This window comes from Hylobates moloch, unplaced genomic scaffold, assembly GCF_009828535.3.
Source record: "Hylobates moloch isolate HMO894 unplaced genomic scaffold, HMol_V3 SCAFFOLD_1, whole genome shotgun sequence".
NCBI lineage: Eukaryota > Metazoa > Chordata > Mammalia > Primates > Hylobatidae > Hylobates > Hylobates moloch.
In genome coordinates, this window is record NW_026652276.1 from 65,264,790 (window position 1) to 65,507,889 (window position 243,100).

The following is a 243,100-nucleotide window of genomic DNA, read 5'->3' on the forward strand; positions in this document are numbered from 1 at the left end:
CTTAATTGTTTAATTTTCTTCTGTGTTATTAGATATTTTGCTGCTAAAATTAGTTGGAGTTGGGAGGGGGAGGACTGGGGCATAACCGTCAGCAGCTGCAGCTTGGAGAAGCTGGTTCTCTTGTCTTCAAGAAGGCAGATCTCTCCTTAGCCTGCTGAGCCTTCTGTGTTTTGGGGAAGGTTTGTATTCTTTCTTCCTCGGGATTATGGCCCTGAGAAAATGTCTTCTAGTTCTCATCAGGACCAGGATCGAGGACCAGCCCTGGGTCAAAAAAAATAGGATGTGGGTGAGCACACAGTGGGGCACTGTGCAGTACGGACTGAGTCACCAGACAGTACCTGAGCCATAGAGGGCTGCTGCTGGGGAGGAAGCAGACAGAGGGGCAATGGAGGTGAATGTGCCACACTAGAGTCAAGTGCCTTCGTCAAGATTTAAGGAGAGGGGAAGTGAAGGACTGGAGAAGAAACCACAGGTATAGACATGGAGAAGGTAAGGCCATTACAGCCTGAGAACAGTGGAGATTTTAAACGCCTGGCAGGTCTCAGTTGGAACTCCTTCCTCAACTCACAGATTAGCTTCTTTTTACTGACTCAGCTTCCTTTCCTGATAAGCCCAGTTGCCATGTAGACTTTGTCAGAATTTAATGCTCTCTTTAAACCAGTGGGTCTCAATCTCATTAGAATCATGTGGGAAGCTTTGTTAAAAAGAAAAAAAATGGTGCCTGGGTTCCACTCACCTAGGTCAACAGAATCAGAATCTCTAGGGAGGTGGAGGTGGCATAGGGTTGGTGGAGTTGGGCCCAGGCATATGTGATTTCTTTAGAAGTTCACCATGTGATTCTGATGCCCAGTGAGGGTCAAGAACCATTGCCTTCAGCACTCTTACTTTGAGTAAACAGGATCATTTCCCCCTTTTGAGATTTAAAATTTTAGAATGCTGCAGCTAGATAATACTTTGCGGCAGTGTTTCTCAAACTTTCATGTGCATGTGAATCACCTGGGGATCCTGTTAAAAAGCATATTCTGGTTTAGGTGACTGGAAGTGGGGCCTAAGCTGTGGCATTTCTCACTCATGTCCATGTGACATGGGAGCTGCTGGAGTGAGGACCACCTTAATTGCAGTGGAGCTTTAGATCGAATACAGATGGAGTGCTGCCTTTGTGGCAGACCCTGTGCTTAGTGCTGTACATTCATTGCATTCTCACAGCCTCTGAAAGAGGTACTGTTTATAATTCCATTTTACAGGTGAGTAAACTAAGGCCTAGATAAGTTAAGCATCTTGCTCATGATCATAATGCTGGTAAGTAATAGAGGCAGAATCTGGATCTAGATTGTCTGATTTCAGAAACTGTGAGCTGATCCACAATGTAATACCACTTCAAAGGCAAGATGGGGCTCAGGGGAGGACCTGCAACTGCAGGTATTCAAGGACCTGTATTGAAGCTGTGTTTGTATAACAAGGTTTTGTTTTCATTCGAGATAGCCCCTGGAAGAGGGGAATAAAAACAGGTATTACAGAGGAACTAAAGCACTCTAAGCCACTCCTTGGCCTGTCCCTGTAGGCCATGCCTTCATGTTGCTGGGCAGGAACAGGAGTTCGTTGCAAGGTGTATATCGCAATTCAATGGCAATATATTTCAGGTATCGCTGTATATCTCATAGATAGCCAGGTGGCTTCTGACCTTGTGATGACTTTTTTGTCAGAACTGAGGCCCGTTGGATTGTCATGACCTGGCCCTTGCCTGCTTTTTCCCCTCCTCTTCCACAGCTGCCTCCCTGACTTACCCAATGGCAAGCTCTAGACACATTAACTGCTTTCGGTTCCCTGACGGTATTAAAATTTTATACTTCATGAATGTTGTCTTCTCTATTGGATGTCTTTGTTATCCTTTTCTTGCCAGGTTAAATGCGATCTTGTTCAACATTCCGGACAATGTAGCTCTTCCAAAAACAATTTTCTAACCCTCCCAGCAAGGATTAAGTAATTCCCCCCACTTCTTTGGTTTGTCATAGTCCCCTGTTTCTTTTAATTAGAGCACTTAAGTAATTTACTTTTCTATTTAGTCAGACGGTGAACCTCTCTAGGGCTGTGCTTCATTTATCTTTGCATCCCAGGGCTTAGTATAGTATTCAGTACGTGGTGAGAAGGCTGACAAGCATGTGTATTGAATGAATGAGTGACCCTTTTATTCCCAGTCCAGTGTTCTTTCCAATTGATGATTTGACTAAACTAGTAGTTTTCAATCCTGACTCTAGGATTTTTTAAAATAATCTGGATCACACCCAGGTCAGTTAAATCACAATCTCTTGGGGGTGAGGCCTAGGCATCTGTGTTTTTAGCAAAGTTCCCCAAGTGATTCTAAGATGTAGCCAGGTTGAGAACCAAGGGATTAACCTTTCAGAGTTACTCTTGCTGTGGTTGGAGCATAATAGTTGAAAGTAACATAGAGGAAAATTGTTGTCCGTCTTCAAAACTGAAAAGGAGAAATAGAAGGAAATATATGGGTAAACTGATCACTTACCTAGGTCTTTTGAAAGTAAATATATAAAATAACAGCATTTTAAGGCTGGGATAAGGAAATGTCATAAAACCCAATAATCAATTATGAAGTATGACACTTCTAAAAAGTTGGGAATCATTTTTCTAAAATTATATTAGTATATCATCCCAATCTGTGCTGTTTTGGCTATTTTTATCCATATATCATTTGCCTTGAGTGCTAATGAATGATCTTTAAAGGCTTTCAACAAATGACTCACTGTTCTCTTACTTTATAATATAGTATGCTAATTGGCAGTCATCTTAGGAGTGTCAAAATATGGCAACAATAACATGAAGTTAATTGTAAAGGAAGGGAGTTGGCTCTTTGTGACTCTAGGTCATTCCAGGTATGAGCAGATTTGTAAATACATCTGTTTATTCATTCTCCATGCAAACATTTAGTAGTTATCTTCTCTCGGACAAAGTGCTACATATTGGAGGAAAAATGGTAATGTAAGACTCCCTCCCAGAAGTTCTCTGTCTTAAATATGAATAATTAACAGTGGACGGTGTTATGCACAATGGAGGTCCACTCCAATGAGCACAGGGTGGAAGACATGTCAGGGAAGGTTCACATGAAACTCACCTACACGCACATAATATACAGTAGTGGTGTCAGAGGGCACGGATGACATTTCAGATGGTACTGAAAGGACAGCTCCAGTCACACAGCCCAGGTTGGTGGGATCTTGGCTCATTGCAGCCTTGACCTCCCCAGGCTCAGGTGATCCTCCCACCTCAGCCTCCTGAGGAGCTGGGGCTACAGGTGCTGCACCACGCCTAGCTAATTTGTGATTTTTGGTAGAGACAGAGTTTCAACATGTTGCCCAGGCTGGTCTCAAACTCCTGGGCTCAAGCAATCTGCCCGCCTCGGCCTCCCAAAGTGCTGGGATTATAGGCATGAGCCACCATGCTCAGCCTGATGTGTTTGTGTATGATTAAATCCATGGCACAAGATTTAATGTGTCATTACAAATGCTGTAATATCAGCATTTTATGAGGCTAGGATGGGAGGCTCAGCATTTTGAGAGGCTGAGGTGGGAGGCTCAGCACTTGAGTCCAGGAGTTTGAGATCAGCCTGGACAACATAGCAAGACTCTGTTTCCACCTTAAACAAAAAACAACCATAGCACATCATAATGGAGTTTTATTGGAGACTCACTCTCAAAAAGAGCCCTAAAAGAATTAAATAATGGTATTTAACTGACAGACACATGAAAAAATCTGGTTTCATATCTCAAAGTAACAGTAACAGTTTCTTATGCCAGCAGAGTAAGATCATGTTTTAGAGAGATGGAGGTTTGACCATCTTCAGACAGTGACCTGCCCCTGCAGTACTTCAGAGCTCATCAAAGAGAGGAAGAGAAAAATGGAGTCACAAACTGCCAATTACTGCTTTTGCCTGGAAACAATGCATTTCACTTCCTTTTCTCATTTCATTGGCCAGAAATAATTACATAGCTATGTATAAAATAAGGCGGATGGGGGAATTATAATCTTTGTGTGTCCTGAAGTGGAGAACACTTGAATATGGGGGAATGTTACTAATGTCTACTGTAGTCAGTCTCTTCAGCTTCACCCATGTGTGTTAGAAATAGAGGGGTGTGCTCTTCAGACATGAAGATGAAAAAAATGACTTCATTACTATTGGTTATTTTTCTTTTTATATTCTAATCTATGTAGGATTGTTGCCAATCAGATTTTTATTTAAGAGTAGTAGCAAGACCGGTCTTCATCAATATTAAAACAATTATTTTAAAGCTTTGAAATTAAGTTAAAGGCTATTACTTAAAGCAGCATGAATATGAATTCCAAGTAACAATCAGTATGATGATCGCCTTACTAAAATAACTTTAATTGAATCAATGTGCCCATGTGGAACACCTAGGTATCACAGGAGCAACTTCCATATAGAAGTTACCTCAGTGAGCTGGTTTCAAGCATGAGCCAGCAATGCAAATGCAGGCATATCACTTAAAAAAAAAAAAAGAGATGAGGTCTGTCTCTCTCGCCTAGGCTGTAGCACAGTGGCAAAATCACGGCTCACTGCAGCCTAGAACTCGTGGGCTCAAGGGTTCCTCCTGCCTCAGCCTCCCAAGTAGCTGGGACCACAGGTGTGTGCCACTACACCTGGCTAATTAATTTTTTTTTTTTTCTTTTTACAGACAGGGTCTCACCATCTTGCTCAGGCTGGTCTTGAACTGTTGGCCTCAGGTGATCCTCCCACCTTGGCCTCCCAAAGTGCTGGGATTACAGGCATGAGCCACTGTGCCAATGTGCCTGGCCCATTCGAAGTACAAGATGTATGCATTGTTTTGGTTTTTTAAAATTGCTTTCAAAATCTCTCACACACTACCACTTCTTTCCCCACTGTGGTCAGGAAGGAGGAAAGATTTGGGGAAGAGAAAGGATGGAATCCACTTGGGCTAGTTTTGGTGGAAGTAAAACAGTTTTCTGAGGAAGAAGGAGGACTACACTGTTTCTTTCTTTCCTCCTCCTTGGCTAACATGTCAAGTGGTTAGGGGACCGTTATTCTCCTCCTTAGCTGGCCCTCTGGGGACTAGCGCTGTCCAATAGACCTTCCTATCCCTGCAATAATGAATATGGTAGCCACTAGGCACAGACGGCTATTGAGTACTGGAAGTGTGGCTACTGCAACTGAGGAACTAAACTCTAATTTTATTGAATTTACTAACTTTAAGTAGCCATGTGAATTCAGGTGACAGGAGAGAGGGAGGTTGTTCTTATTCCTGTTTTTTGGTGTAGGTTTTTCTGTACATCACAATTATTTTATCTTCCACACAAGATGTTGAAGATGAGCTGAGTCAGTGGGGGATCGGGTGGGAGTGAAGCGTGGACCTAGGCAGAGCCTGCTGCAATGCCTCCCTTCCTAGCCAGTGCAGACCAGGCTCCCTTCATGATCACTGGGGGACAGGACCAAGTGATGCCCAAAGACTTCACAGACACTAAAATGGGGATGATTACATGAATCTCAGACCTGATTTTGTTTTAAGGCCTATGACTTAGGATATGAGAAAAAAAGAAAGAGGCAAATAAATCTAGTGTGGTAACCTTTTATCATAGCATTAGCATCCATTTTTTCATAATATATTTGGATATAAAATCTTTATTGTGCTCAAAATTCTTATTAAAAATGCAGTGAACTATAGTTTGTACATTTGCAGCCTCTCATTCCTCAAATTGTTCTTTTGTAAGAAGTAATTTCTTTGATGGTCCTTGTTTAATGAAAGACACGGGCAGTTATAAAAGAAAACTAATGTCATCAAACATTCATCTGGTGACTCCTATGTGCTGGTGCTATGCTAACAATGAATGGCACTTTGCAACACTAATTTTTAGCAAACTAACGACTTCTTAGCTGTAAAGTCCCCATGGGTGTGTGTCCTAGAAGCATATATTATTTTCTATCTTTGTCTACGGTTCATTTTGGAAAACACCTACTTTTATTACACGATTGTAAAAATTAGTGCTCATATTAAACAATTTAGTGAACCGAAGTACCTCAGTCCTTTCGAAGCCTGACTGGCCTCCTCTAGATCTTTGGGCAGGTCATTGTAGAGTGATTTGCTGAAATGCTTGGATTTTATTCTTGAGATTTAACGTGAAGGCAAGTGAATGAAGTGAGGTAGGAAAGCACGTATGATTTCAAGATAATCTGATTTTTAAAAAGATAGAACATTTCACTTTCTGAATTAAAATTATCATCTTAAATAACCTTATCTCAAAGGAAGTCCTATTCCAAACATAATATCTAACATCAAATTTTTTTTCTACCAGTACATACGTATAAACAGGAAAAGTATTTTTTAGCGGAAAGTTAATTGTTGATACCACCATATTCGTACTCAAATGCAAGGCCATTTCTAGTTCCACCCTCCCCACCGCACATTCCAGAGCCCACCTTCATTTTACCCTGACATTGTACCAGCATAAGATTCCAATATGCTAATTACTTCTCCAGATCATGCCATAGTTCTGATGCCATAAGACAAATATTAAAGGTTTACTTTTATGTTCAGAATAATTGGGTAATTGTCGTCATCCTGTGACAGGTTTCCCTTTTTCCTGAGGTCTTTTGACTAATAGTTCTATTGTTATTGTTGGAGTGGCTCATGCCCCATTGTGTCATGACGCAAAACTTGATCTGTGGTAGAAATGCCTTACACATTTATTCCTTCCAGGAAACCAAAGGGCAAGAAAGCAACATTCCAGATTGAGAACCTTGCTTTTTGCACCATGACCTAACCTGTTCCAGGTGAAAAATATTAGGCCAAAAATAGTTTCATGAGAAAATTTTTACGTGAGTTCCTGCAGTGGTTCTCAGTACTAGCTGGCTGTTAATTAGTTAGTTAATTGATGGGCAGCTTAAAGCAATCACTATCTGGGCCCCACCTGAAACTTGTTAAAAAGACTGATTTCTGGGGGCCCCATTACATATTGTTGAAATTTAGACTTTCCACAGGAGGGTCCTGGGTATCTGTATTTTAAACAAAACTCCCAGATTATCAAATACATTTGGTCAACTTGATTTAAGGTATTGATCTTGGGAAAGAGCACTTCATACTTTTTTTGAAATAAATTTAGTGGCCTTCAAGACATATTTCTAATGCCAGCATCTTACTTGTCTTCTTTTACTTATTTGCATATGAATACTATTAAAGAAGGAATATTTAACCATAGAGAAGGTTTGTTTACATTTTTGTCTTCAGCCAAATCAAGCCTTTGATAATTTTATGTATTAAAAATAAAATTTAGATCAGACTCCCATCTCTACAAAAAATGCAAAAATTATTGTAGCCAGGTGCGGTGGTATGTGCCTGTAGTCCCAGCTGCTTGGGTGGCTGAGGAAGGAAGATCGCTTGAGTCCAGGAGTTTGAGGCTACAGTGAGCTATGATTGCAGCACTGCATTGCAGGCTGGGCAACAGAGTGAGAACCTGTCTAAAATAAATTGCATTTTCAAGTTGTACTTTCAGCAGCACCAGATAGTCAGTATGCTGGAGCTCAGAGGCCAGGTGAGGAGCACTTTCCCTCTACTTATTATAAGAGGGAGCTTAATACTGATGGAGGAGTGTCTTGGGTTCTTACACTTGCAGACCAATTTGTCTTTCCATTCCACACAAAATAACAAGGGATTCACCAGTTCATACATTACTTCGATTCAACAAATGTCGTTTGACTGTCTACCATATGCCATACTGTGTTAGGTATCAGGGATACAAAATAAAGTAAACTGGGATTTTTTTCCTGTTAGAACTGGTAGGTTAGAGCAGATATTCTTAAGGTGTGATCTCTATCCAGCAGCATTGACATCCCTGGAAACTTGTTAGAATTGCAAATTCTCTTGCCTTACCCCAGACCCACTAAATCTGATTCTCCATAAAGCTTGAGAACCACTGGCCTCTAGGAGGAGTGATCAGTTCAGCAGAAAATTAGAGTACCTTTTGATAGATACAGTGGAGACGGGGAGGAAGCTAGGATATTAAGAATGTTTCTGGGAGGAAGAGATGCTTGAGCTCTCTAAAATAGTTGGTGCAGAGTTGTGGGGAGGTGTTCCTAGAGAGGTCAGCAGGAGCCACACAAAAAGCCATGTTGTTGCATTTTACTCTGAATGCAACATGGAATCTTTTGGACCCTATAGTCAGTTCATTTGCAATTGTCATCAATGTCATCTTTTGACCAAACTTTTAGCCAAGTGGTGCTGGTCTTGAGCTCTGTGTTTCAGGTGCTTCCTCAGATATGGGAAGTTAGAGAAATGTAGGTGTAAAAAATTCCTCTCACATTAAAATCTAACACAGTAGTGTTAAATAAAGATTTGGTGAATAAACACAAATAAATGAAAGAGTGGATAAAGCTAGGATTTGGGGAAGGTAAGGAAAATGTGTAATGAAAACATAACAGCATAAGCACTGGTTTTTGAGTGAATTGAAAATCCCATGGCATTCAAAAAATTACACAGACCTTCAGTGGTTTAATCAAAGAAAATAAGTATCTCTCCCATTTTTCAGGAGCCAGAGTTCAAAGGCTCAGAGTCACTACATAGGATGGAGTGGGAAGAGAAGCAAGGAGAACTCTGTCAGTTCTCCTGGGTTGCCTTCCTGTCTTCCTGCACATTTGCGCAGCACGGTTAGTGGGCACTAACTGTGTTCCAGGGACTCTACACATTATTTATAATACATTCGACACCAACAGAAAGTAGGTGTTTTCCTCTCAAGTTTTAAAAGGATCTAGAATTCACAGGGCTCTAGAGTCTGAGGAAGAAAATGGTTTATCTAGGAATTTCTGGGAAAAACATGGCTATTCACTCATGGTCAACTTGAATTGAGGAAATTGGAATACCGAGAGGTTAAGTGACTCGCTCTAAGTCAACATGCTCGTAACTAACAATATCTGGGATTCAACACCAGGTCTGTGTAAAGGCAATTTGTTCCAGTGATCTGTGTGACCAGGGGAACCCTGAGTGTCCTACCCCAAGAGATGGCCTGTTAAATGTCCCAGCTCTTCAGGATACCTTATTCATTCCTCAATTGACCCCACAAAAGATTTTCCCGTTCCTGGAAAATTCAATTGCCAGAAACACTTACCCCACTATGATCACACATCACTATCTAAACTCATGCAAAAGACACATATTGCCTGTTCTCAAGTACAATGAATATTGAATTTAAGCTTTTACCATATGGTAGCTAACCCAGTGATTTATAGAACCTATTTTCACTTTCTGTGTCTAAACAATAAATGATTGCTTTATATTTATAGCAACATAGGAGCAATCTTCACAGATCTCAGTAACAAGTTTTTAATTTTATTGGCCTGGCATTATATGGCTCTTGAAATGGCCATAAGGTCTAGGCACAAAATGGACTGACTTCTCATGACTAAGGATTTTATAAGTAGAATTTAATTGTTGGCTTTAACTCAATGAATAAATGTTGAAAAAAAAGTATGTATATGTATATAGACCAAAACTTTATTTTATAGCAAATTCTTGTACCTAGCATGAATTATGTACTACATATAGGTTTTTTATCAAAACTGACAGAGAAGGGTAATAAATCACATTTACCTTAAAAACCCAACTCACCCATTTAATTCTGTGTTTTTTCTTCTTATACTTAACAATAAAATGGTTAATAAACAATAAAAGAGATGAACTTTGGTTTTAAAAAATGAAGCTTTCTATAGTTTAAAGAAGTTTTATAGAAGACGTGTTTCCTAACTTCCTAGATTTCTCCTCTGGTTTATTAAAAAACATGACATGGTAAAAGCTAAACAATTATTAGTCACTTTCTATCATTTCAGTTGAATTATAAAATTTTTTTTCTCCAGACGCTTGTAAATAATGTCTGTTTTTCTATATTTGTCTACTATAGACGTTGTGGAGAAAATATAATGGGAAAATCAGAATGTGGGGAAAGCAGAAAAAATAACGCCACTCTCAAATATGGAAGCAGCTGCTTCTCAGATATATAGTGAAGTTTCCTTGTAATCAAGCAGAATTTGAGAAAGTCTGCCTCTGTCTCTTGTTACATGGCTCTTGTCATGATGGATAAACAAAAAATGAACTCAGTGCAGCTCAAGAGAAGAGTTTCCTTTTCTTATCCTACTTACCTTTTCTGAGTTAAAACCAGCAGATAGTAACTCAGATTAAAACCCACTCTCTAGATATAAACAACAGTGCTGATTAAATGGATCACTTTGCCAAGGGAGATGCAGCCAGAGTGCCCATTTTTCATTCAAATGTTCCAGCCTCTTAGAGGTAGCTTCCAGCTCTAAATATATTGAATCACCATTAACCTACTGGAGAAAATAGGAATACGAACACACACTTTCTTATTAGATGAGCATGGCAGGTTGTCTGATAATGCAAACAATTAAATGGAAGAATTTATTTATATCTCTCAGAGTCTTGACAAAATTCCTTCTGTCAGTGAATCACAATTCCTCTCCCTTAGAGCAGCCTAACTGGAATCTTGAGGTGGGAATCCTTTGGAGTTTAGGGATGTGTGCTGATTTGTTTGTTTTGGATATTGGTTAGAGTGCTCAATAAGGAGTAAATGTTACAAGTAGGTCCCTGTCACTCAAAGAATGATCGGAATCACCAGTATCCAGTATTATGTGGGATTTGTTAAAGCTGCAGAATCTTGAGTTCCTACTGAACTAGAATCTGAATTTTTAAAGATCCCCAGGTGATTTGTACGCACATTAAAGTTTGATAAGCACTGTTCTAGCAGTGGTTCTTATACTTTACCATGCATCAGAATCTCTTGAAGGGCTTGTTAAAATGTAGACTGCTGATCCCTATCCATAGAGATTCTGATTCAATAGGTTTGGGATGGGATTTGTGTTTCTCATATGTTCCCAGGTGATATTGATGCTGCTGGTCTAGAGACTACACTGAGAGCTATTGCTCTAGGGCAATGCTGCCTGATGGAATTATGAGAGCCACATATGCAATGAACAGTTTTCTTTATTTTTCCTTTTTTTTTTTTGAGACGGAGTTTTACTCTTGTTGCCCAGGCTGGAGTGTAATGGTGTGCTGTAGGCTCGCCACAACCTCCGCCTCCTGGGTTCAAGCGATTCTCCTGTCTCAGCCTCCGAGTAGCTGGGATTACAGGCATGCGCCACCATGCCTGGCTAATTTTTTGTAGTTTTAGTAGAGATGGGGTTTCTGCATGTTGGTCAGGCTGATCTCGAACTTCTGACCTCAGGTGATCCACCCACCTTGACCTCCCAAAGCAATTAACAGTTTTCTAGGTCGGCTGCCATGGCTCACGCCTTTACAGCACTTTGGGAGGCTGAGGTGGGCAGATTGCTAGAGCTCAGGAGTTCCAGACTAGCCTGGGCAACATGGTGAAACCCTGTCTCTACCCAAAATACAAAAAATTAGCTGAGCTTGGTGGCATGCGCCTGTGGTCCCAACTACTTGGGAGGCCAAGATCACACCACTGCACTCCAGCCTGGGCAACAGAACAAGACCTTGTCTCAAAAAAAAATTTTTTTTTTCTAATATCTTTTCTTTAACTCTGAATACATAAAATGTTATTTCCACATCTAATCAGTATAAAAATTATTAGTGAAATATATTCTCTTTTTTGGTAATGAGTCTTTTTTTTTTTTTCTGATTGAGACAGGGTCTCATTCTGTGGCTCAGGCTGGAGTGCAGTGGCGTGATCCGAGCTCATTGCACCTTTGATGCCCTGGGCTCAAGTGATCCTCCTGCCTTGACCTCCACAGTAGCTGGGACTGCAGGCATATTCCACCATGCATGGCTAATTTTCAGAATCTTTTCTAGGGATGGAGTCTCACTGTGTTGCCCAGACTGGTCTCAAACTCTTGGGCTCAAGCAATCCTCCTGCCTTAGCCTCCCGAAGTGCTGGGATTACAGGCCTGAGCCACCATGCCCTTTGTAGTAAATCTTTAAAATCTAGTGTGTATTTTACACTTACAGCAAATCTCCATTTGGACTAGTTATATTTGGAGTGCTCAATAACTACATGTGGCTGGCTAAGGCTACTTATCAGAAATTTCTAAATGTTACTTCAGAGACATTGTTACTGTTTGTGAAACTGACCTGGGAGAAGTAGAAAAAATAAAGTTAAATTTACTTAATTTAATTGATTCTCTTTTATTCTGAGATTGCCTCCTGTCTTCTTTTTTGCTCCTGAAATGTCCTCTCTTTAATCCAGTGGTTTTCAAAGTGTGGTTCCAAAGAGCAGTGGCAGCAGCGTCACGTGGGAACTTGTTGGAAATGCACATACTTGGGCTCTGAGATTCACAGAATCAGAAGCTCTGCAGGTGGGCCCCAGCCATCTGTGCCTTAACAAGCCCTCCAGGTGATTCTGACACATGCTAGTTTGAGAACCACTGCTTGAAGGAAATGATGGTAATAAAATAAGTTGTAGAGTTTAATTATTATTTTATAACTGTAATTGGCAAAATAAGAAATTGGCAATGTTATGCCAGTCCCTTAATTAAAACATTTATTTTTCTATTGGTTATGAAATCTGAAAGCCAGAAAACCAATGCATTGGAGGTTAGTTAAATAATACTTTGTACTGTTGTGGAGAAGATACGGTTTAAAAAATAGGGAAAGATTGGAAAAATGGTGTGCATATAAGCATACAAATGAGTCCCAGGAAGTCAATGCTTGGTTCTCATTAATGGCACCTTTATGCAATTACTACTGGAAAATGAATACACTTACTAAACAACACTGACTAAGAAAACTCAGGTTTCCTATGCAAAATACTGAAAATGAATCAGAAGAAAAAATCCCATAAATACTGATGATCTCATTCTCTAGTTCTCTGGTAATGAGTCAATATTTGGCTTTTATTGCTATAAAAGTTGTTCTACAGAAATTTTAATAACTGGTCTTTAAAAAAAGAAACAAAACCTTTCGGCAATTGTATATTTCCTCTTGAAAACATTACTAAGTATTTAAGGCCAAGAATCAGCATATTAAATTTGGTTCCTTCAGACAACTAAGGGGTGGGAGAATATTGAAATGGAGTAGGTGAAATATGAAATAATACAAGGAATTAACTGTGAATGATTGGAACCAAAAGAAAATCTAATAACACAAAGGAGCATATATGTGTGCTCAGGGTATCGGCTCGGGGGGCCATGGGACTCGGAATCTTAGACCTTGGTTCAGTTTCTGTTTCTAGATGGGATGTTAGCCATTCTATTCTAAGGCTTCATTTTTCTAAATATACATAAATTTAAATGGCAGAGTATGTCAAGACTGTTGTTAGTCTGTTGATTAATGAACCAGTATTCTTAAAATTTTTTAGATTCCTGAGGAAAATGGGTTTAAGAACTCCAAAGCATTATTATTTCCCGTTTACAAGAAGTTCCTGTTAGGCCTAATTCAGAGGAAATTCAGGGATATAAAGAGAAAAGATGTGATAAAAATGACCAGTTCTATTGTTTTGTGTGAATAAGGTACTTACCTCTACTTCATGCTAAAATTAGAAATCTTTCTTGTAGTTTGGAGGCCTAATAGGCCCTGAGGCTTGGTGGGTGGTTCTCTGCTGCTAATTTCTAAAGTTGAAGCTAAGGGGATCATTATTTATCTGGAGACTATAAGGCTGTGCTGTCCAGTATGGTAGTCACCAGCCTCATGTGTCTGTTGAGAACTTGAAATGTGGCTAGTCCGGATGGAGATGTGCTGTAAGTGTAAAATACACACTGAATTTTGAAAATTGAGTAGGGAAAAGAATGTAAAATATTTCATTAATAATTAGAAAAAATATTGATCAGATGTTGAAATGTGGCTACTAGAAAGAATAAGTTACATAGTTGGCTTATGATATATTTCTATTGGACAGCACTGCTGTACAGTGTTATTTCTTGGATAGAATGAATGCAATTAAGAATAAAAGGGCTATGATATAATTTTCGAGTATACTTTGAGTGACTCTGAGAACCTACACTGCCTAATTAAAACCTATTGCTAAATAAACAAGGATTGTGCATACAAGTACTTATTTGAATTTTGTAATAGGGAACACCCCAAGTTCTGTGACTCTCTTTTTCAAGCCCCAGAAGAGGAAACTGAAATAATTATTCTCGTAATTCAGAAAAAAATTTTGTCTGGAAAATTCAGACAAATGTTATAAAACATATTTTATAAGCAAATGTTATAAAACATATTTTTTTACTATAAAACATAGCAGGCATACAGAAGAATGTATAAAGATATATGCATTCAGTTTAAGAAAAAGAAAAGGGATTACTTTAGATCTAGTATCCAGATTGAGAAATAAAACATTACAGGTACCATATTCCAGAAGTGAATGTGTCCCTCTCCTTCCCTGAAGGTATCCACGATTCTGAACTTTGCTAATCCCTTCCTAACTTTTCTTTGTGCTCATTACTACCTATTTATGCGCCTAAAAATTGCATTGTTTAGTTTGGATTGTTTCTAAACTTGACATAAATAAAAACATACTGCACATGTTCTTCTGTGACTTGTTTCTTTCAATTTAACATTTTATTTTTGAGATCCATCCATGCTGATGATTGTAGCTGTAGCTCACTAATTTTTATTGCTCGATGGTATTTTATTATGAAAATATACCACAACTTATTGATCCAGTCTGTTGAATACATTTAGGTTTTTTCCGGTTTTCTGCATTGTAAACAATACTGTTATACACTGTCTTCTACATGTCTCCTGGTATACATATACAAGATTTCTCTAGGATATATACTTAGAAGTGGGAACATTGAATCATAGAGTACCTGAATATGCACATTTAATTTTACTCGGTAATGTCATGCTGTTTTCCAAAAGTGCTGTACAAATTTACATTCTCACTAGCAGGGTATGAGCATTCTCATTGCTCCTCAACCTCATAAACAGTTAATTTCATCACACTTCTTAAGTCTGGTAATTTTCGAATGGTCTTTTGTGGTTATAATTTCCCTGATTTGCCATGAGTTTGAGCATCTTTTCTTGTGTTTATGGACTACTTATGCCTCATTTTTCTGCTTGGCTGTTTGTCATTTCTACTGATTTGCAAACATTTAAAAGTATTTTTTGCATTTTAATGCTTCGTTAGTGTGTATCAGTTTGAGCTTGTCCCTTCACCATTTATAAAGCTTTTCGATGAATAGAAGACATTGATTTTAATGTAGTCAATAATTTCCTTTATAACTTAAATCTTTTATGTCTGGTTTAAGAGCTACCTTAGTTTGAAATCATAAAGGTCTTCTACTATATCGTCTTCCAAAACTTTTACATTCTTGCCTTTCACATTTAGGTCTTTAACTTACCTGGAACTGATTTTCGTTTTTTGCATGAGGTAGGAGTCAATTTAATTTTTTTTCATATTGAAACAAATTGTTCCAGCACTATTTTTTAAATGCATTGTTTTCCAGCTGACCTTCAACAGCACCTCTGTCATATGTTAAATGGCAATTATGTGTGGGGTTGTTTCTGGACTTTTTATGCTGCTCCATTGGTCTAAGGTTCTGTGCTCCCGTCCCTTCTTGAAAAATACCTATTACATTGTATATCTCTTCATTAATTAAAGTCTTCTTTAATATCTTTCAATAATGTTTTGTACTTTTCTCCCTAAAGTCTTGTACATCTTTGGTAGATTTATTCCTAAGCACATCATATTTTTGATGCTATAATAAATGTCTTTTAAATTTTTTCTGCTTATTATGGATGCCTAGAAATACAATCAATTTTGAATAATGATTTTATATTAGCATATTTATTTAACTTTTAATTTTAATAATTTATCTTTATGGAAAATCATATCAATTTTGAATAATGACAGATTTGTTCTTTCATTCTGAATCCTTAGAACTTTTATATTTTTCCTCTCTTTCTTGTACTGTATTGAGTATCCAGCGTAATTTTGCATCGAAGTAGATAGAGATAGTACAGAAACTTACTTATGATATTTAAATGGAATGCTTTCAAAATTTCAAAATTGAATATGATGTTTGCTGCAAATTTTTGGGTAGATGTCTAGTATCAGAGTAAGGAAGTTCACTTTAATTCACAGTTTACTATAAATTTTTACTATAAAGGATTGTTGGATTTTTATCAAATGCTTTTTATGCATTTGTTGAGATAGTCATATGATTTTCTTTCAATAGTTAATGTGGTCAGTTATATTTTTTTCTTCTTTAATTCACTTTTATTTCCGAATAAACCCATTTGGCCATAGTGCGTGTGTGTGTGTGTGTGTGTGTGTGTGTGTGTGTGTGTGTCTGTGTGTAATTTTAATACTTTGAGGGATTCAGTTCGTTAGTGTTTTATCTGGGATTTTTGCATTTATGTTCATGAGTAAGATTGGTCTGCAAATTCCTCCTTTTGAATGTCAGTGTTGAATTTTGGTATCGAGGTTATACTAGCTTTAGAAAATGCATTGAGTAGTATCTTTTTTTTTTTTTGCCATAATCTGATACAGTTTGCATAAAATTGAAATTGTTTCTTGAATGGTTGTTGTTTATCATTAAACTCTCCTGGACCTCATCCTTCCTTTAGGGAAAGATTTTAAACTAATGATTAAATTTCTTTAGGAGTTATAGGACCATTCAGTTTTTGCTTTCTTCTTGAGTCAGTTTAAATAAATTCTATTTTATAGGAATCATTTCAGCTACATTTTCAAGTTTATTGGAATAATGCTCATACATCTCCTAATTATCTTATGTCTCTAGCATTAGAATTTATGCCCCCTTTTAACGTCATACATTTATGTAATATTATCATTCCATAACCATACCATTTTAATTTTAATTTTTGGGTCATCTCTCTTGTTTCTTATTGTAAGAAGTTTGTAAATTTTACTAGCTTTTTCAGAGAACCAACTTTTGACTATTAAATATTTCATTTCCTATCCATTAATTTTTATTTCTATTATTTCCTTCCTTCTCTTTTCTTTGGGTTTATTCTGCTCTTCCTATACTAACTTCTTAAGATGTATATAGTTTTCATTACTTATTAGATTTTCTTATTTTATACTTTGAGCATTTAAAGCTATACATTTTCCTCTAAGTTTCCTTTAGCTTCTTTCTTTTACTTATAATGTAAGTTTTGATATGTAATATTTTATTTGTTATCAGGTCTGAATGTTTCCTGATGTTCATTATGATATCTTCTTTGATCCTTAAGTAATTTAGAAGGACATTTTAAAATTTCCAAACATATAGGGATTTTTCTAATTATGTATTTTTTTGGGTTGCAAATCCATTGTGGTCAGAGAGCTTGATCTGTATGATACTATTTATCTTTTCAGAAATCCAGTCTGTGTATGATACTATATATATATTTATATATAATATATTCCATCTTATAAGATATATAATATATATATTACATCTTATAAGATATATAATATATATCTTATATAATTATTATATAAATAATATATATCTTATAAGATATATATTATAAGATATAATATATATATATTTATATATATTTTAATTTTTGGAAGCTGCTTTATAGTTTAACATTTGATTAAAATGTTCCATGAATGCTTGGAAAAAATGTTTATTTTGAGTCATTGAAGGCTTGGCGTGGTAGCTTACGCCTGTAATCCTAGCACATTCGGAGGCTGAGGCAGGCAGATCACTTGAGGTCTGGAGTTCAAGACCATCTTGGCCAACATGGTGAAACCCTGTCTCTATAAAAGTACAAAAAAACTAGCCAGGCATGATGGCATGTGCCTGTAATCCCAGCTACTTGGCAGGCTGAGGCAGGAGAATCGCTTGAACCGTGCCACTGCACTCCAGCCTGGGCGACAGAGTGAGACTCTACAAAAAAAATAAATAAAAAAGAAAAAAAAGAAAAAAAAAAGCAGTGTTGAGTCATTGAGGACAGTTTGATATATACCCATTAGTTTACATTTATTTATTGTATTGTTTGAATCTTCTATAAAACTACTAGTATTTATGCCTCGTTTCAGTAGTCAGTTTCTGAAAGTGTGTTGAAATCTCTCAATATGTCAGTTTCTCCATATGGTTCTGTCAATTTTACTTTATATATTTTGGGGCTGTAATTAGGAATAATTACATATATGAATATGTAATTAATATCTCCCAGATGATTAAAATTTTAATAATTAGGTCATGATTGTCTTTGTGTTCAATAATATTTATTTGTCTATAAATGCATTTGTCTACTGGAACTGGCAGGTTTCTTTTGTTTAGTATTTGCTTCATACATTCTTCTCTACATTTTTACTTTAATATCTTCAATCTTCCTGTATTCTTAAGCTTTACACTTGTCTCTTATAAACAGAATAAAGATTTTTTTAAAAAACATGGCTTGACTTTGTCTTTCAACTGAAGCAGTTAGTCTATTTATGCTTATTATAATTGTAGACATATTTAGATTTTTTTACTGCCTTCTATGTTTTATATTTTTTCTGCATTTTCTATACCACTTATTTTCTTCTTCCTTGTCCTTTTCTGAATTGATTATATTTTTTCATATTCTATTTTTTTTCTCTACTAGTTTGGAAGCTATACCTTTTGTTTCTGTATTTCAGTGGTTTAAAAAATTTTAGCTTGCATACTTAATTCATTAGTTGCTTTATGGTCTCCCCAGTAATATAAGACTTAGAACACTTTAAATTCAATTATGCTTTGTGTGCTATTGTTGTTATATATTTTCATTCTATCGTGTTTTTTAACACCGCATAATATTTTGTTTTATGTAGTTAACTTTTTAAATATTTACTGCTTTTTTTCCTCTTTATTCCTTTGCAAACATTTTTAGTGAGGGTGTGCTAATGGCAGATATTTTCCGTTTTTATTTGTCATAAAAATGTCTTCTTAATTTGTTCTTTTTCTTAAAATGTATAATTTACTGTATATAGATTACCAAGTTAATAATTATTTTAATAATTATTTTATCAGCATATTTTATTCCACTCCATTCTTGATTACATTGTTATTGGTGAAGTCAGCTCTCTCAGTCTCACTGTGTTTAAGGTAATCTATCTTTTTTCCTCTGGCTGCTGTTAGTATATCTTTATCTTTAGGTTCTGTGATTTTACTGTGATGTACTTAGGTGTGAATTTCTTTTTATTTTTTCTATTTGGGATTTGTAGAAATCTTGAATCTATGGGTTATTGTTTCTCATCAGTTGTGGAAAGTTCTTAGTCATAACCTCCTCAACTATTGCTGCCACCACCTTCTCACTCCTTTCTTATGTTTTGGAACTCTGTTTAGACATATGTTAGCCTGTCTTACTCTAATATCATAATCTTTTAACTGCATTTAAAGCCTACATTTTCCAGCCTTCCTTACATCTTTGTGTGGCCATGTGCGTGAACATTTTCAGGCCAAGGCTTTTAGGAAGTAATGTGTCCCCTTTATGCTCTTTCCTCTAATGTTAGCTGAATACAGACAATATGGAGGCCTCAGGCTCAGAGGATGGCAGAGTCTTCAGATGGATGGAGGGAGCTGCAGTCACTGAACCACTGCAGGCAGAGAAGTACTCACAGACCAGGAATGCTCAACTTGGACTGTTATGTGACAGAGTAATAATAAACTTCTATTTTGGTTTGAGTAATGTTGTGTTTTGGGTTTATCTGTTTCTGCAACCCAGCTTACTACCTTAATGAATACAAGCTTTCTTTCCATTAAAAAATTTATTAATGTATAAATCACATACCATACAATTCACTCACTTAAAGTGTACAATTTAATGGTTTTTGTTCTATTACAATGTTAATTTTTGGAAATTATGTTAAAGTATATATAACACACAATTTTTTATTTTAACTATTTTTAGATGTGTAATTCAGTGGCATTAATTACATTCACAATGTTGGACAACCATAACCATAATTTCCAAAATTTTTCTTAGATGAAATCTCTGAAACCATTATGCAATAACTTCCCATTACCCGCTCCTTCCAGCTCCTGGAAATCTCTAATTTACTTTCTGTCTCTATAAATTCAAGTATTTTAGATATTTCATATAAGTGGAATCATGCAATATTTGTCCTTTTGGGCTTGGCTTATTTTACTTAGTGTAATGGTTTTAAGACTCATGTTGTAGCATGTATCAAAAATTCATTCCTTTTTATTATTGTCTCTCTCTCTGTCCATATATATATATACATATATATGAATTATTTCCAACTTTTGGCTATTATGAATAATGCTGCAGTGAACATTGCCCTACAAATATGTGTTTCAGTCCCTGCTTTCAGTTCCCTTGTGTATATGACTAGGAGTGGAATTGCTGGTTCATATGATAATTCTATGTTTAGCTTTTTGAGGAAAAATATTCTGTCAATTTTTTTTTTTTTGAGATGGCATTTTGCTCTTGTTGCCCAGGCTGGAGTGCAATGGTGTGATCTTGGCTCACAGCAACATCTGCCTCCCGGGTTCAAGCCATTCTCCTGCCTCAGCCTCTGGAGCAGCTGGGATTACAGGCATGTGCCACCATGCCTGACTAATTTTGTATTTTTGATAGAGATGGGGTTTCTCCATGTTGGTCAGGCTGGTCTTGAACTCCCGACCTGAGGTGATTCGCCCACTTCAGCCTCCCAAAGTGCTGGAATTACAGGCATGAGCCACCGTGCCCGGCCTCTGTCAAATATTTCTATAGCTGCTGCATCATTTTACATTTCTACCAGCAATGTGTAAGGGTTCCAATTTCACCACATCCTTGTTAACATTGTTATTTTCAGTTTTTTAAAACTGTAGCCATTCTAGTAGATGTGAAGTGGCATATCACTGTCCTTTTGATTGAATTTCCCTGATGACTAATGATGTTGCGCATTTGCTTATTCTGTTTTCAAATTGTCATTTTATTTTTTATGTTGTTGGTTGTTGGAAATATAGTTAGTGATTTTTCATATGTTTATTGGCCATTTGTATATGTTTGAAGAAATGTCTATTCAAGTCCTTTGAGCCACCCCCCCCTTTTTTGTTTTGAGAGGGGCTCACACTCTGTCACTCAGGCTGGAGTACAGTGGCACCATCATGGCTCACTGTAGCCTCAGCCTCCTGATTTGCATGTTTTTAATTTTTTTTGTCTTTTTTTTTTTTCTGTTGAATTGTAGGAGTTATTTGTATATTCTGGATATTAGGCCTTTATCAAATTATGGTTTCTAAATATTTCACCCATTCTGTAGGTTGCTTGTTCCCTTTCTTGCTAATGTCCTTTGATACAAAAAAGTGTTTTTAAATTTTGATAAAGTTCAATTTATCTGTGCTCCTTTCAATGTTTAAGTTCTTTTGTCTCCTTGATCTTCATTCTTGATAATTTCTTTTTACCTTCTAGTGACTAATTCTCTCTATTATGCTATGTTTTATCTGTTGTTAAATCTGTCAATTGAGTGCTCAATTTCAATTGCTAGTTTTTAAAGTTTCTGATGTTAAACATGTTAAACATACTTTTTAATACTCTGTATCTGATAATTCAAGTATCTAACATTTTTTGGGTCCTATTTTGCTATCTTTTTTTTCCTGCTGGTTCTCACTTATAACATTGACTCCTGTGTGTTACTAATTTTGACATTTGAGTTGTTTAGTTTTCCTTGAAATTTTATCCATGAAGATTTTTTGTGTCCTAGAATGAAAGGGGACAATCCTTGTAGGAAAATCCTTTTCCTACAAGGATTTACATTTGCTTTTGTTAGGTACCTGGGATATACTAGCTTAAGACCCCTTTACATAATATTGACTTCACGTTAAAAAAAATTTTTTTTAGATTGCTTCAAAAGTGTGAATTTCTGTGCAAACTTGTTTGAGGGCAAACTTTTGGTTACAAATTCTTAGGGTATAATTTTCCCCCACTCTACACACTGCCAAGTTTTGAGGCTGTTAGTTTTCCATGCAATTTCCAGCAGGGGTGAAAGTGGATAGTTTATTTTAGTCCCCTCTTTCGTTGAGTGTATGCCTTTGGGCCCGTTTTACGAGGATTCTAATATAGGATACTCCAACTTGGGTGGTCCCTGAGTTGTGTCTTCTGTCTCCAGAGCATAAAAATCTATGCTCAAGTTCACTGAGTTCAGCAAATGCCCTGAGAATATAGCTGATTCAGTGTTGCTTTCTTAGGTACTGCTTTCTCTTTTGCTCTCATATGGATGCCTTCTTGAAGATGTTTTTATATTTTATCCAGCATTTTTAGTCATTAGTTGGGAAGACTGGTCCTAATACTTGGTCAGCTATATTGCCAGAAACTCGACTACCTTTTTTGAACTAGAATTACCCTGATAAATCTTCACGTTCAATAAAGACTTGCTTATCAATGGTAGGTTTGTGGAGGGTGTTGGTAATAGACAGAGTTTATATAATCATAGATTCTCTGCATTGCTCAAACTTCCAGGTATAGCTGTCAAAGGAAGGAAAATAAAAGCAATTCAGGAAAAAATGATCAGTAATCCTATGATCTTTAAAAGGCAAGTGTGGAAGCTGGGTATGGTGGCTCATGCCTGTAATCCCAGCACTTTGGGAGGCCAAGGCAAGAGGATCACTTGAGCCCAGGAGTTTAAGACCAGCCTGGGCCATACAGGGAGACCCCATCTCTACAAAAAATTTACACATTAGCCAGGTGTGCAGGCACGTGCCTGTGGTCCCAGCTACTGGAGAGGCTGAGGTGGGAAGATTGCTTGAGCCTGGGCAGTTGAGGTTTCAGTGAGTTGTGATCATGCCACTGTATTGTATCCTGGGTGACAGAGTGAGACCCTGCCTCAAAAGGAAAAAAAGGCAAGTGTGGAAAAAAAAAAACTATATATTAATCCGTTGGTTAATAAATATTAAATCATTATGCTAGTACTTTACCTATGTTATCTTATTACAATATCCCAGTAAAGCAGACATAATTACAGATTATTTTTACAGGTGACATAAGAGCTAATATTAATGTTTACTGCATGTTAGGTAATTGCCAAGTAAATTACATGTTTTTATTTCAATTAGTACCATTTTATAGATGAAGAGAGAGAGGTTTAGGGAGATACTTGCTCAATGTCTCTCAGCCACTGACCACATATCCGGAGAGTGCTTTTAAATTTAGGGTAAGATAATGGTATTTAGTATACTATTAAAAAACCTTGCTTGCTTTGCTGCCTCACATCCTCAGCAGAATGGTTTTAATTTCTTTACAGGTGTTACTCATTTAATCCTAACAACAACCCTAAGGAAGTTTCTATTATTATCACCACCCCCCTTCCAATAATGAGAAAACTGGAGTTTAGAGAGTTTAAGTAACTTGCCCATGGTCGCCCAACTGATGAGTGGGGAAGCTGGGAGTGGAGCCTGGGCAATCTGTTTCCATGGTCCATGCTCTCGACTGCAGTGTTATGCCACCTCTCAAAACATGAACCAAGACTTTGAGAATGGAAGGAGTGGAGATTCTGCTTTGCAATGGAATTAGGATTCCTTGCTAACAAGTAGCCCAGACATATTCACCAGAATCAGGGAGTGCTGAAACAAGCGAGGGGATAAAGCAAGGATTGGTATCATGTTTCAGAACTCTTGATCTTAAACTATAGTGTGCATCTTAGTCTATTTTATGCTGCTGTAACAAAATACCTGAGTAATTTATAAAGGACAGAGATTTATTTCTTACCGTTCCGGAGGCTGGCAAGTCCAAGGTTGAGGAGCTGACATCTTGCAAGGGTCTTCTTGCTGTGTCATCCCCTGGTGCAAGGTGGAAGGGGAATAGATTTCTAGAGGGCAAGAGGGGGCAAAAATTGCTTTTATATCCAACTCACTCTCATGATAACTAACCGACTGCCAGAATAACAACATTAATCCATTTATGAGGGCAGAGCCCTCATAATGACCGAAATCACTTCTTATAGGGACCCACTTCCCAACATTGTTGCATTGGGGATTAAGTTTCCAACACGTGAACTTTGGGGGACACATTCAAACAATAGCAGAATAGAAAGGCTACCTGCCATTGCTAAGATTGATAACCAGTTAGAAAACCACTGTGCGTGTTGGGGAATATGTGTATAGAAATGAAGAGCTCAGCAGAGAAAAACAGCCTGAGACCCACTATGAATTACTTCTTGTACTTGCATTTAGCCAGGTAAAAATTATCAGGTGAAACAGAACTCTTGCGTATGTTATTAATTTCTAAGTTTCTTTTTCTTTCCTTTTGAGTAAGAGCCCAAAGGGTTACCAATGAGTTAAAATATTTTGCAAATCATTTATGACACCATTAAATATAAGCGTTTCTGTTTGCCTGGTTTCAGGTATTCATTTACTATGTGAGAGTAGGATTTCGTACTTTAAATTATTTTGGTAAAATTATATAACTAATGAAGAAATATAATGACTTGCTATAATCAAAAAATTATCTCTCTCAAAATAATAAACCCCAAATCTTGATTAAAGAGACCTTCTCTAGAGGAAACTAGTATGCGTTGAATATGTGTACATACATCTAATAGATGCATAGGTCAGCACCTAAAGTAAAATATTTGTGAAGGGCACTGAGGAGCCTCAAAAGATACTGAAGAGAGGAAGAGCCAGGCACCACTGACCAGTAATAGAGGTCTGGTTACCGTGAGGAGCAAGTTGCCTGTAAAAATTAAACCACAAACAAAATCTAAAATTTTGTAGAACAAAGTCACAGAAACATCATGAGTTTGGTACCTTTGAGTGGGTTGTCATGTCCATGTTAGTCAATATTAGGCAGAGCTCAGGCAATGTCTCTATCCCACCACACATCTTTAGCACCTCTGGTGGCAGAAGACCAGCAGTGTCTTCTGGCAGAGAGTGCATGGGGGTAATGGGACAGCAGTATCTGGTGACATGGATGCTGGAGAGAGTCATAGCAGATGCCCTGCCAGAGTGGGAGTATTCACGAGCACACCTGAATTCACCTGACTTTAGAGAGCAACTGACTTCAGAGAGCACCTCAACTTCCAGAAGCACTTGAGAAATTCTTTTATAAGGTGCTGAGGTTCTGCTAGGTGGCGACAAGAGCCAATAGAATTTGGGTTCTTATTATTAGTGTGATTCCGTTTGTATTCACAGGTTGGGGAGGACTGGGGAAACTCAGCTTACAGCCATATTTGTACCAGAAGATTTTCGGTACAACTAGAGAGCACCCAGTGTATATCATCATGCTGCTGAACATGCAGGTGTATTAGAATTTGGTATACTAAAAGAACTTATGGAACATGTATTAATTGGCACATTACTGTTTTGAAGTTTAGCAGTGTTATATATATATTCTTAGGTTTTGTGTTTGAAAATAGAATTCATAAAATATGAGTAAATTAAAAGCATTATGTTAATAACTTTTAATACACATTACTATTTTTCATTTCATTGAGTAGAGAAGGCTTTGAGGAAGAATGTCTAATGGCTAAGAGTCAGAAAACGAATTAGTGGTTTCTAAATTTCTACTGGTGAAATAAATCATTTCCAGCACTTATTTATTTAATAGTGCATGTGAGAGAGTAGTTGGTTAATAATGTTTACTAAATAATTTTTTTCTAAGGTCAATGGGCCACAGGAAGTTTAATCTACCAGTTTCAGTTCAGCTAGTGATGCAGAGGTCCACAAACAAATTAGGAGGACTATTCCTTCTAGTGTGAAATTTTAAAATACATCGACATGTCCCAAACTGAAAGAAGCAAACATACAGTGTGAAATTTGTTAGTCTCTTGTTATGTTGTTATTATGCATCTTTTGCTAATACAGAAACCTATGCTCCATAGATTGTGGTATAAACTTTTCTTAGTTGTTACGTTTAATTAGTGGAAGTATAAATATATCTGATTTATATTTAATTTTATTTACTACACGGTTGTTGAACTTTACATAATTACCCAGGGAAATTCTTGTTAGAGTTGACAGCAAGCTCTGGGTGATCCATAACTGTCCATTTATTCTGGGAGAAGTTGGGACTAGAAGGAAGGCCTCTGTCATTTCTGCATAAAGACTGTGGGCAGCAGGGATTAGATTATTCCTGGTGACAGCAGGGACTATAAATTGTCATTTCATTACCACTTGGTTTAATGATTGAAATAATAGAAATAGAAATTTTATGACAAAAGGGAATTTACCTATTGACTATATTGACTGAAAATGGAGAATAGGCTGATAATGTAGGAGATTCCATCTTACTTAGTAAATATTGTTAAAGTAATTTTATGGTCCTATTAGCATTTATGAAGTAGCTGCAGTGCTAAGATCTATAGAATGATGATTTGAAAACTTGTGTAAGAAAAGAACGAATCTGCACTCAGTGTCCTTCAAAAACGTCACAGTAGTACTGTGTAATTTTCCTTTTTTGTGTTTGCTTGTTTTGGACTAGTAATCAAAATTGTGGGTCAGGCAAGATGGCTCATGTCTATAATCCTGGCACTTTGGGAAGTGACAGGATCACCTGAGCCCAGGAGTTGGAGACCAGCCTGGACAAAATAGTGAGATCCCATCTCTACAAAAATTAGAAAATTAGCCAGGCATGGTGGTGCCTGCCTGTAGTCCCAGCTACTTGGGAGGCTGAGGTGGGAGGATCTCTTGAACCTGGGAGGTCGAGGCTGCAGTGAGCTGTGATTGCACCACTGCACACCAGCCTGGGCAACAGAGTGAGATTTAAAAAAAAAAAAAAAAAAAAGGCCGGGCGTGGCAGCTCATGCCTGTAATCCCAGCACTTTGGGAGGCCGAGGTGGGCAGATCACGAGGTCAGGAGATTGAGACCATCCTGGCTAACACAGTGAAACCCTGTCTCTATTAAAAATACAAAAACAAAATTAGCTGGGAGTGGTGGCAGGCGCCTGTAGTCTCAGCTACTCGGGAGGCTGAGGTGGGAGAATGGCATGAACCCGGGAGGCGGAGCTTGTAGTGAGCCGAGATCGTGCCACTGCACTCCAGCCTGGGAGACAGAGCAAGACCCCATCTCAAAAAATAAAAATAAAAATAAAAAAGACATCTTGAAATGCTGCTTTATTGTACTACCATACTAATAGTGTCAATTGAAAGCCATCTTAGATGTTTTTGGGAAACTTTGGTAGAGAGAATGTACTGCACTTTTTTCACTTTTTTCTTTATCCCATAAAGCAGGGGTCCGTAACACCCTGGCTATGGACTGATACTGGTCCCTGGCCTGTTAGGAACCAAGCCACACAGGAGGAGGTGAGCAGCAGGTGAGCAAGCAAAGCTTCATCTGTATTTACAGCCACTTCCCATCGCTTTCATTGTGGCCTGAGCTCTGCCTCCTGTCAGATCAGCAGCATCATTAGATTCTGACAGCAGTGCAAATCCTATTGTGACCTGCACACAATAGGTTGTGCGCTCCTTATGAGAATCTAATGCCTGATGATCTGTCACTGTCTCTCACCATCTAGTTGCAGGAAAATAAGCTCAGGGCTCCCACTGATTTCACATTATGGTGAGTTGTATAATTATTTCATTATATATTACAATGTAATAATAATAGAAATAAAGTGCACAATAATTGTAATGTGCTTAAATCAACCCCAAACCATATCCTAGCCCGGTCTGTGGAAAAATTGTCTTACATGAAACCAGTCTGTGATGCCAAAAAGATTGGGGACCACTACCATAAAGTAAACTTTCTTTGGGAAAGTCCAAGAAAGTTACCTAATACTTAGGTTTCTTTAATGTGTATATTCCGCTTTACTAGGAAAGTCTATGAAGTCCATGTACACTGTAAACTATGTTTTATCATCTTTATATCCTGAATCAGAAGGCACTGCTGTGTCTTTTCTTTTCTTGTTTCTCTGCTTTTGTAGGTCACGGTCTTAGTCACTTGCTTCTTTATTAAACAAACAAATGAACCCAATTAACCAAACAATTCCCTAATTATCAAAATGATGTAAACTTATTAATGTAACAATGAAACAATCATCCATAGTGTCATTTCCCAGGAATAACCACTGCTACTGCTTTAATTTTTTTTCTTTTCAAATGGAATGAATGTGTAATTTTTGGTTTTGTTTTTAAACATCAGCATTGCAGCAGGTGGTCTATGATCTGACATTTGCTCCCCACTGGTTCAGTGTCATTACATCCGAAGTGGGTCTTACTTTTCTTGGGGCTTTTTAATCCTAAAACCTACTTAGAGAAGTGGAGTGCAATGATTATTAATTCACCTCCTTTCTTATGCTTAGGAAGATAAACCTGCACCAATAATAAAAGTCAAAACATTCCTTAGCCAAGTCATGTTGATACATGAAAGTTTTCTCTAATTTATTTACTCGAAGCAGAGCATTATAGACTAAAACATGTTCATTATGACTAATAGTCTTTTCCTGAGGCAAGATAATCACAACACTGTCCTTAGGAAATCCTCTATATAATTGGGGTCAAACTCATATTCAGTTTTGTGTCAGTGTTTTCACTAAACTTTGCATTACCAGCATTTTCCATGTCAATAAATATTTTTCAAACACATTATTTTTAATGGCTTCAAATACCATTATTTACTTAATGACCTTCTGGTTTTTGGATATTTGGGTTGTTTGCATGTTTTAAAAACTTTTTTTTTGCTTTTATAACACTGTGGCAAAAACACTTGTATATAAACCTTTCACCTTAAGATGATTTCCTTGAGAACATATGCCTTAAGGATCCAATAACCTCTTAATTGGCCTCTATTACTTCAGAGTTTATTTCCTGCCCATTGCTGCCAGATGAATCTTCCTAAAACATTAATTATGTCGTATCATTTCTTGCTCAACAGCCCACAATGACTTCTCATTGCCTAGGGAAAGAAACTTCCAAATTCTTTAGCTTGGGGATTGAGGTACTTGACAGTCTTTCTTGTTTCTTTCAAGTTCTATAATCGATTTTACCCAAAGTAACTGGGCTCTTTGGATGGCTTTGCTCTCACCTAGAACCCACCTAGAGGACTTTCACTGTTATCTTCAACCTTGCCTCCCTTATTTTCTGTTCTAAATCAAACACGTAATACAGCTTCATCTCCAATGCTGATGTATGGGTTACATTGCCTATCAGAAAATAAAATATTTTAATTCATTCTTAAACATCTCAATTATTTTCCCAAAGTTTCTCTCCTTCTAGTTGATGCCACGTCTATTTCCTTTTCTTTTTTTTTTTGAGAGTTTCACTCTTGTTGCCTAGCCTGGAGTGCAATGGCCCGATCTCGGCTCACCATAACCTCCACCTCCCGGATTCAAGTGATTCTCCAGCCTCAGCCTCCCAAGTAGCTGGGATTACAGGCATGTGCCACCATGTCCGGATAATTTTTGTATTTTTAGTAGAGACAGGGTTTCTCCATGTTGGTCAGGCTGGTCTTGAACTCCTGACCTCAGGTGATCCACCCACCTCGGCCTCCCAAAGTGCTGGGATTACAGGCCTGAGCCACTGCGCCCAGCCAGCCATGTCTATTTCTAATCAATCTCCCCTGATACACCCCACCTGCCCCAGCTTTTCTTTTCTTGATATGCCAGGACTCTCTCTGCATATGTGTGTATGTAAATGCATTATAAAACGTCTGAAAGTATATGAAATTCATGAAGAAGATTAAGGAAAACTTTTACTTTCTACTCTATATGCCTCTGTTTTGTTTGCACTTTTGCAAGTATTTATTTTTAGCTGAAAAACAGTCACGTATATATTTGTTTTTTAAAAATATTTACAGGTTTGTATGACATAATGGAGAAAGGGTTTATGAAACTGCTTTCTAGATTTTTAAAGCTCAGAGCAAATACCAATTTCATCCATGGCTTTGTTCTGATCATCTAAAAGCATCTGCTATGTAAGTTCAACTGCTACCGTCTTTCAAAGTCCAGTTGAGTTTCTGTAGCTTACAAGAGTTGGCCTTGATTACTGAAGCCCACAGTTGCCTCTACCAATTCAAAACGTTGTATGAAATTGACTTTCTTGGTCTTCATTTGGGGCATACGATGATGGAAAGAAAAGTTCATTTGATGGATTAAAAAAAGATCAATTTAGCAGCAGCGTGAACCATGAAAAATGGTTCAGAATAACTTTCTGTTCATGTAACTCTCTTCCTTTTCAAATTTACTACGTATAGATCATTTATTCTTTGCTTTTTGTGTTTAGTGAGGAGCAATGATTGTAGGTACACTTCTCTCTACGTGATCCCAGCAATGTCACAAGTCCTTTTGGGATTTCTTCGTCCAGAATATGAAGGAGTTGAGCTAGGCATGTCTTCTAATGTACCTTCTGGTTCAAAAATTGTGATTCTGTTAGATGACATGATTTTGCCTGATAATTGACTTAATTTGAAAATGGTGGCCAGGTATACCTGTAATCCCAGTACTTTGGGAGGCTGAGGCAGGAGGATGGTTTGAGGCTGGGAATTCTAGACCAGCCTGGGCAACATAGTGAGACCTCATCTCTACAAAACAATAAAAATAAAAAATCAGCTGGGCCTGGTAGTATTCGCCTGTAGTCCCAAATACTCGGGAAGCTGAGGTGGGAGGATCTCTTAAGCCCAGGAGTTCAAGGCTGCGGTGAGCTATGTTTATATTACTGCACTGCAGCCTAAGTGACAGAGTGAGGACTCTGTTTCAAAAAAAAAAAAAAAAAAAAAGGGGGGGGGGAGGAAAGAAAATGGTTACTTTTTGTTTATTTATTTATTTATTTTGAAACAGGGTCTCACTCTGTCACCCAGACTGGAGTGTGGGGGTGTGATTATGGCTCATTGCAGGCTTGACCTCCTGGGCTCAAGTGATCCTGCTGCCTCAGTTTCTAGGTAGCTGCACTACAGGCATGCATCATCATGCCTGGCTAACTTCTGTATTTTTTGCAGGGGGTTTCATCATGTTGTCCAGGCTGGTCTTGAACTCCTAGGCTCAAGCAATCCTCCCACCTTGGCCTCCCAAAGTGCTGGGATTACGGATGTGAGCCACCGTGCCTGGCCTTTGGTTAATTTCTCTTTTAAAGTGAAGTTATTCTAAATCTTTTTACCCCAAAACACTTATATATATATATTATATTATTCCATATAATTATAATAATATAATAATAATAATAATATAATAATTATATTATTCCATATAATTAATCTAGTTGATGTAGTAGAAACTGCATTGACTTTGAAATCAAAAGAACTTGATTTTGAATTCTAGCTCTACCATTACTGAATTCTGTTATTTTAAACATGTTACTTAGTATCAGTTTCCTTACATATAAAAACGGGGTAATAATCTTCATCTCCCTGGACTATACATGTGGAGGCACCCAAGACAGTGCCTGATATATAGTATGCTCTCAGCAAATGTTAATTTTCTTTCTTCCTTTATCAGTAACTGATTTGTGAAAGGCATACTTTAAAAAGCAGCAAATGCTATTTTATATGTCTATACATCTACAAAGGAGATTCAGAGAGAACAAAGTGGCTGCTTTAAAACAGTGATATGATAAGTATGAATATGTGCGAAGAGTTATGTAATCCTTGCTCTAACTGTATGCAGAAATGCAGAGCTTTTTCCTTGTATGTTGTGGTTAGTAATAGAGGGTTATAAGTCAAGTGCATCTTTAATGCCTTATAATTAGTTGGTTAACATATTTAGCAACTAGAAACCTTAGATTGGGGTTTATGACAACTTGGCCTAATATCAAATACTATAAGGTATATAGTATAGTATATCATATATATATATAGTATACTACATATTTGACATAGTATATCAAATACTATATGGTTAGATGTGGGCTAACATCTAATTGGTGTAGTAGATGCAGCATCTTGGGCCTACAATGCTTTTAGAGGCTTATGAAATTGTTTTAATTTCTTTTATTATTTATTTATTTATTTTTGAGCTGGAGTCTCGCTCTGTCGCCCGGGCTGGAGTGCAGTAGCGGGATCTCAGCTCACTGCAGCCTCCACCTCTGGGGTTCAAGCGATTCTCCTGCCTCAGGTTCCCGAGCAGCTGGGACCACAAGTGCCCAGCACAGGCGCACACCACCACACCTGGCTAATTTTTGTATTTTTAGTAGAGACAGGGTTTCACCATGTTGGCCAGGCTGGTCTCGAACTGCTGACCTTAAATGATCTGCCTGCCTCGACCTTCCAAAGTGCTGGGATTACGGGCGTGAGCCACCGCACACAACCTGTTTTAATTTCTTTTAAAATCAGAAGAAAAAAATGAATTTTTAGGTTAAATAAAATGTTTTGATATATAGCATTAATATATTCATCTTTACACCAATGAGTTATAAAACATAGTTTTATTTCTTTACTTTTTTGTGTAGGAAGGAGCCCAAGAAAGTTATAATATAGTCCTGGATACTTTAGTGAAGGTTTAGACTTTCAGGAAACACATCTTCTGACCTGGTCAGGCTGAGTGGTGTTTATGTGAACTAATTTCACCCTTTCCTGAGATGTACCAGAGAAGAAGGCTTGTTGGTGTGGTCAGAGTCCCATCGCAGCACAAGGGTCTTTTTATTTTTTATTTTTGAAAAGTTTGTCTTACTTTTTAAGAAAATTATTTTAATTAATTTATAATTTTTTTATTATTATGGATATATAATAGGTGTATATATTTATGGGGAGCATGTGATCTTTTGACACAAGCACACAATGTGTAATGATCAAATTAGGGTAATTGGGGTGTCTATCACCTTAAGCAGTTATTTCTATTTCTGGCTCCACAAGAAGGTAGGAGATAAGCCAGACATGAAAGCAAAACAATAAAAACAGATATTTATAGCAAGCCTTAGAGTCTTCTAGCATAAGACTAGAATCTTAGGAGCAGAGAGTTCCCTCTTATCTCATACTTATGTAAATTTAATATATAAACTCCTTCATGAATATTAATGAATTTGTAAATGAAGGTTTGGGAAAAAATGCAACAACAGCCAAAAACAATTGGTAATCCAATTTTGGCTGAATAAAAGAGAAATATGAACTGCTTAAAAATAGGAAAGGCAGAATAGAGCTGACTTTCTTAGACATGGAAAATGGATGTTGTGGGAGGGAAGCTATGATGCAGAATGCCTCATTATAGAGCAAGCTTGTCCAACCCGCGGTCCGTGGGCCACATGCAGCCCAGGACAGCTTTGAATTCAGCCCAGCGCAAATTCATAAACTTTCTTAAAGCATTATGAATTTTTTAAAAAGCTCATCAGCTATTGCTAGTGTTAGCATATTTTATATGTGGCCCAAGGCATATCTGCTTCTTCCAATGTGGCTCAGGGAAGCCAAAACATTGGACATCCCTGATAGAGGGTCCCAATATAAAGAGGAACATTTAGTCAGTAAAGAAACTGACCTCAGCTCTGCCTCTTAGTCTGTTAGCATTAAGGGGTGGAGTAAAATGGGAATCAGCCATTATAATTCTATAATCTAACAAGTCCTCGATAGGACTTGATAGGACAAAAAGAACCTGAGTGCTTCTTCTTGGGAGTCCTTGTTAATCTAAAATGCAGCCATAAGTGGAGGGGGCTGTAAGTTGGTTGGAGAGGAAAGATAGAAAGTGTCTTCTCCAATGACTGGGTCAGTGAGCTTTACTTTTCAGTTTAAATGGATGATTTTAGGTTAATAATAATTCATGTTAATGATAACTAACATATCAGGAGCACTTACTTTTTACCAGACACTAGGCTAAGCACTTTATATGGATTGACCATTTAATCCCTGCAGCAATCCTGTGGTGTAGGATCTATTATCATTTCCATTTTACGGATGAAGAAACAACAGAATTTAGGGAGGTTAAGTGACTTCTTTTCAGTCTCATAGCCAGCAAAGGGCAGATCTGGAGCTTGAACCCAGGCAATGTGACCCTGGAGCTTGAATTTTAACTTTTGCCATTACCCAGAGGATCCCATCTATGGCAGGACTTTTAAGCAAAATGCAAGAGTATTATGGGTTGAGTTGCCCCCAACCCCAAATTTGTATTTTGTTAAAGTCCTAACCAAAATACCCTAGAATGTGGTTGTATTTGGAGGTAGAGTGTTTACAGAGATAATCATGTTAAAATGAGATAATTAGGGTGGGCTCTGATCCAGTATTACTGTTGTCCTTTAAAGAAGGAGACTTGCATACAAGGAGAATGCCAGGTGAACATGAAGACCATCATCTGCAAGCCAAGAGAGGCCTGGAGCAGATCCTTCAGAGCCCTCAGAAGGAACCAACCCTGATGGCACCTTGATTTTGGACTTCCAGCCTCCAGAACTGTGAGACCATACATTTCTGTTAAGTCACCCAGTCTATGATACTTTGTTAGGCAGATGTTTAGGGGCTAAAACATCTTCTGTGTGGACTAGTCCTATAGCAAGATGAAGTCCCCCAATACTATTTTGGAAACCCTGAATGCATCTTTTATCCTCTTTGTAGATAGAGAATAATCAAAATATAGGAAATAGGATTTTGCTTTTTGTTCTTTCAGTAATTTTGGACAAATTGAAAATAAAAGTAGTCCAAGAATTTAGGATCAACAGTGTAAGCACCTTGAATTCATGGCAAGTAAGACTTGGTGCATAGTAAAATTAAATTGTCTTCTGTACCTCTGAGACTAATATCAGACACTGTTGCCAAAATGAATTTCCAACTCAATCCAAATAAATGGCAGTGGTGATAGTAAAGTTGTCGAGCTTAAGAACATTTAGACACCCTTGGCGAAGAAAGCTATTAGACCGAGCTGAAGTGTCTTAATCACATTAAAAATATGTCCAAAGATATGCCCAATGATACTGTTTCAGATTGCATCAGATGCAGAGTTACTTTGGCACAAATCATTCAGTGGAAAAGTTGGTAGGATAATAAAAAAGCTATTTCAGGCAGATGATTTAAAAAAATTTCTCTGTAAGACAGACTTAAAGTATTATAACCATAGTTGCAGCATTGCTCATATTTACTTTCATACAAATAATTTATTTGTATACTATGGAAGGGAGTAGTTTATTCTTCCTAAATTTCTCCTTCCTTCTTCTGTCACACCAAATATATTGCTTGCATGACTCTGTTGAGGAAGTCGGAGTCTTTCCTAACCACCTTTCTGACAGGCAGCACTTTGAGAGCTCACTTGGTTTCTCAGTGTTTCCTTATAAGCCCCAATATAATATTTATTTAATTATGCTAGTCTCAAGGGGCTTTAACCAGTGAAAGTTCTCCAGAAGGAGATCAAATGCTTTTTTTCTGGCCAGGCACAGTGGCTTATGACTGTAATCCCAGTGTTTTGGGAGGCTGAGGTGGGAGGATAGCTTGAGGCCAGGAGTTCAAGACCAGCCTGGGCAACATAGCGAGACCCTGCTTCTAAAATAAAAACCAAAAATTAGCTGGGCATGGTGGTGCACACCCGTAGTCCTACTACTTGGGAGGCAGAGACAAGAGCGCTGCTTGAGCTGAGGTGTTCGAGGCTGCAGTGAGCTATGCTTATGCCACTGCATTGCACCCTGGGTGATGGAGCAAGACCCTGTCTCAAAAAAAAGTTTTTTTTCTTTATTTGTTTGTTGTTTTGAAATATTGAAATATAAATGAGATTCACAGGTGAAAATAATTTCTTAAAAAATCATATATTATTACATAGGTCTTCAAAGGAAATCAGTGATCAGAAGGTATTTTCTTAGTTGTTGACATAGTTTGGATATTTGTCCCCTCCAAGTCTCTTGTTGAAATTTGATCCCCAATGTTGGAAGTGGGCCCTGGTTGGAGGTGTTTAGGTAATGGTGGCAGATCCCTCATGATGGGCTTGGTGCTATCCTTACTGTAATGATTTAGTTCTCATTCTATTAGTTAATGTGAGATCTGATTGTTAAAAGGAGCCTAGCACCTCCTACCCCTCTCTCTTGCTCCCTTTCTCACCCTATGACACACTGGCTCCCCTCCTTTCTGCCATGATTCGAAGCGTCCTGAGGTCCTCACCAGAAGCAGATGCTAGAATAAGATGCCTTTCTTCTTGTATGGCCTACAGAACCATGAGCCAAATAAACTTCTTCTTCATAGCAATGCAAAGTGGACTAAGACAGTTGTGATTTGAACATACAGGTAGGATGTATCTAATCATATGTAAATTATAATTTTGATAGTCATATTAGACTAGGAAATGGCATACAAGACATTTGTTGCACATGATAAGTGTACCAGATGCCTGTTGTGTGCCTCTTGAGATTTTCTGGCCTTCACCTGTCTCCCTAGAGCTTTGGTCCTTTTCTTCTACTCCAAAGGCTGCGATGGCAACTGACTTGTAAGGCCCCAGGATGCAGGAGATGTGAGGGAGTTTGTAGATAATCTCTTTTTCTCTTTTCTACCTCCGGTGGACTGGTCCATGGAAAAGCTTTCTGTGCAACCTATCCCAGTGAGCATGTCTGTTTATGAAGTGGCTGATTTGCCATCGCAACAGTTTGTATTTGCTTCCCTTGCTAACCTGCGGCAGTTCTCTTTCCCATCACTCACACTGACCTGGGATCACACCTCCCAGTAAAGTTTAGCACTTAAGCCTTGCCACAGCTTCACCTTTCAAGGGAACTTTGTCTAGGGCAATAAGAGTTCCATCAATGTTTAGTAAACGGAATGGAATACAAAGTAAAATGTAGGCCAAATGGGGGCTTTTGTTAATCATTTTCATCTTTCTATGTTTCAGAAGAACTTGATCTATACCTCCTGACCTGTTCATCTTGTAGCTGCCTCTCGACAGGTAAGTGTGATGCTAGAAATAATCAGCCAGTCCATCCCTATTTCATTGGATAGTGAGTGATGAAGTCACATTTCCAAAAGGCTTATTTAATAAGGGAAGGGTGAATTATTCTGGGTGAGAACAGTCCAGATTGTGAGCCTGAAACTCATGTTTTCCTCAGAGAAATAGCTCACATTTAGCTAATCCATCTTCTCTAGGTACCTCTATGGTTAGGCAAAACTGCTACACAAATTCTGACCTTCATTATTCCTTGAAAAGAGAACTAAAGTATTTCTCTAGTGTTTATCCAGTTTCCGTGGATTTGTGATGTGTACATGAGACTTGAAAGACTGAAAATGTGAGGCTGCTCTGTGAAATGGACAAAAAAGAGAGAGGGCAACTTTAATTTAATTAATTAATTAATTAATTAATTTTTTGAGACAGAGTCTTGCTCTTTCGCCCAGGCCGGACTGCAGTGGCGCTATCTAGGCTCACTGCAAGCTCCGCCTTCCGGGTTCACGCCATTCTCCTGCCTCAGCCTCTCCAGTAGCTGAGACTACAGGCGCCCGCCGCCGCGCCCGGCTAATTTTTTTGTATTTTTAGCAGAGACGGAGTTTCACCGTGTTAGCCAGGATGGTCTCTATCTCCTGACCTCGTGATCCGCTCGGCCTCCCAAAGTGCTAGGATTACAGGCGTGAGCCCCGGCTAATTTTGTGTTTTTATAGACACGGGGTTTCACCGTGGTCTCGACCCTGATCCCCCCCGCTCCCAAATCTGAGCGCCCGGCCCCACTCTCTTGCCTTTAGTAACTGAGAATTGTTAGAAACGCATAGTAACTAAAGGCAAATTGGTTAAGACATTCAAGATGTCAAACAAAGGATACATATCATTTGTTGTTTATTTCAGTGCCTGCCTGTACTAGGGACCAAGATCTTTATGCTCTTGGGGAGGCAGGCAGGCGTTATTACTATTTTTATTGTCACGACTGTTATCAATAATAAAGAAAATGGTTACAGAAATGAAAGTAAGGAGGTGCCAGCTATGCTGACCTGTATGAAACCTTTTGCAATTTAATGAAAAAAGACAAGAAGAGACAATGTTTAGAGTCTGACCTATTTTTCTCATGTGTATATTAAATTGGGTTAGGTAACTATATTTGCAGGTAACTTTTTAAAAGAATTATGTAGTCAATCATATCCATAGTAAATGAGCAAAAGTTTAAATTTGTATAATTTGACAACTGAAAAGTATGAAAAGGAAAGCCTTGGTAGGGAACATTAAGTTAAAAAAGGAAACCTGAAAGGTCTGCTTTTATCAAGATACGTGCAGGGGAGATTTATTATAAATCAACTGATCAGACGTGTGAGTCATACTCATGGATGTTACTGGAACTGGCTCTTTGGTTCTTACCATCACTGGAGGTAATGCTTGGTCTTTTCACTGACCACAAAGATGTTTCAAAATCAGTGACATAAGCTGCACTCTACAGTAGAGTCCACTGAGGCCACCTGCAGCTACAAATGTATTAAAGTATTGTCCAGCAAAGACGCGATGTTCATCTGGCTTTTACTTTTGCTGTAAGGGCAGAAGTGAAAAAACATTTATTTTGACTAACATAAAGTCATTATAAATGAGGCAAGACAGCATTGGAGCATGAAGAATGAGCATCCCATCCATGCTAGTGGGAAAATTAAGAGATGGTGTGAGCTTCATGTTGGTGGAGGTGCAATGAGCAGGATTCACACGGACATCCATTGTGGTCATTTCTAGACTTTCTGGAAGGAAGCTTAGACTGCTCCCTAGGAATGTCAGGTTATTGAGCCCTAAGTGCCACAGTGGGACAAAAAGAGAGTGTAAGCAGTAGGCAATATTGACAGGCTTCAGGTTCAAGTAGAGGAGAAAGTAAGGAGTGGAATAAACTGTAAAGGCAGACCATTTAACCTGGATTTCCCCTCAGTGAAGCAATCCCTTTCATTGTGTCCTGGAAAAAGTACAATCAGTAGTGTAGCCCAGTGGAAACCTAGTGTCATTCTATGGGTTGGCTGCATCAGAAACTTCTAGGGAGCTTTAGAAATCAACACCTCCCAGAGGTTTTTATTCATTAGGTCTGAAGTGGGACCTGGGATTCTGTATTTTAAAAAAATTTCAGCCAGTGCAGTGGCTCATACCTGTAATCCCAGCACTTTGGGAGGCTGGGGCAGAAGAATGCCTTGAGGCCAGGAGTTTGAGGCCAGCCTGGGCAATACAGGGAGACCCCATCTCTACAAATAATAATAAAAAACTTAGCTGGGCATGGTGGCACACACCTGTGGTCCTAGCTACTAGGGAGGCTGAGGCAGGAGGATCGCCTGAGAATGGGAGGTTGAGGCTGCAGTGAGCCATGATCATGCCATTGCACTCCAGCCTAGATGACAGAATCCTGTCTCGAAGACAAAAAATTAGCCGGGCAAGGTGGCGGGCGCCTGTAGTCCCAGCTACTCGGGAGGCTGAGGCAGGAGAATGGCGTGAACCCCAGGGCGCGGAGCCTGCAGTGAGCAGAGATGGTGCCACTGCACTTCAGCCTGGGCGACAGCGAGACTCCGTCTCAAAAAAAAAAAAAATCTCTGCAGGTATTTCTTATAATCAGTCATGTCTGGGAACCTCTGATCTAAACTCCACTTAAATGTCGACAGTAACAGGCCGGTGCGGTGGCTCATGCCTGCAATCCCAGCACTTTGGGAGGCTGAGCCGGGCAGCTCACCTGAGGTCAGGAGCATGAGACCAGCCTGGCCAACATGGTGAAACCCCATCTCTACTAAAAATACAAAAATTAGCCGGGCTTGGTTGTGCACACCTGTAATCCCAGCTACTTCAGAGGCTGAAGAAGGAGAATCACTTGAACCTGGGAGGCAGAGGTTGCAGTAAGCCAAGGTCACGCCACTGTACTCCAGCCTGGGTGACAAAGACAAGACTCTGCCCAGCGTGGTGGCTCACGCCTGTAATCCCAGCACTTTGGGAGGCCGAGGTGGGTGGATCACGAGGTCAGGAGATCGAGACCATTCTGGCTAACACGGTGAAACCCCTTCTCTACTAAAAATTCAAAAAAATTAACCGGGTGTGGTGGTGGGCATCTGTAGTCCCAGCTACTTGGGAGGCTGAGGCAGGAGAATGGCATGAACCCAGGAGGCAGAGCTTGCAGTGAGCTGAGATTGCACCACTGCACTCCAGCCTGGGTGACAGAGTGAGATTCTCTCAAAAAAAAAAAAAAAAAAAAAAAAATGCCAACAGTAATGCTGAGCTCATTATTTTTTGGTTGCTGGTTAGCTAAAGTGGTTATATGTTTCCATCTTATTTCAAACCAAAATCTGCATCTTTAAAACATCTACCCATTCTTTGGTTCTCTTTGGGTCTTGCAGAGTTCTTTAAAAGTTTTAGACAAAGTTGGACAATTTGAATTTGTGGTGGACCTAGTCATAATAGTTTTATGATCTTATCTAGCAGCAAAGTCGTCTGGGAGTAGAGAATGAGAAATATGAAATAATCCAGATTTAGGGATTGGAACGATGGTAGATTAAGGAATTGAGGGATTGTAGGATGCTGCAGGGGGTAATGCTGAAATGTCCATCCATTGCTGGGGAGAAAATTGAGGCCTTTTGAGCAGATATGGATTGGAGTACGGGGAGAGACCATGTGGTTGAGGGGTGGGCTAGGCTGAGGGGGTAAAACTCAGTGTTGCCTGTGTCCATGTCTAGCTGGTCTTCCATCTATTTCTTAGGTTCTCAATCAGTATTTTTTTTTTTTTACTGACTGTGGCAAAAGGCAGACTGAACAGATACATTGGGAGCGGGAGAAGAAAGTGAGGAGATTGTTTCAGAAAGGGAGAGTGACTAGAGATCTTAGAGGGGAGCAGTTCCTGGTGATGAGAATATAAAGGTTGTGGTGAACATGCAATGGAGTTGAAAGAGCTGTTGGCAGATTCTGTGGTCAACATGGATGGATGATGCTGTTATTTTGGGTAATGGTTAAAGACAGGAGAGAGAGAGGAACTGTGACTCATGTGCTGAAGTGTTTGAGCACAGTGTTTGGAAGTGGGGTGGATGTGAAATAGAAATGAAAAGAAGATGGAAAGGGCATGGAGTGCCTAGGTGTGGCCCTGTCCTCTGGGTGAGTTTGGGTAAGTCCCACATCCACTCTGGACCTCTGTAGTTTTCAAGTGAATAACATTCTATCTCCCTTGCAGAGTCATTGGAAACTCAAGTGAGACACAGTAATCATGTACGTAAAAGCCAAGTTGAAAAGATAGATGATCGTTAGGCTGGACATGGTGGCTCACTCCTGTAATCCCAGCACTTTGGGAGGCCAAGGCGGGTGGTTCACCTGAGGTCAGGAGTTCGAGACCGGCCTGATCAACGTGGAGAAACCCCATCTCTACGAAAAATACAAAATTAGTCGGGTGTGGTGGCGCATGCTTGTAATCCCAGGAGCAGTTCCTAGTGATGAGGAAATCGGGAGGCTGATGCAGGAGAATCATTTGAACCCGGGAGGCGGAGGTTGCAGTGAGCTAAGCTTGCACCATTGCACTCCAGCCTGGGCAACAAGAGCGAAACCCTGTCTCAAAAAAAAAAAAAAAAAAGATAGATAATTGTTAAGGGCTGTCCTAGTTTTAAGATTGTGCAACACAATTATTCTAGTTATGACACATCAATTTTATGAGATGTCATAAAATGTATGTACTGCAAAGCTACAATTTCACTTGAAATAAAAATATGTAAAATCAGTACTCTATAGCAGAAACAGCCAAACAACCATTAAGCTAACTGACTTTTATCTCTGGAATTTATCAGTCATGTTTAGGGAAGATGATTCTAATACTTCTTTTTCTTTCATCTAGCACTTGTTGGCACCCTTAGAAAGATCTAGAAATCCACATGTTGTACATAAATCTGGGGCAGTTGTTACTGCAGATGTACCTTCCACAACTTGATTTTCTGTGAGGTCAATTATTCAGGTAAAAATATGATGTCATTAAGTGGTCCTTTGATTTTGGCATTTCATTTTCAAATTTGTTAGAATTTGTTATAATTCTGTAACTCTGACTTGTAAGTTCTAGAGACTGGGTTTCTCGCTAGTATTTATTTATTTATATTTTTTGAGACGGAGTCTCGCTCTGTCGCCCAGACTGGAGTACAGTGGCGCGATCTCGGCTCACTGCAACCTCTGCCTCCCAGGTTCAAGCGATTCTCCTGCCTCAGCCTCCTGAGTAGCTGGGACTACAAGCATGCACCACCACACCCAGCTATTTTTTTTTTTTTTTGTACTTTTAGTAGAGACGGGGTTTCACCATGTTAGCCAGGATGGTCTCGATCTCCTGACCTTGTCATCCACTCGCCTCAGCCTACCAAAGTGCTGGGATTACAGGTGTGAGCTGCTGTGCCCGGCCTCTAGTATTTCTTTATATGTCTCTTGAGCTGTTATTCTTCTTCTGACTTTGGAATATGCAAAACTCACACACAATCTGGGGGAAGATGCAGTTACAAAGGTAACCTAAGCATTTCTTACATTGGCTTTACTTTTCACATTATTGCTTCTGCTGTGAAGTACAATCTCCAAATCTCACGAAGTCCAAAGTTGGATTCAAATATGTTTTCTATTAATTAGTCTCTTGTGTCTCATTTCTAATATGGTAGTGGCCACCTAGTCCTTTAGGAGGTTCAAGGGCTTAAAACATGAACTTTTGGTAAAGGAAGGAAGTAGTCCCAGATTCATAGTGTTCTTTCTTAAAGGATACTTGACAGAAACTGAAAGTCTGTTTCCAGGAGCCTAATCCTTGGCACAGGCAATATTTGTGGCCTAGGAACATCATAACTACTGTAGGTTCTTATTTAAACCCTTCCTGGATGGTGTTGGTTCTAAGAAACTGAAGGACAGAGGTGAACAGAGGAAAAACATTCTTCTGAGAATGATGAGGTCAGTTTTCTAATGTCTGGAAGACATTTCATCAATTTATAACTAACTCATGCCCAATGATAATTACCATGTACATCTATTTCTCTCTGCAAAATAAAATGCAGAGGAGTTGGCTGCAATTTATACCAAACCCTCTTGCTAATGAAGTAAAAGGCATAGAAAACTTGGGGGAATCTTGTACCTAGCAGAAGAAACTACTTGGGAGCTAGATTTCCCAGAAGAGATCTGGGGAAAAAAAAGTTTAAATCACAAGGATTGAAACTGAAATTATGTTAATGGTAGCTTTCAGAAAAGGAGATTAAACAATGAAAAGATAATTTTGGCAGGATAGAATTGAATCTTTTGTATTACTTTGGAATTTTTCCTGGGCCTACATTGCTGGAAGGTGACTGTGTCATTTCCTTACTCTGTTTGGCTCAAGAGTTTTGCATCGTGTAAGTGTGCAAAGAAAAAGATATGCTGAAGCCCTACCCCCTCCCCCTGCCCCGGCCCACACCATATCTCAGAACATGATCTTAAATAATTTGAAAATAGCATATTTACAGTGGTAACAGTGAAAATGAGGTCATTGGGATGGGCCTACTCTAATGGACTGGTAACCTTGTATAAAGGTTATACAAAAAGGAACTTTGGACACAGAGACAGACATGCATGGAAGGAAGATGGCATGAACACACACAGAAAGCACAGCCATGTGGAAATGGAGACAGAGATTGGCGTTGTACTGCCACAAGCCGAGGAATGCCTGGAGCCACCAGAAGCTAGGAGAGAGGCATGGAATAAATTCTCCTTCATAATCCTTAGAAGGAACCAAATCTGCCAACACTTTGACTTTGGACTTGTAGCCTCCAGAACCGAGACAATAATCTCTTGTTTAAGCCATCCAGCCTGAGGTATTTTGTTATAGCAGCCCTAGATAATTGATATACTGTACTTGCATCAAATCTAGGAACTTTCAGTGTTTACACCAATCCTTCACTGGTTATTTGAGAAACAAATTTTCTGAGCTTCTAAAATGCCCTGAACTCTATTCTCCCCATTCTATTTCCTCTGCACAGCTGTGGATGAATGACAGGTAAATATCGTCCCTGTTGGGAAGATTCTCACTTGTTCAGAAAGGTTGAACTGTGTAAGTGAAGTGAATTGCACGTGAATTGTGATGTAGATTACTTCACGTCATGACCAGTAAAACCTTAGACCTTAAGAATCTCCCAGATGAAGGAATATTGACAGATCTTATATATGGGGAGTGTGTTGCGATAATAACCAACTCAAAGTGGAATATTGCTTTTCTCCAAAGAAGATTCAAAGAGGGAGTCAATAACATTTAGCTTCACATCAGCTAGTCCAAGATAAAATACTAGCTCAGACATCGACTAATCAAGAATGTCTTGTCCCTTGTGTTCTTGTGTTGAGAAATAACTTAGTTTAGTATCTTTAAGATTTATTCACCTTGTATTTGCACTGATCACATACATTGAACTGCGAACTGGAGCCAAGAACTCTATTTCTGAAGCTGAACTGGTGATAGACAGACTGTCTCTCAGTCCTTGGAGTCAATCCAGCCATCTTAAATATTGAAATGTTTCTTTATGATGCTCTAGAGACATTTTCATCATGCTGTATTCTTTAGGAGCAGCTGAACTTAACAATTGCATCTGAATGTTTTTCTAAGACAGGTAAATTCTCTTAGTAAAAATTACTTGAAATGCTGGTATGAATGACTGACAGAAAACACCTACATGGACATTTAAGAAATATATATATAAAATATACCTGGTGAAAAGGGGAAATATGAATATTTTAACTTGACATATCTGTATAAAATAAAAATATTTTATTAGATAAAATAAAATATAAATATTTTAACTTGACACACGCAGGTATGTGTATACTTGTGTGCATGTCTGCATTTTTACTTAAGTTCAGTTTAAGTATCTATAGAGAGAAGATTGGAGGTGTAAAAGTCCATTTGCATCTTTATCAGTACTTTAAACCATCGCAGTCCTTTATCAGTCAGATATTGTTAATCACCATCGATACTACCAGTAGTGCTACTATTACTATAGTTACCAAGTACCAGGCAATGTGATAATGGCTTCGTCTATGCAATGCTCTTTATCCTTTTGACAACTCCATGAAGTGTATACCTTTGTCTCTATTTCACAGATGAGAACACTAAGGTTTAGAGATATTAAGTAGCTTGGACAAGATCTCACAGTAAATGGTGGAGCTGTAATTAAAAACCCAGATCTTTCTGACTCCAGAGCTTGTATTCTTATCTATTTTGCAGTTTTGTCCCAAGCGTACTGTTGGGAACAAAAAATTCTATCAGGACAAGTAAAGACCCTACTCTGAGAGCACCATTTTAAGTTGGCAAAGATCATGCAGAGCTGATATGTATATAAGGAAGCTGCAGAATGCCTCAGGAACTGAACAGTGCAAAAGCAGTGCCAATGGAGAGAGCAGCCATTCTTGGCACTAAACAAACAACAATAGCACCTTTAAACAAAATTAATAAAGACTCAAGGGCCGGGCGCGGTGGCTCACGCCTGTAATTCCAGCACTTTGGGAGGCCGAGGTGGGCGGATCACGAGGTCGGGAAATCGAGACCATCCTGGCTAACACGGTGAAACCCCGTCTCTACTAAAAATACAAAAAAAATTAGGCGGGCGAGGTGGCGGGCTTGTAATCCCAGCTACGCGGGAGGCTGAGGCAGGAGAATGGCGTGAACCCCAGGGGGCGGAGCCTGCAGTGAGCTGAGATCGCGCCACTGCACTCCAGCCTGGGCGACAGTGAGACTCCGTCTCGAAAAAAAAAAAAAAAAGACTCAATACCTTAGTGTATACCTCATGCAGCCATAGACAAAGACTGAGAACCTTGTGTAATATAGGTCCTGATATAGGAAGTGAACATCCAGCATGACACTGCAGGAGACAAGAACATGTAGTAGGTGCGGAACAGGCAGAAGAGGGCTAGCAATCTTGGGTGACGTAAGAATAGGAAATGGTTGGGACTGGAACAGAGGCAACTCTCTTGGCCACTGTTGGTCAAGAAGAGGAATTATAAATTAATATAAGACACACATAACATGGCTATGAACTCTTTGACACTTTTCTCATGGAGAGATAGAGCTCTGTGTCTTCTCTTTTTAAATCTGGGCATACTTGTGACTGCTTTGCCCAAAAATGTATGATGGAAGTGATGCCATGAGGCTGTTACTGAGGCTGGATCACAAGACCATGCAGCTTCTGCCTTATCACTCTTCAGCCCTCAGACTCCAGGTAAGAAGTCCGACTACCCTAAGGCTGCCATACTAGAAGGGCTGCATAGAAATGCTCTGGTGATAGTTCTGGCTAAGTCCAACTTTACAACAATCTGTCTTCCCTACAAGGTGTCAGACATGTGATTGAGGCCATTGGCCATCTGCCAGCTGCATACAGCAGAGTGATCACCATCAACATTTTGTGGAACGATGTGGGCTCATCCGCTGAGCCTAGTCCAAATTCCTGACAGGCAACATCATATGACATAATAAAATGGTGGTTGTTTTGAACCGTTGGGTTTTAGAATAATTTGTTCCATAGCAATAGATAAGTGGAACCCCTGATGATAGCAGTCATAGTTTATGGACCATTGCCACTCATTGGCCTGGTGGAATAATTGCATGTGGAAGTTTGGAGTGAGATGTAGAACTTCAAGGGTTTCCTTCATAAGTGGAATTTTGAGATTTCAGAATATCTTAATGTACAGTTTTATTGAATGACATTGGCTATATGGGAAAGTAGTCTGCCTGGGAAAGGAATGAGTACTGAAAGTAGAGACTCAAGTACTGGGCTAGATCTTTGTGGTTTGGACTCTACCTTTAGTTCTCTTACTGATACACTGTCAGAACTTGGGCAAATCTTGCAACCTTCATAATGTTTGGTCATAATATCTTTCCTACCTACCACATAGGGAAGGAGATGTGGCCTTGAGGAAAACACTGTATGAAAGCAATTTTAAAAAGATGAAGTACTATGTAAATGTATAACTTCTCCATTCATTCATTGAGTTGCATTTATACTGCTGTTTAGCACTTACCACATTGTATTGTAATCAGATGAATGCATTAACCTCTTCCCTACTCCTTGTACTTAGAATAGTACAGGTCTCATAGTAGGTGCTTATAAATATTTATTGAAAAATGGTTTCTTAGAATTAACACTAGATAAGGAAGACTGGAGAAAATTTAGCTAGAGACTAGTGCAGAATTTTACAAATAATGTTTGTAGTATAAAAGATGTTAGAGTAAATCTACTGTCATCTCTCTTAATTTTCTAATGCACTCAGTAGAATACCACATATTTGACCATGACAAATCTTAGTAAAAAGCCAGATGGGGGATGTAATCCAGTGGTTGTGGTGGGTACAGTACTTACCAGATCTGCTTTAAAATGCCAAGAAACTTGGTAGGAGAGGAGAAAGGGATTAGATAAAGATGGATCCCATTTCAATGATTAATGAATACAGCATTGTCCAGAAAGTTTATGACTTTGGAAATCAACTTGCTAGAAACTTTGATTGTCCTCTACTGGCAAAGAAATGCCTGGGATGCTCTGAAGAGTTACATAGAAAGTTCATGGGCCAGCGCTGCCTTAGTTCAACTAAACAATCACCGTGAATCTCCTCTGTGGAGTGTAGACACGCCAGGGACATGGTCTCTTACTTTGGGGAGGTTACAGTCTAGTAATAGTGCAGGGACATTGCTTTCAAGTTGTTTGCAAACTTAGATTGTGTTTTTGATACTCTTCTTCCTTCAGCCAGTGCTTGCTTCCTTCTAGGATTTGTGAAATCTGCTTATAACAACAGAAAGCTATTGTGAAGCTATAGGGTTGGGGAGATTCTTTACATCTCACTTTCTTTAATCTTTTTTTGGTGTTCAGTTCCTGCTCTACAAAGTAGGCATACTAGTTTCTTTAATGTGTTGGGAGTAATTAAAACTTTTTAAGAATGCATCTAGAACCTTCCTGGAATGGCAGTCAGGCAATAAATGTCCTTCCTCAGTCTCCCTTTCCCCCCACTAAAATATAAAAGGGTCCTGTTTGTCCATATGTCCTATAACTCATGCAGACCTCACAAAGGTGGTGGGTACATTTCTGCGGTTTGGCCCAGCTCCTTCCCTCTCTGCAGAAGTGGGGTGGTGGGTGAGGAGAACGGTCACTTGTATAGAAAGATGGAAGGGTGGACTCCTCATCTCCAAGTAGCTTTACATTTGCTGATCCCTGAAATTCCATTAGAAATTGATTTATGGGAAGTACTGGGTTTTTAGAAACTCTCTACTAAAATCCAAGATTTTGCCAGATGAGGTGGCTCATGCCTGTAATTCCAGCATTTTGGGAGGCCCAGGTGGGAGGATCACTTGAGCCCAGGAGCTTAAGACCAGCCTGGGCAACATAGTGAGACCCCCATCTCTCCAAAAAAAGTAGCCAGGTGTGGTGGCACATGCCTGTGGTCCCAGCTACTTGGAGGGCTGAGGTGGGAGGATTGCTTGAGCCCAGGAGGTCAAGGCTGCAGTGAGTCATGATCATGCTACTGGACTCCAGCCTGGGTAACAGAGCAAAACTGTCTCAAAAACAAACAAACAAACAACAACAACAAAATTCCAAGATTCCTCTATACTAGGAGGCAGTGTAGTGCAGTGGAAATGAGAGTAAGCTTTAAGCTACAGAGACCTGAGTTTAAACCCCCAAATCTTTGACTTTGTTGCCCTGAACAAGTTATTTAACCTCTCTGAGCTTTAATTGCTCCATTCATAAAATGCTTTGGAGGGTTGTTGTAAAGTGTACAAATGATATATGCAAAATGGTAGACAGTCAAGGAATGGTGATTATTACTCACGACAGGTAACACTAACTGAAGCTACTGCAGGGTGGGTACCTTGGGAAGTAAGGGACAGCCAGAAGAGTAAAGGGGCCAAAGGGAAAGGGGAGCAGGCCTTCTAAATATTGCCTCCATCACAATTTGTCTTGCCAGGGTATCCATGAACTTGGATGGGAAAAAAGCTTGTCTTTATTTTCACTGAACTCCAACTGAAATTTAACATCACTTTTTATAATGTATACAAGCAACAAGCCCCAGTAATATCAATGATATTTGTGACTTTGTCACCAAATTATAGATAGGTTCATATAACATTACAATGGTTGCAGATATTTCACAATATCATTTACACCAATCATTACTTTAAAATTGTGATAGTTGTTACTCCTGCCACTGCCACTTGCTATTTAATGTTACTGAAAAAGCACATGCATTACTATGCACTGGAATGTTTTAGAAAATATTTTGATAAAAGTATATCAAGATAATTAGCTCCTTTTGCAATCCTATTCATTTGTTTTACATACTCTGAGAAGGGGTCCATAGGATTCTCCTGACTACCAAGGGGGCCATGCACAAAATTAAAACACTTTTGTCTAGAGTAAGAACCAGCTGGTTAGTGTAGCTACCAAGAGTCACTGGGGAGTTCGTCTCCTTTTCTGAGGGTTGCTGGTAAAAATTGAAATACTTAACCACTGTGGCTTTCCATTACTCAAGCAAATGGAAAAGGAGATGTCAGTATATTGACATTTATCCCTATGTGCTTTTCTCTTCTTATTTTCACACCCAGAAGTGGTGATTGTGGACAAAAAAGAGAATTGTATTAATGGTATTCATTACAAACAGAAAGTTAAGAAGATAGGTTGTTACTCTGTCTGACTCGAATAACATATTTATTTCTTACATGTGGGAAGGAAATACTAAATTAATCCATCGAGGGAAACGGGAACAAAACTAGTTTATTATTTTTTTCTGAATAAGTTGAGATGTTCAGCCTGTTTGTTGTAGCCCCTTCCTCTGTAAGGTGGTTGAGATGTTTGGGAGGTTAGGAGAGTGGGGGATAGGGCTGTATGCAGAGAGAGGGAGAAAGAGAAGAGACCAAGGAATTTCACAGGCAGTTTGACTTGACAAGAATTAACAAGACTTGTGACTTCAGACTTTTCTCGTGCATTCCATAAAATAATTTTGAAAGAGTCTTTCCGAGTTGACATCTAAATATTTTTTATCAAAAATTTAAATAGTTGCAAAGTGTACATTAGATGATGTATCCTTTAGATATATCTATGATTAAAGTGTATTTTCATCTGAACATTGGAGCTGCTGCTTTAGCTCATTAAATTCATGGAAAGTGTCCATCATATAAATTAATTGGCAAAGCTAGTCCTTATTGTCAAGCCATTCTGCCAATTTGGACTCACTTTCTGTCAGAAAAAAAATCTTATTTCATTTTTTAAACACAAATAAATGTATTAGAACGTGGCCTTTTGGAACCTTCTCGCGTCTGAATTCTAGTTCTAAGAAATGAAAGAAGGGAATGAGGGAGACAGGGAAGGAAGAAGAAAGGAATGATGTTGGTGCAGAGGATTGTCATGACTTTTTGCCTCTCTTCAATATCAATATTTCCTTCTGAAGCCCCCTTGCTTTTTTCTCTGAGGACTCTCCCTCCAGAGGAAGCCATGGAGGTTTTTTCACCCCAGGAAATGGTATCTTAGTCAGACTGTGGTGGCTGAAGACTGAGGTGGATACTAATTTTTTTTTTTTTTTTGCAAAGAAAGAAAAGGAATATTGGGGAAAAAGTATTTGTGGCACAATCTTAGGCAGATTAATTGCAGGAAAGAAATTTGCTGAAATGGAAGATATGGCAATTGATACTGCCCATGTACTACTTGCAAAGTCTTAATGCATCAAGGCATGTGTACCTGTACTCCTGTTTGAAGACCCCTGAGCTAGTTCAACCCCATCATGCTTATTTCAGTTTGTCCTAATTCATCTTAAATTCATGAATTAAGTGGCAGAGACCAGAACAATCTCCTGGTCCTGAGCTCTTTCCACTACTACATCCACCACCGTCCCAGGTGGCCCGCGGCCATCGGAGTTGAGGTGGGTGGGTCGGCTGAAGCACTGTGATCATGTGGAATTCACCAAGTTCAGTAGATTATTACTATTATTTTTCTTTGTAAATCCCACATTGTTAATCAGCCTTTTTTGTTTCAAAAAACATCAACGTTCTGCCGTATTTTTCTTTCATTCTGAAAAAAAACAAAACAGACAAACAAAAAAACAAAACAACAACACTGCATTTGTTCCCATAGCCTCACTGGGAAGGAGGGGACTACAGCTTCTCATTTCCACATGGTCCTTGACACAGAGCAGCAGCATGGAGCAAGCACCTCTTTTGAAACACAGAAGTCATTTATATTTGGCATGCTCAGAGGGAGAAAAGCTGAACAAATAGATTTCTTCAAGTCATGTTTCCACACCCCAGTGGAGTGGGAAGGGGGTGCACCATCAGTACAAGATTGTTGGGCCAATTGCATTTTCCCCCACAGGCACACATTTGCATGGAAATTGCTGCTCTATGTTGTCAGGACTCTTTTAAACATTTCACCCAAAGAATTATGCCCAGCTGGGGAGTTTGCCCTCTGGGCTGTATCTCTGTTGGACCAGGAAAGTGAAATTCCTCCATGAGAAAGGACTTGCCTTCAAGTCTTCAGCTTAAGGAATTACCAGCATAAGACCCCAGTAGATTTTATCTGTCTCCAGAGTTGCCTGTTTAAATATGGTGAATGCTGAGAGGGTGGGGAAGGTGGGTTAGGGTTTTGATATTGTCTTAATGACTGGAGGAAGGTTAAAGTACTTCCCTAAATTCTTTTTTTTTTTAAATTTTACTTTAAGTTCCAGGATACATGTGCAGAACGTGCAGGTTTGTTACATAGGTATATGTGTGCCATGGTGGTTTGCTACACCTATGAACCCATCACCTAGGTTTTAAGCCCCACATGCATTAGCTATTTGTCCTGATGTTCTTCCTCCCCTTTTCCCCACACCCCCGACAGGCTCCAGTGTGTGTTGTTCCCCTCCCTGTGTCCATGTGTTCTCACTGTTCAACTCCCACTTATGAGTGAGAACATGTGGCATTTGGTTTTCTGTTCCTGTGTTAGTTTGCTGATGATAATGGCTTCTAGCTTCATCCATGTCCCTGCAAAGGACACGATCTCATTCCTTTTTATGGCGGCATAGTATTCCATGGTGTATATGCGCCACATTTTCTTTATCCAATCTATCACTGATGGGCATTTGGGTTGGTTGCATGTCTTTGCTATTGTGAATAGTGCTGCAATAAACATGCATGTGCATGTATCTTTATAATGAATGATTTATATTCCTTTGGGTATATACCCAGTAATGGGATTGCTGGGTCAAATGGTATTTCTTGTTCTAGATCCTTGAGGAATTTCCACACTGTCTTCCACAGTGGTTGAACTAACTTCCCTAAATTCTTACTCTCCTGCCTTGGTGGGCACACATGCTGGCTGAGCTCCAGGCAAAATAGTGCATAACCACCTGCTTCACCCCCTCCGTGGGGTCTTATACCTGCTTCAGGGGCCCCATGTCTTTTCCTTCTTCCACAATCAAGCTTGCTTTCAGGGACATGCCTGACATCAGTAGTTGCCCTTTGGTATGGCCTTTAGTGTGTGGAAGCTTTTCCCAGGACACAGACTCCTGCACCTCTGTGGTGGAATGAAGAGGTTGGCCTGAGGTTTCAGTCACAGTGAACAGGTGGGGATGTTTTAAGTTTTTATTTTATTGTATTGCTTGGGTGCATCTGATTATATAGGCAACTGCCTACTCTCTGTAGCTGTAAGATTAGCCCTATTTTTGACATCCTAGCCCTGTGAAATGGCCAAAAATTGTGACAGACCCCAAAAATGAGGGCTGCACATGCCTTAGTGCAGGTGGAGAGTTGCATTACTGAAGTGCTACATAAAGAGCTGCACCGTTCTCACAGAGAACTAGGTGCACCTGCTGCACCTAGTCACAGCAGGGCTGAAGGGACAGAGCCACCAGGAGGCCGAGGAAGCCCCAGGCACCACTGTGGTCCAGCTCAGAAGAGAGACTTCTGAGGTGTTAACAGCTTTATATTTGCAGAGAGGAGCTGGGGGCACGAAGAAAGTGGAGTGGTTGAACAGGGGGAGCTGACAGGGCTCTTCACTTCAAGAACTTAAAGAGAAAAGACAGCAGACAGCATGTGTATGAGGTGCTATCCAATAGGAATAAAAAATAAACTCAATTCAAGCATTAGCATTTGAAATATTAATACTTATAAAGTGCCCATAGGGATAGAGGAGTCTACTAGGTACCTTTTAATGCAAGATTTGAAAGCTTTACTCATTTTGATTTTTCATAAATGGCTTTGTTTGATTTGGGGATCAGGTCTTTTTATATCGTCATTATAATGGAAATTTGACACGAGGACAGCATTAGAGGAGGGAGTGAGGGTTTGGGCTGAAGGATTTAGGATGACATGAGTCAGAACAGAAGAGAGGCAGAGGCAAAGCCAAGGGGAGGGGACAGAGGCTTGAGAGAGAGCATCATGTAATGGAGCAATGGAGTGACAAGAAAGGAGCAGCTGCCGCCATCTTCAGGGCTGAAGGTGGGAGTTGCAAACTGGCATCTATAGGTCCTATCTGCAGGCCCATAGTCAAGGGCTTGTCTAACTTAACTCACATAATTTAAAAACACATTAAAATTGTCGAATTATGTTTAAAAACTCAGTGACTTTACACAAAAATTTGGGTTTCTGAGTTCTGTGGGAAAATCAGAGGAGCTGGCAACACTGGCCACCATCCCGTGTGGTAATAATCTGCTTAGGCAGAGAGGTGGCATAGGGGGTGGAGGACAGGAGTACTATAGTTTCCACGTGCTCTCCTGATTGCTTCATGTCCAGCCACCTCACTCAGTTATGTCACCTGCTCTGCCTGTATGGACACTTAGTTTGTAAGCTTTGGACTCAGCCCATCTTGGCCTGGGGAAGGGAGGCTGGCCCATTGCCTGGCTTCCCGAGGGAACTGCTCATCCATACTGATGCTCTTGTTGACTCCTCAGAGTAAGCCTCTGCTGGTTGATGGAATCCAGATCCTGCTACCCCCAAATGTGGTACCTTGGTGTTTAAGAAGACAGCAGAAGCACCTCACCTTCCCTTTGCCATTTTCCCTTGAAGCAGCTCATAAAGCCTCATTTCAGATGGACCCTCACTATATCCAGAGGAAAGGAACATCCTTATCCTCAAAGACACAGAGGAAAATCTGTACAAGCAGGCCTTGCTAAGTTCCCCCCAGTTTATTACCATTAGATCATACGTCCTTTGTCTAATCATATACTTCTCTACCACCATTCACTCTTCTTCAAACCAAAGCATAAAAACATACAGGTTTATCTGTTTCTTTGGGTCTTCATTTCCTTATGAAGGCTCCTATGTCACATAAAACTTATTAAATAAATCTGGTTGTTTTCTCTTGTTATTCTGTCTTGTGCTATAGGTGCCTCAGCTATGAGCCTAGTGATGAGTAAGAAAATAAATCCTTCTCCTATAAGTACATGTCATGGTGTGGTGTAAGGAAAGCTAGAAAGATGTGTCGTAACATCAGGAAGGGCCCATGTAGTTGGCCCAAGCTGTGCTGGATATGCTTAATATCAGAAATTGGAAGTGGTACTTAAGGGAAAGGAGTCTGACAAACTTAGACATAAATCACTGAAATAATATGATTTTTAAAATAATCAAATGTATTAATAGAGCTATGAGAAGAGTAATTGTCCTGTATTTTATATAATTCCAGAAGTGCTAGAAAAGTAAATATGTATGTCAATTATATATAATAGTAATCCAGAAAAATCATGTGTCTAAGAAATGCATCTAAGAATTCACAGATGTGATGAGGTGAAAATTCAGCCCCACATGTCTTGTTTACTAAGATGTTTTATTCTCATATTCATGGTGCTATGAATTTCACAGTTTGGCATTGTTATTGTTTTAATTGAACATATTCCTGTACCTCTGCGTAACAAGTGATTTAGTCTCATAGCAGGGGCTGTGGAGGTGTGTTTTCCTTGTAATGGGATAGTAGGCATTGTGGGCACTACGATTAGCCTACCCAGGATCTGAATTCAAATCCTGTTTTTGCAATTTATGACTTGTTAATCTTGGGTATATTACCTAAATTCTGTAAGCTAATTCCTAAAATGAAGATAATAATATATAACACATTGGGCTGCTGTGGGGATTAAAGGATAAATATGCAAGGCACACAGTTTAACTAGGTACAGGACCTAGTCTCAATAAACAGTGGCTTTTATTATAATGGTGATTTGTATTGCTCTTCCTGAAACTGCTTTTAGAAGGTCTCAGATTCTCTGGGTCAGACTAATTAAGAACCTATCAAGCTGTGTAGCATCTCAATAAACTGTGGGCAAAAAACACAGATACATGATTTGCAATCACCTTTTCACTCTCTCAACATTATCCTGTCTTTGCAAAACATCCATAAAACTTGTGTTTGCTGAGGAATCCCAGTGGGTAAAAATAGTGAAGAGAAAGGTTAAAATGGATGGTTAGCAACAGGTATGAAATAACAAAACACAGAGAGAGAGAGAATGAGAGAGAGAGAGAGTGAGAGAGCCTCCTTACAATCTTCAGAGAATGCCTGGTGGAGAAGGAATTTACCTCTAGGCAGGAGAGAGTTGAGATGCTTGGGCTTCATGCTGGGGTTTTGCTGATTGTGCTAGGGGAGCAATGGCTTCAATGCCTAACTGTGGTTTGACCTTCTGCCACAGCCTAGAGGCTAAAGGAGCATAATTAAGCTACAAGCAAGCAAGCAAACAAACATTACTATCTGAGGGAGCTTTGAAAGGATGAGGGGCTGGGAGTGGAGGGAGCTGCTCAGTGACCAGGGAAACAGCAAGCAGTGGCTGTTTGCAGGTTCAGCAGTGATGAGAAGAGAGTAGCAAGGCGGAAACATAGTCCAAGCCAGTGATGCCTGGTGGAGTCAGCAGCCCTGCCCCAGAGCAGCTGGGAGTGGGGTCTATGCTGGTGAGAGAGCTTTCCCTGGGCTTCTTGAAACTCTGAACAGAAATTTCTTTTAATGGTAGTTAATTTTCTTTTAATAAAACTTCTTTGTAATTCTTGTGACCAATATACTTGCAAGTGGAGGTGTTGGTTCTGGCTCCCTCGGCTGTGTAAATTTCTTCAGGTTTCTGAATGGCACTCAAAGCATTAAATGCTGACCTCATCTATGGAAAGGTGCCCTGAGAACCAAGTGCAAGCATTAGAGGAGCTGTGCTTTTGAGATTTGCATACATGCAGAGACGACTCCTGCCTGAGAGTTCCAATGAGCCCCAGTACCTGGGCCAAACTGAAAGAAAAGAATATAAACAAATATATTTAAGAAACTCCTCCCCCTTCCCCATCTTAGAAGCAAGTTAAGTGCCTCAAATTCAGACGTGGTGATCCAAAGCATGACTTCTGTGCCAGTGTCTACAAGTGGTCGTGGTCCCGGCTGTGCTAGAGATTGTTGGTTCACCCCTGCATATTCACTGTCCACACTTGCCCACTCTGCTCTGTGCTCTGAGAGGCTGTCTTGCACAGTGCATCATTTCAGCTCCTCCCCTCCCGTCTGTTGCATCTGGCCAGTGAAGAGAATCAGCAAGAGAATTTGTGGTGTTTATACCTATGCTCCCTCACTTCCTGGCCATGTGCAGGCATTGACTGTGTTTCTCATGCAAGGCCACAGCCTCTGTCTGGTGGCCATCTCCTACAGCTACAGCTATAAACAACTTTCTGGGGAGAAGGTGGCTGCCCGTTTCTGCCCATCTGTCCTTCCTGCTATCTGATTCTAGCCCCAGAGTACATTATTGTCTAGGTTGCCTTTAACCCTGCCTCTCCATTGAAAATAGTCTCTTCCTTCTGCTTCTGGAATTGCTCTTCCCTTGGTCTGATTGGATACTGTCATCCTGAGGGCCAAACCGTTGTACACCTCTGCACCTACCTTTCCCTGGACCATCCCCCAGCCATCTTCTCCTGGTCTATCTTTTTCCATCCAGTCAATCCCCTGCCCTCATCTTACCTTGTCTTAGTGAGTCATAGATGGTGCTGCCCACCTCTCTCTGGTGTCAGCCAGAGCTGTGGTGGAGAGCTGGCTTCCAGTTGAGTAACTCAGGCAGAATGAGAGCTTCGATACCACAAAAATTGACCTCTGGGACTTCCCTTGGGTTTGGAATGAAGATTTATGAGACGAAGCTGAAGAGTTTAACAATCTGTCTAAAAAATCTGAAGCATTTGCCAGAAAGCACATAGCCTCGATTTAGTATAATACTACCTGTTTCTGAAATTTGTAGGACTTTCTGAAATTTTTCCTAAAATTTGTGGAACTGAATAAAAATGTCCAATGAATATAAGTTTATAAATATGTATATATAACAATCCATGATGGTATACCATAATGTACATTTTCTCCTTATTCCAAGTGTCATTGTGTGCTCTTAGCCAATGAAAGCTAGCAGACAACTATACTGTACCCTCTCAGCTAAGGGGCATTAGTTCACCATGCTGTAAATACAGTTGGCAATGAACGCTTTACCTCTCTATCTTGGGTGGAGCATGTTCTGCAATGTGGGTGTTTACTTCCTGTCATTTAATCTAAAGAATACTTTTAGTGGCTGACATAATGCCACTAGAGGATAGTGCTGGACTTGCTGCAATGAAATACAAGAAAAATTAGACCCTGGGTGTTTGTGATTGGAGGAAATTTCAAGCAAGTTGTTGAGGAAAGAGCAGGCTGGGAAGGACAATCAATTAGGAATGGGTGGGAGAACTTTGACATCTTGAAGAGCCTCACAAACTTCCCTGAAGCCTGAGAGTATTTTCCAGAATAGTTGGCATGGTAGATGGAAGAAACAAGGCAGGAGACCTGTCATGACTTGAAGGGAGTCAAAGAGAACCAGGGAGGGTTTGTCCGTGGATAATGGCATTGGTGCTAAGGCGCAATGTCATAAGTCTGCAAAGAGACTATAAGCACCCAGTTCAGCAGCATGCCTGTTTCCAGCAGTGTACCCACCCTTCACATCAGAAGGGCTCCAGGAGCCATTTCTTTTCTGCTCTTTGTAGCAGTTACCCTGAATATGCCCTGATAAATGAAACAAAGGGAAGAAAGAATTTCCATCTAGAGCTTTCCTAACAATGCTAGCTACAGCTTTGCAAAAGAGGCCAAAATAAACAACTGTCATGCATTCATCAAATTCAGGACTCTCCCAAGTATTAAATCAATCCTGTCAAAGCAGTTTTATTGTTGATGGATGAATGGGTGGAAGGAGAAGCATTGCTTTAAAAGGGCTTGCCGTTTGGAGTAGAAAGCACGGTGGGAGGCCCAGTGGCTCAGTGTCGTTCTTTAGAGCCCAACAGTATCTGCTGGGTAGGTTCCAGTTCTGTTGCTCCTGGGCTCACTTTGTTGAATTGTACTACTTTTAGAATATTCTACTTTCCATGAACTTAAGATCAAACTCAGAATATTTCCATGATTCTGGTGGTTTGTAAGGAGCCCTGGTCATTCACTCAAAATCATTAATATTCAGTCCAGGTCTTGCCCCAGCTTAGTCTTTTGGTGACTGTAGCAGAAGGAATAGTATATGGATCTAATTTTATTATAATAAATTATCTTATTGCTTCTCTAATTAGCAACTTGACTCTTTTTCTTTAAATATGGGTGACACACGGACTCTCTCATCTTTGTCCATTATGGGAGTATTTCTTGGATTAGCTATAAAGCTGCTCAAAGAAGCCAAAAGATTTGACCCCTGCACATGTGTTAACCACAGAGGCATATTTTACTCAGATCTGAGAATGCTAGAAGATACTCCCTAACTCCCTGAAGGTAGCTAGAAGTAAATGAGTTTAAATGGAAATAGACAAGAGAGAGGGTTTTTTTTTTTTTTTAAATGGAAAAATTGGTAGCCACTAAAATCACCTACTTTGGAAAGTTATGGTTTCTCCTTCTAAAGACCTTTAAAAATAAGGATAGCTCTCTATTGTTCTGTGGAGTATTTAATTCATAGACATAAAGGAATGGGCTAGAGTAGGATTTTTCAATGTGTGCCCAGTGAGGGGCTTCTCAGGTTGGGGTGGAAGAGGGCCAAGTGAAGCGAGGGCCGAGCTGGTGGGACAGCACTGGCTTATCTCTGAGGCATGTGCTGCGAAACTTAGAAAAGAGATGCAATCTTCATCTCTTTGCTTATTTCCAAATCTTAAATTCAGACAAGAGATAATCAGGAAACAAACATTTATGACTAAAAAACGTGGAGAAATTCACTTTGAAATTAGAGCATTTCTTTTTTAGAAATTGTGCTTAAGAAAACTCTTATTCAGTTTTAGTCTATGACATTAGGGGTCTCATATAAAAAGGCTACCATGTGTATGGATCATAGTGGGCACTTAATAAATGCTTGTTGAATGAATAGGTGCATAGGAGGAGAGCAGATACAACAAAACGCATTTGTCTTATTTATTACTTGAATGTTATTGGTGGAAGAAGCATTGAATATATTTGTTGTATAGAAAAGGGGTCAGCCTACCTTTTCTGGAAGGTCAACATAGTGAATTTTTTTTTGGCTTCATGGGACATACTATCAATGTTGCAACTACTCAGCTCTGCCATTATCATGAAAGCAACCACAGATAATATATAAGTGAATGGATATGGTTGTGTCCCAATAAAACTTTATTTACAAAAACTTTATTTACAAACTATGGGCCATAGTTTGTCGATCACTGGAGTGGAGCACAGGTCTGATCAAAACTCTCAGTTTCAAGGCATATTGAGGTTCATCAATGAGAATATTAGGCGTGAGAATCATTATTTGATGGTGACTTATTGTTGGATCAACATTTTGTGTAGAGTGTTCCAGACTTTTATTTCAAAATAGCTGAATAGAAAACAACTGCATGTATATGTTGGCAAATGTTCATTTCATTTTGTCATTTCAGTAAACTTTTCCTTTCTTCTCTTTAAACTCTTGTAATATACTTCTACATAATAAAATATTAGAAAAGTATTTATTTCTCTTTCAGCGTGACAAGTTGTTTATGAAAAGTTTTGTGTGCTGTGAATGCAGGATTTTTACTCCTTAGAATTCATTCTTTTCATCTTAAAACATATATAATCTCCTTCCTTGGGAAGGAGCCAGCAATGATGGAAACAAATGAAGTCTGAGTGTTAATACTAGGTTATCCAACAGGACTAGATTCTAGCTGTTGAGCACATTTCTGGCAGAAGCCAAAATGGCTGACTCGTAAATCAACAAGGATTTTGTAAATGTCTCGTGTACTACAAAGCTACTCTATGGAAATCCTGACATATTTATTCTTATTCTCTCTTTGTTTCTTTCTCTGTCACTGTCTCTCTTGCTCATATACATACCGCCCCCCGCCCAACACACGGGGTTCTGAATAATTACTGGCACTTTTTTCTTTTACTTAGCTTACATTTTATTATTGTGGCATTCCAGTACTTTTATTGACTATGATAAAACTGCATTAGTTCAAACCATTCCAGATTTGAGCTACTTTCTAAGGAGATTAGGACATTAATTGTTTTTAAATTGGAACAGTAAAAGGAAACAATCTTTATGCTGGGTAGACTTAAAATATAAGATTATCTCATTAACCTTATCTACAAAACCATTAGCACAGTAAAAAAAAAAAAAAAAAAAAAAAAAAAAGAAAAAAAACCTCTAGGACAATATAGCATTTCAGTGTACAACATTTTTTAAAGCAATCTACAGCTAACTAGGAATAAATTTCACTCATGAAAATTCTTTTTTAAAAGAGCATCTCATAAATAGCAAGTAGCTAATTATTATAAACTTTCAAGACTGTGTCTAGAAAGTGCCTAAAATCATTGCAAAATTTGGTCCTGGGATTTTCTGTGGCCCTAAGCAAATCTTTTAACTTTTACCTGTTCTTCCATTTGCCATGTGGGGTATCATTTTTAGAGTCACCAATTTAAGGTGATAAGAATTGGGAAGAGACCAACTTATCTGACCATATGCCTTCATTTTTATTTTATATTGTTTTATTTTTACTAAGAATGTACCTGAAACTCATAAAATGACTCATTCATGCTCTCATATCTCAATGGAGCTTTGGGGGTTCGAAGGATCTTTTTCTATGCCAGCTTGGCCTGAGCTTTCAGAAGAAGATGGATTTCTTGGGGGAAGGCAGGCTGTCCAGGCAGAAGGCATGAGATTAGTCATTCAGTAGGTCTCATCAGTTTTCCTGTGGTTCCATTGCCTCTGCAGTCCTCTCTAAGTTTAGCCCTCTACTGGCAGAGCTGTTGACAATGGGGAGGTTCTGTCATGGCTCGTACACTGGGGACTGGTGCCCTGATTTTCCTTAATAATCCTTCTCAACACCTCAGTCATCTCAAAGAAACAGAAACCATTTTGGAAGCACCGTTTTGGAAGCAGAGAGCAGCTCTCACCAGACACTGAACCTGCTGGCCCCCAATCTTGGACTTCTCAATGTCCAGAACTGTGAGAAATACATTTCTATTACTTGTAAATTGCCTGTTTTGTTATAGCAGCACAAATAGACTAAGGCAAATGTAAAAGACCTTTTGGATCTTATGGTGTCTAATGGGTCTCTATTGCACAGTAGTGTAGAGATAGACAATGGAGGTATAGAACATTGAATGACATCTATATTGACTTGAACACAGAGGAGACAGATACCAAACATCTCTAGAATAAAGGTTACAAGTAGGTTTTAATGTGCTTACCAGTTACTTTTGATTGGTAAGGGCCGCTGGGAGTATGGTGCTGAGATAGATTCTTATGGATCAGAAGGAAAGAGCTTGTGAGCAATTTATATCTGCCACAGACACAAGAGGAGGGTGGTGGCCACTGGTTATGTATTGGTTATCACTGATTTAGAAGAATCTTCCAAGTCTGATTTTCATTTAATACAACTAAAAGTGAAGGTCAAGGGCAAAAGTAACATAGGACATACTAAAGAAGATGTAAGAACAAAAGTTGGTTTGAACACAAGTTTCTTTAATCAGCATCTTTCCTTGTGATTTGGGTTTTATAACAATAGTATGTAAACAAAGCTTTCTATAGGTTGGGATTTTTAGTTGATTGAATTCTTAATAAGTGTATATTAGTATTTCTGAGTCTTGTCTGATATTTATCAGATCAAAGTGACTGAAAATATATTCCAGACTAAAATTATTCAGAATAGATCTCTTTTCACTGTTCATGACTGAGTTTTCCAGGAACTCAGTTAAGACTCCTCTGAAGGAATACTTCATGGAGTGAGGGATGGCCATGGCCCCGCTTTCTGGGAGAGAGCCCGTCAGATGTGTGGAGAGACCCAGTCCCAATCCTCCTTCTTCTCTTACTAGATCTGCCGTTATTTGATGCTGTTATTTGGGCTAATCACATGGCTTCAGTGAGCCTCACTTATAAGGTGGGGATACTCTTATCTACCTGAAGGGATTATGAAGATGAAAGGAAGAATCTTAGATTTACCGTTTCCTAGTGGTTTGGGACAAGAGGAAAATTTGTTCATTTCTCAGTGTCTCAGTTCCTCATCTATCAAATGGGGGTAATAAAATAGTATCTACCTCATAGGGTGGTTGTGAAGAATAAGTTAATATATGTGAAACAGCAATGCCAAGCACATGGTATGCATTCAGTACATGTTAGCAACTTATTACTATTATTATTATTACTACGTAAAACTTTTGCAAGAAAGGAGTATATTAAAGCAAATAATTATTTATTAGCACCTAAATTAGACATGTTAGAATTGGGCTTAAGCACATTTCTCATGGTGTGGGAATTCATTAATACTTGGTAGAAAAGATTTGTTCAATACTACATCCTCTCTGTTTTCATTTTTTGTCTTGCGTTTTACCGTAGTTTTTTCCCCTTCTTATCTTCTATTTCTCTTCAATTTTCTGCAAAATGAAAAGTGATCATGAAGTGGGAAAAAGTATATTCTTTCGACTTCTCAGAAAAAAGAGGCTATAAAACTGCAAGGTGATAATGCTAACAGTAAAAATGATATGTAGTCAAATCTGAAAGCTACAAAAACAAACTTAGCTCGGCTCTGTTTTTGGTGTGGTCAATGAAAGCCCCCAAGTTTTACAGTAGTTTGCAGGATGCAGGGGTTAATTCAAGTGGTGAGGCATCCCCACAGTTCCACAGAATTGTTGGGGGTGGTGGAGGACTTTTTCAAATGTTTCTATCCCATGCATCAGTAAGTCTGAAATCACACAGAGGTTTATTAGATAAATAGATAAAAAGTGTTTTCAGCTGTGAGTGATGTACTGGCTGAGTCTAATACTACACATACAAACTATTGGGACAACTGTTTTAAGAGTGGGTGTTATAAAGGCAGACAATGGTAAGGATGTGGGTTATGTGTTACTGAAACTACTGGAAAGTGACTAGGAGGCATTTGGATAGATGTCCTACCAGTTCCTGGTGTGTGGCTTCTGTATAATTTACACAGTTGGTTTTTTGGAGGAAGACACTTTAAGACACTTTGCCAGCTTTCTCTCAATAATGAATTATTGTTCTAATGTAGAACATAGAGAAGAGGACTCTGAGACCACCAGACAGTGATTGGTACCCACCTCCACCTCTACCCCAACTCTATCTATTTATCTATCTATCTATCTATCTATCTATCTATCTATCTATCTATCTATCTATGTATCTATCTATCTATCTATCTATCTATCTATCTATCTATCTATCTATCTATCTATCTATCTATCTATCTATCTATCTATCTATCTATCTATCTATCTATCACTTATTTATCATCTATCTGTCCATCCATCCATCATCCATCCGTCCATGATTCATCCATCTGCCCATTATCTTAGAGTCAATTGAAATAAAAAGGGCTGTGTTACAGGAATTGTAAAGAATCCACGCTAAGTGAGGCGATACTAAGTGTCAATCAACATGAAGGATAAACTAGGAAATTGGTTTGAACAGTACACCATCTCAGTGGACTGTTACATCCACAGTTTGGTGGAGAAATTACTCATTTGCAAACTGAGAGTGTCCCTACTAAAGATATATGACATAACAGATAAGAGCAATACCCCAAATTACACTGGACTTGGGCAATAGTATACATATTTAAATCCCCCAAGAATGTGTTTATGCAGAAAAGAGCAGCAACGGCCTATTGAACCCATAATCTCTGTGTTAAAGAGGCCCACAGTGCACATTTACACAGCAGAGCATGGCCTGACTTCAGCAGCAATGAGCTGTAGACTGAATCTCATTGAGAGCTACCAGGCATTTCCCCTCACTTGGTATAATATCTCCAGAGGAACCCTTATACACTTAGGATCTTAGTGTAACAAGCGGGATGAAATGAATGCATCTCTGCCTTTACTCTTACAAAGTCTTTTTTCTATTAAAGGCTTATTTCTAATGGCATTAAATAAACACAAAGATTCACCACCTTTCAGAAATCTAAATTCAAAATGAGAGTTAAAATCCATACTAACAATCCTATTCAGAATTGAGTCATGTTATAATATACCATATATCATAAATTGTCAAATATTGCTTTGGTTTGCAGACATAATTAATATAAGCTAGCCATTAATGGTATGATATATGATCCAGGAACCTTTAATATAACAAAAGCCAACTAATATTTATCTCTAATGTGCTATAATCTTTACTCACATCACAAAGCATTAACAAAGGGTATATTCGTTAATGCTTTACTCTCGTGGGTTTATTTGAACTTTTTTTTCTGGTTTAATTAGCTTATTCATTTTAATTAAAGTACAGTGCAACATTTACATGGTGTTTAATCTGAAAGTTAATCCTGTTTTCTTAGAAGATTAAGTACAGTAATAAATATAAAATAATGGTGGCCGTATCTCATAGGACTGGCACTTTGACTATATGAACAACTTCTGCTGAAAATAGCAGAAACAGATTTTTCTCTAGAATTCTTTCATTAAGCCACAAAATAGCTTTTAACCAATTAAGAGCTCCCACAATAGCCAGAAATGTGCCCCCATCCCTCCACCCCCACCCCATGGATGTTCACAACTTTTGAATCTGAGGCCAGACTCCAAAACCTCCTGCAGTGGCCCCACAGCTTGTTTTTGTTTGCTATGGACTGCAATCCCCTAGAATACTTCCTTCCCATCTTGAGTTCATCTTGACCGGGGGTCTGAACTTTTCCTAGAAATGAGTATGCTTGTTGCCAGTGTTGTTTTCTAGACTCACTCTTGTCTTAGCCCTTGGCAACTTCAATGCCTATGTGGACAACCTGTACAGTAGGCACCTTGTCTTTTAGTTGCCTGACCTCCACAGTGATGATGACTTTTCCTGCACTTTGACTTGGCCATTCACTTCCATGGTCACACTCTAGAATTGTCGTTGCCAGAGACTGCCTTGCTCTGAAGTCACTTCCTCAAACTTGCCATTATTCAGCCACTACTTCTATTCTTCCCCACTTCCACTACAGCAGTACTTCATTAAGAGCACCCACCCATCAACCTCTTCATCTTCTCCTATCTTTATTTTCTTCCCAATTCACTTACATTTCATGTTCATTTAAATATCTTTCTTGCAGATACCCTCAGTTCCCTTGTCATATGCATTCTATAATAAGATGCCCATATTGGATTAATATAGGGCACGTTCCCTGTGTCTATGCCCAAATTGAATTTTTCCCATCATCATTCCAACATGCTTTTGTATCTCTTATTTAAAACAGTTCTTCCTAACTCTACCTTCCCCTCAATCACCTCTTTCACAGTCAATTTTCTAGGAACTCTTGTATACACATTTATTTCACTTCCTCACCTTTTATTTGCTTTTGGGCTAACTTCAATTTGGTTTTCACCACCACTTCTTCACCTAAATTCATCTTGCTAAGGTTGTGAATCGCTTGCACATTATCAAATATAATTGACACTCTTCAGTTCACCTCCTATCTTGCTTCACAGCAACATTGTCAGAGCTGTCAAGTCCTATGTTTGAAATCCTTTTCTTTCTTGGCTTCAGAGACACCATGCTTAACTGGTTTGCTTCTACTTCTCTGGCCTTTCTTTCCAACTCTGCGTTGGAGACTTCTCTTCTATCCATACTCTTAATAGAATATCTCAGTGCTTGGTCCTTCACTCTCTTATTTTCTCAAATTCCTGGGAATTTTGAATTTTGAAGATTAAGACCCATCTACATGGAAAACACACGTCCACACAAAGACTTGTATGAATGTTCATAGCAGCTCCATTCACAGTAGGCCATAACTGGAAACAACCCAAGAGTCCATCCACAGGTAAATGGATAAACAAAGTAGTGTTATATATACAATGGAATACTATTCGGCAATAAAAAGAATGAATTATTGATGCATACAACACCATGGATAAACCTCAAATGCATTATGCTAAGTGAAAGAAGGCTGACAGAAAGGGGCATGTACATAGTATATGATTCCATCATTTAAATTCTAGAATATGTAAGCTAATCTATAGTGGCAAAAGCTGAACAGCATTGTCTGAGGCTCGGGACAAAGGGAGGGATGGATTGCTAAGAAGTGCATAAAAAACAAACAAACAAACAAAAACAAAAAGCAACCACCACAAAACCCTTCAGGATTATGGAAGTGTTCTGTATCTTTATTGTGAGGTGGTTTCATAGGTGTATACATCAGTCAAAACTCATGAAATTGAACATATTAAGTGGGTGCAATTTATTGTAAGTTATACCTCAATAAAGTTGATTAAAATCTCTATGCTGACAATTCTTGCATTTATGTCTTTAACATAGATCTCTCTTATGAGCTTCAGACACTGGATCTAACTATTCACTTGATGTAGCCATTTTGATATTTCATAGGAATTTTGAACTTAATAAGTCTGAAGCTGAACCATGGATTTATTTTTCACAGGCTCTTTTTTTTCTCACCTCAGTAAATTGCTGTCTCTAAGAGACCTCAAAGTACAGTGGCTTAAATAAAATAGAGTTTATTTCTGTATCACAGGACAGTCTAGAGATGGGTGAGCCAGGGCTGGTAGGTGACTATCATCCTAACCCCTGGATTCCATTTCTGGGTTCCAGGAATGCTTCTGTTCTCATCCCAAACAGCAGAAGCAGGGAAAGGGTAGAAGTGCCTGCATGTTTCTTTTTAGAGGCATAACCCAAAAATGTTAAGTGGCCCTACTTCATAACAAGGGAGGCTGGGGACTGTTGTCTGTATGCAACCGTGTACGCTATTCGGCTAAAACTTTATGGTAGAAATGGATAACTGATGTTGAGAGACAGGTCTTCTGGCTTTCTTTAGGATGTGTGGGGAATTGAGCAAATGTTTTTGTGGGACCCCTATCTATGCATTTTAATTAAAAATATATTGTAAAATCCATGGGCCTATGTGAAGTAAAGTGATTTGTCAGTGAAGACTTAGAATAATGAGTATAGAAGAGATACTTACATATTTATATACTGTCCAGTCAGTGCATATGTTCAGGCATCTCTCATGTTCTTTATTATCGATGGCATTGTTTTTGGCTAATTTTGTATCTCCTATGCAAGAAAACTACAGCAACACTGCTATTACTCACAATGACATGGCTCTTCAGAACTTTTTGTATTGAAACAGTATAGATCTTCTTGCCACTGCAGTACCCTAATACCATTTATTTTAATGCTGGTTATATCATTACTCATGATACTACATCATTTATCTACCTTGCCATCAGTGAATACTGGCTTCCAACGACTCTCTCAGAGATTGTTACTATGCTTCCTCGGTGGTGACTCTGTATGCTAGACTTACCCAGACTATGTAGAAACATGCAAATGATTATTTTCTTGTAGCTTTAAACCACCTATTCTTCAATTTATGGCATAAATGTAGAACAACACATCTCCCAAATGTGTCTTTTCTTCACCTCTTCAGGTTGGAATCTCTGCATTAGCAGAATATGATCTCTTACAATGATGACTGCATCTCTGCAGGCTGCAGAGGTGAGGAACACATGGGCAGAGTGAGAGGTGTAGTCCGTTGCACAAGGAATGTCTGTCCTTCACCCAGCACAGCTTAAGACTGAGCTGAGAGAGTGTGACATTACCGCATCCACCAGGGGCAAGAGAAGGCATCCATTGGAAAGGCGTGTTGGGGAGCATGGTCTCTAAAGCCTTCAGAGGAGGTAGTCATGCCTCTAGCCTGAATGTACTCGAGATGCTTTTCTTCTTTGATGCAGGCCCGGGGACACGTGCTTTCCTCTACTTGTAGAAGGAGGCACCAGACACCTCTTACCCTGGAGTTCTTTTCTCTAGAAGATAGCCTATAGAGTGGGACATGGTGTCTTCAACCTCCTGACTCTAATCACCTTTGAAGATAAGCATCCAATCCCTTTACATTAAAGGTATGGAATTACAAGACAGACGAACAAGGGGACGCTACATGCTTCCAGAAAAATATTATGCAGTTCTCATAGTCATGATTCCTGGGCTAGGTACTATTCCTTTAGGGTATGGTAACTGGACATCTCTTAAAATTCTTATTGTCAGTTTTAATTTCTAACAGTGGAATTTATCAAATCACTGGAAATACAGAAGGCTTCTTCATCACCTTCAGGGAGACTGTCAGGCCTGGACAGCCAACCTTAGAAGAATCTTGGTTGTCATCTTATCTCTAGTGAGCTATTTGTAGTTCTGGGGACTGCCGCACTAGATTTTACCACTTTCCAGTGGTGGTGGCCTCATATAGTTTTGAGTATAAAAGAGTCTGTAGATGTCAATGCAACCAGACTAATGAAATATATCATTTGGTACATTTTACAGTCATTCTGTCATGACCCCTCACAGCAACATCATGGAGTAATAATTGTTTTATCCATTTTAGAGATGAGAAAAATGAGATGTTGGAAAAGATAAATAATTTCCCAAAGTATGTCTGACTTCAGAAACCTCAATGTCTCTATCTCAGCTGTTCTCTCAAAGGGAAGGAACAAAATGCAGTTTATGCACCTTACCCTGATGCCTATAGAGACACTGGTTTGGAGAAATTTTGACCAGCCAGTGCCAAATTCTTGTCTCATAGGCCACTTGTTCTTGGAGGTTGTGAGGTGCAAAAGGAAATATACCTCCTTAGGAGATAAAGCTGGACACAGCCTGGCCATCTGTTCTCTTGGCAAGAGCTCACATAGGCTGTCTTTATGGATGGGGAAATGGAGGAGGGCATGTCACCAGCCAACAGTGCTGCTGTCAGTGAGGCATGGAGACAGACAGACTCGAGGCAGACTGACTGCTGTCAACATCTTAGAGTCCATGGAATAGACATCATGAAGACTGTACATCTTGCAGAAGAGGGATGCACTGGAGTCTTGGTGGCAGTGGTGGAAGTCTTAGCTCCAGTGGTGGAAGGAGATGCCTATTTGGCCAGCATTCCTGCTGGGTATTATGCTAAGTGCTGAGGTTAGAGTAATAGACAGGAGAGTATAGTGAGATAGAAAGACATTAAGTAAATATTAATGCACATAATTGTTTAATTATATTTGTAATAAACTCCCTGATGAAAGTGGAGTGTTCTTTGAGAACACATAATGGGGAAATCTAACTGAGTCTCTGTGTGGGGTGGTTTCAGAGGGCTCTTCTGAGAAGGTGGCATCTGTAATAGACTCTATCAATTGTTTGCAACAGACTCTAGATTACTCATCAAATATTCATTTCCCTTCCCTCTTCCTTCGTTAGAGGACCATCCCGTGCCTCCCTCTGCTTTTGCTTTTCAGGTGTCCACCTTCCTCTAGCCATGTGCTTCAAGGGAGGCAGTCCTGGGATATGGGTCCTGATTAATCTGAGTCAGTCATGGTGGTCTTAGTCCCTTGCAATTGATTGGTTTAAGCATGTGCTAGGTTAAAACATGTGATTGGTTAAGATATATTACAATTTTGGCCATTGAGACCCAAGGAAAGTCTATGATATGGCTTTTGGGAAAGGTTTCCTCACTCTTTGTAAGGAAGATGTGGCCCTTTCTGCCTCTGAATGTTGTCATGTCTGATATCCTTGAGTGGAACTCACTTGAAGACAATTCCCATTCACCAAAGGCAGAGTAGAAAGATGGAAAGAATCTGGGTTCCTGCTGGCTTCCTTAACTGTAGATGTCAACTGTGGAACATCCCTAGCTTTAGATTTTTAGATGTGGGCTGGGCGTGTTGGCTCACGCTTGTAATACCAGCGTGATATTACAAAGTGCTGGTATCACCCTTGTAATACCAGCACTTTGGCAGGCTGAGGCAAGAGGATCACTTGAATCCAGGAGTTCAAGACCAGTCTGGGCAATAGGGTGAGACCTTGTCTCTACAAAAAATTTAAAAACTAGCCAGGCATGGTGGTTTGTGCCTGTAGTCCTAGCTACTCAAGAGTCTGAGGTGGGAGGACTGAGCCTGGGAGGCGTCGGCTACAGTGAGCCGAGATCATGCCATTGCACTCCAGCCTGGGCAACAGTGAAATTCCGTCTCAAAAAAAAAAAAAAAAAAGAAAGAAAGAAAGAAAGAAAAGACTTTAAGATGTGTTCCTCATTGTGTGAGCCAGTTGAGCCAGTTGAGTTTGGATTGCTGCCATGCGCACCTGAAAATATAAAAAGGGTTATCCAGGCAATGAGGGTAAGTGGGGAGGGCCACTCCAGACAGAACAATAGATTCATAGTCCTGCATGGACATAGACAGGGCCTATATGGCTGGAGAGCAGTGAGTGAAGAGGAGTGAGGAAGAGCAAGATGAAGCTGGAGAGTTGGCAGAGGTCAGATCATGCCACTGTCATAATTGGACAATGGCTAATAATTTATTAATATAGTTGGATTCCTCACAGACATATTCAGGCTTATAACTCTTCACTCACTTTGCATAGCTCTAACAGAGCACTGGGTGATTCTTACTTTCATATCTGTATGGTGGAGAATGGGAATAATTATTATGTACCATGATGATCTATGATATGAATTAAATTCACTAAAAATCACTCAGTTCTTTAACTTACCTGGCTCATGTAACTATAGCCTGATTTCTGTATTGTTGGCTTCTATATTTTTGCTCCTGGGGTTGCTGTCCAGTGGAACTGCCTGAGGATTGCCCAGTCTCAGTGGAATTGAATTGGGTCCTCAGCACTTAAGCATTTTGAGCAGTAGTTTAGAGAGTAGTTATGCTAGTCATGTTTGTTATAATCAAGCTGGAGATCTTAAAATTCTTTAGTCTTGGGGTCTGAGGGAGAATCTGAGAATTCTCTAAGGTAATGAGGACTGAGTTCCAACAGCTCTTGCAGAAGAGTCTTCATACAGTCCTAGCAGCTGAGAGACGTGCAGGGGGATAGAGAGTCCAAAATATAGGTGCTAGGGGTATGGTTTCTGATAAGCCCAATTAACTTAGACAGGAGACCTGCCTCTCAGCTCAACCTTGCCCATTGTCATGAGCTCTTTGGCACATGTAGAGTCTTTGCTCATTTCCTACCAGCCTCCCCTGGCTGTCTGGGTCTCTGGCTGGAGAGCCTGCTATGGATAACTGCCTGTGAGACTTGGACCCTGACTTCCCATGTAGAAGAGTGTTTAGGAGTTCAGGCTTTGGAACCAGATACCTCTTAGCTGCTACATGAACCTGGGGCACAACATTTAACTTCTTCATGCTATGTTTTATTAATCTGTAGTATTGTAATAATAATTGTAGTACCTAAGTGATCGCAGTGTTATGAGGAGGATTAAATGAAGTGATCCATGATGAATGTTCAGCACAACACAGATGTTCAACCTGTGATAGCTATTATTTAAAATCTTTTCGTTTGTTTTTTGAGACAGGGTCTCACTCTGCCACTCAGGTTCGAGTGCAGTGGCACAATCATAGTTCACTATAACCTCGAACTCCTGGGCTCAAGGGATCCTCCTGCCTCAGCTCCAGAGTAGCTATGACCACAAGTGTGTGCTACCATGCCTGGCTAGCTTTCTTTTTTGTACATATGGGGGTTTCACTATGTTGCCCAGGCTGGTCTTGAACTCCTGGCCTCAAGTGATCCTCTTGCCTCAGCCTCCCGTGTTGCTGGGATTACAGGCGTGGCTTGGTCTAAAATCATTATTGCTTATCATCATTGTCATTGGTATTTGTGGTATTTGTAGGCTGGGTCCTGATCCTCGAATGAATGCAGTATGTGGGACCTTACCATCTTTGCCATTGTCATGGCTAATACAATGCTACAACAAAACTACTTATTGAGCCACGTACCAGGCACCATGCTGGGGTCAGAGAACTTCAGAAAGCAAACAAACAAACCAACACAACAATAAAATAAACCCCCAAACCAAACTTAAACAAAAATACCCAAACAAAAAACCAAAACCAAAAATTCAAAAACCCAGTTTTCAGAATTCATAAGCCAGGAATAGTTGGACTTTAACATGAGCCTTCATTTCTCACAATAAGCTGTAATTTGAGAATCTGATTGTGATTGTCTTAGTTTTTAAAACTATGACTGCAAAAAACCTTTTTAAAACTTTCTTGCAAAAATATTTAATAATTTGACTTGTGCTCTTTGATAGGTATGTTAAACCACTTAATCTGTAGATTCATTAAAAGTGCCTCATATTCAGAGAGAGTGATTTTTTTTTTCTTTAGTGTGTGTGGAACCTTCTGGGATGTTTCCAGCCTAAGTACAACGCTGAGCAAACCATGCTTTGCAAAGCCAGTTATTTGTTTTACTTCTGCCAGAATATTGAGAGTTTGCCTGGTGAACATTCCCTGAAATCAAAGTGACTTATTATCAGGCTTCCTTTGCTTTTGATCCTGCTGCAGGATGGTGTGTTTTCCTAATGATGCAGAATCTCTCGTTAAGTTCAGGAAACAGGATATAAGGATAAGTCAATTGACTCAATTTATGGACATAATAAAATGGTCCCTATTACCTTCAGCAGTCAAGGCAAGACAAGGTGAAACACAGTGTTGTAAAGTTATTATGACAAAATAGTTTAGTATTTACCTGACCAAATAAAGTGAAAATACTGCATTTATTTTTGAAGCGGCATTTCAGACATTATGACCTAAAATTAATAGTGGTAGACGATCATTTATCCTGTCGCACAGGGATATTGCAGAGTTCACTCAAAGCCAGGAATACCTGCTATTAAATCATGGCAAACTAAAAAAAAAATTTTTTTTTGAAGTATTTCCTCGTGTCTGCTCTATGTCTACTGTTGGCCCCACGGAGCCAGTGTTAACAGCTAAGGCATTTCTTTTTCCATCTTGTCATATAATTAAAAGCAAATTTAGAAGCAGAATAGATGTTTTGTATGTTAGAACCCTGTTAGTTTTGGGGAAGGCATTGGCAATGCACACAGCTATTTCTGACGATCATAAACTCAGAAAACAACAACAACAAAAAAAAAAAAAAAAAAGGAAAGAAACCAAATTGACCAAATATGGTTGCTTGTGTTTTCCAGTGGAAAGCAAGTCTTTTGGAGGGCCATAGGAAAAAATAAATGTAAATCAAATATTTTTAACCTGCTCTGTTGCAAAAGAGATGGACATGAAGCTACAGGGGTATAAAGCTTTCAAGTAGTTAAAGGCAGGGACATATGATATTAGTAGCTTATGAGAATACTCAAGATTAGAGCTAAATTTCACTTTTGGTTATTCACTAGACTCTAGAATTTAGAATCTAAGGCATAAAGTGTTTATGCTTCTGAATTAAAATAAGACTCCAAGTCAAGTAGGGAAGACTTTGTGGGCATAAAGCACACGTGAAATGGTTTCACTTTGAATATCTAATCATCTGTTTGCCTGTTGATTGTGAGTAGCAGAGTGACCAACAATAAAATCCTTCAGATCTTTGCTATCATCTTTTGCATCAGGCCTGCCTGCCCCTGACATCTTCATTTAAAATTGCATCTGTCTATGCTCACCTCACCCATCTTCACTCCCAATCCCCTTGCCCTTCATTGCTTTTTATTTTTTATAGTTCTATCACCTTCTAACATTCTACATAATTTACTTCTTATGTTTAATTGTTGTTTCCCCCCATATCCCTCATGTGAAGCTGGGACCTTTGATTTTTTTCATTGATTTATATCAAGCATCCACAGCAGTGCCTGGCACTTAGTAGGTGTTCAATAAATATTTGCCAAATGCCTGAATAAATCATATCCTCTTTTCCACAAAACCCTATAATGGTTTTTCATCAGCCTCATAATAAACTCTGACTTCTTTATGTGGCACATACGATCCAGACCCAGCTTACCTATCTAAATGTATTTCTTTTTCATTTGTCTCCTGAATGGTTCCAGCTCTACCAAACTGTGGCCTATCTTGCTTCTGGGTCTTTATACATGCTGGTTCTTTTGCCTAGAATTTTCTTTGTCCTCCTTCCTCTTGGCTGATTCTGATTTAGTTTTTAGGGCCCAATTTAGTCCCCGCCGCCCTCCCACCCCAAAGCCTTGCTTGCTTGGCCTTCCAAGTATATGTGTATTTCTAAAGCACACTATACTTTATCATAACATGTTTATATTATATTGGCATGGACTTCCCATCTGTCTATTTCTTTTTTAGGCTGTAAGCTGTATGGGGGCAAGAGCCAAGTCTGCCTTGTTCAAGTTTTTTTTCATGCCAAATGCAGTGCCAGGCACCTTGTAGGAGGTTTATTAAATATGTGTTGAATCGATGACTCATGAAAAGAAGCGTATGTAACGCAAAGCTAGGATCATCCTACCCAATAATATCTGGGGACCAATGACCTTTCTAAGGTGTTTTGACGGTCTCTAAGGGCTTATCATTTCTGGCCCCAATTTCCCCTTTGCAATGGATTGTTATTGCCCCTTAATTTAGCATAGTGCAGTCCACTACAGTGGTATAGGATGTAGCCCTGGAACCCTACCATCTAAGGTCAAGTATCTCTCCTCCCCGACCGTGCCATTTACTAGCTTGCTAACTTCTCTCTGTCTCAGTTTCCTCATTTGTAAAATGGAGATGATTGTGATAATGATAATAATAGCACTACCTCATCGTACTTTGCAACGATTCAATTTGTTCATATGTATAAAGTACAAAGAGTTTAAGATATAGCAGGTCTCAATAAATTTTAGCTCTCTCAGTCAACTATAGCATATCCATGAAGCTATTGCACTTAGCAGAATTTTCACTGAAGGTTTGCAGGTCCCAAGATTATCTCACAGTAAGTAAGTGAAGACATTTCTGTGGGAAATGCCCTCTTGTCCACCCCACCATCAGGATTTTTCTCCAGCACTCGCTCTCTCCTCTGCTTTTGCTCATCCATAATCTATACCTCTGCACCTCTCTCTCACAATGGCAGCCAGATTCTTCCCTGTGTCTCTAATGCAGTGAATTTAAGCTCTACTGCTCCATGTTTCCTTCCAAACTGGACTCCACATCCATCTTTATGTGTATAAAATTCAGCCCAATGACTGGGCCATGGCTAGCCTTTGCAGATGCCCACCTTCCATTTAATAGGACCATTGTCTTTAGAAGGCAGATGCAGTTTTAAATGGCAAGTTTCTCTTCTTCATTACAGGTAGAAGGAAAAAAATAATGATAAGCACCTTAACAGGTGTGTGTAGTGTGTATGCGTGTGTGTGATAATCACATTCTTTGTAAAGCAAAAAACACTCGAAGACTAGCCAGTTTTCAGCTTTTGCTTTGCTTTTGAGACAATGCAGTTCCCTTCGGCATGAACAGGACTGGTAGAGGCCCCTTACCCCAGAAAAGCATCCTTTTGCCTTCCTTGCAAAGAAATCTTTGCCTAAGAGCTGTGTTGGAAGCAACCACGTTAGCAGGACTCGGCGGCTGCAGCATTGTAAATGCCAGCAAATAAAAACGTCAGCAGCCTGGGCTGTGGGCAGCTGGCAGGGCCTGGAGTTTAGTGCTGTTCTGTGGAAACTGGCCTTTGTAGGGGGCTGGTTCATATCCAGCCCACATGAGTAGTGATTCAAAGTTATTTCCTACTGATGGCTTGTCCTGACCCCAGGAAAAAGCATTTGGAAGTTTCCAGCCATAGCCCACCAGGAAGGAAGAATACCCACTCAACTTGAACTGCCTTCTCTCTCCAACAGATGGCCCCATCCTAGTTAATGGACAGTATTTTGAATGGTTGGTGGAAGCTTCCCTACCACTGCCTATACTGATAATAGAATTTTTGTATTACTTCTCATGGGACCCATATACCATGAAAAAAATATAAGAAGACTCATTTTCTTTTCACCATTGGATGTATTTACTTACAAAGAGGGACTTTAAATGGCCGGAGGCACATACACTTGCTGGTAGTGAAACTCCAGCTTGTGATTCGCTGATTTCTCCAGCAGCCATGCTTCCTGCAGCATTGAGGCTTGGTCATATCGCAGTGCTCAGAGGGGAGGTTCAGCCATTTCTGCCTTGTGCCACTGGACAGATGATTCCTGCATTTGGTGAGTTTGGCAAAAGCAAACAGTGCTTTAGGCCTAAGTGTAACTTTTACATTTCAATTTGAAAGAAAGATGCAGCTCTGGCCTATGAAATTGACCATGGAGAAGAAAAGGCTTATTTCTGCATAGTGCATATTCAACAGTCTCGCTTCCAAAGCCTGACAGCAGGTGGTAGCTGTGTGGCCAAGAAGGTTCCACCAGGGTGAGGTCTCAGGAGGGAAGGAAAATAAAGCCACATGTTGCTAAACGCTGTCTGTAATGGGCATTTTGTTGTTGTTGTTGTTTTCTTTTTGAGACAGAGTCTTGCTCTGGTGACCAGGCTGGAGTGCAGTGGCACTATCTCGGCTCACTGCAGCCTCTGTCTCCCAGTTCCAAGTGATTCTTGTGCTTCAGTCCTCTGAGTAGCTGGGATTATAGACACGCACCACCACGCCCGGCTAATTTTTGTGTGTATATATATACACACTATATATATAATATATATACAATATATATACCATATATTATATATATATATACACACACACACACTCTCTCTCTATATATATATAGTTTGTTTGTTTGTTTTGAGATGGAGCCTCACTCTGTTGCCCAGGCTGGAGTGCAGTGCCGCAGTCTCGGCTCACTGCAAGCTCCGCCTCCTGGGTTCATGCCATTCTCCTGCCTCAGCCTCCTGAGTAGCTGGGACTATAGGCACCTGCCACCATGCCCTGCTAATTTTTTTGTGGTTTTAGTAGACACGGGGTTTCACCGTGTTAGCCAGGATGGTCTCCATCTCCTGACCTCGTGATCCGCCTGCCTCAGCCTCCCAAAGTGCTGTGATTACAGGCGTGAGCTACCGCGCCCGGCCTGATTTTTGTATCTTTAGTAGAGATGGGGTTTCACCATGTTGGCCAGGTTGGTCTCGAACTCCTGACCTCAAGTGATCTGCTCTCCTCGGCCTCCCAAAGTGCTGGGATTGTGTAAACCACTGCGCCCAGCCTTGTAATGGGCATGTTAATGGCTTGGAATCGTAACAGGCATTTCAAATGATGTTTTCCAAGAGCTTTTAAGATATGGGAAAATGCCTCAGATCATCAGTAAATGAAGGAAACAAATAGGATGCAAAGATACACAGTGTGATCTAACTCTGCAAAATAATAGGCATTCAAAGGTACAGACACCAATATGCTCAGAGTGGATGGCAAACTTGACTCTAGTTTAGTTTTGTGTCTCTTAATAATGTCCTGTGACTTCCAGGCTTCCTATATTACTTTTAAAATCTGCATAAAATAAATGCTTATTTTAAAAAATTATTTTAAAAAATAAAGTGGAACAATCTACTTCCATCGGTGACAATTTTAAAGGGTCTGATCTTCTACAATGAGGCAAAACCGATTATTATTCTCTTTTATCATTCTCTGTGGGAGGTGAAATGGCCCCAGCTTACTTCAGCCCACTCTTATGATTTGCTAGGTATTTTCTCATCTCAAAAATAATGAGGTATTACATATGACCTGGGTTAGCACATTTATGACAGATGCCAACTTTTTGGAGCAAGTCAGGATTACTTGATTTTAGTTTTGATGTCTGTGAGCTTTATCTTTTCATCTTAGAGCAGTGTGATAAAAATATCACAAACAAAAATTGCAAGATACATGCATGGAATGAATATGTTTACATATAAACATTTTCCTGTGTTAATACTGTTACAATAAAGTCTTGTTTAAAAAAAGCAATCAAGTAATTCAACATCCTAAGTTGCTGAGCTTTTATTTTTGGCATCTGGCTATTTTAGGATAAAAGGGCAAGCAACTTTATTGAATAACTCCAATCTCCTTCCTCTCACCACTGTAGTGAAACTGGTATATACATTTTTAATGGGCAGTTTACAAGATATATCCTTAAGTCGTATCTATTCAGCCTAATCTCATGCACCTTTTACATTTGTATTTATGTTCTAAAATAGGACATAAAATAGGATTCTAGAAGTATATTTTGTAAAATAATTGTCCCATGACGTATTTGTGAAAAAAAGATTCTGTGCTCCAAAAATTTGGAAACACTATGTACTGGAGCACTTCCCAACTCTATTTTCAAATCACATACTCACATTAAAGGCTCTGAAATGTTCTGCAGGAAAGAAAGCCTTTAAACTTTGTTTAAACCAGTATTTTATAAACTTATCCAACCAGGATATTCAGAAGTAACACTTCCAAAGCACTCCAAGAGCCTATATTATCGAATAAACATTAGATGACTTTCTTTTGCTGCACTTAAAAAGAAGCAGGAGGCCGGGCACAGTGGCTCACGCCTGTAATCCCAGCACTTTGGGAGGCCGAGATGGGCGGATCATGAGGTCAAGAGATCAAGACCATCCTGGCCAACATGGTGAAACCCTGTCTGTAATGAAAATACAAAAACTAGCTGGGTGTGGTGGCATGTACCTGTAGTCCCAAATACTCGGGAGGGTGAGGCAGGAGAATCATTTGAACCCGGGAGACAGAGGTTGCAGTTAGCCGAGATTGCACCACTGCACTCCAGTCTGGTGACAGAGCGAGATTCCATAAAAAAAAAAAAAAAAGCAGCAGGAAAGTAGACAAATAACATAAGCAAGATTTTCTATAAAAACAACTCAAAGATGGTTTTATGTTTAAATCATAACCCTCTGCCCCAAGCCCTTTGATTAGCTGTAGGAATCCCTCAGATTCTTATGTGACCATAGCAACCATTGCTTTAATTCAGGTCACGAAAACACTCGAAGCCAGGGCACAGTTCTGCTTGGCCATCTCTAATAGCTTCGATTTATTCCCTAACTTGAGGGAGATGACTGCAGTAGCTGCTGCAGTTGGTGTGTTTGGTGTAGAATGTTAGCACCCGCTCCTACCCTCTTTTCTAGAAATATCTTCCTTTTGTCTCTTTTAGCTTCTTGGCTTTCTCTTTTTGTCTCAGAGCCCAAAATGACCATGTGAGTACAAGCCCCAGTAAGACCGTTTGGTCTCCCAACTCCATCATTTATGAGGGTAGGACACTCGATCTCCGTCCTAACAGGTACATGTTTGCCCTGTGTAAAAGGTTTTTAGACTTTATTAAGAGCAAAACTTTGATGATATGTCTTTGAGAATATCTGAAATCTTCTGCGACTACTTTGTCTGTGACATTTATATTTTTTCAAGGACAGTGACTCTGCTTGTGCAATGCCTAATGTATCAGAATCCTCCATTATTATCTGTTGTGCTTTTGAAATCAGCCCCTGCACTTATTGAAGTGTGGGCAAATCCATAAACAAAGAGAAATGGTCAGGATGTCATGGCTGTTTTACAAAAGGTATCCATGATAAGGCTAATTGATTCAGGGGACTTTGTTTTCAATAAAGGAACAGAGATTAGTTTACTGTCGATCTTAATTATTCCATCCATCAAACATTTGTTGCCTTGGGCAACTGGCATCATCTTTGACGCTTGCTAATTTTAGCTCATTTTATTTAGTGAGGCTTGCTTCTTTTGTTTCTTTTTTTTTTTTTTTTTTTTGTGGATTTGGATGGGGAAGAAAGAAACTGACATATTTATGGGTGAAATTTCAAACTGTGCTATGCTGAATGCGCCAACAGAAGACATTTGCTTCTTTTTCCCCTTTCTTCCTTCTTTTTCTTACTGCTGATTAAAATTTATGAATTATATGTTTGTAGGTATATGTGTACAGCAGAGCCAGATATGAGCCTGTAAATAAATATAAGCTGGCCTGCTTCAAACAAGCTAAAATGAGCGAGGAGAAAATATAATTGCCATCGTCACAGGGTATTTGGTCATGGTTTCAAGAGAGTGCTGAAATTCTGCCTCTTGAAATCTAAACATGGCCAGTTGCCTAGTGTCCTTTTTCTTATATTACTTTTAAATTAGTTTTGGTGTGGCTTTGATAACCCCCAAATCCCATTCCACCTTTCTGCACATCTCTCTTCTGCATCTCTGTGCCTTCATGTGCCTTTGCCCTGTGTGCCTCTGTGTACCACTGTCTTCCTAGACAGCTTTGAATACATGAAGTTTGGACAGAGGGGTCTTCTAATTGAAGCCACAGGTGGCAGGAGGAGAAGCAAAAGATAGGGATTTGCACAGATAAAATACAATAAAATACTTCCAGACAAAGGACAACTACATGGCTAAAAACACTAGGGACATATTTCATGATTTGATCAAGGAATGCAATATAATATAACTCGTTTAAACACTGCATTTAGATTTTTACTTGTCGAGCAGGTAACTGACTTCTTTGGAGGCAATCTTATTTATGTTTGGACACAGAATCACCACTGCTTGGTGCCTGCTCTTCCTTCTAATTGCTTCACACTATTGGCATATGACTACACTGTGTAACTCTGACCATGTATGTGTACTGTTTTCCAGTGTAATCAGATGAAATTAACAATAAGCTAATCTGACAGATTTAATTTATATCTTTTCCCTTTTTGGCTCTATGACAGTTACCATAATAGTTCCCAGGTCACATAAATGACTCCTGTCTTTGTCAGAGATCATATCTGTTACAAGGAAAAGAAATTTACTTAGGGACGCTCCAGTCAAAATAGTGCTGATTAAAAGGGTATAGGACCAATCTCATGGCACCAGTTATGAGAAATGTGCCTGGGCTTCCCAGGAACCAGAATGCCACTAGGAAGTTGCTGTCTCACTCTCTCTCTCTGTGTCTCTCTCTGGGCCTGCATATTGTTTCCTCTTTGCTTATTTTCTGTAAATATACTTCACTCTCCTCTTTGGCAGGTCAGCTTTCTTTGTAAGGCTCTTGTTTCTATGCCCACCACTTTATATGATCCCACAGTTCCATGCCTACCACCATCTGATGGATTCTCACTGACTCTTTATCTTAATTCCTATGAAAGATTATTATTGATCTCTCCCACCAGACTATAAGCTCCATGAAGGCAGGAACCATAACTATTTTTCTCATCAGTGTATTCTCATTGCCTAGCTCAGCTCATGATCTTTAGTAGGTATGCAGTAAATTGGTGAGTAAATGACTAACTCCAATGTCTAGATCTCCTGAGGTTTATTTCTATTGTCTGATATATTTTCTTTTCTTGGTTTGGTTAAATGGTCTCTTGCTGAATGCTGAGCATTGTATGTGAAAAATTGAAGAGATCATTTGAGGGTCTGGATGATGTTATCACCCCCCAGAGAGAATATGCTTTTGCTTCTTATGCTTACACATTAGCTGTTAGGATAGAGACTAATTATCTTAATCCAATCTGAGATTGAACTAATTCAAATTTATGTTTAAGTCTTTACAGAGATTGTTTATTTCTAGTTACCTCTTATTCTTAGGGTGAAGACTTTCGGTGATTCTAACCAGATGTTTGGGGTGTTTTTAGGACTCTTATTCTTGGTGGGCCCTGAACTCTGATTTTTTTTTTTTTTTGTCTCAACAGCAGAAAGCTCTTCTCAGCTTTTCAGCCTCTTAGCTGATAGTTAAAATGCCTCAATGAGAAAGGTATTGCCAACTGTCAGGCTAATTTCTGTGCTTTTTTTTCCTTATCTCCAGTGTCTTGGTCCTTGGGTGTTTGAATCTTGGTAGCTCTTTCATTTCATTTTAATTTTTTTGTTTGGTATTTTAGCCCATCTAGCTGCTCTTGGTGAGAAAGTTAGTTTGATGCAAGTCTAGTCTACCAGAGCCAAAAGTGGAAACCAATTGTTGAGTAACCATATATTCTAGAGAAGCAATCTGATAGGCCTATTGTACATTACTGGTCTAATCATCTCTGGCCAGAGGGAATGGGATAAAGTAATACTTGGAAGAGCTGTTCTGCTATGAGCAAGGGAGGCTAGTCTAAGGGGAGAAGTTGGGCACCACAGGTATTGTCACAGTGTCTATTTCAACCATCATCATCATCATCATCCTTATCAATACCTCACCTTTGGAACCTTATGATTTATAAAACTGCAATTTGGGTTTTTTGTCTAGTTTCAGTACTCTAGGATATATAACAGATATCTTTTTAAAATGTATTTATTTTAATTGACAAATAAACATTGTATATATTTATGATGTACAACATGATGTTTTGAAATATGTATACTTTGTGGAAGGCTAAATTGAGCTAATTAACATACTTATTTCTTTGTGATGAGAACACTTAAAATTTACCCTCAGCAATTTTCAGGAATACAATACATTGTATTATCTATAGTCACCATGTTGTACAATAGATCTTTTGGAATTATTTCTCCATTCTAACTGAAATTTTGTATCCTTTGATCACAATCTCTCCAGTCTATCCCCCACTCCCCACTCTAGCCATTGATAACCACTACTCAACTCTCTGCTTCTATGAGTTTGACATTTTTAGATTCCACATATAAAAGAGATCATGTGGTATTTGTCTTTCTGTTTCTGGCTTATTTCACTTAACATTGTCTTCCAGGTTAATCCATGTTGTTGCAAGGGACAGGATTTCCCCAAATAGGTATTTATGCTAACAGTTACTCTATTATGCTTCAGTGTTTAATCACCCCTCATTTTACCATTGCCATCATCAACAGCCCTTATACTTAAAACATGTGTCCTAGATCTTATAATGGCCAACTATCCACTATTCCCAATGCTCTCTTTCCTCCTGCCCCACCAGTTCCCAAACTTCCCCAATCCCAGGGCTGAAAGGCCAGTGTTTGGTCATTATCTCGTTTCTGTCTACCCTCTTTAAGTCTTTCCACTCCTCAGATGTGAAGATCCTGAACAGATAGTATTTGTTTTATGCCTCAAGCCAAGTGTCTAGGGGGCTGGAGAGTTTGAGGGCAAAGCATGATGACTGAGCAGTAGGGCAGAATGAGGAACCAGTGACAAACAGGGACAAACTGAGCTTCAATCTGAATTTAGAAGAGGTACCACCAAATACCTTTTTTTTTCTTTTACCTAAAATGCATTGCTTGGGAGTCCCTGAACAAAGGCTCAGAATGAAAATACCTAGGTAAACATAGGAGTTGATGACAAGACATTCATGCTTGCTTGGCTGGTAGTTTAGAAATTAGGGAATGAAAATAAGAAAGAGATGCTTCATTGGGGAAAAAAGGAGGAAGATAGTTCAAAAGTGAGGTTTTTCAAATTTGCAGGATTAAAAATTTGCTTCACCTTATCTTTTTTCAGAGCCTGAACAAATTGAAGCTATACCTCATAGTACTTTATGTCTTATATGGTTACCTAAATTTGTCATTTAGACATAGCAATAATGTCATCATTATCGTAAGAGCTGACATCTACTGAGAACTTATCATGTTCTCAATATGCATTATTATTTAATTTTCACCACAACCCTATGAGCTAGGTATTGTCATGATTACATTTATAGATAATGAAACTGAGGCAAGTAATTTTCCCAAGGTCACATAATGCTTGGTAAGCGGCAGTGACAACATTTGAGTTCTGGGGACTGATATCAGGCCCCTCACTTTTAAACACTACACTGTGCTGATTCCTGTGTGCATATAATACCTATTAAAATGTTTGTTTTTATGACTGTGTACACAATAAGAAGAACACATGAGAAAGTATGATTCTCTGTAGGAAAAAGAGCCGTACAGTCCAAGCTTAAATTAAAGTTACTGTATTAGGTTATTTAGTAAACTGCCATAACAAAATGTAGTGGCTTAGTTGAGATGAATGTCCATTTCTCTTTCATATAACAGCCTACAGAAAAGCAAGGGGGCCAGGGGCATCCCAGAATTGAGGTTGCTTCTCTCTTGTTGCTCTGCCAGTCCCAAGGTTGTGTCCATGTCTGCTTGATTGAAACTTACGTTAAGTTTACATTCCAGCCATGGGAAGGGAGGAAGAGAGAGAGAAGAGTGAAGACTTAGGGTTCTTACAAGTCAAGAACTGGAAGTTGCACACATTTCTGCTCACATCATATTTATAAGAACTTAGTCATATGGCCATACGTAGCTGCAAGGGAGGCAGAGAGATACAGTCTTTATCTAGGTGGTTCTGTGCCTTGCTAAAACTTGGGAGAGGATTCTCTTTCTAAAAGGGAGAAGGAGCAGTTAACTGGGAGACACTTACCCTCTGCCCAGCTTTCAAATTAGTAACACAAGTAATAATATATTTATGAGTTTGGCATGGGTAATAAATGACTCTTTTCCTTATTTGTAATAAAACTATCTTGGCTTGGATATAATCCAAATAATCAGAAAATACTCTAATTCAAAGCAAGTCCTACAGTCTAAGTGATATTAAAACCAGAAGAGATTGCAGGGCGTTGTTTTAATGCAAAAAGGTAGTGTAAACACTGCTGAGATAAACTTCACTATATTATTAAAGAATTATTTATAGGTAGACATTGTATAGGGCATCTAACTAGATATTTGGAAACAGCTTACAGAGATTCATTATAACCGTGCTATTCCTTCTCTATTTGATTTGTAAGATAAGATTGATGGATGTGCACACAGAACAAAAGGGGATTTAATAACAGGGTTCAGCCTCACTCCAAGTAGGCACTCTGATTTAAAACAAACACAGCATATCAGCGCAAAAGCCCATGACTCTAATTCTCTAGGCTTGATTAGCATCCTTGGGCAAATCAAGATTTCTTAAACCCCTTGTGGAGGCCCATACAGAATTCAGTCATCTCAGCAGCTCACAGCCTAGGGAAAATGATGACATCTAGGACTGCAGTTTTTATTTCCAAGGAATGTTTGCTCTGGAAATTTCTGTGCATGAATGTTGATGAAAATTCACAATGGTTCCATGCATCATGTAAAACAAAATGCCCTTTTGGGTGCAGCTGGTCTCCAAGTTACTGCCATTTGCTGTTATTCAGTGTGGCTTAGCTCCTGAAGTCAGAGCTTGTTTGTTTTGGTGATTGCACGTTCTCTTTGTTTCGCATAGTTTTGCAGTCCTGCTTGCCTGAAGCAATCATTAGTTTTAGTTCATGGACCAGGAAGGAGCTTCTCCAGGGACGAGCACTCAAATCACAGCACACGAAGCTGTAAGCATCTCACATGGTACAGTCCAGCAGCCTTGACAGATGAGGGAATCAAGGCCCTGGGAGGTTGAGAGCCTTCATCATAGTTTCCTGGCTAGTTCAGAACAGTTGAGTCTAGAACCTATGTCTCTGAACTCCTGGTCCAGTGTTCTTTCCCAGGGACCTTGGCCTTTATTAATCACAAAGTTAGGCAATTTGGGAACTTACCCAAAATCTTTGAAATTCTATCTTTTTGCATAAAAACCATTTTAGAGTCTAAGGATGTTTGGATTCTCTAGTGAATTAGGCATTTCTTGGCACAGGTAGGGTCCAAGGGCCAGGAATGTCTCACCTTGCCTGAGAGCTCTTATTTAGACTTATTTCCAAGTGAGTTATCTATATCCAGTCATTGTAATTGTCTGTATGTGTGTTCAGAACATTGTTAACTATAAATGTTTAAAAAGTCATGATGTTTACAACTGTTTTAACGTAATGTGTTTTGTTTTAATAAAATAGGAGCCTTGACAATTGAAAGCCCTGAGGGCTTTGTGATCTGTGAGAAATGTTGAGAGGTAGTGGCAGGTGGAGGTTCAGAGTTGAGGCTGAACAGACATTTGTTGAACTGAGTTCGAGTCCTGATCAGAGAATTAAGCTTCTACTTTAACAGTTTGCTGTTGATTTCAGTCCTAGTGAAAACTGGCAAAGTACAGCAGAAGGAGCACAGGACCCGATATGAAGACGTATACTTAGAACACTAATGCCATCTATGAGTTATGTAGCCTTTGGCCAATCACTTATGCTTCCAGAGCCTCAGTTTTCTCATCTGTCATATAAGGATAAGATCACTTGCTTCACAGGAGGGTTGTTGTGTGGCTCAAGTAAGATGTTTGTGAAAGTCCCTTACGATGGGAAGCATCATTCAAATTTGAGGCATATTGGTTTTTTTTATTGTTGTAGTAGCTTTATTATTATATTGTTTCAATCATAGTTGATTTCCAGTTCAGTGGCCCATGTTCTAGTAAGTTAAGTTGTTGTAAGCCAGATGAAAAAAACGTGCCAAGCTGGTCACAGGTGCTATGGTCTAGATGTTTGTGTCTCCCCACAATTCACATTTTACCAAATCCCCATAGTGACAGTATTAGGAGCTGGGGCCTCTGAGAGGTGATTAGGTCATGAGGCCACAACCTTCAAATATGGGATTAGTGCACTTATAAAAGAGGCCCCAGAGAGCTACCTTGTCCTATCCCATGTGAGAACACAGTGAGAAGGTGTCATCTATGAAGCAGAAAGTGAAGCTTCCTTAGACACTGAATTTTCTGGCACCCTGATCTTGGACCTCCCAGCTTTTAGAACTGTGAGGAATACATTTCTGTTGTTTATAAGCCACTCAGTTTATGGTATTTTGTTATAGTAGCCCAAGTGGACTAAGACAATAGGAAAGCATGTTTGGCCAACACATTCATGCAGTGATCGGAGAAACTGATGCCCAAAAGTGCACCATCAAATCCAGAATATCTTTGCCAAACGATGTATACCTTCTTTGGATTCCCCACAACCTAGTAGGTGAAGCCATCTCAGAGCTTCAGATGCCTCCAGGAACTAAGCAAGAATGAGCCATCTCTTTGCACTAGCAGGCTCGTCTGGTCTCTAGGATACCTGTTCTCTGATAACCTTCTTTATCTCCCTAGGTCCATAGGGAGGTGGCTGTAGAAACATGGCCAGGAGGCCAACCACAATCCCTGAGCTGTCACAGGGGCCTCCCTGTCCATGGCATTGACAGTCTGAAACCCTCATGCTGCCTTGACCTTGTCTTGTCTTCTCCTTCCTCTCCCACATCACACAAATCTGGAGACATTTGTTCTAGACATAAAATGCTTCCTCCAAGAGTTACCTGAGATACTTCTTAGAGCTCTGCCTTCATTAAGGTTCTCAGGTTAATCTTGCTGATGCAGATGGGAAGAAATTCTTAGTAAGAGGCCTGGCAAGAAAACTGCACATGCAAAAGCTCAGACATCATTAAGTCCCCAGAAGTCCATGTGCTTGAGGGATTCATTCTGTGAGACACTGAAGCTGGAGAATGCTTCTATACCCTATGAAAGAAGTCTGAAGCTGCCCTGGTGGCAACAGGGAGCCAAAGAACTGTTCTAAGTGGGGGACTGGCAAGACTAGGCTTGCATTTGATCCCTGTTCCTTCTTTGAACCTTTGCTTGGAGGCCCACAGAGATCCTAGAGCTATGCTTATGGGAGCCAGAGAAGTGAGGTCTGAAGGCAAATGTTCCAGAAGAATAGCTTAGGTGAGACAGGAGGGCCGGCAATTTCCTTGCGTAGGAGAAATGATAGAGGCAGGTTAGTTTTGGCTTTATGGCAGCAGAGAAGACAAAGTGCTTTGAAGTCAGGAGGAGGTCCTTGTGCCAGGGCCCAGTGTAAAGGCCGTGCTCAGTGGTCTTCCTAGAGCCTGGCTATGGGGCACACACAGCTCCCACTGGCTGGGGGCTGCACACTTCAAGAACAGGTTCAATGCCAATCAGCCCTGACCCAGTCTGTCTACAGCTAGCTTGTGCTTTTTTCACTTTAGAAGGAACTGAGCACAGCAAGCAAACTGCATTGTAGTGAAGCCAGCCCTAAAATCAAAGGAATCTATATCCGAACCAGATGGTTCCCGCAGAGATTCACTGTGTGATCCGAAGTTGTCCTACACTGTAGGAACATTCTTGGCTTCTCAAGACAAATGAAACCTTTGGCACTGAAATAATGTTTCAGTTTATGTAAAGGCATGTTTGTAGTTCTATAACGGACCTCAGTCTTAAAGGAGCTATATCCCTGAAAATAATCATGTGAATGGGCACTGTATAATTAGAGGCACAAACTCCACCAGAAACTGGAGTCACTTGAACTAATATTTGACAAAACTGTTTTAATAAATTAGGATATTTTAGCAGACAGTATGATGATGGATGGAATTATAGCTTTGAATTGGAGAAGCGGGAAGAGCCAAAGGCAGCTTTTAATGATTTCGTAATTTTGCCTGGGTCTGGCTCTGGTCTCTTTTTTTCCCCTAAGAACCAGTGAGAAAGAAGCTTTCCTTTTGGAAAACCAGACTTGAGGTATGTGTGGTGTGTGTGTGTGTGTGTGTGTGTGTGTGTGTGTGTGTTTGTGTATGTGTGTGTGTGTCTTTCTACCTCCCTGATTTCAGCTCCAGAAAAGAGAAACTGCTTTTGTCACATACAATTCATGTGCAAACGTAACAGTGCATATTCTGCAGGGGTGGTTTGGGGATGGCTGATAGATTTGCAGTACTATCCTGAGAACCACTCTGCTTTCTTTTCATTGCTTCAGGGAGTGGCAGTAGGACCCAAAGTGAGAGTTACAGGGAGACAAGTAACTTCTCTCAACTTGGGAACTGAGGGTTTCTGGCAAAGGAGAGGCCTACCTTTGGGGCCAGTCAGCTAGTTGGCTGGCATCTGTGAGGGATGCTGAGGAGGACATGGAGTCTTGCTCTGTCGCCCAGGCTGGAGTGCAGTGGCACAATCTCAGCTCACTGCAACCTCCGCCTCCTGGGTTCAAGTGATTCTCCTGCCTCAGCCTCCGGAGTAGCTGGGGCTATAGGCACCTGCAACCATGCCCAGCTAATTTTTGTATTTTTAGTAGAGACGGGGTTTCACCATGTTCGCCAGGCTGGTCTCGAACTCCTGACCTCAGGTGATCCATCTGCCTCGGCCTCCCAAAGTGCTGGGATTACAGGCGTGAGCCACCACGCCTGTCCTGGCATTCTGATATTGTTATAAGATTAGCTTAGAAGACTTTAACTCTAGGACTGTGCATTTTGGGAAGAGAGGGAGAAAGGAGTGGGAGAGGAAAAGGAAGGCAGATGGAGAGGGAGAGGAAGAAAGGGAGAAGACAGGGAGGAGGAGAGAAAGACGGAAAGGGAGAAAGAGGGGAAGAAAGATAAGAAGACGGGAAGAAAGGAGGAAAAAGGGTGGGGGCAAGGAGTGGAGGAAAGGAAAATGAATGTCACTTATCTGAAATGCTTGGGGCCAGAAGTGTTTTGGGTTTTGGATTTTTTGATATTTTGGAATATTTGCATATACATGAGATATCTTGGGGATGAGACCCAAGTCTAAACACAAAATTCTTTGATGTTTCCCATACACCTTATCACATAGTCTGTAAAATTTTATCCACTATTTTACATCATTTTGAGCAAGAAACAAAGTTTTGACAGGGTTTTAGTTGCCATCACATAAGCTCAGGTGTGGAGTTTTCCACTTGGGGTGTCATGTCCATCCTCAAAAAGTGTCAGATCTTGGAGCATTTAGGATTTTTGGATTAGGGATACTCAACCTGTGCAATTACTGCCTCTCCTAATTGTAAATATGCCCAGCTGAAGCTTAGAGAAATAATTATTTCAACTACTGTGTGAGCCTAATTTAATCTCCTTTTGTTTTTTTCTCTTTTTTCCCTCTTTTTGGGTCCTTTTCTTCTCTCGCTCTGCTGTTGTTACTGTTCCTCCTGCTTGTGCTCCTCACACTCCTTTTAAGTGACTGGTAAATGGGAAAATGTTCTTTGTCTAGTACAAAGTTGCTAGGAAAAAAAATCAAGACTTAATTTTACTTGAGGGTTTTAGAAACCTGGGCTCTTGTAGAAACCTGTGAGGATGTGTGGTAGAACAGAATTTAAAACATGCAGACAGTTACACAGCAATTTTAAAACTGGTGATTCTGAGGGCTGATTTGATTAGGTGATTACCCTTGTGAAGGAGTAACTTAATCTGTGAGACACTCCCCCAGCAGAAAACTCACTATACTACTCTGGTTTAAAATAATTTCTTCACAAATTGCACTTAAAAATAATTGGAAAAATTTAAAAAGCAAATCTAATTTTTCAATAAAAAAATCAACTTTTAAAATTCCTCCCTGGTGGTCCAGTATTATTAAATATTCTTTGGGATTTTTTTTTTAATCTTGCTTTATTGGAAGGAGAAAAACAATTATCTGTAAACGTAATTTTTAATGCATGGTAATAAAAATAAATGGCATAGTTCTGCCGCAGTTCACCTAAATCTTCTTCCCTGGTGGTCTAGTGGTATTAAATAATCGGTACCACATGTATTCATCATTTGCTGACAGCAAAAGAAAAACTTTGGCATTTTATTGTCTAAAGAAACAAGCATGATGTTATTTAGGCTTCTGGAGGCGACTTTGTTGATGGTCTGTGAAGAAACCTTCATTTTCCTTGCTGGTGGGCTGTGCTTTTTGTTAATTTGCATGGCAATTGGTATAAAACAAGAGACAGGCACTCTTTCCAAGTTGATTTGAGTTTCTCTTGCAGGTTGCCCAAAGAATGATTTAGCTTTTTTTCTGCATTAATTGGGGCAATGAAAATGTGTTATATATTGCCAGTTCTGTGTTTGGTGGGAAACTATTGCAATTGCGAAGCATGAGAAAATGGTAATTATTGGTGAATAAGTACTGTAATTATTATTATTATTATTATATTTCACAATTGTGTAGAAGATGAACTATTAGCAACTTCAGGAGAATGTTTCAACATAGCTTCTTTGTGCTTATTCCCTTCATTTGAGTGAGGCTGAATTATTATGACTTGTGAAAATAGAGAATTTCAAACTTGAAAGTTGTATTGATGAAGAGTCAAACCCTGTAAAATATTTGAAGAGATTTATTCTCAGCCAAATATAAGTGACCAATGGCCCATGACACAGCCCTCAAGAGATCCTGAGAACATGTGCCCAAGGTAGACAGACTCCAATTTGGTTTTATACCTTTTAGGGAGATATAAGCCATCAATTAATACATGTAAGATGTACATTGGTTTGGCCCAGAAACGTGGGATAACTGGAAGCGGGGGCTCCCAGGTCAGAGGTGGATTCAAAGATTTTCTGATTGGCAGTTGGTGAAAAAGTTAATTGTCTAAAAACCTAAAATGAATAAAAGAGAATGTCTGGGTTAAGATAAGGGGTTGTGGAGACCAGGGTTCCTGTTACATGCAGAAGAATCCTCCAGGTAGCAGGCTTTCAGAGAGAATAGATTGTTAATGTTTCTTATTAGATTTAAAGTCTGTTCTATCAGTAATTCCGAAATGGAGGAGGGGAGAATGAGGCAAGTCTGGCTCCCGCTTCCCATCATGGTTTGAACTAGTTTCTCAGGTTGACTTTGGAATGCTCTTGGCAGAGACGAGGGGTCCATTCAGATGGTCGGGGGGCTTAGAATTTTATTTTTGGTTTACACTTGATTCACATTTCCATGTATGTGTATTAGAAACAATGCCTTGTTTGCTTATGTGGAAAAGGATAGACTTATAAGAACTTAAATAAGAAAGTTGAAGTCAGTTGCCTTACTGGTCTAAATAATAAATACAGTGGTTATCTGGAGCATAAGAGAGCATATTGGTTGTCTGAAGCACAAAGATGTGCTCTGTGTGTCAGGTTTTTAGAAGGTAAAATGAAAAGCAATTCAATCTTATTTGCATTGTTATTTTTCATCCTTTATATATACACATATAAATACTAAAAACAATATAAACACTAAAATATTACATATGTAAAATGTACACACACACACACACACACACACACACTAAAAACAGCTATAATTTAAAAAATCACAAATGAACAAATGGTTTCCAGATTGTCTATTATGGGCCTTTGGTGAGAGTAAATGTATCTGCATTTTTAAAAGAGTCGGGAAAAATCACCTTTGTAAGCATTAAAATTTGTATAGCACAATAATGCCAGAACACTGAATGAGCTACCATTGCTAAGGGCAAAAGTGATTAAGCACTTTCTCCCCTAGAAACACACGCCTTACGTAATTGAAGTGATTGGTAAAAGAATAGAGGTATGATGATTATGGACATTTATGTTTAATGGAGTGGTGGTTTTGCTGTGATTCATCAGTAGAGGGAAACTGAGGTACCACACCAGTGTGTCTACCTTGTTGTCTCTCAAGGGGTGGCAGCATGTCATAGCAATAAACTCCTGGTGTTGAGTTCAAATCCTGCCACCATTACTTATTAAACTCTCCGAGCCTCAATTTATTCACTTATAAAATGGAGGATAAGAACATGTGCCTCATTGAGTGCTGTGAGGACTAAGTGATCTCTCTCTCTTTTTTTCTTTTTCTTTTTTTTTTTTTTTTTGAGACGGAATCTCGCTCTGTCGCCCAGGCTGGAGTGCAGTGGCGTGATTTCGGCTCACTGCAACCTCCGCCTCCCAGGTTCAAGCAATTCTCCTGCCTCAGCCTCCCGAATAGCTGGGACTACAGGCGCACGCTGCCACGCCCTGCTAATTTTTTCTATTTTAGTAGAGACGGGGTTTCGCCGTGTTGCCTAGGCTGGTCTCCAACTACTGAGCTCAGGTAATCCGCTCGCCTCGGCCTCCCAAAGTACTGGGATTACAGGCCTGAGTCACCGCGCCCGGCCCCGGAGGGATCTCTTAGCACAAGGGCTGGTATGTGCTGTAGTCACTGTGTGCTAGCTTTTAAAAAAGAAATTTGTAGAGTAAATTACTACTTTTCGTGTTTTGAGGGGATCTGTTGTTTTGAATTTTAAATACTATTCTCCAAAACGGTTCTAGTCTTGGATCATTCCACAAAAACAAGATTTTTTTTTAAAAACAGGGGATAATGCCTTGTAAACTTATAAGGTTATATGGCTCCAGATCACCAAGACATAGCACTCCCTGAGCCCATTTTCCTTAGAAGTTCCCCAAACTGGCTTCAGAGCTACCTTATTTATCACCCTAAGCTCTGGAGACCGCAGAATGTGGACGTTCAGTGTTGTCTCAAATGTCCAGAGCTTGACATGTTTCAAAGAGTCTATAAAATAAGAAGTACCCATTAAATCGTTATGAGATGCAATTTTGATTTTACTATTTCAAGAAGTTGCAATAACACAAGGAATTCAAACCAAAGGAGGAAAACAGATTTTATTTTACCAGGGACTCAGCACTTTTCCCAGCACCTTGCTGAGGGTGGTCCATCTTTCTTCCTAAGAAGTCCGACTACATGAGCTCTAGACATTTTTCCCCTCAAAGAGTTTCTCCTAGGCTAGCGGCATAAAACAATTAGCTTTACCTCTGATCGAAATCTTCGGTTTGTAATTGGAAACATGTGTGCTAGGATTGAGTCGCTTGCTGCCGCCAAGCTGTGTGTGGCAGGAGTGAATCTCTACTGAGCACCAAAGCATTCTGTGTTTTATGGCAAGTCAGTCTCTCCACCGGGGTCCTTATTCGTAGGTTTTATTTAGGTGGCTTTTTAGTGATCGACCAGAGAGAGAAAAGCTCTTTGTAAAAGGTTTGAAAAGCAGCCTGGGAGCCCTGGAGGGAACAGGTTTTAATTTTGTGGTGTTTTGATTTTAAATATTTGATGCTGTGGTTTCCCTCTAAACTTCTCCCCCAGTTGATGCCAGCAGTGTCCCTTGACTTGTGGGGGAAAATCCCTCACAATGTAGCAATTACTGATTTATGTTCTAGTGATAAGAATGTGTTTTATTGTGGTCGTAATATTTGTTCAATTTAACTACTATGTACTGTAAAGTATCGTAAAAACTTCTCCGCTGATCAAATGTTATGAGACAAAGGATCATAAACCACTCTTAATCCATGCGCCCCACTCCTGTGGTATCCGTGGGCAAGCCACCATGAAGAGAGGACAGACTATGGCCCTGAGGGTAAATGTCTGTGTCCTCCTTCTCAGTTTTAAACTCAGTCCCCAATATAGGTCGTTTAAGTGTCTCTGATGCTCTCTTGTCATCTGTTGGACTCCCTTGCCAGGCTATTTGTCTATCACCTTTGTAAAAAAGTTCAGAAAGACTCTCAGGTTCTCATGGCTCAATCTCAACTTCTCATCTTTCCCCAGAATGTCCCTTTTGAAAATTATGAATTCCACTGAATTTTGCTGTCAGCATTTGAACCTCACTTGTATTCATGTATATTCTGTGATCATAGCTAAAGAAAAGGGGAAAACAAAAAGACCCTTTCCCCCCTTATGCTTTCTTTTGATCTATTATAATGTAGGACAATGAAGCAGCTTTTCTTAAGCCAGTGCTCAGTTCCCTCTTCCATCTAGGACCTAGCTGAGGAAATAATACGTAGACAGGCTTCTTTCCTCAGTGCTAGGTCACCATCCAGGTTCTAGGGAAGGGACTTCTCATTTGTCTGTATTGCCGCTTCCAGAATGATTCTGTGGTCTTCCCTGTTGAGGATCCTCCAGCCATTCTCCATAGAGAGTAGGGTCTGGACACCCAGCGGTCTAACCCCTGCTGATATCTTTGGACTCATCTCAATGACTGCCCTCTCTTGCCCTCCCCATCTCTTTTACCCACCACCCCATCCTGCAGTCATAGAGAGCTACTTGGATTCTTCGAGACCAGCTTCTTTCGAGAAGCCTTTCCTGCTGCTCCATGGGTTTCCATAGCATCCAGTGTGGACCAGCTGGAGCAGGGCTGGCGAGAGAATGAACTGGATATTGCAGCAGAACCACCTTGTCGGGATTGTACACACTGATCCCGATCCAGTTAAATAAGAAGTCGAACAAGAAATGATTTGATGCCCCTCTGTATCTCCCAATAGAATGACAAGAATTGCATTTTCCACATGTGCTTTTCATAACTCAGTGCTCCATTTCCCTTCCAACTAGGACTGAGCTGAGGGAATCAGCCTGTTTCTCAGGGGTACTGTTTAAGAAATTCCAGTATTGACAGAAAAGGGTGGAAACTATTTTCATGTTTCTGTGTAAAGCATTCTGTGTACAGGATACCCCTTTGTCATTTTTCCCCTGCAAAATGTGGTAGCTTGAGTGGTGGCTAATGAAGATTTGCTCCATCGTTTAGCCCTGGGTCAAGGGAGAAGCACAGATGCAGACAAGGGTGGGATGCTGTCAGAGGTGAAAGTTCCTTCTGGGTAATAATTTATATTCATCTTTTGAGAATAGGTATTTATATTAACAGATGATATAGTTACAAATTTGATCTCTGTAGATTTTAAATGTCAGTTTTATTACAATGCTGATAATTCATTATATTTTAAAAGTTAATCATTGAACCCTTAATAACTTAACTTGTAATCATTAGGCCTAATAGTCATAGAAGGATTGTGGAAGGGAACAGGGAGATAGGTTGAAGCAGGGTAGCACCATGGTTAAGCAGCAAGCTCTGAAGAACTGCTGTGTGGCCTTGGGCAAGTTGCTTAGCCTCTCTGTGGCTCAGTTTTCTCCTCTGTGAAAATGGGGAATGATAAAGGTACCTTACTGAGTTGTTATGAGGAATATATGTGTTATTCATAGAAAGTGCTTACATTGGTGCCTGACACTTAGTTAATATTTACTGAGCACTTCCTGTGATATTATGGTCATTTATCTGTTTTTGATATAGTAGCTGCCTCTCTTCAAATACCTCTGAAAAGATACTAAGTCTGTTTACTTGCCTTTCTCCCCGCTAGACTCTGAGTCCCGTTAGTCATGTTTGTATCCCTAGCATTTACCCCGCAGGAAACCCCCGTAATTATTTCTTGAGCAAATTAAAGAGGGAATCGCAGTGAACTGCTGCTTCTTCCTACTTCTCCGTCACATTATGGAAGAATGAAAAAGGAGCACGAATCTGCCATGGTGTAGGATTACTCTCTGGGGGTTGTCTGACCACTGCAATTAAGAATTCACAAAGATGATTAATCTTACATGGCTATGCTAGTAAAATAACTTTGATAGGCTCATTGAACTGGAATTTCCCTAAAGGGTCATAGAAGCCATCTCCCTGCTTTTGGGCAGGTGGTTCTAATATAATGTCGAAATGTTAGCTGTGTACTATTTCTAATAAATCTCCAAAAGAAAGAATTCCTTATCTTTCTGGCTGCTAATATATAATAATTTAGTGGCCCATATTTCTTAAATGAGAACTTCATTGGGTAGTTTTAAAGGCATTAAAGATTTAGGTGAGGTACAATGAAAATGAATGTCAGACTTTAGAATGAATGTTCATTCAGGTAGCTGTCTTTGCAACTTTAGAGATTCTTGAAAATAAGCTGAGTGAGTATCAATTCTGCATGGCTTAATTGGAATCCTAACAGGAGGCTCATTGATATACAAGTTGGTGTTGCTTTATCAGGCATTTTTTGAGTGCCTTCTACGTATTAGGTTGGTGCAAAAGTAATTGCGGTTTTTGAAATTACTTTTAATAGCAGGCACCATGCTCCAGGCTAAGACATATTAATGCATACTGTGCACATGGTCCCTGCCCTTTTGGAGCTTGTAGTCTAATGGTAAGGTTAGACTTGAACAAGCAATTAAAAGTGCACTGAGTATTTTGGTCAAGAAATCCTTTCTAGGGGAGTGACCTTTAAAGAATGGAAAAGAGGGGAAGTTCATTCAGACAAGGCTGGAGAAGTAAAGGCAGAGGCCATATCATGGCAGGTCTTCTGGACCATATGTGGTGGTTTTGGACTTTCTCCACTTAGTTGACCTGTGTCATATTTTCCAGAATTCCCATCCTCATATGGTTCTGGGTTAGTATGGATCACAAGAGACATTTCATGGGAGATTTGGAAAGCAGGAGTGTTGCAACAGCCATGCTTTTCATGCTCAGGCATAGGTGCAAAGCTCCAGGTGCTGTGGCAGCTCACAATGCTGTCCGAGATCTGTAAGTTCACCTTGCTGGCTGGGGAGCAGTGGGAAGCACCTGGATCTGCTGCTCTCCCACCTCCCACCAGATCTCCTCCTTCAGCTTCTTCGAGTCCTGAGCCAAGTGCACAGGCAGCTCCATGCCTATGGTTGAGGTTGAAGATGGTGAAAAACAAATGCAGGTTCCAGTTTGTCCTCACAGTTTCCAATTGTCTTTGTGGATCCCCACCCATTTGTATCTCCATTCAAATGGGTTCCAATCTGTTCTTGTTCCTGTCCACATCCAGCTTTCCTTCTGATCACTAGTCTGGTTGATCTATGATAACTTTAGGCTTGGAACTAGATGCAGAGGCAATGGCCAACAGGGACTGCTCCAACAGCTCTCACAATTGTGTAAGGTCTACTCCCTCTAATAATTCCTTTGTTGTTCATCATGGTGGTTCCTCTAGTCTGATGAAACCCTGACGGATACAACATGAAAAAGATTTTGGTGTTTATCCCAAGAGGAATGGCAGCCATTGTAGGGTTCTAAGCCATACAGTGATGTGATCAGAATTTTTCCCCATTCTGTCTGCAGTGTAAAGAATGGCTTGGAGTAGGATGTTTAGGACAAGAGCAGCTGTGAGGAGGTCTGTGGGCAGATAATGCTAAACTTAACCAATAACCATGCTTGTTTTTTCTTCCTGGCCCAGATTTGGATACTTCTTCAGCCTTTTCACAATTTGATGAAACCATGTGACAGAGTCCTAGCTAATGGAATGAGAGTGGCAATTCCTCAGGGATCTAGAACTAGAAATACCATTTGACCCAGCCATCCCATTACTGGGTATATACCCAAAGGATTATAAATCATGCTGCTATAAAGACACATGCACACGTATGTTTATTGCGGCACTATTCACAATAGCAAAGACTTGGAACCAACCCAAATGTCCAACAATGATAGACTGGATTAAGAAAATGTGGCACATATACACCGTGGAATACTATGCAGCCATAAAAAATGATGAGTTCATGTCTTTTGTAGGGACATGGATGAAGCTGGAAACTATCATTCTCAGCAAACTATCGCAAGGACAAAAAACCAAACACTGCATGTTCTCACTCATAGGTGGGAATTGAACAATGAGAACACATGGACACAGGAAGGGGACCATCACACACCGGGGACTGTTGTGGGGTGGGGGGAGGGGGGAGGGATAGCATTAGGAGATATACCTAATGCTAAATGACGAGTTAATGGGTGCAGCACACCAACATGGCACATGGATACATATGTAACAAACCTGCACGTTGTGCACATGTACCCTAAAACTTAAAGTATAATAATAATAATAAAAAAAGAGAGTGGATGTGATGTTTGCCACTCCCAAGCTTGGCTGCCTTCCATCTTCTCTCTTCCCTCATCTGCTAGACAGAAGTAGTAGACTCAGTAGAGGACTCAGATGCCCTAGAAGATGGCAAAGCAACAGGATAGAAAGAGGCTGGGTCCCTGAACAATTGTTTGCAATAGGAGGCCCACCACCAACTCTCATTGAACTCTGCTGGGTCGAGAAGTAAATTTTTATTGTGTGAATTCACCTAGATTTTGAGCTTCTTTGTCAAAGTAGCAAATGCTATTTAACCTAAGTAATACAGAATGTAGATAATAGGTAATGATGGAATAAGATGCCAGCAATAGAAATGAAGAAAGATATTTAGAAACTTGAAACAGTAGTTCTTGGTGGTTGATTAGATGGGATGGTGATAGAGAGGACAAGTTAATAATGAGCCTCAAATTTGTAATTTGGATAACAGGTTGAATACTAGTGCCATTAACTAAGATGATGAGCACTAGAGGAAGAGCAGATTTCTAAAGGAAGGTGTAAAAATTCAGTTTTGTATGTGGGGAGTTGTTTGAGATGCCCTGGAAACCTTCAAGTGGAGATGTTTTTGTTTATTTCTCTTCATTTTTCCTTCTGGGAACTTCATATTGGCCCTGACCAGTAACTTGTACTATATCATGATCTATAGGAAATCTGCTTTGTTTTTCCTTCTACTTCTTGAGACCTCTCCAAGATTATATTACACACTCTCATCTCTATCAATTTCTAATTGACAGATATAAGAGGCCACCCTGTAGAGGAGGAAGGAGGAAGTTGGCCGTGATTGACCTTGCTAGGTCATCTTCCTAATCTTTGTCCTTTCCTGCCCCAAATGGAAGATAAAAGGCAATGCAAGATGAGCATCCTCAGAGACATCGTTTTGTTTGGGTTTCATGGATTGCAATTGCCAGAGATGCTTAGGCTGCCTCTAGAGGGAAGATGATTGATTGTTAACCTATGTGGTCCAACCAAATGTCTTAGGGGTTATTGATAATTAAAATGGACAATAGCGATTTTCCATTTCTTCTGGCTTTGGGTGCTGGCATGTGGAAGTGGTACTGATACTCATGACCAAATAGGCACTTACCGATTTCAGTTTTCATAAGTTGCCTACCAAATGCAAACTAGTAACCCAGACGTGGGAGACCTAATATTCCATTGTTAATCTTTAGGTCCATAATTTTTATTTCCTCTACTTGCCTCTTCTTCCTTCCTCTGCGTAATGAGTTGGGCTTATATAATTGCACCCATTTACTCACTCATTCGTTTAATCAATTATTTGTTCCTATTTTATGCCAAGTAATGAACAGAAGGTGTTGGGGATGCAAAACCCAACTAATTGGAATTTCTATGTTACAGGAGCTTATACTTTGGTGAAATTATAGACAAATTATTATACCGTTTTAATCCAGACTAGTAAGTGCTATGGGAGCATGCACAGAGGAAACTTAACCCAATCTTAAGGAATCAGGAAGGTTTGCAGAAGACTGACAGGAAAAGTGGGCAGGTGAAGAAGATGGGCAGTGAGAGGAGGAGTGGAAGCCCTTTTGCTAGGGAAAAGCATGAATAAAGTGGATAATTTTCTGCTCTTACCCCTGGGTGATCTTTGCGTGGTACTGGCCATCACACACGGGAGAGACGGCTCCTCAGAGCTGCTCCACACTGTTCACAGAGGATGCCATTCCAAGGAAACTGGGGAATAGGGAAAGTCTTTAGCTTATTCCTCTTTGAGGTTTGTTTGAGATGCAGTTCCTTCAATATTTTGAGTCTATGAAAACATCATGTTGTATACTTATATACCATAAAAAATAAAAAATTTGTGATTTAAATCTCTCTCTCTCTCTCTCTGTGTGTGTGTGTGTGTGTGTGTGTATGTCTACTATACCCATCTCTCTACTTTAAAAATATTTCTCCCCTGAAGTCTTCAGACCACAGAAAATGGCCCTTATGGAGAAAGATGTTGGTGCTGAATTCAAACTTAAATCGTTTTCATTCTTCTATAAGTGCCTGAATATGACAAAGGTAGACAAGGGGAAGGATGTCTACATTTTTAGGTAAAAATGTAAAGGGACAAATGTGCTTAAAGATGCTAGTTCAAAAAACATGGCTCCAGAGGTAAGTGTGCTGTTCTGATTGACAGGGACATGATGGAGATTTTGTGTCAATGCAGGAAAAAGCTGAAGTAACTGGGCATACACAATATATGAAGTTTCCCTGGAATTTCCATGGAATGCTCAGGTGATTCAAATGCCGAGGTCCACGGAGCACAATTTTAAGAAACAGTGCTCTAAAAAATGAGCTGAAAATGAGAGGTTTAATTTCTTTTTTCCTGCAGTTCCATGGAATTGTTTTCCATTCGTTTTTGGCTCTTCCTGAAGACATTTCCACATGATGACATAGGGAGAACACATTTGCAAATCACATTCACGGTGGTGAGAGATAATGAAATTGAAGTGTCAGCAGTTTGCAAGCAAGAGGAAGGCATTTTTTTCCCCCAAGCTCTGTTATTACCTTATTCAATTTGCACTTTATTTTGAAGCACATGTATAGAAATAAGCAAATTATTAATTCAGGCTTGTCTTCAATTTTGTGCTTGGCCTGCAAACCTCTAACATCTCTCCCAGTTCCCCAGGCGAACTGCTGAAGGCTTGGTGATAGGCTGAGGCGGGCATATTCATTATTCAATATGAGCTGCAAGCAATTTGATATTTCATGTGAGCATGTGGCAGAGCTGAGGAGGAGTGGGGAGTGTCATTCAGGGGAATATGGTCTTGACTGTTACCATTTTCACGTTTAGCTGAAGGCTTAACATTAGCTGTGCTCACATGTTTCAAGGATAAGGATAATTCCATTGAGAATCTGGGCTACAGCCAAGTGTTTTTGTCTCTGTGACACATCCTATTTCTCTGTGCAGAAGAGCCCTTTTTGAGCCAGGCCATATGCTCAGCATCATGGTGGGGGGGAGCTTTGTGTGTTCCCTCTGGAGCCCTGGGAATAATGAGATCCTGAACATCAAAGGGCAAAGTCCCTGAAAAGTAGCCATACCTGGTGCAGGTGGGGAATGTGCATGACTCCCAGCTCCTGAGGTTCTGGAAGCATTTCTAGATAGTGTCTGCATCATCTGTTAACACCTCCATTCCACTGGTGGGCACCCATTCCCTTGAAAGGGTCCTGTTATTAGAGATATTTGCCCCATGTTCTTCCTTCTTCACATATCTACAAAAGTGTTTTCCTCTGCTTATGTACTTACAGGTTATGCCAGCCTTTAGGATCATAGAATTTTACAATGGAAAGGTCATTAGAGTTCATTTGTTTTAGTGTCCCCATTTTTACTTAGGTAGAAACAGGATTAGAGAGGTTAGGTGATTTGTCCAGGGACACATGGCTAGTTAGATGCAGCCTGGGAACCAGATCCCAGACATCTGGCATCCCCAACTGAGTGCTCTTTCTAAGATAGCAAATACCTAAAATAAAGCCTGAAACACAGGGACAGCTCAATTTGTGTGTGCTGAAATGACAGTTTTTGTAAACCATAATATTTTCATAAATGTTCAATCCAAGATGCATTCATTTTCCATCACGTCAGCGAAAGATCTGAGAAATGCCTTCTTGGCAGTCTGAGAGAGCATGTCGCATGTCTGCAGTGTTGGAGGCCTGGAGGCTTCACTGTCTCCCAACCTGCACTTTCCTGGTGCTTTGCAGAGGGATGGCTCAGCCTTCCCTGGCTGATCTGTTAACTGAGTAATATCACTGGTCACTTTGGGATGAGAATAGTCTGTGTGTTTGGAATAACAATGAACAAACTGATATTGAGCCATCAGACAAAACCAAAAAAGTCTGGGATGCCCTCAACGCAGCCATTCTAGATGGTTTCCTTAGGCAACAGCGGCTGATTGTCTGGGCTGCTGCTCTGGGGCATTTTGCTTGCAGCAGACTAACGGGCCTAGTTAATTGGCAGACAAGGACATGAAGGGCACAAACAGAGTGCAGCTAAGGAGTGTAGGAGGTAATGGTGGTTTAGCAGAGAGCTGCTGGGGCAAATTAGCATAACGCCCCATTAATGTGAAAAGTGATGTTAGAAACATGAAGACTTAAAAATCTACTTTCCTTGGAGCAATGTTAAGAAGCTTTCAGACCCCCATTCTGTATTCGCTTTGGTTCTCAGTTTTTACGCACACACGGGCATGCACACACACTTGCACACATGGTTATGATTATTGTCAAACTCCTGGTGTGACTCTAAAGCAGGGGTTTTCCCAGTATGGTCTGAGGAACCCTTGGGATGCCCAGTATTTTTTGGGGTCTGTAGGCTCAGAACTATTTTCATTATCACACTAGGACATTATCTGTCTTTCTCTCATTCTCTCATGGCGTACAGTGGAGTTTTCCAATGACATGACATGTGATACACAACAGTTTGTAGGAGCAGATATAAGAATTTGGCTGGCTTTTATGAAGCCACATGTTAAAGGGATTTGCAAAGATGAAAAACAATCCCATTACTCTTGCTAAATTTTGTTTTGTTTTGAAAGATGTAATAATTTACGTAAAACATGCTGTTTATATTAACATGTAGTGGATTTATTATTGTTATTTTAAAATGAATCAATGACATTTCCCAATTTTAATATTGTATAGTGCTTTACATATCTCTTAGGAAAGAGAAATCTCATCATTTTTGTTAGAGCCACCTTTTGCCGTCACCCTCTGCAGGTGTAGCATCCTCTGCAGGTGAATTAGCCAGGATCATTGTGGTGGCGTCCATGCCCAGATTGAAGGGTTAAATGCAATTATTACGCTGAACAATAGAGGGTTACCTTCTCAGTTTTCCAGAGAGAGGTATGAGGTATTGATCCAATTCTGCCATGAGGCTATTTGCTTTGTTTATCAATGAATTTGAAATAGGAAACATCTTGAATATGCAGAGGCTGGTGACTTACTAGGATTAGAGGCACTTTCAGAAACATCAGATGAGGACAGGTTTTGAGTTTGCAATGTGGGGGCCCAGACCTACATTCCTGTGTTATCTAATGTTATTGCTTCTTTTTTTTTTTTTTTTTTAAGTGGGAAACTACATGGGTAGATAGATTATAGGCTGCCTCTTTCATCTGTTTACCCATTTCCACTCCTCCTGTTGCAATCTCTCACACATGTGATTTACTTAGAGTCCTGGCATAGCATGTGTTCAATGAACATCACTGAAAAAAAAATGGGGAGCAACTGAACACTTCTTCCTGTGCTTGTTTTCTAGAAAACATACATGTTATCGTTATCATTTTTGTGTTCATATAAGTAGTATTTTGTTTTTTGTGTGTATGATTATCATTTTGTCACTTCCCAGTCAAGAACTCTGAAGCACGGGTGAAGTGACTTGTCCAAAATCACAGGCTAATGACAGAGTTGAGATTCAAGCAGAGTCTGACTCCAAAGCACAAACTCTTTGCAGGATATCAAGCTGTTTTTATCCAATAAAAAAGTCCATTGAGATGGAGGTTTGTTTTTGTTTTTTAAGTGAAATTGCCTGAGCATTACTTTGAAAAATACATCCTGATGAACTGTTTTGGTGTATTATGTCTCCCAAAATATACTGCTTAAGTTCATGAATGGAGGGGTGATCATGGATTAGGGAAGGGAGAGCTTAGTTACTTCCTTGGGGAGGGGCCTGCGTTGGGCTAGAGAGGCAAGGCAGTAGCCCAAGACTTGTTTCTACTTCCTATATGTGTTGTATTAGTTTCCCATAACAAATTGTCATAACAAATTGTCAAAAACTAAGTGGCTTAAACTAACACACGTTATTATGGTTCTGTAGGTCAGAAATCTGACACGGCTGTCAGTGGGCTGAGAAAGTTGTCAGCAGGGCTGTGTTCCCTTCTAGAAGCTCTAGAGGACAATCTGTTTCCTTGTTTTTTCCAGCTCCTAAAGGCCACCCACATTCCTTGGCTTGTGCCCATTCCCGCGCCTTTATTTTCAAAGCCAGCAATGTTGCATCTTACAGTCATCTTCTGCAATCACACTTCACACTGCCCTTCACTGACTAGGAAAAGGGTTTTATTTTTTATTTTTTAATTTTTTTTTGCTTTTAAGAACTTGTGATTAGATTGGGCCTACCTGAATAATCGAGGATAATTTCCCCATCTCAGGACTTTTTTTTTTTTTTGAGACAGAGTCTCGCTCTGTTACCCAGGCTGGAGTGCAGTGGTGTGATCTTAGCTCACTGCAACCTCTGCCTCCTAAATTCAAGCAATTCTCCTGCTTCAGCTTTCTGAGTAGCTGGGACTACAAGTGCATGCCACCACACCTGGCTACTTTTTGTATTTTTAATAGAAATGGGGTTTCGCCATGTTGGACAGGCTGGTCTCAAACTCCTGACCTCAAGTGATCTGCCCGCTTGGGCCTCCCAAAGTGCTGGGATTACAGGCGTGAGCCACTGTGCCCAGCCTCAGGACTCTTAACCTTAATCATATCTGTAAAATCCCTGTAAAATAATATATTCACAGGTTTAGGGGATTAGGGCATGGGCATCTTTGAGGAGCCATTATTCTGCCCACCTCATGTATGAAACCTGACAAAGCATGTTGTTGTACCATCACTGAAATGTACTAACCAGTTTTCATAGGCATGTATGGTGTCAAAATGAACCAAGGTTAATTCTGAATCAGTGACTTTATTGAACAAGTATTTATTAAGCCTATTGAGCACTCAGTATTTCTTGAGATCATTGTTTTTTAAAAAATAAACTTTATTTATTATTTTAGAGCAGTTTTGGCTTTACAGAAAAATTGAGCAGAGAGTACAAAGAGCTCCCATACACTCCCATTTTCCTTGCTTTCATTTCCCCTATTATTAACACCTTGCATTGGTGTGGTACAGTTTTTACAATTGATGAAACAATCTTGATATATTAATATTATCTTTAAAATCCATAGCTTACATTAAGGTTTACTCTTGGTGTCATACCCTAACACCTATAAAATCTATAGAATGTAGAACATTCTATAGGTTTTGACAAATGCATAATGCCAGGTATACACCATTATAGTATCTTACAGAATAGGGTTACTGCTCTAAAAATCCTCTATATTCTACCTATCTATTCTGTTCACTTGCCTCCCAACCCCTGGCAACCAATGATCTTTTAATTGTCTCTGTAGTTTTGCCTTCTTCAGAATGTCACATAGTTGGCATCATACAGTATGAAGCCTTTTCAAACTGGCTTCTTTCACTTAGTAATATGCATTCGAGGTTACTCTAGGTATTTTTATGGCTTTGTAGCTCATTTCCTTTTATTGCTGAACACCATTGCATGGTATGGATGGAATAGTATCACAGTTTGTTTATCCAGTTACCTACTGAAGGTCATCTTATTTGTTCCCAATTGTTGCTAATTATCAACAAAGCTGCTGTTAACATCTGTGTGCGGGTTTTTGTGTGGACGTAAGTTTTCAACTCACTTAGGTAAACAGCTAGGAGCACGATTTCTGGATCATATGGTAAGACTACATTGAGCTTTATAAGAAACTGCTAAAAGATCAGTGTTTTTTAACTGACAACTTTAGAGTACCTGGAGAAAGTCGAGCTGGCAGTGTTTTGGGTCTGCTTTCAAAACTTGGATAAGAAAGGTTCTGATTTTATGAATTTTGTATATTGAGGTTCTGATTATGATTGCATTTACAAAAGGATTCTACCGCTAAAAAGCAGGTGCAAGCTCTTGAAAACCTAATATTTTGTTACAAATATCCTCTCCTCTCATCTTCACCTCCTCTCTTCACCTTGACTGGGAACCCAAAAGGTGAATTACATTGCAAGGGAGGTAATTAGAATGACTTTGAATGTCATACTGCAGTGGACCAAGCACAGCTCCCACTGGTGAGAAGGCAGGCAAATCTTCTCTCCTGGAGAAAGATAACATTGCAGTCTGAAAACGATGAAATTATTGTCCTAACAATAACATATGAGAGTGCTGTGCAGCAGAACGTAACTCCCCAAGGGCTTACACCTATGCAGCTATTTGTCTAGATAAACACACACATCACACACCACCCACTCACATATACTCCACTGATGACTGGTAGGCATAGCCTTCCTTTGACTCTTTATGTTGCCACAGAGACTGTGTCTTAGTAGTTGAGAGGGTGGCCTCAGCACAGAGTTGAATCCCAGTTCCACCACCAACTTTCTGCATGACTTTGTGAAAATGATTTATCCTCTCCAAGCTTTAGTTACTTTGTCCATAAAATGGAGGTAATAGTAGAATCTACCTTGTAGAGTTATTGTATAGATATAATAAGAAGATGCACGCAAAACTCAGTTCCTAGCACATAGTGAGTTCTTAATAAATGATAGCCATGTAGAAAACAACCTTTCTTCTTAAACTTCCACCTTTTGGTGAGAGGGGAGATGTTTTCCCCCAAATGAGATCCCTGAGGAAGGATTAGGTAGGATGGTATTTAATAGACTTCATGTTATTCCACCCAAGAATCCCTTTCACCTTGACAGCTGCATTTATTGAACCACCTTCCTCCACCCCATCCACCTTTCCAGCTCAGTCCACCCCCAGATTTCAGTTCCATTCCTGACTCTAGGAAGACAGTTTTAGGGAGTCTAAGGATATATGTCCACTAATTTGGTTTGGTCGGTTTTTACATCTGGTCTCATTCTGAGCCTGACAATCCAGCTCTTTGTGACTGAGTCCTTGCTTTATGGGCTTCTTCCTCAGTGATATTAGAAGGTTTTTCTCCAGCATTTTATTTTCTGCCTGGATTTCTGCCTCTGAACTCAAGTTCTCATCACAGTTGAGTTATCACAAACCTGCCTCTGACAACCATCTGCACTCCTGGATCCCCATTAAATGCCTCTGATTAGGCCATAAGCTGATCACCTGCCCTGCCCCAGATTGGAACAGCACTTGGCATTTGTATTAATGGTTCTTTACACTCTTGTCTTGGGTGGGACATATCTTTAGCTTCACTTTGCAAGGTAGTCATGCCTCTTAGTCCAATTCTCCCTTTAAAAAATTCCTAGACTTGCTGTATCTTGAAATCTATCTGCTGGACATTTGTTCTAACCCTTTCCCAGCTTGATCTATCCCACCATGGTTAAAGCCTGGTTCTGTTATTAGAACTTGAGCAATTGGTCATAGACCCCGGTGTTACAATAAGATATAGCTTATAAATTGATCAAAGCTGTAATTTTTCGTTTAAGAAGTGAATTATTCAAGACTTTGGCAGGAAACAGATGTCATATTCAAGATGGGTAATTGAAGAGAGTTTAATAATGGGCTATTTAAGAATTAGTGGATAGGGTTTGAAAAAAGCAACAAAGCATAGTTGCCAACAGAGAGCTATTACATCGCTAAACCTGGTGGAACAAGGGAAAAAGTGGTTACTGGAGCTCAGAGAGAGAGACAAACTGTTACAGGGAGAGGATTACTTGACAAGTATTGGAGCCTTCAGCTGAGGCGTGCAGCTAGTTCAAAGCCACCATGCTGGGAGGCAGCCAGTAATATAAATATCTTATCTCATTCTCCTCCTTCCCTTTGATCAGCTGATTCTATTTGCTAAACCCACCTGGAAGCCTGTGCTCAAGGGAGCCCATCGAGTCAGTTCAACAGAATAGTGAGAATGGGCTACCCGGAATAGTGAGAAGTATGGATAGTGGGACCTGAAGAGACAAACAGAAGCAAGGAGGCACCAAGTTGTACATAATATCTGGCCAAGGTCAGCTATGTTCTTTGAGAATTTCAGGGTAATTATGTCCCTGTTCATATTAAAGGGACATAATACCTACCAATGACCTAATGGCTTTTATTGGCTGGCTATGACAGCTGACTACAATTCAGGCAGAATTGTATAAAATTGCAGATCCAGTGCTTCAGCAGTAGTAACAATGTTGTGTTGATCCTATACTTTTTGTGATAGATTAAAGGTAATGACACCTTAGAAATGATACATTGAGGATGAAAAGAGAATTTATTGTTTTATTTATGGTTATTAAGTAAATTTCATGGGCTGAGTCACAGTACTGGGGTAGGGGGAGGAATCTCCTTTCTTCAACTTCTGTAATTTATAATTTTACACTCTTGTGGAAGTATGCAATCTGTATTTCCAAATTTGAGGGTGTGTTGCTTGAAAATAAATCAAATGTGTTAAAAATGTCTAGATTTTAAAAGTAGGTAAATGAGGGGGTTATTCATACCAATAAAGTGTTCTTTGCTTCTCAAAATGATTGACTACACATTCTCCTGAAGTAGTAGAACCATAGTAATTGAAAAGGAAATATGACTTTATTTACCAGAATGTAATTTTCAAGGATGCATCTTTAAGTGAAGAAAAGTAGATTGATGTTAATAATACTTGTAATGATGCATAGAATTTAGGATTAGCAATAACTTCGTAGACTCTGGTTGAAAGGGTCCTTGAGGGTATATGGTACAACTACTCAGCTAGACCTGGAAACCCTTGTCCATACCCCATACCCCAAAGGTCATCCAAGCTGTGCTTACCCATCTTCGGATCCCTGGAAGTCCACTGACATAATTTCCTCAACAAATATCAGCCGTCATGATTCAGATAAGCATAGTCTTAATGTATCGTAATGTGGTTAATTGCATTATAATTATTAATATCTACTGTTGAGATAGAAGTTTACTAGTGGTATGAAAAAAATGCCTCCTTAATCAATCAAATTTGAACTGTAAGAGCTTTCATTTACATTAGATAGTTTTAACTGGGGGATGACAGAGTAGAGGACTGGCTGAATTGACATCAAACTGCTCAAGGAGACCTCAAGAGAGTGAGGGGCTTATGTCTTGATTTAGGCAGGTAAATTAGGTACCTTGATGCCCATTTTATAGATGCTAGGAGAGGCCTCCACCAAGGGATAAGTATGATACCCAAAGTCATGAAGTTGGTGAGCAGGAACTTGAGCGCCGAGCACCCTTCTCCAGGGCAGGGTTCCTGAGTAGATGAACTTCTAAAAGGCAGGAAGTGTGAAGAGAGGCTTCCCCTGGCCAGGGTGGGAGTGGATTCTGCAGAGTGTCCTTCTGCTTCTTGGCATTATTATGAGGCCTCCACTTAATAAAGGGGAAAAGGAGCTCAACATAAAGCTGGACTTTAACACGTGTTAGATTGGATTTAGGAGCTGGCCAGAGTTCATTCTCATTTCTGGGGGAGGAAAGGAAAGGCCTTTATGCACACCTATAAATCCTGTCTTTAACAATAGCTTAATGGAATGAAGAAATTAAAAACAGTCAATGCCATTTTCTTACTTGATACAATTAGTAGATCAAATATCTCAATTTGGTAGATTCAGCAGATTGAATTGAAGCTAGAATCCTGTTTAGCAAAAATGTAACCATAGTTAATACAACTGATTCTTTTTCTTCATTTTGTACATGTTATTGTGGCTTCTACCTTTTCTGGTAAATGAATCCCCTCAAACTTCCATTCTAACTTGCCCACATTGGGGGAAGGAGCTTAGTGGATTGTGTGACGATCCCAGAGGTCAGTCTGTTGGCCATCCCTCACCTGGCTATGTTAAATCACTGGGACAAATTCCCAGGCTTCTCTCTCAAGATTCTGGCCCCACGGAACAGATCCCAGAATCTCTATCTCTCTCTCTATCTATCTATCTATCTATCTATCTATCTATCTATCTATCTATCATCTATCTATCTATATTTTTGAGACAGAGTCTTGTACTGTTGCCCAGGCTGGAGTGCAGTGGTGTGATCTTGGCTCACTGAAACCTCTGCCTCTGGGTACAAGCGATTCTCCTGCCTCAGCCTGCTCAGTAGCTGGGATCACAGGTGTCCGCTACCATGCCTGGCTAATTTTTGTATTTTTAGTAGAGACAGGTTTTCACCATGCTGGCCATGATGGTATTGAACCCCTGACCTCAGGTGATCCGCCCACCTTGGCCTCCCAAAGTGCTGGGATTACAGACATGAGCCACTGTGCCCGGCCCCAGAATCTGTATTTTCAACAAGCTCCCCAGATAATTCTGAAACCCCTCTAGGTCAGGGGATTCATGATCAAAGAATATGTTTCCAGGGGCTTGAAATTCCAACTATAATTTTCCCCCGGCCTCTAAGAGTCCTCTGAAGGCATGTGAGTGTTCTGACTAATACTTCAGGCCTTTCATCTTGTAGGGGCAAGCCGGGGGTCTGAGTGGGTGGGGCAGCAGAGAGATAGTGGGGTAGGGGGTGGGGTGAAAAATGATGGTGATGAGGCCCAAGGAATGAGGACTCGGCAAGCAAAAGGCTGGTGGGAGAATCAAGAGAAACTTGGCCCATTTGACAAACATGCTCAGGGCCAGCTCTGGATGAGTGAACATAGCTTGTAACCTTTGCTATCTTACTTCCTTTGAGATGAAGATGATAATAGTCAATGGGGGTAGAGGGTTGTTAGGTTTCAAAAATTTATATGGTTTTGTGATTTTTATCCTCTTTCCAACCTAAGAAGTAAAACAAAATTGAACTGTTATGTAAACGAGCCAGCAAGTCTGAGTACGGAAGGCAGTCTTCAAGAACTTTTATTAGAATTTATTAGATGTGAAAATATCTGACTTCACCAGGAGGAGGCTGCTTTTGTCATGTGACAGTGGGAAATGGAATGTTCCAGTTTGTGAGTATTGTATTTTTCTGAACGCTAAAGAAAGCAGATACACAGTAATTGAGCATATTCAGCAGTCCTAAAGGAAACAGGGAATGTTGGTGTATTCATTGAGTTTCTCTGGGGCAGCCCTGGCTGCCTGGGCTTTGGGCTGAGGCTGGAGAGATGAAGGAGACACCAGCACTGCCCTCTTCCAGGTTTGTGGCCCCAAAGCCCAACGATAAGCAATTCAGTTGACTGAGAAATATTACCATTTAAAAAAAGTTACTGATACTGTTTACTCAAGAATTAGAAAGAAAAAAGACCCCATTTTCTCGAATATTTTAACAATTCTTAGGCTATATTAGATTTCTTCCCAAGCTTGAGGCGTTGGCTTCCCCTTGAATTGTGCCTTGAACACTTTTTTTTAAAAGAAAGATTATGACATGTTAAACTGTGATTTACTCATTTCTGTAATTAGATGTAGTGATTAGAATCCCCTTTATCTTACTCTGCAGTTTTCCTTTATGGGAAATTATGAAAGAATAATAGGCAAAAAGTTCAGAATGGGAGAAAGAATAAACAGAATGCTGAATGGTAAAAGGAGACGGAATGCTGAATGGATAATAAAATATTTAGTGCTTTTCAATTAACTGTTCTCACGATTAGTACACTAGTATATTATATCATAAAAATCATGTCTATTAATTTTTTGCAGCCATTATCTTGACTGTGATTTACTCCCCTCAAATCATTAACAATGCCATTAAAAAGGTGGCTGGAGATGAACGTCCTGGATAGAGTTCAGGGATGTAATAGGATTATTGTTCAGGGTCACAGGGAGATTGAAGACCAGCAAACGGAGGGAAGGGGGTTTGAGAGTGCAGCGCTGGGTAAGAGGAGGAAAGAGTAGAGGAAGGCACACAGCCCTGGGGTTTGAGAGGCAGGTGGATCACTCAGTGTGAGCGTGGGGGCAGGGGGAGTCCTTTAGATGAGGCACTGCGTTACTTTAATCTGAGGAAGATGCAGGTTGTGAAAAGGCCAGTGACTTGGAGAACATGGGCTTTCCTCACGGTGGAATTTCATATGCACAGGGAGGAGAAGATAAATATGTGTGTATATAAGAGTCCCCAGGGTCCTATTGGAGGCAATGAAGCATTCTTGTGCCAGGTTATGCTGGCGGCTTGAGGGCAGCATTTCCATCCAGCCAAAGAAAGGGCCGTGACTTTTCATAAATAGTTCTCTTCTTGGGAAAATGAGATAAGCTGTATAAGCAGAAAAGTGTTAACCAAGTAGACCGATGAAAGCAGAGCTGTGTGGAGTTGCAATGCTGCTGTGCATTCTGAGGAGGTTACTCAAGGAAACTCCATGTCTTCACTTTAACTACCTGGCTGGGTGTCTATCTTCAAATCATTGGTTAATCAATATTCAATTCATCAACCTATTATTGGTTATACATGTTAGCATCTTGAAACATCTTTTGGCTTACATAAACAAACATACAAGTTTTATTACTATAAAAAGGCTTGGAAGATTTTTGTTTGTTTTCTTTTTTTCTCAGTACTTGGGACAACCACACAGCCTTAGTGAATACAGACTCTATTTGAATTCAGGGTCTGAAATTCTAACTTCCTACCTTAGCTGCTCAGAGTACATGTTGGAGATGGGCCAGTGAGTCCTCTTTGCATTTTCACTGTGCAAATCAGTGGAGATGCCAGAGTCAAAAGCCTCTGGCTTTTCAGTTTTAAATGGGTCTTTTCCAAGTGAAGTTTGGCCACAGACAAGTCTTCATAAAGCAAATGATCTGTCACAATTCCATAAGCAGGAAATAGGAAACTGGAACTGGCTAATCAATCACACAACGTTTTTAGCAGCTTAGTAGACATTATGAGTTAGTATCATTTTAACATTGTTCATTATAACTGGGAAACACAACATTTCTCTTTACTGTTAATACCAGCTGTGGAAGTTAGCACTGGCGCTCATTGATGCCCATAGCCTGATCTTGAAAGACTGGACTGAAACCCCAAGAAATCCTTCTTTAAAAGTTCTAATAATATTTCATAATAATATCCTATAAGCCAGAGTTCAGAGTTATATCTTTCTAGATTACTGTCTTCTTAATTTCCATTATAAAATTATATATGATGTATATATTATTACTGTCTAATGACAGTATAAATATGTGTGTGTGTATATATATGTGTATATATATATATATATGAAACTAACCACGTAAATGGATAAATAAATAGTCCAAACCATACATTGCTGTCACTTTCATTATCACTTTTGATCACTCCACATGAATGAAATCATAGGCATTTTTAAGCTTTGGAATCTATAGTGCACAGCTTAGCTGTGTTGAGTTCTGATTATTGGTGTAACTTGAGTCACAAGTGACAGTGGAATGAAGGTGTCTCTTATCTTATGGTCCCAATTCTTATAATGGTTAGAGCTCCTGCTACAAATGTGGGGAAATCTCCTTAATGGAGAATCCAGCAGGCTGGCATCGGCTGTCCAATTTACAAGAAATCTATTCACAAGAATGCTTCAATAAAATCTTAGAGTTTCACAACGTCTAGTGAGAGGTAGCCTACAGAAGGCCTTCTCCAAAGCCCTGAGTGAAGACTGTTTTTGTGCCAGGGCCATCTGTGGTTATAAAGTCTTCCACAAAGCCAGCAGCCCCCTCTTCATTTCTCAATGGGCATGCTAGACTGGTGGTTCTCATCCTTGGCTGCATATCAGAGTTTTCGAAATATAAATTCTTGAGGCATACCCCTGGAGATTCTGATCCAGTCCCTTTGGGGTGGAATTTAGGCATTAGTATTTTTTTAAAGGCTTCATAAGTGGTGATTCTTATTCCCAGACAAAGGATGACTGCCATAGGTAATGGAAGGCAAGACTAATACATCTTATTTGCATATAAAGTAGGTGACTGTAAAATTCTGGGAACTCACTGCAGAGCAGTGCCTTCTCATAGAGTATCAAACACTGTCCTTCCTGTAGCCTTACCCTTTACAAATAAAAGTGGTTGAGCCTTCTCCCCTGACGATGGTGTCCTGCCTATCTCTCAACAATGGAAACTGATGTCCCCTCCCTCAGAAGCCACCTTCCTCCAGCCTGGAGGTGTGCAGAACCTTTGATTGTTCCCGGTTGAACCCTCACTAGAAAGAGAGTGGCCATTGTTAGAAAGATGTCATTGTCAGAAGGATCCTGGTTGTTGTCCCCATCCCAGATGGATGTCTGGGCTCTGTAGCTCTTGGGCATCTCAATGGTGCATTCCCTGTGGCTGGGAGAGGCCAAGCTCAGGGCCCACACTCTTTCGAAGCACAGTCGCATTTCTTTGGACTGCATCTGGTCTAGGACCAGTTGGTAAACATTACATATCCTGACTTCAAGACAGAGAATAATTCACTTGAATGATATACCACATGCTATTTGATATTTCTAGGGGAGGGTTTCTCCGCAGTAACACTACTGGCATTCTGGTCCAGTTAATTCTTTGTTGTGGAGGTTGTCCTGTGCAGTTTAGGATGTCTAGCAGCATCCCTGGCCCCTCTCCAGCAGATGCTGGTAGCAGTTCCTCATCCTTCCAGTCATGATGATCAAAAATATCTCCAGGCATTTCCAAATGTCCCCATGAGAACAAAGTACCCCCACCTACCTCTGGTTGAGAATCACTACTCTGAGGGGGAACTTTGCAAGTTAATCATTAAGAATCATAACAGAGGTCAGCATTAGCTCTTTTAATATTATATTCCATCTCCTTTGTTACTGCATTTAGAAGGAATGGCACACCTTTCTCCAGATTTACTGTGGTAACTGCTTGGATGTTGTCCTTGGATGTTTGGTTACCTGGATACAGACTCTGAGATAGAGATTTGTATAAAGGAGGTTTACTGGAGAATTCTCTTAGGAACACTTGCATGGAGTAGGGAAGAGATTTGGGCACAGGGGAGACACCGAACTGTCGAGCAACACAAATACAGCCTCAGCTAATTCTAATGGGAGCTCTGGAGCTGGGATAACCTTTCAGAGTTGTCCAAAATTGAGATGAGGGGGCCAGACCTTTGTATCCACTCCAGCATCAAGTCATTGGATGTGAACAGCCTCCCACCCTCTGTCCCCAGGGATGGGGGCTGACCCCAGCAAGCCAACTGCCTTCAGACAAGGGCAATTCCTGATGAGAGACTTAGCTGCGATGTGGTCAGAGACTAACACACTGGGCAGCAGGGGGAATGAGAGACTCTGCCATGAAGCGTCATCTGAGCTGTGACCACAGTCTAAAAGAAAATGAGTTTATTTAAGTCATTTTACCAAGTCTGTGAAGCTGAGAACATGAGAATATAAGAGGGATTCTAGCCCAAATCGAACTTCACTTGGAGGCTTTGGTTGGATAGTGTCATCAGAAGCTGGTACCTACTTAAGGTATCCATATGAGGGTAATATACACTCTTCTGGCTTCCTTTAGAGAATGATCTTGTCTTTGTCCTCCCTGATCTATCTCAGAGCCAGAAATTACATTAGCTAAAGCACTTTTTGAATGGTGTTGAAAGAACATGGTCTCCATGGGAAGGCAGGTAGTCCTAAGGGGTGACCTATGATGGATCTTCCCTGACACTGGTTAGGCAAAATGTTACCTGTCACCATTGTGTGCCAAGAGTACAAAATAAGAAGATTGCTTACCACAGTAGACTACTGGCAGCATTGTGGGCAGGTTCTCGTAGCCACAGAGGCCATGATTGTGGCACAGTTGATGTTTTGAAGTAGCACACTTTTGCTTTGGAGCCTGTAGCTATATGCTTACAATGTGATATGGGTTGAAATGATGGGTTAAACTTCTGTGTGCAGCATGCATTATTCCTTAATGTCAGGGAAGCTCAGAGGTGCACAGCTAGCTCTTAGATTCATTTCAGTTATACCAGAGAGGAAAAAAGTGGGAAGAGGAGGGGAACGGGAAAGTGAAGAGGATGAGGAAAAAAAAAAAAAAAAAAGAGCAAGAAGAGACTAAGGGAGGAGGTGCTGAAGATGACACCAGAATGCCTTGTTCTAGGACTAGGTGCTTGCTGTAACTGGCTTTGTGCTTACAGAGCTGCAGACATTTTGCATTGTTTCACCTTACACGGGCTTTTATTATAAAGGTTTGTTCATGGCATTTACTCTCTTTACACACACGTGCACACACACACACACACACACCCCTTAATTTTTTTTTTTTTTGAGACATGGTCTCACTCTGTTGCCCGGGCCGGAGGGCAGTGGCACGATCTCAGCTCACTGCAGCCTTCACCTCCTGGGTTCAAAGGATCCTCCCACCTCAGCCTCCCGAGTAGCTGGGACTACAGGCACATGCCACCACACCCAGCTAATCTTTGTATTTTTTGTAGAGATGGAGTTTCACCATGTTGCCCAGGCTGGTCTTGAACTCCTGGGCTCAAGAGATCTGCCAGGTTTGGCCTCCCAAAGCACTGGGATTATAAGCGTGAGCCACCACACCTGGTCCAACCCTTATGTTTTAATAACTTTTTAAATGTTTCCTTTTCTTTTGCTGTCTCATTTTGTTTCTCTTGGTGATTTTACTCTTCTGGGTAGTTTCTAATTTACACCCTGGAGCATCCTGTGCTTAGTGGTGGCTGCATTATGATTATGTGGAAGAGTCTTAGGGGGGCTTGCTTGGACAGGAGGAGCACGGTGAACTTGTCTCCAGGCAGCACCTATGTAGCACACATGCTACGTCTACTTATTGGAGTCACATTGGAGGAGGCTGAGCCCCACCCCAAGCTACTTTTGGAATGGCCATGCCTATGATATGACAAGAGTGGATGATATTACTCTATTTCACAGAAATTGGGAACTGAACCAAGTTTCTTATTACCAAGGCATCTGCAGGTTGTTCTTTATCAGAAGCCACCACTTCCTTTCCCAGCCACCTGAAAACACTTACCCGGAGTCTGTTATCATGGCATAACTAGTTTCTGGCGAGGGAGTTACTGCTACTGCATCTACCGTCATTACCATCCAATTCCCCCACCCCTGGGGACAGAGCCTCAGATTAATTGCTATAGCCCTTTTCCTGAGATGTGGGTGCTTTTTCAGCAGCTTGCCTGGTATGTGACATAAGAGTTTTCAGCATGGTGAGGAAGCGGAGGGGAGGGACTGGAGGTGGCAGGTACAGATGGGCAATCTGTGGGGAGCAGAGATCAGCGATTTACACAGACGGCCTAGCTTTGCTGTGTGGGCCTTGGTGAGAGCGTCTCATTTTATCAAACTGCACTCTACCTCCATTTCCACAACCCCCCACTGTCACTCTTCCAAGCAGCGTGGGAAGACAAAAACAGCTGTGCACGTTAGCAGCTTCAGATGTTCCCACAGCAGTGCTACACTGCAGTAGCCCAGGGGTCATCAAATATTTAGGAGGATGTTGTAGACCTTTGTATCATGGCCAGAAATGCCATGTGCTCAGGTTTGGATTCCACTGGGTTCTTGTTTATGCTAGCAGAAAATTGAGGGAAAAAGGAAGTGGCTCTTTTACCAAATTATATAGTGATATGGGCTCAACGGTACTTTATGTTTACTATACAATCAGCTTTTCAGTTTCTTGTTCAAGGCAATAACAAAATAAGAACAATACTGGAACAAGAGCCTGTTCATCTCAGATGAAAAACACTTTAGAATATTTATTTCTTATTATAATCTATTCATTAAATGTCATAGCTTGGCACTCTGGGGAGAGTCACATACTACAACCCATAGTGGAGACGAGATTGTACATTTACAAGCTGCCTGAAAATTCCCTGGTGACTGTGGATGCTGGAGAATGCAGCTGGGGTTGCTGAGAAAAGCTTGTAGTATTATAGCTAAGTGTGGTCTAAATTTCCACTAACTATTTCGTTTCAGATGTGCAACTTCTTTCAGGGAGAGATATATAGCTTTTGTAATCAGGGACTAGAATATCCACTTTAGGTAAAAAAAAAAAAAAAAATTCAATTTGAAGTTTTTTTCTTAACACAGCTAAAATAACTTTATGGCCTTAGAGTTTTGTTTTATCTGGAAGACTGAAAAGACAATTTTTAGAGCTCCGCATTGTAGCTTAATATTGTGTAATAATATATAATTGGTTCAGTGTCAGCCAATGGGAAGATTAAGTGGATTTCCATAATGGCCATCCTTAGTCTAGTCCTAGTCAACATTTCCTTAAAGATCAGGATGATGGAATAGAAATTTTTTCATTAAATTTGCCAATAAAAACAACTGAGTGGGGTGGCTTGTCTCTCAAAGAGCCAGTCTTAAACTGTTTGTTTTTTTTAAAGAAGAAATGGGTGGTTGAAAACTACAGAAGTTTAGAAGGTGGTTATCATATAATATTAGGGAAATCATCAAACTGCATAGCACAAGAGGGGTAACCTGGAGGTTATAACACACCCCAAACTATAGCAAGTAGAAAATCAAGACTTTTGTCTTGGAATAACCAGGTCAGGATCTACATTTCCAACACTAGGTCTTTGACTACTGTCTGGTTATGAAACATTTACTCAGCATAGTGAAAATAGATCTCTTTACAATTTTGATGAGGGCTGGTATTGACTTTATGAAGTGCAGATTGCAGGGAGCAATGATATACTGGTATGCTGGTTTCAGTGGAAGAAGGGATCTAACTACATATATGGATTTAGAGTAAGGAAGATGTCGGTTGGGCACAGTGGCTCACGCCTGTAATCCCAGCACTTTGGGAGGCTGAGGTGGGTGGATCACCTGAGGTCAGGAGTTCGAGATCAGCCAGGCTAACATGGTGAAACCCCATTTCTACTAAAAATATTAACAAAATTAGCCAGGCATGGTGGCGGGCACCTGTAATCCTAGCTACTCGGGAGGCTGAGACAGGAGAATCACTTGAACCCGGGAGGCAGAGGTCGCATTGAGCCTAGATCGCACCATTGCACTCCAGCCTGGGTGACAAGTGTCTCCAAAAAAAAAAAAAAAAAAAGAAAGATGTCAAGGCCCCCAGTTGAGTCAAAAGATTCATATCCGGGCTCAGGCTTTGACTATAAATAGCTGAGTGACCTTGAACAAGTCCTCCAACATCTTGGGTCTTCAATTTCTTATCCTGAAAATGAGTGGTTAGATTAGTACAGTGATTCTCAATCTGTGGTCCTCCGGGAGCAGTGGGAGACTGTGAACTCTATATTCAGTGCTATAAAGGCATAAAGAAATAGTGTATTTCCTAGTAAGGAGGCCACATAGATTATTATTTAATAAATGCAGCTAGCAGATGAAATCTTTTAAAACATGAGTACACACAATAAAAATATTAAGAGTCGTCTTGGTAGTCAAAAGACAGGAAGCAACAGCTGAGCATGATGTCATGTGCTTGTAGTCTCAGCTACTCACGAGGCTGAGGCAGGAGGATCCCTTAAGTCTAGGATCAAGCAAGTCAAGGCTGTAGTGCACTATCATCATACCTGTGAATAGCCACTGCACTCTAGCCTTGGCAACATAGCAAGACCCTTCCTCTTAAAAAAGAAAAAAAAAAAAGAAAGAAAAAGTAAGCATTTTAGTGTCTAAACTAAGGCTTGTGATGACTCTGGGATCTCAACAAAACTGAGAAATCTTGAGGTTACTGCATTTGTACTGAATAAACAGGGAGCTAGGGAAACATTTACTTGTGGGCAGGTGGGCTTTGTTTGCAAGATAAGAAAAAAAGTAGGGATTATCACTAATATTAGCTATGTGCCAGCTGCTTTTCTAGATGCATCAATTCATTTCATCCTCAAAACCACCTTATAAGGTCCGTACTGTCAATATCCCATCTTAGAGATGAGGAATCTGAAACAAAAAGGTAATGCTTATTAAACTAATTAGTATTAGTGATTGTTACTAGTGATCTGGATTGTTCCCAGTGATATGTGGCCACTAATCCCACAGAAATGAGAGGGGTAGATAAGGAGTGCACAGACAGGGCTTCTCATCTTCAACCTTCTACAAGAATAAAATTAAATCTGTGCACTGGAGGGCCTGTATTACAGATAACCCTCTGGTATAAAATACCTGTGTGAGCTTGAATGAGTCATTCTACCTTTCTGAATCTTAATTTCCTAATTCCTAAGATAGGATAATATTCTGCCCTGTTACACCCCAGAATTATTGAGAAAACATGAAATAACACATCTGCGAGTGCTTGGGAACCTAGAAGGCAATACAAACATGGGAGAATGAGGGATGGCCTCCTGCCTCATGGAGCTATTTCCTGGTGACATCTGTCTCTCAATCAGCATTCATGGTACGCTAATTATGTGGGGGCAGAAGGAAATTAAGATCTTAAGGTAACCCTTGTATCCTGTGTTTAAATGAAAAAGTGGCAAGGGGCTCTGTCACTCTGTTCTTTGCTTAGGTATTTTTGCTATAAAATAATATCATTAGGGGACCATGTTCCAAATTTGCTTTTACCTAGTTCTCTTCCATTACATAATCATCTTAATTGGTGAGTAGTTCCATTTTCTTGCTTCTACCCCATTAGTCTCAATGGTGTGTTTGTCATTGCTGCTCAGTCTCGAGGGTTGCTTTGTGAGCTGATCCTAGGATTTTACTCCATTCTTATATCTCATCCTTCCTCTCCAGAAAATGAGGGCTGACCAATATCAAGACCAGTGAAAAGGTCTCGATGTCCCCTTTGGGAGGTAGGGTGAGCAGAGACACTTACATGTGCAGTTTCCCATTTGAGTAAAACTATGGGACGGGTGCAGAGAGGCACACATTCATCTTCATAGTTGAATGTTGTTTCTGGTTGTGTGATAAGAGTGGGATAAGACAGAAGGCGAATGATTTCTCATTCTTACACACTGAGAACATAGTCTTGTTTCAAATGAAATGCCCTCAGTTTCTGCTGTGATAAATTATATCCATATAATACCCAACATCTCAGGTCATAGGTGATATACTAATTAATGCCATTGTGGTATTGGAAACTCTATATTGAGCAATGGAATCCAGAAGTTCCCTGCTTGATATATAAAATCTCACTAGGGCTCTTTTTCTACTCCAGGCCACAAATAGTTGATACATTACACTAGACCAGCACATCCTAGCTTAGTTGGAGAGGGAACCCAGGAGAGGCGGGGATGTAAGGACAGGGTACACATATGTGGACAAAAAGTTTTAGTTTTAAAAAAAGAGAAGTCAAAATAGAGACCACAAAAATCCAGCAACTCAGAAAACAGCTGCTTTTAAAATGAATGTGAGTGTTAAAAGAAAACAATTTAAATAAACACATACACACAAACACACACCACTGGGTAGTTTTAAAAAGAGTATACTATAACTAGGTGGGGTGAGAGGGAGACTAAAAATATACAACATGAATGTTTCTTACATTCAAGCCTGTATGTTCATGATGGCATCTTGTGATTTTTTTTAGATATGTATTTTGTTGCAGATCTTAAGGACCTAGCAGCTTGTTTCCTTGCTATTACCTATTAATGTCTATGAACTTCAGAGAAATATTCCATGTTCTCTATCTCCTTTGACTATCTACAGTATTGTGTGTGTCCCTTCATGAAATTTTAAAAATTGTAATCATTCCCAGAGTTGTTATGTTCATTGAGAGAAAACTTATTTTTATGACAAGTTCAAGAGTTTTGGATCTATGGAGAGACCTGGTTTTGAATCATGGTTCTGTCACCTGCAAGATGTGGGACTTTGGGCATGTTATTTTGTCTCTCTGCGCCTCTGTTTCTTCTGATATAAAATGAGTAAAAATATATATCTCCATCACTTGGGAAAAAAATAACATAGTATAAACAAAGGTATCTGGCACTTCAGCCAACAGATATTGTTTCACTTTGTGTCTGTTTCTCTTAGCTTCTTGAGGTCTGGAGCCAAGTATTGTGTTTCCTGTAACTTAATATAGACTATTTACTGGGGACTCAAAAAACACTATTGAATGAGAGAATCTATTCTATGTTAGTACCAAAGACATAAAAACACCACTTTCTTGCCTTTGAGTTACCTTTAATTGGGGGCAGTTGATTATTTTATTCACCCTCGATAATTTCTGTTTTACAGTTTATATTTCTCTTCTATTGCACAAAGTAACATCTGGTAGGTGTTATAACTTAAATTATAATTGCTATAACTGAAGATTAGTCAGCCATCCACTTATAATTGTCATTTAAATTTACACTGACTTGTTACTTTGACACAAGCCAACTCCAAATCTGTAGAGAATGAATAATGATATATATGTATCCTTCAGAAAAACTGTTCCTTATGGCAATTATATTCATGATGGGAAAACTAGGATAAAAATTGTCACAGGTAGTGACTTGCTGAGGCCAGTGGCATAGGTGGTAAAGGAGTTTACCAAGACAGTTGCAGGTAAAGAAAGGCAGATTTATTAGAAAAAGTATGAAAGTACATTGTGAGGATGCAATGGGCAGATCAGTAAGAGAGAAGCTGACTGCAAAGAGACAAAGGCTTGCTGGGGATTTCATAGGATGATGCTTGTGCTGGAGAGGGCTATGTGCAGTACTGATAATGCCAAGGTTGCAGTGAGCTTACTGGCATTTTTCTATCAGCTGCGGGTCTTGCAATAAGTCGAGCACAGGAAGATTGTGAGTTATTTGGGCAGGAGGACTATGTGTTCTGGACCATAAAGAAAGGCAGACTTAGAGCTTATCTGCTTTTTCTTTTTGCTTTCCCCTGCTCCCTGCAGGCTGAATCCTTTCCCCTTATTAGGACTCCACAAAAATGTTTGCCCAATGAATGCCCAAGGTTACACAGTGAGTTCCTGTGAAAGCCCCATTCCATTTTCCCAGGTTTTCCTGTTCTCAGTAACCATTGTCTTTTGACCTATCAATCTCTTTAAATGATGTGGAGACTGGGAGAAAAAGGAGAAACTGGGCATGAAAATATTCTGAAAAAAATTTCCAGAAAGAAATTAGGCAGGGCCAACAGGGAGAATATTTGGTGTGAATTGAACTCTTTGAGGAAGAGAAAGATGCACATCAATGATCACCATGGATGAGAGATTATAAGGCTATGTGGGAATGTTGGGCAGCTTTAAGAACCCTTTGGGCAGTTATACAGTTGATTTGGATCTCAGTGCCAACATGGCCAGAGCTCAGACGGACACAGCCCAGTGCTGAGACCTATCTCCTTCTTGATCATCTAGCATTTATTCCACCCAGGAAACAGACTTATTGGATTGGTTTGCCATTGCACAACACACAGCTTCCTGTAGGCACAAGTTTTCTACAAGCCATCCTGAGTTATTTGGCCTCTCTGATGCCCGACATACCCTTTGGCTTGGGAAACACTACTCCAGAAATGGAAATAGGTATTTGGGAGTTTCGCAGGTGGTTGGAGCCCAGAGGAGGAAATAGTAGCAATAGGGATAGGGATTTGGGAGTTTTGCAGGTGATTAGAGCCAGGAGGAGGAAACAGTAGGATCAGAGACACAAAGAGTTGCATGAAGCATGTTTAGGGCAACTGCAAACAATTTTTATTCGTTAGAGAAGTGTTTCTCAAATTAGGGGTCTGTGAACTTCTCTGGGTCCATGAAGGTATTATTAAGCAGCTTTGATTATAAGCTAATTATTACATTATTATAATTTAGTTTTACTTTAATAATAACCCCAAGATAATGAACATGAACATATTTTGAGCCATCTATATAGCCATTTTATTTATTTTAAATAAAATTTATTGTATATATTTAAGGTACACAACCATGATGTTATGGGATACCTAAAGATAGTTAAAAGGTTACTCAGGTAAAACAAATTAATATATCTGTCAACTCATATAGTGTCCAGAATTGGTGAGTTCTTGGTCTCACTGACTTCAAGAATGAAGCCGCGGACCCTCGCGGTGAGTGTTACAGTTCTTAAAGGCGGCGTGTCTGGAGTTTGTTCCTTCTGGTGTTCGGATGTGTTCAGAGTTTCTTCCTTCTGGTGGGTTCGTGGTCTCGCTGGCTCAGGAGTGAAGCTGCAGACCTTCGCCATGAGTGTTACAGCTCTTAAGGCAGCACGTCTGGAGTTGTTCCTTCCTCCCGGTGGGTTCGTGGTCTCGCTGGCTTTAGGAGTGAAGCTGTAGACCTTCGCGCTGTTACAGCTCATAAAGGCAGTGTGGACCCAAAGAGTGAGCAGCAGCAAGATTTATTGCAAACAGTGAAAGAACAAAGCTTTCACAGTGTGGAAGGGTACCTAAGTGGGTTACCACTGCTCGCTTAGGCAGCCAGTTTTACGCAGTTTTATTCCCTTATCTGGTCCCACCCACATCCTGCTGATTGGCCCATTTTACAGAGAGCAGATTGGTCTGTTTTACAGAGAGCTGATTGGTCCATTTTGACAGGGTGCTGATTGGGGCATTTACAATCCCTGAGCTAGACACAAAAGTTCTCCAAGTCCCCACCAGATTAGCTAGGTACAGAGTGTCCACACAAAGGTTCTCCAAGTCTCCACCAGAGTAGCTAGATACAGAGTGTCAATTGGTGCATTCACAAACCCTGAGCTAGACACAGGGTGCTGATTGGTGTGTTTACAAACCTTGAGCTAGATACAGAGTGCCAATTGGTGTATTTACAATTGCCTAGCTAGACATAAAGGTTCTCCAAGTCCCCACCAGACTCAGGAGCCCAGCTGGCTTCACCCAGTGGATCCTGCACTGGGGCCACAGGTGGAGGTGCCTGCCAGTCCTCTGAGTGCACCCGAACTCTTCAGCCCTTGGGTGGTCGATGGGACTGGGCGCCTTGGAGCAGGGAGTGATGCTCATCAGGGAGGCTCCGCCCCACAGGAGCTCACGGAGCTGGGGGAGGCTCAGGCATGGTGGGCTGCAGGTCCGGAGCCCTGCCCCATGGGGAGACAGCTAAGGCCCGGCGAGAAATCGAGGGCAGCGCCAGTGGGTCGGCACTGCTGGGGGACCCAGCACACTCTCCGCAGCCGCTGGCCCGGGTGCTAAGCCCCTCATTGCCCAGGGTCGGCAGGGCTGGCCGGCTGCTCCCAGTGCGGGGCCCACCAAGCCCATGCCCACCCAGAACTCCAGCTGGCCCGCAAGCGCAGCGCACAGCCCTGGTTCCCACTCGTGCCTCTCCCTCCACACCTCCCCGCAAGCTGAGGGAGCCGGCTCCATCCTTGGCCAGCCCAGAAAGGGGCTCCTGCAGTGCAGCGGTGGGCTGAAGGGCTCCTCAAGCATGGCGAGAGTGGGCGCCAAGGCTGAGGAGGCGCTGAGAGCAAGCGAGGGCTGTGAGGGCTGCCAGCATGCTGTCACCTCTCAGTATGGTTACCACTTATTTGTTTTTGTGGCAAGAACAGCTAAAACATACTCATTTAGTATAAATCCAAAATGCAATACAATATTATTCCCTATAGTTCTCACATTGCACATTAGTTCTCTAGACTTGTTCATCTGACATATCTGCTCTTTTGGATCCTCTGACTTACGTCTCTTCATTCCTTCTTTCCCCCTCACCCCTGGTAACCACTGTTTTATTCTTTATCTCTGTATATTTAAAGTTTTTCCATTTTTTTAGATTTCAAAGTGAGATCATGCAATATATTTTTTTCTGTGTTTGATTTATTTCACTTAGCATAATGTTCTCCAGGCTCCTTCATGTTGTGGCAAAGCTTGTTTGTTTTTAGGGCTGAACAGTATTCTGTTTTATATATAGCGATACAATTGCAGGTTGGGTTCCAGGTCACTGCAGTAAAGTAAATATTGCAATAAAGTGAGTAATACACAGTTTTTGGCTTGTCAGTACATATAAAAGGTATGTTGACACTGTACTGTAGTCTATTAGTTGTACAATAGCATGATGTCTAAAAATTGTACATAATTAAAAATATTTTACCACTAAAAACTGCAAACAATCATCTGAGCCTTCAGCAAGACCTCTTCTTTTTGTGGGTGGAGGGTTTTGCCTCAGTGTTCATGGCTGCTGACCGATCAGGTGGTTGCTGAAGGTTAGGGTGGTTGTGGCAAAATATTAAATATCTTATAAAACGTAAGACAACAATGAAATTTGTTGCATCAGTGGACTCTTCCTTTCATGAAAGATTTCTGTCCAGCATGTGATGCTGTTTGATAGCTTTTCAACCACAGTAGACCTTCTTTCAAAATTAGAGTCCATTCCCTCAAATCCTGCTGCTGCTTTATCAACTAAGTTTATGTAATATTCTAAATATTTTGTTGTCATTTCAATAATGTTTACAACATCTACGCCAGGAATAGATTCCATCTCAAGAAACAACTTTCTTTGCTCATCCATGAAAGCAACTCTTCATCCATTCAAACTTGATCATGAGATTACAGCAATTCAGTCACATCTTGAGGCTCCACTTCTAACTCTAGTTCTCTTGCTATTTCCACATCTATAGTTACTTTTTTTCCACTGAAGTCTTGAACCCCTCAAAGACATCCATGAAGGTTGAAATAAACGTCTTCCACATTCTTGTTAATGTTGATATTCTGACTGCCTTCCATGAATCACAGTGTTCTTAATGGCACCTAGAATGGTGAATCCTTTCCAGAGGTTTTCAATTTAATTTGCCCAGATCCACCAGAGGAATCATTATCTATGGCAGCTATAGCCTTACGAAATGTATTTCTTAAGTAGTAAGACTTGAAAGTCAAAACTACTCCTTGGTCCATGGGCTGCAGAATAGATGTTGTGATAGCAGACATGAAAACTACAGGAATCTCCTTGTGCATCTCCATCAGAGCTCTTAGGTTGCTGGGTGCGTTGGCAATAAGCAGTAACATTTTGAAAGGACTCTTCTTCCTAAGCAATAGGTCTCAACAGTGGGCTTAAAAAATCTAGGAAACCATGCTGTGAACAGATATGCTGTCAACCAGGTTTTGTTGTTGCATTTCTAAAGCACAGGAAGAGTAGATTTAGCATAACTCTTAAGGGACCCAGGATCTTTGGAATGGTAAATGGAGATTCGTTTCAACTTAAAGTCACAAGCTGCATTAGCCCCTGGCAAGATAGTCAGCTTGTCCTTTGAAGCTTTGAAGCCAGAAATTGCCTTCTCCTCTTTAGCTGTGAAAATCCTAGATGTCATCTTCTTTTAATAGAAGGCTGTTTTGTGAAAATCTGTTGTTTAGTGTAGCCACCTTCATCAATGGTCTTAGCTAGATCTTCTGGAGAACTTGTTGCAGCTTCTACATCAGCACTTGCTGATTCACCTGGCACTTTTATGTTATAGAGATGGCTTCTTTCCTTAAATCTAATGACCCAACCTCTGCTAGCATCAAACTTTTCTTCTGCAGCTTCTTCACCTCTCACAGCCTTTGAAGAATTGAAGAGAAATAGGGCCTCACTCTGGATTAGACTTTAGCTTAAGGGAATATTGTGGCTAGTTTGATCTTCTATCCAGACCATAAAAAGCTTTCTTCCTATCAGCAATAAGGCCATTTCACTTTCTTATCATTCATGTGTTCACTGGAGACATACTTTTCATGTCATTCAAGAACTTTTCCTTTGCATTCACAAGTTGGCTAATTGTTTGACCCAAGAGGCCTAGCATTCGACCTGTCTTGGCTTTCCATGTGCCTTCCTCACTATGCTTAATCATTTCTAGCTTTCGGTGAAAAGAGAGAGAGACTTATGGCTGTTTCTTTTACTTGAACACTTAGAGGCCATTGCAGGGTTATTAACTGGCCTAATTTCAATATTATTGTGTCCCAGGCATTGGGAAATCCTTATGAGAGATAGAAGAACGGCTGGTTGGAGGAGTAGTCAGAACACATACAACATTTTTTGATTACATTTACCATCTTATACAAACATTGTGGTGCCCCTAAGTGGTTATAATAATAGTTACATCAAAAATCACTCATCCCAGATCACCATAACAGATATAATAATATAAGTTTGAAACAGTGTGTGAATTATAAAAATGAGTCACGAAGTGAGCACATGCTGTTGGAAAAATGGTGCCGATAAGACTTGCTCGATACAGGGTTACCATAATCCTGCAAATTGTAAAAAAAAAAAAAAAAAAAAAAGCAGTGTCTGCGAAGTGGAAAAGTGAAGAGCAATAAATGAGATATACTTGTATACCACAGTTTCTTTATCCAGTCATCTGTCAATGGACACTTAAGTTTTTTTCCCTGTCTTGGCTATTGTGAATAATGTTACAATCAACATGGAAGTGCAGATATCTTTAAGAGGAGGTGATTTTATTTCCTTTGGATATATACCCAGAAGAGGAATTGCTGGGTCTTATAGTAGTCCAATTTTTAATTTCTTTAGAAATCTCCATACTGTTTTCCATAATGGCTGTACGAATCTACATTCCTATCAACAGCGTGAAAGAGTTCCCTTTTCTTCACACCCTCACCAACATTTGTTATTTTTTGACTTTTTGGTGATGGCTGTTTTAAGGGGTGTGAGGTGGTATCTCATAGTGGTTTTGATTTGCATTTCCCTGATGATTAATGATGTTGAGCACCTTTTCATATTCCAGTTGTATATGGCCATCTTATCATCTGTGCTGAGCAGTGTAAATCATTCTCACAGTGCTGTGAGTTGAATTAGAACACCATGATTAAGTACAGCAAGTTGATGTTACTTGAATTTTACTGGTTTTGTAAGATTATTTGTATTTAATTCGTAAATAATTTTTGATTTGTAGTTCTTTGAGAGCTGTAAGCATGAGTTTTTTCTTTTATCAAGTTCATATTTGATCATATTTAGTAACATAATGATATCATTTAATTCAACATTGGGCATGTGAAATAATATATTTCCTTTAGAAGGAGTATATATATTTTACTCAAATTTGAAAAACAATTGGCTAGAGAGGGGGCTGACAAACATTTTCTGTAAAGATTTGTTTATATATCTTTACTATCTAAAGATAGTAAATATTTTAGGATTTGTAGGTCAAGAGGCAAATATTGAAGATATTATGTAGGTGCTTATATAATAAAAGAGAATGGAAATGTCCACAAATTTGTTATTGATGAAATACAAATAATAATATTTAAGTACAATTTTTTTTGTAATACATGTCTACTAAGAAGTATGAATTTCTTTTTTGGGAAAGAGAATGTTTTGCTTCATTGGGGTTCAACCTTAGTGTTCCTTTTCATCAAATAGATCAAAACACTCATGTGTAAAAGCAATTCTTAGCTTGCATGTTGTACAGAAATAGACAGTGGGCCAGATTTAGCTTGTGCTGTGGGCCATAGTTTGTCAACATTCAAATTAGAGTATAAAGGATTTATTGGGGCTAGGGAAATTTACCCAACCTCTCTGAACCTGTTTTATCTTCTGTGAGCTCTTCCATAAACTGGGGACAGTAAAAGCAGCAACCTATTTGGGCTGTTGTAAAGACTGTTTGATAATTCATGAGAGATACCTGGATCACTGTCTTATCATCATTACATTTCAGGGAATGTTTTATACTTTGGAAAGTCATATAGGTCACTGGAGGATATTGAACAGAAAATAGCCAAATTGAACCTGTGCTTTTGAAGAGTCATCTGGCAACAGCATGGGATGGATTAGAGTAAGGGAGGGCCAGGAATACATGAGTCCAACTAGGAGATTGTTAAAATAGTTCTTAATCCCATCATGGCTCCTTGGCAATTTTACCCATGTTGGTTATATCCACTCCAAGCAAGTGGGGAAAACCAACAGTGGTTGGCAGAATAATGGTCCCTTAAGATGTATGCCCCCTGATATGGTGTGGATGTTTGTACCCTCCAAATCTCATGTTGAAATGTGGTTCCCATTGTTGGAGGTGGGGCCTGGTGGAAGGTGATTGCATCATGGGGTGGATCCCTCATGAATGGTTTAGCCCCACCCCCTTGGTGATGAATGAGTTCTTGCTCAGTTAGTTCATGCAAGATCTGGTTCTTGAAAAGTTGGGACATCCCCCACATCCTTCTTGCTCCCACTCTCACCATGTGATGTGCTTGCTCTGGTTTTGCCCTCCACCATAATTACAAACTTCCTAAAGCCCTCCCCAGAAGCTGAGTAGATGTTGGTGTCATACTTATAACCCCTGGGACATTTCTTTGAGGGTGAGGTACTCTGTGATGTTAGCATCTAAACGTAAGGAAAGAATACCATTGTCTCCTTATATATTGATAGCAACACAGTGCAAGCCAGCATAATGCATTTGTCTTCATGAATTCCCTATGTTGATTTGGGGAAACGTGGCTGCTAAGTACTTGCTTCTATTATGGATCACGACAGTTATTTTGTGAAAACTATCAGAAGACTAAAAAAATTGAAAGACAAAACATGAGAGAAAGATGAACTAACCTAAAGTAATTAAATATCCGTGAATAACAGAAGCCTCAGGATGGTTGTCCTGAGTTTCTGCTGCAAAGCGCTTGTCTGCAATACAGCCTGCAGAACTGTGAGCTGATTAAACCCCTTTTGTTTATAAATTACCCAGCCTCAGGTATTCCTTTATAGCAATGCAAGAGCAGCCTAATATACCCCGTACTATCCAGAACCTGTGAATATATTATCTGACGTAGCAAAAGGGGCTTTGCTGATATCATAAAGGCTAAGGATCTTGTGATGCGTGAGATTATCCTGGATTATCTAAGTGGGCCTAATCACATGAGTCCCCCAAAATGGAGAACCATTCCCTGCTACGGAGAACCAGAGAGATGGCTTTGTGATGACTCAGCCCACCATTGCTGGCATTGAAGTTGGAAGAACGGGGCTGTGAGCCAAGGAATGTTAGTAGCCCCTAGAAGTTGGAAAAGGCAAGAAAACAGATTCTCCCCTTGAGCCTCCAGGAAGGAATACAGTTTTTGACAACTTAATCTTAGCCCAGTAAGATTGATTTGTGTTGGAGTTTTGAACTGCAAAGCTGTAAGATAATACATATGTATTGTGTAAGCCACTAAATTTTGGTAATTTGTAATGGCAGCAATAGAAAATTAATACACCAGTACTATCCAGTTATCCATGATAATGAGAGGGTAGAATAAAAAATAGTTCCAAATATGTCTAAATACTATATTTCCTAAGCATAGTCCTTATTTTAAGCATAAATAATATTATTAATAAACAGTTTTTCTTGATGTCACTAAATAAATAATAAACCCAATATTTAAAGAATATATGTTTGAAGGTGCCAAATTATTGGCATACACTGGGTCTTAGCTTGGAAACATGGAGAATTTACCCAACGTTGGTTCAACAAATTCAACTGATATGAACACTTCATCCCAGAGGGCTTTCATTAGTAATTATTTGGTAGTGTCTGCTAACAAACTAGTGAGCCAGGTATGGCTATGAGTAGAAATATGAATCAGGATGACAAGCTCAAAGTTTCTAGGTATTCCTAGGAAGTGAGGATGATGCCACAGCAGGTGACATTCTTAGAGATGACCCTGGGCTTGGTCTGCAAGGATGAGTGGGAGGGACCAGAGGGAGAAAGAGCCAAGGCAGAGGGACCCAGAGTACAGAAAGATGAATGTGAGGAATCCCAGGCAGTCCCAGAGAGCTCCAACACTCACTTGCTCACTTGACCAGGCTGGGAGTCTCCCTAAACCCGCATGGCTGAGGCTTGGGAAGAGGCATCTTGGCAGTATGTCTTATTCTCTGCGTACTGCATCTTGCCTTGGCCTATCCCAGGCTCTTCTTCCCACGCTGGTCCATTCAGCATTTGGAAACATTGGGAAAAAAGCTATTACTTATATAATACCAGCAAATGTTTTCTTTTGTTTTATAAAGGGAAGGAATATTTAATTAGTCCTTCTGTGGGCCTCATTACTAACAGTAAGTTACCTCAGTAGAGTGTAGAACTGTGGATAGAGTAAATTGAACAATATTCCTAAATACTGCATAAACTGATCCTTTCTGACAAACCAACTTGGGCTTAGGAGGGTGGGAAGGTAAGTCCGCACCTGGGATGGAGGAGAAAATGAATGAGGACAGAGACATAAGGGAAGGTAACCCTGGAGGGGGTTTGATGAGGACCTTTCTTAACTTTGACATTTTCTTCAGGGGAAGTCATGGCCTGGAGGTTCCTTTCCCAAGTCTGTGAATCTCAGACTTTGAGCTGTGGAGAAATTGCTAAATGTTGTAACTCATTCATTATCATATTCTTAGCTGGATATGCATAAAGCCGTCTCCTAGCAGCTTACACGTAAGTTAGACACATAACTCACAAGATAGCTTCATGTACTTCATGGTTTCTGTGGAGTCTGAATGGAGTCTGCTTGATTCTTGAGCAAATCTGACTTTAACAACAAACCCAAGTCAGTCAATATCATTATCATCATCACACCACCATCATCAGCAGCAATAATAACAAATACCTAACATTCCTAAAATAAAGGGCAGTTTACAAATACCTTTATATGTGTTAGCCCTTGTTCTCTTCTCACTCTGCTTCCTAGCTGGGTGGAATGTTATCAGGACACCTGGTCACCATCTGGTGTGAGTCAACCAAACTGTGATGTTGAACTAACTATAAACTTAAATGAGATCTTTTTCTGAGGTTCCCTTTCTTGAACTTGCCTCGTGCATTGTGGATAGAAGAGGAAGTCTGTAGTTTAAGCATAAAAACAGCAAGAATGGAAATATAGAAGAGAAGAATTTTACATGCATGTGTTGAGCCCCTGAGTTTCTCTAGAGACAAGAGTGATTCAGTGTCAAAACAGGAATGAGATCACACATACTTTACCAAGATCTAAAATAATCCCTGGGATAGTTCTTGGAGGACAAGGTACTCTGTGATGTTTAGCATTTAAATGTAAGGAAAGAACATCATTGTCTCCTTATGTATTGATAGCAACACAGTGCAAGCCAGCATAATGCATCTGTCTTCATTAATTCACTGTAGTGACTTGGGGAAATGTGGCTGCTAGGTACTCTAGGCTCTAGTATGCATCGAGGCAGTTATTTCCTGAAAACTATCAGAAGACTAAAAAAATTGAGAGACAAAACATAATAAGAAAGATGAACTAACCTGAAGTAACTAAATATCTGTGAATAACAGAAGCCTCAGGATGGTTGTCCTGAGTTTCTGCTGCAAAGTACTTGTCTGCAATATTTTAAAGACTTAATAGAATTTTATTTTAAAGCCATGACATTAGCACAGTTAAGCCAATCAATGTTTTTTAATAGCCTTTTAAAGGTGCCTTTTTAATTGTGCTCTGTGGGAGGGAAAGGCACATGAAGACTGAAAAACATCTAAAAATGGCTTAGTCAGATCTTTCAAAAATATTTGCAAATGCACATTTTTGCCTTGGTTCGATTGCTGTAGAAGTGGGGTTAACGTATAAGATCTAAAGGGCTTATTCCCTGTGAAAAAAACAAAGATTTAACCCTTGTGTAGGTTCATTCAGTTCCGCATCATAGCAAAATATTTGAGATCTGCACTGGTTTCCTTTTGGGCCTCCAAGAGAGTTGTGGTTTCTGTTAGAGATGGAATGACTATGCAGAAACTTCCCTTCCCTCCTTGGGGCCCAGGAGACACAGAGAACACTCATGTTGTTCCTTTTAGCAGTCCTTTAACAGTCTGAATGTTTGCCAGTGACCACTTTGGATTTATAGTTAGAATGTGTCCAAACATCTGGATAAATAGCAAAAAGTGCTATCAACTTTTTAACTTGCTTGCTGGCACAGCGCCCATGTTATTTGCACAATTACAGCGCATCTCCCTTTCTTCATAACTTACTTTTGTATGATGCTTTATTGTTTAAAAAATGCTTTCATATATATTTTCTCATTGGGAGCCCCACAATAGTCATGTATGACAAGAAAGTTATTATTAGTTTCTGTTTTATAGATGTAGAAACTGAAGCTTGGAAATATGGAGAGGTTTACCTAAGGTCGGTTCAGCAAATTCAACCAATATTTCATGAGTACTGTAGAATGCTTTATATATCCCAGGGGGCTTTCAAAAATCATTATTTTATAGTCCCTGCTAACAAAGTGGTGAGACACATATTTACCAAATCTTCTCACTTCCTTTCCAGTACTATGTCCATGAAATTATGGGTCTTTCACATGACCTGTGGAATTATATGAAGAATTTACTTCTTTAAAAATTTTCAACCCAAGTATTTGTTAGTTTGGAGTTGCAGCATAAAGACAGCAAAATGTACAGATAATTAGAGAGGGAATGAATTAACCAATAGAGAAGGGTATTTGGTCTTGCTTTTTGCTTTAATTATTTTTGATTATTTTCTTAAAGAGGAGTCATTTGGGGAGTTTTTTTTTTTTTTTTTTACCAAGCATTTCATTGCAGTGTTTCATCACACTACTGTGTACTGCTGTATTGATCTGATATGCTCAGTCTGGCCAGGGGCCATCAGTGTACACATGCAATGGAACAAACTGACCGAGGTAGAAAGACAGATTGGAGATGAGGGCAAGTGCCGGGAAACTGGGCTGCCATAGGCATCTGTGGCCAGGCTGGGATCACACTAGCAGATTTCAATGCCTTTTTACTTGGCCTTATACTAGGCTGGTCCTATTAGCACATGACATGCTTAATGGTTTGTTGTTTTTCTTAATTTCCTAGAGAGAAGATCCTTTTGAAAACTCCAAATTTTTCTAAGTTTAGCTAAGAGGAACGTTCCCCCCCCCACCCCCTTACTTCTCAGTTAGTTTTGATTAAGGGTCCTTAAGGAGAAGTTCAGAGGAACCAGAAAATGGGAGTGGCTGTCAGGCATGACATGTCAGGCATGGTATAGTATTGAAACCAAGGAAAGAGTCTGTGCTAGGGCAGAAGAGTGGGGTGCAGTCTCCCAGAGCTGAAATAGCACCTTAACTCTGCTGCGTGATCCTTAGACATTTAATCCTTCTGGGACTCCGTTTCCTTAAAGTACAATTGAGGTAACATGCATATTTTAATTGGCTATTAATGAAATAACATTATGTGAAGGGTTAAGCAGAGTCCATGACATATAGCAGGTACTCAATAATAAGAGCAGCTACTACTACTATTACTATCACTGTCACTACCACTAGTGTAATTACTAATGGTATTTTTAGATTGTTCTACTCTGCAGGCTATGTTGGGCACTAGAATTTTAGACTCCAGATACGTTCTCAGTTGTAATTCAACTGTTCAGTCGCTGTTGTGAAATACCTTAGTTTTCTGAACTTCCTTTTGTCTTGTGCTAAATGAAAACGAAAGTATGTCTAAATCAAATCAAATTGGTAGAAACGTTTGAATGGTACAGGCCAAAGCATCCATGCATGATTCTCATGTGTTTCCTCTGTTCCCTTGTTCCCACTGTCAACACAGGTTGCATATTACTTTTCATTTGTTCCTTTTGTAATAAATGTTTTGGTATACTAAAGACACAACAGGGAAGTTCATGCATTTATTTATTCATTTATTTAAAGAACTTTTCTGGGCACCTAGTACATCAGGCATTGACCTATTTAGGGAAGTGCTTGGGTTCTCCCAGGCATTGTAATGGGCAGCAAATGAATCATGGGTTCATATATGATCTGGCAGCATATGAACTTAGTCAGTGGAAACAGCGAGTCAGGAAGCCAAAAGGCAAAGTCCGTCTCTTCACAAGGAGAGAGACTGAGCTGGGAATGATGCACTGTGGTCTGGGAACCTCATTATTAGCAAGTTGGAGACATACTGGAGAGTGTTCAGAGAAAAGTATCAGGGATGATAAACGGGCAGAAAGACTGATTTATGAAGACTTACACAACAAAATATGTATTCTTGGATCAACAAAGACTTCAGTAGAAATGTAATCACTATCAACTACTCTCTGAAGGTTGTGAATACCCCAGAGGAATACACGATGTTTAGCCTGATATTTGAAATGGTGACAAGGAATTACAGGATGGCAAATTTAACCTGCGGACTGGAGAAATATGAGGCTCACAAATTTATCTTATGCCTTATTGACAGAAAGTGGCATCAAAGGGCAGCATCCTTAATCTATTTTACCTTCAATCTATATTTCTGCAATTGTCATTATATTTAATCATTTGTTTTCTGTTTGTGCTCAGGGATTTTATGTGTGTTTCCTATTTACATATACCTTCCTTGAAGATGTCAAAAATAAAATATTTGATTTTTTTTTTTACCTTCTACTTCAAAGGCTCAAAGATAAAAGCAGTTAAAAATAGTTTTTTTTTTTTTAAACTGAAGTTTGCATACTTAACCTTCATTGAAGGTCATTGCCATAATGAAGGATTTTATTTCTATGGAAAGCCAAATGGGTGGAGTGACTATAAAACTATTCTTTAGAGGCTTATTTAATCACAAGTTATACACACACACACACACACACACACACACACACACACACACACACACATGCTATAGTAGAAAACTTTCAAAGGGTATAAAATCAATTTAGGGGCAGAATCCAATCTCTTGCAATTTTATATATTCTGGATTCCTACAAAAGGGGCCATTTTAGCTATGGGGTGGAAGTGTATGACTTCAGGGAACTAACCTGATTGGGGCTGGGCCTAGGATTCAGGCTACAGAAGCCCTCAGAAGATCTGGGTCCTGTGGACTGGTAACGCTGCCATCAAATCTCTTGAAATATCTGTGGACTCCACAGTCCATATGGGTATCCAAGTGGTCTCTGGGCAGTGACTCCATGTCTGGATTGGGGCTGGGTTGGGTTACAGGGTGAAGGCACATCCCAGGCTAAGATTAAGAGCTTGGTTCATTTCCCAGCCACAGTGATTAGCTGCGGGGGTCAAGGCAGGGGCCAGGAGGGCGGATTGTGACTGAAACTGGGATTTGCAGGATATTTTCTGGGAAGGCTGGGACTCAGACCTTCTCTTCTGCTAGTCAGTGCAGCACACAGATAGGAAGGCTGGGAATGCTGGGGTAAATCGTGCTGTCATGATGGGAGCCAGCCTGGGAATGAGGCCCGAGCATGGGCCAAGGCAGAGCTAGAGGAAAACCACAAGGAAATGGAGGCAGAGCCCCAATGACAAATGAGTATCCAGATCAAGCTCACGCAGATGAAGTTCTACCTGTCTCCGCTGCTTTCAGTTATTGGAACTAATAAGTGTTCTTTATGTATTTAGCAATTTGACCTGGGCTTTAGTCCCTTATAAAAAAGAATCTTAATGAACTTTTGAGTAAGTACCAAGTTGTGTGGTATAGATCACAATTTCTCTCTAAGTGTGGAGGAGAGAAGGTCCCTGTAAGCTAGGAGAGCAGTTATAATGAAAGCTGTGGCATGGGGGTGGGAGAAGGGAGAGGGCAGGAGGTGACTGAGAGTCTAGTGTCTGCCAGGTTCCAGGCACTGGGATGGGCCTCACAGTCTATCTTTATGGCAAACCTGCCTTTTGTGTCTCATTATCCTGTTTTGTAAATGAAGAAACTAAGGTGCAGACAAGTTAAGCAATCTGAACTAGTTGCACAGGCTAGTGAGTGAAATGTCCAGGATTTGAACCTGTGCTCTCCCCATGACTCCACCCTTCCTCAAGTCTACAGAACAGGCTAGGTTAAGAACATCCTGGTCTCAGTTCTAGTTGTTCAGTCTTGAAGTCACTTACATTCCCCATGTCGTCGTTTCCTCCACTGTAAAAAAGTGATGATAATGCCCACCTCTCAGGATCGTTATGGAGGCTAATATGTGGGAGGCACTTTGCAAATTGGGAAGTGCTAGGTGAATGTGAGACATTATTTTTATTGGGGCAGGGCTTCAGGGAGGAAAGAACACTTAACCTAGAGATAGGAGATTGGAATAGATTTTGTAGGGAGTTAGTGGGGAAAGGGTGAACTGTTCAGATCAACTTGGGCAGAGGCATGGAACACAGCTGAACATGAGTCTTTGGTGCAAAAGAAAATAAACTGCCTTTGTAGCTTCTGATGGGAAGCTTTGGGGAATGTGGTCCAGGGTAGTGTTCCTTTTCTTGTTTGTTTGTTCATTTACCCATTTATTTCTTTAAGGACTAATATACTTCCATAACTTCATTTAATCTTCTTTCTCCTAAGAATGAGTGTTCTACTGCATTACTTACTATGTGTAATTTTTCTAGCTTCTCTATACAAAATGGCTTTCTTTTCCTCCGTATCACCTTTGTTACCATCTCGTGTACTATTTTTATATTTTACTTATTTAGCTTGTTTATCTTTTTCTTCCAAGAATATAAGCTCGACAAAGGCGGGTATTTTTTATTATTATACTTTAAGTTCTAGGGTACATGGGCACAATGTGCAGGCTTGTTACGTAGGTATACATGTGCCACGTTGATTTGCTGCACTCATCAACTCGTCATTTACATTAGGTATTTCTCCTAACGCTCTCCCTCCCCCAGTCCCCCACCCCCAACAGGCCCCCATGTGTGATGTTCCCCTCCCTGTGTCCATGTGTTCTCATTGTTCAACTCCCACTTATGAGTGAGAACATGCGGCGTTTGGTTTTCTGTCATTGTGATATTTTGCTGAGAATGATGGTTTCCAGCTTCATCTATATCCTTGCAAAAGACATGAACTCATCCTTTTTTATGGCTGCATAGTACTCCATAGTGTATATGTAGAGGGCAGATATTTTTTTGCTATCTTGTTTACAGTTGTATCACAGCACTTTAAACAGTGTCTGGCACATATACAGTAGATGCCCAATAAATATTTGTTGAATCAAAGAATGAACTCCTTATTTATGTCTATAGTAACTGGGGTGGGCAGTAAATGGGTATGATTGATAAAAAATTTTAGCCTTGGACAATTGTTCCTCGTAATATGCCTAGAGATTGTCAGTAAATGTTTTTCTCCTTGTCCCATTAGTCCATCTAACCTCATCTTAGAAGAAGGATGTGGGAATTACCTTCTCTTTCTGGCCTCTCTTCCAGTTTTCCTCTCTACAACCGCATTAGCCTATTTCTAACCATCTGCTCTCCTTCCAGGTTGCTGACTTCACCTGGAGGGGCTCTATCAGGTTTGTTTAGGTTCTCTGTGTCACTTAAGGAGGGCTTGTGTCTTTCAGTTTCAGAGTACAAGATCTACAAGACAGACTTTTTTCCTGCCAATGTTGATCCTCTCTCAGAGTCTAACTTTGATATACCGATATACTTTCAAAGCTTCTCTTTCTTAAGTCCTTCAAAAACAGCCCCCTTTATAGAAGAGGATGAAGAAAATAGGGAAAGAATGGGGAAAAAGAAAAAAAATTATACATGTCATTCTGTCGTACCTGTACCCTGATTCCCTAATTAAGAGAAGGGATAAAAATTGGACTCCTGATTTGTCTTGAATTGGACTGAGAAAGCATATTATCAACAGACCTAATTTTGGATTCATTAATTTTATTTGTCTCATCCCTACCTCCTTTTTGATTTAATGATGGCTTGTACTAAGTAACAATTAGAAATACACTGGGATATTTTTATTAGTGCAATGGCTAGAATATTGCTTCAAACAAATGTGAAATATCTGTTTATGTCCTCTTCTAACATTTCTTTTTTAAAAAATTTTGTTTTTAATTGACACATAATGATTGCCCTTATTTATGGGATACAGAGTGATATATCAACACTCGTATACAATGTGTAATGATCAAATCAGGGCAATTAGCATATCCACCAGCTCAAACATTTAACATTTCTTTGTATTGGAAACATTCACAATTCCTCTCCTCTAACTATTTGAAAATATAGAATAAGTTATTGTTAACTATTGTCACCCTATGGTATTAATACTATGAAACACTAGAATTTATTCCTCCTATTTAGCTGTAGATTTATCGATTCATTAACCAACCTCTTTTTACACCCCTCTCCTTTCTACTTTTCTTTGCTTCTAGTAACCACAATTTAACTGTCTACTTCCAGGAGCTCAACTCATTTTTTTGTTTTTTGTTTTGTTTTGTTTTTTGAGATGGAATCTCCCTCTGTCATCCCGGCTGCAGTGCAATGGTGCATTCTTGGCTCACTGCAACCTCTATCTCACAGGCTCAAGTAATCCTCCCACCTCAGCCTCTTGAGTAGCTGGGACCACAGGTGCACACCACCATGCCAGGCGAATTTTTTGCATTTTTTGTAGAGACAGGGTTTCACCATGTTGCCCAAGCTAATGAGCTCAACTTTTTCTGCCCCCACAAATAGGTATTTATTAGTCTTTCTATACCTGATTTGTTGTGTTTTTATTATGAAAGGATGTTGAATTTTATCAAATGCTTTTTCTGCATCTCTTGAGATGATCACATGGTTGTATCCTACATTCTGTTGATGTGATGTACCATGTTTTGCTGATTTGCATGTGTTGAACCATCCTTGCATCCCTGGGATAAATTCCCCTTGATTGTGTTGTATAATCTTTTTGGTGTATTCGTGGATTCAGTTTGCTAGATTTTGTTAGAATTTTTGCATCTGTGTTCATCAGGAATATAGGCTGTAGTTGTTTTTTTTTTTTTTTTTTTCTTGTGGTGTCCCTGTCTGGTTTTGGTATCAGGGTTAATAATGTTGGCCTTATAGAATAAGTTTTCAAGAATTCCCTCCTCTTCAATTTTTTGAAACAGTTTGAGAAGAACTGTTGTAAGTTCTTCCTTAAAAGTTTGATAGAATACAAATATTAAAAATACAAAAAATAAAAACAGTGAAGCCACCTGGTCCTGGACTTTTCTTTGTTGAGTGCTAACATTTCTTGCATTAGGTAAAACTTAGCTAATTTTACCAAATTTTACCTATTTGTTTTCACTAGGCCACTCCAGATGTTCAAATCAAATCATTTTTTAATTAAAATATGTATTGTGAGCAAGTGGAACCATAAAGTCAAGAAGGTGGTCTTTGTCAAAGGATAGCAGAAAAAAAATCAAATTAGTAAAGCAGCAGATGCTAAGGATTTTGCTGCATTCATTTATTCTAATCCCTCAGAATTTTAATTGGAAATTTCAAAGAACCACAGCATAAGAGATGGACAAATACTATCAGTTCTCTATATCTGTCCTTTGTCAAGATTCTCCCTTCATGGCCCATGCCTTGATGCTCTTTCTGTTCTGGATATACATTTAACAGACAGCTCCTATGAGGCACTTGTGCTTAGGTTAAGTGTAAAGCACCCACCTCTACAGCATTCCCTTTGTGGGGCTTTGACTTGGCTATTCTCTCTGTGAGGCTAGTGTTGCCTATGTGAACTTAGCATTCACTTTGGCTAAAAAGAGAACCTGTGTCAGGCTTTGGCCAGGAATAAACCACATGATGATAAACAAGGATGATGCGATTATTCTAGTCACTTCTTGGTGCTGTCAAGCCTGGGCAAATCTCACTAGTGCAGGCTTCCTGGAAGGCTTTTAGCGTTTCCGACTTCTGGGTAGAAACTTGGAATATGCTAACAGTGAAAGATAATAGGGTGAGGGAAGTGGTCTGTTAATGTGTGCTGGTGGTGTTTAGGGGAAAAGATTTTGTTTGGGGATTGATTTTAGTTACATGAACCATTAATCTTGGTTTATGACTTTCAGGGAAAAATGAATATTTTTCAATATTTTTTTTTTTTTCTTTCTTTCTTTTTTTTTTTTTTTTTTTTTTTTGAGACAGAGTCTTGCTGTGTTGCCGGGCTGGAGTGCAGTGGCATGATCTCAGCTCACTGCAACCTCCGCCTCCCGGGTTCAAGCAATTCCCCTGCCTCAGCCTCCCAAGTAGCTGGGACTACAGGTGTGCACCACCACACTAGCAAATTTTTTTTTTTTTTTGTATTTTAGTAGAGATGGGGTTTCACCATGTTGTCCAGGATGGTCTCGATCTCCTGACCTCGTGATCCGCCCACCTCAGCCTACCAACAATAATTTTTATTCAATGTGTGCTTGTGCCATCGTATTAATTGCCAGGTGAAAGCTTTATTTTCAACAACACCCTTTCTTTCCTACTTGCCAAATTGTGCTAGTATTAATTCTCAAACTCCAGGAATACATGAGTATAAAAGCAGAAGACTAGACTCAGATGGGAAATACAGTCTTTGAAGATCTACTAGAGTATACAATTTAAAGTGCTTACTTAATTATTATCATTTGTATTTCAGGAGAAACAAATGCCAAACAGTGAAGGTCAAGAAGGCCAAAGTGATATGTGCAAGTTCGAAAAGTGGAAGAAGCTTTTACACAGAGAAATATCAACCAGCCAGCTTTTCATGACTGATGCCTGAAAATATCATCCACCTGTGTCTCTGAGCATACTTTGGCTTTGACTCTTAGTGATGTTACATGTAATGTCATGGCTAGATATTTCAATTTCAGAAACAAATGATTCCGCTGAATAGTAAGACATTTGCCAACTGGACAGTAATTCATAAGGAGAGGGTTCAGAAACTGTAAGTTTTATTATGAAAAGGTAAGGAAATCCAACCCTAGATGGAGGTAACTTGGAAAGAATGACTGGTTATTTTGTGTAACTCTAAAGGGCATAACTAGGACTAACAAGTCAAAGCTTTCAGGAAGAAAATTTCTATATAACGTGCAGAAATTTCAAACAGTTGATCAGTTGCTTTTGTTATTATTGTTAGAGACAGGATCTCACTATGTTGCCCAGGCTTGATTCTAACCTCCCCCACCGCCAACCCCCCAGCTCAAGCAATCCTCCTGCCTTAGCCTCTTGAGTAGCTGGGACTACGGGCACACACCACTGCACCAGGTAAATTTCTAACAGCTCAAAGTATTATAAAGGAATAGGTCACCTAGTAGCATGGTCAGTGGTGTCTGTAAGACTTCTTGTCAGTCAGGCTGTGGTATGGGATTGAAGTGGAAGATCACTAAGAAATGGAGGGAGTGAATTTCAGAATGGGTCGGGGGTTGCAGGGTGTTGGGTCAATAGCTGTCTTATCAACGCAGCTGAGAATGAAAACCTAGGAAAAGTGACACTGGCGCTAGAAGGGAACTGGGCCATCCGCTTTATAGACCATCTGCTAATTTGTTGCTCATTTGTTGGTGAAACTTGGGAAGGTAATGGATATGTATGAGCTCTCTCAGGACTTGCCTTGTTGCCTAATGGATATCTTTGACTTTTCCAACTCCAAGTATCTGTAAAAGTTCCTAATTTCCTGATAGACTTGTAAAACCACTCAAACCCACCAGGCCCTTATTCTGTTTCCAAGACCACCTTTCAGGTGTCACCATGTTTACAAGTTATTTGGAGCTCTATTGACCTTGTCTCATTATTGGAACTTTTCTAGTATCTTGAATGCAGATGGAAGGAAAGGAGACAATAACAACAAAAAATAAAACCATAACAGCATGATTTATTATAGTACATATTTCTCAGAAGAGACAAAAACAGCATCAATGAAGAGCAATCATAGAAGTTTCACAGTTGCCTCAGAACCAATTCAACAGTTCATAGGGGGTTGGCATCACATAAACAGCTGGGGAAAAGCAGTTAAATGATTTTCTATATGCTCTTAGGGAGAGACTGTGTCTAATCTGATGCAGTTGCTCCAAAGGAGTGCAGCTAATGACATCTACACCAAATATCAGTTCAATAAATCGCTTCCTTTCATTAATCTGAGTGTCGGTGTCTGCATTAATGGTGTTAACACAGCAGAAGGTCTAAAGGAGAGATAATAAGGACCTGTTTTTAGTGACATGTGGGGGTGGCCCTGTGAAAACAAGCAAATATATAACTGGTCCCTTGACTGGTGAATCAAAATCATTTCATTTATTCATTCTGTCACTCCAAAATTATTCTTTGAGTGTCTACTATGTGCCTGGTCCTGGGCTATGTCCTTATGTACCAATGAACAAAGGGCCTTCAGGGAGCTTATAGTAGGTGGCGAGGAGGCAGAAGTCATCACCTGCATACGTAATTGACTGTGATGAGGGATAAGAAGGGAAAGTATGCATTTCTTTGAAAGAATGCAACAGGGGAATACCTTTAGATGGAGACTGACCATCTTTCTAGAAAAATCAGGGCTTTAGGCTAGAAGAGCTTGTAGTGTATGGGTGATTATGACTTCTTTGGGAGTCTAGGCATACATGAACACCGTGCATTTACCATCAAATCTGCATGTGACTATGTTTTGCAGTGGGCAGGCCTAAACAAACTTACCCCCCTCCCTCCCCAAGGCCAAGGAAGCTGAGAGGCCAAAGAAAAAAGCTAACATATCCAGTCTCTTGGAAATAAACATTCAATAGGGACTTGGCGAACAGAAGCCACGTCTCTATCTCAGGTGGCAGTGAGACAAGATGGTGGATCCCTACACCATTACCCCTCAGACCCAGGGCTTATATACAATAGGGAAAGAGTGACTCAGAAAGGATGCATAGGACAATTGAAGTGTGCTAACATCAAGACTGTTTGGCCTAAGGGCAGGATTTACAGTAAGTATCTGTTCTTACACAAGGAGCAATAGATAAACTGGAAATTGTAGAGGCCTTCCCAGAGCTGGGTTTAATCAGAGGCCAACATGGAAGATGAACATCTAAGATGGAGTTGCTTTGGTCTCCACAAACTGTATTGGGAAAATACAACTTTCCTTACCCTGATTATTATACATTATGGTTAGGTGCTTATAAATGAAGATAATGACCATTTCTGTAATTGGCAATGTACTGTAAATGAGATGGAAACACAGTGTATCTCTGGGCAGGTGTGTAATATTAAGGCCTTCCCTTTCCTTCCACCCTCAAGGCTTGTGTGGATTAAAAATCTGGTCACTATAGCACCTGCTGACCATTGATGAGCATCACTTCAAGAAAGAACTAGGACTGTCTCTGGACAGAGCAGTTTTTCTTTGAACTCTAGTGTCTGTGAGCTGGCTCACCTGATTCAGGCGCTCTGTAGCTTCCAAGATGCATCTTGAGAATGACATCAAAGGTCCTGAATCTGACTGACCATCGGGGGATGCAGAAGAGCGAAGGGTGCCCTGGCTAAGCACTGGCTGCAATGCTGGTCCAAGGGGGAGAAACTACATGGCCAAGAAAATGCAGCTCACTGGTGGGAATGTCATAGCACCTGGAGGAACTCATAAAATAGCATAGGAATATGCCTATACCATTTTTGCTTCTATTTCATTGAGGGAGTGAATATGATAACATGTCACCAGGTGACTGAATGTATCATTAGCATTCTCCTCCTTATTGATTACATTTATTGAAATCTTGTATGTCAGGCACTGTTTTAAGCTCTGTCATCCATCTGTCTGTCTAAAACCTCATTAAATTGTCACAACTGATTGCCAAATGTAACACTTCAAAACAGGAATATTCAAATCTATTTTTGTTATAACTGGGAAGATATGTTTAAGTTTCCAAAAAGAAAGAGTTAATGTTTTTAATAAAAGGTGTTCCCATTCCCTGCCTGCCCACTTGTCTCTTAGGTTGTTACTCAGAATTTGATGCCATGTTTGGTTTCAAGGACAGAAGGAAGCTAGCGTACGGTGAGGAAATCTGTCAGGTTCTTTGAGTTCACAGGTGCTTGGCCACATAATATATGACTGTATATCCAGTATTGTTTCCCAACAATGTTCTGAGGTTGACAGTGTAAGGCTCATGAGGACAGGTATTTCATCCACTTTTTCAATGCTTTTTCTCTACTCACTAGAAAATATCTGGTACATAGTAAGTGTTCAGTAAATATTTGTTGAGTAAAAGAATTTTGTTGAATAAGAGAAGGAAAATCTAGATTTTCTAACTGGAACTGCTCCCAAATCTCTATGTAATATTGGGCAAGTCATCTAATATTTGTTTCCAATTTACTCCCTCTTAACATATTTGGCATGGTTAGAAATGAAATAGTGGTTGGATGCCTCAGAGAGCTGAGAAGGTAAACGGTGCCCTTAAGATCTAATTTTTTTCATTGATTCATCAAAGGTAAATGAAACAAGCAAAGTCACCAAGTGACATTAATATCTCGGTATGTATTCATCTATGTTTTACTACAATGCGTGTCACTGGAGAAGCTATATTCCCTAAATCTTCCTCTGCTTTGTATCACACTGCTGGTGATGAAGATTAGGGATGTCATCAAGGCATTTTTGGACATACTTGGTGTCTTTCAGCTTAGCAGTATTGGCTTGGGATCCTCAGTGCCAAAGAGATGTCATCTGCCTCTAGTATTTTATGAGCCTCTTAAAAGGGTGAGTATCCAGGAATGATACTCCAGCAGTTTGTCAGGGCACTATGCAATAACTACCTTGAAGAGCTGCTTCTTGGACTGAAATCAAATTGCAATGGCTCCACACAGCCGAGGGAAGTTTTAATATCAGTCCAGTCCATCACCCACAGAGAACACTATTAATAACCAGGTAAAAGCCTTTGTGTATAAGCCGATTCCATTTACAGTTATATCATGTCAGGCGGATGTCAGCGTCCTATCTTGTCTTAGTCATAATGATGGCTAATATGATCCATACAGGATAATAGATGGGGTGGGAAGGATTACGGAGTTAAAAATCAATCAAGGCTTTCTCATACATTTCTATACTTTTGTGGCTGGTTAAATCATCAAAGTCTCAAGATTGATTTTTTTGCTTTAGCAATCAATCCTTCACAATCTGTTACTTTTTTCTTCCTCCTTCTCCCCGCCTCCCTTTTTAAAAACATGTAGACAAGAGTTAAATTCTTTCTCTGGATAAATACAGAGATGCACTCTTTGCCCCAAAGGGAAGATTTATCACATTTTGAAGGCAGAACTGAAAAGTTGAGCATGCTACTATACTGGACGGGCTAGATATGGCAGTTGATGAGTATGAAGTAGTTTGTTCTTTTCAGAAATATGTCATTTATACTTGGATAGTTGGTATTTTATTTTCATCAGCTAAAGCAGAGGCTAGGTTCATATCTCCAAAGGAGATCTGGTTGTAATGTTTATACAATGACACATGTTAGCATGAAGCACCAGCATCCTCAAGCACTGAGTGCAGCAACAGACCATGTCTCGTTGGCTTTGAGATGTATCTGATATGATATCTGATATGTGTGTGTATTACCAAGGTTCTAAGACACAGTGATAAGAGTGCTAATTTGATGTAGAACAGCTCAAAGGGGAAGGCCATATATCTGCTATTTCTGAGAAGTGAGAGTACTTTGAGCAAAAACTATAAAAATCCAGGCAATTATCTTAGAATAGCTTGGCAGCCTTAACTAGGTTTCTAAGGGGGCAAAAGAGGAGAGAGTGAGACTTAGAGACAGACAAGAGGTGAGACAGGAACCCTGTGATGGGCCCATCTGAGGAACTAGGAGGACAGCCAGTGTGTCAGCCAACTTGTGCTGTGGAGGTACCTGTTACCTGTCTAGGAGTTGGTGTCAAGGAGATCTAACATGGAGGGACAGAATTTTACAGGAACCTGGAAGGGGCTGTTCATTCATACACTAATCACAATCTTTCATTATGCAGGTATTATCCTGGAAGCAGCAGATACAAATGGACATCCTCAAAAAGCTCATTGTCTTATGGGGAAAAGGGATAACAAATAATTGGAATGCAAAGCAATAACTTCCACAGTTCATGAGTGCACAAGACCTAGAATGAGCAGGTAGGGCAGCAGGCAGGAAGCCTAGTGTTCATTGGCAATACTGTAGGGGAGGCTAGCAGGAACGATCTAGTAGCCATCTCCACAGGACCGCCAAACATATCATGTACCCAATATCTTTCATTTGTCCCTCCACAGCCACTCATCCTTCTTTACTCTGTATGGACCAATCATTGGACTTGCTTTCCCTCTGGCCAATAGTGAGCGGTGGGGAGAGGGGGCATGGGTCAGGATGTTTATGCGCCTGCTGGCCTTCCAAAGCAGAAGGATAGGCTTGGGCTGGTTGTACCCTCTGCCTGAAGGTCAGAGCTGCTCTTGAGGCAGCTATCTTACACACTTTTTCCTTCCAGGTTCTGGTAGCCTGCCTTCCCTTTCCCTTTGGACCCAGGGGTAACAGCCTTGGGCTATGCATAATCCCTGTGGTTTTTTAATACGCAGCTCACACATTAGTGAATTGTCACTTTTTAAACTCTAATTATCTTAATTTCTGCATGTGGTCTGCTTCCTGTTGCAACTCAGCCTGATATACATCCCAATTCATCACTCTCTCCATCTCCACTGCTACTACCCTGGTCTGAGCTGCCCTCGTCTCCTGCAAGTTTGCTGCAGTAGCCTCCTACTTCACTCCCCGTTTCATTCTAGTGTTTGTACAGCCTATTCACCCATTGGCTCACTATACTTCAGTCAAAACAATATTTTTAAAATTGTAAATCAAATGATGATAATCTGCTGCTTACAACCTGTGAATGGCTGCCCAGAACTTTCATAAAATCCAAAGTTCTTACCCTGACTTAGGAAGCCCTTCTTGAAGTAACCCCTTCTTTCTACTCTGACCTCATCTGTGACTGCTGTCCACCTCAGGACTGAGTTTCAACTACCCTGGTCTTCCCTAATCACTCAAATACTCCAATGATTTTCCTCCCTGGACATCACATGGCTGCTTCTTCTGTCATCCAAATCTCAGACATGTTGTCCATGACCATCAGTCACTTTCCATGACATCAACTTATTCAAATTTTCTACATAGCTTACTGCCTCCACTAAAAATTATCTATCATCTATCTATATCTATCTATCTATCTATCTATCTATCTATCTATCTATCTATCTATCTATCTATCTATCCTTGATCTATCCATCCTCTCACTTGAATATTAGCTCTACTGGAACAGGGAACTTTTCTCTCTTGTTCTTTCTGCACTATATTGCACGAGCTCCCCGCCCCGCCAACAACATCACATGGTGCCTGACACACAGTAGACCCTCAATAAATACTTATTGAATGAATGAGTAGTGAATCAGAGGATCCAGTCTTAGAAGGAATAAAGAATGAACTATTTTCTAAGACAGAAATTCAAGCAGGAAAAACAGGGTTTGGGCTACTAGCATTGTAGTACTGCACTTGACAGGACCAAATAGAAACCATTTTTGGGTTATGTGATAAGGACCAGATATGAATTCCAGTCATGTTAGAGTCATGGTTCTTTATCTTTTTTGTGTGTATGTGCCTTTTTTTGTGTGGCTTCTTTAGAAGTCTGATGAAGCTAATAAAGCCTTTCTCAGAAAAGTGTTTTTACATAAATATAAAATATCTAGAATAACAAATACCTAGCATAACAAATTCTAAACCTCAGTGTAATTATAAAACTAATTATGACATAGTTATCAAAATATTCCAAAGTTCTGATATAGTGACACATGTGTATTAATAGATTAATAATAAAAGCCAGCAATGGATTTAATAACTACCAGAATTTTGAAGTAGTGATGAGTGTAAATGGTATTTTGAGATATCTACAACAATAATGGTGATATGAAAATAGATATGATTTCTGTAAGTCCTAGATGTGCTAATTCTACCCTGGTTTGTTGTCTGTGTTTGCAATTTAAGGAAATAGTAAATTTATTTATTTATTTATTTTTGATACAGGGTCTCACCCTGTCACCCAGGCTGAAGTACAGTGGCTTGATCATGGCACACTGCAGCCTCAACTTCTTGGGCTCAAGTGATCCTCCTGCCTCAGCTTCCCAAGTAGCTGGGACTGTAGGCATGTGCCACCACACCCAACTAATTAAAATTGTTTTTAGATATGGGGTCCCACTGCCCAGCTGGAGGAAATAGTAAATTTAGTTAGAATTTAGTGAAAATAATTTTTTCTCAGCTAAGTCCACGGACATCCTGAATTCTACCCATTGACCCCTTGGGAGTCTGTTTAGAACCTTGACAGGGCAAGGTCTGGAGGTGAAAGTCCAGCAGCTTCTCCACAGACAGAGGGGGCCGACAGAGGCTGGAGCCTGGCAAGGAAGTGATTGACCATGTACTGCTGTCAAAACACAGCTTTATGAGAACCCTTCAATGACCACAGTATAACCAGAGATTGGTGAAGCTCAGGAGAGCTGAGGATCTAAAGATGCTTCCTTGAACCAGTTCCAAATCACTGTCCTTTTAAAGACTGACTTTCTCTAATGGAAATAATGAAAGATAATTATTTCTGATGAGATGTTTGGGGCTTCCTGCCTCCCAATAATCAAAGAAACAGTTTAAGGAGGAAGCTTCACACAGTATCTCTGTGTTTCTCCTAATTCCTTTTTATTCCTATACACAACAATATTGAGGAAATGAAATCTTGAGGTTCTGCAGGACATTCCACATGTATTTACCATAAAGAAGAGAACCTGTCTTGAAGAGTACTACAGAGTGGGACATTACATATAGTATGCATATGTGCTTGCAGATGGTGGTCCTCAGGCACATTCACCACATTTATGATCTATAGACTCCCCCCAAGGTAGTTCCCTTTTAAAGTACATTGGTTTGGGAGGTGTGAAATTCATCTGTAATTGATTAGAGTTGGGGATGTCCCCAGTCACCCTACGTAGGAGGAGAGTTCACTTGAGTGTTCCCCCTGCTCTGGACTGTAGGGAAACACACCCAGAGCAAGAGAAACTTTCTTTTTTTTTTTTTTTTATTATTATACTTTAGGTTTTAGGGTACATGTGCACAATGTGCAGGTTTGTTACATATGTATCCATGTGCCATGTTGATTTCCTGCACCCAGTAGCTCGTCATTTAGCATTAGGTATATCTCCTAATGCTGTCCCCGCCCCCCCCACCCCCCACCCCACAACAGTACCCGGAATGTGATGTTCCCCTTCCTGTGTCCATGAGTTCTCATTGTTCAATTCCCACCTATGAGTGAGAACATGCGGTGTTTGGTTTTTTGTCCTTGCGATAGTTTACTGAGAATGATGTTTTCCAGTTTCATCCATGTCCCTACAAAGGACACGAACTCATCATTTTTTATGGCTGCAAAATACAAACCTGTGGCTTGGATTTTGAATGCATGCCTATCCTGCACTTCATTAGTCAGGGGCTTTAATAAGATGCAAGCATTTATTATATGAAGTCTCTAAAACTAATAAAAGCCCTTTCCCATGCATTCTGTGGAACCTGATGTAGTGGGAAAGATGAAACTCTTATAAAACCTACCACAAGTATGGCCCATAGTAAGATTGTTTTGGTCTGGTCAAAAAAATAGAGGAACTTAAATCCAGGCACTGAGTAATTCAAGGGGTCATAGAACACTGATGTGTATGGAACCAAAGAGTTCTCTGGTGTGCGAAGCATGGCAATCCTTTGTGGTTTTCTTTTTTATTTTATTTTATTTTATTATTATTATACTTTAAGTTTTAGGGTACATGTGCACAATGTTCAGGTTTGTTACATATGTATCCATGTGCCATGTTGGTGTGCTGCGCCCATTAACTCGTCATTTAGCATTAGGTATATCTCCTAATGCTATCCCTCCTCCCTCCCCCGACCCCACAACAGTCCCCGGAGTGTGATGTTCCCCTTCCTGTGTCCATGTGTTCTCATTGATGGTTTTCTTATGTGCTGCCCATCAGTTTGCCTGATAGTAGGAGGGTTTTCCAGGGGTAACTAATCCAAATGCTTTGTGACAGATCTTGGCTTTATGGCAAATTTTCAAGCAGAGTTGAATGGCTTTGGGTTGTTGAAATAATTCACTACAATGTAGCTTGACACGTGACATCTTATTTTATTAAGGAGAGAAATTGGAATGGAAATCACGAGCATGAAACATTCTTTGCTAAAATAAATCAGTAATAATTCCCTATAGGTTTAGAGCAGAAATGAGGTTTAATCTTATAAGTCGACCCTTATGACATCTGACAATCAAATTAAAACCAGGTGTAACCTGTGTCACCACGGTCTGTCCCTTCCAACCACTTTCTGGTTTTCGTAGCTACTATATGTGATTCTGATAAGTAGCACATGCTCCCCTGGTAGGAACTTGCCAAAATATACAATAAAAATCACAAAATCATGCAAAAAGAACAACCCTTACCCCCTACCTTTTGGTTTGAATTTACAGCGTGGAGTGCTGAGAACTCGTTGCTCATAGGAAAGATTATTTTTCATCCTACCTACTCCTGGCCAGCTGATTGTTGTATGTGCCTGATGGCCTCCAAGGCCATTGTTCTAAGAAAGGACCAGTTTGAAACACATTAGGATGAACTAGGATTTAATCCCCTTGACAGGAAGTCATAACTGAACCTATCTCTAAGGGTATGGCCTGGGATCTTCAGAACCAACACTTCTTCCTCTATTGATATTCCTGGGTTAAAATGCTTATTATTCTTTAAGCCTAAACTTTTACAAGTAATTAGCAGTTGAACCTTCTCTAGGCTCAATTCTCTTACCATTTTTCTAACCAAATTCCCACTGAAATCAACAACTAGGCTTATTGATTTAATTTAGACTAATTTAATTTTAATAGATGACTTGCAGTTGCTTTCACTTGGAAGTTTAAATTAAGAAAGTGCCAGCAAGTAAACTAATGGATTTGGTATTTCATAAATATTTACCTTTAAAATGCTAAGCCTTGTTGTGTCCATAAAGGAAATGGACTTGTTTAACTTTTAGAAAGCATAAGAATCAAGTAAATGATTCATTAGAAATAATAGAATACTTACTATCCACCCTACGAGTGCTAGCAACTACTTAAAATCCTATTCTCCATATTAAGAAGTGATTGGTTTAAGAATAATTTTTCACAAGTGACTGTATTGAATATTCATTCACCTTAGGGATCAAGTCAGGGTGAGGGCAGCTTTGTCAAGGGAGCAGAATTCTGACAGTGCAAATTTCATTCCTTTCTGATTGCTCAAAGGAACAGTCACTCCAGCCAAAATGTATACATCCAGACCTTGATGCTATTTTAAGAAAACAAATGATTAGTCTCTTTCTTGCTCTGAAAAATCTAGCTCATGCAGTTCTTGTTGACTTTCAGAGACTTTGAAATAATTTTGAGACTGGATTTGCTTGTTGAAGCCTTTGAGAAATGTTATGGTTAGAACTGACCAATATTAACCCATGTTTTTAATTCTGTATGGTTTCCCCCAACTTCCATTCTGAGTTTTAATGTCTTTTCATCCTTGCCAGAAGCTGTAGCTATTTTTCTCCAAGCTTGACCTAGCCATTTATCCCACTTTCTTTTGGCAGAAGAATAGAAAACAACATTTGCAGCATCCCTAAATTAATTATACTTTTCTCAAGCTAAAGGACTGTGACAGAGCCACAAAACAGCAACTGAAAACTAATTCCTTAAAAGAATATGAAAAAAGGAAGTTGTATAAGATAGGGTAATTAATCTTGCAATAAAAATAATTGTTTACAGTTAAAATTAATGTAACATGCATTCCTCAGCAGATAATAAATTATGGACTTTCTCATTAGCATTTGAATTGATTTCCTCTAATTTCTGAGGAGCACATGAGCATGTGACTAGATTAAGTTTAATTGGACTACAGCTGGTGCTGATTGTATGCACATGGGGTGGGGGCTTTGCTGACTGATTGGTTGTCTCTGCATTTTGTTCCCATTGTCTTTCTCCTTCTCCACTATTTTTCCCTACAGGTAGAGAGATTGAAGGTACTGGGTCTTAAAATAGAATTAACTAGAGAAAAGACTGTGGTTTTGGATAGTGTTACCCCATGAGCTTCTACCAAGAATGATTATAATACATGATTATCATATAATTGTTATTACCATCTTCTCTTCATTATATAATTATTATTTCATCAACAACTAACCGATTGAATGTTTACCGTGAGCTGCAGTTGTACTAAGTACTTCACATACCGTTTAATCTTCACAACAGTTTCACTCAAGATGTTTCATTCTTCCCATTTTCTGGGTGAGTAGACTAAGGCTCAGAGGGGTAAAATAATTTGTCAAAGGTAACACAAATGAACATGGTAGAGTTGAGATTAGACCTTTTTAAAAAAAAAATTCTAGGGATTACACCCTTAACCACTTTATTATTCTGATTATTTGAAAAATCAAGTAGTCCAGTTACCCTATTGATAGAGAATGAAAAATCAGTAGCCTAAGCATCTGGGTATGTCAAATGGCATCTGTACCAGGTGGAAAACAGCAAAAGAGGGGTTAACTTACAGCCGATGAAGAGCGATATGATCACCATGGAGATGGGCAGGATTTCTAATAAGCCCATAATTAGGAAAAAAGCATGGATCCAATTAATATCGGGCTTGTGATTGGACTTGTGGAAAGAAACCAATATTTCCATAAAGGGGAAGAATTGGTAAAATTTCAGCCAATGCTACTGGAGAGTCTGATTTGAGCTGAGAAAATTAGGAACACAAGGGTAATTGTAGACTTTTAGTCCTACAATGGGAGCTTTTCTCTTAGAATAAATTTCTCACTCAAATGAAGTAGAACTATTCAGAACAATTTGAAAAATACACCTCCAGAGAATTCTATGGGACTTCAATGGTGTGAAGCTTTGTGACTTTCTCAGTTGAGTGGGGACTTAGCTTCTGTAAGTATTTGGCTCCTCTCAGCAAGAATGTCTCGAACATTTTGCTTTATTGATATGCAGGAAAAGAAGCTACTTTGGAGTAGGAATTCTTTCTGCAGAAGATAAAATAATCTTAGGTGGATTTAATGGCTTCTTCTGGGTTGCCATGGGCACCTGTACTGATTTCACTCTGCCTTGTCATATACTAAGTTGTTTATAAAAGTTCCATATAGACCGTGTACAATGGAGCTCACATTAGGTGTAATAAATACATAAAAGTGTAAAATAAAATTTTACTATTTTTTCTTTTCAGAGACAGGACCTTGCTCTGTTGCCCAGGTGACACTATCACGGCAGCCTCAAACTCCTGTCCTCAAGTGAACCTCCTACTTCCGCTTCCCAAAGTGCTGGGACTACAGGAATGGACTACCATGCCTGGCTAATTTTAAAAATGTTTTTAGACATGGGGTCTTGCTGTGTTGCTCAGGCTGGTCTCAAACTCCTGGGCTCAAATGCCCCTCCCACCTGGGCTTCCCAAAGCGCTGCGATTATAGATGCAAGCCACCACACCAGGCCCAAAGTTGGGTCTTGAAAGTTTTTTCAACCTGTCTTATTTGCCATATATATCTTAATGTTGTACTTTCGGGTTCTTTATAAATTCATGTGTTGATATAGGTAATTATATGGAGAAATAGAAATTGATCATGGTATCCCAATATCAGTGTGGATGAAAAAAGACTTGAGGAAATGTGATATGTGGGGTTATATTCCTGTCACCTTTGAATAGAAAATTTTTGATCAAGACTGCCAGAGTATTAAACATGTCATCTATATTTTTAAAAAATATACATACATGCACACACCCATTTTAGGTCTAGTTTATCCTCCCTGATTAAATATTAACCATGGGTAGGAAAGAAAAATTAGACTGTAGGCTGATGTGCTGATATTTTGAGTGACCAATGTGTCCAGTAGAAATGCCAAAAGACCAGCCTGCTTGGAGCCCGTTTTGATCCTTTGACTCTTTGTGTGTTTTACTAAGTTTCTAAACGCGGTGTTCTCTTTTTCCTTTTTCCTCTGGAGCTGTTAAAAATCTGTGATCCAGCTGGGCGTGGTGGCTCACGCCTGTAATCCCAGCACTTTGGGAGGCCAAGTCGGGCGGATCACCTAAGCTCAGGAGTTCGAGATCAGACTTGCCAACATGATGAAACCCTGTCTCTACTAAAAATACAAAAAAAAAAAAAAAAAAAAAAAAAAGTAGCCGGGTATGGTGGCAGGTGCCTGTAATCCCAGCTACTTGGGAGGCTGAGGCTGGAAAATTGCTTGAACCCAGGAGGTGGAGGTTGCAGTGAGCCGATATCGTGCCATTGCACTCCAGCCTGGGCGACAAGAGCAAAACCCTTCCAAAAAAAAAAAAAAAAAAAAATCCGTGATCCATGTCCTTTGTTTCAGTTTTATACTAACCCGAAACACAGACCCACTTAAATTTTCCCAGTAAACAAACTGCCACGTTGTTGCAGTCTCGCTTTTTCACCTCATTATGGCCTGAGCAGAGTGTGATGTCACACTTGACCCAATACCAGTCCGCCCATAAATGACACAGCCTGTTCCCCTTTTGCTTCCTGGCTCGAGCACTGGGAAGGAGCTTAGTATGAAATTCATGCCGTGATGACAGATTTAAAAGTTGCTACAAACTCTAACAGACAGCAACTGCAGTTTGTAGACATACACAACATGTACTGCTCTCTTGTATTTTTAAGTGATGACATTCTTCGTTTAAAGAGTTACATTATATAGCTCATTACTGTTGCCTGTCTATGAAATGAGGGTGGTAGAGAGTAGGGGAAAGAAGGCTAAATTGGATATGAAGACATTTACCAGAAGAATTTTCCAAATGTTAATGGGCAGCTTAAAGGTCTGCACACGTGTTGCAATGTAATTGGGTTTGATGCCTTCTGGGGTCTTTGAAGCTTTTCCTGCTCTTGCCCATTGTATTTTGTGGCGTAGAATGAGCCCCTTAGATTTCTAACAGTTTGGCTCGGAAGATCCACATGGTGCTAAATTGTAAATCTGCAGACAGCCAACAAACAGTGGGCTAAGCTCCAGTGACTCTGGTTTGGTTTGGGCTTTTCAAGCAATTAAATGAACGTCGGTCTCTAAATGTCTCTGGGGAGGTACAATGGGTTACAAGGAGAATTTACTGGAAGGGGCAAGAAAAGGTTTCTTCCCTGTTGCTGGAGCTTTTCCTGGAAAAACAAAAAGAATGAGCAATTGCATCCAAATGTGTCCTGAGAATCTTGCCAACCTGTTAGTCTCTTTGTCCCTGCCACCTTCCTAGTCCATCTGAATTTCCTATTGGGAAAACCCTGGTTTCTTTCCACATGAAGCAATTGCAACTCAGAATGAGTTTATATAGAAGGTGAATAAATGTGTGTTTTAGTTGATTCCCTTTGGTCATTTTCAGTCTCTTGGAAAATGGTTATGTTCTTTCATCAGAGCAGGAACAAGATGCCCCCGAGCTTGACATCAGTAGGGAGGTTGTTTCTGCAGTGGGTTGTCTTCAGATTTCTGGCAGTGGGAGAGAACCATGCTGGGCAGCAGTGAGGCATCAGACTGGGTACCCAAGCACCAGGGCTCCTGCCCTCTCTGAAATCATGAGTGGAGGCCAATGAAGGCTTTGGGTTGCTGACGCCTACTCTAGATGAAGTCAGTTATGACTCCTGTTATAATTCAGGAGAAAGTTTTATTAAACAGTGGAAGGTCCTTGATTTAGGGAACTATAAATGATTCCTGCAGAAGAGGGGGCTATTGACTGCACAGTGATTCATAAAGTGGGCTGAAGCTTCTTGAGGAAGGTTCCTAGAAGATGTCTTGAAGTTGCACTTGCTTGAGAACAAATTTGGCAATGGAATGGCCTAGAAAAGTAAATTCTTTACCCTCAGTTATTTCTTCAAAATCACAGGCTTGCAATTCTCATTCTTGTGAGGTTGCCGAATTACTGCCTTAGAATGGTAGCTGAAATGAAGGATGGTAGGATTGGACGGACTCTTCGTTAACATTTTTTTCTTTTTGAGATGGAGTTTCGCTCTCGTTGCCCAGGCTGGAGTGCAATGGCGCGATCTCCGCCTCCTGGGTTCAAGCGATTCTCCTGCCTCAGCCTCCCGAGTAGCTGGGACTACAGGCATGCACCACCATGCCCAGCTAATTTTGTATTTTTAGTAGAGATGGGTTTCTCCATGTTGGTCAGGCTGGTCTTGAACTCCCAACCTCAGGTGATCCACCCACCTCGGCCTCCCAAAGTGCTGGGATTGTAGATGTGAGCCACTGCACCGGGCCTTCCTTAACCTTTTAACTTTCTGCTTGGTTTCCTATTCTGAGGGCCTATTGTTGTATTATAAAAATACTACATTTGGTTTGGTCTTTAAAAATGATCCATAGTCATCGAATATAGAGAGCAATGTGACATTAAGAGGATAATACTTGAATATGAATATTTTTAGTGACTGCATTTGGACTTAAACTAGCTAACAACAGAAATAAAAGGAGCAAGTCACTCTGAGAAAACTCTCCATCTGCTTTTGTGTCTAAAGCTCAGGAGAACAACCTGAATGTTAGATGAGTCTCCAAATTCAGCAAAATCTCTAAACTACTAATGCCAACTGTTAGGCATCAAGGATCACTAAGCAGATTTACCCTTCCTCCCAATATGAACAATAATGTGTCAGACACTGTGTCAGGTATCAGGAAGCAGTAAAGAAGTTTGTCACATTCTCTGATCCTAAGTAGGGTGTGAAGACAGACACAAAAAAGATTGATAATAGAAAGTGGCTCAACAGTGTGGTGGTATAATCATGCTCTGGGAATTTGAAAAGTGTGCTCATTTGTCACTGGGGTTGTAGGAGAAACTCATCACCAACTATTGGATGTTTTCATACTCATTATCTCATTTAAGCTTTTCAACATCCCTGACATGTAGATGTTATTATTTTCATTTACCTGATGAGGAAATTGAAGCTCCCAGAGATTAAGTAACATGTTCAAGATACCACAGCTAGAAAAATGTAGTCAGAATTGAAATGCAGATCAGACTGTGTCACCTTAGGGAGCAGCGTGATAAGGGAGTAGTGAAACACCAAGTGTCAGGAGACAAACACAAACTCCAGGAATTCGAAGTTTAACATTGCTGTGATTTGGAAGTTTGAGTGGTGCGGGGGCACAATGACGAGATAAGCCTGGGGAGGGCGGGGTTTACTTTGGAAGGCTTGCAATGACTGGCTCTAGTCAAGGGGACATTTTGATGACGATCAACTCCATGAAAGCATGGACTATATCTGATTTGTTCATTGTGGAGTTCCCAGCACCTAGGACCATGGCTCATGTAGGCACTCCATAGATAGGAAAGGAAAGGAAAAGAAGAAAGAGAGTAGGGGAGGGAGGGAGGAACTTTACTCCCCTGAGGAGCAGTTTGCTGAATGATGTTTTATGAAGGCTAACTTTGATGCAGATGTTTAGGATGACATTGACTGGTAGAGCCTGGAAGCAGGGTCAAATGGTAGAAAGAACATAAAATTTAAACTATATGTTCAAATTTGGATTTAGAGAATTTTTGACTCATGATCCGTATGTAATTGCTATACAAATTTTTTGCTGTCTTAAAAATCACAGCTGAATTCATGCTTCCTAAAGCAACATTATATCTGGTTGGGACGCTGTCTCACCTGGATAAATAATGTGGAATGACTGGAGATGAAGTGCTTAATTGCTTGTTTGATGTTTCCAATAGATACATAGTTGGGACTGTCTTAATGCTGCTCAGCCTTAAAATTCACTCTTTCAAACCTTTCTCCTCATGAATGCCAGGTTATTTTGGTAATCAGGGAGGATGATTTTGACAATTGCCAATTGCACATGAGTCGAGTTGTTAGGCTGTCAGGGTTCAGGGCTTTATGTGATCAGTCAGAAATCTGAGGAAAATAAATTTGAAATTCACTTTGGCCCATGGGGCCAGAAAAGTGCCTGGTGCTCAGTAGATATTTTCCGTGTGGATGAATGAGTATCATAGTTGATCAGACCATTTAAACTTGACCTGGCTGTTAGATGGGAATAGCAATGAGTTAAAATCACTTAATGACTCACCATAATTTTCTCAAATTAATATCTGTGTTTTTAGTCCTATTTCTACCTCCTAAATCTAGGTCGTTATCATTTTATAATTGATTTTCTGTAGCAGTTTATTGCTGGTTTTCCTTTCTCCCACCATTTTCTCCCTTCCTCTCCTGAAGCCCCCCGTAGTTTGTATCTAGATATGATAAGCCCCTGCAAAGAATTCTCATGCTTGTTTGCTCGTTAGCTTATTCTACTCATGTGTTTGTTCATTTACTAAATACTAAAATTATCTTTCAGTGCCTTCTCTGGAGAAGGTAATAGTCCAGGTATGATGTGGGTGGGGGCTCAGGGGAGGAATGCACAATATTGTAGCACCAACCTACAGCCTTTTCCCCCACCCCTTGACTCTAAGCAACTCTATTATTATTATTATTATTTAAAACAACTTTCCATTTTTGACTCTGGGAAGTTGGAACACGGGGTGCGGACAGCGTACTCATCCCTAAAGAATCCTCTCATGCTGGTCCTCAAGCCTCTCTTTGCATCCTCCCTGCCTTCTTTTCTACTCCTTCCCCTATGGGATACCTTTTGTCTTTCCTTTCTGCAATTAAGCATTCTATGCCTTCCCAAACCTGACCATATTTTGCTCATTGTTTCTCATAGGTGCCATGCTCATTTCTACTTTGCTGTTCTTGTCGAAGCTGTTGCCTTCATGTCTGCTTGGACAGCATTTCTCCCTACTTTCTGCCAACCCATTCTTTAACATCTAGCTCTATTTCCGTGCTCTCCACTGAGCTATTTAAGCCCAACCTAAACTTAATCTCTCCTTTCTGAACCATGGAATTTTGCCTTAGTTGTATTTTCTATTGTGTAATTATTGAGTTATTTCTCATTTATGTCTCTCTACCCCTCCTTAAGGATAGCAAGTCTTTGTAGATAGTGACTTTATTTTATTTTAATTTTTCTTATGGATGTCCCATATCCCCTGGCCCAGCAGTCCATCTTATTTGACAATCACTGACCAATATGAGAGGGTTTGCCAGGCATTTTTTTCTTCCTTACGTGAGGGTGCAGCTGTGAAAGTGGTGAATATGAGATGATCTGTTAAGTATTAATGTTTGTTTGTTTTTAAAATAGCACTTAATAGTAGGATACAAAGAATGAGAAAGCAGCTATAATTTTATTTTGTATTTTCAAAATATTAAAATGAAGGTTTATTTTTGCAAAGCTGTTTTTGTTAGAGGGTTCCTTTAGCTCATGCTTCCAGAATGATTTCATTATGACTATTACTGTTAATTTTATTTATGTAAAACAGAAAATTCAAAGTTGCTATTGGCTTTCATAAGTCCATTATTTTATGACCCATTGAGAAGACTATTTTGTTGTGAAATTTAAAGGGAGCTGAAAAGCTTTAAGAAATCTGAAAGAAATTTAAGAGTTTGGATATTTTAAAGTCAAGTTTACTCTCCTGACTAGGGGGTCTATATTAACAATATGTAGAAAGAGCCTCTAGGGACCAAATATCAGCTTACTGAATGGGTCCTCCTCAATGGGTGGTGTGGTGTGGGTGCAGGACATCAGCAGGCTGGGGCATTATCATCACACAATTTTTCATGAACTTTGGGGTTCCTAAGTAGCATCTCCGGGAAAGGAAAGAGAAACTTTTCTAGAATGCTTTAAATACCAATGAAAGTGAATTATTTTCAGTTGTTTTATCCCATATGTGGTCATTATCAGAACATTTCCAGCTAAGCTCTGGCTTGATCTCTCCTCACAGTTTGAAGCTGTGATACTTGTATCCATATTCTGCAACAGCTTGTAAAATCATTTTCTGGCCAAATTAGGTTTTCTATTGGGATTATTTTATTTCAGGTAGTAAATATATAATAGACAAAATATCACCTACTAATTGACACAGACAGGATTTTTAAAAGATTGATTTTTTTTGAAAATGTTGATATGTTAACTTTAGTGATTATTAAGAGATTTTTTTAGTTATGATAAGGGCTATGGTTATGTAATAAACTGTCTAAAAATATTTTCAAAAGTTTTAATTTGATTTCCAGGAGACATTTAATTTTTGACAAAATGAGCAATCTATCTTAAATCTCATAAACTACACAAAACACTAAATTTGTATGTCATCAAAGCCAGAAACAGAAAGAAAAAGACTGATAATTTAACTACATTGGAAACAAAACCATAGTATAAGAAAAACACACCCCATAAACAAAGGTAAAAGAAAAAGGGAAAAAAGACATTTACAATATATGATGAGATTATATCCCTAATATATAAAGAGCTCCTAAAAATTAATAAGAAATGTGAACATGGCAATAGAAAAGTACAAATGGCCAAAACATACAAAAATCATATTAAAACCCATGAATAATCAAATAATTGCAAATTAAAACAGCAATAGATATTTTCTCTTGTGAAATGAACAAATATTAAAAATACTTGATGTTCACAGGAAAATTGAGAAACTTTTTATAAACTTTTGATAGTGATAAAAACTGGTCTAATATATTCTATTAGAAATGTAATAAAAAGACTTCAAGACATCTATGCTCCTTGGATCAGAAATTCCACTTCTGGACATTTATTTTAAGGGAATATTTTGATAAACTCATAAAAATGGGCACATAAAGATATTTGTCAAAGCATTGTTTATAACAGAAACTTCAGTCAATCTAAATGACTACCAATAGTTGTCAGTTCAATAACTATACAGCAGATTACTCACAGGCATTAAAAATGATGATGGAAATCTGTATTTGTTAACATAGGAAAATATAACCCACGTGAATAAAAGGGTAAAAATGAAGAAAAGTTTTAAAGGATATAAACAAAAAATGATATTTTTTTCTTTGATTATTAGTGAATTACTAATTTAAAAAAAGAGAAAATAAGACATCTATTTTTATTTGGGGGAAAACTCACCAAAATATGTTTCTGTTCATACTCACAGATAATACAAAGTCATGTTATAAAGATGGCATTTCCACATTTCTTTCTTTTTTTTTTTTTTTTTTTTTTTTTTTTTGAGACGGAGTCTTGCTCTGTCGCCCAGGCTGGAGTGCAGTGGCGCGATCTCGGCTCACTGCAAGCTCTGCCTCCCGGGTTCATGCCATTCTCCTGCCTCAGCCTCCCGAGTAGCTGGGACTACAGGCGCCCGCCAACACGCCCGGCTAATTTTTTGTATTTTTAGTAGAGACGGGGTTTCACCGTGTTAGCCAGGATGGTCTCGATCTCCTGGCCTCGTGATCCGCCCGCCTCGGCCTCCCAAAGTGCTGGGATTACAGGCTTGAGCCACCGCGCCCGGCCTCTTTCTTAAGGTTACTCCAAGGACGTCTTCACAACCAGGCTACTAGAGAGTGCAGACATCTCCGCACAGAGAAAGGTTGGTTAATCCATGAAATAAGCATGGAGTTAGGTGTAGGACTGCTTAATAAATATTACTTTAAATTCTAAAACAACACCATTGTCTGTGAATGATACTACAAGGAGTTGCTAAAAACAAAGCAGGGGATGAGGAATGTGTATGAACGAGCCAGGGGAGTAATATCTTCCTCTGAGTGCATGTTCTGTGAACTTCTGGAAGCATTTAACACATCCAGCAGTGTTTTACAGGCATTTCCCATCAACTAGCAAGCTCTTTCAAACTGAGAAATAGAACTCATTCACCAATTCACTCACTTGAGAAATATACATTGAGCATGTACTTACTATGTGCCAAGGCATGGAACCAGGTTCCAGGAACACAAAGCTCAATGCATACAAACCTTGTTCTCAAGGAGACCATGGGGGTGGCGGCGGGTGGGAGCAGGTTCAACAGGCGATTGCAGTGCAGTTTCATAAGCACTTTGTGGGTTGAGTTTAGGGTGCTTTGGAAACTGTTCTCACCTATTTGGTAGGGATTAGGGAAATCTTTCTGGAAAGTGTATCCAAAAGGAGACCCGAGAGATGAGCAGCAGTTAGAGGGGCATGTGGGAAGCTGGTAGAAGAAAGTATCTCAGGCAGAGAGACCATGTCGTACAGAGCCTAGAGGTGTGAGCACATTGGAGAGCTGGAGCTTTGAGCAGGAAAAGCAAGTGCAGTAAAACAGGCTGGGGGGTGAGCAGGGAATAGAGGTTTTCAACCCTGGCTGCACCTTAGCAACATTGAGAAAGATTAAATAAACAACCAGCAAACACACAAAAAATAAAGATATGCCCAGGCCCCATCCTCAGTCTGATTTAACTGATCTTTGTGTGTTGGGGGGTGGCCTTTGAATACAGTAGGATGCCCTCTGTGCCACCTGCCTGTCTGATTTCCCAAAATGGCAGCTCCTCCCTTTACCTAATAGGTCCCAAGGTGATTGCACCAGGCAGCTAGGATTGAGAAGCACATGGAGAGAGTGTGAAGGGCCTTGGAAACCAGGCTAAGAAGTTTGGATGTGCTTTAAGGGCAAGGGAGGACTTACTGAGTAAAGGCATATGCCACAGGCCACCATTAATAATAATGTTTAAAGAAATTTTAGCATATTTGCCAAAGCTCTAGGATTTATATGGCAACCACTTGGGTATATAAATGTTTTATGCAAAGGGGGTGGAGTATAAGGAAGCACAAAAATAGATATGCTATGGAATGGGTTCAGAAGATACATTCCTGAATAGGTGTGTGTAAACTGAAAACTTGTAAAGTAAATCATTAAGGCCTGGGAGGTTGCTATTTAAAAAAAACAACAGTGAACTAAAACTCACTGAGATGTTAACAGTAACTCCCAATTTATTTGTTCTATACTATTTGAATTTTTATATACATGATTGAGTTTTTGAAAGATGGTAGGTAACACATGGAACATTTACATGTTTATGTAAATGAAGTATGCTTTACTTTATCTGAGGGGAATGAGTCAGGGCATTTGGGAATTAGCATGTACTCATTTTCAGACTTAAGTTTAAGGTTTATTATGAATATGAATTTGGGAAAATGATTTAACCTCCTAGGGACTTGGTTTCCTCATCAATAAAATGGGAATAGCACACACACCTTGCAAGTTTGTGGTAAAGGATTATAGTTACGTAAAGCAAGCAAGTTATCTAGTATAATGCCTGGAGCATAGTAAGCACTCAATAAATTGTAACTATTATTGATCTGCCTTCAAGAACAGTTTTAGGAGTCTTAAAAATGCTTCTTGGAACTGTAATTCCTCCATCCTTTCCCAGACACTGTATCCGAAGCAGATTTTATGAGTGAAATTGGAGGGTTGTTGCTATGTGTTTTTCATTTACTTGATAACGTCCCGGTATCTAATCAGAGCCAGAAATTATACTCCAGCATTCTCCACACAAGGTGAAAATGATTGTTTTTAGTAGGCAAGCTCCCAAACTCAGTAAACCTGTTACACAATTCCAAGCGGTTAATTGGGAATGCATTTTATAGCTCACTCTTCCTTGTGAGCCTCCTGGGAAGCAACAGAATTCCCATGCTTGGAGTCGGATGAAGCTTCAGAACGTTTTTGAAGCTTTTCTGTGGTTAGAGTGGATGTCTGGCAACACCTGCTTTGAAAATTTTCCAAGCCAAAATGATTCCTGGTGTGCCGTATATCATGGAACCCTGGGGACTGAGCAGAACATTTTTCATGTACTAGAACTGACCCTAAGATGCTGAAGGACAGGGACTCCTGCAAACCACCCCCATGTGGTGCGGTAGCAATAGGCGCCTCTAGATTTCATAATAGATGCCAAACCTGCCACCTGCCCGTACCATTTCCATCGCTAATCTCCCTAATCGAGAATCAGCTCTGGGGACCCCTTAGAGGGGATAATTTCACACTCTCAGTAATCTAGCTTAATACCTGCCAATGGTTTCCATTGCATTTTAGGGTAAAATCTTGGTATTTAGGTAGGGTGAGCAGATGTCCTAGTTTGCCTGGGATAGCCCCTGGTGTGTAACTTTTGTCCCTATGTCCTATGTAATTAGTAAAGCACCCTCTTTCACACTCAGAGGTTCAGATACGTATTAGGTAATCACCTGAACTACTTCCCCTATGTGATCTGGTCCCTGACAACCTCTCAAACTTAGCTGTTACTTCCCCTTTGCTCACTTGGTGCCAGCCATTCTGGCCTTCTTGCCATTCTTTGAAGACATCAGTCTTGTTACTGCCCCAAGTTTATTTGTCCTTGCTGGGCAATTCAGTCCGCAGATCTTTGCATGAGTTGCTACTTCTTGTCATTCTTAACTCAAGTTCACTTCCCCAAAGATACCTTTACTGATTACCCAGATCTAAAGTAGCCTCCACCCCTGTTCAAACTATCACTTCCCCTTGTTTTATTTCCTTTGCTTTGTATCAGAATCTGAAATTATTCTCTTAATTTATTTACTTGTTTATTGTTGCCCTCTCCCCACTAGAATATAAGTTCCATGAGAACAGCACCCTTGTCTTTGCTGTTACCCTCAACTCCTGGAACAGAGCTTGTCATATAAAAGGTGGTCAGTAAATATTTACTGAATGAATGAATTAATGCAAAAATCCAGCTTTTATCAAAAAGTAAGGAGAGAGAAATGGTTAACATAGGGCATTGTCTAGACATTCAATTCATTCACTTAAAAAAAAGGGCTTAATGAGACTAAATTCACATAGCATACAATTCACTCACTTGAAATATATAATGGGCTTTAGTATATTCACAGCCTTGTTCATCCATCACCACAATCAACTTTAGAACAGTTTCATTCCTCGAAAAAGTAACCCAAACCTCTTAGCCATCACCCTATGTTACCCAAATTCCCCAGCCCTGGGCAATCACAAGTCTACTTTCTATCTCTATAGATTTGCCTATTCGTAACATTTCCTATAAATGAAATTATGTAATATGTGGTCCTTTGTGAATGGCTTCTTTTGCTTAGCATAATTTTCAGGATTCTTCCACATTGTAGCATGTCATTTATTTTTTCAGATTTCCAAATTCTAATTCTTCACAAGTTATACCATGTGAAGGCTACATGCTGGGATAATAGTAGTTTATCTTAGTAATTTTAAATTATGGCTGCACATCAGAATCTCCTTTCCCCTGCCCCATGACACTTTTTTTTTTTTTTTTCAAGTTGGAGTCTTGCTCTTTCGCCCAGGCTGGAATGCAGTGGCACAATCTCGGCTCACTGCAAGCTCTGCCTCCCAGGTTCACGCCATTCTCCTGCCTCAGCCTCCCAAGTAGCTGGGACTACAGGCGCCCGCCACCATGCCCAGCTAATTTTTTGAACTTTTAGTAGAGACGGGGTTTCACCATGTTGGCCAGGATGGTCTCGATATCCTGACCTCGTGATCCACCTGTCTTGGCATCCCAAAGTGCTGGGATTACAGGTGTGAGCCACCGCGCCCAGCCACCATAACACTTTGATAAAACCCAGAGTATCAAGCTCCACTCTAGAGTCTATGATGCGCATTCTGAGCTGAGAACCATTGGTTTAGCTAATTACCTTCAGTGGGTTGTTATTTAATGGTATGCATTTGACTTTTACCTGATATTTGCAAGTGAAGGTCATATGAAACTTGCTGCTGCAAGATATTGTCCCCTAACTAGGCTGTTGGGGAATCAGATCTTGGACATTTGTCATTTAACAAGTGTAGGTGCTGCCTGTAGAGTAATGAGAAAACATAGAGCTGGGAGTTGTGATATGCTTTGATTCTATTTCAAACTTTTTCCTTTGTGACATGAGGCAAGTTGTTTAACTTCTTATCACCTCAGTTTTTCTATCTGTAAAATGATCTATCTCCTAGAGTTGTTGGAAGCATTAAAAGAAATAATGTATGAAAAGCACACCAAAAATTATGAAATGTGTAAAAGTATTATATAATTTACCCTTATTGTTGTTAAAAAGTAGAATTGGCTGGGCATGGTGGCTCACACCTGTAACTCCAGCACTTTGGCAGGCTGAGGCAGGTGGATCACTTGAGTGCATGAGTTCGAGACCAGCCTGGGGAACGTGGTGAAACCCCATTTCTACTAAAAATACAAAAACTGAGATGAGAGGATTACCTGAGCCTGGGGAGGTCGAGGCTGCTATGAGCCGTGATCATGCCACTGCACTTCTGCCTGGGTGGCAGAGTGAAACCTCATCTCAAAAAAAAAAAAGCATAGAGTCATGGAATTTTAGATTAAGAATGGGATTGAGTAGAAGAAGGAGTGGACTCAAAGTCAAGAGGATTGATTTTTCTGGTGGTGACAAAAACTAAGCAACATCCTCACTTATTTTTATCTCTCTTCTCTTTTCTACAAAATGTTATGGTTGGGTCAGGTGGTAACTAAAGACCTTTCAAATAGGAAAATTATGCAAATAAGTAATTCTATAACCGGTTGTAGAGACTTCTTTAATAGTTCAAATGACTTCTAGTGGCATGGGCTGACTCCATCTTGACATTCATTATAAGACACTCATAGCTACTTCAATTTAGTTATTGTTCAGATCCAACCATCTCTGTGAAATCTACCTCCCAACAGTCTTCCCCCAGCAAAGGTAACTTTATTATTATGAAAAATTTCAAAACATAGCAGAAAAGCAGAGAGAATGGTATAATGAACAAGCATAAACCCAACTTACATAACAATTTGCCATATTTCTGTGTCTTTTTTTTCTGGACTATTTTAAAGAAAATTACTGTTAATATTCCACTCTAAATAATCCAGAATGCATACATAAAATAATAATGGCTTTTAAAATATAGCCACAATAGCATCATCCCACCCAATGAAATTAACAATCATTCTCTAACATAATTTAATACACAGCCCATATTCAAATTTCCACTATTTTCCAAAATATCTTTTATAACTATTACAGTTTGTTCAAACCAGAATGTATTGCAAAGTGTGCATTTACGATGTCTCTTAAACAAGAGTTCCTTCTCAGCTTCTTTATTCTCGTTGAAATTGACCCATTGAAGAGACTTAACTTGTTTTTCTGTACAACATTCTACTTTCTGGGTTGTCTGTTTCCTTGTGGTGTCATTTAACTTTTTCCTCTATTCTCTGTATTTCTTGTGTAGTGGAGGTTAGGTTAAAGCTTGGCTGGATTCAGGTTAGACAGTTTTGGTAAGAATTCCTCGTGAGTGACCCCACGTGTTTATTCGCATCTCAACAGCAGGCACACATACTACAGCGATGCAGGGGGTCTCCACTGTGCCCTGTAGTTTCTGTTCATTGGTATCGGTTATGACAGCACTGGAGAATGAACAAAGTGGAAAAACAAAATATTTTATTTGAGTCATTACTAGTAATACAAATTATATTAATTTTTGTGCACTGTTTGCTATTCTTTCCTAATTAGAGAACAGCACTATTATGATTATGTGTTTCATTAAATCATGTACCAGAATCATTTTGTGATAAGTTCTGTTTACTTAGACTGGATGACCCTACACATGCAGGCTTGATCTTCATAGCTTATTGGTGGGTAACACTGTAACATTGCAGTCTCCTCAAGTAGTATAATTATGTGCTCACCCCCTCATAAACCTAGAAAAACGTTGTAAAAACTGTTTTATTTATAGGAATACACACACATACACATACACGCACACATACACAAACACACACACACATGTTCATACCATGTTCTTGCTGCATAAATGCGGTGGGAACAATAAAGGGCAACAGAATATTAGAGATGATGCATTAAACAAAAACAAAATTTAATTATTTATGATATCCAAATTTCTCTCTTAAGCCCTCTTTTCTTTGCCACAAATAAAGAGTAATATGAGTCTATTTATTTAGGATTTACTAAGAAATTAGTCCATTTGATAAGGAAAATGAATGCAGGTGGGAAATCTGTGCATCTTTTTGCCCCACTCTTTTTATTCAGCACAGTTTCAGGAAGCCCCTCACCTATTTTCTAATGCTTTCTTGCACTTGGGAGTGTTTTCTCCTTTCCACCCCACATATATCTAATGCTCTTTATAATACCTATAAGCAAAATCCAGACATTTCCTCTGAGCCATCATCTTGATTTCCTTCTGCAATACTGTTAGCATTAAACATTTCACTGCTGTTTAATTCCTATGTTCTTTTAAAAAATTGTCATGAGTTATTTTCCTTGACCATCAGGAAGTTGTTGCATTATGTATTTTCACATTAAGCAGTCTTGGTGCTTATGTGATTTATATATTTTGTTCATAGTTTCCCCTCCTCTCCTCCCTCCTTTCCTCCCTCCTTCTCTTCCCTTCCTTTCCCTTCCCTTTTCACTTCCCTTTTCCCTTCCCTCTTTCCTTCCTTCCTTCCTTCCTTCCTTCCTTCCTTCCTTCCTTCCTCAGTCACTTCATATTCTCAGTCATTTCTCACTTTTTGTACCTTTAATTTGCTTGCCATTGGAAAGGCAGAATATAGTCCATTATTTGCTTGTATTTTTAACTGTTTGGCAGGCAGCGTTTCTTGTTTCTAGTCCTCCTCAAGAATTGGAATATTATCAAGAATGTGGATACTCAAAAGTCAGTTCTATGCCCTGTAAAGAAGAGTTTGAGGAACTTAAATAGCCTGCTGCTTTGATCTTATCTGTCCCTTAGGTTCTCTAAACAGATTTTATGACTTTCAAATTTCGGTATTTCAATAGACATTTCTAGTTTTTGTTACATCATCTTTGAAAAATGCTTGCAAGATGAATAAATTTACATTCAGCCTGTGTGTAGAACTTGTCATTTGTTGAACAGGGTTATTAAATGATCCTGGGTAATTAGTACAGAAGGTAGTTACTTTGAGAAATATAAGAAATATTCAGTTCCAGCTATTAAATCATTAAGTTTGGGATTTTATCATGTCACTAAGTCTAAGACTCTCTGTGAAAGTGAGCCAACTTCAAAATAGTCAAGCTTTAAAAAATTTTCTAATACAGCTTTTAGAAAGGTAGAATTAGTTTTACATTTTTCCCTTACATCCTCTTCCGTGCCCCCAACTGCTCCACCTGGGATGGTTACCTTGACTTTGTAAATTTACTGCCAGTAAAAACTAACAAGAATATCTGCAATGAAATAGTTGTCTTGTGATATCACTTCTTAAATATAATAAATGAAACAGATATGATGCATAGCTTATGCATACTCTTTGCATAGAGGTGAATGAGAGATTTACCATTTGGTATAAGATATTTACATCTGTTCATCAAAATATGACTCCCTTTGTAGTCTTCTAAAGCCATGCCTATAATATACATTATTATGGTAATTTAAAAATGGAACATAGAGTAGAAAAAGAACATGATAAATGCATATCATCTTACTCTTTATAGCTCTAGTAAATTTTGTACCTTAGGCTAGACTGAATACATTTTGAGTTTCTCATGCAACCATCATTTTGGAAATGCGTCAGTCAACAGGCTTCCTTTACTCATTATTATTTAGCCTAAAGATCTGAAGAATCTGTTTTTATTCTGTTATCAATTTATTTCCAAGAAATGCCACTGCCTTTGTCTACTTGAATGAACATTTCCTTTCTTCCCATTTATAACAATTGTAAAGCTAGACCTTTTTCTACCCTCATTTCATCAACTATTTCCAAGGGTTGCACATTTCTTTTTTCCATGAGATTCATTCATCTACAAATTAGTATAACAGATATTTCAGAAACAGCAGCTGAGCTGCTGAAAAAAACTTTTTTCTCTCCCCTCTCAAAGGATCAAGAATATATTTCAGCTTTCTTTTATTTTCTAAGCATTAAATCTTTTAGTCCAAATCATGGAAAAAATAACTGGGAAGGCATTTGTTGAATTACACAAAGGGCATGTGATTTCGACCTCGGCGGGAACACAGGCTGCAGCCTAGCTGTCCAGGCACTATCCTTTCCTGCAAAGGTGAAATGATTTAGAGGCCTAGAGAAACTTAATTTTTCTTGATCACCATGTGCAACCCGGAATTTTAATGGCAGGCATAATTAATTCTTCTGATGTTAATCATCAGGGCTGGGCTCCACAATTATCAGCCTGGTGCAGCTGGGGCATGGTGCAGACATGAAAAATTAGGAAAATGAATCAGTAATAGGGTGGCAGATTTAATCTGCATCATGAAAACAAAGTTAAAAAGAGGAAGATCGAGAGAATTTCAGCTGAAGCTTTTGTGCCAATGCGCAGTGACAGAACTGAAAAATGTTACCGATGTCCAAAGTGATTGGTAATTACCAAGCCATTGAATTTTTTATTGTCAATTTATCATTGCGCCAGAGGTTAAATTTAACATCTTCTTCTAAAGCCATCACTCTAAGAAGGCTCACTGCGCATCACGTGGCTCAGAGTCAGCGAAAGGTTAATCAGGTATTTCTTTAGTTTGCATGAGCCTCCAAACCCTCCTTCCTCCTGGGCCACCCTGCCATTGCTGAATACCTGCCATAGATTTTCTACTCTTTGGTACCTGTGACTTTCAGATAAATATCAGATTGTGTATCACACACACTCTTCTCTGTCTATTGGTATATATTATGAACCCCAGTGCAAAAAAGAATGATTTCTCAAGTAAGAAAAATCCCATCATTTCAAGCCCTGGGGATACTTCATTAAGGTGCAGCTGAGACAAGGGCCCTTTCTCTCTCTCTCTTTCTCTCTCTCTCTCTTTGTTTTAAATGCTATTTTGTCAGGGGCATTGGAAGAAATGATGTGATCACTTAAAACAAAATTAAAATTCCACAATTTTATCTGATTCAGATTTAATTCTCTTCATCTCTTTCCTTTCTGGACAGGATGTCCGTTTTATTAATAGTTGGGAAAGAGCTTGGTTTGAAAGGAAGGAGATATTTATCCATGTAGATACTTAACACTTCAAATAACTGCTTCTTTAAAAAGCATTCTGAAATGTTTGAACAGATCCAGAGTTGATACTGAAATTCCACAGGAAAAGTCTCTTGGTAATTTTTCAAAAGTGACTTTGCTTAATTCAAGTCATTGCCCAATCTTTAACATCACTTGTTTCGTCATTTTGTTGTTTGCTTGATCATGCCTCTTCTTCCATAAGTATTTTGAAATTTAGAGCAGTCTCTTATTAACGGAATAGTATGTGTTTTCTATAAATTAAAAATGGAAACAGCCTTCAGGGAGACTTGAAAAAATCAATGTGTACATTAATTACTGCAATTCATTACTCAAATAAAAATGGGCTCAAGCTTTCATTTGATACAAATTTAGGGACCAAGGATGTTTGGAAAAGACAAAGCCTGTGTTCCTGATCATGTTAATCTGCAGATCAAAGACGCTGTGCATCCAAGCCTGGTGGAAGCTCCTCAGGGGATAGCCAAGCTGGGCTCCATCCCAGTACCGGGCAGTGAGTTATTACTGCTGAATACAAAAGCTGGTCACGTGACTGTCACCTACCAGCAGTGGCACAAGTCCTTCTCCTTCCTGGGCTTCCTGAGACCTTGCTTTTCTGAGTCCTCGCTTTTCTATAATTAAATCTGAACCATGAAAGCCATACCTGTCAAATGACCTCCAGCTGCCCTCATAAACAAAACTGGGAATTTTGCTGGTAGCAACACTTTGCTTTTGGAAAGACTGTAAGAAAATATCCTATTATTTAGCTTCCTAGAAGCTTCCCTCCCCCCACCGTATCTTTTTTTTTTTTTTTTTTTTTTTTTTTTCAATTCTCCCACACTGAGCTTCCTCTGCTGTTTTGGAATTTAGAGGACTGGAAAATACATAGCAAATAAAAAATATAGTATAATTTATTGAAAAGATTCTGCTGCTTTCTTCTGAATTAGTAACCTGTCCATTTAGGAAGAAGAGAGAGAAAGTGGAATGAAGGAATGTAATTTTTCTAACAGCATTTGGCTGCCTTTCTTTGATCATGTTTTATGGCTAGAGAATAAATTACCATGTGAAGGTTTCTGCTTAAAACCTGAACATGTTTAGTATGATTTGAATCCTGCCATATTTTGCATAGCTGCCTTTTGCCTGAACAAGTTTAATGCAAAGATCAGCAACTCAGAGCATAACACATATTAGCCAGTTCTTTTCTGTTATTGGAATCCCTCACTATTTCAATTGGATTCTTTCCAAAACTGCAACTAATTAAGAATCAATTCAGAACCATTAGCAAGTGGGACAAGCTAGCCAGTGTTGCATATTTCAAAAGAGTTAGTTTTAATGAGAGGCGTTACTGGATGGGGAGTGTGGGGGGAGAAACAGATTAAAGCTAGTGTAGGGACCTTCTTCAGCTAAACTGAACTACTAATGGTACATGGAAAGATGCTGAACTTGTAGTCCTCTGTAATTGATCTACTTACTGTTAAAGAAACTTTAAAAACATGAATGCAGATATTTAGAGGTGCATTAGAGGTTCAGTAGCGATTTATAAATGTTACAAATTGTCCCCTTCTGTAGCAGAGCACTCCTTCTATTGAAGAAAATATGCTGTCTGCTTTCAGACCCGTTAACCTCAGTAACGCCAACCCATTTTCTCTTCCTTGGGCTTTGTACTGGGGCATATCTGCATAACCAGACTGCAGTGCCCGCAGATGGTACTTTTTGTTAGCCATGCCATATTTTTGACAGCTGTTCTTCAGTTCCTTTACCACAATGAAAAACTTTGCTAGATCCTGGTGTTTCGAGAGAGAAATTTGATGCTCACATCCTCATTAGTTGCTTCTACTCTTCCTTGGATTTTACTATCCAATCCTTTTTTGTTATTAGTCTTGTGTGGGCTGATGTTTTTCTCCAGAGGATTAAGATGAAAAGTTAGTATACAGTTAACCTGCTTTGAGCGTATCATGAATATATGTGTAGTTTCAAGAGGGTAGCAGGATATTTAATCATTGGGAAGTATAGGCAATAAATCAAATGTCTGAACTTGGATGCATTATCTAATATGCTTGATTTCAGACTTAACCTTCCTCATGGACTTCTGTCGTGAGAAATTACCTGGACTAAGTTTCTTCATTTGAAGCAATCATAACCCGGCCACAGAGCTTTTATGATTGTAAGATAATAGTAATAAAAAAAAGATTGTTGGCTTCTAGCAGTGGACATGGACAATAAAAATATATTACTCTATAGAAAAATAATTTTACTAAATTTAGGTTTGATTACATATTTGAGATGGTACAGAGAAGAGATTGAAAAGGCAATTACAGGGATGTTGAAGACTTGTGAGTTCAAAGGATTCTTTAAGATATGTGGGGCCAAGGAAAGTCACGTATGTTTATTGGGTAGGTTTTCCTCTAGTTGCAAAAGTTATCAAAACAAGAGAGTAGCCAGTTTGAATCTGTGTAATTTACCACTGGGCTTGTGATATGGGGAAACATTGTCTTCTGTCTACCATTCACTCAGTTACCTGGTAATCATCCTCTATTCCTCCTTCACACTCCCTTTCCAGCTATAATCCATCAGCAAGACCTGTCCATGTCCCCTCCTTCATTTCTCAATTCTGCCAACTTCTTTTCAGCCCATTTGCCTCTATTTTGGTTTGGAACTGAATCAGTTCTTGACCAGATTATGGCAAAGGCCCTTTACCTGAACTCTCTGCTCCCTTCCTATCTCCACCAATCTCTCCCTTAGCGCCCTGGATTTTTGTTGCTGTCTCATTTGCCACATTATAATATTATTATTAATTTACTCTTCTTTCTCCCTGTTGGGCTGTGAGCTATTTGAGGACAAGTACCAGATCTTTCACCTCTGTATCTCCAGCCCTAGCAGTGTACATAGCAGGAGCTTAAAAAAAATAAATTGCTGAATGAATTCCCTCCTGCTATATATTAGGCCCTATTCTAGGTCTGGGGCATGAAGGGAAGTGGGACTCATGAAATTTTTGTCCTTACGAACTCCAGACTCATGTAAATGAACATAAAAATGAGCAGTTGATCTCAAAAGCTCACTTGCTGTGTGCTGTGTGAAATGTTTAAATTTTGTTTTAGTGCACAGGTGACCATATAAGATATACACAAAGGAAACCTGAAATACTGATAAATCTTCCAACTCACAAATTAAATATCAGCTTTACATGGTGTATATCAGAAGGATAAATGTTTTAAAGAGGTCGAAGAATGAAGTCATCCTGGGCCAAGGATATGTGGTAGATTGTTGTAGTAATGATCTCCAATTTGTTCAGGGTTTTATTGTATGGTCCTGGGCAGCCCCCTCTTACACTGACTCTGACCTTAACCAAATGACTTCTTTTGGCCAGTGGTATGTATAATAGCAAATGTGAGAAGGCCAGAGATGTGAGAGGTGCCCAAACATTGGGGCTTGCCCTCTTTTGTTGTACATACGGCCACTTCTATGGCCATTGTGTGAAGAAGCTTGGGCTAGCCTAATGAATGATGACAGATACATGGCCGACTCACCCTTAGGGCTCCAGCCAACTGCACATCATCTTCTGGACACGTGAGTGAGACCATCCTAGACCACGTATCACCTGGCTGACCAGCTGACTGCAGATGCATGAGCAAGTTCAGCCAAGAGCAGCCAATGCTGACACAGATCAGCAGCAGCAGAGACCTGACCAAAGGTCTGTGAGCAATGATCAATGGCTATTATTTGAAGCCACTAAGTTTTGGGTGGTATGTTTTGCAGAAAAAGCTAACTGATGCAAGGTGGTGACTGTCACCTCCATTCTATCTAGTCAGAACAGTCTGGAAGACCAGATATTTCATTGGAAGTTCTAATTAGATGAATCAGTAGGCATGGGATGGGGTGGAAAAAAGTTGTCAAAAAGTAATTGATTTTCAACCTAAGGATATTTGATATTTTTGGTCCTTAAGTGTAGCTCATTCACTTGCAGAGGGAAGTAGGAAGTAGGATGATGGTAAGTAGATTTGTGTGATGGAGGCAGGGATGAGTATGTTGGGATTGGGACTCAAGAACACAAACTGGGCAAAAAGCTAAGGGGCATGGTGTCAGGGTGGAGAAGATTTTCAATGAAAGCCACCTCTCAAAGCCTTTGTGTGTTTTTTTGGTGTTTTTAAAGACTGTTTTTCTGAAGGTCATGGGTGCATCATGACTTTCAAGGTTACCTATTATGAAAACAACAGTTAAGGATTTATTCTGAATTTATTCTGCCTTTTGGAGTCATGACACTGACATTTTATTTCATTCATTTAACAAATATTTCTTATTTCCTATAGGTGCCAAGAATTGTGATTTGTGCTAGAGATACACAATCTCCTTTCTCAAAGTGTTCGGAGTTCAGTAGGGTTGACAGGCAAGTGAACAGAACAGATATTTACAGTAGGAGGAGAATGATATACTAAAGGTAAGAATAGCCTGCTTTGGCACACATAGGAGGAGAACCTAGCTCAGCCTCCAGGTAAGGGTGCAGGGAGGGTTGGTTTTCCAAGAATGGGAGCTCTGAGGCTTCTTGTGTGGTAGCGGTCTGGCTTAGCTGACTGCAGTCTTCAATATAGGGTGATGAATTGGTGAAATATTATAGTACAAGACCTCCCTTTACCTTCCATTTTATCTCTCATACTTGCTTTCTATTATGTTCAAATGTGTTCTTGATGGGAGAAGCACAGGTGTTCTAAATCAACGCCAGCCTGAGGACCAGAATAATGGGGTTATATCTTTACCTGCCTGATGATGGCAAGAAGTAGGGAAGCTTTCACAACCTGGTTATTTGGCCACATGCTAAACCTTGTGGGTGTTTCTACTTTTCCTCTTGCATATTTAGTTTCACATCTGAATTTCCAGAAGCCTTGCCATGTGTCTTACAGTTGGTGTGTGAAGGGCTTATACTAGGTGTGGACACTACCTTGTAAAAAAAAGTTCTTTTCAAATACGTCATTTCGGAGGAGCTGCCCAGCTTTGAAACACTCTTCCTAAATGTGGGGGGTTCATCAACATATGACTCTTGGCACAGCCTCTTCTATTTTGAGAAGCTAAAAAATAACTTTTTCAATGTTGTCAACTGGGGACAGGTGCCTAAGTTTGGCCAATCAGACACATTTGTTGGGGATCTTGCCTGTGGAACTACTAATGCAAAGAACCAGTTGCTGGGGAATTCTTTGCTCAGCTGTGGACATTTTCAGTGTCCTGAGGCAGCAGGGGCAGTGTCTTGGAGTCAGCAATGTGAGAAACTCTTGGACTGTGGTTGCAGGACACTTCTCCAGGTGGCTTTGGACTGACCCAGTTCTCCCTCCTTTCCGGCTTTGTAGTTCTCAAGAATAACTGTAGGTTGTGCTTGGAATGCAACATCCTGGATAAGAAGGGGAAAGGCTGGAAGAGCCTGGGCTCTGTTTCAGTCTGTCCTGGAAACAAGATGTCCTTCAACGCCTTAGCCTAGCAGGTATGTTTCCCCCAGGTAAGGGGAGTGCTGCTTTCCAGAGTCCCTCAGCTGCTGGGCAAATGGTACACATGCAAATGAGACTCCATTCACCCTGGATTGCTTTCCTGAGCCTTGGAGGTCCAACTGGTCGTAAATCCCAGGCTTCTGGTGTCTCTCACTGCCTATCTGTAAGTAGTGAACTGACTTCCTGTAACTTGCGTGTGTTCCGTCTCCCCGGATTTGAGGAAGAAATAAAAGGAAGGCCCAAGCTACAGTGGGCTGATGTGCACTTTACCTAACCAGCAAACAGTGAACCTGCTTTGCAATGGTTCTGATTGTCTGGCCTCCTTTTGGTCTTTTCTGTTTTCCAAGTCTGGATCTGTAGCCCTCCAAGCGATTCTAAGAGCTGCCCAATATCCCTTCAGTGATTTTATTTTTCTTAAATAAGGTAGTTACTTGGAAGTAAGGATGCTGACTGATATTATAGTTTCAAAAGAGAGGTAGAAGGGGACACTTCAAAATCCAGTCTGGCTAATCATATTAGTTGAGGTTTTGTGGCTGAAAAAAATAGTCCGCGGTAGCTTGTTTTAGTAGGACAGGGAGATAATTGACTCACAGAATCATTAGGAGGGTTAAAGGAATAGATCTGGGTTGAGCTTTATGAAAAACTCTCTCAATTTGTTATTTATTGTTTACTGTCCATCTCCTTTGCTAAAATGTAAGCCTCATGAAGGCAGTAACCTCTGTTTTATTCCCCTGTATACCCTAAGTGTATGGAACCGTATCTGGCACATGCAAGTACTCAATAACAGTAATAAAATACACATAGGGAGAAATGTTGAACAAGAGAAACCAGAACGTCTTTTAGCCTATCCCTAAAGAGACCCTAAGTTATGGGTGATTTTTGTGGGTTGGAGATATTTGGCCATATGTCACAAAACTTGTAGGAACACAGGCAAATTGTACCGTACTGTCCACTAAAGGGAGCATTTTTTTTTTCCCAAGAGAATGAATCAATACATCAATATTTAATGGGTATAATATAGGCCATCTCCCATGCAGAGGGTGACATGAGTAATGTATACTTCTGGTGTGTATTGCTTGAAAATTTTGATTAGGGATTTCATAAATAGCATAAACTCTTGAATTATGGAACTTGAGATAAGGCTGGGCTGGCTTAAACATTTGGATTAATTTGGACCAAGTAAGTCTCAGTAATAATATGAAAAGTTTATTGATGATGATGGATTATTTATAGACTCTGCAGAGTTGGGCAGGCTTGACAAGTAGGGAAACCGGAGGAGAAAGGGCATGACAAGCTGGGCTTCATGCGCAATCCCAATTTAATAGGCTGGACCTCTAAATCACTACTTTAATTTTGATTTTAAAATGCTGGTATAGAGCACAAACATGTTGGCATGCTCTAGTATCATAATTCATTATTGAAGTTTTTTCAAGATGGCATACAAGTTTTGTTTTGCTAGTGTTATATAGTAAAGCGATGGGGTCTGTGGGAGCAAGAGAATCAGAACTGTATGGAGCATGTGGTGCATGCTCTATAACCATCACTGTCATTTTGGAAAGATAAATGAGAGCAGGATTTTAGGGGTATTATAAAGCATCCACAAGGCACCAGTCAGATTATTTGGTTCTTTCCCACATTCCTTCCTCTCTCTCACCCCTCCCTCCTACCCTTCCTCCTTCTCTTGATTCCTTCCTTCTGTCTTTTTAAAATTTTTCGTTCTATCCTTTTTCTATGTTAAAAAAAAGCCATATGTGGCAGTGTATCTCAAAACCCAATTAAATTCATTCATGACATTTAAAAATCTACTCAGTTCAGTAGGAGCCAGAGGACCAGGAACAAGCCTAAAACTTCTTTTTATCACTGCATCTCTATTGATAGACTATGGAACAATAATCTTTTATTTAGAGAACTATGTTTACACCACAATAAATCTCACTCCATGTAAGTTCCTCCCCATTTCCAAATAAAGAAGAAAATAAAATGCTTCAAAGCTCTCATTTTGACAAAGGCACGTTGCTGAAATAAATGCTAGAGCCTGAATGGTTATAGAAATTAACTGTATAATTGTGCTAAAATTAGTAAATTGTCTATTTACAATACAGTTTTCACGGGAAAATGACTATTTTTACCTGTTAGTAATGTGGGCTCAGAAAGAGAGGAATTGTCTTGTGTAGACAACACATTTCACTATGGCTGAATAGCTGGCTGGGGTCTGCAGGCCAACTGAGCCAGATCATTTCCTTGGGTTTTGATCAAGCAGGAGGGCCTCTTCCTCCCCAAGTCCTACCCACTTTACTATGACACTAACAAAACAAAAAGTGTATGCGAACTTGCAAAAACCTTGAGAAGCAGAATTATAATAGATACTAGAGTATACCAAGATATTACAGAAACCCTAGGTTTCAGTTCAGATCAACTATGTCCAACAAAGTTGTTTTCAAGTTGTACATGATTCTCTTCATTATTTCATTCTCTTGACCATTTTCACTGCTTCTCCGCAAACTCGAGGTAGAGAGACTGAAATAACTATACATTTTACAACCTGTTGACGATTCTTGTAAAAACTTTTTTGCTAAAGGGGAATTCTAAAACTTACTGGTTAAAGTGATATTTTGGTATTATAGCAAATCCCTGACTATAGGATCATCTCCAATAACTCTTCATTAATTGAGAGGAAAATTTCCATCTGATATGTATCTTCTTTAGTTCTTTTTTTTACTTATACATTATTAATTAATCTGAAACATTCCCTTTCTTTTTTGCATATAGGTGTATTTTAAATACAGAACAGCATTGTGCTTGAGATAGTGTGCATAAATACTTACTTGAATTAAAATAAGACTTTGTGCCAGGAGAGATTATTGTTAGAGGAACATGCAGCAACACTCACAAGTGAGCATCTGCTCTATACAAAGCAGCCTAAAAGATTCAGCAAAGAATGCTTTTCTTGAGTGTTTTGTTTGTTTTGTTTTTTAAAGAATAGAATCAGCATTTGATTGGTCTGCCTTGGAAGTTGCCTACTTTCACATACTTGATTTTATTAAACACATATTGAGTATGCAAGAAATGAAACTTTATTTCTATATAACAAACAATTTCCAGCTCAAGAATGTGTTCCATCCGGTGAAGAAAACATGTTCTTCATCAATTCGGGTAAATGCTGTCAAATCAAGATGATTTTCAGTTCACCAAGATTTCCCTTTTTCTTTACCTCTTGCATCTGAATTCCTGGTGCTTAGATCGAGGCCAGGGCATGGGCAGCTATGAAATCACATATCTGCTCAGGCAACTCCTGCTTTCTAAAGAGTCCCGTATGCTTTTCAACTCACCCACTCTTGTGTTCTCTCCTACTGTTAGCCCCAGCAGGCTCGCCTTCTCTCAGGATCATACCCATGCTGCTCTTGTCTGTACTGAAAACATTTGATTCCCCTAAGGAGCTGTTTCAGGCCCTGTTTCCTAGACACCTCATATAGGTATTTCTACTCAACTTCTCCAGCCTCACACTGGGGTGGGGTAGAACTCTAGGCCTTGCCGCTCTCCTGGGCCCACATAGAAGTAAGGCACTGGTCTTTTTTTGCTCTTGTCTTCCCAGCATAATCAGGGAATGCTCTTTTGATTCATCTCCTACTTGGAATCAACCTGGGGATGATGGAGCAGGGATTAGGGCCCCTTCCCAGGGATACTCACTGGAGTCTAATTCTCTTTTTGCTTCCCAACACCTGCTCTTTTTCCCTTATCCAGGTTCTCTTCTTTCTTCAGAGTTTGGGAAAACTGGCTGAGTTTTCTTTTCTTTTTTTTTGAGATGGAGTCTCACTCTGTCGCCTAGGCTGGAGTGCAGTGGTGCCATCTTGGCTCACTGCAATCTCCACTTCCTGGGTTCAAGCGATTCTCCTGCCTCAGCTGGGATTATAGTAGCTGAGATTACAGGCACCTGCCACCACACCTGGCTAACTTTTGGATTTTTAGTAAAGACAAGATTTCACCATGCTGGCCAGGCTGGTCTTGAACTCCTGACCTCAAGTGATCCACCCTCCCCCCCCACCCCTTGGCCGCCCAAAGTGCTGGGATATCAGGTGTGAGACATGACGCCCAGCCTGTGCTGGGCTTTCTTAAGACCCATCAAACCTAATCCCTACTTTTATATCTCCAATCTAGTTTTCAGTATTTTTATTATATATCTTTCTGCTTTGAGTTCTGAATTCCTGAAGGTCTGAAGTTCTGTCTGCAACACTTGCCTCACTAAGTGTAAGGACTGATTTCTGATTTCCTTTCTAAATAACCCAATACCCTGAGCTAATCCTACCACTCCCCCCTCCCCAAGTCCAGCAATTTCTAGAGAAAAGGATTGCTATAACGTTATCGTGGAAAGAGATAGTCATTTATACACTTCTCCCAGTTAGCTTAAAATACTGACCAGCATAGTTCTACTAGCAGAACTCAGTCTTGCTTGGTGACAGCTACAGAAAAAGAAGATCTAAAGGTGATTGTCAAGCTATTTGGGCTGTTATAGCAAAAATACCATAGACTGGTTAGTTTATAAGTAATAGAGATTTATTGCTCACAGTTCTGGAGTCTAGGAAGTCCAAGATCAAGGTGCCAGCAGATCTGGTGTTGGGTGAGAGCTCCGTCTCTGCTTCATAGATGACATATTTTGCTGTGTCCTCACATGGTGGAAAGGGTGGAAGCAGAAAGGCAGCTCCCTTCAACCTCTTTTATAAGGGCACTAATCCTGTAATTGGGGGCAGAGCTCTCGTGACTTATTAACTTCCCCAAAGGCCCACCTCTTATTCCCACATTTGGGATTAAGTCACAATATTTGAATTGGGGGATACACCAGATTCAGACTATAACAACAATTCACTCCTGAATGAGATGAAGTGGATTGTAATATTAATACTCAGAAAGGAAGGGGGCATGTACAGCTTGGGTCAAATGACAGGGAGACTAGGGGTGGGGGTGGAGCTTCATTTATGCTAAATTTTAGAATGCCTGCCTATAAATTTTGTGTAGTGTTTTTACTTGGCTTTAAATTTTCTTTGATTTTCATCATGCATACTAGCATTTGCCTTATTAAGGATACGATGACATAGGATCACGGTGGTAGAAAATTCTCTGTACATAGACCCCATCCATTCACTGGTAATTTATTCATTAATATTTAAGTGGATGTTCAGGTATGTTTAAGAAAAAAATATTCATAATACTTGTTAAAAGATGGCCAGGAAGGCTTTATTCAAGGAGAGGCTGTGGGATGGGTACAGGGATCACTGCAACAGGGTCTGGAAGTGTGAGAAAGAGATTGGGCTCAACTGCCAGGAAGACAAGTGGGGATTTGTAACCAAAGAGCCACGTGGGGGGTCCGTGGATGGAAAATCACTAAGAGGAAACATGAAACCAACTTGATAGGACTCTTGCTGAAAGCAGGCCTAGGTGGCAGATACAGAGAGTGGTCAGACACTAAGAATGGGGGACTTTGCCTAACTGACTTAGCAGGGTTCCTGCTCAAACTGGATTCTTCAAGGACAGAGAGGGAAGCCCAAAGTTGGGCCTCATCATGAAGGACCCAGAGGATCCTCATTCAAGTTGTTTGGTCACAGACAGTCTTTGTCAGGTATAGGCCATGCAGAGAACAAAACAAAGGCAATGCACGGAGGCACAAGTGGAGGGTTACCATTACTCAGGTTCTGTTCAGGCTCTGAATTAAGTGACAAGTTTGTGGCAGGGTTAGATTCAGTGGTCTGAATTTCATCAGACTGATTCAAGGTTCAGTCTTTTGACATGTGGTGGCTAACAGTCGAGAGTCACACAATTACTACAGCAAGAGGGCCTGGGTCTCAAGAAGGAGCCCAGGCTGGGATTCTCCCTCTTCACACACTCTCATAGCCCATGTTTGGGTTTCATCATGTGACTGACACTGGAGTCCTCATCTAACTTGTCTTTGGGCCAATCTTACCATCCCAGTCAAACTTGAGACCATTGATATGTGACCTTGTGTGCTTCTCCTCTTGGGTCATAAAGTCAGATCATTTCCTTACCCATCACTAGGTTCTGGCTGAGACCCTACAACAAAAGACAGATGAACAGGACAAAGGCAAAACATATGTATTTAACCAAAGTTTTACATGACATGGGGGCCTTTAGAAATGAAGACCCAAAGGCCCAGGGAAAACTGTATTTTTATGGTCACTTGTACAGAAGTGTGACTGGAGGACAAAAGGATGTGATGGTAATAAGCTGTGGAGAATTTAGGAAGGCCTGTTTGTTCAGATTCTTCTTGGTCTCCAGGTATAGGGCAGGACCCTTCTGGAATTAGGGTCTTAGGACTTATGTTCAGGCAAAGTAGGTCAGAAAATTCTTTTACAGCCATGTTCCATGGGAAAAAGGTAGGAGAAGGTAGAGTGACCTTCTTGCCTCTAAAGTTTTCTCAATTTAATTCAGGTTAAAAAACCCAGTATGCCAAGCTGCCATATTTTGTGGTAGCATCCCCTGTACCCCATTAGTCAGAAGCTGAGGAGTCACACACCGTGGTGGGAAAAATTCAGGTCACAGGCATAGTCACAAATGTGTTTCTCTGGCCCATCTCCGTTCCAATTTTGAGGTTCCCAAGGGATGTCTTTGTATGTTCTGCACACTGGGTCACGACCCCATTTCCCCTCCTGGCTGGGATGGTTGTGGGAATATTCCTGGTTGCTGATCATGCCAAAACCCAACAGTGGTGCTGCGGGGCTTGCTGTCGGTGCTGAGAGGACCAGCTCCCAGTGCTGCTACTGCCTCCTCAATCTACAGGCACATCATAGAAGTATCAGGGGTTTTGTTCTAGACAACTGCAGTAAAGCAAATATGGCAATAAAGTGAGTCACACACATTTTATGGTTTCCCAGTGCATATAAAAATGATGTCTATACTATCCTGTAGTCTCTTAAGTGTGCAATAGCATTGTGTCTAAAAAAATGTAGATAACTTAAAATACTATATTGCTGAAAAATTCCAACAGTCATCTGAGCCTTGAGTGCTGATGGAGGGTCTTGCCTTGAAGTTGATGACTGCTGAGTGATAAAGTAGTGGTTGCTGAAAGTTGGGGAGACTGTGGCAATTTTAAAAAATAAGACAACAGTGAAGGGTGCCACACTGATTGACTCTTCATTTTATTAAAGAGTCCTTTGTAGCATGTGATGCTGTTTGATAGCATTTTATCCACAGTAGAACTTTTTTTAAAATTGGAGTCAGTCCTCTCAGACCCTGTTGCTGCTTTATCAACTATGTTTATGAACTATTCTAAATATCTTTTGTTGTCCTTTCAACAATGTTCACAGCATCTTACCTAGAGTAGATTCCATCTCAAGAAATAGTTTTCTTTGCTCATCCATAAGAAGCAACTTTTCATTCATTCAAGTTTCATCATGAGATTGTAGCAATCCAGTGACACCTTCAAGTTCCACCTCTAACTCCAGTTTTTTTGCTATTTCTATGGTATTTGCAGTTACCTCCTCCACTGTAGGCTAAAACCCCTCAACATCATCCATGAGGATTGGGATCAACTTCTTCCACACTCTCATTAATGTTGATATTTTAACTGCCTTTCATGAATTACAAATGTTCTTAATGGCATCTAGAATGGTGAATCCTTTCCATGGCATTTTCAACTTAATTTGCCAGACCCATCAGAGGAATCACTATCTATGGCAGCTATAGCCTTACAAAATATATTTCTTAAGTAGTCAGACTTGAAAGTCAAAATTACTCCTCGATTTGTGGGCTGCAGAATAGATGTTGTGTTACTAGGCATGAAAACAACAGGAATCTCCTTGTATATCTCTATCAGAGCTCTTGGGTGACCAGGTGCTTTGGCAATGAGAAGTAGTAATATTTTGAAAGGAGTCTTCTTTTTTTGTTTGTTTGCTTTTTTTCCCTGAGCAGTAATTCTCAACAGTGGGCTTAAAAAATCCAGGAAACCATGCTGTAAACAGATGTGGTGTCAGCCGAGCTTTGTTGTTGCATTTTTAGAGCACAGGCAGAGTAGATTTAGCATAACTCTTAAGGAATATAGGATTTTTGGAATGGTAAACAAGGATTGGTTTTAACTTAAAGTTACCAGCTGCATTAACCCCTAACAAGACAGCTTGGGCTTTGAAGCCAGACATTGCCTTCTCCTCTCTAGCTATGAAAGTCCTAGATGGCATCTTCTTTTAATAGAAGGCTGTTTTGTAAAAATCTGTTGTTTAGTGTATTTACCTCCACCAATGGTCTTAGCTAGATCTTCTGGGTAACTTGCTGCAGCTTTTACATCGGCACTTGCTGCATCACCTCGCACTTTTATGTTATGGAGATGGCTTCTTTCCCTTAACCTTGCGAACCACCCTCTGCTAGCTTCAAATTTCTCTTCCGCACCTTCCTCACCTCTCTTAGCCTTTATAGAATTTGAAAAAGTTAAGGCCTTACTCAGATTAGGTGTTGGCTTAAGGGAATGTTGTGGCTGGTTTGAGCTTCTATTCAGACCACTAAAACTTTCTCCCTATTAGCAATAAGTTTTGTGTTAGGCCGTTCTTGTGTTTCTATAAAGGAATATCTGAGGCTGGGCAATTTATAAAGAAAAGGGGTTTAACTGGCTCATGATTCTCTAGGCTGTACAAGCATGGGACCAGCATCTGCTTCTGGTGAGGGCCTCAGGAAGCTTCCAATCATAGCAGAAGCCATGGGGAGCCAGCATATCCCATGGTGAGAGTGGGAGCAAGGGAGAGAGAAGGCGGAGGGGGGCGGTCCCAGACTTTTAAACAACCAGATCTCGTGTGAACTAACTGAGCAATAACTCACTTACAAGGGGATGGTGCTAAACCATTCATGAGGGATCCACCTACTAGGCCCCACCTCCAGCATTGGAAATCACGTTTCAACATGAGATTTGGAGAGGACAAACATCCCAACTGTATCAAGGCTGTTTGGCTCTTTTATCATTCGTATGTTCACTGGAGTAGCACTGTTAGTTTCCTTCAAGAACTTTTCCTTTGTGTTCACAACCTGGCCAATTGGCTGGTAGAAGAGGCCTAGCTTTCAGCGTTTCTTGGCTTTTGATATGCCTCCTTCACTAAGCTTAATTGGTTCTAGCTTTTGATTTAAAGAGAGAGACTTGTGACTCTTCCTTTCACTTAAACTCTTAGAGGTCATATTAGGGTTATTAATTATCCTAATTTCAATATTGTTGTGTCTCAGGGAACAGAGAGGCCTGAGGAGAGTGAGAGAAGGGGGAACAACCTGTGGGTGGAGCAGTCAGAACACGTATAACATTTATTGATTAATTTTGCTATCTTATATGGGGCATGCTCCGTGGTTCATGGTAGTACAAAACAATTACAATAGTAACATGAATGATCATCTAGCACAGATCACCATAACATAGTAATAATGAAAATATTTGAAATATTGCAAGAATTACCAAAATGTGACAAAGAGACACCAAGCGAGCATATGCTGCTGGTAAAATCGTGCCGATAGACTTGGTCGATGCAGGTTTGCCACAAATCTTCAATTTGTAGAAAATGTAGTATCTGCAAAGCATGAGAAAGTGAAAGGCAATAAAACAAGGTGTACCTGCACCTGCTGCTTTGCTGCACACCTGTGCCCTAGCTCTGGAACTCCTCCTAGAATTTTTGAGAACTCAGATGTTCAACCCTTTCTCCTCTCTGATACTGTGCATTAAACTTGTGCTTGCATTAAACTCACGTGTCTTATCCTTGAGATGCATTTTTCCCTCAGGAGGTTTCACTTTCCCCATCAAATCTCCAAATGTTCCTCAATGTAGCCAAAATCTTAATCTCAAGCTAGAAACTTTGAAGTAGCTAAACATTTGCAGTCATGAAATCCTGTGACTTTATTTTTTTTTTATTCAGAGGATTCCTTGCCGATTAATTTTTTGCCTATTAATTTTTAAGTCATTAACTGAACTAGAAAATATTCTCCAGATTCTCCTGGCCCCTACTTATGAGTGATTAGACACAACATCTATTTAAATCCTTCATTAAGTAGTCCTAAAGTCTAGGATTTGTTAGAGGAAAACAATAACTCAGTTCTACCAGAAAATCATAAAACTAATAAGTAGTTATTTACATGTGCATGAATCTTGATTGATTTTTTAACAGGTGTATATGGGTTCAGGATGTAAATTGAGCAGATTCTATCAGTAACTACTTGGCATTTCAGAAATGAAATACAATTTCCTATTAATAAATGCAAGCTTTGTTACTATAAAAAAACCCAAGTAATTGCAGGATCAATGATGAGGGTCTTATGCCTGCGAGTGAGACATATTTAGAGATTATAAAGAAGACTTTAGTAGGAAATGTATAGGAGTATTTAACAAAAATTTGCAAAGATACAGCTTATTTTTTTCTGTTAAAGAATGTCTCGGACAACCTCAAGACTAAAGCATATGGCAGTCTGATGCCATCAATAATGAATAGCAATTGTTATTCATACTCAGTTCCTTATCAGTCTCATGTATGGATAACCATGGCAGAATAGCCCATGATTACTCTTTCTTAAGAGTGATTATTTAGGTAATGGTTTGCTTTGTTTCTCTTTTTACCCCTCTCTCCACACCAGTTATCTCAGCCTCACAGGATAAAGGAGGGACAAGTCCCACGACTGAAAGGGACTTGCTGTTTGGGAGTGGAGGGCGATGGATGGGCAGGGTTACAGGAAGCCCCTCTTGAGGAGTTCTCTCCTTAGCACCATAGACCATCATAGGCCGATTACTGGCACCTCAAGCCCTAGGCCCCCAGTGTGGACCTGTCCCCGATCTCAGGTGCCCTGATTCCCTATATGTCAGGCTCGGTGTGATCAAGGCTCTTCGCTGGTGTTCTGTTCATTCTGTGCTCTCACTCACTGGATCCTCACTTGCTGATCGCCTACTTGGACCTCTGAGGATCTGTTCTTCTCCTCCTGAGTGCATTAAAGCAGTTTATGACCTTTGTGTCTTAGCTCTCTGACTCTTCAATCTTAGAAGCACTTTTCTGATATATGATCTCCTTGGTCATGTCACCAAAAGGGACTTCTTCTGCTTGTGCCTTAAGACTACACTCTGAGCCTCTACTATTCAGCCCTGAGGGGCTTGTTAGACTCTGAGAATTACCTTATCACTCCAAGTTCTCTTAGCTGCTGCTTAAACCCTGCTGATGATGGTTTAGTTCTTATTACTCTGTTTTCATCTTGTCAATGAGGTTAATTTCACTGGCTACATTACATGTAGGGTAAGCTGGATTTGGGGATGAGGTTGCCTGAGTTTGAATCTTGTCTACCAGTTATTAGCTGTTAGGCCATGGACAGCTCACTGAACGACTGTAAGCCTCGATTTTCTTACCTATAAAATGGGCTAATGATAGTATCAGCCTCATGAATGATTGTAAATATTCACTTAGGTAACATATGTGAAGTTCACTGCACAGTGCCAGGCACATTGTAAATATCCATAAATGTAACTTATTATAATTATGAATAAATGATTGTGATACTGAAAGATTCACAGCTGCCCTTCAGAAAAGTCTGATCCTTGTGTTCTGCTGAATGTTAATATTTTATTATTATTGCATTCTTAAATTATAAGGTGATTTAGGAGGGAAAAACATGGCCTCTCTGCAAAAGAGTGAAAGCTTACAAATCTAGAGTAAAATAATAGTTTAATTTTTTGCACCTCTTCAATAACTGTCTCTTGTGTGGGTAATGTAATTACCAGTGGAAAAATGAGTAAAAACTCAAACTCAGTAAATTACATTTTCATTGAATTTCTTTGCTTATATTCTAAGGGAACAGGACTTTGAATTTTGAAACACTTTTTTGCCACTTTATTTTTTAACTGCTAAGACATGACATAGTATGCATTTTAATGTATTCATTTATGTCCAGTTTCAACAAAACTGGGTGGGAATTAGTACCCCATAATTCATGCACTAGGGTGTCTTATTACAATTATAAAATTTTATTATAAAATGTTTTTTTAATATTTATATTGTTAATTAAATGATGATGAATCTTCATAAATTCTGAACAGAGAATTATGGTCCATTTGTCCCTGCTCAGACTTATTAGCCAATCAGAATATTTGATTTCTCTTTCTAACATGTCTGGATGTTTGATGGCAAATTTGCAGATGTTGCTATCCTTTCCATGCCTCTGGCATCTCTGAAGAAAGACTCTCAAAGCAGTTTACCTGCATTGAGATTATTACAAGGTGGTCGTTTTCTTGGGGGAATTTTTAGAGCACTTGTGATTATTAAAAAATCAACACTCCTTATGAGTTTCAGTTTCTAAAGAGATTTCTACACTAGAGAAGGCAACCATAAAATAGCATTTGTATCCGGATATAGGCATTTCTGCTCTCCTGCATAGACATATACATATGGTCACCAAAGCTGTTGTGATGAGACATTAAATGATGATATAATGATCACCTGAGCAGCAACAGAAAGGTAGGGAGATGAAAAACCCCGAGAATGATCTAGACCTGCACTGTCCAATAATGTAGCCATTAGCTACATGCGGCTATCAAGCACTTGAAATGTGGATGGTGTGACTGAGGAAATAAAGTTTAAATTTTATTTACTTTAATTAATATTTAAATTTAGGCCAGGCATGGTGGCTCACGCCTGTGATCCCAGCACTTTGGGAGGCCAAGGCAGGTGGATCACGAGGTCAGGAGTGCAAGACCAGCCTGGCCAAGATGGTGAAACCCCATCGCTACTAGAAATACAAAAATTAGCCGGGCATGGTGGTGGGCGCCTGTAATCCCAGCTACTCCGGAGGCTGAGGCAGAGAATTGCTTGAACCTAGGAGGCGGAGGTTTCCATGAACCGAGACCGTGTCACTGCATTCCAGCCTGGGGGACAGAATGAGACTCCGTCTCAAAAAAAAAAAAAAAGATTTAAATAACGATTGAATTTTACAAAATTCAGTCCCTCAGTCACACTAGCTCCATTTTGTTAAAATAATTAATTGGGAGGCCATCAGACTGAGGCAACTCCAGCACCCCAGGATCTTACCTAAGCAAATTGAAACCCAACTCACTGTAAATGGTCATGTGCTAGGAAAATGAAACTTACGTTTAATCAATGAGGAACCACCAACTAACTTCTAACTAGGGATTTCTGCTAGATTGGTTAAAATAAGGTTACTGCTCCACTTTAGCCGAACACAATTTTTTTTCTTTTTCTTTTTTGCCTCGCTTCTGAATTCACCTTATACAAATTTTCTCCTCATGCCCCTTTTCCGAAGCCCCGAACTTCTAGTGGTCTGGTGCTGCCTGATTCATGAACTGCTATTTACTCAAATAAACTCTTTAATATTTTAATGTGCCTCAGTTATCTCTTAGCAATTTAGTTGCCTAGTAATCACGTGTGCCTGGCTACCGGCTTTCAGACTGAGTAGTGCAGATATAGAACATTTCCATCATCACAGAATGTTCTATTGGACAGCACTCATCTTCACAAGCAAGGGGGATGTTAAGAAGACGTAATTGTCTTTCCTCTTTTGGTTCCACATTATCTTGTCTCCAGGCATTCTCAACACTGGAGAAATGCAGGATTCAGAAAAAGGGGGAGGGAATGACAACATAAAATTTAGAAATGAGCTTTGTGGTGGACAGTTGTAGCTAAAGCACTGGGAGAAGAAGCCGAGGAGGGTTCTATTGCAAGAGGGCTGCAATATCTCCCAGCATCTGGGATGTCTGTTGCTGATTGTTGGAGTTGTGAATTTAGTGAAAGACTGCAATGGTAGCTGTATTAAAGAAGAGAAGCCCTGTCAAAAATAATGCCAGAGGTGGAAATGTTTTCATATTTTTCTCTCACACTATGCTTTTGCCTGGGAAGAAAAATCCTGGAACCCAAACATCATCTCAAGTTTTTTTTTTTCCTCAAACTTTAATGTGCATGTGAATCACTTGATAGTATTGTTAAAAAGCAACTTCCTATTTAGTAGGTCTGCAGGGCAGCCTGCGTTTCTGAGAAGCTCTCACATGATACAGATGATCAAGGACCACACGCTGAGTTGCAAGGCTCTAGAATGTCTAGAAACATTCAGAATTCCTGTATAAGCATTGTCCTAATTACTGGTTCAAACACAGGAGGTCACACCTTTCCAGAAACCAGTGTCCCTTTAGTTTCAAACTCAGACTAGGGAAATTTGTCTGTGAGTAGGAGGTAGAGGAAGTCTGTTGTTTTTGGAGAAATGAGGCTCATTACCTCTAATCCCAAGACTGGGGTAAATATGTTCTGATGTACTCACACAAAAGTATGGGAATATTTAAAAATTGAGGAGCATTGATCCATAGAAAAAATTCAAATTTATTACATAAACAAAAAGCAAGTCACATATGTGTTTCAGTAGTGTTGTGACTATTTTTGTAACACTAAGCCTTTGAACAGAAAGCAGTTTCTATCTGATACTATGATTTAGAGCTAGTTGGAGAAGGAATCGATCGTAGGTAGAGGCCAGCTATTGATCAGAAAAAGGAATGTGGAACTGGAATGTTTCTCAAATAGAGAAAAATTCAGAATTAGAAGCCAGAGGCAGGGAAATTGCTGTTTGGAAAAATACAATCAGAAGTTTTCATGTGGAGCTTTTCAGCTCCTGATACAGACGGAGGGCCTGGGAATATTAAGGAGCAGAGGATCTAGAATGAATGAGGTATCTCTGTTCCTTGGTTAAGTACTGCCAAGCAAGCAGGGTCTGCAGATCAAGTGAAACTGCCTGAAAGGATCGTTGAGCTGCAACAAAGTCTAAGGCATCGTTGTGCGTACATGCCAGGAAGATTTAGACATGAAACTACAAGTCCCTGCTCAGTTATTCCTGCTCTTATGTGGAGGAGAATCAAGACCAAGCTGAGTAGAAACCTAATGTTCCAGGCATCTACATGAGGTTCATGCCTTGCTTAGTCGTTTTTTTAAATAAAGAGTTCAATGTTTATGGGAAAATCAAAATCAAGAGAAGTATGCTCTCTAGATTTCTCATTTATTCACGCCCATGGGAAGCTGAGATGTGTATTTGTTTTATTTGTTGCATAGCAATCAGTCCAGAAACCCTTTTCTATTTGGTGGCAATTACCTAAAATTACAGGAGTATGTCAGGGAGGAAATAAAGTGTCTAATGAATACTAGTCATAAAAACAACAAATAAAAAAGAAACAAAAGTATTTATATCTTAGAAGTTACAGCAAACAATTCAAAGAACATAACATTGTAGAAAAGTATGTATTTCATATTAGGATAGTAGTCAGGTTTTCTGGTTTAATAGAAAGAGGACTCCACTGCCAGTTAGAAGACCTATTGTCCACCATAAAAGAATATGAACAAGATTGAAGAGAGTTTATATACTGTATAAAGGATGTAACAAAACAAATGGCCTTAAATCTTTGCAGATTCTAACTCCATCTACTCTTCTATTTGTGGGAGCAGCTTGCTCAGATGTTACAATTTAGGTGTATGTGTTGCTGATGTAACTGTGACCCCTCAAGAGGAGGTAAAGGAGGTTCTGCAGCAGCTTCTGGGTTTCCACCTTCCCTGGACTACCTTTTCTCCTCTTCCTCTTTCTTCCTCAGGTAATTCCCAAATTCTCTGTCTTCCTCTCATATTAGCCCTACTTTTTTCTTTTCCCCATTGCACTTATTTTCCTATACTGTAAAATTACTTGTTACATTTCTTTTTCATTGTCTATTTCTCTCCCTCAAGAATATAAACTGCTTAGCAGCAGGGTTCTTTGTCTCCTCTCTTCACTGATGAATCCTGAGCATGTGAGCAGTACCAGGCATGGAACAGATGTTTGGTAAATGCCTGCTGAATGAATGAACAATGGTTTTCCCAAGAGATGGGACCTGGGTGTCAGTGTTCTTATAGAGTACAGGTGGCAATGTGGCCTCGGTCTGATCACCCAGGGGACTGGTCACTTCTTTTGCCTTTTCTCTCTCAGCAAGGTGGTATTCATTTTTACACGGTCAGGGCATAGTGGGAGATGCTGATGTTTGATAGTTTGAGCATTAGCTTCAGCTCTTTCTTTTTCTTTTCTTTTTAAACACACAAACACTCAGCCACAGACTTGTAGGTTTTTCTTTTCACTTTTGATTGTGTGTGTGTGTTTGAAAAAGAGAAACACATGGACACTTAACTTTTTTCCAACAGAATTCTTTAAACAGAATCTTAATAAATACTGTCTTGTTTTGTCCATAATTTACCACGTATCCTTATGCATGTCAAATCTGTTTCTGGGCCTCAGCTTTCTCAGTTCTGACATCCTGTTTCTTTTGTTCATACATCATCTATTCTTTTGATATGTTTTTCTGTTTTCCCACTCCCCCTTTGACCTCTCCTTCCCCAACTTTCTATTTCCATATTCTCTATTACCTTCCAATTTCCACTGTGTCCCCAATGGAGATTTATTTATTTATTCATTAAAATTTCCTTAAATGGAATGAGGCTAGTTTCTCACTGTAGCATTTGGAACCTCCCCGTAAGTTTCCTGTGATACCTTGGATGTCATTAACATTGTAGGCTTACTTGCCAGCCCACTTCCTTCTGACTTCTGCTCCCATCACTCCATCAAAACGGCTCTTACCCAGGTCGTCAATTTCTTCTGTGTTGCTAAGTTCGGTGAATGCTTATTGGTCCTTACTTGTGAGACCTAGTGTCTATAACATGGTTAACCTGCCTTTCCTTTGGTGTCTATGATGAGAGCTCCTTTTCCTGGATTTCTTCCCATCACGTGGACCTTTACTTCCCAGTCTTTCAAATCTGTATCCTTTATTAGACTTCTATTTTGAGCTCTAGACATGCATACCCCACAGCCAATTTGACATTCAAACTTGGATGCCTTTCTAATATTCATCAACATACCCCAAACTGAACTTCGGACCTCCTACATGGTTCTCTATTTCTCATAGTGTTACTAATACCCACCTAATTGCCTAAACTAGAAACTGGAGTATGACCCTTGATTCTTCCCTCTCCATCACCTTTCACATCCAACCAACCATCAAATCCTATCCAGTCTTCTTGAATCTGATTACTTCTCTTTATCTCCACTGCCAAGACTTTAGTCAAAGTCATCATCATCTCTCAATTGAATGCCTGAGAAGTCTCTCTAACTTATGCCTCTGTCTCTAGTCTAGCCCCTATCCAATATATAGCCAATTCTTGTTATTCATGTAGTTATATTCTGTAAAGTATCTGCAAACACTGAATTAGCTAATACTGAATTATGAAAAAAAATGTGGTTGGGTTTGTGCGAGCCTCTGGTCAACATTTTCAACTGATCAATATATATGCTTATTTTATGTGTGCTTCCTTAAAGACATCTTATTTAATATGTATTGTCGATTCATTAACACTGCACTCGTGGCCAATGGCACCATAACTCATGCCTGAAAGAAACTTATCTGACACATGAACTTTCTTTATAAGGCACATCACAGCCTTCTTGCTCTTATGAACATTAGACAGCACTTTAGCACTACGTTTAGGGGTCATTTAAAGAGTGAAATCACCAATACGAAGCACAAAAATGTGAAGAAATGTGGTACTAAACAGACCACAAAAAGAACACTACAGTATGAGACTGGAGACACAAAGGCAGACTGTTACCTTGTTCAATTTCAACTGAAAAGGTGCTTTCTGGGCAACTTAAACTTTTTGTCAAAAGATCTTGAAAGTGCCATGAGTGTTGATTTGGGGGTAACAAGTAAATGTTAGTGAGTAGGAAACTCTGCAAATATGGAATCTGCAAATAATGAGGAGTGACTGTACTATTAACTTGTACCTGAAAGTATTGCACTTAAACCCAAACGTCATGTCACTCTTCTGGGTGAAACCTTTAAATGACTGCACATCACCATTAGGGTTAAGTCCAAACCCCTAAATATGCCCCGCTCCTGCCTTTTCATTCTCATCTCTTATAGATCCCTCCTTCATGCTTTCTCATCAAACTGAAGTTTTCTCAATTTTTTATTCAATTCATTATCAATCCTCTCCAACCTTTGAGCCCTTATAGAGCTTTTTCTTCTTCCTTCCTCCTTTCTCAGCTTCTGCTTTTGTATTTTCAGGTTTTAACTTGTTACTTCTTCCTAAAGCTATCTCCGAACTTCATAGACAAGATCTCCTGCCTCATGCTCTTGCCACATGGTTGTCTGACGACGTAACATTTTTCACACTTTTTGGGGGTAGCTATCTGACTTTCTTACAAGGTTACACATTGAGCAGGAACCAAGTCTGCCCTTTTTATTGTTTGTGCTATACTGTACAGTAAGCACTGTACCTAGAACATAATAGGCACAGTATGTGTTGAATGAAGGCAGGAATAAGTATTCATTTTGGTGTCTGTTTCATCAAAAGAGTTATAAGCACTTTCAAAACAAAGAGAGGATATTTTCCTCTTTGTATCTAACTTGCCTGGCGCAATGCCTGCCCATAGTACATGCTTGATACATATCTATTGCATGAAAACAACTCTTTAAACATGTCAAGTAGTATAAAACCTGATTATAGGCAAAATAGTGCTTGATAGTAATTGAGCATTGAGTTTCTTATGAAAATTCTTTGCAAAATAAAAAGATTCTCAAAATAGAGTGAAACTACTTCCATAAAACAGATTGGAAATACTCCCACTACCCCAGACTATGAGCAGAAAAGTGCCAGACATTCCCCAGGCCCCTGGGCAAGTGCTTACACACCTCTAGGGCAACCCTACCCTTCTTCAAAGCACAACCATTGAGTTAGAATAGTGAAGCAGTTAGCAGATGAAAACCATGCTTTATTAAAAAGAAAAAAAGGAGAAAAAAAAAGAGGATGTGAAAGGTAAAGCAGGCTGGCCAGTTCATTATAATTGCTTACTATTTCCCTGTTGCATCTTAAAAATGTTAAATTTCAAGGGGCAGCTTTTTAATTTGGTGTAATTTTCTGAGGCAGCACTGAAAATAAAGATTGCTCAGAGGACCCAGATTCCCGCCAACTCTTGCTGATACTGAGGAACCATGTGCAAATGTCTGAGTTCAAATTTAACTTAAATCATTGAAAAACAAAAACAAAAACAAAAAAAACAGGCGGAGTTGAGCTTCACCATGAGCAAAAGCTGTTCTGCTTTCCCAGTGGGGGATCACTGCACAGCAAGTGGGAAGAAATGAGAATACCTGCCGTGGGGATTTGAGAGGGAAATTGATTGCACACATTTAAATAGATGGGGTGAAGATTTTTCCCTGGCAGTAAAACCCATGAATCCTAAGATGAAGAATTTAAGAACAAATGCTTTCAGGTGGACACTGAGAAGAACTGTGAACTTTTCTTTTAACCTCCTCAATCAGGGTATCTTGGGCGCAAGCCAGGAAGTTTCCCAAACTATTGGGATAACTGTAAGTTCAGGGCAAAAGGTGATGCTGAATCCCTGCTGTGTGGATTGGTAACTCTGCCGTTTGCAGCAGAGACTGCCTCTTCCAGAGGGAACTCATCTGGAAGGCTGTGGAATCTTGGCTCTGGCCCCACTCATTTATTGGTCAGCTGGAGAAGGTGATGGAAAATGTGCCTTGGGAAAACACAGATGGGTATGTGAACCAACAATGTTGTGCTTAACCCTTCCTGGCCTTATAAGTGAGTGGTTCTCACAATGTGGTCCTAGAAGGAGCATCAGCACCACCCAGGCACATGTGAGAAATGCACATTCTCAGGCCCAGGCTGATCCCAGATGAATTGAATCAGGAACTCTTGGAGGTGGGGCCCAGCAATATGTGTTTTAAGAAGCCCTCTAGGTGATTCTGGGCACACCAAAATTGGACAACTTCTCACCTAAAATCCGAGAAAACATGAGGAAGATTGTTTACCCAAAAGAATACAACTGTAACTTGGAATCAATCTAGCATTCATGTTAATAAAGATGGGAAAAGACAGATGGTCACTTTTTTGGAGGAGATTTAGCAACACTGGCATCATCATAAGTATCAGGTAGTATTTGAAAAGGTCAGTATACTAGCAACCTGTTGTTCTAAAATTGGCACATAGTGAACAGCCACAGCATCTCAGTGACATGCAACAGTAGGCGGGTTTTCTTCTATATCTGCAAGGACAGGTTTTCTTCTATATCTTATCGCCTAAGCTCCCTCTTGAGTCTGAGTGCTGGTTCACCTAGTTTGGGCTTGTGTGGAGTGACTGCTTTGTTCCACATGTCTGTCCTCCTTTCCCTGGGACCCACCGGTAACACAGGCATGTCCTCTTCATGGTAATGGCAGAAATAGGAGAGAACAAGCAGAAACTGGGACCTCAAGGCCTGGGCCTGGAGCTGGAACATCTGTCAGATCCATCTCATTCTATTGGCCCAAGCAAGTCATGTGTCCAAGCCCAGATGGAAAACAGATTTGCCTCTGTAGTGAAAGCAATTGCAAAGTCATAGGGCAAAGGGTGTGGCTATAGGTAGGGGTACAGGATGGGGGCCTTTTACGCAATCAACCATAGTGAACAAGCTTCTCTTCGCATTTATTAGCAGTATACGCACAACAAAACCCAAATATGAATTTGACTTAAGAGGAAAAATAAAATGTATCCTTCATTCTTGTCCCTAAAATAATACTAATTTTAGTTGGATCAACTGTGTGATTCTCAATGAAGATATGTTAAGTCAGATTAATCATGTAAATAATTAGCAGAAGAATAAAAGAAAAAGTCATTGTTTTTAAAAATTCTTCAATAAATTGATATGTTTAAGCCACTTTGTTTCTCAATAGTATATCAAATCTAATTCTTAAAAACAAACCTGTTGGGGCTGGGTGTGGTGGCTCACACCTGGAATCCCAGCACTTTGGCAGGTGGATCACTTGAGGTCAGGAGTTCGAGACTAGCCTGGCCAACATGGCAAAACCCTGTCTCTATTAAAAATACAAAAATTAGCCAGGCATGGTAGTACACGTCTGTAGTCCCAGTTACTCAGGAGGCTGAGGCAGGAGAATCGCTTGAACCCGGGAGGCAGAGGTTGCAGTGAGCCGAGATCACGTCACTATACTCCAACCTGGGCAACAGAGTTAGAATCTGTCTCAAAAAACCCAAAAGCAAACAAACCCATGGATCAGATCTTATCTACCATGGATTTTCATTGGTAAGTAAACTCTTGGTATTCTGTATCTGCAAGGAGTCATCTGATATGCATGTCTGTTTGTCAAACTAGATTTTACTACAGCTTTTTGGGGTTGGTTTAAAGACCGTGTTAGCACTGCATTCCTAATTAACTGCTGACACAAATACCAAGGGGGCAAGAGTGTTGCCCACAGCTTGCCCACAGTTACCAGGTGTAATTATGCACAGAGTAGAGATTCAAATCAAGAATAAATCAGTTTCTAGAAACATGCTGTAAGCACTCAGTGTATCACCCTGTCATTTCCCCCATTAGCATTTTTGAGGCATGCACCCAATAGAAGAAATAGCAGGTAGCTACTGTTTAGATGAATTTAACCTCTGAAGATAAGCATTTCTCCATGTTGTTGGCCAAACATAGAATTTTCTTTTTGCTTTTCACATGTAATGGGAATACAATGATTTCTTCTCATTGCAAGTCTTAGCTGAAGCAAACCTCAGATAATTTTGAAAACTCTCTCATTTTACCAGTTAACAGACATGGCCTAAAACAGTGATACAACTGTTTAAAGTCATCCAGTTGGTTAGGGAGGGCTAACCAGAGAAGCTAGGTTTTCTCATCACACTACACTTTTCATTTGGGAAATGGGGAGTGTTCATGGTTTGATGAATCAAGTACAGTATAGGGAGCAGAGTGTTATGGTCTGTAGACACTAGTGGGATTCAATTTTCCTGTTTGTTGAATGAGAATTATGCTTGTTATGTTATTAGAATGTTTGGGTCAGGAGCAAGTTCTTTTCAAAATAAATAATTTTATTTTGGAGAAATAAAGCAATTTGGGGAAAATTGCCACTGGCCAGTCCTTTTAAATCAATTCGTAGGGTCAGTAGACTCTAGTACTGAGGTGGGATATGCTAAGGATAGAGCGAGGGATAGAGCTCAGTGACCTTTTCAACAACTAGAGTTATTTGCTTAATTATACGTTTTATTTTTTTGAAAAAGACCTTCGAGGTACAATATGAGCAGGGAGTAGGGTGAGGACTTCTCTCAGCACCCATCACCAAGTACTCTCAGGGTACCAGCAGGTCCTCATGAAACAGGTGCTGCCAGAAGCCCACGCCTAAAATTTGCTTGGGATTCATCTCTTCCGTTTCTTTTTTGTGATGCTGAACCAGAGGATAAAAAGATAAAGAATTGCACAGCCTGGCACGTGAATGCTTCCCCACTGCGTGCTGCTGTTGTGGGGAGGAAGTAGCAGCCGCCAACCGCTGTTTTATTAATAATGAGGCATTCACATAAATTCCATGCAAAATTGATTTTTGACTGTTATATAAGAATCAAATACCAGGCTTTAAAAAGTAATTGAGAAATCTATTTGTAATTTACTTTGCCTATAAGAACCTGCTGTCCTGCCATAAACAATTTTACAGTATTTTCCCCCCTGTTAAACAGTCATTTTTTACACATCTGTTTGGCCCCTTTTGCATGACATGCACTCAGGAGGTGTAATGAATACAGGTTTGAAACAACATGTGGCCCCCATTTCTTTCAGTTTCATCTTCAAGGGGATCTCTTGCAAGTTGTGATATCATTTTCATCACAGTACAAGTGAAGTATGTTAATGGCTAATTATCTGACACTGTGTGTTGACTGATGAGTCATAAATATGCTTTCTGGTGGTAGGAAAGCATGAAGAAAAAGCTAAGTAATGAAAAAAGAAAAAAGAAAAAAACCCAAACCAACGAACCAAAACAGTCTGTTTCTCACTTGTCTTTAAATGCCTTGAGGGCTATGGTCAAATGGAGAGGTCTCCTGTTACCAAGAGTTTCTCTGGGAACCTATTTAATATTCAGCAGTCCTGTACATATTCAACTCTACCAAAAGTATTTAAAGTGTAATTGATTTATTTCTAATTTTTCTTAAGATGGAAATTAGATGGACAAGAAAAGTTTTAAAAGACATAGGTAATGTTACATATTTTGGCTTCTACTTTCTAAGGATTATTTCTCAGAAGAGAACATGCTTCTGTTCTTATTCTAGGACTTTTTTTTTCCAAAAGAAATCCCTTAAAAAGAAAAACAAATCCCTAGTATGTTTAAAAAAATCCATTCCCCATAATTTTATTGAGATACATTTCACATAAGATAAAATTCTAAGTGAATAGTTTGATAGATTTTGCTAATTGTACACAGCTGCATAACCACTGCCATGATCAAATTTGAACATTTCCATCACCCTAGAAGTTCCCTTGTGCCCCTACAGTCAATATATTCCCCCAACTCTTGGCCCAGCCAACCAACTACTGATCTGCTTTTTGTTGCTATGGTTTTGCCTTTCCTAGAATTTCATGTAGACAGAATCATAGTATGTAGCCCTCTGTGTTTACCTTTTTTCACTTAGCATAATATTTTTGAGATTCACCTATGTTGTTGAGTGTACTAACGTTTTGTTCCTTTTAGAGTAATACTCCATTGGATATACCACAATTTGTTTATCCATTCACTAGTTAATAGATACTTGGGTTGCTTTCAGTTTTGACGATTATGAATAATGCTGCTATAAACATTGATGTAAAAGTTTTGTGTGGACACATTTTTATCTCTCTTGGGTAGATATCTAGGATAAAGATTGCTGGGGCACATGGCTTGTATATGTTTAACTATATAAGAAATAGTACCATTTTATACTTTCACACGGTCAATGTATGAGAGTTCAAGTTGCCCTACCTGTTCACCCATCCTTGATATTCTCAAGTGCATAGTTAGTAGCTCATTATGGTTTTAATTGACATTTCCCTCATAATTTGTGATGTAGATCATCTTTTCATGTGCTTATTAGAATTTGTATAACTTCTTTTGTAAAGAGTCTCTTCAAATCTTTTCCCCATTTTATTGGGCTCTTGTCTTCTTAAGTTGTAAGTATCTTTCATATATTCTAGATACAAGCCTTTTTGTCAGATACGTTTTGCATATCTATTATTTCAGTCTGGCTTGCCTTTTTTAACAGCTTTTTCCGAAGAGCAAAAGCTTTTACTTTTGAAAATGTTTATGAATATTTTTCCTTATGAGTTGTACTTTTGATGTCCTGTTTAAAAATGCCTTTCCTAACTGTTGTTACAAATATTTTCTCTTATATTTTCTTCCAGAAATGTAGTAGTGTTAGTTCTTACTGTTTAGGCCTATGATGTATTTTGTGTTAGCTTTTAAAATATGTTGTAAGGTTGTTTTTTCCCCTCTAGATACTCAGTTTTTGCAGCACTATTTTGCTGATTTTGCAATTTAGTTATGTTCACATCTTTGTCAAAAATTAACCATATAACTTTGGATTTATTTCTGGACTCTCTATTCCGTTCCATGAATCTATAGGTCTATCCTTGCCTCAGTGCTGCACTGTCTTGACGATCGTAGCTTTCTTGTGAGTCTTAGAATCAAGTAGGATAATAAATCCTTTAACTTTATTATTCTTTTTCTAATTGTTTTGGCTATTCTAGGTCCTTTCCATTTCCATATACATTTTAGCATCTGCTTTTCAATTTCTTCAAAGAAACCTGCTGGGATTTTGATTGAGATTGCATTGAATTTACAAATCAATTTAGGAAGAATTTATTTAAAAAATTAAATATATTTTAAATGACTACTAAAATTATAAACACGTGTGCTTGCTTCAGCAGCACATATGCTAAAATTGGAATAATACAGAGAAGATTAGCATGTCCCCTGTGCAAGAATGACATGGAATTCGTGAAGCATTCCATATTTTTAAAAGCTCAATATTACTGATTATTAGATAAATGCAAATCAAAGCCACAATGAAATACCATCTCATACCAGTCAGAATGGCTATGATTAAAAAGTCAAAGAATAACAGATGCTGGTGATGTTACGGAGAAAAGGGAACACTTATACACTGTTGGTAGGAGTATAAATTAGTTCAACCATGTGGAAAAAGCAATGTGGCAATTCCTGAAAGAGCTAAAAGGAGAACTACCATTTGACCTAGCAATTCCATTACTGAGTTTATACCCAGAGGAATGTAAATCATTCTACCATAAAGACACATGCATGTGAGTGTTCATTGCAGCACTATTCAGAATAGCAAAGACATGGAATCAAACTAAATGCCCATCAGTGACAGATTGGGTGAAGAATGTGGCACATATATACCATAGAATACTATGCAGCCATAAAAAAGGATGAGATCATGTCTTTTGGGGAATATGGATGAAACTGGAGGCTGTTATCCTTAGCAAACTAATGCAGGAACAGAAAACGAAATACTGCATTTTCTCACTTATAAGTGGCAGCTAAGTGATTGAGAACTCATGGGCACAAAGAGGGGAACAAGAGACACTGAGGTCTACTCCAGGGTGGAGGCTGGGAGGAGGTGAGGAGCAGAAAAAAAAACTGTGTATTAGGCTTAATACCTGGGTGATAAAATAATCTGTACAGCAAACTCCCATGACATGAGTTTACCTATGTAAAAAACCTGCACATGTACCCCAAACTTAAAAGTTAAAAAATACAACATGCACACTAAAATGTGACACATACCAATTTTTAACACACTGTGGATAATTAACATGTCAACTTGTGCAAGCAGGTAAACTAGGTTTTTAGTGCAAACAGAATAAAGCTTTTTTTTTGTCATCTGTTTTATCAAGGTGTGGCTTGACGTCACAAACTGCTGTTAGAAAACTATTACTGTTTGCATCTGTTAATATATGTGAATTATGGTAGTCTTAATTCTATGCAATCTAAACAAAATACAGCAATCAGTTGGAAGCAGGAGTTAATACGTCTGTTGCAACTGTGTTTATCAAGACTGCTTCATGGTCGGGCGTGGTGGCTCATGCCTGTAATCCTAGAGCTTTGGGAAGCTGAGGTGGGTGGATCACGAGGTCAGGAGATCGAGACCATCCTGGCTAACACAAAAAAGACAAAAAACTAGTGGCCTCGGTGGTGGGAACCTGTATCCCCGGAGGCTGGGGGCAGAGGAGGAACCCGTTTCAAAAAAAAAAGACTGCTTCATTATTCATTGACTTTATAGTAAGTATATGTAGAAATTTGAATACTCACAAATTTATACTAATAAAAACTTCTTCAAGATGTTTTATGTATTTCAACTGCATATCTATTATTGCAGTCTGGCTTGCCTTTCTAAACAGGATTTTTTTCTGAAGAGCAAAAGCTTTTAATTTTGAAAAAGTTTATTTATAGATATATATATATATATTTTAGCATTTCAAAGTTTTACATGAAATTCTAACAAGTTAGAGGTATTGCAATTTAGCAGAAAGAAAATAGGTTTGGAACAACAGAGACCTGAGTTTGAATGACAGCTCTACCCACAAGTAGCTTGGGCAAATTATCTGTTTCTGGGCCCAGTTTGCCTATCTGTAAAATGGGGAGAATAATGCCTGCTTCACAGGGGGGATGCAATGAAATATTACGTGCAAACACTTGGTATGTGCATAGCTGATGTATATGAAGGAATGGTGTTAGAAAAGTGGGTTTGGAGTCTGGCAAAAATTTTGAAGGACCTGATGAATGCTGAAATAGATTGAAATGTGAGGAAGGAAGTTTGCTTATTTTACATAAGGCTTACCTGTGGCGGTGTGCCTTCTCTGTCCACAGGTCCTTAATAGCAACTTAACATACATTTGTAGAAGCTCAGGGTGAAGACCACTATGTCACCAAGCAATGTTCTGGTGGAAAGGTCTGAAATTGAATGGACAATTGCAACTCTAAATGACTTTCCATAGGCAGTTTGAAAGCCCTCATTTCTTGGAAGCTTTCAGTAAGTGAGGGGCTTGTAGTGCGGAGTATTCTTTTCCACATAGTCCAGGAGGCACTGGCCTTGGCTGCACTTGGACATTGTTTTGCTTACTCCTCTGACTGTTGCTTTACTTCTGAGTCCCTCCTCTTTATTCCCATTTGGCACAGGCATGTCAGTGAAGCCAGCCTTGTGAACACTGTAAGTGCCTGCTGGTCATCAATGCTTGCCTTTCAGTGGCTCATTCTCCACAGCCCCAGTGCTATTGGAATTGGGTGCTTAGTGAGACAATGAAATGAACAGGCATTGGGAGGCAGGAGCCCCAGATCTGTCATTTGTCCATGAACTTGGACCAGTTCCCACGTTACAGTTTCTGCTTGATACAATGCCTGACCTACTCAGGGGGCTACCATGGGGCACTGTATGAGAAATAGCATGGGGAATGTGCTTTGTAAATTGGGAAGTGCTATATAAATCTTTGGGGTTGCTGTAATAGGATGCATCTGATACCACTGTCCTTTTGTTCCATTTCCTTCTGCCATCAGAGCCACAAGAAGTTTAGTCACATCTAAATTCTCTTGACTTGAATAGAATTGGGAAGAGGGTGGTGATGACTACAAACACAAACAAAAAACTGGAATCACAGACTCCTGGAGTTGGACAGGACCCCAATGGTCGTCTATTTAAAAATCTATCTATAGAAAAAAGTAAGCATGGATCTCAAAGCCCCAGGGAAGGGAAAACCAGGCTTCCTATTGACACCTTACCTGTATCAGAGATGCACATATTTTATAGTTTATAGTTGAGGGACTCTAGGCTAAAAGACTTGCAGATGAGTTGAGGCACAAAAGATTCTGGAAAGAATTAGAATATTTTGGTCTCTGGTAAGTTAACAGAAAGCAAACAAAAAATCATTCCAAGGTAAGGTGGAAAATGTATATTTCTAATTTTTAATAGAAGTATGTCTGATGCTTTATTATTTAAGGTGAACAGTGTTTAGAGTTTTCAGGCACTGTTGCAAATAAAAAGTTAAAAAATCCTGGATGGATGAGACAAGCTGAATTTTACCGATTTGTTTTTTGGTTGCCATTTTATTTAGTTATTTTACTGGTTTTCTGCATTTTGCTGATTCATATACTGGTTTGTTTATTAACTGTCAAATTGTTATCCCTATAAATTTAGTATATAAATGATGAATAGCTAAATAAAATGTGGTATATCCATACAATGGAATATTATTTAGCCATTAAAAGGAATGAAGTATGGATACATGCTACAACATGAATGAGATTTTAAAACATTATGCTAAGTAAGAGCAGTCACAGAGAGCCATATATTGTATGATTCAATTTATAGGAAATGTCTAGAAGAGGTAAACCACAGAAACAGAAAATAGATTAGTGATCACCAGGGGCTTGAGGGAGCCAGTCATGGCTCCTTTTGGAGTGGTGAAAATGTTCTAAAATTGGGTAATAGTGATGGTTGTGCATCCTCATTAATATACTAAAAAGTCACTAAATGATATACTTTAAAAGGGTAAAGTTTATGGTGTGTGAATTATATTTCAATTTCAACAATGGAAAAGAAATACATTGTATTATGGTTTTTTAAATTAAAAAACTCTATCTCAACAAAATTCTAATTTTAGGTAGGAAATTAGGAATATAACTTTTTAAAATAATCCGTACCATGGATGAAGAACATTGATGGTGTAATTGAAAGGAACACTGGTCTTGGCAAGTGGCATGATCTTGAGCAAATCACTGAACTTCTCTTAGCCTTGGCTGTCTATAGAATAAGGAGGACAGTAATTCCTTTCTAAATCTCAGAGAGTTCATGTGAAATAATAACAATACTATGTATTTAATGAGTTTCCATCATCTACCAGGCACTATTCCGGGCATTTTGCATGTATTATTGCATTTTTCTTATGAAGCATTATTGTTATCCCAATTTTACAGGTAAAAAAATGAAATAATGTGTGTAAAATTGCTATACAATTGGAAGACATGAATATATTATTTCACAAAATCATTAAAAATGTTTTTTCAGTTTATTAGTGATTATGTGTGCATTAGAAAAAATGAGAAAATATAAAAAGCTACAAGAAAATTAAAACCAACTCATAAACCTAACAAAACAGTAATATTTTATATATTCTCTTCCAGTTTTAAAAAGTATGTGTATATGTAAACATATATGTGTATATACATTTAAATTAGTTGCATACCATAAATACAATATTGTATTCTGCTTTTTAGAATGATTTTAATAACTGAGTATGGATGTACTCTCTTAAGCTGTGTGCTCAGGCCAGCAGCTGGTTTAAATAAGGTGCAGTGGATTCTGCTGTCATCTACTACACAGAAGTTCTCTATGTCCTAGCTAAAATGACCCTGATTTTGTTCAGATGTGTGGAAACGACTTGTTCAGTGAGGATGGGCATCCTCTCACCTTAGAAGGAGGAGACTGGACTGATCAAAGCCCTGAGTCTGGGCTGCCCATGATTCATTCCCAGACAGTCATGACGATCCCATTCTTCTTGGCCTGCAAGTAGTTTAGGGGTTAGCAAGCGACACAGTTCTGCCAATGAGACATAAAGCAGTCTGTTACGGACTTTTGGAAAAGATTTTTCTCCTGCTAAGGAGAGAGAAGCATGGGGCAAAAACCTCCTCCTGTTGGAGATGCCAGCCCTGCCTCCCTGCCACTGGCTCCTGGTCCATCTTTCCGGTGCGAGGGAAAGCCAGGGAAAGTCAGGGCCGGCTCAGCCATGCCAACCTGACCCTGTGTTCCAGCGCTGCCTTCACTCATCTGGGAACATGTGGCTTCACACTTGGTATGTGGAGTTATAGTGTTTGAGGACCTGCAGTCCACAGTGAAATAACTAGTGTGAAACAGTGAAATAAATGATATATATATATATTTTAAAACATATGTATTTCTGAAATGGTTTTTTTAAAATTTAAAGCATATATACATTCATTCACCATTTTAAAAAAGTGTAGGCCAAGGTTGTTTCTTTAATTATGACTGACAATTTGGGCTTTCTGGCATGAACAATATCAATAATGCTTTTGTAATTTCTAGGTTTCTATTTTTGCTTGTTTTGAAATAGAAAACTTAGAGACAATTAAAAATTGAGCACGGACCTCTGTTAAATCAGCAGTTCTCAATCTTGAGAATCACTGCTGTGGACTTTTTGATTTGCAACAGCGACATTCCTTTCTTACTTCCTTTTTTTAGGCAATTTGATTTTGGCTAAATTTTGCAAATCAACTTAAATTTCATAAAAGAACTATTATCTTTCTTTTTGCATTTGTAATTTCAATAGCAGTTACCAAGAACATAAATAGGCTGGACACAGACCCATCCCACTTTTGTTAAATTCCCACCTATATTTGGAGTGGAAAGTGCATGGGTGAAGTTCTAATGAGGAGTGCTCCATGTGCTTTACAAAGGGAGTAAAGATGACTGACTAATCAAGTAAGTGGATCAGCAGAAGTTCATTAAGAAAGATTCTACTGGATGTGCATGTGTGTTTAACCATTATCATTTTGTTAAATTTTTGTTTACACTTTTTAACTTAAAAGCTGAAATGAATATCCTTATAAATCTTTGTCTGCATAAATGATTATTAGGATGCATTTCTAGAATAAGAACTATATATCAAAAAGATATGGGCATTTTGAAAGTTTTTGGCGTATATACTCAAACTGCTTTCCAAAAAGATTGTGTAAATTTGTATTCCTACCATGTCTTTACATCTTTACTAATTCAAAATATTTTAAATTAAGAAGCGTGCTAATTTTAACCCCAATTTTTGGCTTTTATTTTCTAGAAATAATTTATCTGATATAGTGAGATTGGGTGTTTAAAAATGCTTATTAACAATGTATATTTTTTTCTGTGAATTTTCAGTTTATATGCTGAATATAGCCTGAATTTCAGGTTATATAACCATAGAGGTGTGCTAGTCAGCACTTGGTAATTAACTTCAGTTAATTTAAATAGAAACATAATTTGTTGAAAAGTTGTTGGGTAGCTTACAGAATTGAAGGGAACACTGAGAACCAGGCTTGGGCAGGAGCCAAGGGGGAGAAGGTGCAGTTCACATCCTGCCCAGGAGTAGCCTGTTAAGGCACCACAGCTACCACCTTTACTGCTGGACAATGGCTGGCACCATGGCTGGTGGGCAATGACTCCTTTGGCCTCTGGACTCCACCACAGAACCTGTGAATAATCTCCAGTGGATACTCTTCTTGTCTCACCTTCACAGACACAAAGGCTCAGGTGGGAGCATCTGATTGGCTGTGTTTAGGTCGCAGGGCCTCCCACTATGAGCCAGCAAGCAGGGATGGCAACCTGTCCATCACGGAATTTCCTCCAAAGGGGAAAAGTGTTGGATTTGGGCACCTAAATGACAGAAATCCACTACCTGCATGGGGTTTTATTCAAGTGTATGAGCTCCTTATATACAATGTATAGTGACATAATATCCATCACAGTTTGGGAAAAAAGGTATTTTACCAGCTTGTTTGCTTTTAAATTTTATTTATATTGTTTTTGGAAATAGAAAAGTTTAATTTTTTCAAGGAGTAAAACCTATTGACTTTTTACTTTTTTTTGACATTTTTTATTATATTTATGCCTATAAAAACTTCCCCAATTTTTCCATTATATATTTATCTACTTTCAAAGGTTTTAATGGTGTGTAAGTGTGTGTGTGTGTGTGGTGTAAGGGAAGGATCTAATTCTTGTCTATTTATCAGGCCCACATGTTTTAAAAAAAATTTTTTTTATACTTTAAGTTCTAAGGTACATGTGTACAACGTGCAGGTTTGTTACATAGGTATACATGTGCCATGTTGATTTGCTGTACCCATCAACTCATTGTTTACATTAGGTATTTCTCCTAATGCTATCCATCCCCCAACCCCCCACCCCCCAACAGGCCCTGGTGTATGATGTTCCCCACCCTGTGTCCAAGTGATCTCATTGTTCAGTTCCCACCTATGAGTGAGAACATGCAGTGTCTGGTTTTCTGTCCTTGTGATATTTTGCTGAGAATGATGGTTTCCAGCTTCATCCATGCCCCTGCAAAGGACATGAATTCATCCTTTTTTATGGCTGCATAGTATTCCATGGTGTATATGTGCCACATTTTCTTAATCCAGTCTATCATTGATGGACATTTGGGTTGGTTCTAAGTCTTCGCTATTGTGAATAGTGCCCCAGTAAACATACGTGTGCATGTGTCTTTATAGCAGCATGATTTATAATCCTTTGGGTATATACTCAGTAATGGGATCTCTGGGTCAAATGGTATTTCTAGTTCTAGATCCTTGAGGAATCGCCACACTGTCTTCCACAATGGTTGAACTAATTTACATTCCCACCAACAGTGTAAAAGCATTCCTATTTCTCCACATCCTCTCCAGCATCTGTTGTTCCCTGACTTTTTAATGTTTGCCACTCTAACTGGTGTGAGATGGTATCTCATTGTGGTTTTGATGTGCATTTCTCTGATGACCAGTGATGATGAGAATTTTTTAATGTGTCTGTTGGCTGCATAAATGTCTTCTTTTGAGAAGTGTATCAGGCCCACATGTTTATCCAGCTGCATTGACTGAGCATTTTCCCACTGATTGTGATGGTATCTTAATTACATACTAAATTCTTTTATACACCAGGTGTGTTTCTAGGCTATTTATTCCATTCTATTGGTCTGCCTTCTGATTTTTGCTACAGTTTTTTGCAGTTTAATTGCTAAAACTTTATAGTATGTTTTTATTGCCGAGGTCTTCTTTCATTACTCAGGTACTTGTTTTTTGTTCTCCCCAAAATGTGATGGTTGGTTCTTTTTTTATGGCTCCAGTTAAACTTTAAAAATTAAATCCTATAGCTAACTAATTAAATTGACAAATAAAAATTGTATATATTTATGGTGAACAACATATTTTGAAATATGTTTATATTGTGGAGTGGCTAAACTGAGCTAATATATATGTATTACCTCACATATTTCACTTTTTTGTGACAAGAACACTTAAAATCTGCTCTCCTAGTGATTTTCAAGTATACAGTATATTGTTATTAACCATAGTCACCATGTACAATAGATCTCTTGAACTTCTTTTTCTTGTCTAATTGAAATTTTTTGTCCATTGACTAATATCTCCCCACTCCCTCTCTCTCCAGCCCCTGGGAACTATCGTTCTACTCTCTGCTTCTATGAGTTCAACTTTTTTAGTTTCCACATGTGAGATAATGCAGTATTTGACTTTCTGTGCCTGGCTTATTTTACTTAACATAATGTCTTCTAGGTTTGTCCCTGTTGTTGAAAATGACAGGAATTCCTTCCTTTTTTTTTTTTCAATCTGAATAGTTTCTTTATCCATTCATCTGTTGATTAACACTTAGGTTGATTCTATATCTTGTCTATTGTGATAGTGCTGCAGTACATAAAGTGGAGGTATCTCTTCAACATACTGATTTTACTGATGTTATTCCCTTTGGCTATGTTACCGAAGTACCAGGGATTTGGTTTCGGTCCTGTTGGTCATTACACAGAAAGCCAACATGGTGACAATAATTATCGCAAGGATAGGAGGCTTTATTTGGGTGCCGCAGCCAATGAGATGTGAGATCAGTCTTAAACCCATCTTCTGCACTGACTGAAATTAGAGTTTTATACAGGAAGGGGAGAAATGTACCTGTGTGTGGGAAAATAGCAGTTAGGGAGGGATAAGAAAGAGGAGTTGGTCAACAGAAAGCAGGTGGTCAGACAGGCAGTCATCACAGGTGAAGGGTTTGGCGTCTCATTGTCCAGATGCAAAAGAGATAAAAGGGAGGAACAAAAAATTAAAAATGAGAAGAAAAAGGACATAACAGATACATTAAATTTTAAAACAATTATTCTTTATGTTAATAAATTTTGATAATTGCCATTCTAACAGGTGTGAGGTGGTATTTCATTGTGATTTTGATTTGCATGTCCCTGATGATTAGTGATGGTGAGCACCTTTTCATATATTTGTTGGTCATTTATATGTCTTCTTGTTAAAATTTATTCAAGTCTTTTGCTTGTTTTCTAGTCAAGTTGTTTGTTGCATTGAGTTGTATGAATTTCTTACATATTTTGGAGATCAACCCCTTATCAGATGTATGGTTTGTAAATCTTTTCTTCTACTTTGTAGGTTGTCTCTTCACTCTGTTGATGGTTTCCTTTGCTGTGCAGAAGCTTTTTAGTTTGATACTATTGCCAAACACCAAGGGTTCAGTGTAGGTCTGGTTGCTCGCTGCACAAAAAGCCAATCACTGAGACAATGAATATTGCTAGGGAAGAAAAGCGTTATTGCAGGTAACATCAGCTGCGAGACAGGAGACAAGTCTCGAATTCATCTCTCCAACCCACTAAAGTTAGGGGTTAATATAGGAGTTTGTCAACAGGCAGCTGGTGGTGGGATGAGGGGTCTGGTGTTTTATTGTAACCACATGCAGTGATCTATAAAGTTTTCATTCCTTTATACTATTGGGAGAAAAATTGGGCTGGTTTTGATCTCATTTGCCTATTTTCACTTATTGCCTGTGCTTTTGGGGTCATATCCAAAAAAGTCATTGCCCAGACCAATGTCATTGTTTCAGTTAAACTTTAGAATCCTTTACCAAATTCTGAAAATTATCCACATGAACATAGAGTTAACTCTTCAAATTAATTTTAGAATAATTTTAAAATACTGTTATAAAATTGGGTTTTCCTATGCAGAAACATTTTTTCAGATCTTCCTTTGTGTTTGATAAAATGTTGCAGCTTGTTCATTTTCATTGTATGTCTTCACTTTAAATATTTTTTCATTTGAAAGCTTAAAAAAAAATCACTGGTAAACCAATCCGACCCTTATGCCTTTGATAACCTTCCATTTTTTTTTCTGGTTGTTTATCAATTTAGATAATCTACCTTTTCTTAACACAATTGATGACTTATGCTTTATTGTTATATAATCCATTATATCAGTATTTACAAACTTATTAACATAAAGAATAGTTCTTTTAAAATTTAATGTATCTGTTATATCCTCTTTCTTCTCATTTTTAATTTTTTTGTTCCTTCCTTATATCTCTGTGTTCTATATTAGGTTTGTCAGGTCTTTGTCTAGTTTTTCCAAAGAGCCAGCTGTTGTTTGTGTTTATCACATAAGCACTTTTCTGTTTTCTAATTCCATTATGGCAGGGATTAAGGATAAAGACTCTGGACTCAGACAGACCTGGATTAAATCCTGACTTTGCCATTTGCTAGCTGTGTGATCTTGGACAAATTACCTAATGTCTCAAAAATCTTAATTTCTTTATTTGCAAGCTATAGTGATACTCATCTCTCAGGAATAATGTGGGGATTCAATAAGATAATTATTTAAGGCCCTTGGTTCAGTACCTGGCTCATGGTAGATGGTCAGGCATCATCATCATCATTGTCATTATCATTTTATTTTCAATTTATTTTACCAATTATCAGATTTATCAATTTATCAAATTATTCATTTATTTTCCTAGGTGACTTAATTCATTAAAAGTATTAATTCACTTCTGACTGGAATTTTGGCACTCTCTCACAACTTTTATTAGTATTCTCAGTCATGTTATTTCTTCATTATATTATTTAAAAGCCACTCTGTTATTGAGGATTTGATTTCCTTTGTAACTTAGTTTAGAGAAATGTTTGTTAAAGATTCTAAGCTATTGGTTTTACTTATTTGTTAGTTTGTCTCAATATGTGATAATGGTTTTTGGGTTGATCATATTGTGGTTGGAAATTTGTGGCCTTTAGAATTTCTGCTTTGGGGAATTAATTGCAGTTTTATAGTCTAATATATGAGCATCGCTTATTAAATATTGCTATTATATGGTCTATAACAGTGTTTATGACCATTCTCCCTTCATTGTAGATTATACCTTTTATCAATAAATAATTAAATTTTTGGCCTGCTTATTGCTTTTTGGCTTGACTGCTGGTTTGTAAGCTTTCTTTTACTTATATGGATGAGACACATATTTCCCCATGCTTATGCTACTTACCTTTATGGGTCACTTAGGTTCCGGTGGGTTTCTTTTTCTTTTTTTCTGAGACAGTGTCTCCCACTGTGGTCAGTGCAGTGGTGCAATATCGGCTCACTGCAACTCCGCCTCCTGGGTTCAAGCAATTCTTCCACCCTCAGCCTCCTGAATAACTGGGATTACAGGCATGTGCCACCATGCCTGGCTAATTTTTTGTATTTTTAATAGAGATGGGGTTTCACCATGTTGGCCAGGCTGGTCTCGAACTCCTGACCTCAAGTGATCTGCCCTCCTCAACCTCCCAAAGTGCTGGGATTATAGGTGTGAGCCACCATGCCCAGGCTTGGTGGGTTTCTTTTAAGTGGCAGAGTTAATTTTTATTTTTGAAGGCAATTTGAAAATATTGATCATTAACAGGTTGCTTTAACCCATTTATAATTTCTCATAATTTATGTTTTATCTTCTTTCTGATATTTTGCTATTTTCTTATCTGCTTATTTGCTCTGTAAAGTATGTTTTATTTACTTTTAAAATGTACTTTTATTACTTTATTAAGGTAATCTTGAAATATAATCTTATTTAAAATTTACTATTGGTTGCCTTTGATTTAAAAAAAAATTCCTTAACGTTTCTCAAGTCTTCACATTAAAATCCCCTATATACCATGTCTTTGTTAATATAAACCCAGATTTAAGATATGTATTATTCCTATTACTTTTGTATGTAAGGTTTTTCCTTTCATGGATAGTTTTGGACATTTACTTTTTGTTCTTAACAAATTTTACAATAAGTATTTGATATAATTAAAATGTATACGTTCTTTTATGGCTCATTGCTAACCGTTCAAAGCACAGTAGTTCCATTCTTATGTTGTTTGTCTTAAATTATCTCTCAGTCAGAAAGAGTATGTCTTTAAGTAATTTTTTTCAAGAAGGGTTCCAGGGAAATATATTTTCTAAGAGCTTTCAGATTTAAAAATAGTTTTCTGTTATTTTTGCACATGAAAGACAACTTGGCATAACATCATGGGTAGAACTGTTGCCTCAAAATTCTGTAGATGTTCTGTCTTTACAGAATTTACTAAGGTAAGAGAAACATCTGAATTTTTTTGATTTTCATTGATTTGAGAATGAACTTCTCTCCCACCTCCCCAACCCCCTGCCCCTTGCTCACATGCTATGGGCTACTTTTTGTTTATCTCTGACATTCAAGAGTTCTCATAGCTATTTCTAGATATATCTTAATAGTTTCATTTTGCTTGGTATATAGCGGATTCTTGATCTGTTTATTATTATTATTATTTTTTATTGTTTTTGAGATGGAGTCTCACTCTGTCGTCCAGGCTGGACTGCAGTGGCACATTCTCGGCTCACTGAAACCTCTGCCTCCCGGGTTCAAGCTATTCTCCTGCCCCAGCCTCCTGAGTAGTTGGGATCACAGGCATGTGCCACCACACCCAGCAAATTTTTGTATTTTTAGTAGAGATGGAGTTTCACCATGTTGGTCAGGCTGGTCTTGAACTCCTGACCTCATGATTCACCCCCCCCCCCCCCCCCGCCCCCAGCCTCTCAAAGTGCTGGGATTACAGGTGTGAGCCACTGTGCCTGGCCACTCTAACATTTTTTAAGGCTAAAAAAGGTTACAAATTGATTACAACTTTTGTTCCAACTCTTCTGTTTTTTCCTGAAAAATATGTATAGTTCTTAGGCCTTCCATATAAGACAAAAAAATTCAGGCGGGGTGCAATGGCTCAAGCTTGTAATCCCAGCACTTTGGGAGGCTGAGATGGGTGGATCACTTGAGGCCAGGAGTTTGAGACCAGCCTGGACAACATAGTGAAACCCTGTCTCTACTAAAAATACAAAAAGTAGCCAGGCCCAGTGGCGCGGGCCTGTAATTCCAGCTTCTTGGGAGTCTGAGGCAGGAGAATTGATTGAACCTGGGAGGCAGAGGGCAGAGATTGCAGTGAGATTGCGCCACTGCAATAAATTTAACAGAATTTAATTGAGCAAAGAATAATTCACAAATCAGGTAGTCCCTGCTACTCCAATCCAGAACAGCACTGCCATGTGGTAGAGGATTTATGAGTAGGACAGGGAAAGTGATGCACAGAAAAGGGAAGTGAGGTACAGAAACAGCGGGATTGGTCTCAGCTCAGCATTTGCTTTACTTGAGCACTGACTGCCTGTGATTGCCCAAAACTCAGTGATGGATACAAGAGGAGGTTAGTTTGTTTACACATTCAGTTAGGTTACAGTTCACTATGTACTGAAAAACCTTCAGATTGAACTTAAAATATATAAGGAGGCAGCTTTAGGTTAAACTTAACACTTACCTATTATCTTCTCTTTAATCATTTTCATCTTTATTCTTTTCCTCTAGATACCAGAGGAGTTTCTCATGGTCTCCTACTTTACTGACCTAATGAACTGCAGTGTCATTTCTGTTTGAAATAGCTTCAAATGCAGATTTTAATTCCATCATCATTGCATTTTGGTTTCACTTAAATTCTTTTTTATCTTAACACATTTTCATTTTCCTCTCATCTTGCTGTCTTTTTCTGATTTATTCTTTTGCTATGGGCATCTGCTTCTATTCCATAGAGGCCATTACTTCTTGAATTCTGTTGAAGATTGAAATAATTTTCCGAAATTAAAAAAAAAATTCCTGTGATAAATCATTTTCAGAAGTCTGTGTTCCCTCCGAGTCTTTAGGATGACTTCTTCTATCTCTATGTCATTTACCAACGTGCGTTTGTTAATTGTTCTTCTTGTCACTCTTAACAAGGAGATCCATCTAGATTGGTGTTTCCAGCAGGCCCTACTCTCTGTCCACTGAATACTGGTTCAATTCTCTCTATAGAGCTACATCCAGAGGGCAAGCTCTGGATGAGACCCAGAGCCACTAGCTCAATTTCTGGTGTTTGACTTGCTTTCTTTCCTTAAATATTGACCCAAGATTAGCTTTTGTCTTATGTTCATTTTGTTCCTTCTGACAGGAAAGCTTGTGGTATTAAGCATATGTGGTTGTCAGTTATTTTGTTGTTGTTGTTCTCTCTTGCCTTATATTGTGCTGTCTTCAGTGGAACACCCTCTTGACTATAACGAGGCTCCTTTAAAAACCTGTCTTCCCATTCTCTCTTGCTGACCAATTCTTTTTTAAGTAGCTACCCTGTTTTTATGAAAAAAGCTACCAATGAGAGATTGGATGTGGAAGGAGAATAACACTCCAGCTTAAAAAGGAACACTTATGTAGTAGGAGGATGGCTGGCTGATTTAATGAGCCAGGTGGCAGACAGTGGGGAAGAGATAATGGGCCTTTCCAACTTCAGACAGGTGGGCTTTCTCCAGGGCTGGTGGCAAGCACAGGTGGGCCACTAATTGCCTTTAAAAATCCAGGTCCATTGATCTTATAGTTAGCGGTAAGGTTGATTAGCAATCTTAATTTTTGGTGGCAACATAAATTTTGTGTGTGTGTGTGTGTGTGTCTATTTTAGTGGAAAAGGCTGTATCAGGGCCATTAGCCAGATGCCATTTTAAACTGGAACTCTTTAGGGTCTTTTTACTTAAAAAATAATTAATTACCAGGTTGCTTTTATCTACCAACTCATGTGGCATATGTGGGCTATAAGAAAGTGAAGGCCTAAAAGATGCCCAGTGGAATGAAGAGAGAAGACAGATTTGGGAATTGTGCTTCGTCAGTCACCTCTTTACCTCCCACTCACTCATCCACTGTTTCCTGCTGCCCCAGCACTCTTTGTTCTCACTCCTTGATTGTCTTTATTTTCCCAAGCCTAGATCTCTGGATTTAAGCCTTATTTTATATCCACTTTCTCATGTCTACCTGATACAGGTATTGTGTTCATTTCTTTGCCGCCTCCCCAACAACTCCAGTTTTACTCCTCAGGTTCTCTTGATCATGATGATCAGGTACTCAATCTTTGCAGAAATGGTGTATGCTGGGATGGGCTTACCCTTTACTTCCACCTTTTATAGAGGACTAGTGTGTCAGCTTGTGCCTCATTTAGGTGGCAATTACAGGTAACAGATGGAGGAATGGCTGCATCACCCCCAACAGCTTGTAGATTCAAGACTGACCCTGCTTTTCTGTACAGATCCAGCATGTTGCATGGAAAGAGGATTTAGGACTGGGCATCCTACCTGTCCCACAGGCATAATCCACAGCTGCTGTGATTTCCAGCCTGGTGGCATGGCCTAAGATCCCACTTTGTGTGACGCTGAGAGAGGAAGCCAGGGAAAGGTTTCCACTTGTTGTGTGTAAGGTCGGGATGGGTAACTTAGCAACACAGATTTCAAATAATTTTGTCTTATTGGTTAAACTGACACATTGATGTAATTGTGCAAGCCAGGCAAATATGTAAAAAGATCTTTAAAACAACAAAAATTCAAATCTTTGATGTGAAGGCACAGGTCACCATTAAAATTCCCTTTATGATCCTGATGTTGAAGGTCTAAGTTATTGTCATATTTCATGTGTTAAGGGTTTAATGTACTGGGCCCATAGATAAATCCTATATTCAATCTCTCTTCTTTTATATTTCCATATTTTTTACAGCTGTTGCCAACATGAATATCCTCTATAAAAGTGGAATAATTTCAAGAAGTATCATAAAGGCTGTATACTTCACCCATACTTTACCTTTTTATTGGGTTGTTTTGTTACACCAGGTAAAAAATGCACTTGTACATTTTCTGTTTTCACTGGAGCAATGAGTGTGATCATATCGGAATATTAAATAATTTTTCCAAACAATCTTTTGCCTTTCATTATCTTAATATTGGCAATGTTTATGTTCAGGGGATTCACAGCATCTTGACCTCCTACTGTTGTATTCCAGGGATCTCGGTGTTTACTTTAAGGAAATATTTTTATAACACCAGAGAAACCCAATTAAAATGTAAAATATCTATCAGCCAGCCTATTGTTTTGTTTTTTAAAAAAGTAACATGTAGTTTTAAATAGTCAACTGAGGCCAGGCGCAGTGGTTCATGCCTATAATTCTAGAACTTTTGGAGGCCAGGGCAGGAGGCAAATTATTATTATTATTTTTTTTTGTGATGGAGTCTCACTCTGTCACCCAGGATGGACTGCAGTGGCACAGTCTCGGCTCACTGAAACCTCTGCCTCCCGGTTCACCTAGGCTTAATGGTAATAACATTAAGCCTAGGTGAAGTGGCTCACGCCTGTAATCCCAGCACTTTGAGAGGCTGAGGCAGAAGAATTGCTTGAGCCCAGGAGTTCAAGATCAGCTTGGGCAACACAGTGAGACCCCGCATCTCTACAGAAAATTAAAATAAAAAAATTAGCCATGTGGTGGTGTGCACCTGTAGTCCCTGCTATTTGGGAGGCTGAGATGGGAGAATTGCTTTACCTAGGAGCTCAAGGCAGCAGTGAGCCATGATTGTGCCACTGCACTCCAACCTGGGTGACAGAGCGAGATCCTGTCTCAAAAAAAAGTATCATAAATGGAAACATTGTAAACTATGCTTACACAGCAGCAAATATACAAATCTTCATAAAAAATAAGGTGTCCAAATAATACCAAATGGTTAGATTTTGTCATTCATTTTTATATGCCCCAGTGCCTTGCATGGATGTCTTAAATAATTATTTGGTAAATGAGTGAATATTTGGTGTGTTGCTGATATAACTTAGATTGCCTCTGCAATCTGATACTGATACTTGATATTAAATTATAAGAGACTGAAAAGGTAAGAATGATCGTATTTGTAGTTTGCAGGTGGAGGAGAAAATTTAGATCATAAGTCAGAAAATCAAATCATGCAATTTATTCTGGTACCAGCTTTTCATGAAAGTGATAGTTTTACCTAGGCATGGACCGACCAGGAACCTTGTTCCGTGCTTGTGCCAAGGCCCCTCTGTGTATAGACTAGAGGAGGCTTTTGTCCCTAAGGGAGATACTATGTGTGATCTCTGGGGTATGTGGTATTTTCTGGTTCTGCTATGACTGGTTTATGATCTGTTATGATTCCCTTCTGCTCGTGGATATAACCAATCATGCTAGCATAGTTGATTGACTGACTATGTATGTATGTATGTATGTTTTTAGAGACAGGGTCTTGCTCTGTCACCCAGGCTGGAGAACAGAAGCACTATTATAGCTCATTGCAGCCTCAAGCTCCTTAGCTTAAGTAGTCCTCCTTCCTCAGCCTTCTGAGTAGCTGGGGTTATAGACACAGCACTTGGATTATTATTTTTTATTTTATTTTTTGTAAAAACAGGGTTTCACTTTGTTTCCCAGGCTGGTCTCCAACTCCTGACTTCAAGCAATCCTCCTTCCTTGGCCTCCCAAAGTTCTGGAATTATAGGCATGAACCACTGTGCCTGGCCTCGGCTGACTATTTAAAACCACATGTTACTTTTTTTTTAAACAAAACAATAGGCTGGCTGGTAGATATTTTACATTTTAATTGGGTTTCTCTGGTGTTACAGAAATATTTCCTTAAAGTAAACACCGAGATCCCTGGAATACAACAGTAGGAGGTCAAGATGCTGTGAATCCCCTGAACATAAACTAGTTGTTGGAAATTCAGAGGATTCAAAAGATCCTTTTCCTCCTTCCAAGCCCAAAAGATGCATGTCTGATGCCCTTTTAGCCAGAAAGGGGAGAAAGCGAGGTGTTTTTGTGATAAGGACAGCATTCTCAAATCAAATATTTACTGAGTACCAATAAATGATACCTTTGTATAGTACAAATGATGAGCTCATGTCCTTTGTAGGGACATGGATGAAGCTGGAAACCTTCATTCTCAGCAAACTATCGCAAAGACAAAAGAACCAAACACCGCATATTCTCACTCATGGGTGGGAATTGAACAATGAGAACACATGGACACAGGAAGGGGAACATCACACACCGGGGCCTGTTGTGGGGGAGGGATAGCATTAGGAGATATACCTAATGTAAATGACGAGTTAATGGGTGCAGCACACCAACATGGTACAAGTATACATATGTAACAAACCTGCACTTTGTGCACATGTACCCTAGAACTTAAAGTATAATAAAAAAAGTGTTATTTCATCTTTACAGCAACAGAAAGTTGGCAGGGAATGTTGCTTTTCTAATTTTATGGGTGAAAAATTTGAGGCTTTGGCATTTAACTGACTTTCTTAAAGTCACAGGGCTACTAATTAGTAGAGGTGGGAACAGATTTCAGGTTTTTTTTTCATTTTTGGCACTATATCCCTTCCTTTGCTCCAATATAATGTTAATACTATTAATAAAATATGCAGCCAGGCATGGTGGCTCATACCTGTAATCCCAGCACTTTGGGAGGCTGAGGCAGGTGGATCACTTGAGCCCAGGAGTTCGAGACCAGTGTGGGCAACATGGCAAAACCCCGTCTCTCAAAAAATACAAAAATTAGCCCAGTGTGGTGGTGCATGTCTTTAGTCCCAGTTGCTTCGGATGCTGAGGCAGGAGGATCACTTGAGCTGGTAGGTTGAGGCTTCAGTGAGTGTGATTGCACCACTGCACTCCAACTCGGGGGACTGAGTGAGACCCCATCTCAAAAAAAAAAAAAAAAAAAAAGCTAACTTTCAATGAGTCAGGCAAAATTTACTCTTCACAGTCTCGTTTTCTCCTCACAGCAGATCTGTAATGTAGGTGCTGTCATCATCCCCATTTACAGATGCAGGAGCTCAGCCGCAGAGCCCGCTATGGCAACTTACCATGGTGTTGTGGGACACTCCAGGGTGAATGACACAAAACTTGCTCTCAAGGAGTTTATAACCAAATCAGGGCAGTAAACTGTGCATATGTAAATGACAATAATAATAATATGTTTGAATAATAGCTTGATAACAGCATTATCACGGAGCAGTTTCTAATTATAAAATTGATTATATTGAGAGAGAAATATGTACTATAGGAGTTAATAGAAGGTTGAGGTGATTACTCTGGGCTGAGGCAGTGATGAGACCAGGAGAGTCACAGGTGGGGTTTGAGCTGCACTTGGAAGGGTCGGGAAGTGAATGAGGGGGACCCCTCCAGGAAGTGGGACCATGTGAGCAAGCCACGAGCTGCAGCACTCCACACTCGGGGGGGACTTTCCAGGTCTCTCACCACCATTGCTCATGCTTTTCCTTTCTCTATGGAAGGTTTTTGCTTTCACCATTTCATAGCTTGAGATGAAAAGATAACTGAAGAGCATGTTTTGAGGGTTCAGTAGTTAACAGAATAAGCAGCAAATTAAAATAGGCCTACTTTTGGTCATCAAGACAATTTTGCTTAAGCAAATGTCATTTGGAAGTCTTCTCCTGAACTCTCTTGTAGTGGATAGTCCTGGTGTAAATAAAGCCCTTTAAGAGGCCGTTTCTCTCTGTTAAGGATCGTAAGAGGCTACATGAGGCCATGTGCTGCCCATTTAACTCAAAACACTTCTTGGCAAGCGCTTCTTCTCTGTGAACCAGGTAAAGAAGTTTCAGAGCTCCAACTCTCTGAACTCCTGTGTTTCGTTTGTTTGTTTGCTTTTTCCTGATCAAATTTACCTTGTTTTGCAAACTTGACTTCCAGTGGGAAGAAGAAAGGTGTCTACAAGAGAGAATTTGAAGTTGGAGGATTCCCCTGCTAGACTCTGACCGAAGCCCTTTCCTTAAATGGTACAAATACAAAAAGTGAGCAATTGTTTTCAAGCTTTGGGCTGAAGTTCTACTGGCAGACATTAATTGCCAACGTCCTGTTTTCCTTCTTAGTAGAAAAAGCTGAGAATGTTTCAAAGTTGGAAGGGGCTGGAAATATAACTCATACCCCGCTCATTTTATGCATGGAGATGGCAGAGCCTGAGACAACAGTGAAATCTAATAACAGGTACAAAGTTCCTAGCCAGAGAATGTCAGACTTCAGAGGAGTGCCACAGTATTGGACTCTTAGTTCAGAGTTCATGGCAAATACAGACACTCCTCAACTTTTGATGGAGTCACATCCTAACAAACCCATTGTAAGCTGAAAATATTATAAATAAAAAATGCATTTTATACACCTAACATACTGAACATCATAGCTTAGTCTGGCCTACCTTGAATATGCTCAGAACACTTATATTAGTATACAGTTGAGCAAAACCATCTAACACAAAGCCTGTTTTATAAAAGTGTTGAATACTTTACACAGATGGACATTCTGTCGGCATGATGGGATGTGAAAACAAAACGCAATATCCAAAAAAACACAACAGAATATTGGTTGTTTACTCTCAGGATTATATAGTTGACTGGGAGCTGTGCCTCTCTGCCACTGCCCATGAGGGTAGAGTATCATACAGTGTGTATCACAAGTCTGGGAAAAGATCAAAATTCAAAAACAGAAGTATGGTTTCTACTTAGCGCATATTGGTTTTGCATCATCATAAAGTCGAAAAGTTATGAAGTTGAACCATTGTATGTCAGGGATCATCCTTAGTGTCTCTTCAGTTGTCTGTAGAATGCTTAATTTTTTTTAAATTTTAAGTTCTGGGATACATGTGCAGAATGGGCAGGTTTGTTACATAGATATACATACACCATGGTGGTTTGCTGCACCTATCAATCCGTCATCTAGGTTTTAAGCCCTGCATGCATTAGGTATTTGTCCTAATGCTTAAATTTATAAGAATGGCATATTGTAATTATTAATTTTTATAAGCATAGGAGTGGCATGGGGACCCCCTGACCTGGCCAGTGGTAATGGTGAGAGAACAGGTAATGGCGGGGCAGTGGGTTGGGGGAATGTGCAGTCACTGGCCACACCTTGCACAAGGCTCTACTCTTAGTGAGCTTTCAGTCTAGGTAGGTTTGCTGGTAATATTTTTTTGTTTTTTTTCTTTAAAGTTGACAATGCTTTTTTTTAAGGAAAAATTCTTAATCTTTTAAAGAGCAATTTTAGGTTCACAGAGAAATTGAGCAGAAGGTACAGGGATTTCCTGCCCCACACCTGCATAGCCTCCTCCATTATCAACATCCCCCATCAGAGGGGACATCTGTTACCAATGATGAACCTGCATTGACACATCATTACCACTCCCAGTTCATAGTAACATTAGGGTTCACTCTTGGTGTTGTACAAATTATTCCATGATTTGGACAAATGTGTAATGACATGCATCCATCATTGTAATAGCATACGAAATATTTTCACTGCCCTAAAAATGTATTAATTGAAAACCCATCCATTGCTCATGGAAATGCAAAATGGTACCACTACTTTAGAAGAAAATTTGGTTATTTCTTACAAAACTAAACATACTCTTATCATACAATCTAGCAATCACACGCGTTGGTATTTACTCAAGTTGAAAACTTATGTTCACACAAAATCCTGCCCACTGATATTTACTGAGACTTTAATGTAAATTGCTTTATGGAATATGGACATCTCCTGACTTTGACTGTATCCTCAGCTTCTATTCCTCTATCCTTTGTCCTGCATTCACTGCCCACCTGGAACCTTGGTTTCTCTATCTCTCTGTCCTATGGAGGAAACATGAAGGTGTTGATTTCAGTCATTTACCTTCCCCTACTATGTTCTAGCCAGTGACAAAAACTTGATTGTCTTAAGGGTGTCATGTACAGGAACAAAGCGGGAGTGCAATTTTGTTAATGTCAGATGTGAATATCTTTATGAACCTATATGTCTGGGTTCATTAGCCATTTAATGAATTTGATACACAGATGTTCAGGAAATTAGGAGCAACTGACTTCATTGGGAAATAATAGCGAGCTTGGTGCCATCCAAGATATCAAAAACATGCTGTTCCTACAATCTGCCAAGAAACCAGGTACAGTAATGGTCTCTTTGTTATATATAAGCTCACTATTAACATTCAATAAATGTTAATAGTATAATAATAAAAATAGTGAGTTTGATGCTCCCCAGTGGAGATTAGGTTGTCAATATCAAGAGATGCCCTCTGTGTTCAGCATGTATCTTTCCTTTGGATTTGCATCACATTCACCTGATGGAAAGTAAGAGAGTTGAGAAAAAAGCTAATTGGTGCTTTAGGCTGAGGTCATTAATTTTGAGTCACAAGAACTGAATTTGCCTTACAGAATTTTTTCAGCAAAACAACTATCAAATGTTGTGATTTGCTCTGCCACTAACCTTAGGGTTCACGGGCAGTGTGAGTGACGTAAATACAGTCAAAAGCCAAATAACAGTGATTTGGTTAACAGCAGACTGCATATACAATGGTGGTCCCATAAGATTATAGTGCAGCTGAAAAATTCCTATCACCTAGTGGCCTTGTAGCTATCATAACATTATAGTGCAACACATTACTTTTTCTATTTTTAAATATGTTTAGATACATAAATACTTACCATTGTGTTACAGTTACCGACAGTATTTAGTACAGCAACAGGTTTGTAGCCTAGAAGCAACAGGCTAAGGCATTTAGCCTAAGTGTGTAGTAGGCTGTACCATCTAGGTTTGTGTAAGTACACTCTGTGATGTTCACATAATGATAAAATCGTTGAACAACGTGTTTCTCAGTATCCTTTTTGGTAAGTGCTGCATGTCTGCAGTTGAAGAGAAAGGGCAGAATCAAGCCAGCCAGGCACTGAAACTGAGACTGTGTAGGGAAGTCCACACCTAGCCTAGAGGCTGGCACCATTCCTCAGGGTATTTGTTCTGTTTTACTGCTTTGTCACATTAAATGTTCTCAAGACAAAAAAAATGTGGAGGGGAGGAAAAGGTCAAGTAGTTCCATGATACTGAAAATATTCTTTCTTGGCAGTAATATGTTGGTAATTGTTGAAAAAGTTTCACACACTGTTTCTCAAAAACAGCCCTGATTTGTAGCATTTGCTGATTTCCAGGTGTAAATACTCCACCATGGCCAATTTCAAGCTATCAACATGAAAGCCACAAACTCACCAACTTCTTACAAATTTAACAATCAGCTCTTGCAAGTGGTTACAAGCCATCTCCAGCAAAACTCTCAGTATATAGTAACTGTGGTGATATAGACACGGGTAATGATTAAGGAAGCTCTGGAGAGAGTAGTATCTAGATCCTCCATTTCCTCAGTGGCAAAATGGAAATAATATTTATCATAAGGTTGATGGCAATATAAAGAAAATAATAAATGTGAGGTGTTCAGCAAGGTTCTTGTTATATAAGTGCTCAAAATGGTAGCTGTTATTATTATATCCTGAGATTAAATGTGTCAGCCCCCAAATCTATGCAGAAATATTATAATTATCATGGAATGTGGAATATCATAGGTGTCAATAGGCCCTTGCATATGACTTGTGTGAAATTCATATCTTAATATTCGCCAGATATTCATTGTATTAGGCTTGTATACCTAGTGAGAAATAGGTGGGAAAGTGCCTCAGAAATTCCCTTAGAAAGGAAAAATATGTATGCTTGATTTCTGGGAAATAAAAGAACAGTCTATATCACATTGTTTTAAAGATGGTGCCTTCAGAGTACAGAATGCTGTGGTGCCTTCTTTTTTGGTGAGGTGTTCGCAGGAAAAAAAAAAAAAAAAAAAATATATATATATATATATATATATATATAAAAAATCTTCCGAAATATGGTGGGCAAAAATAGTGATAGGTGCAAACCTGTCTGAATGTCTTGCTTTGCACAGACTTGAAGGGCCCAAGTTTCCTTCCAAGCTCAGAGAAAAGCTCAGCCTCTGGTAGGGGCTGCCACACATATCCCTCCCTGCACGCATCTTCTCCCCATCAAACAGAGCAGCTTGACAAAGGGAAGTTCAGAGAAAACAGGCCTTTTTTTTTCCCAGGGAAACAATGGAACTCTAGTTCTATTTCCCTGTATCTCCCTTTCTTAGCAATTTAAAATGATAATTGACCTAGCTTCTGCACACTCTCTGAATCACTTCATTGTGTTGAAATTATTTGAATGACAATTGATGAAGAACACAAATGTGTAAATTTGTAAAATAGGAAGTCTAAGTTGGGGGAAAATTGAGTATGTTCATTAAGCATACCTTCATCTTGCCATACACCATTAGGCATTCCAAATAATTCCTTGGCTTCCCTCCTCCTACCATTATCTGGGAAAGCCTGTCTGCTGTCACCGAATTCTAGTATAAACTGCACAAGGCCCTATATTTTCCCATTGCTGCTTATTATTGTACCACGAATTCTAATTTGATTCGGATTCAGAGGGCTCTTTCTCTTCATAGCATGAAAGCATTTTGGCAGCCATTAACTCTATGGGTAGAGATCACAAACAATCACACACACACAAAGAAACTGCAAATTAGAGCTTATATTCCTTATATCTTCACATGGTTGATGGAAGTAAGACAGCTCCACAAACCATGCATTTTAAAGAACATTTGCAGGGTGAATATATTACAAATATGGCTAGGAAGTGGGCTGCAGTATATCTTCAAAAGTGACTGATTTAAACCCAAATTTAATGTATTTTGGAGGCCAGCAATAATTTGACTTGCTGAGTGGATGGAATTTATGGGTATAATGCAGTGCAAATAAAAACATCCTCTTTCAGTAATAAAGGTGTATGCCATGTCCGCACTGGGAAATACGGCTTTCCTTACCTTTGACTTCTGGAGACAACTCGTGGGAATAGCTAAGTCAGACCCAGTGACTTTCTTTGTGACCTTTTGGAAATATCAAATTTTATTTTTGTATTTAGGGGGGTTTATAGTGCCATTCCTGGATGTGTGCTTTTGTGTTTGAGAACCAAATAAATAAGAGAAACCCAGTAATGCATCACTGAGCTGTAAGTCATTTTCCTAATGAGGTGATCCAGACCAGAGTGAAGGAAGAGCAGAGGACAGGATGAGGGTTTGGGACATATGATGTTCGTGTCCACCCCTGAAAGGTAGAACCCAATGGGAAGACAGAGGTTTGTAAGAAACTGACTGTTAAGTGACTTCTGACTTTAAGGATTTCCTATTCTTACCTGTATGGTTCTGACACGTAACCCTAAGGAAGAAACTTCTCATAGTGCATGTGTGGCCAACTGTCCATGATGTGTTGAATTTGAAGATGGAATATAGGAATTCATGAATTTCTATGAGTGAATTGTCATGAAATGAAGGCTGCAGGCTCCTTCCTCCACATCCTCAGCGTTTGAGAGAATCCCTTGCTCTGTCGCTCAGGTTTCATCCTTGTCCTCCACCCCTAGCCCAACTCCCTCCTCTACCACGTACACATAGCACTTCAGCTCTTGCTCACCCAGTCCAGCTATTCTAGCTCTCCATGGAGGTCAGGTCTGAGAGGGTTGATCATAGGCACTACAGTAGGTAATCTTTACTACCTGAGCCTCTGTTTCTCCATTCAGGAAGGACCTATAAGCTACGGGATGAGGCTCTCCCCTTATATCTATTAGAATAATGTGATGGACTGCAATATTGACAGAGGCTAGGAAGATTCACAGAACATCAACAATTTATGGTTTACATGTCTGCAACTAAAGTAGGGGAAAAAATGATATACCCTCTAGGACTTTGTATTTCCTGAGATACTTGCAGCATAAATTGTAGCTTAAAAAATTTTATTTAACTTTCAGGTTCAGGAGTACATGTACAGGCTTGTTATATAGGTAAACTCGTGTCATGTGTCATGGGGGTCTGCTGTACAAATTATTTTGTTCCGCAGGTATTAAGCCGAATACCCATTAGTTATTTTTCCTGATCCTCTTCTTCCTTCTAGCTCCCACCCTCCAATAGGCCCTAGTGTGTGTCGTTCTTCTCTATGTATCCATGTGTTCTCATTGTTTAGCTCCCACTTATAAGTGAGAACAGACAGTATTTGGTTTTCTGTTCCTGCATTAGTTTGCTAAGGATAATGGCCTCCAGCTCTATCCATGTTTCTGCAAAAGATATGATCTCATTCTTTTTTATGGCTGTATAGTATTCCATGGTGTATATGTACCACATTTTCTTTATCCAGTCTACCATTGACAGACATTTAGGTTGATTCTATGTCCTTGCTACTGTGACTAGTGAATAGCTTTTGGAGAAGGCATATCCCTAGCTCCAATCCAAAGACCTCATCAGTTTCCTGAGAAAAATCATAAAGATCTTCGAAGTCAATATTTGTTTCAGAAGTCTAGAACAAAGACAAGTTGGGGTATGTGTGTATCACCCTTCTATTAATCACTTTAAAGGTTAAGATTAGTCATGATTACCTTCCTCATGGGGATAGTTAGAAGGTAGGATGAAGTACTGGAAAAAAATGTAAGATAATTATGAAGTCAAGACATATTAAATGACCACAAAATATTAGGTGTTCCTATTGAAAAGTTCAGAGTTAGTTCAGATTTCCATTATTATTTCTTTATGTTAATTAGTAAATCAGCCAGAATTTATAGCATCTCCATACTGTTTAAATTTGCTGTGGATTTCTGGGGGCATATCCCAGCAATAGTTTTTCTGAAGGAGGACTGCAGCTTTTAAAGTGTATAAGAGGTTCTTGAGAGATGGGGAAATGGAGCTGGTTTCAGATAGTTCCAGCGCTGCCAGTGGTTATGCTTGTGACTTATTTTCAACTGTCAGGCTAGATGAGTCCATGACCTGAAGTGTGTACTGTCAGCCCTTTAGGTCTATGACCCGCATGCTTGGATCCTAAGTTGGTTCTGAGGTTCAGAAGACCAAACATGAGAGAAGGGATCCACACTGCAATAAGAGGCCAGATGCAGTGACATCTAGTTGAAATCTCCTGCTTGAGGCCACTAATAATTCTTTCCCAATTTTTTTTCTGTATTCCTTCCCTCTATTTCTTCAAACTGGCTAATTCAAACAAGCAGAATTCTTGTGCTTCAGAGATGCTTTAAGCCTTGTCTAGGATTAGATTAGATTTTTTGGGACCCTTAATGTAGCCAAGATTGTGAAATTATGTGGGCTGGGGTGCTGGAAGACCTGGGAGAGGACACAGCAGCTATCCATCTTGTGGAAGGGTCCTCCTGCTTTCAGGATTGAACTAAAAATTGTCATTTTTAGAATGATTTCTCCCAAGACCTGTCAAGGGATATGCTCATTTAAGATCTCTCTAGATGATCATAGCCGGCTGAAACTTCCCAAAGTTGACAGCTAGCATCCATCTGCGCTTCCCTTTATTGCTGGAGTTTTGTTAGGATGCTATGCTAGGGTGTATTTGTCATGGGCTGCCTTACAGCAGGCTTGGCAGAGGATTGCAGTAGAAACACAAACACAAGAACAACAGTTATCAGAAGACCTTTCTATCCCATTTAACTTGTTTCACTAACTAATGTAACTGCCTGATTTTCTCAACTCTGAAATGGGAATGAAGGTAATACCTCCTCTACTAACCAAACCTCATTGAGGTAGACTCCTGGAGGTACCTTTTGACACTCCAGGGTTCTAAGATTAAACCCTCTTATCCTAAATCTCCTTGTGCAGTGAATAATATTATGGACAGGTTTATATAGTTCTATCCAGTTTATTGTTTCCTTTCTCTGTGAAATAGTAAGAGTGCTCACTTATTGAGCACCTGCTGGGTGCTAAGTGCCCTCATATGTCATTCATTAGTATTCATCACAAGGATACTTCAGGCGTGGGATCATTAACCAGAGTTTACAATCTCAGAGGGCCGAGTACGCAGCCTGTTCTCACATGGGGGTGGCGACGAGGCTGGACCCCATTAGAAAAGTTAGATTCTAAGACCTGTGTTTTTTTTCTACCACAGATGTGTGGAGTGGAGTCACTTACTGCCTAAGCCTTTCCTCCCTGTGTTCATCTGTTTAAGAAGTTCTGCTCAAATTCTACTACATCTGAAAAACCCCAAATGCCACCTTGTTTTTCAGACATTTAGGCAGACAGTGAAAAAAAAAGCTTCAATCCTTTCCAATTTAAATAATGTTCTGTAGTTTACAAAGCACTTTCACATGTAGTACCTCATTGAATCTTCACAACCCACTGTAAGGGAGGTTGTGTATTTATAATGAGTTTACTAGATGAGGAGACTTTGAAAGGTCACTTGCTATAACTTGACAGAGGTCAGGTAACCAGTAGGAAGCAGAGGTGGGGCTTGAACCCAGGTAATTGGTGTTTTTTAAATTGTTTCACACAGCTTCATTCACTGAGAAAAAGGAGCAGGGGAAGAACAGAAGTTAGGAGCTTACAACGTGGGTTTAATTGCCCAGTTATCAAATCCTGGTTGGAAAATAACAGTCACTGAATGGTGTGAGCTGGTCTCTCGTTTTTCCACCTTATATACTGAGAAAAAAACTAAAGAGTTAACCCTAACCCCTCTGCTCACCACCAAAACTAGAAGTACTTTATAGGGACAAATTTGAGGAGCTGAAGAAATTGCATGAGGCTGGCCTGCCTTGCAGATACAGGGTTGGGCAGTAGGAGTTAGCAGGCAGTGGAAGATATCCTAGTGGATTCCACCACCTGCACCCCCTTTTAAACACCAGCATTTTTGTAATGATTCTTTTCTTATCTTGAAATTTCTACTTACAGACACAATTTTTAAAAATAATGCCTTAATTATGGTAAAAAGGGGACTTTTTGTTACTTGTGTAATGTATAAAAGCAAAGCCTTTATAATAAAGTAATTTGTAATAATTTCAATATGTAAATGCTTGGGCATGATGGCACAAGCTGCAATGAAGTAACCAGGTGTCTGCACACATACATAGAATGTCCATGGGTGCAACACCTATGAATTCAGACCATAAGGCCATATATACTGGTGACTCAAATGCCATGAGTGGCACTGCCATTGGTGACATTCAAAATGATAAGCATCTAAAAGAAAAATGGTGAATACCATCTCTTAGTCAAGTTCTAAACAAGAGATTATCTTTTTTCCATTTTCATACTAGTTGCATTTCCAGAAAATTCAGCATATATTAGAATCATGTGATAAATTATTTGTGATTATGTGTAAAATGGAGGTAGATTCTAGGCTCAGATGATTTCAAATAGGTAGTTTACTCACATGCATGTCCAGTGGGACATTTAAAAGTAATTCAGGATGTGGAACAATTCTTTGTTAAGTAGGGCTGTCTCATGATTTGCAAGATGTCTATCAGCCCTGACTCTGGCCAACAATTTCAGTATTGCTCTCCTCACTGCTTATTGTGACGATCAAATATGTTCCTCTCTTCAAATTTCCAAAATGCTCCCCTAGTGCTTCCTCTGTTGAAAACCATCCCTGAAGGGTCAGGGAATACTTTGAAGCCAGTCATTCAGGTCCTTCTGTTGCTCCGGCTGATAGGAGCACTAGGCACTGAGTTTCTAAGGAGTTTTGTACAAAATTCACAACAGTTTGACTCAGAATGGTTGGTTCCCTCTGAACCATTACTACACTGCATCTAACCAGTAACCTGTGTATTATAGTGGAAAGAGCACTTTCTAGAAATCTTAAGAGCTAGGATTGAGTTCTTAATCTCTGTCACTAAAAACATTTTATATGGAGAAGGCATATGCTTCTCCAGGCCACACTACTTGGAAGGCCCAAACTGAGATTTAGCTATGGTGGAGCCTTGTCATATTGCCCTCTTCTTCCTCTGTTGGGTTGTCTAATAGGATGAACTGATATTTTTTTCTGGAAAATTAACTCAAAGAGTGTCAGTAATTGCAGCAACCCAGTGATTCCAAACCACAAAAAGGAGAGCAGAGCCCCAAGTGGTAGTTCATCATAGGAGAAGCAGCTGAACATGAGGTGGACTTAGCAATAGGTCTCTAGGAAAAAGATGGTAAGGAGTTCCAGGTATAATGTGACAGCTGCTGCTGGAACCTATTCCAACCCTGGAAATTGATATACACCCTAAGAATAAAAGGGAAAACAAAAATTTTTACTAAATTCTGAAACAATTTTTGGCTGAACAACCCAGGTTTGAACTCCACTCCACAGTATAGGACAGAGGAGAGGAAATCTTACCCTGCTTGTGCTGAGCATTTCTCTATAGAGTAATCTCTGGCAAAATTGTTGCCCAGGACATCAGAATGGTAGAGCCTGGAGCTGCAAAGCCCCAGGTGAGAAGGCTGAATCAGGTCATCTCTTAAGTGTCCTTGTGGTTCTGAAATTCCGTGAGTTCTAGGATTATTGGCTCTAAAAGTATAGTTCAAAAATATCTGTCTTGGGTCCAGAACATAATACCAAGGCTAGAGGAAGTTAAGGAATGGCTAAATAACATAATACCAATTAGGGAATAATCACTAACTTGCCTCAGATGTATAATTTCTTTAACTCTTGCTTCAAATTGCATTTATTTCTTACGCTTACTAGGCAAATGTAATGAACAAGTGCTTAGTATAAATTGATATTGATATCTTCATCAAGAGGTTTTTGAGCAGAGAAAAAGATTAAACAACATAGTCTTTTTAACATGTCTCAGTTATTCAGGCTAATGAGGTGCTCTAATTTGGAGATTTGATAATAGTCATTAGGTGGCACTACCAGTACTGCAGGCCTAATGCTAAGGAGACATCTACTAGTTTCCAGAGTCCATACCTTAAAAATGCAACAATATTCCACTTCAGAAACATCACTTTTCTCTATTTGATAATGTCCACTTTTAGGAAATTGGGATACTGGTACCTAGTATAATCATCGGCACAATGGTCATTTAGAGGATCCTTTCAAGTCTCTGTTTCCATGATTAACGGAATTCTCATTTTCTGTGCTCTAACAACTGTTCTGGCTGTAGGAGGATTGTTAGTAAGAAAGGTTGGGTGATGGAATCAAACCACAGGTATGAGGAAAAAGTAGAAATTAAGCAAAGAATTTCTACAAGGAGAACTACAAAACACTGATGAAATAAATTGTGGGTGACACAGACAAGTGGAAAAACATCCCATGCTCATGGATCAGAAGAATTAATATCATTAAAATGACCATACTGCCCATCTACAGATGCAATGCAATTTCTGTTACATTACCAAAGTCATTCTTCACAGAATTAGAAAAAAAATCCTAAAGTTCATGTGGAACAAAAAAGAGCCTGAATAGCCAAAGCAGTACTAAGTAAAAAGAATAAATCTGGAGGTATCACATTACCTGACTTCAAATTAGACTACAAGGCTATAGTAACCAAAACAGCATGGTACTGGTATAAAAACGGACACATAGATCAATGGAACAGAATAGAGAACCCAGAAATAAAGCCACCAATCTTTAACAAATTCAACAAAAATATATGCTAGAAAAAGGATGCTCTATTCAATAAATGGTGCTTGGAAAATTGGAGAGCCACATGCAAAAGAACAAAACTGGACCCATAGTGCTCTACGAAAATTAAGATGGATTAAAGACTTAAATGTGAGACCTCAATCTATAAAAATCCTATAAGAAAACCCAGGAGAAACTCACTGGCCTAGGCAAAGAATTTGTGACTAAGTCCTCAAAAGGAAATGCAACAACAACAATAGCAGCAACAACAACAATAGCAACAACAAAAAAATGAATGGGACTTAATTAAACTAAAAAGTTTCTACATAGCAAAATAAATAACATAGAAAACAGACAACCTACAGAGTGGGGGCAATGTTTATGAACAATGCATCCAACAAAGTGCCAATATTCACAATCTGCAAGGTATTCAAACAGCTCAACAAGAAAAAAACAAGTAACCCCATTAACAAGTGGGCAAAGTACGTGAACAGACATTTTTCAAAAGAAGACAAAGTGATGCTTCACATCACTAATGCTCAAAGAAATACAAATCAAAACCACAATGAGATACCATCTTACACTAGCCAAAATGGCTATTTTTAAAAAGTGAAAAAACAATAGATGTTGGTGAGGATGAAGAGAAAAGGGAATGCTTGTACACTGTTGGTAGGAATGCAAATTAGTACAACCTCTATGGAAAACAGTATGGAGATTTCTCAAAGAACTAAAAATAGACCCACCCTTCAATCCAGCAATCCCCCTACTGGGTTTCTACCCAAAGGAAAAGAAATTATTATATCAAAAAAAAATCTGTATTCATGTGTTTATCACAGTTCTATTCACAATAGCAAAGTCATGGAATCAAGTGCCCATCAACAGATAATTGGTTTAAAAAAGGTGGTATATATACCTAGAATACTATTCAGCTATAAAAAAAATGAAGCCATGCCTTTTGCAGCAACATGGATGGAGCTAGAGACCATTATCCTAACTGAAATAATTCAGAAACAAAGAGTCAAAATCTGCATGTTCTCACTTATAAGTGGGAGCTAAACAATGGGTACACATGGACATGCAGAGTAGAATAACAGACATTGGAGACTCCAATAGGCGGGAGGGCGAAGGATGAAATACTACCTGTTGGGTACAGTGTTCACTATTCAGGTGATGTACACTAAAGCCCAGACGTCACCACTATGCAACATTTTCATGTAACATGAATGTAGTTGCACCCCTAAATCTACTTTTTAAAAAACAAGTAAAAATTAACTTCCAGCTGGGCATATTTTTTTCACAGTTCTCAATTTTGGTTGCACGTTAGAGTCACTTGAGATGAGTAGCTTTAAGAAGCCACTGATGCCTGGGTCCCACATCTAGAGAATTTGATCTAGTAAGTCTTGGATGGGACCAGGGAATTGGGAGTATAAAAAGCTCCCTGGAGGATTCTAACATATGCAGCAAAAGATGAGAACCACTGTCCGATTATTCTTTTTTTTTTTTTTTGATAGAGTTCACCTCCCAGGTTCAAGCGATTCTCCTGCCTCAGCCTCCAGAGTAGCAGGGATTACAGGCACCCACCACCACACCCGCCTAATTTTTTGTATTTTTAGTAGAGATGGGGTTTCACCATGTTGGCCAGCCTGGTTTTGAACTCCTGGCCTCAATTAATCCACCTGTCTCGGCCTCCCAAAGTGCTAGGATTACAGGTGTGAGCCACTGTGCCCAGCCTGATTATTCTAAGAGCAGCAGCTCTCTTAGTAGCTCCCCATTTCTGCTATCCCAGCCCCCACTCACCACGAGCCACATCCTTTTCTTGGTTTTGAGTCTGGAGTGTTCCATAGAGTGCATGACTCTTCTTTACACATTGGAGTATGTGGAGCCCCAAGGTGTCCTAATTCGTAGTTTAAAAAACAAACAAGCAAACAAAAAACCATGTTCGCTTCTGTGGGAGAAAGAAAAAATTTATGAAGGCAAAAGAAAGTGCCTGGAAAATGCCTGAACCAATGACCATATTGGGCCTTATTAAGACCTTAAGAGGGGTTTCCCCCCTATATAATAGTGCATTCTTTTTTCACATATGTAATTTCAAGGCCCTTAATCCATCTTTCTTTTCTCTGTAGACCAGTTGATATCAGGCTTGCAAACAAATAATTCCAAAAGATGCAAAATGAGTGACATGAAGCATAGTACTTTCCACTGATAAGGATGAGTTAGATACACAGAAATAGTTTAAGGTGAGTGGTGATAGCTCATCTTAAGAAAAGGATTACCTCTCTTCCAAAAAGAGAATGCATTGAATAGTCCTTGATTTGACTGATATGAACAGTATAGAATGAAACCCAGGCCCAGCTTGAATTTATTTATTACCTCACTGATTAAAAGAAAACACTATGTGGTTCTTTTTTTTTTTTTTTTTTTTTTTCTGAAAAGTTGGATTGTATCTATTGTTCTTAGAGGAATCTTGGTCTTGGTTAGCACCATAAGAAAGCAGAAGAATAGGGTAAACATTGTATCTCCATAGGTGATAAACAGTAAATTTACCCCTTGGTCTTTCTGTCCTTATATTGCAATGGGAGCTGAAAAGTATAAAATGGATCCAAAGGTTTACAGGTTCTATGACTGATAGTTTATTTTCTGAGGACCTTTTAGAACTAACTCTACTTCCATGAATAGATTTGAGAAGCATTTAAAAACCACTGACATCCAGGTTATGTCCTTGCAAATGGGGCCTTGCCTTACCAAAGCCTATTATTGATCAGAAGTACTGCATAGAAAAAGCAAACCTGGCATGATACCGGCATAAAACAAGGAAATTAGTACATCAAAGAGTTATCTGCACTCCCATGTTTATTGCGGCACTATTCACGATAGCCAAAATTTAGAAGCAATCTAAGTGTCCATCATCAGATGAATGGATAAAGAAAATGTAGAACATATACACAGTGAAATACTATTCAGCCATTAAAAAAGAATGAGATACTGTCATTTGCAATAAGCCAGGCACAGAAAGACAAACATCACGTGTTCTCACTTATCTGTGGGAGCTAAAAATTAAAACACTTGAACTCATGGAGATGGAGAATAGAAGGATGGTACCAGAGCCTGGAAAGGGTAGTTGCAGGGAAGGGGAGATGATAAATGGGTACAAAAATAAATCAGTGAGAATGAATAAGACCTAGTATTTGCTAGAACAACGGGGTGACTATAGTAAAAAAAAAAATTGTTCGCTTAAAAATAGAAAGTATAATTGGATTATTTTAAAAACAAAGGATAAATGCTTGAGCTGATGGATACCTTATTTATTCTGATGTGATTATTATGTATTGCATGCCTATATCAAAATATTTTCATGTAACCCATAAATATATACACTTAGTATGTACCCACACAAATTCAAAAAAAATTTAAAAAGAAAAAAGCAAACCTGGCAAAGTTAGGTGATTGTGAAACCAATATTGGAAGAAGAGGTTACCCCAAACCTTACGAAATTCAAATATCATCGCAATCATTTTAGTGACTTAAAGATGTGGGTAATCTATTGGTTGGGGAAGGGTGAGGGTAGAACTAACCTTCGCTGTTTGGTCCAATGACAAGAGCAATTTCTGAGATATAATTACTTGAGGTGTGTATGGTTTGGCTAATGAGGTTAGCGAAGCCTAGTTCCTGGTGGCATCTGAGAAACTCCCTGTTCTCTATTTAACTACCTTGAGCTTTGTAGCTTCTTATCCTGCCTTGACCTTGGATTCCTACAGATCGTGGACTTAAGACATTTGTAAGTAAAATGCAGCTCCATTTCCTCCTTGAAAAATCACAAGCCACTTGAGGAGCAAGTAGGCTTTAATGGCTATTCCTCTGTGACCTCTGATACTACCTTTACCACTCTACACTGTCAGCTGTTGAAATATGGAGATTCCTGGTGGGATTTTGTTGAGCCTTTCTCTTGCTTTGACTCTAGATAGGGATTAAACAACATGACTTCAATTAAGGACCTTTTGGTGGCTCAATGGAGGTAGAGCAGGGATATGTCTTAGCCCCTTTCTACTTAATATGCTTTTAAATAATATCACCTTTGGATTAACTAGACCTAGGATTACCTCATTATAGTCTTTTTTTTTGCCTTCATCTTTTTTTCTTTTCTTTTCTTTTTTTTTTTTTTTTTTTTTTTTGAGGCGGAGTCTCGCTCTGGAGACTGGAGTGCAGTGGCGCGATCTCGGCTCACTGCAAGCTGCGCCTCCCGGGTTCAAGCCATTCTTCTACCTCAGCCTACCTAGTAGCTGGACCTACAGGCGCCCGCCATCACGCCCGGCTAATTTTTTTTTTTTCTTTTTTGTATTTTTAGTACAGACAGGGTTTCACCGTCTTAGCCAGGATGGTCTCGATCTCCTGACCTCGTGATCCACCCGCCTCAGCCTCCCAAAGTGCTGGGATTACAGGCGTGAGCCACCGTGCCCGGCCAGTGCCCAGTATTTTTTGTATGATCAAGAAAGATACCTCCTGATATAGACAATGTTTGTCATTAGGAAGACTAACTTAAAGTCTTGGTTGATTTTTTAAAAAAGTATAATGATACCCAGACTTATTTTAGTATGACTTTAGACTTTACCTGGGCTTTTTTTTTTTTTTAACTGATTTTTATTTTTAAGCTATCCAGGTAGGATTTTAAAAATCAATAGCTAAGCTAGGAGAATATCCTTTCCCTTATACATGGAAAAGCTTCTTTCAAGCAGGTGGATGAATTTGTTATTACCTGACAAGAATCATTCTCCAAGCCATAATTTTTCAATTATGGTAATAAAAAAGTTAGGGCTGTTACCCATGTATTGAAACAGATTTTATTCATAGATAGCTCCCCTTCTTTGGCATGCAGCCATGTTATTTAAGTGCTTTCTGAAGTTTTATAACTTTAGCTGCAAAAATTAATTTTCACTATCACAAAAAGAGCTATGCAGTGGCCAATGTTACTGCAACGAACTGATTGACTCTGTGCCTCAAATTCTGTTTTGGAATGATGAAGGGTAGAAATAAACAATTTTATAGTATTGGTTGACTGAGGTCCTTGACAAATCAATCTTAAAGCAGAGATAATTGGCATGTGTTTTCATTCAGATGAATGACAAATGTGTAAATCATGATTTTTTTCCAGCATAACATTTTTCACACATATACTTGTAAGAATAACATTTATTTCCTGAGAGACGTCATACAGGCCACATTACTTTTCAGGACTCTTGTGTTCTTATTTGTAAAAGGAGAGGGTTGGATGAGACCATCATGAGGACTGTTTCCAAAGAAGATTGAATAAAACATTTATGGACAATGGAAATATCACATAGAATGAAGGGCTTACAGACAGATTTTGCTTGGCATTGCTTTTATTTTCACTACTCTTTCAACTGAGGTTAGAGAATCCAATCTTCAACAGAGATGAGGGATTGAGCTTTTATTTTCCATAGAATTTAGACCTATGTTATTCTTTACTTTTGTATCTTCAGTTGTTCAGAGAAAACCATCTTATCAGCTGGGCCAATAAGATCATTAATGGAAAACAGTGTTGTGCACCAGTAGATCTTTACTTCTTGATCAATAGTTATTTACTTCTGAGGGGTCATAGCTTGGTTAATATAGCTGAATAATTTTATTGATAGATAATATAACAATGAAAAATAAAGTTTAAAATAGAAGATGAATGAATATAACACTTTCTTCAGGCATGAATATTATTATTTGAAAACTGTAATAGCTGCTGGAATGTTGAAAGGGCAGACAACAAAAGCATTGAATAATTGTCATAGGACTATAATCAGACTTCCATTATTGACCTCTGTTAATATGCTACTGTAACTGTCTGCTAAATTGGTTCCTTGGGGCTTGAAATATACAGTGATGTTATGAGTTCCTATCGTAAATTGCCACACAGTAAAGTAGCAAGTCTCTGAAATAGTGTTGGCCCTAGTTTGATCAATACTCAATTCAAAGCAGTGCAATAGGCAACTGTTTCCATAGAAACATTGATGTCACAGAGGTTGAACAGCGGCTGTTACAACAAATCATTTCCTTTGAGCAGTTGTAATTGACTATATGTACAGTTTGCTGTCACTTGAGACCATTTACATCAAGCAAGTAACAGAACCACATTAGTTATTCCAGGAGTAAGAGGGTTAGCTCTTCTTCTTGTGACCTTACAAATACCTGGGAGGATATTGCCATAGCAACCAGCAATATAACAGAATGAACATTAAGGTAGCTAGCTACCTTAACGCAGTAGCCTTCTTTTGGAAGCCGCAAGATAGTTTTAATAAAGTTTACCTAGTTGTTACATTAACACAAATCCTTTGCACCCCACGGTCATGACTTGGTTCCTCTCTCACACACATCACCAATAACATAGACATTACACTTCCATTTGCACTTCATTTCCTCTTCCTTGCCTTTAATTTTTCCTTGGTATATGGCTGCTAAGACAGCACATACACACATTTAGCAAAATCTTGTTTGCTGAATACAGAGATTGGCTCTGGAGAAACGCTAAAGTCTGAAGAGCTTCAGACTTGAAAAGTGAGATTATAAGATAAAGGAAACTTTAGCAAAAAGTTAAATTTTTACTTTGGCTAAATAATCTCTAGGTTTTAAGGACATTAAAGAAAACAGAAACAAATATAACCTTAGCTTACCTTTGTTGTGTTTCCTCAGACTAAAATCACCACCGGAATTGAGTTTCAGTGCCTAGAATTCTTCACGTTATCTCACTACCTTACCATCGTTTTCCTGGGATGGCTGTGCCCCGTGATACATTTTGAAATATTACATGTACTTCTAGGGAAATGAAGAGGGTTTTGTGTCCTTTGGTAGGTTAACAGGCAGAAAATGGTATCCATGTGTCATCAGACTCCATGTCAAAGCAAAGATCATAGGCTAATGGGAGTATTTCTAGAACAGTGAGAGTTAAATCTACCCAGACAGAATATCTAGTTTCCTGAAAATCTTGCCAGCATCTCATCTGAGCTTTAAATGACAGATGAAATGATCAAGAGTGAGAAGCTGTGATGACATTAACGTTGTGTTTATTTCCATTTGCAATGGTGTCAGAGATAGAGTGAGTTTACTGGGCATGTCAGGGTCTAAACAAGCATTTGCAGTCAATCTAGAGAGATCAGGCTTTATGTGCAAGTGGGCTAGAAAGAATGAGCATTGCCTGCCTCTGCCATAACTACAGGTATGATTAGCAACACTGTCATCTTGGCATCTCCAGGAAAGAAAAAAAATATATATGGTCATCAATGAAGAGAGGAGGTAAAAAAAATCCTTATAGGATTCCAAGTATTTACTTGGAACAATTTTCCAGTACAAACTCATGACGATCAGCCTATAGATTTTGACCAGTCTGCCCTCTTCCTCAGGGTGAATCCTCAAAGGTAATAAAATTGAATTGCAATCAGTATTCTTTGATACTAGCCTGCCACAGACTGTTATTCACCTTGAACTAGAGAGCAACTGTTTATAAGATAGTTTAGAGACACAAATCCAGTAAATTACTCTGTTTGGCCTTAAAAGAATGTTTGACTTGGAATATAGAAATGATAATAAATCTTATAGGAATAATTTATAAGACAACATAGTGAGTGGTGATCCTCTAGTTATAATGGATAAAGAAAGAATGTTCGAAAGAAAAAGGTATTCCCCACTCCTCATGCCCTGCCTGGGGCAACGAACTTTTCCATAGCCCTGGATACAGGAAATTTGGTAATGGCACTTGGATGTCCTGAGAGAGAAGGGAAACAGCTGCCCTTTGCACCTTTGCTCTTTCCTGGAGCAATTATTTTTTTTCATAGCTGACCATCTTTCCTCTGACAACATGGTTTGGCCAGTGGAGAAGGAGAAGAAATCAGCCATTACTGAGTACCCAGAGGGGTCTGTCAACGGTCAGTCAACAACCAACAGCCTTTCACAAAGACATCCGAGACAGAACAGCTGGCTGGTGTGTGTGTGTGTGTGTGTGTGTGTGTGTGAGAGAGAGAGAGAGAGAGAGAGAGGAAGGGAGAATATGAGGTACTTTTCATTTTTGCAGGATGTTGTAATTCCTAGTTACATATGGAAACATTTGGTTTTTATACATGATATATGCAAAATTTCATTGATTAACATGATATTATATTAGAGTAATGCATCTTAATTTTATTAATAAGTTCAAATACTCTAGCAGATAGAAAAATGATATAGTAAAATAAAATAAATCAGGAAAAATGAATTATAATTTTGGCATCTCCCTTTACTGGCTTCATATCTGCGTTTCATTGGCTTCATGTGAAAATCAGTGATATCTTCCCCAACCTCTTGCAGATAAAGCCTTAATGATAGATTTGTACATAATAGATGGTCAAGGGGTTCAGATATTTCAGTAAGACCCCTGCACCCAAGTTATAGACTAAAAATTCTATTAAATGTGTTATTTTTGAGCCTAGGGGAATGCTATTGCACCCCAAATTCATTGCTTCTTTTTTCCCATTTCGTATCTCAATAATTTAAAAATATTCATATAAAGGAATAGAATATTTTAAAAGTGTTTTCTTTGAGCACATGAGGCCAGTTTCTTCATAAGTGATTTAATTTTTGATTTCTGAAACTCATAGGAGTACCAAGCCTAACACTGCCAAAATAAATTTGTTGTTCTGTCTATATCCAAAGATTATGTCATTTGAATTTGATTAACTAACTCTAATGAGATACTATCTACCTCCTAGTGTTCTTGTCAAGATTAAGTGGAATAGAGCTTCTAAAAGTATACAATTTTTATTCAGTAAAGTATTTGAGCATAAATATTTCTTCAGTGATTATGGATTTTTATTTCAGGTTATTATCCTAAATAACAGCTCTTACTGTTTTGTGTGGCTGGAAAAGATATGGAGTGGAGTTAAATCAGTATAATTCTTATATTTCTTTGTTGAGGAAAGTTCTGAAATTTTTTTGGCAATTTTTCTCTCTGTTTTACAAGTAAAGGACAGATGAATAAAATCAGTTTAAGGAGTCCACGTAGCTGGGTTTATGCTGGTCAATATGTTGCTATCATTACTGTCACCAGGCACAGTAGCATTCATCCATCTAAGACAGTGTGCAGTGCCTTAACTGTGGCATAATGGTGGTGGTAAGGCAAGAGGGACATTGATGAGTAATCTTAATTATTTTCTATACAACATTGATGGACTTTTTCTGAGTTTGGCAACTTCAATATCTGTGGCTCCATGGGACTAGTTTTAGCCAATTAGTCTTTGGCCTTTTGTTGCTGTTGGGTCCTGCCTCCTCCCTGGCACATCATAAACACCCTGCCAGCTGATGCTCGTCCTGTCACCTGCTCATGCTTGGAGATAAATAAGACCAGTGCTCTGATGTCTCCCAGTTGCTGGCCCCATTGCCATTCTCAGCCTGCATCTTTCTTTTTTAAATTTTTTTATTTTAGTATTATTATACTTTAAATTTTAGGGTACCTGTGCACAATGCGCAGGTTTGTTACATATGTATACATGTGCCATGTTGGTGTGCTGCACCCATTAACTTGTCATTTAGCATTAGGTATATCTCCTAATGCTGTCCCTCCCCCCTCCCCCCACCCCACAACAGTCCCCGGAGTGGGATGTTCCGCTTCCTGTGTCCATGTGTTCTCATTGTTCAATTCCCACCTATGAGTGGGTTTGTTTTTTTGTCCTTGCGATAGTTTACTGAGAATGATGATTTCCAGTTTCATCCATGTCCCTACAAAGGATATGAACTCATCATTTTTTATGGCTGCATAGTATTCCATGGTGTATATGTGCCACATTTTCTTAATCCAGTCTATCGTTGTTGGACATTTGGATTGGTTCCAACTCTTTGCTATTGTGAATAGTGCCGCAATAAACATACGTGTGCATGTGTCTTTATAGCAGCATGATTTATAGTCCTTTGGGTATATACCCAGTAATGGGATGGCTGGGTCAAATGGCATTTCTAGTTCTAGATCCCTGAGGAATCGCCACACTGACTTCCACAATGGTTGAACTAGTTTACAGTCCCACCAACAGTGTAAAACTGTTCCTATTTCTCCACATCCTCTCCAGCACCTGTTGTTTCCTGACT

General features: G+C 39.4%; 1 long non-coding RNA gene, 1 other non-coding gene and 1 pseudogene across 2 annotated transcripts; 2 read left to right on the plus strand and 1 right to left on the minus strand.

Moving 5' to 3' along the window:
- The first annotated feature begins 449 nt into the window (after positions 1–449).
- On the plus strand, positions 450–141,502 carry LOC116809512 (uncharacterized). The gene is made up of 5 exons (XR_009214173.1): positions 450–489; positions 8,569–8,686; positions 34,010–34,153; positions 36,559–36,612; positions 141,350–141,502. It is a non-coding gene; the product is annotated as an uncharacterized LOC116809512 (long non-coding RNA).
- Positions 141,503–183,614: 42,112 nt separating this feature from the next.
- LOC131382768 (tigger transposable element-derived protein 1-like) lies at positions 183,615–186,140 on the minus strand (annotated as a pseudogene).
- Positions 186,141–201,712: 15,572 nt separating this feature from the next.
- LOC116809765 (U6 spliceosomal RNA) lies at positions 201,713–201,818 on the plus strand. The gene has a single exon (XR_004369950.1). It is a non-coding gene; the product is annotated as a U6 spliceosomal RNA (small nuclear RNA).
- Positions 201,819–243,100: the final 41,282 nt, after the last annotated feature.